The sequence below is a fragment of the Antechinus flavipes genome, chromosome 3 (assembly GCF_016432865.1).
Source record: "Antechinus flavipes isolate AdamAnt ecotype Samford, QLD, Australia chromosome 3, AdamAnt_v2, whole genome shotgun sequence".
In the NCBI taxonomy this organism is placed as follows: Eukaryota; Metazoa; Chordata; class Mammalia; order Dasyuromorphia; family Dasyuridae; genus Antechinus; species Antechinus flavipes.
Window position 1 is genome coordinate 552343148 of NC_067400.1, and position 209814 is coordinate 552552961.

General features: G+C 38.2%; 6 protein-coding genes, 2 long non-coding RNA genes and 1 other non-coding gene across 13 annotated transcripts; 6 read left to right on the forward strand and 3 right to left on the reverse strand.

Moving 5' to 3' along the window:
* Nucleotides 1-23678: 23678 nt before the first annotated feature.
* On the forward strand, nucleotides 23679-23797 carry LOC127558510 (5S ribosomal RNA). The gene has a single exon (XR_007952889.1). It is a non-coding gene; the product is annotated as a 5S ribosomal RNA (ribosomal RNA).
* A 35903-nt stretch (nucleotides 23798-59700) lies between these two features.
* Nucleotides 59701-68487, forward strand: ANAPC15 (anaphase promoting complex subunit 15). The gene is made up of 5 exons (XM_051987453.1): nucleotides 59701-60205; nucleotides 63988-64112; nucleotides 67182-67241; nucleotides 67786-67923; nucleotides 68247-68487. Exons 2-5 carry the CDS (start codon nucleotides 63993-63995, stop codon nucleotides 68292-68294), a joined length of 366 nt encoding a protein of 121 aa, XP_051843413.1. The 5' UTR covers nucleotides 59701-60205; nucleotides 63988-63992; the 3' UTR covers nucleotides 68295-68487.
* A 96-nt stretch (nucleotides 68488-68583) lies between these two features.
* On the reverse strand, nucleotides 68584-73172 carry TOMT (transmembrane O-methyltransferase). The gene is made up of 3 exons (XM_051987454.1): nucleotides 72032-73172; nucleotides 71353-71549; nucleotides 68584-70783 (listed from the first exon to the last, which is right to left on the reverse strand). The coding sequence occupies exons 1-3, from the start codon at nucleotides 72402-72404 to the stop codon at nucleotides 70463-70465; spliced, it is 891 nt and encodes a 296-aa protein (XP_051843414.1). The 5' UTR covers nucleotides 72405-73172; the 3' UTR covers nucleotides 68584-70462.
* Nucleotides 70695-85075, forward strand: LOC127555261 (uncharacterized). The gene is made up of 2 exons (XR_007952197.1): nucleotides 70695-71335; nucleotides 81285-85075. It is a non-coding gene; the product is annotated as an uncharacterized LOC127555261 (long non-coding RNA).
* A 10172-nt stretch (nucleotides 85076-95247) lies between these two features.
* Nucleotides 95248-105033, forward strand: LAMTOR1 (late endosomal/lysosomal adaptor, MAPK and MTOR activator 1). The gene is made up of 5 exons (XM_051987451.1): nucleotides 95248-95444; nucleotides 102670-102815; nucleotides 103553-103630; nucleotides 103924-104050; nucleotides 104455-105033. The coding sequence occupies exons 1-5, from the start codon at nucleotides 95403-95405 to the stop codon at nucleotides 104545-104547; spliced, it is 486 nt and encodes a 161-aa protein (XP_051843411.1). The 5' UTR covers nucleotides 95248-95402; the 3' UTR covers nucleotides 104548-105033.
* A 420-nt stretch (nucleotides 105034-105453) lies between these two features.
* On the reverse strand, nucleotides 105454-115782 carry LRRC51 (leucine rich repeat containing 51). 3 transcript variants are annotated; one of them, XM_051987449.1, is made up of 6 exons: nucleotides 115336-115782; nucleotides 114524-114652; nucleotides 110767-110910; nucleotides 107481-107686; nucleotides 106279-106427; nucleotides 105454-105675 (listed from the first exon to the last, which is right to left on the reverse strand). In XM_051987449.1, exons 3-6 carry the CDS (start codon nucleotides 110849-110851, stop codon nucleotides 105534-105536), a joined length of 582 nt encoding a protein of 193 aa, XP_051843409.1. In that variant the 5' UTR covers nucleotides 110852-110910; nucleotides 114524-114652; nucleotides 115336-115782; the 3' UTR covers nucleotides 105454-105533. The 3 variants fall into 3 exon arrangements, with proteins under 3 accessions (XP_051843409.1, XP_051843408.1, XP_051843407.1); XM_051987448.1 differs by lacking the exon at nucleotides 114524-114652; XM_051987447.1 differs by lacking the exons at nucleotides 110767-110910; nucleotides 114524-114652; nucleotides 115336-115782 and having other exon boundaries at nucleotides 107481-107837.
* LOC127555260 (uncharacterized) lies at nucleotides 106434-108568 on the forward strand. Its single transcript, XR_007952196.1, has 2 exons — nucleotides 106434-107281; nucleotides 107836-108568. It is a non-coding gene; the product is annotated as an uncharacterized LOC127555260 (long non-coding RNA).
* A 136-nt stretch (nucleotides 115783-115918) lies between the features above and the next one.
* Nucleotides 115919-206041, forward strand: NUMA1 (nuclear mitotic apparatus protein 1). Of its 3 annotated transcripts, none has more exons than XM_051987445.1 (26): nucleotides 115919-116029; nucleotides 149682-149761; nucleotides 171613-171698; nucleotides 179745-179824; nucleotides 182828-182910; nucleotides 183663-183743; nucleotides 184964-185051; nucleotides 185549-185675; nucleotides 186172-186329; nucleotides 186839-186956; nucleotides 187078-187195; nucleotides 187461-187601; nucleotides 188133-188255; nucleotides 189159-192368; nucleotides 193166-193207; nucleotides 195124-195168; nucleotides 196679-196786; nucleotides 196880-197098; nucleotides 198666-198844; nucleotides 200463-200712; nucleotides 201848-202115; nucleotides 203188-203324; nucleotides 203702-203899; nucleotides 204201-204317; nucleotides 204444-204635; nucleotides 204945-206041. In XM_051987445.1, exons 2-26 carry the CDS (start codon nucleotides 149720-149722, stop codon nucleotides 204954-204956), a joined length of 6222 nt encoding a protein of 2073 aa, XP_051843405.1. In that variant the 5' UTR covers nucleotides 115919-116029; nucleotides 149682-149719; the 3' UTR covers nucleotides 204957-206041. The 3 variants fall into 3 exon arrangements, with proteins under 3 accessions (XP_051843405.1, XP_051843404.1, XP_051843406.1); XM_051987444.1 differs by lacking the exon at nucleotides 115919-116029 and adding an exon at nucleotides 143751-144004; XM_051987446.1 differs by lacking the exons at nucleotides 115919-116029; nucleotides 193166-193207 and adding an exon at nucleotides 143751-144004.
* A 573-nt stretch (nucleotides 206042-206614) lies between these two features.
* Nucleotides 206615-209073, reverse strand: IL18BP (interleukin 18 binding protein). The gene is made up of 6 exons (XM_051987450.1): nucleotides 208924-209073; nucleotides 208660-208740; nucleotides 208400-208465; nucleotides 207274-207397; nucleotides 207048-207195; nucleotides 206615-206755 (listed from the first exon to the last, which is right to left on the reverse strand). Exons 1-6 carry the CDS (start codon nucleotides 208949-208951, stop codon nucleotides 206675-206677), a joined length of 528 nt encoding a protein of 175 aa, XP_051843410.1. The 5' UTR covers nucleotides 208952-209073; the 3' UTR covers nucleotides 206615-206674.
* Nucleotides 209074-209814: the final 741 nt, after the last annotated feature.

Below are 209814 nucleotides of genomic sequence, written 5' to 3' on the forward strand. Positions count from 1 at the left end.
TAGAAACTATAAATCCCGAACACGGTCAATTCTCAGGGTTAATGACTTTGCTTACCCTGATGGTCAAGAAAACTGCAAGCTTACAAATTAAGGAGAGTTGACAGAGATCCTGGGGCTGAGCTTACTGTGCCCCACTCCAACTATTCTTAATATTTTCGTGGGCTGTGCTGTTTGATACTTCCCCCTACTCTGTGAAGAGGTAAAAAGGTGTTGTACATCTCATACTTGGAGATGAACTAATAAGCTTAATACAATGACAATAACACCAAGGAACTTAATTAACAATTTAAAATGTTCCTAAATAATAGCCAAATATTCTTAGCTGGAGTTTCTATTCCCTTAAATAAGTTTCCCTCTTGTTTTGGGGAGAAAACAAGACAATTCTTAAAACTGAGATAGAATAGATTTTAAAATTGACTTAACTTTAGTTAATGAGATTCCTTAGATTCTGATTAAATGTCCTAGACAAACTGAGTTGCAATTTGGTTATTTTCCAATCTATACAAATAACTTCTCTTTTTGTGAGCCAGGAAAAAGGGGGTAAGGTGCCATTTTTAACTGACAGAGCCATCAGAAAACTAGAGTTTTTAAACCAGTCTCAAACTCTTTTGTTAACACTATCAGTGCAAATAAATCCCTTTTGTGGGCTTTATTTAGAGCTCCTTTAAAATTCGTTTTACTATCATATCTCAAACAAATTTCCAAATTACTTTACACACACATAAAATCATTTATCTGTTGATCACATTAAAAAAAAAAAAAAACAGAGTTGAAGTCCACAGAAAAAAATTACAGGTTTTAAGTAATTTTCCCAGCACAAAGAAATGGTTTTCTTTTTCTTTTCTTTTCTTTTCCTTTCTTTTTCTTCCTTCCTTCCTTCTTCCTTTCTTTCTTTTTCTTCCTTCCTTCCTTCCTTCCTTCCTTCCTTCCTTCCTTCCTTCCTTCTTCCTTCCTTCTTTCTTCCTTCCTTCCTTCCTTCCTTCCTTCCTTTCTTTTCTTTTCTTTCTTTCTTTCTTTCTTTCTTTCTTTCTTTCTTTCTTTCTTTCTTTTGCTGGTTGCATTTTAAATCTTTCCAGGTAACAAAATCTAGCTCACAGAGGTAACAGATAACAGACATTCTATATAGAGACACAGACACAGACAAAATGACATGAAGAACTGCCCCATCTTTGCCAAAAGCCATAAAATTTTGCCAAAAGCTATCCTATAGAACTTTTTTCTTCTTCATGCATCCCAGAGAAGGTGAAAAGGTAGCAAAGGTTCCCTAGGAGCTTTGCCTGAATATTGCAACAATGTTCAAGTCTGGCCATCACCAGTCAAAGAACACTTTCTGAGTGTGGAGCTCAAAACCCAGACAAGCCTTCCCTCAGTGGCTTGGGGGTGTCCTGCTATAGGATTGGGGGAGAAAAAATGGGGGCTTACCTTGACAAGGAGGGAATCAAGCCAAGGGAGGCCAGAATCTCCCCATAAGGAACACCAAATATTGAGGTTGGGAAGGAGAACCCAAAAGTTTGGGATGACAGACTACTGTTGTGAGGTGTTTCAAAAGAATTTGGAAGCTTGAATCCATTTCCTTGTCAAGGGGCAAAGTTTATTGTAATTGTAATGCCAATTACAGCAGACTAAATTCCAAGAGAATTCAGCAGAGAAACAGAAGCAAGGAGACACCTTTATCCAGCTTTCTATCCTTGACATGCTAATTGTATGGTCCAGTGGAGTGGTCTCCAGAATTTGGTTATTACTGACCAGATTATCAGTCATCAATGAATTGAGGAATGGTCTATTCAGAATCAAACAGATTGGGCATGGGAGTTTCCTAAGGCAGACTCCAAAACCAAAAGATTTAGTATTTATTGATTTATTGTTAGAACAGAAGCAACCCCCCCCCCCGCCCAAGACCACAAAATCATATTATATCAATACAATAATGATCATCAGTATGAAATAACATCAAATCTTCTTCCTGGAAACCCATTCTCAATGTCCATTTGATCACCACATTTCATCTTGAATCCCAGTTATCACATGTAATCATCTGGTCCCTGGCAACATCTTTCCTTGGAAATGCTGGAATAGACTTCATTCTCAGAGATCTCTCCTCCTAGTAGATCTATTTCTCTGGTTCTAAGTCACTTGTAGAGATTCCCTATGTCACTAAAATGTGCCAGTGACAAGACTCAACATAATTTAGGACAATCTCCTAAACTTGATTTTTCAATGACTAGTTCATGTGGTGAAAACCATATCAACCTTATAGGGCTAATTTAATTAACAACAGAGATGTAAGAAAACCACCAAATTAGGAATCCATAATTCCCTGAATGTTCAGAGAATGTCAGTTTTTTAAAAAAAAAAATACCACTTGTTCTTTCTACTTTTACTTAAACCTCTACCTGATATGGACAACACCATATCCAGGCTGAAGGAAGATTCTTTTTTATTCTTCTTATTACTATTAAAGCTTTTTTATTTTTCAAAACATGTGCCTAGATAATTCTTTGACATTAGCCCTTGCAAAACCTTGCGTTCCAATTTTCTCTTCTTCTCCCACCCCCTTCCCTAGATGGCAAGTAGTCCAATATATGTTAAACATGGTAGAAATATATGTCAAAGCCAATATATGCATAGATATTTATACAATTATCTTGCTGTATATGAGAAATCAGATCAAAAGGGGAAAAAATGAGAAAGTAAATAAAATGCAAGCATGCTATGTTGTGAGCCACACTCATTTCTCACAGTCCTCTCGCTGGATATAGATGGCTCTCTTCATCACAAGATCTTTGGAACTGATCTGAATCATCTCACTGTTGAAGATAGTCATGTCTATCAGAACCATGTCTATTAGAATTGATCATAGTATAATCTTGTTGCTGTGTACAATGATTTCCTCGTTCTTCTCATTTCACTTAGTTTCAGTATATACAAGTCTCTCCAGGCCTCTCTGAAATCATCCTGCTGGTTGTTTTTTACAGAACAATAATATTACATAATATTCATATACCATAACTTATTCAGCCATTCTCCAACTGATGGGCATCCATTCAGTTTCCAGTTTTTTGTCACTATAAAGAGGGCTGCCACAAATATTTTTGCATATGTGCGTTCCTTTCCCTGAAGGAAGATTCCTAAAGGATCCATTAGAGCCTGTCTTATAAAATGAGGTCTTCTGTCACTTAACATAATTAGGCAGATACTTCAAAACAGGAAATGTAATTTTATATGTAAAATCCCTAATTTAATCTTGATTACTTATTACTAAAATATACTCAAAGTCTGTGTATCTCACTAACAACACACACACACACACACACACACACACACCCCTATATAAATGTGTGTGTGTGTGTGTGTAGGAAATTAACCACTAATTCAGATTAAAAACAGTAACATCTTTTATATTAGCAACTCAGAGATGTCACTGTATTATATAGACAAAAACTGCAATAAAAGGGAAAAGGAGGGACATGGTTATAACACTATCACGATTGTCCCTTCAAGCTCACAGACTGACTTGACATAAGCATAACTGAAAAAATTCCTGTAATCTTGCTGGAGTCCAGGTAAGGGGCATAGTTAACAATCAATCAACAGCAAAGTTCCACACTATTCACAGAATCAGAATTAATCAGGTGGGAATATTTATTATTCAAAAAGGAAATACATAATGGAAAACTTGTAAATTCCTTTACTTCAGCTCTTTGAGATCCTAATTTCTCATTAAATCACTGAAGATAGGTGTGAATAGGGAAGTCAAATTGAGAATGGTTAGCAGATAGGTGTCAATGCCTCTGAATAGCAGGAGCCTGAATCTTATTTTTATTTCTTGATCTTAAGCCCAAATAAAAAAAAATTTTTTTTGATGAATAACTCTTTGACATATTTTGCCAAAATACGAAATGAGTTTAAAAAATGATGAATTGGAAAATTGGTGCTTTACAGCAATTAAGGAGCAATGGACTTCCATTTGAAAGAATATCTGTTGGGGCAGCTATATGATGTAGTGGATAGAGCATAGTCCACAATAATAAATAATTTTTTTGAAAAGAAGAGTACCTATCTAACTAAAGACACATACATACACACACACACACACACACACACACACACACGTGTTAAAGGAAGTTGTTTTGAACAGAGAGTTGGTTTCAGATGTTAAAAGAAATATTAATTGGTTCCTTGTAATGGGCTGAGGCTCGAGTTGATGCACTGAGGTCCCAAGCACATGAGGCTAAATAGTAATTGGACCATACTCTATTAATATATAAGCTTGGAGAAAGAATGGCCCCGCCCACTCTTTGTGCAAGTCCTGATGTGTTGTATAGGAAATGACGATTTTGGTGGGTGGAGGCAGGGGAGTGGAAGAGGAAGGGGAGGAGATGATTCAGTGGGTAGAGCACCAGCCCTGAAGTCAGGAGGTCCTGAGTTCAAATCCAGCCTCAGACACTTAACAATTCCTGGTTGTGTGACCATGGGCAAGTCACTTAACCCCAACTACCTCAGCAAAAGCAAAAAAAAGAAGAGAAACAAACAGAAAGGTCCTCGCGATGGCAAAAGCAAACAGTCTCTCCTTCCCCTTCCTTTGCCACTCCCCTGCCTCCACCCACCAAAATCATCATTTCCTATACAACACATCAGGACTTGCACAAAGAGTGGGCGGGGCCATTCTTTCTCCAAGCTTATATATTAATAGAGTATGGTCCAATTACTATTTAGCCTCATGTGCTTGGGACCTCAGTGCATCAACTCGAGCCTCAGCCCATTACAGTTCCTCACCCTGGTTGATAAGATAAACTCAGGAAAAGAAAGGTAAAAAGATTTTATTTAGTACACCAAAGTAGTTTATGATTGGGTTCATCCTGCTGAGATTCAAAGTATGAGCTTCTTTTATAGATCAAAATGGCATCATCCATACAAGGGCAAGACTGTCTGGGATAGCATATAGTTTTCATTTTTGTGTTTTGTTTTTTCCAGTGAGGTAATAGTATTAGTCCTGCCTCAACTCCTTTCCCATTGTGTATCATAGGAAGACCGTACTAGAATTCAGGCTATTTCTGGACTACTCTACCCTGCAAGCTGATGCCCATGTACACAAAGATTAAAGCATGGAACTAACTTTTTCACACAGAGCTATGTCTTCCAACTTGGGTTCAGGTCCCAACTCCAATATATAATGATCTTGTGACTTTGGAAAAGTCAAATTTTTTAAAACTATAAGAGAATGTACTATCTTAGCACATTTGGTAGAGAGGCCTCTTAATCATTTCAGTGAAATCCTGGTCTAATCTCCATCCCTATTTTCTTTTTTAAATAAGTGTTTATTGATACATTTTATTTTTATATTACCTACATTTTCCAGTGTATCCCTTTTTCCCTCTCCCAGAGAGTCATGCTTTGTGACAAAGGATACAAAAAAGGGGGGGTCAATAGTTGAGTAAAACTAAACAACCTACTGGAAAAAGTCTGACAAAAGCAATGTTTCTTATCCATGGTCTGCCACCTCTGCAAAGACATTAGAGAAGTTCCTATATCTCTTTTTTGGGGTCAAGTTATGTCATCATAATTTTCCAGCATAATTTTAGACTTTTTCCATTTATATTGTTGTAGTCATTGTATATATTAGTTTCTGGTTCTGTTTATGTCACTTTGCATCAGTTTATGTATGTCTTTCCATGCTTCTTTGTATTTGTCACATTGTATGTTTCAGCACAGCAATATTCCATTTATTCTTCTGTCAAATTTTCCCAATTTTCCCCATAATTATACATCCATTTATATTTTGGTATATAGGGAACCTTCAGTTTTATTATACAATAGTTTAGATATGTGAATTTCTGGATTAAAGGTTATCATATTCAGGCATATCCTTTTAAATAAAGGACATCATAGATATTTTCTGTCTAGTGTATACTCTTTAAAAACTCTTTTTCAAATCAATTCTAAGTGTTGTCTTTTTTCAAATTAGTAGAGTCAAGATAACTGTGAGATTTTTAATTCAGTAAACATAATCTAGCTGCTCTGGCTTTGTGCCTTACCTGTTTTAGATAAAGAAGTTGGACAAGATTACCTTCAACCGATATTAATTGGATCAAAAAAACTAATAATCACTTACTTGAACTACTGTATCAAATACCTAGAATAAACAAGCTGCAAAATACTTCTGTTTTTATGGATGGATAATCATGTGTTCTCAAGTGGTAGGGTACATTTAGTCAGTTCTAGTCAGTTAATCACTGACTCATAGACTCATCAAATTTAAGAGCTCAAGAGATCCTAGAGGTCATCCAGTTCATTAGGTTAACCAGTTCTTTCTATAGAAAGGAAAACTCAAGGTCAGAGAGGCATAAATACAAGAGTGTGTTGGTAAATGTTTAATTAGATCTCTAAAAAGAAAACAACACACTTTTAAGTTTAATCTACAATATTGACATTTTCTCCACCACTTTCTTAAATCCTGACAGTCATCAAAACAAGAAATCAAGCCTTGATCTACAGCCTTTGCCAGTTCTGAAGTATAAATACTCACAGTGAAAATTTAATGATTTTTGAGCTAATTCAAGCACATCCTTACAGTGAGGTTGAATCCTAGTCACAAAACTGAGCTAGGACTAGAACACTGGTTTCCTGGCTGCAGCTAGCATTCTTTCATATTTGGGGAAATGTTTGAACATTTGAACAAAGTTAGACTTTTACTGAAAGGAGACATATATAAGTAAGATGCATTAGATAGAGAATTGAGAAGACTTGGCAACTTATTAGATATGTGGGGAGAGGCAGAAGTAGAAGATAATATTAAGGTTGGGAAAGATTGTAGTGATATTAGCAAAGAGGAAGTTTGGAAGATAAGTAGATTTTGTTAAGGAAGGACAATGTAATAAGATCTTTAATGCATTTTATAACTCTTCCTTTGCCTTACTCTCTCACCCAAAATAATAATAATAATAAAAATGGGACAGAGGTTTGGTCAGTTCTTTGGAACCTTTATGACCAGTGGTTTTGAGTACCTAGATAGCTGTTAGAGTATAACTGAGTTATAAATCTTTTGAAAGACAGAGGACTAGTGCAAGAGTAGGGAGGTTAGGAAGCTGTAGAATGGAGGGAGGAAACCAATGGGGAGATAAAAGTAAATGTAGTTATTTGGAGATTAGTCTCAGGATTGTCACAAGGAGGTTGGGGTTTGAATCATCTTTCTACCATATGATTGATTTATCTCATGGCTCTCCCAGAGGAATTAGCCTTTACTTTAGCAAATACTATATTGATGATGGCTATAGATAGTGAGCCTGATATAATAGGAGGATCTATGATTCTATTTCTAGGGCTTCAGCATTCCAAATCTTTTTTTTTTATTTTTATTTTCTCTGGTTACATGTAAAAACAATATTTTTTTGGTCATACATCATTTTTAAAAACATATTTCCTCCTGACTCCAAAGCTGGTGCTCTATTCATTGCACTATCTAGTTGTCCCTACATATTTCCTTATGTATCATATTGAGAGAGAAAAGTCAAAACGAAAGGAAAAAACCAAAAGAAAAGAAAAAAAACCAGAAGGAAAAGAAAAATAGAGTGAATATATAATGTGTTGATTTATATTATATATATTTTTATTTACAAAACATATACATGGATAATTTTTTCAACATTGACCCTTGCAAAACCTTGTGTTCCAAATTTTCACCTTCACCCCACCCTCTCCTCTAGATGGCACATAATTCAATATATGTTAAACATGTTAAAATATATGTTAAATCCAATATATGTATATATATTTATATAATTATTATTATAACCAAGTCTATCATAGTTGATCACACAATCTTGCTGTTGCTATGTACAATGTTTTCTTGGTTCTGCTTGTTTCACTCAGCAATCTTTTTTTTTTTTAATTAAAGCTTTTTATTTTCAAAACATGTGCATTGATAATTTTTCAACATTGATCCTTGCAAAATCTTGTATTCCAAATTTTCCCCTCCTTTGCCCTACTCTCTCCTCTAGATGGCACATAATTCAATATATGTTAAACATGTTAAAATATACATTAAATCCAATATATGTATATATATTTATATAATTATTATTATAACCAAGTCTATCATAGTTGATCACACAATCTTGCTGTTGCTATGTACAATGTTTTCTTGGTTCTGCTTGTTTCACTCAGCAATTTTTTTTTTTAATTAAAGCTTTTTATTTTCAAAACATGTGCATTGATAATTTTTCAACATTGATCCTTGCAAAATCTTGTATTCCAAATTTTCCCCTCCTTTGCCCTACTCTCTCCTCTAGATGGCACATAATTCAATATATGTTAAACATGTTAAAATATACATTAAATCCAATATATATATATATATATATTTATATAATTATCTTGTTGCACAAAAAAAATCAGATCAAAAAGGAAAAAAAATGAGAAAGAAAACAAAATGTAAGCAAACAACAAAAAAGAGTGAAAATGCTATGTTGTGATCCACACTCAGTTCTCACAGTCCTCTCTCTGAGGGTAGATAGCTCTCTTCATCACAAGATCATTGGAACTGGCCTCAATCATCTCATTGTTGGAAAGAGTCATATCCATCAGAATTGATCATTGTATAATCTTGGTTTTACCATGTATAATGATCTCCTAGTTCTGCTAATTTTCCTTAGTATTATTCATATAAGTCTCTTCAGGCCTCTCTAAAACCATCTTGCTCATCCTTTCTTATAGAACAATAATATTCCATAACATTCATATACCATAACTTATTCAGCCATTTTCCAACTGATGGGCATCTACTCAGTTTCTAGTAGATGCTACTTGCCACTACAAAAGGGCTGCCATAAACATTTTTACTCATATGGGTCCCTTTCCTTCTTTTAAGATCTCTTTGAGATATAAGCATAATAGAAACACTGCTAAATCAAAGTGTATGGAAAGTTTGATAACTTTTTGAGCATAGTTCCAAATTGCTCTCCAGAATGGTTGAATCTGTTCACAATTCTACCAAGAATGTATTAGTGTCCCAGTTTTCCCACATCTCCTCCTACCCATCATTATCTTTTCATGTCATTACTTCGTCAATCTGAAGGGTGTGTAGTGGTGTCTCAGAGTTGTCTTAATTTGCATTTCTCTCATCAATAGTTGTTTTGAGCACTTTTTCATATGACTAGAAATAGTTTTAATTTCTTCATCTGAAAATTGTCTGTTCATATCCTTTGATCATTTATCAGCTGAAAAATGGCTTGAATTCTTATAAATTTGAGTCAGTTCTCTATATCTTTTAGAAATGAGGTCTTTATTGGAAAAGAAGTGAGTGCAAAGGATAATGTAAAAAAAATTATTCAAGCATGGGTTCTGTCAAAAAAGTTATAATTATTAAAAAAAAAAAAAAGAAAGAAAGAAAGTACCTCAGTGAAGGTGCTCTAAATCACTATTGATTAGAGAAATGTAAATTAAGACAACTCTGAGATAGCATTACACATCTTTAAGATTGACTAAGATTACAGGAAAAGACAAGGACAAATGATGGAGGGGATGTGAGAAAACTGGGACACTAATAAATACATTGTTGGAGTTGTGAATGGATCCAAGCCATTCTAGAGAGCAATTTGGAACTAAGTTTTAAAAAATTATCAAACTCTGCATACCCTTTGATCCAGCAGTGTTTCTCTTGGGCCTATATCCCAAAGAGATCTTAAAGGAAGGAAAGAGACCCACATGTACAAAAATGTTTGTGGCAGCCCTTTTTATAGTGGCAAAAAACTGGAAACAGAATGGATGCCCATCAATTGGAGAATGGCTGAATAAGTTGTGGTATGTGAATGTTATTCTATAAGAAATAATCAGCAAGATTATTTCAGAAAGGCTTGGAGAAACTTACATGAACTGATGCTAAATGAAATAAGCAGAACCAGGAGATCATTGGACATGACAATAGCATTATCATACGACATTCAATTCTGATGGACACAACTCTTTCCATCAATGAGATGATTGATGCTAGTTCTAATGATCTTGTGATGAAGAGAACCATCTACACCTAGAGAGAGGACTGTGAGAATTGAGTGTGGATCACAACATAACATTCTCACTCTTTTTGTTGTTCTTTGCTTGCATTTTGTTTTCTTACTCATTTACTTTCCTTTTTTGATTTGATTTCTCTTGTACAGCAAGATAATTGTATAGATATGTTTATACATATTGGATTTAACATATATTTTAACATGTTTAACATATATTGAATTGCTTGACATCTAAGGGAGGGGATGGGGGGAAGGAGGAGAAAATCTAAAATACAAGGCTATGTAAGGGTCAATGTTGTCAAATTACCTGTACATATGTTTTGAAAATAAAAAGCTTTATCTAAAAAAAAAAAAAGGAATGAGGCCTTTATCAGAACTCTTAAATATAAAAATGTTTTATCAATTTAAACAATCTTTTTTTTTGCCAGAAAAATAATGTACTTGTAAGAGACTGTAATATAAACATTAAGCATGTATATATACATATTATTAATTTCATTGCATTTCTTGATCAGTAATAAACATTTATTAATGGCCCACTATGCACCAGATGTTGTGTTAAGTGCTAGGTATATAAAGAAAAGATCATACAACCAACTACAAACAAACAGGATATACACAGGATAGTTCTGGAATAATCAACAGGGGGAAGGGACTAGAATAAGGGGGATTTTAAAAAAGCTTCCCTTGAAAGATGAGATTTTATTTGAGACTTGAAGGAAACCAGGGAAGCCAGGAAGTAGAGATGATAAAGAAGAGTATTCCAGGCATGAAATAAAAATGTGAAAAAGAGAATTCCAGCCAGTGAAAATGCTGAGTCCTTTATAATCTTTAATAATAATAATAATCTTAATAGTTCATATTTCTATATTGCTTTAAAGTTTATAAGGTATTTTTCCTCACAAAGCTATGCGATGGGTGCTACAAACATTATGATTCCTATTTTTCAGAACCTGAGATTCAAATAACTTGTCCAGGATCAAAGAACTTATTTGCAGAACTTAAGGCTCAAATAACTTATCCAGAGTCAGAGAAGTAGCTGGACCCTTTACCTATGTTTCCTGCCTCCAAATTCAATGCTCTTCTTTTTACATCAAGGTTCTTTCTCCTTACCATTTATTAGAAACATAGGACAATAGAATCTTGGAGTTGAAAAAGAACTTAGAGGATACTTAATCTAACCCATATCTTATCAGGAATCATATCTACAACATTTCTGATAAAGGGTTAATTATCCCTGAAAATCATCCATAGCTGAGGAGCTAACCACCTGCCACAATAATCCATTCTATTTTGAGACAGATCTCATTTAGATCAAAGTTCTTTCTTACATCAAAGCAGTCTATTTTTTTCACAACTTGGTGCTGTAAAACAAAGGACATGAAATTATAAGAAATCTGAACTCAACTCCTGCCGTTGACACTCTGTGATTAGACCACAACAAGTGAATTTTACTGAGTCACAGAGAGAAAGCTTATTACAACTTGCCATGATAACCTTTTCATATGTTAAGATATATATGTAATATATATTATATATATGTTAAGATAATTTTATATGTTAAAGATACGTTAAGCAATTTTACTATAATATAGTTTCTGATTCCTTACTTAACCTAGCTGTCTTCCTCTGGATATTCCTCCAATGCCCTTCTTAAAAGATACTATAAATATGACAAATATGGAAATAAGTTTAAAAGAATTGCACATATCTAATCCATATCAGATTGTTTCCTATCTTGGAGAGGGAAGAGGTAAGACAGGGAGGGAGAAAAATTTGGAACACAAAGATTTACAAAAATGAATTTTGAATATTATATGATGATCATTTATGATGGACGTGGCTCTCTTCAACAATGAGATGAACCAAATCAGTTCCAATTGTTCAGTAATGAAGAGAACCAGCTACATCCAGTGAAAGAATTATGGGAAGTGAGTGTGGACCACAACATAGTATTTCCACTCCTGTTATTATCTGCTTGAATTTTTGTTTTCTTTCTCAGGTTATTTTTACCTTATTTCTAAATCCGATTTCTCTTGTGCAGCAAGATAACTGTATAAATATGTATACATATATTGCATTTAACATGTACTTTAACATATTTAACATGTATTGGTCTACCTGCCATCTAGGGGAGGGGATGGGGGGGGGGAAAGAAGAGAAAAGTTATAACGGAAGGTTTTGCAAGGATCAGTGCTGAAAAATTATCCATGCATATGTCTTGTAAATAAAAAGCTATCATAAAAACAAACAAATAAATAAAATAAAATTTAAAAAAAGAATGTTGAAAACTATCTTTGCATATATTTGGAAAAATAAAATACAATTGAAAAATTTTTTAAAGAAAGGAATGTATAAATAGTCAATTAAAAAACATTTATTAAGCATCTTCTATGTTCCAGGCACACTGCTAAGTGCTGGGGATATAAAGAAAGGCAAAAACATTCCCTGACATTGAAGAGCTCACAATCTAATGATCACAGACAATAGGTAAACAACTATAAACAAATAAGAAAGATATATAGATATACACAAACATATATATACATGTATATACATGTGATAAATTAGAAATAATTAGCAGAGGGAAGGCACTAGAATTAAAAGAAGAATAGGTAAGATTTCCTGTAGAAGGTGGGATTTTAGCTGGGTCTTGAAGAAAGGCAGAGAAGCCAGAAACAAGTTATGAAGTGGGAAAGCATTCCAGTTATGGGAGAAAGGAACCCAATGATCTGTATGTTCTTTGTCTCAAAGCAGAGAACAGTGAGACTGATATTTTCCTTGTTTAAAACAACTAATTTCTATTCTATTCTTTAGCTCAAGATTTAGAGCTCTGAAGATATAAATTCTATCCCTCTAGGGAACCACGAAATTCATTCCTCCTTTGTAACAAAAAAGAGGCAGAGAGACAAAGACAGAGATAGACATACACAGAGAGAGAAATATATGGGAGCAGAAAAGAAAGAGAGAGAGAAGAGACATGAGAGAGAGAGAAGTTGGGGGCACTCAGAAAGATTCAGGGCTTACAACCATCTCAGCTATTAAAAAAAAAATCTCAAGAATGATGACCACTCTCTACTTCATATTCTTTCTTCTCTCATATTCTAGACTCTCATCATCATTTCCAGCCTTAGTTCATACAACTCTTCATCACAAACTCTATGGTACATCCATAGAATTCAGCAATAGTCAGAGGAAATGAAATATAATATGTGTGAAAAAAATACTCCAAATCCCAAATAATTAAAGAAATGTGAATTAAAACTACTCTGAGATTCCATTTCACCCCCATCAGATTGGCAAAGTTGACAAAAAAAGGGAAATGACAATAATCAGGAGGGCCACATGAAAAGAGCAGTATTGGTTAATATGTAAATTGGTTCAGCCATTCTGGTAACTGGTTTGAAACCATGCTCCAAAATCACTAAACAATGTATATTGTTTAATTCAGCAATACCACTCGTTGTAGGTCTGGCCCTAAAGTTAGCTTCCTCCAGTTAGTTTTCTTTTGTTGAAATGAGGCACCAGTGACTAGTCACCAAGCATTTAACAAAGGAGGTATATTACTTTGCCTCTGCACAGAAAAGATATGAAACAAGAAAATAAAGCAAAGATGTAGCAATACTTAGAGGCAAAGACAATTTTGTTTCCTCCTAACTGTATCTTGTGATTGTTTTCAGGGAGAGGGGAGGAGAGGAAAATTCACTGAACACCTCCTGAAAGAGACCCCAAAATTAAAACTCCAAGAAATATCGTAGCTAAATTTCAGAACTGTTGGACTAAGAAAAAAATATTGCAAACAGCCAGAAAAAAAATTCAAATACTGAGGAGCCACAATAAGGATTACCCAGGACCTAGCAGCTTTCACCTTAAAGGATTGAAAGGCCTGGAATCTGATATTCCAAAAGGCAAAGGAACTTGCACTACAGCCAAGAATAAATATGGTATAATGATCATATCCAAGCTTTCTTGGCTTCATTCCAACTTGAGGTTATTCAGTTACTGTTATTCAGTAGCTGAATTTATTGATGTGGTACAACTCTTAAAATTAAGAATGCTACTGTATGTACAATTGCTATATGTTGATACATTAAAAAGATGTTGTGGTCCAGTTTGAATTAATGTCTGTTGTTATATTATTATATTGTTTAAACATAGCATAATAATGCAATAGAGCATTATTATTACAATACTGCGCTTTTATTGATTGTATTAATATTTATGTATTAATGAAACAAAGCAATCATCTTGGTTTAGAGTTGCAAATCATAAATGTTTCTTACTATTAGAAGTATACCCATGCCTTAAGAATACATTTTTAAAAGATACTGGGCAGGAAAATGAAAAGTGTGAGAGAGTATACAATAAAAGCCACTATTTTTTTTTAATTAAAGCTTTTTTATTAAGCAAGGATGTAACAGATTAATTTGGGGACTCTCAGCCTACGCTAACAGCCCAACAAGTAATGGATGGGGAGAGTTTTTTTTTTATTTTTTATTTTTTAAATTTAATTTTAATAACATACTATTTTCCAGTTACATGTAAAGATAGTTTTCAATGCTCATTTTTTTTATGGCTAGCATTTTTTTTAAATTTCCTGAGATACATAGAAAAAAATTTTTGTTGTTATACATATACATATATATATATATTTTTTAACATTTCCTTATGATTCATGTTGGAAGAGAAAAATCAGAACAAAAGGGAAAAACCACAAGAGAAAAAAAATAGAAAAAAGTGAATATTTCATGTGTTGATTTACATTCCACCTCCATAGTTCTCTCTCTGGATGTGGATGGCATTTTCCATCTAAAGTTTATTGGGATTGCCTTGGATCACCAAACTGCTGAGAAGAAACAAGTCTATCATAGTTGGTTATCTCACAAACTTGCTTCAACATTCATTTCTGTAAGATTTTGAATTTCAGTTTTTTTTTCTCCCTCCCTTCCTTACCTTTCCCCAAGACAACAAGCAATCTGACATAGAGTATTTTTAACATATGAGTCATGTTGGGAAAGAAAAATTAGAACAAAAGGGAAAAACAATGAGAAAGAAAACAAAACAAAAGAAAAAGATGAAAACATATCAATCATCAGTCTCCATAGTTCTTCCTCTGGATGCAGATAACATTTTCTATACAAAGTCTATTGAAATGGTCATGGATCATTGTATTGTTGAGAAAAACTGGGTCTTAAGACTAAGTTTAAATTTGGGGGGCTTTTTTGAAATCAGCCTGCTCATCATTTCCTAGAGAACAATAGTATTCCATTACATTCATATACCATAACACATTACCCAAATGATGGATATCCCCTCAATTTCTAATTCCTTGCCACCACAAAAAGAGCTGCTACAAATATTTTTGCACATGTAGGTCCTTTTCCCTCTTTTTTGGTTTCTTTAGCATACAGACGCAGTAGTAATACTGCTGAATCAAAGAATGTGCATAATTTTATAGCCTTTTGCACATATTTTCAAATTGCTCTCCAGAATAGTTGGAACAGTTCACAATTTCACCAACAATGCATTAGTGTCCCAGTTTTCCACATTCCCTCCAACTTTTATCTTTATCTTTTCCTGTCAATTTAGCTAATCTGATAAGGTGTGAAGTGGTACTTCTGAATTATTTTAATTTGCATTTTTCTAATCAACAGTAATTTGGAGCATTTTTTCATATGACTATAGATGGCTTTACTTATTCATTTGAAAATTATCTGTTCATAAATTTTGACCATTTACTAATTGGGGAAGTTTAAATGTTTTTTAAACAAAGGAGGGTAAACTTACCTTAAAATGATAAAGAATATTTATCTGATACCAATAGCAAGCATTATCTGTGCTAGAAATAAACTAGAAACCTTCTCAATAAAATCAGGGGTGAAGCAGGGGTATCTATTATCACCACTATTATTCAATATTGTACTGGAAATGCTATCTATAGCAATAATAGAATAAAAAGAAATAGAAGCAATTAAAAAAGATAAAGAGGAAACAAAATTATCATTCTTTGCAAATGAGATCATGATATACTTAGAGAATCTGGCCTCTGACATTTAATACTTTCTAGCTGTGTGACCTTGGGCAAGTTACTTAGCCAAATGTCTCAGCAATATTTATATATGTGTGTGTGTGTGTTAGTAGAAAATCAACTAAAAACTGGTTTAAATAGTTAATATCTTTAGAAAAGTTGCAGGATGCAAAATAAATATAAATAATCAGCATTTCTATATATTACCAACAAGGTTCAGCAGCAAGAAAGAGAAAGAGAAATTCCACTTAAAATAATTATAGGCAACTATAAAATACTTGGGAGCTTACCTGCCAAGACAAACCTAGAAACTATATGAATACAACTACAAAATACTTTTCGCACAAATAGATAGCTATAGACAATTGGAAAAATATTAATTGTTCATGGTTAGGTTGAATCAATATAATAAAAATGACAATTCTATCTAAATTAATCTATTTATTAAGTACTATGCCAATCTAGCTACCAAAAAATATTTTATGGAGCTGAAAAAAGTAATTACAAAATTCTTCTAGAGGAAGAAAAAGTAAAAAATATTAAAGGAATCAATTTGGGGGGGAAGGGGAGGAGTGAAGGAAGATGGCCTAGATCTCAAACTGTACTACCAAATTTCAAATTGTATTATAAAGTGGTATTTATCAAAACAATCTGGTTATATCTAAGAAATAGAGTGGTAAATCAGTGGAATAGATTAGGTATATGGCTTACAGTAATAAATGACCATAGTAATTTTGTGTTGTATAAACCAAAAAATCCAAACTTTTGGGATTAAAAACACATTATTTGACAAAAACTGGTGGGAAAACTGGAAAACAATATGGCAGAAATTAAGTTTAGAGCAAACCCCAAAACTATATATCAACTCTAACATTATATACTTGTCATGATTTAGATATAAAGGGTAATATTCTAAGCAAATTAGGAGAGCATAGGACAATTTGCTTGATAGATTTTTGGAGAAGGAAAGAATTTAGGACCAGTCTTTTAATTATATGGAATTAGAAAGCTTTTGCATAAACAAAACCAATGAAAACAAAATTAGAAGGAAAAAAAGCATAAAACTGGAAGGGGAGTGGTTTACAGCAAGTATCTGTGATAAAGACCTCATTTATTAAATATATAGAAAACTGAGTCAAATTTATAAAAAATACAAGCCATTCCCCAATTGTCAAATTGGTCAAAGAATATGAATAGGCAGTTTTCAGATGCAGAAATTAAAGCATCTATAGCCATATTTAAATGCTCTAAATTACTTCTGGGTAGAGAGAGATGCAAAGTAAAACTTCGAGGTACCACACAGCTATCAGATCGGGTAATATGAAAGAAAAGGAAAATGACAAATGTTGGAGAGGATATGGGGGAAAAAAAATGGAAAATGCATGCACTGTTGGTGAAGTTGTGAACTGATCCAACCCTCTCTGGAGAGCAATTTGGAACTATATCCAAAAGGCTATAAAAGTGTACATTCCTTTTGATCCAGGAATGTTACTGTTAGGTCTGTATCCTAAAGTGATTTTTTAAAAGAGAGAAAAGAACTTATTTGTACAAAAATATTTATAGCAGTTCTTTTTGTGGTGGCTAAGAATTGGAAATTGAGGGGATAACCATCAAGTGGGAAATGGCTGGACAAGTTGTGCTATATGGTTGAAATAGAATATTACTGTTGCAAAAGAAAGATATTCTTGAAAATACAATCATGCAGACTAATTCCAAAGGAAGAAAAATGCTACCCACTCCCAGAAAAACAATAGATACTGTCTGAATACAGCGGAAGCATACAATTTTTATTTTTCTTGATTTCTTTCTTTCTGTTTCTTTCTTTTTGTTCAAGTCTTCTTTTACAGAATGAATACTATAGAAATATTTTACATGATTGAATAAGTACAACCTATATTAAATTGTTTCCCATTTCAGGGAGGAATAAAAGGGAAAGAGAGAGGGAGAAAATTTACAACTCAAGCCTAAAAACAAAAGAGCCAAATTTTTGAAATTGTTTTTACAGGCAATTAGAGGAAAATGTTATTTTAAAATGTTAAAAATAAAATTGGTGAGTAGATTTCTACGGGTTGCACCTCAAACACATCCTATATCTGACTTACACAATGAAAACAGGTCTGTCTTCTTACTGAGCAGCTCTAACTTCAACCTAATCTTCTACTCTAGCTATTGGAGTGCACCTAAAGTTAAATACCTCAGGATTCACTTTAAAGGTTTAATACTTAGAATTCCTTTAAGGAAAAAAAAAAATGCAAACAAAGGTGGCCTAACTGTACCAGACCTAAAACTATTTATAAAGCAGCAGTCATCAAAACCATTTGGTACTGGCTAAGAAATAGAGTAATGGATCAGGGGAATAGGTTTGATAAACCCAAAGGCTCTAGTTTCTGGTATAAGAACTCATTATTTGACAAAAATTGCTGGGAAAATTAGAAAATAGTATGGCAGCACTAGGCATTGACCAATACCTAATACTTATACCAAGATAAGGTCAAAATATGTTCATGAAATGCAAAATGGATAATTTTGATTATATTAAATTAAAAAGGTTTTGTACAAACAAAATCAGTGAGGCCAAGATTAGAAAGAAAGCAGAAAACTGAGGGGGGAGGGGAAAATTTATATCCAAGGTCTCTAATAAAGGTTTAATTTCTAAAATACATAGAGAATTGACTCAAATTTATAAGAATGTAAACCATTATTTAATTGATAAATGGTCAAAAGATATGAACAGAAAATTTTCAGACAAAGAAATTAAAGCCATTTCTTGTCATATGAAAAAATGTTCTAAATCACTATAGAATAGAGAAATGCAAATTAAGACAAATCTGAAGTACCACTGCACTCCTCTCAGGTTGGCTAAGATGACAGAAAAAGATAGTGATAATGTTGGAGGGCATGTGGGAAAACTGCGATACTAATACAATGTTAGTGGAGTTATGAATTGATCCAACCACTTTGGAGAGCAAGCAACTATGCTTGAAGGACTATCAAACTATGCACACTCTTTGATTCAGAAGTGTCTCTATCGAGTCCGTAACCCAAAGAGATGACAAAAAAGGGAAAAGGATCCACATATGCAAAAATATATATATATTTGTAGCTACCTTTTTGTAGTAGCAAAGAATTGGAAAATGAGTGAATACCCATAATCAGTATAGAAAATGACTGAATAAATTATAGTATATGATTGTAATGAAATATGATTGTTCTATAAGAAATGATCAGCAGGATGATTTCAGAAAGGAGAGACTTACATGAACTAATACTAAGTGAAGTGAGAAGAACCAATAGAACATTGTACATAGCAACAATAAGACTATGTGATGATCAAATAATTCCATCTTGATGGACTTAGTTCTTTTCAGCAATGGAATGTTTCAGGCCAATTTCAATAGACTTGTAGTAGAGAGAGCCATTTGCATCTGAAAGGACTATGGAGACTGAATATGGTTCACAATCTAGTATTTTCACCTTTTTTTGTTGTTTGCTAGTTTTTTTCTTTCTCAATTTTTTTTTTCCTTTTTGACCTGATTTTTGTTGTGCAGCATGAGCATCATTATAAATGTAGAAATATGTTTGGAAGAATTGCATATGTTTAATCTATTTTGGATTACTTATCAAGGGGAGAAGGGTAAAGGAAAGGGAAGGAGAAAAATTTGGAACACAAGGTTTTGCAAGAGTGAATGTTGAATAATATTTTTGCATGTATTTTGAAAATAAAAAGCTATTATTAAAAATTTTAAAGTAATTAGAATTCCTGAGATGTTTACTAGAACCTCTTTTAGTTTTAGAAAAATTTTAGTTTTCATGAATGGTCAAAGTATGCAGATAGTGGGTCCCAGCTTGTTGTTTATTATTTCCTGCTAAAATTTCAAAAATACTGGAATTAATTCCCTTCAGTGCTATGATTCAAGGGATCATTAGAGAATCTGGAACTGTTATGAGTTTAAAAAAAAAAATTCACAAAGTTAGACTGAGATAATTTGCTCTGAGCCAGATAACAGCTTATTAATAGGATGTTTAACTTATTAATAAAGGCTGGATTAATGGCACTGCTTTTGGCCAAAGACCTAAAATGAGAGACACAACTCCTAATCATAGAACAAAGAACAGAACAAAGTAAATGAGAATATTATACCATTGGTTATGGGGTTGGCAACATTATGGGTGTGAAGAAATATTTGTGATTGATTACATGAAAGAAAGTAGGCATATATTCAGACAGGGGATGAAGATTACTTTTCTTTGTCTTAAAGAAATGTTTTATGAATACATGGCACCTAGCTGCATCCCAAGGTTATTGATATTAGACAGGAGCAGCAGACTCACAGATGCCTCAGAATGAGATTAGGACCATCTTTGATTGTTAAGGATGAAGCTAAAATGGAACAATGTCAGCTTTGTCTACCTTCAAGGATAAGCACAAAGATATCGTGCAGTTTCTCAGGAGCTGAAATTATGAGGACTAACAAGCTCCCTTGGAACAAAGTGACTTTAGTGCTGAGATAACAACTTCCTTAGAATTAGAATATTTCATCAGGCTATTGGCCTTCTAAACTTTAGCTCAGTTTTTCTTTAAAGTGATTCATAGGGAAGCTAAACTTTTGGCATCTAAGAGAGCAACTTTTGAACTTGTTCATTCAGAGGAAGAAGAGACTTGGATTTGTTATATAGAATGAATAATAATCTCTGTCCCATTTTGCTTCCTATAGGCTAAGATGCAGTTCTATATCCAATTAAGTGTATCATTCCCTCTTTGACGCAATTCTGATGAATGTGAGATTTAAGCATTGCCTGCCCCACACATTCCAACTTCCCCTCCATTGTAATAGTTCTTTCACACTTCTTTTATATTAGATAATTTATCCCATTCTATCTAATTCTTCCCTCTTCCTTCCAATGCAATCTTCTTTCTTGTTCCTTAATTTTTTTAGATACCATCACATTGTAATCATCTTACTCCTTGTGTATGTATACTTTTGATTTCCATTAGAGTAATAAAGTTCTTAAGAATTACAGATATCATCTTGCCCTGTTGAAATATAAACAATTTTACCTTATAGATTATCTTATGTTTTCTCTTTTTATAATTTTTTTATATTTTCTTGAGTCTTGTTTTTAGATCAATTTTTTTTATTCAGCTCTATCCTTTTAATTAGAAATGCTTGAAATTCCCCTATTTCATTAAATATCCATTTTCCCTTTGAAGAATTATATTCTGTTTTACTGTGTAGATGATTCTTGGTTGTAATCCTAACTCCTCTGCCTTCTGAAATATTATATTCTAGGTCTTCTTGTTCTTTAATATAGAAACTGCTCAATCCTGTGTAATCCTGACTGTGGTTCCATGATATTTGAAATGTTTCTTTCAGCTCCTTGCAGTATTTTCTCCTTGACCTGAAAGCTCTGAAATTTGGCTATGATGCTCCTGGAAATTTTCAAGTAGTAATAAATGGATTCTTTTAATTTCTAATATGCCCTCTGGCTCTGGGCAGTTTTCTTTGATAATTTCTAAAAAGATGAATATTTTTAGGCTCTTTTTGCTTTAATTATGCTTTCAGGTAAACTCAGCCTCATTGGTGAAATGAGCTCTGGGATGCTCTGAGGATGGAGCCTTGCTGGGCAGCTGGTCTAAAATTACTGGCTTGCTTGGGCAGATCCACTGGTTGACTGCTCCCAAACTTGGAACCTCATTGTAGGCCTGGGGTTCAGAGTGCCACTGCTGTTTTCCGAATAGCTCCCCGTCCACTCCAGAGAAACAAACTCTTCCTGTTATGCTAGTAAGTTGCTTCTCTGCTCCTAAATCAGTTGTGAGGCCTTTTTCAAAGTTGTTTTGTAGAGAAATTTGGGAGGAATCCAGGATTTTCCATCCTCACTCTGCCATTTTAATACCAGAAGTCCCCATTTATTAATTTTAAATCATTCAGAGATAAATCTCAGAGGATTCCTATATCTATAATATGTAGAAATTGAAATCTGAGATGAAAAGATTCTGAGTTCCAAGCACAATAAATTTATTGACAAAATTAGCAAATGTCAATACATGGAATCTAAGACTCCTCAGAAACTGATGCAGTGCTAGTGGTTTAAGAATTGAGGTGGGGAATCCCCCCTGGTCGGCATAGGTCCAGTTGGAAAGAATTTGTAAACCTGAAAATCTGAGGCAAAAGCGAATTTTATTGGCCAGAATAAGAAGCCAGCTTTGCTAGGAAGACAGACTTCTTAGTGGCAAGGTCCTTTCAGGAAAATAACAAAGATTAACACTGAGAAGAGGATATCTTTTTTTTTTTTAAATAGCTTTTTATTTACAAGTTATATGTATGGGTAATTTTACAGCATTGACAATTGCCAAACCTTTTGTTCCAATTTTTCCCCTCCTTCCCCCCACCCCTCCCCTAGATGGCAGGATGACCAATACATGTTAAATATATTAAAGTATAAATTAGATACACAATAAGTATACATGACCAAACTGTTATTTTGCTGTACAAAAAGAATCGGACTCTGAAATATTGTACAATTGGCCTGTGAAGGAAATCAAAAATGCAGGTGGGCAAAAATATAGGGATTAGAAATTCTCCCAGAGTTCTTTCTCTGGCTGTAGCTGGTTCAGTTCATTACTGCTCCATTGGAACTGATTTGGTTCATCTCATTGCTGAGGATGGCCAGGTCCATCAGAATTGGTCATCATATAGTATTGTTGTTGAAGTATATGATGATCTCCTGGCCCTGCTCATTTCACTCAGCATCAGTTCATGTAAGTTTCCCCAGGCCTTTCTGAAATCATCCTATTGGTCATTTCTTACAGAACAATAATATTCCATAATATTCATATACCACAATTTATTCAGCCATTCTCCAATTGATGGGCATCCATTCATTTTCCAGCTTCTAGCCACCACAAACAGGGCTGCCACAAACATTTTGGCACATACAGGTCCCTTTCCCTTCTTTATGATCTCTTTGGGATATAAGCCCAGTAGTAACACTGCTGGATCAAAAGATATGCACAATTTGATAGCTTTTTGAGCACAGTTCCAAATTGCTCTCCAGAATGGCTGGATGTATTCACAATTCCACCAACAATGTGTCAGTGTCCCTGTTTTCCCACATCCCCTCCAACATTCCGCATTCTCTTTCCCTGTCATTCTAGCCAATCTGACAGGTATGTAGTGGTATCTCAGAGTTATCTTAATTTGCATTTCTCTGATTAATAATGACTTGGAGCATCTTTTCATATGGCTAGAAATAGTTTCAATTTCTTCGTCTGAGAATTGTCTGTTTATATCCTTTGACCATTTATCAATTGGAGAATGGCTTGATTTCTTATAAATTAGAGTCAATTCTCTATATATTTTGGAAATGAGTTCTTTATCAGAACCTTTGACTGTAAAAATAGTTTCCCAGTTTATTACTTCCCTTCTAATCTTGTCTGCATTAGTTTTGTTTGTACAAAAACTTTTCAGTTTGATATAATCAAAATTTTCTATTTTGTGATCAGTAATGATCTCTAGTTCTTCTTTGATCATAAATTCCTTCCTGAGAAAAGGATATCTTCATAAGGGCAATGTAATGCTGGAGAAACTGAGCAAGATAGAGATTAGAGAACAATTTAATAATTTATTTAGTGGAGAGATTTAGTCTATGGCCATACCACCCTGAACATGCCTGATCTTGTCTGATCTCGGAAGCTAAGCAGGGTCAGGCCTGGTTAGTACTTGGATGGGAGACCACCTGAGAATACCAGGTGCTGTAGGCTTAAAAAAAAAAAAAAAAAAAAAAAAAAAAAGGAGAGATTTACTGGGACCAATGGATTTACTTGGTCCCAGGGCTGAAGGAAACTATCTTCTCAAAGAATCCAGCTGCGAATGTCAGATACAAGATTCTTTTATAGGGTAACAAGAACTATGACATAATGGGGGAGGTACCTGGATGGGGATGACCTAATGGGGGGGATGACCTAGGATAACATCATGGGAGGTACTAGAGAGGTTCCTGATATTCTAATGACATCTAAAATAGATAAAGACCTTTATCCCATCAAACATTAAGAGGGAATGATTATAGCCTAAGGTCTGAGATATAAGATCTTTATCCTATCAAACATTAAGAGGGAATGGTTATAACTTGAGGCAGAGTAACTAAATAGGACAATTAGGGAAACTGGACCAGGACATTAAAAGAGAACTATGGCACAACAGCAAGAGTGCTGGAAGGCAGTTTTGCCAAGAAGAGAGCTTCCTGGCAAAGCAAATTCCTCTTTTGGACTTCTGTAGAGATTTAGAGTTCAAAATTATCTTTTATTGTCAGTCTGAGGCTAGGGCTTCCATTCAAAATTGAATGAGAATGCTTCAATGTTTTCAATGCCCCAGTAGATTTCCGGTTGAAAAGAGAGTACTTATCTTGGATTTTCAAACTAGGAATATCAGGTTGAGATCTCCAACTGAATGAGACTACTTAAGTCTGAGGTCCTGGGAGTGGTCCTGGACTAATTCTCAACTCAATAGAGGGCAAAACTAGTCCCCTCCAAGATTTCCAATTGAATGAAATAACTTAAGAGGGCATTGTCTGGTAGAGGTATGTTTTTCCCAAGGGAGAGCTTGAGATCCCCAATCTCCCTTTTTTTATATATTAAAGGGGACACAGTTTCAGGGTTCACATGCATCAAAACTATAGATGCCCTGAGGGTTTTATAAAGCTCTTTTGTAGTCAATAAAGGGGAATATAAAAAGGGAATAAAAGTTACAAAATCTTGAGTAACAATGGAGAATATTAAAAAGTTGGGCATTTTTGAGGTTAGCAAAACAGGGAACTTAGGCTTACTGCTTTTACCAACAGAAAGTCACTTGATAAAGTCTGATGATTTATTAAAGACTCAAGTCAGAGCTGTTCTTAATTATTGATTCAAAAACCATGCCCTTAAATGTATATTTAAGGTTGTTTTTTTTTTTAAGTTAATGGGGATAATTTTGAGATGCAATATGGATATTTAGGACTTGATCTTGGTGTTTGGATTAAATTCTGAGGCCTTAATTTAAATCTTTCATTGTATCATGATTTCCTTTTAGGTGTACTGTGCTAAGTGAAGCTTGATAAATAACTCTTCCTTTCAAAAAGTAGGAGGGAATGGGGTTACAGCTTACATTTAAAACTTATTCCAAAATCACATTTTTCAGTTATCCACTTAGATCCTTGAAAGATTTTGTCATTCATGGATTATTCATCAATTGTTCTAAGTAGTTTAATCAGTATGATGTGGGTGTGGTCCCTGTAAGATTTCTTTCTTTCTGATTCCCAATCCAGGACCTTTAGATTCACAAATCCTGGTCCCTTTGAATTCCAATAGAAGATCCAGGCCTGTCCCAGACCCACCCAGATCTGAACCAATTTGGGACTCCACCCACAGGCCTCTTTAGCTAAATCTCCCATTATAAAAGGGGCCAACTGGGACCTCTCTTTGCAGAGGTTCCAAACATGACAGCCTTATGCCTGGCATGCCAGGAACCTCTGTCCACTAAAACCCTGTTTCCAGTGCCCTTCTTATCTCTACCTTCATCTATTTCCTTAACTATACTTTAACCTTACTTCCAAACCCCATAATAAATTTCTTTTATCAATCTAGCTTTTTGGGCCAATAAATTCCTTTACTGGGGACTTGCGCCACTTCTAAACTTCATTTAACTCTGTATCCTTGTGCTGAATCCAAAGGGGTTTCAGGGGAAGTCCATTTGACTCCCTGTACCCCAAACCTGTCACTAGACCTCAATTAAACCCTAATTTCATTTAAGTACCACATATCTACACCTCGTCATTTCTTTGATGACTTTGCTCCCCCCACAGTCTTAAATTCCTAACAGAACTTCTGTTGTGCTACAATTCTCTTTTAATGTCCTGACCCAGTTTCCCTAATTGTACTATTCAGTTATTCTGCCTCAGGTTATAACCATTCCCTCTTAATGTTAGGATAAAGGTCTTATATCTTAGACCTTAGACTATAATCATTTCCTCTTAGTGTTTGATGGGATAAAGGTCTTATATCTTAGACATCATTAGACTATCAGGAGCCCCTCCAGTACTTCCCATTATGTCATCCTCATCCTAGGTTCCTTTCCCCATTAGGTCATCCCCACCCAGGTACCTCCTCCATTATGTCATTGTTCTTGTTACCCTATAAAAGAATCTTGTATCTGACATTCACTGCTGGATTCTTGGAGACAATAGCTTATTCAGTCCTGGGACCAAACCATGGATCCATTTGGCCCCAGTAAATCTCTCCCTTTTTAAATAAATTATTAAAGTGTTCTCTAATCTCTATCTTGCTCAGTTTCTCCAGCATTACACTTCTTCCAATCAAATTTACAAAGTGATTGAAAACTTCAACTGGAGGAAGAAGCTGGTCAATTCCACATCTTACCATTTTAAAGGGAGGATTGAATAATTTGTGGCATATTGTCATCACAAAGAAAAAGATGTCCCAGAGTAATCTCCAAGAAATAATTGAATCAATTTAGAGTTATTATACCAGTTTGCAAGAGAGTCACTAGCAAGTAAGGGATAGTAGGAAATGATAGTTTCTATAATTCTGTACCCTTCCTAAACTATAATTATTCTGAGGTCTCTTTGATTGGTTGATACAATCAATAGTTAAACTGGATTAAAGGTAGCAAAAAAAAAATATTTTTTTTAGACTTATTGAGAGTTTGTTTTAATAGATATCCTCAGGACTGTATTGAGTAAATGTGATGTTCTGTGGCACTATTCAATATAGTGAAATGGTAGTAATATGGCAATCAAGAAGAGCAAAAAGATAATAGGGTTCAGCAAGGTTGAGAGAAGTTCATAACATAATATTTTCCTGGGTTAAGTTGATCAGGTAAGTAATTGTTTCATTTATTGTAGCAAGAATGGCATCCCATAAATTTGGAATTCCTTGATGCATATAAAGGCATTCCCAGCATCCATGATGTTCATTACATTGAGGTTATGTAGGACCTGTCATACTTCACCATGAAGTCTAGCTATGGGAAGTATATTTTCCCAGTTCTTAAGAGAAGAGGATTTTCTAGAAACAGTCACAGGTAATAGAAACATTAATAGGGAAGAATTGGTGGTATAAGGCCTTTTAAATTCTCAGGTGTTCTTTTCATGCCACTTAGGACAATGGTTATGAAAGTAATGAAAAAAAAAAAAAGAAAGTAATGACAAATTTCTGGTAGGGATTGATTGAAAAATAGTAAGAATTCTAGCATCTCTTGGATTAATTGAACCTAATCCAGCAGATTGCCTAATCCTTTTGCATAATCTATCATAAAAGCAAAAATGAATTTCATCCTCTCCTTTCATTGTCTCTTGGAAATTATTGCAGTTATCAGGATGTAAGATACAGGTTTCTACTCCTTTAGGTAGTGAATATCTGTAAATACTTGGTGTAGTCTACAGAAGGTTGGAGTTACAATAGAAATCTTGTAAAGGCCAATTAGAAAGCACCTGGACCCACAAGAGCTGCTTCTCCAACTGGGTTTATTTTTATTGCCCTCTATAATAGTGATCCTTTCTCCAGGGGAGAAAGAAGAGTTTTCATTAAATCAGAATAGTAACATCTCCTGAAGCAGAGTTATAGTCCCTAAATATGGCTTAAAATTGAGTAATGACAACTGCAGGTTCCTCATTGAATTTAAGATTCAATTATTAAGATTCAGTAATTAAAAAGCTGATAAGTTCTTTTTTTTTAAGTCAAGTTATTTTATATTGACTAGAAGGTTGGATGACAAAGTCAAGAATCTAAAAATATTTTGGTAGTTTAAATCAGTGGTGTAAAACTCAAATGAAAATGGGAGCCACTAAGTCAAATGTATGTGAGGACCACATATTGACTTAGAAAGCCACAAATTAATATTGTCTGTTTTATTAAATTTTACTTTATCAACTATTTTCCAATTAAATTTTAATTTGATTTGTACTATACTAAGTAGTGTTGTAGCTTGAATGCAGCTTATGAGCAGTGTCAGAAGGCATATGCGAAGTTATGTAAAACATTTCCATAAAAGTCTTGTTGCGAAAGAAAACACAGATTCCCCCTCCAAAAAAAAAATTGCTCAAGAAAAATAATGTATATTAAAAAAGTATGCTTCAATATATATTCAGATATAATCAGTTCTTTCTCTGGATATGGATAGCATTTTTCATCATAAATCCTTCAGAGTAGTTGTGGATCACTGTATTACTGAGAATAGCAAAGACATTTACAGCTAATAATCTCACAATATTGCTATTACTTTGTAAACAGTACATTTCATTTTGATGGCATGTTTCCTTGTCACTCCCAGTTGAACTGACAGATTTCTTTGGATTCATGATCTCAATAACTTTTCTAGAGGAAATCCAGTAAAAATGATGTTAATATTTCCTGTAATTTTACCTATTATTTTGGCATGGAGACTTGTTTTCTAATAATTAGAGCTGTGTTTGTACTACAGTTTTTCTTATTTGTTGCCAATCAGAAACAGAATTGATATGTATTGTTCAAAGAATCAAAGATCAGATTCAAAGCCTGATTATTAAGTTTCTTGTGTAGGCAGCTCAGGGATGTTCCTATTTGTAAGAGAGGTCATTTTTCTTTCAAAAAAGAACCTTTCAGCTCAGAGAGGAGGGTAAGTTCTGTTCCTCTATCTGTGGGAGAAGTTGCACAACAAAGATTCTCCCCAGCTTCTTGAGAGCTTGTGCTATCTGCTATACTACTTTTTAAGTCAGATTCTATCATTCAGGAAAAACTACCAAAAAACACAAACATAAACTGCATGCAGTAAACACACTGCATATATATTAACAGAGTCAGTCTCCATTAATTAAAAGATCTTCAAAGTCTTCCTCTAAGACTCTACCACAACTCAAATGTGAAAAATGAAAACAAAACAATAAAACAAAGAAAGATTAAAATCTCTCTGATATCTAGAGATTCAGATTTAGAGACACCAATGTCTCTACTTGTAACAAAGCTTCCTACACCTGTAAGAGAAATATTTTGTCCTGTAGCTAGGATCCTTTTGTATATATAAGAAAAAATCAGGCTATCTATAACAGAGAGTATCCTATATCCAGAAAAGAATTATATTTGTATAGTGGCTCTCTAATTTTCAGATTAGATACTCCCATTCAACATGTCACTCTAATTTCTACAACATTCTAATTTGTAAAATTTTTCAGTAGTAAACTAGAATCCTTCACTCTTTTTATGATTGCACCTCTCAGAAACCTGATCATAAATACAGACAGCAAGCACAACAAGCCAAAAAATATAAAACATAGATAAAACTTTTACACAATGAAAGTTGAATTTGATTCAATGGTTTGAAAAGTGAAACTACTGCTCTTATTGATTGGTAGCCAGAAAAGCAGAATTTAACTGAGCGACAGACAGAATTCACTATGAAAGTTTTAAGCAGTCAATAATTTTCCTTCAGAATTCCCTTTCCAAGGGGTCACATGATTCAACTGAATGCCCTGGCCCTTGCCTTCTACTTATCTCTGTTAAACTGGCCAAGTAGAACTTGCTATATTGAGAACTCATTTAAAGATCTAGCCCTCATCTTGTAGATTAAAATGAAACCTAGGAAGTCCTGAGAGTGAATTTCACTAATTTACCATGTTAAATTTAAATTCAAATATACAAGGCGTGAGATGGTATAACTGACAGAGTGTTGAACTTCCAGTCAAGAACATCAAATCTATCTTCATACACTTCCTGTGTGATGGCAAGTCTCTTTACCTCAGTTTCTTTAACTGTAAAACAGAGATCATAATAGCACTTACCACTCAGGGTTGTTATAAGGACAAAATGAGATAATATTTGTGAAGTACTTTGCAAAACTTAAAATGTACATAAATGCTATTAATTATTTTGTACAGGTTACACATGTATCTAGGCATTAATGATAGAGATCACCCATTTGAAATGTGCCTTAAATATAATTACATTTATTGCTGCACAAATCATATGGCATTTTGATGTAGCTTAGAAAAGCAATTTCTAATTCCAAATAATGTGATTTAGAAGAGAAATTCCTGATTCCAAATAATGTGTTTGGGGTTTAAGCATCAAATGTGGGGGTTCAGTCATGTGAAGAATTCATAACAGTCATTCTTTCTTTTTTTTTTAATAACAATAGCTTTTTAGTTTTTCAAAATACATGCAAAGATAGTTTTCAACATTCATCCCTAGACAGCAAGTAATCCAATATAGGTTAAACATGTACAATTCTTCTAAACATATTTCCACATTTATCATACTGCACAAGAAAAATCAGATCAAAAAGAAAAAAAAAGAAAGAAAGAAACAAAAAAGGTGAAAATACTGTGTTGTGATCCACATTCAGTCCTTACAGTCCTCTCTCTGGATACAGATGACTCTCTTTATCACAAGTCTATAGGAAATGGCCTGAATCACTTCGTTGTTGAAAAGAGCCAAGTCCATCACAGTTGATTATTGCATAATCTTGCTTTGTTCTGTACAATGTTCTCTTGGTTCTACTTACTTCACCCAGTGTCACTCCATGCAAATCTCTCCAGGCCTTTCTGAAATCAGCCTGATGATTGTTTCTTATAGAACAATAATATTCCTTTACATTTATACACTACAACCTATCCAACCACTTCCCAACCAATGGGCATCCATCCAGCCCCCAGCCACCACAAAACGGTCCTCCACAAACATCTTTGCACATGTGAGTGCTTTAGCCCTCCCACCTCCTCTCTAACATCTATTCCCTGTGGTCTCAGCCAATCCAAGAGGTCCAAAGTGGCACTTCAGAGTTGTCCCAATTTGCACTTCTACACAATAGCCATTCTCTTTGGCAAAAGGTAGGTTTATTTAGAAGAAGTTACAGACAAAAAGATACAAGAGACACCCGCAATGGTAAGTATGAAATATGGTTGGAAAAATATATAGTTAGCAAGGAAAGGAGTTTTATCAATTAATAATGGAAAAGACAAGTTCCTCAGTGGAACTCATAATCAACTAGGAAAAAGGAAACACTCCATGAGGCTAGAATATCCCCTTAACTAGCAGGCTAAATAGCCAAAGAGATTTAGCACTTTAGAAGGTAAAAGAATAGAGACATATATTCTCTATATTATATATGTATAGAATATATACAGATATTCTATGATAGTAAGAGATGATAGGAGAGACACAATGAGGGAAGAGTGTTATAGTGGACTGACCCAAAAGGGGTTCAGCAAAGATGGTGTGAGCCATGGACAGGTTTATAGGGGAAATTCAACTCAAGGCTTTGACATAACCGATTCCTGACTGGACATAGCAAGGGGGGACCACTGGTGACCTCCACAGAGGGTGGAACTGTGAGGCTAAACTGATCCCCATCAGTACTCCTCCCTGCCTGCCTCAGGGAGCAATTCCATCAATACTTCATTCTTCCTCTGCCAACCATACTTAGTTAGTCAGGATCCTTGACTTCTCTGCAATCTTTAACCACTATTGATTACCCTCTTCTCTTTAATATTCTCTTTAGATTTTTGTGACATTGCTTTCTCTTAATCATTCCTTCTAGGTGTACTTTGCAGGATATCATTTGTTCAATGCTCCCGCAGTGAGGGTGGGGTAGGGCTGGCATGAAAGGCTCTATTCTGGGCCTCCTTTGCTTCTGCCTCTATGTAATTTTACTTGATGAGCTCATCAGCTGCCATGGTTTCAATTTTCATATCTATTCAAATGACTTTCAGATCTGCTTATCAAGCCTTAACATCCTTCCTGACCTCCATTTTCATAACTCCAACTATCTTTTAAATACCTTGAATTGGATGTCAGATCTTCAATAACAAACAGTAAAAAGAAACAGAAAATACCTAACATTTATGTAGTACTTATGTATGAGGCCCTGTGGGAAGTGCGTTATAATTATCTCTTTTGATCCTCACAATAATCCTGGGAGGTAGTTACTATTAATATCTTTATTTTACAGAGAGGAAATTGAGATAAACAGAGGGTAAGTGACTTTTCCAGATTCAAATAGCTAGTCAGTATCTGAAGCTAAATTGAATGAATGAAAAAATTTTAAGTGCTTCCTTAAAAAAAAAAAAATTCACAAATTTAAAAGTAGACTCATTACTCTTTTCACCAAACTCTCCCCTTTTCCAGATTGCGCTGTTATTTTCAGAGGGCGCCACCATTTTCCCATTCACCTAGATTGGCACCAGACTGGTCATTGTCTACTCATTCTCTGTCACTTTCAATATCCAAGTTTTCTCATTTCTACCTTTGGAACATTTCTCATATACCCTCCCTTCTTTTCTTTGACACTGCCACCATTTTGGTGCAGTCCCTCATCCCTACACATCTGAGCTACTGAAATAGCCTACTCTTTGGTCTTCCTGCTCCAAGTCTTCCCCAATTCATCCTCCACTCAGGGAGCAAATTGATTTTCCTAAAACAAAGGTATAACCAAATCCACCTGATTCTATCCCATCCATCCTGATTTAATAAATTCCAGTGATTCTCTTTGCCTCTGAAATAAAATATAAATCCTGGTAGGCTTTAAAATCTCTCATAATCTGGCCCTTTCCTGCTTTTCCAGTCTTATACCTTATTGCTCCCCACATATTCTATTTTCTAGGGATATTGGCATTTTTGCTATTCTTTTCACAAGACACTCCATCTCTAAACTCCTGGGCTTTTTAACTGTCTGTCCTAGAAAGTTCTTCCTCCTCATCTCTATCTCCTGGTTTTTCTGGCTTTTCTTAATACCTTGACTTCCTAAAGACTTATAAGATTGAATTTCAAATATAGCTTCAGGTACTTACTGGATCCTAGGCAAATCATTTAACTTCTACTTCAGTTTTCTCAAATCCAAAATGAGGATAATAATAGTACTTTCTTCCCAGGATTGCAGTGAGGTTCAAACAACATAATATTTCTAAAGTACTTAGCACTGGTACATAGTAGGTGCTTAATAAATGCTTGTTTCCTTTCTTTCCAGCCTCAGCTAAAGACCTACTTTCTGCAGGAAGCTGTCTAAGTCTTTAATCTTTACCTTTTCTCTGAAATTACCCCAATTTATTATATATATATACACACATATACATATATGTATCTATGTATCTTGTTTATACATACTTCTTTGCATTCTGACTCTCCTATTAGAGTGTGAGCTCTTTTAATTTCAATTTTGCCTTTGGTAATTTTTTTCAAGGGATTGCAAAAGGTTTGGGCCCAAGGGAAGGATGTAATTTAGGGCTTAAAACAGAACATTTGCATAAGATCCTCTTCATTAGTAGAGGGAATAATTACCCAACATACCATGACTGTATGAATAACAGAGTTGGCAAAGCTTGCATGAGAAGAGATGTCTTTTCTGGCTTTCAGATTTAAACATACCCTACCTTCAAAGGGCTTTCATTCTACTAAAATATTCTTACCTCTTTCATTGCCAGCCTTTGTCACAGTAAACAGAAATTTTGGTCATGGTGGTTGGCAAAATTGGTGAGCTCATCAGCTGCCATGGTTTCAATTTTCATATCTATGCAAATGACTCTCAGATCTACTTAACCATCCACGGTGGTCCAGTCTTCAATGTTACTATTTTCTGCTCATATGAGTTTGAGTCTCTCTATCACTTTGCTCTCTGCTTCCTATGCCTTGAAAAATGTTATCTTTGTTGTTTTATGGGAACCCAGGTTGTTAAGTCATTTTCAATCATGTCTGAATCTTTGTGACTTCATTTGGGATTTTCTTAGCAAAGATATTGGAGTACTTTACTATTTCCTTTTCCAATTAATTTTACAGATGAGAAACAAAGACAAATAAAATTAAATGACATGCCCAAGGTCATATAGTTAGTGTCTAAGGCCAAATTTCAGCTCAAGAAGATGAATTTTCCTGATTCTAGGTTCAGTGCTCTCTTAACTTTGACACCTATTTTCTCCTAGGAATTTTAAGAAGATGGGTGATTAATTCTAAGAGACAAGCTTAGTCATAAGCCAGACAATTTCAGTTCACCTGCAACAGCTCTCCATTGTCTGCTCCCTGCATTTGCCAAGGGAAGTCGATTCAATTATTGTTCTATAAGAAATAAGCAGCAAGATAATTTCAGAAAAGCCTGGAGAGATTTGTATGAACTGATACTAAGTGAAGTGAGTAGAACCAAGAGAACATTATACACAGCAACAAGATTATGAGATGACCAGTTCTGATGGGTGTGGCTCTTTTCAACAGCAAGATGATTCAGGCCAGTTCTAATAGTCCTGTGATGGAGAGAACCATCCGCACTCATAGTAATTTTCACTTTGTTGTTTTTTTTCTTGTATTTTGTTTTCTTTTTCATTTTTTTCTTTTTTGATCTTATTTTTCCTGTGCAGCATAATAATTGTGGAAATATGTATGGAAGATTTGCACATGTTTAAGATATATTGGATTACTTGCCTTCTAGGGGAGGGAGTGGGGGAAAAGAAGAGAGAAACAATTTGAACACAAGGTTTCGCAAGGGTGAATGTTGAAAACTATGCATATGTTTTGAAAATAAAATCTTAATTTTTTTAGCCAAAAAGAAAAAAAAAGTTGATTAAAGCAAAGAAAAAGGAAAGATAATAACTCAATTCAATAAGCATTTACCAAATACCTTTTATATGTCAGGAACTTTTTCCACTGGCATTATACAGACAAAAACAAACAGGCACAAGCATGGGCACAGTGAATAGAGCGCCCACCCTGAAGTCAAAAGAATCTAAGTTCAAATGTGACCTCAAACACTTTTTTTCCTGGTGAGGCAATTGGAGTTAAATGACTTGCCCAGGGTCACACAGCTAGGAAGTATCTGAGGTCACATTTGAACTCATGACCTCAAACACTTAGTGCTTATTAGCTGTGTAACCCTGGGCAAGTCATTTAACCCCAATTGCCTCACTAAAAAAAAAAAAGAAGAAGAAGAAGAAACAACACAAACATCTAGTCCTTTGATGGTTTTAGTCACTCTACAACTTAGCTCTTGTCCAAATGAATTTTTCCAATATAAATAGTTATTTTCCACTTTGAAAAATAGAATAAAAAATGTGCAAATCTCTCATGTTTTTTTCATTAGCTCCAAGCCCCCATTCAGAGATAGTGTTAGGACTATCTCTCTATCTTCTCTCTATGATGTTCCTCTTCTCCTTCAACTTAATTGCTTCTTCAATGATATTCCCAAAAAATATTTCCCATACTAGAAATTATTAGTGTTAAGAAGGACAAAGGTAAAAAAAAAAAAAAAATCCTCTTCCCTTATGCTTTTGGGGGAAAAAAGCTTCATGCTTCCTTGAAACTATTTAATTGGGGAAAGAGGATATAGGATCATCACATTGGGATCTGCAGTTGGGAATGGGGTAGGGACAGAATGTGGATAGAGGAGAGTCAATAATACAACTTCTGTCCAAATTCCTAGCAGCTCCACTCCCAGAGTCCTGTCTCATTCTCAAGAACTCATTCTAACAAGATGGCTTGTTATTAATGTATTTTACAGTTAAACACTTCTTTGTCTGGCCCCTTTGTTCTTATTAGATCTGTGAAAAGATCTACACCTCCATATTCACATATAAGTAAATGTGAAATTATACAAATATTAGGGGAAAACAAGGTCATTTAGAGAAAGAAGCACTAGACTTATGGTAGGAACCTTTGAGTTAAGTTTTTATGGATGGCAGGAATTTTCTAAAGGTAAGAAAGTGGTAACCAGGTAGTACTTCCAGGTGTGAAGTATCTACACAAAGTCATAGAGATGAGAAATATAATGTTGTATAAAGCAAGCAACAAACAATTTCGTATGACTGGAATATAAAACCAATACTCAATAAATCTGGAAAAGTGGTCTGGAGATAGGTTGTGAAGTTCTTCACACCTCTAAAAACATTTGCTTCTGAAACCAAGTCTCTTCCCAGTGTCTTACTAATCTGTTCCTCTCTCTCAGAATTTCCAGGGTTCTACTCAGTTTTCCAAAAAAAAAAAAAGACCTGTGGTAGGCACCTAGTTACAGGAGTCCTCAAACTTTTTAAATAGGGGGCCAGTTCACTGTCCCTCAGACTGTTGGAGGGCCAGACTATAGTAAAAAACAAAAACTTTGTTTTGTGGGCCTTTAAATAAAGAAACTTCATAGCCCTGAGTGAGGGGAATAATCATCCTCAGCTGCTGCATCTGGCCCGCAGGCCGGACCATAGTTTGAGGACTCCTGAGATAGACAATGAATATTACAATCTCCCCTAGGAACATAGATTGAAGATAATACAAAAAGCTATGATAGACATATGTAGGCTGAAACATTGTACCCACAATGACTTGGACACAAGGGTAGTACAAAAGATATTAGCAATAACATGTGTGCCTAGAAAAGAAAGTGGACTGACTATGGCAATAGTAAGAGATGGATTGCCAATTGCCAATTTATTAAAAGACCAAAGGAAGAGCTCCAATACATAGGATAGATGCTTTTTGGGGAAGATTTATAGAAAGACATGGAGTGGGAGGTGGGGAAAATTACATATGATAAGGAATCACAAATAGACTGTGATAGATACTCATATTGCTGAGATCACAGATCTGTGAAAATAGCAGATGAGTGAAATAATGAGTGAATAGTGGAGTAAATAAATGAATGAAAAAATAGTGATTTGATGAGTGATGGAATGAGTCACTGAGTAATTGAATGAATGACTTAATGAATCAAACAGTGATAGAATCATGGAATGAATAATAAATGCTTATGGAATTGAATTAAATAAGTGTACATTTTTCTTCTTTCTTCACTCTAGCTTACTCAGACTCTGTCTAAAGAGTCCTCTGTACTTCTTCCCTATCCCCAGATGCTTTGTCTCTCAGTCACATTTGGCTTCACTTTTGGAATAACCCCCCCAAAATTCGACTTGTCTTTGTGGCCAGTCTCATACTAAGGTTAAAAGTCAGGAGCTCCTTCCTGATATATTCTGCACCCACACAGTGAAAAGTCCTCAGCTGGAACCACATTATGTAAATTTTATGTAAAACAATGCAAACATGTGAGGTCCTGCTGGGCTAAAGGCATTATTTCTTTAAGAACTAGGGCTCTAGGAAAATGGAAGATCATTGAAGAAGCTGACACTGGTAGGGAAGAAATAGAAAACACACTGATCTGGTATTTGAAGTCTCCAAGGTTTGATCTCAACCTTCTAACATCTTTTCCTACTCCAAACTGAATTGGATCCCTCCTCTAACAATAGGATAATTTACTCTTCCAAACTTTACTTAAGCTATTCTCTTAACCTGGAATACTTACTTACTGAATCTCTCCACATTTTCATTTTTTCTTCTTTAAATCCTATTTGTCCATTAGACTAATATCAAGTGGTACCTCTTTCAGAAAATATCCCCAACCCCTCTTTATCTCTTCTCACAACTCTAAAGAGCCTTAAAGTCTGAATTCCTCATTGGCCCTGAGCACATATAAGCTGGTATTATTGTTTTAAATATGGTATTTCCTGTCTCTAGCTAGATATCAACAATCACAGGTTGGAATCTTTTCTCAACTTGCTCCCTCCTACCCAGTGTTGCCAAGCAAAGGGATTATCAGAGAGGAGGGAACTAATCAGTAAATATTTGAAGAGTTGGAGCTAGATTTGGCCTTTAGAAAGGGAAAAGGCATTAACTTTAATTGGGAAAAAGGAAGGCAGATCAACATGGGGAATGCCACAGGAAGGAAACTTCTTGTGGTAGCAAGGGGACTTTGGGGGTTCAGGAGAAAGCTGTGTGAGTCTGAGTTTCTTCCTTTTTAATCTATGGCCTAGTCCCAAAAGACAGACTGGTTTACATGAGGAGCAGCAGGAAGACCAAGAGCACTTGGAGGAGATTAAGATCTAAAAAAACTAGAAAGATAAGAGTGGGATAGGTTGTGAAGAGCTTTAAAAGCCAAACAGAAGATCTTATGTTGGGATTTGAAGGTGATAGGAAGCTAATGGAGTTCATTGAATAAGAGGGTGATATAGTCAGACATACATTTGAGGAAGATCACTTTGAAGATTTAAGAGGAGACCCACAAGCAGTAGCACAGATTTGAGGTGATAACGGCTTACATCAGGGTTGTGGCAATGTTAGAGATGGAGGCATAGAGGAGAGATGTCTTAAAAATGGAAATAATAGGTGTTGGCAAATGATTGGCTATAGGAGGTTATGAGGACTCAAGAATGATATCTAGGTTGTGAACTTCAGTGACTGAGCATGATGGTTAGAAAGAAAGGAATATCTGATGAAAAAGATAATGAATTTAGTTTTGGATATTTTGAATCTAAGATATCTGCAAGACATCCATTTCAAGATAGATGTCCAATAGGCATTTGGAATACAAACCTAGAGGTCACTTGAAAAGTAGATCTTGTTAAGATGACAGGAAAAGATAATAAATGTTGGAGGGGATATGGAAAAACTGGGACATTAATACATTGTTGGTGGGATTGTGAACTGATCCAACCAATCTGGATAGAATTTTGGAACTATGCCCAAAGAACTATCAAACTGTGCATACTCTTTGATCCAGCAGTGTCTCTAGTATCCTGTATCCCAAAAAGATCATAAAAAAGGGGAAAGGATTTATGTGTGCAAAAATATTAGTGGCAGCTCTTTTTGTAGTGGCAAGAAACTGGAAACTGATTGGATGCCATTGGAGAATGGCTGAGTAAGTTATGACAGGTGAATGTTATGGAATAATATTGTTCTATAAGAAAGGACCAGCAGGATGATTAGAAAGGCCTGGAGAGACTTACATGAACTGATGCTGAGTGAAGTGAGTAGAACCAGGAGAATATTACATACAACCACAGCAAGATTATATGGTGATCAATTCTGATTGACATGACTCTTTTCAACAGCGAGGTGACTCTGCTCCAATGGTTTTATGATGAAGAGAGCCATCTGAATCCAGAGAGAGGACTATGGTGATTGAGTATGGATCACAACATAGTATTTTCACCTTTTTTTTTATTGTTGTTTGCTTGAATTTTGTTTTCTTCCTCAGTTTTTTCCTTTTTGATCAGATTTTTCTTGTGCACCATGATAATTATGGAAGTATTTATAGAAGAATCGCAGATGTTTTAACATATTGGATTACTTGCCATCTAGGGGAAAGGGTCAGGGAAGGGGAAGAAAAAACAATTTGGAACACAAGATTTTGCAAAGGTGAATGCTGAAAAATTATCTATGCATATGTTTTGAAAATAAAAAGCTTTAATTAAAAAAAAAAGAAAAATAGATCTGAGAATTATCTGCATGCAGATGATCATTGAATCCATGGGAACTTAGAAGATCATCAATCAAAACATGTAGAGGGAGAAAAAAGAAGGCTCAGGATAGATCCTTGGAGGATAGCATAGTTATGATCTTTTATATCTCGTTCATCTACCCACTGGGAGCTGATGTTGGTATATGGTGGGAGGTTTTGATCTAAACCTAATTGCTGCTAGAAATCTGAACAATTTTGTTAGCTAGTCAAATTGAGGTAAGGTCATTGTAGTTGATTCTATTAAAAACATCATCTGGCCCTGGTGATTAATATTGAAGAGAACATACTAGAGTGGGAACTTAAGTCAGTAGCATCAGAAAGACACTTCTGGTTCCTTGTGGGTATAGCTAGGACTCTTAAGGGGAAAGGTAGTTGTTCTCCAGGGATTCCTGCACATTTAGTTTGGAAGAGTAAACACCAGAGACTTATTAGATATAAAATAACAGCACAAATATTCTCTGAGGTTCCTTAATTTTCTTTTAATACTTTTTTGTAGTTTTAATATTCTGTAAGGCTATGATGTAGTATTTAGCAAAAGGAAAAGTTCTAAAGATTAAATTGAGGTGATTATGGGGTCTTCCATGTTTCTGTCCAACCTTCCCTTGGTTAGTGGAAGTTTAAGATAAAAGTGAATAGGATAAGCAAGGCAAGAGTGGTTAGGGGAAGGGGAAAGAGCAGGCAACTTCCCAGTTACTGCTAAAGTCTATGGGCTAATAAGTTATTTACAAATTTTTGAGAAAGTTCATTCCTGGCCTCACACAGGTCCCTGGCTTCTGCAACATTGGACAAAGGGAAAATGAACTCCAGAAAACAAAACTCTAAACTGCTCAAGCAGGATCTTTCCCTCTTCCTGGGTGCTGATCTGGACTAGGCAGGTTGCTCCCATTCACTCTCTTGCATTTGCACCTCCTCTCACCACCAATCTGGCTTTCCCTAGCAATCAGCCAACACACATTATTGAGAAATTAGACAGGGATTTAAAAGTAATATAAAGCATGTGTGGTGAATGTCAGATGAGATTGTAGACAAGCTGAACTAGGGGACGAGCTCAGGGTTCTATTCTTAACTCTCCTATGGATTCATTGAGGAAGACTTGAGAATAGTAAAGTAATCCCAGTTTGATCTACCTTAAGGGACAGAGAATTCTGTTATTAGAAGTATGCAAGCAGTTTTTTTTTTTATGTTTTTGTTGTTTTTATATTGGAAGTATACTAGCAGTTCTAAAATTCTGTCTATGAACCTAGACAAGTAGCCACCTCCTCTCCCAGACTTAGTTTTCTCACTTGCAAAGTGAGGAGGATTAGACCAAATGGTTTTTTAAGAGGTTTAGCTCTCTTATTCCTATTATGATAAGGGGACAGAAGAAGCAGAGACATATTTAGGTTCAATAATAAGAATTTTATAACAATCAAGTATATAATAATTATAAAAATTTATAAAAATTTTATAACTAAAAAGTAATAACAAATCAGAATTTTATATCAATCTTTATAACCATCAGATTCATCTCATAATGTAACAAATTGCTTCAGAAAGAAATAAGCTCCCTGTTTTATTGAAGGGACTGAAGCAAGTTAAGTGACATTTCCCCCCATCAGGAAGGATGCAGATGACATTCTTTGACCTAGGATGTTGAATTAGATGCCATTTGAGGTTCTTTTCTGACTTTGAAGTTCTGTGATTCTATTCAGAGAAAGAAATTAAGGTTCAGAGTAATGTGGTAACTATCCAAAGTTACATAGTAAGGAAGTACCAAAGCATGGAGAGTGAATACGGGTGCTGGTTTTGATGAGTCCAGAAAGAGGACTAGAGCATGAAGCAATGGCCCAAAAAAAGAAAGATACGAGAGCACGGAGGATGGGATCCCACAAATGAATCTAAAGGGAGGAACTAAAGAAAAACCTCTCTGACATCACAACTTCAAAGAATTTCAATTTATATACCATTTGTTATATCTATCCTTATTTAATCTTGTGCTTGATATAAGAATGTTTTAAAATGATCAGATACTTTTAAAATGAGCAAATAATTTCACTCTTTACCAGTATCAGTACAACTTATGTGTAAAATCTTTAATACAATTTTAAACATACTACTAAAACTTAAAACTCAAAAACTAAAACTCAAGCTTGAATTTCCATGATAAATAAATTTAGAAACAATTAGATAGATGTGTATATAATTTTTTGATAAAATAATCTAATCCTATTGCTTTCTCAAAATGTCTATTATTACATTTACTTATCTTGTCTAATCATTTCCTTCTTAGGAGAATATTATTCCTATATTATAATTTTAATATAAATATTGGTGAAAATTTCAAGATGTTCATATTGTATCCTATTATAGTAACTCAGATGTTCCAGAATGAATCTATTATTTAGGAGATTTATTGTTGTATTTACAAAACTTCTTGATTATATCAATTTGTTATAGAAGGAAAAAGAGAGATATAATTATAATAATGTCATATTTTTCAATAGAGGAAAAAACTCCCTTAGCTCTATTTAATTCCAGGCAGGAGTCATATTTGACAGCCAATCATCTAGTCACAGAGTTTTAAAAGCAAGGTGCAGGATTAACCAAGTGGGAATTTCCCTTTTTTTAAAAAGAAAATAGCATGATGGGGAAATAGAGTTAGGGGGATCCTACCTATGCCATGTCCAAAGTCATCCTCAAAAGGGATGTCTACCTTTAGCAGTTCCATACTATAGCACAGGCCATTTTTTTACTACTGGCTTCATGATAATTTAGACCATTACCCTTGTTTTCAAAGGTCCTCAAACTACAGCCGGGCTGAGGGCCAGATGCAGCAGCTGAGGACGATTATCCCCCTCACCCAGGGCTATGAAGTTTCTTTATTTAAAGGCCTACAAAACAAAGTTTTTGTTTTTACTATAGTCCAGCCCTCCAACAGTCTGAGGGACAGTGAACTGGCCCCCTATTTAAAAAGTTTGAGGACCCCTGTAACAATAGTAAATAATACCTTTAATAACAAAATTTCACTAACCACATCTTGAAGTTTGAGTATTTTTCCTAATATTTCCCTAATAGTTAATACCTCATTAATACTTTATTTATAAATAAAAACTACCACTGGGGTTTCAGACATGAAGCATCAATGTGTTGAAGCTAGATCTTTAAGCTACCTTATATACTTTCATAATAGCCAAAATTTTCAAGTGAAAATTTGCTGTTATAGTAAGTATTATTACTTCATTAAATATTTAATGATTTTCAAATAACTGGATTTTTAAAAATCACATTCTTTTAAAAGCCCAACACATGAATAACATCCAAATTAAAAGGGAAGAATGGTCTAACAGTATTTCTGATTTATGATCATCTCTCAAATTTTATAATATAGATTTAGAAATATAATACAATTTCAAAATACAATAATACAAACAGTAATTTCAGATGATATCAATGGCATTTCTAAATTATCACATATAGAAATCATTGATGTTATTATCTTTGGCATTTTAAAACCACTTTTAGAATTAATCAGGTATAAAACAATTACATTCACCTAAAAAAGCAATGAAGCATCCTATTCTGGTCATGTGTTAAGCACTTTACAATTATTATGTCCTTTTGATCTCACAACAACAACCCTGGGAGGTGAGTACCATTATTATTTTTCTCTTTACAGATCAGGAAACTGGGGCAAACAGAGACAAGATAACTTGCCTAAGATTACACAATTAATAATTCCTACCACCAGAGCAGAAAAGTGGGGGCTCACCAAGGTCAGAGACTGGCTGAGGGTTGGCTATGAGGCAACCCCTCACCCTCCACAGCTGTAGACATTGTGAGGTTAGGACCACTTGCAGCTTCTGGGACAGAGTTGTAAACTCTGATCTGAGATGAAAGATTTAACAGAGAGACATGGGCTGTAATGGTCTTGTTAGCAATCCCCACAACTGAGATACATTCATGACTTTGGGAGAGGAGGGAGGAAAGTGGGGAAGGCAGAGGAACTTATTGAACATACCCTCCTCTTGCCATTCCTCTCCAAAGTCACATCATAGTAAGCGATCAGGTTGTGGGTAAGATCCCTCAATATTTTATGGGTGCTTTCCGTTTATCAGAGACTTTATGTGTCTCTCATTGATTAAAGGAACCACACTTTCCTTTCCTAATTGTGCAGAAACTACTCAGGTAATAATTTCATCCACTTCTACTAGCTGAAGTCTCAAGGAAAAACCCAATGTCAGAATATTGTCGATCAAAAATAGTTTAATTTGTTTAAAGACAGGTGGCTGAAGATTATTAACAAAATAGGGGTAAAAACTGAAAAGTTAAGGAAGGGTTAACAAGAGATTGCTCTAAGGTACAAACCATTTACCATTTTTTCTCCCTTCACTCTCCATTTCTGAGATTACTGCCAAACTGCCTTCATTAACCTAGAACAATGAAACTATTAATCTTGCCAATTACTTTTTTAAAATTTTTATAAGATTTAATCCTTATTTTCACTGAAATAAATCCTACAGAGTAGTACCCCAAAACTTACTAAGAATTTCATGTGGAAGTGATTTCCTGGAATTACCCGCAAAGTCTCAGAAGTTCTCTCCTGAAGTCTTCAAGTGACTAATTGCCAAACTCCTTAATGATTAATCTCAAAATCTTCAGAATTTGCTAAAGTGTTTTTAACAGTTCTATAAACTTTGCTTATTTGACATTTTTTCTCTAATTTCAGCATGCCAAAAGTGAAATGATAAGAAAAAGTATCTTAGAAGGTTTTTTTTTTTTTTTTTTATAACCTATTCTCTAGCAGAAAGCCTAAAGTGGAGCTAGTCCTGCTTACTGGGACAATTGCTTCAGTTATGAAAGCTCATTAATCTTTTTCAGTGTTCCTCTGGCTATAGTCCTTTTACTACTTTTTTTTTTTTACTACTTTTTTCTCACTGGCTGCATTTTAAGTCTTTCAAGGTAACAGAATCTAGCTCACAACAGAAACATGACAGACATTTTGCCTTTTTCAAAGATATGGACACAGAAAAAAATAACAAGCCAAAAACAAACAGCAAAGTGTTCAAATCATATTTTACTTGTTTGATTTGGGCCATACAGAGCTTGAGATATGAGGACAGGGTATGGGGTGAGGGGGAGAGAAACCAGATGCATGCACAACCCCAAGAGGCCAAATTACAGAAGTGCACCTGTAGACCTGGGGGCTTAGGAATGGGGGTGGGGAGGCAGGTAAAAGCTTCCTGGCCTGGGAGGTCAAGCCAAACAGAGCAGGCAAGGAAAGTTGGTTAGGGATACATGAAATTGTGATTGTGAACATCACATGCTCACATGTGATGGATGGCTCTCAGGTTCCTTGAAAATAGGGGGAGCTCCAAAAATAGGGGGAGTTATTAATATGAAAATCATAAATTCCTTAGTCAGTACCTGACACTGAACAAAAACCTTGCCAAAAAAAGAGATCATCCAGTGAAAGAAACAAAATATCTTACCAAGAACTCCACCGTGATGAATGCAGGAAAGATTTATTTTACATTCTTGCAATAATGGATGCTTAGATAAGGCACACCTTTGCAAATCCAAAGGCATTTATTTCCTATCCTGCAGCCTAAGTCCCTCCCCTGATTCCCCATTAATTGGATGTTACAGTAGTTACAAGACATGAATCTCCACCCCTCATATATAATCAGTCCTTGCTCCTAAGGAGCTTCCATTCTAGAAGGGGGGCTAGCAGTGGAGGGTTAGGGATAAAGAACAAAAGATTCTTTTCAAATCTCAGACCACCACACCTTTGATTACAATAGTCAGTCCCATCCGGAAGGAACTTCCATTCTTTTGGGAGAAGGTAAACTCTACCTTTGATTATTCCTTAATGTCTTTGTTTCAGTTTTCTAATTTAAGTTTCATTTTTCCAATTTAATTTTCATAACTGTGGAAGACAAATGCTCATCCATTGAGAAATGGATCCCATCCAGAGTTCAACAGATTGTTATACCAAGCTTGGGCAGAGCCTGCACAGTATAACAAATTATTTTAACAAAATCAATCTTGTCTTTAGATGAGATTCCCTCTCTCATTACTTTTCTGATTTCACTTTCCTTATGTGGAGAAATCAATGAATTGAGAAAGCTAAAATTTAAGATCTTTTCCAGTGGTGATATTGATGAGGGATAGATATGGGGTACATAAATGAAATTAGGTTTTAATTGAGGTCTAGTGGCAGATTCGGGGTTCAGGGAATCAAATAGAGTTCCCCTGCAACCTTTTTGGATTTGGCACAAGGATATGGAGTTGAATGAAGGTCTAGAAGCAGCATGAGTCCCCAGTAAAAGCATTTATTGGCCCGAAAAGCTAGATTGATAAGAGGTTTATTATGGGGTTTGGAAGTAAGGTTAAAATTTGGTTAGGGAAATAGGTAAAGGTAGAGATAAGAAGGGCACTGGAAAGAAGGTTCCACTGGATAGAGGGTCTGACATGGCAGGCATAAGGCTAGCATGTTTGGAACCTCTGCAAAGAGGGGGGTCCCAGCTTGGCTCCTTTTATAATGGGAGATTTAGCTAGAGGGGCCTGTGGGTGGAGTCCCAAGTTGGTTCAGATCTGGGTGGGGCTGGGACAGGCCCGGATCTTCTATTGGAATTCAAAGGGACCAGGATTTGTGAATCAAAAGGTCCTTGATTGATAATTACATCAACTAGGAGGGGTTAGGAATCAGAAAGAAAGGAATAAGTCAATTCTTAAAGGGACCACACCCGCATCAATATGATATAATTCTTGAGTCATTTCCTTTCTCTAGATATGTTTCTTTCTCTGTCAAATAAAAGATGAGAAAGAGATGGCAAGGTAAAAGTTTGTATTAAAAAACAAAAAGCTGAAGGTTCTAGTAAGCTGAAAATTCATTGTAAGTCAAAAGTATGGGATGGCAGATGGAGAGTTAATGCAATCTTTGAAAAATTAAGATAGGCAGATGGTCTACAATGAGGGAGATGATAGCCCTGTTCTACAATGAGCTGGTATCTTGTGTTCAATTTAGGATTTAGTATTTTAGTTAAGATATTGATAAGCTGGATTATTTTCAGAGTTGTTATTGGTCCTTTGTTCTCTAAGGAGACCATGACATCAGGGAGTCCTGACATGCCAAATGAATTGGATTTTAGAGAAAAGGGACTGTACAAGATCACCTGCCTCACTTTCCCCTCCAGAGTCATATCTGGCCATTGGGCCCACAGATATTCAGAGTAAGGTGAACAGGAAAGCCAAAGGCCTGGGGTCTCTCCCAGAAGAGAATCAGGATAAGAAACTGGGGATATTTACTTTGGAGAAGAACAAACTGGGATGGAGTATAATAGATATTTTCAAGTATCTTAAGTGTTGTCCCTTGGAAGAAGGATTGCATTCTGCTATAAATCAGAAGGCAGAACAAGGAACAAGATGTTTCGAAGGTACAGTGGATAAAGCATTGGGCCTGGAATCCAGAAGATACAAGTTCAAATCTGGCCTCAGCTTCTAACTGCATGACCACTGGCAAATTGTTAAACTTATGTTTGTCTCAATTAACTCAACCAAAAATGGGGGTTAATGGTACCTTCCTTTCACAGTGTTCTAAGTGGTTGTAAGAATCAAATGAAATATTTGTAAAGCACTTAACACAACATCTGGTACATAGAAGGTGCTTTATAAATGTTAGCTATTATTTTCTTCAGAGAAGCAGATTTTAATTCATTATAAGGAAAAACTTGCTAAGAATTAAGCACTATCCAGAAAAGAAATGACCTGCTTCAGGAAATAACTGAATTCTCCCACATTAAAAAATTTTAAATGGAAATCAGAAGATCACTTGTAAGTGATACTGGAGAAGGGATTGACATTCATATAGGGGTTTGGATAAATGGTCTTTGAGATATTTTCCAACTCTAAGTGATGGAGTCCTTGATAGGTAGGTCCTGGGTAGGTAGGTGGGTGTTGACAAGAAAGAGCCTGAATTTTACTTTACAGAAGGAAGCAGAGAGGAGCACTGACAGAATTATTATCTCTTAAGTGGACCTTTTGTCCATTGTCAAATTTGCTCATTGACAAATATTAGTTATTGTATCCAATCAGAAGGCTATTTTTTCTCCTATAAAAGAACCAATTGGTACCATAATCCCCCTGCTAAACTCCTTTTTTTGGGAATTTAGTCTCCCTTATGGCACTGTTGGCTCATTAGGAATCATCTGCCTTATGGCAGCAAGTTCTCCAGGGAGTCTGCCTGCCTTACAGTGTCTTTCTCCCTGTTATAGCTCTTTTTAGGGTTAACTTGTTTACTGAGCATCCCAGTGGCTAATTTCTTTAGGAATGTAGCCATGCTTTATAGAATCTTCCTGGTTAACTGTGAGTTCCACCAGGGAATTCACCTCAAGTCTTTCCTCTCAGTATGCCAGTCAATGGCATAGTAATAAATTCTTTGCTTTTTGATTTGGAGAAAGTCTAAGCCTAAAAATTCTCTTGACATCTCATGACACTGACCTGAGACCCCAGTATATTTTGGGGTTCAAATCCCTTCTCCCCAACATTTGGCGGACTGTATAGGGAGAGTCCTGAAACCCCAATATATTTTTTGCAGTTCAGCACCTGCACTCTCATACTCTATCATAAGATTCTGTGATTCCATGAGATTGGGAGGGAAACTTTATTTCTGAAACCCAATGGCTATTGTTTCACATTTCTGCAGCCCTCATCTCACCAGCTATTGGCTATCTTTCCCTTATTCCTTAAACTGATTTATGGCTAAAGAACAAGTCCAAAGAATGATGAACTTTATTTCCCCCCTCAGTTCCAGAGTATGAAAGCTGATGACTCTCCTCTGTAAATCTGTTGACATAGAGGTCTCAATGGAATAGACTCAGAATAAAATGCCTTCTGCAGTCCCTGTGGATCAGTTTCTTAGGACTCTTTTCCCCCCAGCCTTCACCTTCTCAGGCCCAGCCAGAAATTCCTTCCCTCAGGAATCAATTACTCCTTCATCATAGCTGCAGATAGAAAGTTGAAAAGTGACACCTCCCTACCCAGTGACCTCTGACACCCAGCTAAAAACTGCCAAAATTGCTAACAACCTAGTCTTTTAATGGCCCGTGGAAGCATGATCTGTTTTCTGCTCAGCCAATCACATTATCCCTTTTGATTCATTCAATGGACTTATTCATACCTTTTAAAAGTAGTCCTTACTTTATACTTATTAACACACCGGAACCTGATCATCTGTGACTAAATACTGTTACTACATGAACTAACTTGAGAAAAGGAGATTCATATTCTTTCTCCCTTATATAACTCACTTCAGGGTAGGGAATGTGTCACTTTTCATCTTTCTATCAGCAGCTATGATGAAGTTGTAATTGATCCCTGAGGGAAGAAATCAATACTATCTGAGACACCTACCTTCTACCCTCCAGTTGTGGGGACATACAGACAACAATCAATAAATTAAGCAAATTAAAAGTACCTGGCCCTCAGCAAAAACCCAATACCCAAGTTCTTCTCTACCAGAGTCAGAGTACATATTTCACAGGATCATCTCCACTACATTTACATATACATAAGTGTTACCTTGGAGGAGCATCTTTCAGGTTACCTTTCACTCTACCACATCAAGCATATAATAAACACAATAGAATCCTGTCTTCCTTTCAGTCAATTATGTGATTGTGAAAATGTTGTCTACTATAAATTGAATATAACAATAATAGTCACATATATACAAATGGATCTGTGGTCTCAACAATGTGGTTGCTACCTCCAATAATGGACATCACAAACTACCCATTTTGCACATCTTGTGCAATTCTTGACCATGTTCTCTCAGGTTGAGAGGTCAATCTAACTTGGTATGTGTGTGTGTATGAATGAGAGAGAGAGAGAGAGAGAGAGAGAGAGAGAGAGAGAGAGAGAGAAGCTTCTTCACTTTTTATTTGCCATTCATTACATGAAATAACTCATGGAACTAAGCAAATATAATTAAGCAAAGCAAAATCAGAGGTGATTAAGCATCTTTCAGCTTCAGGAACCTTTAAAATCTCAGGGGAGAGGAGGAGCAAGGGAAGGGTCTGAGGAGTAAAGGAAGGAGTGTGGGAGGAGTTAGGGAAGAACAAACTAACAAAATGTATAATGAGAAGGTTGAGATTGTCTTTAATATGCTAATAATAGAGAAACCGACCTCCTTTTGCATGTGATTATGATTGATAATGGGAACAGGATGGGCTTGTTTTAGCATTTATAGAATGAGCTGGTTGAGGAGTTCAATTGCTAGGATTTTTCAACATGAGTACATATAATGTTTATGGCAAGAAGGCTTTCATATACTGTTAATTTCACAAGCATGATCTTGGAAACATTAAAAGATAACATGCTGTTGTTTACATGAAAATAGAAAAAAACACAGTTTAAATTAATAAATCTTTCTGTAAAACTAGCAAATTTCTCCCTCATGTTGAATTTTGTTTTGTTTTGTTTTGTTTTTACTGAAGCAATTGCGGTTAAGTGACTTGCCCAGGATCACACAGCATTGAATTGTTAAAATGTGCATTTTACAGGAAGAATAACATTCTAATGTAAAGGGTTTTCTGAATTTTTTATGTATTAAAGTGAAAACAGGAAAGCTAATATTTGTTCATATTGGAAATTTTTACTCATACGCAAAATAAACAAGAGGTACATGGGTCAACAAAAATGAAGGAAGCCACATGTGTCATGAAAAAGAATGAGAATTTATATGAAGATCTAAATTAAATCATTGGAAAAGAAAAAATTGTAATATTTTTGTCACTGAAACTCATTAGAAATGTGATTTACAATCTGTCACATTTTTATTTGGTCAATTTTGTCTCATACCCATTCACTATGGTAGTGTGTATAGCAATATTTGTTCATATTTTCCAGATTCATTACCTGTGTAAGCTAAGTGTTTGGAGATAAATATTCAAAAATAAAATTAAGCTTTAAAAATACACTGTTGCTATATTGCTAGTGAAGAACATCTTTCATTTTATCTGTGAATACTTTTTTCACAAATGACACTTCAATTATCTTCCCTAGCCCATATAACAGTAGCTTTAAGTGCATATAGGTGAAACTAACCTGACGAAGGATGCTAAAAGTGATTCCGCATCTTTAGCATAGCTCATTATTTTTTATATCACAGTAGTATTCCAACACAATCCTATCTGAAAGATTGTATATGAATATTTACCCCAATGTTCTGCTTTTCTCATATTCTTGACTACATTGATTTTATTTATACAAGAAAATTTTAATTTAAAATAATCAAAATTATCCATTTTATACTTTAACAATACTTTTGCCTTATAACATAGTTTAAGATCTGCTACTGCTGAACATATGTATTATTTTCATGACCATTTTTGTAATGTTGCTGTGGTTGGAAGCAGGTTGTTCACTTGGCTCAAGCATATGGGGAGATAGGATGTCTCTGCACTAATTATACAGCAAGAGGAATTTAAAAAAAAAAAAAAAAGACTGGACTATGTACTAACTTTGAGCTCTTTAGTCACTTTCTGGCACCTGTCTGAAGGAACATTTGTTTTATTAATAAATTGTACTCTTTTTTTCTGGCCACAAGAGTGCACCAGAGCCTACAAACACTTAGGTTACTCCCTCCAATATAGTGCTGCCAAAGTATTTGGCTCTGAAGTAGAATTGTGTGAGAACTTCTCAAAGGACCAGTTCAATTTAATTCAGGAGAAGAAATGGAATATTCCTCAAAGTATTAAAACATAGAATCTGTTATCTGAATATAATGAGGAAATGGCCAATAAGCTCTGTCCTTAGCAGCATCCACGATGTGTTCTGCTAATGGAAGCCCCATGCCAACTTGAGCATGAGCAAAAATCAGTAACTAGTTTTAGTTCATTAGCCACATGGTGAAAAAGAGCTTAAAAGAGTAATGATGGACTCAAGGTGAAGAATGAGTTGGTTGGTTTTTTGGAGGGAGGGTGGGGATAACTGGTAAAAGGTGAGAATTTTATTTGCTTGACTCTGCATGTTTGTTAGAATTTTTTTTCTTTTCTTTTTCCCCTAATGACAAGAAGCTAGGAGAGATCTTTGTAAATTAAAAAAATAAAATTTGATAAAATAAAAAGAAGACTTTTTTATTGGTTGCAAAAAACATGAAATTAGTCAGCAAGAATTGGGACCTTGCTTGGTTCTTGGTAGCTTCCTTTTCTACTTGCTATTCAGGTGAGATATGATGATGTAAAGTAAGAGCCTTGATTAAGACCAATAGTATGGCTCATGAATTTGGGCCTTTGTTCTTTGCTTCTTTCACATTTGTTCTCCTTGTTTTAGGTAAAAGAGATGGAAAATAGCTATAACCTTGTGAGTTTCGAAAAAGTCAGGGGAGAAAAAAAAAAAAAAAGTCAGGAAGAAGAAAGCCATCACAAGTCCAGGAGTGGAGTCTGTGTCAGGATTTGCTAAAAGAAAGACAGTGAGGAGCAAAGAACCTAGCAACTTACCTGGTCCATTTCAGTGGCAGCAAAAGACTCATTTATCCAATGACCATGCAACATGCTACATACAGTGACATGCTACAATGAATTAACTGGAAAAAAAAAAAAAAGCTATATAGAAAATGTATTAATTCTGTGTCCATTTTCCCCTAGAAGTGAGGTGGTATAACAGTTGGGGAAAAATATTCATTCCCCTGTCTTTGGTATTTGTTGTAAATGTATTTTTGCAAAAGTTAATTGATATTAATTGGTTAAATTAATCTAAGGTACCAATTACTGATGGCTGACAGTAGAGGAATATATTATAATGATTGCTCAAGCTGATAACACTAAAGAGACTTCTCAAACTGCTGAGGAGAAAATGTAGCCAGTCTTGTCCTGAGTGAATGAAAATAATGAGAAAAATATATCGTGAGCAACTAAAACTTATGTGATTTATGATGTGGGATTTGGCATCAAAAGCTGAAGTTCAGGCATGTGAAGAATTCACAACGGCCATTCTCTTTGGCAAAAGGTAGACTTATTTAGAGAAGAGGGAACAGACAAAATAAAAGAATACAATAGACACCAAGAATGATAAATATTAAATAGAGTGGGAGAGCATATGAAAGACAAATTTCTCAATGGAATTCACAATTATTCAGTAGAAAGGGAGCGCTGCAAGAGGTTGGGCATGCCCTTAGCTGGCAAGCTAAATCTTTTTTTTTTTTTTACAATTTTTATATTATTAACACCTTTTTATTTTCAAAACATATGCAAAAATAATTTTCAAACTTACATGAACTGATGCTGAGTGAAATGAACAGAACCAGGAGATCATTGTAAAGTTCAACAACAATACTGTATGAGGATGTATTCTGATGGAAGTGGATTTCTTCAACAAAGAGAAGATCTAATTCCAATTGATCAATGATGGACAGAATCAGCTACACCTAGAGAAGGAACACTGGGAAATGAATGTGGACTATTTGCATTTTTGTTTTTCTTCCCAGATTATTTTTACCTTCTGAATCTAACTCTTCTTGTGCAACAAGAGAAGTGTATGGTTCTGAATACATATATTGTATCTAGGATATACTATAACATATTTAACATGTATAAGATTGCCTGCCATCTAGGGGAGGGAGTGGAAGGAGGGAAGGGAAAAGTTGGAACAGAAGTGAGTGCAAGGGATAATGTTGTAAAAAAAATTACCCATGCATATGTTCTGTCAATAAAAAGTTAAAAAATAATAATTTTCAGCATTCACTTTTGCAAAACCTTATGTTCCAAATTTTTTCCCTTCCTTACCCCCACCTCTGCCCGTAAATATCAAGAAATCCAATATATGTTAAACAGGTACAATCTTCTATACATATTTCCACAATTACCATGCTGCACAGAAAAAATCAAATCAAAAAGGAAATGTTCTCATATTTAATATGAGAAAGAAAAAAAAAAGCAAGCAAACAACAGCAAAAAAGTAAAAATATTATGTTGTGATCCATACTCAGTCCCCACAGTCCTCTCTCTGATGGCTCTCTTCATCACAAGACTAATTGAAACTGGCCTGAATCAGTTTTTTTTTTTTAATAACTTTTTATTGATAGAACGCATGCCAGGGTAATTTTTTACAGCATTATCCCTTGCATTCACTTCTGTTCTGATTTTTCCCCTCCCTCCCTCCACCTCTTCCCCCAGATGGCAAGCAGTCCTTCACATGTTGAATGGGTTGCAGTATATCCTAGATACAATATATGTGTGCAGAACCGAACAGTTCTCTTGTTGCACAGGGAGAATTGGATTCAGAAGGTATAAATAATCCGGGAAGAAAAACAAAAATGCAAGCAGTTTATATTCATTTCCAGTGTTCTTTCTCTGGGTGTAGCTGCTTCTGTCCATCTTTGATCAATTAAGGCTCTCTTTATCGAAGAGGTCCACTTCCATCAGAATACATCCTCAAACAGTATCATTGTTGAGTATATAATGATCTCCTGGTTCTGCTCATTTCACTCAGCATCAGTCCATGTAAGTCTCGCCAGTCCTCTCTGTATTCATCCTGCTGGTCATTCCTTACAGAACAATAATATTCCACAACACTGAATCAGTTTTGATTATCATTCAGAATTGATCATGATACAAGCCATTCTCCAATTGATAAATGGTCAAAGGATATGAACAGACAATTTTCAGATGATGAAATTGAAACTATTATCACTCACATGAAAGAGTGTTCCAAATCACTATTGATCAGAGAAATGCAAATTAAGACAACTCTGAGATATCACTACATACCTGTCAGATTGGCTAAGATGACAGGAAAAAATAATGATGAATGTTGGAGGGGATGCGGGAAAACGGGGACACTGATGCATTGTTGGTGGAGTTGTGAACGAATCCAACCATTCTGGAGAGCAATCTGGAATTATGCCCAAAAAATTATCAAACTGTGCATACCCTTTGATCCAGCAGTGTTTCTATTGGGCTTATACCCCAAAGAGATACTAAAAAAGGGAAAGGAACCTGTATGTGCCAAAATGTTTGTAGCAGCCCTGTTTGTAGTGGCTAGAAACTGGAAAATAAATGGATGCCCATCAACTGGAGAATGGCTGGGTAAATTGTGGTATATGAATGTTATGGAATATTATTGTTCTGTAAGGAATGGCCAGCAGGATGAATACAGAGAGGCTTGGAGAGACCTACATGGACTGATGCTGAGTGAGATGAGCAGAACCAGGAGATCATTATACACTTCGACAACGATATTGTATGAGGATGTATTCTGATGGAAGTGGATTTCTATGACAAAGAGACCTGAGTTTCAATGGATAAATGATGGACAGAAACAGCTACACCCAAAGAAGGAACACTGGGAAACGAATGTGAACTATTTGCATTTTTGATTTTCTTCCCGAGTTATTTTTACCTTCTGAATCCAATGCTCCCTGTGCAACAGGAGAACTGTTCGGTTCTGCAAATATGTATTGTATCTAGGATATACTGCAACATATTTAACATATATAGGACTGCTTGCCAACTTGGGGGGGGGGGAATGGAGAGAGGGAGGGGAAAAAAACGAAACATAAGTGAGTGCAAGGGATAATGTTGTAAAAAATTACCCTGGTATGGATTCTGTCAATACAAAGTTATTATTAAATAAAATAAAATTAAAATTAAAAAAAAAAGAATTGATCATGATATAATCTTGTTGTTGCAAACAATATTCTTTTGATTCTACTTAGCATCAGTCATGTAAATCTCTCCAGGCTTTTCTGAAATCATCCTGCTTATCGTTTCTTATACAATAATATTCCATAACACTCATATGCCATAACGTATTCAGCCATTCTTTGATGGCCTCCACTTAGTTTCTAGTTCCTTGCCAGGAAGTGCCATCTCAAGAAGAAACAGTACAAATAAAGAGCACAAAGATAGTTGTTAATATTTTGTTTGAAGTGGAACAAGATAATATAAGCACCAAAACATTTGAAGAAATGAACACTGTTTTATATGAATTAGTAAGTTTTATCATCTCAACCAAGAAGGAAATCTACAGCAGAGTAGATCAAATTGTCACAGAACATTAAAACCCTAGAATGAGTTCAGGGATTTTTGCCAACTTGGTTTAATTTCCTCTGTGGTGAGAATCCTCTTTTCAGTTTTCACTTTTTTATTGTTTGTTTGCATTTTGTTTTCTTTCTCATATTTCCCCCCCTTTTTTTAAAATCTGATTTATATTGTACAGCATGATAATTGTAGAAATATGTATATAGAAGAATTTAGCATGTTTAACATATGTTGGATTAGTTGCTATCTATGGGAGGAGGTGGAGAAAGAAAAAAATTTGGGACATAAAGTTTTGTTTTGTTGAAAATTATCTATGCATGTTTTGAAAATAAAAAGCTTTAAAAAAAATAAAAAAAGAAGAAGAAAGAGATAGCCCTTCCAATTTTGTTTCATCCAGAACCTTGACCTGAATAACAATCTGGAAAAGCCTGAATACTGTGAATATAGTGATAGATCACATAAATGAATCTTTCATTTTCTTTGTCATCTGTTTAATCAGTAAGTTTATTTCTTATCTTCTTTTATTAGAGTGCCTTTGATCTAATGCTACAAAGATCAAATCCAATTCACTGGATCTGGCTCTTAGATTTATTTATTTATTTTGAGCAATTTAATCATTTTGTTAACAAGGCCAAATGATTATTTTTAAAAATGGTAATGTGGGCATCTCTTTAGACCAAAGACAAACACTTTTTCAAGGGTTTCTTGGATCTTATAAGGGGAGATACTGTGGAAAAAAAATGGATGATGAAATGGCTTGATGAAAATCAAAGGGAATGATCCCCTTTGACAGCATTGACAAAATTAAAGTGGGCAGTCCTTCTCAGCCCACCCCCCCCCAATAGACATTAGTTCTTTTTTTTTGGAATGAAGTCAAATTCATTTAATATTTTGGTGATGTCATATACTTGTTTCAAAATTCCCAACATTGTTGCAACTTTATTTTCTGATGGCAGCCAGGGTTCCAGCTCATGAACTCTTAGCTTCCTCTAGCTGGCTTGGGCATCACTTGAAGTGCAGGGAGCTGCGAACACCCTCTGAAAACATCCTCCACAGATGTCTAGCTAAATCTAATAGCTAGTTTTTATAATCCTTCTCCTAGATCAGCTCTGGAGTGGTTCTGGCTCAGTCTGGCTTAAGGGGGAAAGGGGAGCTGCCTTCATCATTTCTTATAGTACAATATTCAATCACATTTATATACCATAATTTGTTCAGGAATTTCCTAATAGGCACTCAAGTTTCCAATTCCTTTTTAAAATTTTTTTAAAAATTATTATATCTTTTAATTTACAAAACATATGCATGGGTAATTTTTTCAACATTGACCCTTGCAAAATCTTCTGTTCCAAATTTTTCCCTTCTTTCCCCTTTCCCCTAGATAGCAGATAGTCCAATACATGTTAAATATTTTAAATTATATATTAAATCCAATATATGTATACATATTTACAGTTATCTTGCTACACAAGAAAAATTGTATCTAGAAAAAAAATCTGAGAAGGAAAACAAAAATGCAAGCAAACAATAACAGAAAGAGTGAAAATGCTATGTAGTGATCCACATTCAGTTCCCATAGTCCTCTCTCTGGGTGTAAATGGCTCTCTTTATCACTCAACAATTGGAATTGTTTTGAATCATTTCATTGTTGAAGAGACCCATATCCATCAGAATTGATCATTGTATAGTCTTGTTGTTGCCATGTATAATGATCTCCTGGTTCTGCTCATTTCACTTAGCATCAGTTCATGTAAATCTCTCCAGGCCTCTCTGAAATCATCCTCTTGGTCGTTTCTTTCTTTTTTAAAAAGAAATTTTATTATAGCTTTTTATTTACAAGATATATGCATGCGTAATTTTTCAGCACTGACTCGTGCAAAAACTTCTGTTCCAGAAGTTTCCCCTTCTTCCCCCTAGATGACAGGTAGACCAATACATGTTAAATATGTTAAAGTATATGTTAAACACAATATATGTATACATATCCATACAGTTATTTTGCTGCACAAGAAAAGTCAGACTTAGAAATAAGATAAAAATAACCTGAGAAGGAAATCAAAAATGCAACAGAGAAAAACAGAAGGAGTGGAAGTGCTATGTTGTGGTTCACATTTACTTCCCATAGTTCTTTCGCTGGATGTAGCTGGTTCTCTTCATTATTGAACAAATGAAACTATTTGGTTCATCTTATTGTTGAAGAGAGCCATGTCCATCAGAATTGATAATCATATAGTATTGTTGAAGTATATAACGATCTCCTGGTTTTGCTCATTTCACTTACCATCAGTTCATGTAAATCTTTCTAGGCCTTTCTGAAATCATCCTGCTGGTCATTTCTTACAGAACAATAATATTCCATAACATTCATATACCACAACTTATTCAGCCATTCTCCAATTGATGGGCATCCATTCAATTTCCAGTTTCTAACCACTACAAAAAGGGCTGCCACAAACATTTTTGCACATGTGGGTCCCTTTCCCTCCTTTCAGATCTCTTTGGGATATAAGCAATAGAAATACTGCTGGATCAAAGGGTATACACAGTTTGATACTCCTTTGAGCATAGTTCCAAATTGTTCTCCAGAATGGTTGGATCCATTCACAGTTCCACCAATAATGTATCAGTGTCCCAGTTTTCCCACATTCCCTCCAACATTCAGCATTATCTTTTCTTGTTATCCTAGCCAATCTGACAGGTGTGTAGTGGTATTTCAGAGTTGTCTTAATTTGTATTTCTCTGATTAATAAAGACTTGAAGCATCTTTTCATATGGATAGAAATAGTTTCAATTTCTTCACCTGAAAATCATCTGTTTATATCCTTTGCCCATTTATCAGTTGGAGAATGGCTTGATTTCTTATAAATTTGAGTCAATTCTTTATATATTTTGGAAATGTAGCCTTTATCAGAACCTTTGAATGTAAAAATGTTTTCCCAGCTTATTGCTTCCCTTCTAATCTTGTCTGCATTAGTTTTGTTTGAAAACTTTTAAACTTAATATAATCAAAATTATCTATTTTGTGATCAATAATGATCTCTAATTCTTCTTTGGTCACAAATTCCTTCCTCCTCCACAGGTCTGAGAGGTAAACTATCCTATGTTCTTCTAGTTTATTTATAATATCATTCTTTTTGCCTAGAACATGAACCTATTTCAACCTTATCTTGGTATACAGTGTTAGGTGTGGGTCTATGGCTACTTTCTGCCATATTAGTTTCCAATTTTCCCAGCAGTTTTTGTCAAATAGTGAATTCTTATCCCAAAAGCTGAGGTCTTTGGGTTTGTCAAACACTAGATTGCTATAGTTACTATTTTGTCCTGTGAACCTAACCTATTCCACTGATCATCTGTCTTATTTCTTAGCCAATGCCAAATGGTTTTGGTAACCATTGCTTTATAATATAGTTTTAGATCTGGTACAGCTAGGCCACCTTCATTTGATTTTTTTTTCATTAGTTTCCTTGAAATTCTTGACCTTTTGTTCTTCCAGATGAATTTTATTATTTTTTTCTAGGTCAATAAAAGTTTCTTGGGATTTTGACTGGTATAGCATTAAATAAATAAGATTAGTTTAGGGAGTATCATCCTCTTTATTATATTTGCTCTGTCTATCCAAGAGCACTTGATATTTTTCCAATTGTTTAGATCTGACTTTGTGTGAAAAGTGTTTTGTAGTTTTGCTCATATAGTTCCTGACTTTCATTTGGCAGATAGATTCCCAAATATTTTATACTATCAACGGTTATTTTAAATGGAATTTCTCTGTTTCTCTTGCTGTTGGATTTTGTGATATATAAAAATGCTGATTTATGTGGATTTTGTATCTTGCAACTTTGCTAAAGTTGTGGATTATTTCTAATAGCTTTTTAGTTGATTCTCTGGGGTTCTCTAAGTATACCATCATATCAGCAAAGAATGATAATTTGGTTTCCTCATTACCTACTCTAATTCCTTTAATCTCTGAGAATTTCTCAATTCTTATTGCCAAAGCTAGCATTTCTAATATAATGTTGAATAATAATAGTGATGGTGGGCCACCTTGTGTCACCCCTGATCTTACTGGGAAAGATTCCAGTTTATCCCCATTACATATGATGCTTCCTGATGGTTTTAAATAGGTGCTATTATTTTAAGGAAAAATCCATTTATTCCTATACTCTCAAGTGTTTTTAATAGGAATGGGGGTTGAGTTTTACCAAATGCTTTTTCTGCATCTATTGAGATGACATATGGTTTTTGTTAATTTGGTTTTGTTTGGTCCTATCTCCCAGACTTTCCCAGTTATCACATACACAGTAGCCACTTTGTAAATGCTTGTTTTAATTCATTCTGGAACCAGGGTTTCTCACACCAAGGATCCGTTTGACTCCCAGGACCTTGATTTTTCCGTTTGTGAAATGAGGGCGGCGGCATTTTTCGTACTCTCAGTAGTCGCTTTCCCCTTCTTGGGATGCCTCAGTGATACAGGAGTTCCCGGAACTCCAAAGGGCCAGGGGCCATCAAGGAAAATGGGAGAGGTGGTTAACGCCCAGGAAGGAGTGGAGGCCTCCAGATCCTCGGGCCACGCAGCGGTTCGAAGGGGGAGGAATGAGACGAGTACCTACAATTGGGCCAGGGAGAAAGGGGCGGGGCTACCGGGCAGGGCCAACTACTAACGCTTTTGTACGAGACGACATCACGTTCGAAACGATAGAGGGAGCGTAGCGCACAAGCTCTCCGTTCGCGCATGCGCGTCACTAGGGAAGGCGGTTGTGGCGGGCATACCGTTGAGTGAGAAACGAATCTTTTGTCAAGTACTAACGCAACCTTATGCTGAAGGAGGCTGAAGTACTTCCGGGTCGCCACCGGTAACCACTTCCTGGCGCGGTGAGTAAGAGCAGCGGGTCTATGGATGGCGTTACGGTACTTCTCAAGAGTAGTTCCATATTCTCAACCCTGTCTCCGAGCCCTGGAAAGCTCCTTTCTGCGCCTATCTTGTTTTCTGGGGTTAGGTTGGGTTCTTGTATTAGCCACATTCTCATTCCCGAAGTCACGCCCCTTGCTTCTAGAACTCTGTTCATTGGCCTTCTCTCCGTCACCTGGAAACAAATACGCATTTCCAGGCCTTTGGCCCGGTCTCCACGTCCTAAGCCCCGCCTCCTTCCTTCTCTGGGTGTACTCCTTGCAAACGGGCCTCCGACCCGAGTGCTACCCTTTCCCTCTTCCCACCGGTGCCGTCTTTCCTGGACCTTTTCTTTATTGGCTCTCTAATAAACACCTTCTTTGTACTTTCTTTTCCCTTAACCCTTAAAGCTGCCTGTCATTTTTAGCATGTTCCCTGGATTTCCCTGGCAACGCTGTCCCTGTGTCCCCACGTATCTTTACCTAACCTGACCTTGTTACTTATATGAGCTCTGCAGTGAGAAAAATTGGACTCGACTTAATTTGGGAGAAAGAGTATATTCGCTAGGTGGCGAAGTGGTTAGAGCACCAGCCCTGACATCAGGAGGACCTGAGTTCAAATGTAGTCTCAAAACACTTAACGCTTCCTAGCTGTGTGACCCTGGGCAAGTCACTTAACCCCAAAGGCCTCAGCCAAAAAAAAAAAGAAAGAAAGAGAAAGAGCCTTGATCTGGAATTCAAGTCGAGTTGGTGCGGACGATTTAGCGTGGGATTTGGATTTAGAAGAGATGTAGATCCTGATTCTGCTACTTGTGATTGGAAGCAATCTGTTCTTGACCTCATCCGGGCATCTAGGTGGCTAAGTGGATAGAGTGCCGGGCCTGCAGCTAGGAAGACGAACTTCTTAGAAAGACTGATCTTGAGACCTCAGACTCTACCCTGGACAAGTCACTTAACCCTGTTTATCCCAGTAAAAGTTGCATAAGAAAATGGTAAACCATTCCAGTATCTTTACCAAGAGAAAACTCAAAATAGGCTCATGAAGAGTTGATGAGACTGGAAGGGGGGAGGGGAAGTGGAACAAAACCAGGGCCCATCTATAATTGAGGAGGTGGGACTAGAGAGTCCCTGGCCTCTTTGATATTCAGATTCAAATTGTTAGGGAGAAAAATAATTTTTCTTCCAGAGTGATAACTTTTGTCCATCCCCAAAAGTTTATTAGAAAAGCAAATCTAATTGGCAAGTCCAGTTATCTCCCCTTCAAGGAGTGGAGAATGGATGGAACTATTTTCCCCTCAGTCATTTTTTCAGTTTTGTTCATTCTTCATGACCCTTTTTGGGGTTTTCTCCGAAAAGATACTGGTATAGTTTGCCATTTCTTTTTCTAGCTCATTATACAGATGAGAAAACTGAGGATTAAGTCTTTAATCTGCTGCCATCTAGCTGTCCTGAGAAAGAAATATTATACTAATTACATATATAAATATACATACATATAACTATCACTATATATGTGTGTGTGTATGAATGTACATATGTACATTTTCATATACCATTACTATACCATTTTCATTCAGAAGTTTGACTAATATTTACCAGGGCTCATAACAAGAAAACCAAAAGAACCCTAACATAAACTCAATTAACAAACACTGAATTGGTTTTGCCAAACAGAAATGTGGAAACCAGGGACAGAAACACTGGGTTTAGAACATATTTTCATCTTCAAAATTATTCAAAGAAAGATTGTGAAGATTGTGAGCAGAATCTTGTCATAAAACATTGAAAAACAGGACAGCATAGCTTGTTTAAATAAAGCTTCCAACATTTTTGTGATAAACTTTTCAATATCAAGAACAGTAGAATCACTATATTTAGAGTCTAATCTTGCAGATGTGAAAAAGTAAACTGACACTTAAGAAAACAAGATGGGAAAAACATGTAGGATGCTTGATACAAGGGAGCAATGATACAACAATTTTGAAGGCACTGAATGTTGTTCTTAAATTATCTGAAAGAGAAGATAGCAAAGGCATTAAAATCTCAAGATTTATGATTACTGAAAAAATTAAGGCAACTGAAAAATCATAATAACTATTGACATATGTTTTCCATTTATATAATTTAAATTTTATGAAAATAAACTCTTGCATGTTCTCCATGCTCTTTTATCTAAAGGCATCAGAAGGGAACAAGTTTTTCTCAAGTGACATTTCATAGGAAACCACATCTTTACCATCATAAAATTAGCTGAAAGTATAGAAAATTCTTGTTACTTATTATAAAAATGCATTTGATTTAGTAGCTCAAAATAATGCCTTAAAGACTTTCCTCCAATAAGGTATTGCCTATGCACATGTCAACATTATATAACATTCCTTTAAAGAAATAACAGGAATAATTTGGCATACCTTATGATCTTTAATATCAAGTAAGACAAAGCAAGCTACCTATTTGCCAAAAGTGTTTGACATTGTCATAAGGAAGATCTAGCAATGTTCAAATTGGAGAGAGATTTTCTTTAAATATTGAGATCTTTCAAATGCTCCTTCCTCCCCTCTCCCCTCCCTTAAGATGATGTGCCAAATGAATCAAGCCCCAGAATATGGCAGGGCCTCTTAAGTGAGATTTGTAACCAAAAGAACTTAGCCAAACTATCCATACTACACAAATCAAGTGGATGAATAACACCTGTTGTCAATCTTTTGTGAACACTTATGGGAAAATTTAGATGAGTGTAGCATAGGGTAATTGGTATCATGGATCATCTGTGTCATTAAATGTACACATTTCTGATACTACAGGCTAATCAGAGGGCAGTTTAAGTAAAGGGGAAGTGAAGAAAACAAGGAGGAGAAAGAATTTCCAAAGTGGTAGAGCCAGTGATAAAAGCAAAACTAAAACTATGAATCTTTTCTCCCAGTATAGCGCTCACTTTAACATCAAATGTGAAGTGATAAAGACCATAAGAAAAAACTAGAACAAAGAAGTTCTAAGGAAGGAACAATACTTTCTAGCTTTATAAAGTTCTATTATTCTCTGATTCCAATCCCCTTCTTCATATTCTGGCCGTGGCCCTGAGCTCCTTTTTATTTCTTTACCTTTTTGCCTCTTCCTCTGACCTCAATGCCCTCTCTTTTTAAAAGTAAACATTCATTTGGTTTCTAATCCTTCCACCCAACTCTCAAATTGAAAAAAGAACAAAAACTTTGTAACAAATATGTATAGTCAAGCAAAAAAAATTCAGCATTGGACATATCTAAAATATATCTCTTAATTCTGTTTTGAGTCTTATCACCTCCTTTTCCTGAGGTAGGTAGTTCATTTAACCATTGATTTTCTGGTGGTATGGTTTTAACCAGAGGTTTGGTTTGGTTTTGTTTTAATCAGAGTTCTTAAGTCTTTCAAAGTTCTTTTTCTTTATACTGTTGTGGTTATTATATAAATTAATCTCTGATTTCTGTTCACTTTATTCTGCATTAGTTCATATAAATCTTTGCAGGTTTCTCTATTTCTCTTAAACTGTCTTTTTCACAATTTTCTTAGAGAACAAAAATATTCCACTATATATGCCATAATTTATTTAGTCATTCCCTAATTGATGGGCAGTTCCTTAGTTTCCAGTTTTTTGCAATGAAAATAATAATTTTGATCTCTTTTCCTGATGAGAAAAGAGTCAGAGATAGAATTGCCTATTCCCCATTCTTTTTTTCCTCAAGGCTTCAGCCTAACCTCCCATATCTCCCTGTATCCATTTTTTTCTACAGAAGTCATGTCTACGTTGTTTCCCTCACTACTTCCCCGTGTCACTGAGTCCTTGTGGTTTAACTTGGACCGACCCTGTGTGGATGAAAATGAGTTACAACAGCAAGAGCAGCAGCATCAGGCCTGGGTGAGTAGTTGAGCCCCCATTCTTTTTCCTCTTCTCTTAGGATAAAACCAAGAGAGAGGGCCTTCAGGGAAGTCTGGCTGTAGTACCAACTGCTCTCTTCATTCACATAGAAACTCACCATGTCATCCATATTTTATCCCTGTTAAGAAAGGTAATAGCATCCTAGAAATGGTGCTGGACTGGATGGACATCAGGAAACCTGCATTCAAATTTCAATTCTGCCACTGACAAGATGTGGCCCTGGGCAAGTCCCTTCCTTTCACTTACTTAACATGTTTCTTCCTCTATTAAAAAGAGGGAATTGAATTGGATGATTATAGAAAGAATACTGAATTTGAGTATCTCCGTTCAGATCTTGACTAGAACACTTCCTCTGCATCTCTGCAATTTGGGGTAATTCACATCACTTTTCTGAGACTATTTCCTTCTGTTGAAAGTGAGAGAATTGACCAGACCACATCTAACATCCTTCTCAGTTCAAATGTTCTATGTCTGTAGTTCTGCTTCTCTTCCATGATGAGCCTCCATCTAGCTTTGTGCAACTTCTTCCTTTCCTTCTTTTGAATGTTATTTTGTGCTAATCTGACTGATTCTCTTATTTTATAAAGGCGAGAATTGAGACCAATAAAGATTGTCTTTGTCTAAAGATACGCAAGTCATAAGGAGCAGAGGTAGGATATACACTGAGAGCCTCATCTAGCAAATCATGTAGTCTACAAAATGCTTCCTAGAAAAAGTAGGCCTTGAACTGGGCCTTAAAGTGCAAAGGGGTTTGGAGATACTGAATCTAAAAGGAAAGGCATTCCTACATGAAACAAAATCTCAGACAGGGAACAAGGAGTCCAGCTTGGGAGGGGGAAAGACTATGTTGCTATTGGCGAGAAGGGTCAAGCCTGTATACTGCAACATATCTAACATATATAGGACTGCTTGCCATCTAGGGGAGGGAGTGAAGGGAGGGAGGGGAAAAATCGGAACAGAAGCGAGTGCAAGGGATAATGTTGTAAAAAAATTACCCTGGCATGGATTCTGTCAATATAAAGTTATTATTAAATAAAATAAAATAAAAAATAAAATCCAAATGGACTTTAGTTCAATCAGTTCATATATCTAAAAAAAAAAAAAAAAGAAAGAAAGAACATTAGTTGTGCAGTGAGGATGTGAGTTGGAATACTCCCTTTATATATCTATTAGCTATATGATACTGGCTAAGTCACTTATCATCTTTGGACTTCAGAAACTCGCCTATTAAAGGAAGGGTTGAACTAGATGACTACTAAGGTACTATTACTCATTAAAGATCTGATTCTGTGAATAATGTCACAGGCAGAGGAATGCAATTTGACACTTGTCAGCAGTGTGACAGAATAGATCCTGATCTAGCTATTAGATAGATAAACTGTGAATTTTCAAATTCTAAGACTTGTAACATGATATTGTAAAATTAACATTATATGCTCAGATCATAGCAATCAATTTCTTCTAGACATATTTATATTTACATATTTATTTCATTAAATGTTTCCCAAATACAAAAAAAAAAAAGAGAGAGAGAGAGAGAGAGAGAACGGTCAAGCCTGGGCATCATGGCGACATGACAGGGAAGGACAGAGTAGCATAAGACCTCCTCCCAACATGGTAATAATTCCCTTTTTTATAGTTTTTTAAATGTTTACAAGGAACTTTCTATTAAACAACTCTCTAAAGGAGGCAATCTCAGTATTATGAACCCTGCTTTATAGAGAAAGAAGCAAGCCCAGAGAAAGGGAGGGGACACGTTTATGATCACAGAGGTAGACTTTGAGCATAGGATCTTCACAGCTAACTCCAAGGCTTATTCTCCTCTACCATACTATTTAAGGAAATGTGTTTTCTGAGCTAAAATTTTGAAATTAGGGTTTGAAGTGAAATCTGGCATAAGGGCATCAGAGTTTCTCATCTCCATTTAAATGAATGAATGAGTGAGTAAATGAATTAAAAATAACTTATTAAGGACTTACTATGTATCAAATGTTATGCTAAGCTCTAGAGAAACAGAGAAAGAAAAAACCAAACAAACACTACCACCAAAAAAAGCAATTCTTGCTTTCATGGAGTTCACCATCTAATCTGGAAATAAAATTATATACAAAAAGAGTTCAACTTCAGAGTAGATAGCAATGCCCTGGTATCCTAAGTTTACACCAGCAGGTCAGATGGCAGTGCTCGGTTGTCTTGAGATCTGTATGAATAATAGTTGGTGACTCCAGTATCATCTAAGTGATATGAAGTCATATCACTCTTCCTACCTAAAGGCCCCAAAGGAGAAGGAGAGATAGGGAATTCATAGATAAATAGTATTCCTGCTAACTATTCTTTCCTCCTGGATTGCCAAGTGAGGTTAAGAACACTTATTCGTCCAATAAAATAAGTAAAAATGATTCATTATTTGATCATAGAAATACTTTCTTTGTTTTTGTGAGTAAACACTTGGTCCAAAATCAGAAAGAATACTGAATTTGAGTATCTCTGTTCAGATCTTGACTAGAACACTTCCTCTACATCTCTGCAATTTGGGGTAATTCACATCACTTTTCTGAGACTATTTCCTTCTGTTGAAAGTGCCTTAACATCACCTTCCCTAAAGTAGATCTGACCTTACTAGGTGCTGGTGAGCTATAGATGGAGGACTCAAGGATCTTCTCCTTCCCATCCCTGGGCTACCAACTTTTAGTGCCAGGCAGAACATCAATAACTGTTTTAATCTCTAGTCCGATTGTTTAGCAACAACCTGACTACTTTGACTCTACTTCAACATCCCTTTTCAAAGGAAAATTATACTTACTATATCTAAATTATACCTAATATGCTGTGAATATACCTAATATTAAGACCCAACCATATTTCTTTTAGATGATATTCTCTCTTACCATGCAAGAAACCAGCCTAAGGTTATAAGAGGACAGATGTGGTGGTGTGCCAGGGGAAAGGAATATTCTCCTTTGAGGTGAGGGTCTGGGAGCAGGATGAGTGCTCCTTATCTCTTGTATAACCATTATCTCCTGCTGTGTTGTGCAATTTCCTCCACAGCTCCAGAGTATTGCTGAGAGAGACAACAACTTAGTACCCATTGGGAAACCAGCTTCAGAGGTGAGTCCCACAGATCTCTTGGTCATTGTGATACCCTGTGGTTTCTGGACTTCGGGGGCCAAGAGGGAATAAGAAACTGAAATGAAGCTTTAAAAGAATGGTAGTGAGGAGGGGCAGATTAGTCTCTGGACACTGGAAAAAAGTACTCAGGCAGAAGAGTCCCTCAGGCAAGTTATAAATAGACTCCACTGGAATGGGGTGAGATGGGTAACTGAGGGAAACCATCCTCATTCCTCAGACAGTACTAGTCAGTGTAAGTGCTCATCCTCTACTTCACAGAAAAGTTGTTTTATCCCCCCTTCCCCATAAGCACCATACCTGGAGTCAGAGCTTGGGTCTCTCTAGAGTCCATCTCCTTTCTCATAGTTTGTTTGTGGAATAAGGTAGCTGTGTGAAAGGGAATTCCTATGAGAAGCTCAGGTCTTTGAAAAAGGAGTAGAAACAGACTCCAAATAACGTCAAAGAAAAATTCTTTGTTATGGATTTCCTGATGTGTCCGATAATAGTCTTCCTCTCCTAAGCCATCGACCATTTTCTCTGGTAGCACTATGATGATGAGGAAGAAGAGGATGATGAGGATGACGAGGACAGTGAGGAAGATTCAGAAGATGATGAGGACATGCAGGACATGGATGAAATGAATGATTATAATGAGTCCCCTGATGATGGGGAAATCAATGAGGTAGGCTGAGGGTCTTCTTTCTAGAGCCCTATTTGGCGCAGGCTTCATTGGGTGAGAGGTTGGGTGGGGGGGGTTGGGGCATCTCAATCAAAGCACCTCACTATTGCAATTCTTCCATGGGTTACAACTTTGTACCCTCTGATGGGGTTGGATCCAAGACCCATGGCCTATCACTATCCCCCAGAACCTAAGCCCTCCTAAGTCTGGGGATTTCTTGGATTTCCCCTTGTGCTTGTGCTTGAAAGGGAATTGGTTCAATTGACTTAGTGACCGTGGGTACCTGCAGCCTATCAGTTCTGCTTGCTTCCCTATACCTTCCCCAGGTGGATATGGAAGGTGCTGAACAGGACCAGGACCAGTGGATGATCTAGCAGGGACTGACAGGACAATGCTGCACACCGGACCCCAGAGCTGTCTTCTCTCTCTGGGGTTTCTTGGATACAGGGCATTTACCCACTGAAGCCCCAAGAGCTGCTTGGCTGGGCTGCTGGCCCTCTTCCACCCGCTTCCCAGCCTCCACCTCCTAACCCCTTTAATAAAGACACAGAGTGGTTTCTTTTCAAAGTCTTCTATTCCACATCTGTTATGGAATCCCTATCACCCCTGGGTGCCTTATTGTTCTACTTTGAATGTGGGAGTGTTCTTGTTGCCATGCTCAGAACAGGATGACCTAGTAGAAAGTGCACTCCATTTGGCATCCAGAGATGACATATTGCTGTCTTTTCTGCACAGCCCATAGCACAGGGCCTGACCCAGAAGAGGCACTTAATGCTTATTGAGCTGAATGGCCTCTTGGCTCCAGTATTCATAGTTTTGTGACTATGGGCCTTGGTCAAGTCACTTGATCCACTTGAGCCTTAGTTTCTGTAAGATGGAGATTAAATAGTATTTACCTCACAGCCTGGTATGGGAAAGTGCTTTGCAGAATCTTACAGTGTTAGAAAAAAGACCATGGAGTTCTTGCCTGAAACTGAGTCCCAGGACTTTGAGTTTTAATTGATTTAGAAAAGGATTAGCCTTCCTAGGAATTCAGGGCCCCAAGATAGGTTTTAGACAGTGATAGGGGTATCCCCCTTAGTACCATTTTTGTCGCTGGTGTCTTTGAGTAGTCACACAGGCAGCCATACCACTTGCCTAGTAGAAGGGCTAGACAATGCTGGGGACTGATTGGAGAAAAGGAACTAATAATAGCTTACATTTCTATAGTAGCTTAGCATGTGTTACTTAGTGCACATATTGTTATCTCTATGTTCAGATGAAGAAATAGTTCCAGGGAAAGGAAGTCCAAATCTATTGTCATTCAGCTAATAAGTGGAAATCAGACAAGGTCTTCTGACTTGTGAAAACATATATGAGCACCTGCCATCTGGGGGAAGGGGTGGGGGAAAGGAGGGAAAAAGTTGGAACAAAAGGATTTGCAACTGTCAATGCTGAAAAATTACCTATGCATATATTTGTAAATAAAAAGCTATAATAACAACAAAAAAAAAGAATTTTAAAAAAAAAAAAGCATATGAACTAACACAAACAGTGACTTGACTATGAATCAGAAAACCTGGGTTCTGCTATGTATTAGCCATGTGACCTTATACAAGTCATCTTTGACCTGTGACTTTTTCTCTGTAAACCCAGCTCTAACATTCTATAATCCTATGATCCTTCAGCATTCTTTCCACTCTACCAGCTCTGCATCCCTTTTTCCTTTACATAAGACTCTATAAGTGCTAGAAGCCAACGTCCTAGAGACCAGAAGGCTGGAGAAGAGGAATGAGGAGTTTTGGAATGGGAAAAAGGAAAAGAATGGGCAGAGAGATCCAGGAGTGTGGGAAACAGCCCTAAAAATGGATGCTGGGCTTTTGTGGACATACCTACCCCTGCCTATGTGGGAAGGAGGCAGGTTTCCAGACAGGTGAACTACGTACTGATTGGAAAAAAGAATAAAAGCTCCCATTCCTTAGTGTTTCAAGACTTACAAACACTTTGCTCACAACAATTCTATGGCGTAGGCATTCCATTTTATAGATAGGTTCAGAGAGGGAAGTGATTTGTCCAAGGTCGCTGCCAGCATGAAAGCTGGAGCTCACACCAGGCTCTCTTAACTCCAAGCCCAGTGTTCTTTCAACCACACTGATGCCCTTTACCCTTAGATCTCCCCTCCTCTTGGCCTCTTTCCCTTCTCTCTCTCAACCCCTCTGAGGACCCTGGATCCAAGCTGAGCCCAGACCTTTGTGGGACCAGATTGCTGTAGGGGAGGAGACCTTGGCTGAGCAGAGGGAACAGGGAGAGCCTTATCAGTTGCTCTCAGAGTCTCTTGTGAGAAACAATGTTTTTTCTATATTATCTGTAGTGTGCTAGGAGGGATGCTCAAGGAGACAGGGCTGGAATTAGAGTCTGAAAAAGCGAGTGCAGATACCAATCTGCTACTTATTATGTGTATGACCTTGGTCTCAGATTTCTCTTCTGTAATGAATTTGAACTCTGTGGTCAGAGGGGCCTTTCCAGCTTGACATCCTGTGATCCTAAGAAGAATGGGCCTTCCTCAGCCTGGCCCCAAGTAAGTGAGCTGGGCCAAACCATCACGGATGGAAGGGAAGTATTGGAGTCCAGTGTGGTGGAGGCGACAGCGGTAGCGACCACAGGCCTTGGCGTACTGCAGGAAGCGTGGTGCCCCTGGGAATAGCACATGATCTGCCAGCACAGTGGCACCAATAGGCAGCAGAGCTTGGGCTTCCAGGAGCTGCAGGTCCCGCAGGTAGCAGCGAGGCCGGTGCCCTAGGAGCACTAGTCCAGCTCCATGTAGTCTATATTGGGTCTTTAGGTGGGGGATCACCTCTTCAGAGCGCCCCACGATCAGCTCCACCTGTCAGATGGGGACATGTGAAAAGAGGGACAAACAGGAGGAGCAGTATAAGGAGGGAGGAAAGAAATGATAGGCAGAAGAAAGCCTATTCTCTTCTTATAGGGGCTTCCTGAGTGGTTATCCCTCCTTTCATAGGCAAGGGAGACAGGGAAGAAAATGGGAGAATGAAAAAAGTCCAGGTTCGAACTTGATTAGTCATTTATATTGTGAATTTCAGGAAGTCTTTTCTCTTCCCTAAGCCTCAGTTTCCCCTTCTATAAAAATCAAGTGCTTTCCACAGCAGATATTTGAGCTCTAACATTTTGGTCTGCATTCTGAGCTGCTTTCCAATTTAAAAACAATTACATGTTCTAAAGGCCCTTAGAGTTCTAACATTCATTGTTTGCTTTTCCTCTCCAGGGTAGAGGCTCTCATCATATGGGCTCACCTGGAGGTGTGGGGAAAGCATAAAGAGGAAGACCTTCCACCGTAAGGCTGGCAGGGTGTGCCAGCCTAACATTGGACCAGGAGAACTTGGTGGATCAGGCTCCCAAAAGAAAGCGAGATGAAAGGGTAGGAAAGAATCTCACCTTGCACTCATCAAAGCCGGCCAGGCGGATGACTTTTTCTGCCACGGTTGCTGTCCGAGGGTCCATCTCAATAGTGAGGACCCGACTTCCCGGAGGTAGGGCCTGAGCAATGAGCAGGGTAGCATAGCCACAACGGGTGCCCAGCTCTAGCACCAACTCTGGGGCCTGTTGTGTAATTAGGCGTGTCAGGATCTGACCTGGGGAGAGAACCAAGCCAGAGGCTGACATGGGGAGAAAGAAGACCAAGCCCCTCGTCCTCAGGAAATCCCTGGTTTGAGGTGGAACACACAATGCCTCTTTTGGGAAAGTCTGGGGCCTAAGAAGGACATTGCTGGGTGAGGTCCCAGAGTGAATTAGTGGCATTTTCAGGATTAGAAGCCAGACCTCCTCATGATCTGTCCATGGCATTTTCCACATCAGGAAATTTTGAACAGGGGTTTTAGCAAGGCAGCATGGGAGAGTGGAAAGAAAGAGTGCTAGAATTGGCAGATGAGGACTCAGGTCCTAGGTCTTCTACTTGTGGGCAAGCAATTCAATAATTCTGGGCCTTGGTTCCTTCCCCTGGTTGAACTAAACAGTAACTAAGCTCTCTTTCAATATGAAATCCTCTGACCCTCTGTTATCAAATTGGTTCTTAAGGAGGACTTCTGAGAGAAGGTGAATTTAGGGTGGGCCTGACCTTTTAGAGGTCCCAGGTGGGCCAGGTACTCGCAGCGGCTGCTCCAGTGGTCAAAGGTGGCAAGGATGTGGCCAGGGTCTCCAGGCAGGGCATTGGTCAGCACATAGCTAAAAGCGCGTTCCTCAGGCCGTAGTCCTGTCAAGCAGTCACGAATCCCCCGAAGTAACACAGCCCGGACCAGCAGCCGGAAGTAGTGGCGGTATCGGGCCAGCAGGGTCACCACCAGGGGCAGGAAGGCCAGTGCAATGGCAGGAGACATGATTTTGCTCCTCCAGGAGTTTGCAGGAAGGAAAGGATAGGACAGATGAAGACATGCAGAGAAGAGCCACAGAAAAACAAAGGCCCTCAGAGCTCCTCTAGACTGGTTCAACATGTGAAATCTCTTATGTGCCAGCCTCTCTAATAAGACACCTGGCTGCTAGTGAGTGAGTGTTTTTGAGGCATTAGGGTTAGAAATACCCCCAAGATCACATATTGAGCCAGACCTTGAACCTAAAACTCTAACTCCCAACACAAAATTCTTTTTTCTGTATTTTTAGATTTTCTAAATGAATGACCTCTTCCTAAATTTGGTAACTTTGAAAAACATTACTTTTCACTCCCAGAAAATGAAAAAATAAATTAGGAATCCTAGATTCTAGTTCCTAGCACTGTCACTCTCTCTCCTTAAGTTGTGAGGTTGGGGGCTTCCTAGAGTTCCTACTTACCTGATCTGAAGGCACAGCCTGGAACAGAAAATAGGACAAGAGTGAAGAAGCCCCAGACTGGGGAAAAGAGAGATAAAGATAAAGACAGATGCTCCAAGAGAGGCTGCCAGTCCTCTTCAATTATTAACTGTTACCTGAGAGTAGAAGTTCAGGTTACTACAGACCAGGTGGAAGCTAGAGTTGTTTCTCTCCTCTCATACCCCAGGCTGTCTGCTTCCTAGTTTACCCCTAAGGACCTCAGATATGGCCTTTCTGAACTTCTGGATCCTAATTTTTAGAGAATGAGGGATTGGATCCAGATCATGGCTACTGAAAACCAATAGTTGCTCTCCAAAAAGTAGATTTAAAGTTCAGTTCTCTATATGAAGGGGGATGGTGTCCAGATTTTTTAAGATTAAGGGTTAGATTCTTTCTAGATCTGATTTTCCTTGTGCAGCAAAATAACTATATATATATATATAGTTATATAGTTATATAGTTATATATATAGTTATATATATAGTTATATATATATATTGTATTTAACATATACTTTAACATATTTAACATGTATTGGACTACCTGCCATCTAGGGAAGGGAGTAGGGGGTAGGGGGAAGGAGGGGAAAAGTTGGAACAGAAAGTTTTGCAAGGGTCAATGTTGAAAAATTACCCATGCATATGTCTTGTAAATAAAAAGTTTTAAACATAATTTTAAAAAACATATTGCCCTCCCCCCCCCAAAAAAAAAAAAAAAGATTTAGGGTTAGAGTGAATAGAGCACCAACCCTGAAGTCAAGAGGACCTGAGTTCAAATTTGACCTCAGACACTTAATACTTCCTGGCTATGTTACCCTGGGAAAGTCACTTAACCCCAATTGCCTTAGCAAAAAAGAAAAAAAAAAAAAGAGTTGGGGTTAGAGACTCTCCTCAAAGCCAAAAACTGAGCCAGGCCTGGAATTGAAGATTATTGACTCCCAACACAGAACTCGTCATTGTATTTCTGGATTTCCTATATAAATGACTCCTTCCCAAATTTGGGAACTTTGAGAAATATCCCTTTCCAAATTTGGACTTTGTTACTTCATTGACATATAATCTTGAGCACATCACTTTTCTTCCTTCTCCCTTTTTAAAAATTTAATATTTTATTTTCCCCAGAAAAACAATTTTTTTACATTTGTTTTGAAAACTTTTGAGTTCCAGATTCTCTTTCTTCTCACTCTCTTATTGAGAAGATACATGTGAAGTTATGTAAAATATTTTCATAAAATTTATATAACAAAAAAAAAGTTCCATCCCCCCCCAAAAAAAAACACCCTTAAAAACAAGTGTAAAAAAACTATGCTTCAATCTGTATTCAGAAATAATAAATTCTTTGGGTATGGAAAGTTTTTCCAATAGTAAGTCTTTCAGAGTAGTTTTGAATCCTTGTATTGCTGGGAATAGCAAAGTCATTCATAGCTGATCATCCCACAATATTGCTATTACTTTGTACATAGTATATTTCATTTTGCTGGAGTTCATGGAGGATTTTCCAGGTTTTTTTGAGAGCTTCTTGCTCATCATTCCCCGTACAAAAATAACATTTCATCAAAGTCATATACCACAATTTTATTCAATCATTCCCAATTGATGGGCATCTCAGTTTCCAATTCTTTGCCCTGAGAAAAGAGTTAGTATAAGTATTTTTGTACATGTGATTCTTTTCCTTTTTTATGTTAATTTCTTTCAGTAGTCATGTCTTTTTTAAATATTATCTACACTTATTTTATTTTATTTTTCATAATTATAACTTTTTATTGACAAAACCCATGCCTGGGTAATTTTTTACAGCATTATCCCTTGCACTCACTTCTGTTCCGATTTTTCCCCTCCCTCCTTCTACTCCCTCCCCCAGATGGCAAGCAGTCCTATACATGTTAAATAGGTTACAGTATATCCTAGATACAATATACGTGTGCAAAACTGAACAGTTCTCTTGTTGCACAGGAAGAATTGGATTCACAAGGTAAAAATAACCCGGGAAAAAAAACAAAAATACAAACAGTTTACATTCATTTCCCAGTGTTCTTTCTTTGGGTGTAGCTGCTTTTGTCCATCATTGATCAATTGAAACTGAGTTAGATCTTCTCTTTGTTGAAAAAATCCACTTCCATCAGAATACATCCTCATACAGTATCATTGTTGAAGTATATAATGATTTCCTGGTTCTGCTCATTTCACTCAGCATCAGTTCATGTAAGTCTCGCCAGTCCTCTCTGTATTCATCCTGCTGGTCATTTCTTACAGAACAATAATATTCCATAACATTCATATACCACAATTTACCCAACTATTTTTCAATTGATGGGCATCCATTCATTTTCCAATTTCTAGCCACTACAAACAGGGCTGCCACAAACATTTTGGCACATACAGGACCCTTTCCGTTCTTTAGTATCTCTTTGGGGTATAAACCCAGTAGTAGCATCAGTAGTCATGTCTTAATAGTGGTATTGTTAGGTTGAAGATATGCATGATTTAAAAACCCTTTGGATATAGTTCATATCTTTTGATCATTTATCAGTTGGACCATAGCTCTTATTTTTTATAAATTTGACTCAATTTCCCATACATTTGAGAAATGAGGCCTTCATCAGGGAAACTTGCTTCAAAATTCTTTTCACAATTACTATTGCTATTTATATCCCCCCCTCCCATTGTATTCTCTCCTTTCACCCCATTACTCCTCAAAAGTGTTTTGCTTCTGACCAGCTTCTCTCCCAACTTCTATCCCTCTTCTCCCTTCTTCTCCTTCTCTTCTATCACCCTTTCCCCTTTCTGTTATCCCTTTCCCCTCCATTGTAACAGATTTTTCTTTCCTCTTTTATGGCAGATAATTTATACCATTCTACTTCACCCTTTCCCCTTTCCCAGTACATTTCTCTCTCACCCTTTAATTTTATTTTTTAGATATTATCCCTTTATATTCAACTCACACCTCTGCCTCTGTATATATTTCTTCTAATTGCTATAATAATGAGAAAGTTCTTATGAGTTACAAATATCATCCTCTCATGTAGGAACGTAAACAGATGAACATTAGTAAGTTCCTTATGATTTTTCTTTCTTGATTACTTCCGTAGGTTTCTTCTGAGTCCTATATTTGAAAATCAAATTTCTATTCAGTTTTGTTCTTTTTGTGCTTTATGTCATTGCATATCTACCTTTCCCCTGAAGGATTGCACTCAGTTTTTCTGGGTAGGTGATTCTTGGTTGTAATCCTAGCTCCATTGCTCTCTGGAATATTATATTCCAAGCCTTCTGATTCTTTAATGTAGAAGCTGCAAAATCTTGTATTATCCTAACTGTGACTCCACTCTACATAAGTTGCTTCTTTCTAGATGCCTGTAATACTTTCTCCTTGACCTAGGAGTTCCAGAATTTGGCTATAATATTCCCAATAATATTCTCATCTTCAGATCTCTTTCAAGAATTGTTAGGTAGATTCTTTTTAATTCTATTTTATCTTCTGCTTCAAAAATATCAAGACAGTTTTCCTTGATAATTTCTTGAAAGATGATGTCCAGATTATTTGTTTTGTTTTGTTTTTTAATTGTGACTTTCAGGGAGACCAATAAATTTTAAATTATCTCTCCTGGATCTATTTTCCATGTTAGTTATTTTGACAGTAAGATATTTCACATTGTTTTCCATTTTTAATTCTTTTGGCTTTGTTTTATTGTTTCTTGATTTCTCATAAAGTCATTAGATTCCATTACTTGCCTTTTAATTCTGTCTCCATTTCCAGGGTTTGGGGCAGCTGTTTTCAGAGATCCTTTTAGGGATCTGTAAGTTTTCAGTTCTTCCAAGGAGAAGTGTGTTTGAGTGACCATAAGCACTGGTCTAGAACTTTGAGGAGAGTTCCTACTCCACTTTGACTATAAGTTCTAATGTGCTAAAGCAACAGAGCGCTTCTTCAGTGCTAATAAAGAGACCTCCTTTGATCAGCTATTGGACCTCCTTGCCACCTCCAGACTGACAGCTCTGGAAGCTGCCTCTGACCACCATTACTACTGCCAATGGTTTCCCAAAGCCCAATAACGAATCTTTCCTGCCAACCTTCCAAGTTATCTTTGGTGGTCTCTGGGCTGAGAGATCTGGAAAACGCCAGTGCTACCACTGTTTAGAGGCCCCCACCTTGGTTGGGGCTATGCTGGCGCAGCCTGCACCAGGACTGCCTGCTGGATTCGCACACTGGGGTAATAGACCTTTCCTGCTGACCTTCTAAAGTTGTCTTCAGCTGGAAAATTGTTCTACTCCATCTTTTTGTACATTCTGATGCTCTAAAAATTTTAGAGTCATTATTTAAAAGCATTAAAGAGGTTTGGGGGAGAGCTTGCGTGAATCCCCACTTTTTCTCTATCATCTTGGCTTTGCCCCTCTTCTTTCTCTTCTTCCTTATGAAAAAGGAACTAGATCTCTAAGGTCTCATTTAGCAGAAACTATTACGTGATAGGGTCAATTGATCATAAGCTTAGAGCTAAGAGACATCTTAGTGGTCATCTAGTCCAAAGTCCTCATTTTACAAATCCTTGCAGGGAAAGGCTCAGACATATCTGGGAGCTATCCCATGCTCCTGCCATGTGCTCCTGGAAACTGACCTGCTTCCAGGTTGTCCAGGGTTTAAAATGCAAAGGACTTGAGCCTTCTCTTGGATAGACTAAAAGGACATAACATCCATGACTAATAATCACCAATACTAGCTGCCTCCCACAGGTCACATCACTTCCTGCAACTTCCTGTATCTCTTTGAACTTAGTTCAAAGTCCATTCCTCCAGAGATCAAATGCCCTCTTAAGGTCCCAAAGTTTTGAGAACAGGAATCATGTGACAATACTGAGAAATACTTCATCCAATCAGTCCCATTCACTCTGAAAAGGGCCATAATTACGTATCAGACCCCTTGTATTTGTCCTAGTAGGCCAGTGGTCTATTTTCCATGCCTAACAATTACTCCTAGTTGTTGTATGGAACTGCAAGGTGCTCTATCTCTCCTGACACATTCTTTTCTTTTTCTCAAGTCTATCTCTCTCTAAGACCATTTTAAATTTTTTCACCATCTTCTTGCACAACTTAAATGACTTAAGAACTAGTTTTCAAAATTTTCCCCACTATAATTATATCTAGGTTTCTGTAATATGTCCCATAAGGCAGTTTAGGTAATATAAATATTGCTTTTCCTTCCTCTTTAGAAGTCCTAGGCAGTACCTCAAATGTTTCAATTTTGTTCACAGCTTATTACATAAGGTTATTTCAATACCTTAATCACACTAGTAAATATGTAAACCTCAAACTAATTGTCCTCAATGAGCACCAATCCCACCCTTATTGTGCACTAATTTTCCAAAAATCAGGACAGCCACAGTACTACTTAAACTGACAATCACAAAGAACACAATCTATATTTCAGTGATACCTTCAAAGAATAAAAATTAACTTAACAAATGCTCTGATCTTTAAAAGCCATATCAGAAAGAAAATCTTGCTGCTTAATCACAAAATAGAAAAAAAAAAAAAAGGAAAAGCCTACAATGGATAACTATAATGCAAGAACTTTTTTTTTTAACAACTTTTTATTGACAGTACATATGCATGGGTAATTTTTTATAATATCCCTTGTACTCAATTCTATTCTGACTTTTTCCTTCATTCCCTCCACTCCCTCCCCTAGATAGCAGGTAGTTTTATACATGTTAAATATGTTATAGAATATCCTAGATACAATATATGTGTGCAGAACCAAACAGTTCTCTTGCTGCACAGGAAGAATTGGATTCAGAAAGTAAAAATAACCTGAGAAGAAAAACAAAAAAATGTAAACAGTTCACACTCATTTCCCAGTGTTCCTTCTCTGGGTATAGCTGATTCTGTCCATCATTGATCAATTGAAACTGAATTAGATCTTCCCTTTGTCGAAGATATCCACTTCCATCAGAATACATCCTCATACAGTATTGTTGTTGAAGTGCATAATGATCTCCTGGTTCTGGTCATTTCACTCAGCATCAGTTCATGTAAGTCTTTCTCTGTATTCATCCTGCTGGTCATTTCTTACAAAACAATAATATTCCATAACATTCATATACCACAATTTACCCAACCATTCTCCAATTGATGGGCATCCATTCATTTTCCAGTTTCTAGCCACCACAAAAAGGGCTGCCAAAAACATTTTGGCACAAATGGGTCCCTTCCCTTCTTTAATATCTTTTTGGGATATAAGCCTAGTACTAACACTGCTGGATCAAAGGGTATGCACAGAGATTGATAACTTTTGGGGATAATTCCAGATTGCTCTCCAAAATGATTGAATTCATTCACAATTCCACCAACAATGCATCAGTGTCCCAATTTTCCCGCATCCCCTCCAATAGTCATCATTATTTTTTCCTGTCATCTTAGCCAATCTGATAGGTGTATACTAGTATCTCAGAGTTGTCTTAATTTGCATTTCTCTGATCAATAGTGATTTTGGAACACTCTATCATATGAGTGGAAATAGTTTCAACTTCATCATCTGAAAATTGTCTGTTCATATCCTTTGACCATTTATCAATTGGAGAATGGTTTGGTTTCTTATAAATTAGAGTCAGTTCTCTATATATTTTGGAAATGAGGCCTTTATCAGAACCTTTAGCTGTAAAAATGTTTTCCCAGTTTGTTGCTTCCCTTCTAATCTTGTTTGCATTAATTTTGTTTGTACAAAGGCTTTTTAATTTGATATAATCAAAATTTTCTATTTTGTGATCAATAATGATCTCTAGTTCATCTTTGGTCACAAATTCCTTTCTCCTCCATAAGTCTGAGAGGTAAACTATCCTCAATTTAGGGAGTATTGCCATCTTTATTATATTTGCTTGGCCTATCCAAGAACACTTAATATTTTTCCAATTATTTAAATTTACTTTATTTGTGTTCCTCTAATTTATTTATAATCTCGTTCTTTACGCCTAAATTGTGGACCCATTTTGATCTTATCTTGGTATATGATATTAAGTGTGAGTCCATGCCTAATTTCTGCCATACTAATTTCCAGTTTTTCCAGCAGTTTTTGTCAAATAATGAATTCTTATCCCAAAAGTTAGGATCTTTGGGTTTGTCAAATGCTAGATAGTTATAGTTGATTATTTTGTCCTACAAACCTAACCTATTCCACTGATCAACTAATCTATTTTTTAGCCAATACCAAATAGTTTTGGTGACTGCTGCTTTATGATATAGTTTTAGATCAAGTACATCTAGGCCACTTTCATTTGATTTTTTTTTTTCATTAATTCCCTTGAGATTCTCGACCTTTTGTTCTTCCATATGGATTTTGTTGTTATTTTTTTCTAGATCATTAAAATAGTTTCTTGGGAGTCTGATTGATATATCACTAAATAAATGGAGTAGGTTAGGGAGTATTGCCATCTTTATTATATTTGCTTTGCCTATCCAAGAACACTTAATATTTTTCCAATTATTTAAATTTACTTTATTTGTGTGAAAAGTATTTTGTAATTTTGCTCATATAATTCCTGACTTTCCTTTGGTAGATAGATTCCCAACTATTTTATGCTGTCGACAGTTATTTTGATTGGAATTTCTCTTTGTATCTCTTACTGTTGGATTTTGTTGATGATGTATAAAAATGCTGAGGATTTATGTGGGTTTATTTTGTATCCTGCAACTTTGCTAAAGTTCTGAATTATTTCTAATAGCTTTTTAGTAGAATTTCTGAGGTTCCCAAGTATACTATCATGTTATCTTCAAAGAGTGATAATTTGGTTTCCTCATTACCTACTCTAATTCCTTTAATCTCTTTCTCAACTCTAATTGCTGAGGCTAGCATTTCTAATACAATATTGAATAATAATGGTGATAGTGGGCAACCTTGTTTCACTCCTGATCTTCCTTTGAATGGTTCCAGTTTATCCCCATTAAATATGATTGAAAGTTTTAAATATATGCTCCTGACTATTTTAAGGAAAAGTCCATTTATTCCTATACTCTCAAGTGTTTTTATTAGGAATGGATGTTGGATTTTATCAAATGCTTTTTCTGCATCTATTGAGATGATCATATGGTTTTTGCTAATTTGGTTATTGATGTTATGCTAATATCAATATTATGCTATAATATTAATATCAAACAATTATGCTAATAGTTTTCCTAATGTTGAACCAGCCCTGCATTCACGGTATGAATCCTACTTGGTCATAGTGTATTATCCTGGGAATGATTTTCTGTAATCTTTTTGCTAATATTTTATTTAAGATTTTAGCATCAATATTCATTAGGGAGATTGGTCTATAATTTTCTTTCTCTGTTTTCAACCTACCCGGTTTAGGTATCAGTACCATGTCTGTGTCATAAAAGGAATTTGGTAGAACTCCTTCAAACCCTATTTTTTTCAAATAGTTTATATAGCATTGGAGTTAATTGTTCTTTAAATATTTTATAGAATTCACATGTAAATCCATCTGGTCCTAGGGATTTTTTCTTAGGGAGTTGATTAATAGCTTGTTCTATTTCTTTTTCTAGGATGGAACTGTTTAACCAATTTACTTCTTCCTCTGTTAATCTGGGCAAGCTATATTTTTGAAGGTATTCTTCCATTTAATTTAAGTTATCGAATTTATTGGCATAAAGCTGGACAAAGGAATTCCTAATTGTTTCTCTAATTTCCTCTTCATTAGTGGTGAGTTCTCCCTTTTCGTTTTTGAGACTAACAATTTGCTTTTCCTCTTTTTTTAAAAAAATCAGATTTACTAAGGGTTTATCTATTTTGTTGTTTTTTTATAGAACTATTAGTTTTAATAATTCAATAATTTTTTTGACTTTCAATTTTATTAATCTCTCCTTTTATTTTTAGAATTTCAAGTTTAGTGTTTGACTGGGGAGTTTTTAATTTGTTTCTTTTCTAGCATTTTTAGTTGCAAGCTCAATTCATTGACCTTCTCTTTCTCTATTTTATGCAAGTAGACCTGTAAAGATATAAAATTTCCCCTTATTACCACTTTGGCTGCATCCCACACATTTTGGTATGATGTCTCATTATTGTCATTTTCTTGGGTGAAGTTATTAATTATTTCTATGATTTGCTGTTTCACCCAATCATTCTTTAGTATGAGATTATTTAGTTTCCAATTATTTTTTGGTCTATTTTTTGCTGGCTTTTTATTGAATGTAATTTTCACTGCATTGTGGTCTGAAAAGGACGCATTTGCTATTTCTGCCTTATTGCATTTGAGTTTGAGGTTTTTATGTTCTAATATATGGTCAGTTTTTGTATAGGCTCCATGAACTGCTGAGAAGAAAGTGCACTCCTTTCTGTCTCAGTTTTCTTCAAAGATCTATCATATCTAACTTTTCTAGTTTTGCTATCTATTTCTTCTTGCAGCTCTCTTAATTTCTCTTTTAAGAATGGTACACCACTTGGTGCATATATTTTTAATATTGATATTGCTTCATTATCTATGCTACTCTTTAACAAGATATAGTGCCCTTCCTTATCTCTTTTAATTAGATCAATTTTTGCTTTTGCTAGATCTGAGATGAGGATGGCTACCCCTCCTTTTTTGATTTCACCTGAAGCATAGAAGGTTCTGCTCCAACCTTTTACTTTTACTCTGTATGTATCACCCTGCTCAAGTGTATTTCCTGTAAACAACATATTGTAGGATTCTGGCTTTTAATCCAGTCTGCTAACCTCTTCCTCTTTATGAGGGAGTTTATGCCATTCACATTTATAGTTAAAATTACTAATTCCATATTACTTGCCATCTTGTTAACCCCTGCTTATGCTTTTCTCCTTTCCTTTCCCCTTATCCCCCTCCCCAGTATTAAACTTGTGGGCACCACTTGCTTCTCACAGCCCTCCCTTTTTAGTATCCTTCCCCTCACCTTAGAGTTCCTCCGCCATCTTACCCTTTGTCCTCACAATTTCTGTATTCCCTTCCGCTTAGCTTACTCCTTCCCTTTTCACTTTTCCCCTCCCACTTTTCAATGAGGTGGGAGAAGTTTCACCATAAATTAAATATGTCTAATATTTTTCTCTTTAAGCCAGTTCCAAAGGCAGTAAGATACACACTATGTTCATCCCCCTACATTCTTTCTCTCAGATATAATAGGTTTTCTTTGCCTCTCTGTGAGATGTAGTACCCTCACTTTACCCTTTTCCAGGTACAATTTCCTTTCCACCTCTAGTTTCTAGAACAAAGTATACATGTGTTCTTTATATATCTTTACAGCAGAAAAATAGTTCCCACGATTTCTTTTTACCTTTTTAGGTTTCTCTTTAGTTCTATATTTGTAGATCAAACTTTTTGTTTAGATTAATTTTTTTCATCAAAAATAGATGAAATTCACTTATTTCATTGAATGTCCATCTTCTCCCTGGAAAAAGATGCTCATTTTGGCTGGGTAAGTTATTTTTGGCTGCATATCAAGTTCTATAGCCTTTCGGAATATCATATTCCAGGCCCTTCGATCCTTTAATGTGAACACTGCTACATCCTGAGTAATCCTTATTGTGGCTCCTCTATATTTGAATTGATTTTTTTCTAGCAGCTTGTAATATTTTTTTCTTCATCTGATAGTTCTGGAATTTGGCCACTTTATTTCTTGGAGTTTTGATTTTAGGGTCCCTTTCAATAGGTGATCGATAAATTCTTTTAATGTCTATTTTACCTTCTGTTTCTATAACATCTGGGCAGTTCTCGTTGATAATTTCCTGGAAAATAGTATCCAGGCTCTTTTTTTCATCATATTTTTCAGGAAGTCCAATAATTCTCAGATTATCTATCCTATATCTATTTTCCAGGTCTGTTGTTTTCCCAAGAAGGTATTTGACATTTTTTCCATAGTTTAATTTTTTTGGTTGTGTTGGACTGATTTTTGGTGTCTCCTTGAGTCATTCATCTCCATTTGTTCGATTTTTATTTTTAATGAGTTATTTTCTTCACTCACTTTTTAAATATCTTTTTCTAGTTGTTCAATTGAGTTTTTAAGTGGGTTGTTTTGTTCTATGGAATTTTTTTCCATTTCGCCAATTTTATTTTGTAGAGAGCTATTTTCTTTTTCCAGTTCACTAATATGTTTTTCAAGGATTTGATTTCTTTACTCATTCTATCTTTAAATGAGTTGGATGACCTTTCCAGATCCTCTTGCCAAGCTTCCCTTTCCTTTTTCCATTCTTCTTCTAGCTCTCTCTAAAAAGAGCCTTTTTAATTTTGCTATGAGAGTCTTGTGTGGGGAAGAGCAGGTTATATCCCCCTTTGGGGATTCATCTGGAGATAGTCTGTTTTTAGTTTCCTCAGGGTTTAAAATCTGCTCTCTATCAATAGTTAGAGTTCACTTTAAGTTTTTGCTCATTTTGTCCAAGAAGAGTCAAAGTAAAACAAATGCAGTCTGCCTTTTTTGGGGGGGAGAGGGGGGCTGGATGGTATTACTCAGCTTCCTCTAAAGACTGCAGGGAGCAGTGGGTACTAGCAGGTACTAGCAAGACAGCAATGGCTGCACTGCATCTGGGCTCTGAGACTATGAGAGTGTGCTGAGACACTGTGGGGGGGGGGGTGGGGGGGGGACGCGGTGTGGCCAGATCCTGAGAGATGCTAGCTGTTCAGGGTTATAGTCTTTACCCCCTGTGTTTTTAGCTTCTCTGCTTGCCTACTAGCTTGCTGCCAGGGCAAAGTATCCACACTGTGTTAAAGCTCTCTCCACAGAAATGGCTGAGATCACACCCCACCCCACTCTGGTCTGCTCAGTGTGAGCTGCCTGCCTTAGTCTGCTGTGCTGCCACTGCCTGCCTTCAGTCTGTGTCCGATCTAACAATCCCTACCCACGAGCAAAAACAGACCTTTTCTGACGAATTTCAAGGATATCTTCTCTTGGTAACTATTTATGGTTTTTTCCAATCAAGCACTATTTCCAAGGCTTGTCATGAAATAAATTATTCTGAGAGAAAACATGGAGCTTAAGTAGATATGTGCATCCTCTCCACCATCTTGGCTGGAAGAGGGTAATGCAAGAACTTTTAAATATAGGTATAAGGTATGAGACAAATCCTCACCATGTAACATTGTATCTCCATACACTTCATTAAAACTGCCCAAAGTTGAAAGCCTGTAATAAATCAGCATCCACTCAAAGCTTCACTGATATTTTGCTTCACTTTCTCTTAAAACTATGTGTTTTATATTTGCTTGACAAATAAGACTATTTCATTTTTTGTCTCCATATCTTCAGGTTCTGAAGAGTGCTTAGCATGTAGTAAGCTCCTGATAAATGCTCATTGAATTTAATTGAATAAAGCAATGCATGAACACCATCAATATGTTTCTTTTTCTTTTAAAAATATTTTATTATAAAAAGTATCTTTGAAACTTGAAACTAAATTGGTCTAGGGCCTAGCCTAATGCTAGGGCTGTATCATGGTTTTCTGATCACTTGAGGAATAAAAGCCTGTACTAGTCTGGTGCTCCTCAGATTTGATTGAATTCCTACTGACTTCCAAGACTACACACTCTAATAGCCACACCATCCCCAGTAAATGTGAAACTAAGAGGAGTTCAACCAGCTGAATCTATGCTGAATAGAGTTACTGTGGAGTAAACATTCTCATATTAAAAGTACCATAATCTAGAGATGTCCTTTTGTTCCAATCCTGAGGCTGAACCAGTGGACAAAGCTGATTCAAGCCTATCCCAGATCATGTCCTGGTTCCCCTTCCCCTTCCCCCCCCCCCCCCACTTCTTCCTTCCTTTTCAAGGTTGTTTTATATCTGTTTTATGTTAGGTTTGTGTATGTGTGCATGTATATGTATATATATATATTTTGTGTATTTCTCTTATCATAACATAAATTCTATGAGGGTTAGGACTTTTGTTCATTTTTTGCTCTTTGAGAGTATGCTCTTTGAGGATAGGGACTTTTGTCCATTTTTATTTTTGTGCTAATGACTAGCAGAGTACCATACATAGTGTTCAATAAATGCTTGATTGACATGCTGTAGGTTATTTAGCCATTCCTTTATTGATGGGTACTCACTTTTTAGTTCTTTACTGTTACAAAAAGTACTGCTGTAAATATTTTGTATACAAGACTCCTTTGGTAGTGTTATCACTAGATCAAAAGGTATGTATATTTTAGTTAGTGTAGATTGAGAGATGGCCTTGGAGCTAAGATTTGTTTTTTTCTTTTTAACCAATCAACCAGAGGGCACGCTAGTTCAGAGCAAAAGATATGTAATTATGAAGAGGGGACTCCAAAACTCTGAAAATCCTTAAAGGAAAAAATTTCCTTCATCTCTGTCTCAGTGAAGGACTTTGCCCCAAGGGCAAACAGTTTCACCCTTGTTAACTGGGTGGGATGGGCTCAGTCCTGAAACTCATTGAATTCAATTCAAATTCTAGCTCAAGCTGAAACCCAGCTAGGATACAACTTGGGACTCCACCCACAAATTCCCTTCAGCTAAATCTCTCATTATAAAAAGAGCCAAACTAAAACCCTCTTTTTGCAGAGGTTCCCAACATGCCAAGCTCCATGCTTGGGATGCCAAGGAGCCTCTGTCCACTGTAATACTCTTTCCAGTGTCATCCTGTTTTTATCCTCACCTATTTCCTAACCAGATTTCATGCCTCTCTGTCAGGATTTCTAATCTTAAATCCCAATCCCTTTTCTCAATCTAGGTTTTTGGGTCTGTAAATTCTTTTACAGAGAATCTCTGCGTTGACAGAAGGGAGTCCCCAAAACTCCCTACCCTTGTGCCAAATTCCAAGGGGCTACAGAGCTACCTCTCCATTTGGTTCCCTGAACCCCAATCTTGCCATTAGACCCTATCATTTAGCTCCCTGACCACCAGAAACGCTAATTTCATTTTGGTTCCCTAAATCTAAACCTCATCATTTTGAAGAAAAGTAGAAATTTTTTTAAAAAAATCTATTGTTCACCTCCTGAAAGATATCCCAGGAGAAAAACTTAGAGGAATGTCATAGGTAAGTTTCAAAATTCCCAGGTTCAGGAGAGAATATTGCAAGCAACAAGAAAAAAAATTTTAATACTGCAGAAATACAATCACAATTTCATAAGACCTAGCAGCTTCTACTCTGAAAGACCAAATGATATAAATTGTGTCCCCTGAAACTTTGTCCCCTTTTTGGGGGAGAATTCTTGAGTGTCAAACTCTCCCAGTCTCTTGACTTCTGTCTATAAGGGAAATGAGAAGATAAGTAAACTCTTTTCAACTGGAAATCTCAGCCCTGGGGCATAATCAACATTGAGTGGCTCAAACTCCGGGTTATGTAATCTTGACGTGGGTTGGGGTCCCTTTAAGAAACTGTATTTCCTATTGATCTGTGATTCCTTTCAGATTCCCAGCCCTTCTGGCTGAGGCATATCTTCCCCAGACAACTTGTCTTTCCTAGATGCCAAACTTTCAATTACAAATCCTGGTCAAAAGCATCCCTTTGAAATATTTAATAGGAGATCTGGGCTTGTCCCAGCCCCTCCTGGATCTGAGCCAACTTGGGCTCTCTCAGCCCCCACTGGTTCTGATCTGCTCTGATTGTCTCAACCCCCATTCTGACTTGCTTGGGTTGCCCAGCCCCCACGGGTTCTAATCTGCTCGGCTTCCCAATCCCACTAAGATACTCAATAAAACAGCTTCTATCAACTAAAGTCTTTGCAGATGGACCTTCGTAGCTCACTCAGCTGCCAGGACTTTCTGTGTTCTCAGTACAAAACTCCATTTTCCATAGATCTGCCACTATGGAAGTCAGTCTCTGGTTAAATTGATTTCTATCCAACAATAAACTTTCATTTTGCAACTAATATTCTGGAATGAGTGAATTCTTTCACTCCTAGAACCTGTGGCCAATTTAAAGGGAATTCTTAATAACACTCTTAGAGCCACTAACCTCTAAACCACCAGAAATCTAGACCACTCTCAACCTCATCATTCTCATTCAATTTTGAGTTGAATTCAAGCCTCAAACCTCAGACAGATAATAAAAGACAATTCGAACCCGAATCTCCCGCACATGTCCTAAAAGGATCTTGCCCACTGTTAAAAGATATTTTCTTCTCAGTGTAACCCACCTTTGCTATGTTCCCTGCTCACTAAGAATAAAACCATACATCCAGACCAAAGCCAACAAGCTGTCTTCTTAGGGGAAATAAAATTCTTTTTGCCACAGATTTGGGGTTTGTGAATTCTTTCGCATAGGACCTGCAACTCTGACCAGAGGTGATCTCCCACCTCAATTCTCACACCTTATCACATAGGTCTTAGAATATCATATTTTAAATAGCAAAAAAGCTAGGATTGTGACTTGGAAATTTACATGATAACTTTCTTATATATTTGGAAGGAATAATAATTTATACATGGTACATTGGAGTTTTATTCTGTGAATTTAAAATAAAACAATTTTTTTAAAAATCACATTTTAATTTGCAAGTCTATTAAAACCCAAATATCTCTTTTCATAGTATTTCACTCCCATCCTGAATATAAAATGATTTTTTTCTTTGTAAAAAATGTTTTTATTGATGTCTTTTTATATTACCATAATATCTTCCAGTATCCTTCCCACTCTCTTCCTACCAAAGAGCCATCCCATACTACAGATATTTTTTAAAGGCAGAAGTAGGGGTGTAATGCCGGAGAAATGGAGGCAAGATAGAGATTAAAGAGTATTTAATTTATTTAACGGGAGAGATTTACTGGAACCAAATGGATCCATGGTTTGGTCCCAGAGTTGAATGAGACTATTTGTCTCCAAGAATCCAGCCCACAATCAAGAGTTCTCAATGACATACACACACACATACACACAGACACAGAGTAGACTGAGGCAGGGGTGGAGTCAGGGTACTGAGATCGGGAACTGGATTCTGAGCCTCCAGAGAGGGGGATGACATAATCAGGGGAGACACTCCAGACATGGGGAGAGGCATCTTGATAAGACAGTATCTGACATTCCTATAGCTTGGCATGGGGAGAGGCATTCTGATATTCTAAAACATAAGATCTTTTACCCTTATCAAGTATTCTGATAAAGAGGGAAGGGAGGTTTTGCAGAACTGAGAAACAGGGAAACTGAGGCAGGACTGAGTCAGGATAATTAGGGAAACTGAGTCGGGACAATAAAAGTGGCATGGGGAGGAAGAGAGGGAATCAGCAAAACCAATCAACATAGTTGATGCAACATAACACAATTGAGGACCTCCTATCTCTGTAAAGAGGGTAAGGTTAGGATATCTTCTCATATCTTTTGAGTCATGCTTGTTCTTTTATCATTTTATAATATTCACAATTGATTTTTTTGGTAGTTACTCTTTCTGTCTTACTTTATAATCATTATGTATCTTATTTTCTTGGCTTTCTTTCTTTGCCTCATTCTGCACCACTTCCATGTTTCTTTATATTTATCATATTCATTATGTTATAGCATACTATTCCACTGCACTAATGTACCACAATTTACTTCATCTTTTCCTAATGAATGGGCATCTTCTTTCTTTCCAAATTTTTGCTGTTAGAAAAATTGCTGCTATAAACATTTTTGTTTAACTATCAAGTAAAAAACAATGGAGAGAGATGTATGGTGTGTGCAGGATGTAAGATTCTTAGCAGTGAACATCTGAAGTATAAATCTAGTGATAGAGTCTCAGGTTTAACTGATTTTTTTTTTTTAATTTTTAAGTTTTTTTAAATTTTAAACAATACCTTATTTTTCTAAATACATGCAAAAATAGTTTTCAACATTCACTTTGGCAAAACCGTTGTTCCAAAATTTTCTCCCTTCTTCCTCAAAACAGACAGCAATCTCATATAGGTTAAACATGTATAATTTTTTTAAAAATTGATTTGTGGGGAGAGAGAGAGAGAGAGAGATGGAATTAAGTGATTTGCCCAGGATCACACAGCTAGGAAATGTTAAATGTCTTGAGTCTGCATTTGAACTCGGGTCCTTCTGACTTTAGGGCCAGTACTCAATCCATTACATCATTTAACTGTCCCATGTGCAATTCTTCTAAACATATTTCCATATCTGCTCACAAGAAAAATTTCAACTGATTTTTAAAATCTTTTTGGTTTTGGTCTGGATGTATGGTTTTATTCACATGGTGAACTTTTAAGTGTGGAAAAGATTCCTTAATTATATCATGCCTGGGTGAAGGGACAGGTCAATTCTCCGAGAACTTCCATAGCTGTGGATTATAACACTTAAAGGAGTTGCAAAGCAGCAGATGTTCCTTGTGGATTGGGAATGAAATAAATTAGAGGCAAAGGGAAGAGGAGAGAGGTCAGAGAACAGCAACTGCCTCTCAGTCTCCTTGTATTATCATCATCCTCTCACATGAAGAGATCCTTTCTACATGTCTGAGTTAGACCTCCAGCAGCCCGTGGCAGGTGGTTCCCATATCGCAATACCTAATTAATCACTAATGATCTTACAGATAGTGTGGGCCAGAGATAGGTCTTGAAATCAGATTTGTCTTTGTGTCATTCTACCTCTCAAGTGTATTTGAGTTCCTTCCAAAGAAGCAGATCATAACCAATTAATATCTTCCCATCCCTATGTGAGTCTTCTCCATATCTTTCCATGAATTTGTCACAGAGGGTCCCCAAATATTCTGAAGCTCTTTTCTTCTGACATTAAATTATCAGGGGTAGGATCTAATATCTGTCATTACCTGATCTCTTGTTGCATGACCCACCCATCTTCTCATCCCATTATACATTTCCTTGCTTATAATTTTTACTCTGTTCTTTGCCAAAGTTCTTTGATTATAACTTACAGCCTTTGCATACCCATCACCTCTTTCCCTTATCTTCTATGTGATAGTTAATTTTTAATAATTTAGAGACTTGAATTCCATGCCTTGATTCCATTCAGCAATGTTGGTATTTAAAAAGGTATGCCTTTGATTACATGGAAAGTTTGCCATCATTAATGGAACTTTGTAATTTCCCAAAGGCAACTTACTCCACTCTCCTCAAATCCTCTTGAATTCTGGGCTCAATTCATTGTCTATCTGTATGGTCTGACTGTATATATACACTCATAGATAAATTCTATAGATTTTCCATTAAAATGCTTGTTATAATCTTTGTTCATTTCATTTTACTTGTGTGAATTGCCAAGCCAAACTCTTTTGAGTAGTTACAGAACTTTTCCTGGAGGTTTTGCAATATTTAAGGAACTGTGACATACTATGTCAATGAATATTATGATATCCACAAACAGAATGTTAGGAGGACTTTATCATCTTACAGGTAAATCCTCTTCATCACTGACTCTGCAGGACTTCTTATAGTGGTAAACACTTGATTTTGTGCTTTGCCTGATGTTTATGATCAGTGCTATTTCTTGAATGATTTTTTTTTAATTTTATTTTATTTAATAATAACTTTGTATTAACAGAATCCATGCTCTTGAATGATTTTTGATAAATTAATGGGTGACACTTTGTTGGAAAGGACCTTTTAAAACAATATTTTGCTTTCCTGAATCAAATGCTTTTCTTATGAACTAAGAATAAAGACAATGGGATCTTATATTCTGTACAGATTTGATTTAATTTCAAAATGCCAAAGATATGCACCATTATTGACTGTTGTTTTAGAGCCTTTTTTGCCTTGTCCAAGAACTAAATATCTTGAAAATTAGAATTGCTGAATTACAAAACAACTGTTCAAAGAGAAATGGCCAGAAAAAGAGCTATCATATTTCAGCAAGTTATAAATGAAAATGGCTTAGAGTTCTAGAGAACCAGAATGCAAACCAAAAATAGAAAAATCCACTGATCACCTCCTGAAACAAAATAAAACAAAACCAAAAGCTACCAGAAACACCAGAACCAAAATCTAGACCTTACAAATAAAAGAAAAAAAAAATACAAATAGTAAAAAAAAAAAATACAAGTACTAAGAAGCTACAATCAGGATCACAAATTTGGCAACTGCCAACAAAAGGAAGGGAGAGTTTGCAATATAATATTCCCTTTCTCTATTTTATTCATGTAAGCATCAAGAGATATAAAATTTCCCCTAAGAATTGCTTTGGCTGCATCCCATAAATTTTGCTATATTGCTCATTATCGTCATTCTCTTGGATGAAATTATCGATTGTTTCTATGGTTTATTGTTTTACCCACTCAGCAATATAATATGCCCAAAGAGAAAATATAAAGGCTTGGTATAACCAAAAAGATCTATCCAGCAAAATTAAATATAATCCTGCCAGTGGAAAAATGGAACTTTCATGAAATAGATTTTCAAACATTGCTGTTGAAAAGATTAGAATTGAGAAGACATTTTAAAATGGAAACTCAGGAGTCAAGTGAAACAAAGGTTCAATTCTAAAAATCCAGTATCTCACTCATGTCATAGAGGCAACGAGGTGGTGCAGTGGATAGTGCTCTGGACCTACACTTGAGAATACTTCCTAGTTGTATGATTCTTGGCCAATTCTTTGTTTGCTTCAATTTTCTCAACAGTAAAATGGGAATAATAATAGTGCCTGTATAAAAGGCTTGTTGTGGAGATAAAATAGTATTTGTTAAACAGTCCAAATTCAAGTAGGAGGAATGACTTAAAGGGAGTACTACAAATAAAATTTACTACATTTTGACTGGAAACAACTTGTTACTGACCTGGGAGTCATTTCTGAATTTGTACCATATGTCAACCCATGGAGCAATGATCAAAGTTAAAACAGTGCTGAAGAATAAAAAAGAAAGATGGCAAACAATTTAACTAATTCCAAATGGACCTATTTAAAGAAATTTTTGATTCTGAAGAATCAGATAGGAAAAAGCTATCATCTGGTTACAATAATTTTATATGAAGGTATAAGCAATTACTCATGATCACTTTAAGACATTCCAAAAGAATTTTATTTCTTTATTTTTTCCCCATTGATTTCCTTTTCTTTCTTTTTTTTATCATAGCTTTTTATTGACAAAACATGACAAATGTGACAAAAAAAAATGGGTAATTTTTCAACATTGCCCTTTGCAAAAACTTCTGTTCCAACTTTTCCCCTCCTTCCCTCTCCCCGCTCCCCATGGCAGGCAGTTCCATATATGTTAAATGTTAAAGTATATGTTAACTGTATAAATATGTTAACTGATACATATATTGTATTTATCTCACTGCACAAGAAAAATCACATTTAGAAGGTAAAAATAACCTGAGAAGAAAAACAAAAGTGCAAACAAACAATAAGAGAGAGGAGAAATGCTGTTGTGGTCCACACTCATTTCCCAGTGTTCTTTCACTGGGTGTAGCTGGTTCTGTTCATTACTGATCAATTGGAACTGATTTGGATCCTCTCATTATTGAAGATAGCCACTTCCATCAGAACTGATCTTCATAGTCTTGTTGTTGTCATGTATAATGACCTCCTGGTTCTGCTCATTTCACTCAGCATCAGTTTATGTAAGTCTCTCCAGGCCTCTCTGTATTCATCCCACTTACATTTCTTTTTCTTTTCTTACAGAACAATAATATTCCATAACATTCATATCCCACAATTTATTCAACCATTCTCCAATTGATGGGCATCCACTCAGTTTCCAGTTTCTGGCCACTACAAAAAGGGCTGCCACAAACATTTTGGCACATACAGGTCTCTCTCCCTTCTTTAAAATCTCTTTGGGATATAAGCCCAGTAGAGATACTGCTGGATCAAAGGCTATGCACAGTTGGATAACTTTTTGAGTATAGTTCAAATTGTTCTCCAGAATGGTAAGATCAGTTCACAACTCCATCAGTAATGTATCAGTATCCCAGTTTTTCCATCCCCTCTAACACTGGTCATTATCTTTTTCTGTCATCTAAGCCAATCTGAGAGGTAGTGGTATCTCAGAGTTGTCTTAATTTTCATTTCTCTGATCAATAACTGTTATGCCACAGCCCTCCATTTCCATAATTATCCTGACCCAGTTCCCCTGCTTCTCAAAGCTCAGTTCTGCAAAACCTCCCCTTCCTCTTAATCAGAATATTTAATAAGAATAAAAGATCTCATGTTTTAGAATATCAGGATGCTTCTCCCCATCCCAATCTCTCGGAATGTCAGATACCATCTTATCAAGATGTCTCTCCCCATCTCTGGGGTCCCTCCCCCCATGCCTCCCCTCACCCTGTCAGAACCAGATTGTCAGAATCCCTTCTCAGCACCCTAACACCAACTGCCCTTCAGTCTACCCCCTGAGTCTGAGCCATGTGTATATAGGTCATTGAGAACTCTCATTGTTTGCTGGATTTTTGGAGAAGATAGTCTCAATCAACCCTGGGACCAAACCATGGATCCATTTGGTCCCAGTAAATTTCTCCTGTTAAATAAATTATTAAATACTCTCTAATCTCTATCTTGCCTCAGTTTCTCCATCATTACATAATAACCAAAAGAACACTAACAACAATTTTCATAGCAAACATAAAAAACTACATAGTGCCACCCAACAAGCTTTAGAATAAAAGCTTCTTTCCAGAATCTGGTGGATGGTAAAGATCGTCATCACAACCTTAAAAGAGATAAACAACATACATAGTAGCTACAGAATAGCTCCAGAAGATCGGTAATGACTTCGCAGTTTAAGACGGAGATAATTTGAAGAGGGGAATGTTTTCGGGTCGGGAAGCTGGAGGAGTCCTCCCAGTTCCCGGGATCCAAAACTTGGTTTCCAAGAGTTTGCTAAGACTTGCACACCCTCCTGTGTAAGCACCAACAATGATCTTGAGGGGGAACGGGAGGAGGAGGGAAGAGGGAACCTAACGGGCATTATTAAGCGTCTACTGTATACAAGGAATATGGCTAGGAACATATATATGTGTGTGTATTAGATACACGTACATATACACACATATATACACACACAGAGAAATTTCATTCCTGCCCTTGCTCCCAAGGAGTTTACAATTGTCTGGAAACCGCAGAGACTTTCTGGAGACGGTTCGCTAGAATTCTGCAAAGGAGGAAAAGAAGTAAATTCGAAGGATTAAGAGCAAAAGCAAAGAGCCCCCAACACTTTTCCGAACCCCTTCCTTTGACGTCACGTGAAACGGGGGGCCTGCTCCGCCTGATTCCTACTAGCTACTTCTGATCACGTGGGCCTGAGGAGAAAGTGAGAAGACTCAAAGCACTCTCCTCTAAGAACCCCAGGCAGTCTAGTGGGGTGGGGAGGAAGAGGAGAAAAAGGACCCTTCTATTGGCTTCTGATTGTCACATGGCAACAAGAGGTCCAGGGACCTGTTATTGGTTGCATGCGTCACGTGAACAAGGGAGGTAGGGATTGTTATCAGCTTCCCAGAGAGACATGGGAAGAGAGGAAAAAGCCACTTAATGACGGCCATAGATCCCAAGGAGGAAGGAAAGACCTCGAGTAACGAGAACATTCTATTGGTTTATTGAGTGTCACATGGCTATAAGCTAGTCACATGAGAGTGGGGGTAGGGTGAGGCCAGCTGGGGAGGGTCGGGGAGAGTTTCCGGCACCGGAAACAGATCGCCTGCCGATTCTGCCTGCTGCGGTGGCGGCAGCGCGGCCGGTGGGAGCCTGCAGGCCGCGGTCTCGGGTCATGTGACGAGAAAGGGCTCCTGTTGGACGCAAATCTCCTAGGTCTGAGCTCCCGGAGCCGGCCCCGGCCATGGGGTGCTGCTATAGCAGTGACAACGAGGACTCGGACCAGGTGCAACCACAGTGTGGGGGGGAGAGGCCGAGAGTCTCTAAGGAAGACATGGGTAGGGGGTAGGGAATGGGCTTATGGGAGGCCTCGAGAGTAAGGGACCGAAGCTGGCTAGGGTCTTGAAGAGCTAGAGGGAAAGTCTGGGAAGGGTCTTGAGAAGTTGGGAGGGCGGAGTATGAAATTGAAACTGAAAGAGGAGGCCTTGGAGGAGAGGCAAGGGTCTGGAAGAAGAGGCTTCGGGGGGGCGTGAAGGGATTTAGAACCTAGGAGATGGAGCGGTGCATCTCCTAGAAGCGATATCAGTGGGGAAAGAAGGAAGTAATAACTGACATATTTAGGTTTACGATACTCTTTATTACTAATCGTGGGGGTGGGAGTGAAGATTTAGGAGTCTGGGAAGGAGAATCGGACTCTGGAGAATTGTGGAAATTGAAAGGGATCCCTGGAAGGATAATTGGATTTGGAAGAGGACTTGGAGAGGAATAGTGGAATATTGGCTAGATGAATTAGGGTTCTAGGTGGGATAGGAGGTGTGGAGGTGAAAATTCAAAAGAAGATAGAGCAGAGATGAAGATTCTGAATGGATTTATTTGGGAGAGTTGGAAGCGTGGAGGAAGGAGAAGAAAGATTGGGACTGAAAAGAAGGAAAAGGAGACAGTCATGGATTGTGAAATGTTAAAAAGTAGAAAAAGAATCAAATGGAAGGGAAGGAAACAGCGAAATTAGGGAATGGAGTTAAGAACCTGAGATATTGGAGTTATGAAGCTTCTGGTTGAAGGGATTAGGTCTGGAGAGGCTTCTGGAGCATCAAGTGATGAGAAAGGTGTGAGAAAGGGTTGGAACTCCTTACTTTCAGGGAAAGTAGTGCTTTCCCAGTCTTCACCTTGCTCTGCAGAAACAATAGTGTTCCATTTCTATAGTCTTTCACTTGTATTGGCCTATTTTATGGTCATTACAATTTGGGGTTCAGAAAAACAAATAGAGATAACATGGAATTATTTAGCTAATTTGCTTATCTCCTATTCCTATTTATCTCGCCTTATTTCCAAACATTTATAATCTCCAGACCCCTTATTCCTCAGTGTTTTCTAGGTTCTTCCTAGTTTTGGATTCACTTTCTATTTTTTCTAAACTTAATCTTCTACTTAACCAGTATGACTATACACTTGTCTTTTTCTTTTAAATTCCTTGCCCTTTTGTTTTCCTCACAATCTTATGTCTTATAAAACTCTAAGATTGGATTATCTTAACCTTCTATCTTCTCTTACCTAATTCCCCTGCTGAACCTCATTCACTGATTTCAGCTGGACTTTCATTAGTTATTGGTTGTTTAGTTGTGTTTCAGTGATGTCCAGTTCTTTGAGATCCCTTTTGGAATTTTCTTGGCAAAAACACTGGAGTAGTTTGCAGTTTCTTTCTCCAGTTCATTTGACAGGTGAGGAAATTGAGGCAGTGTTAAATGACTTTCCCAGGGTTACATAGCTAGATCTGAGGCTGGATTTAAACTGACTTCAGGACAGCCTTCAGGACTAAATCTTTTACTTTTTTCTGATAGAATTTTTAATCACACTTCCAACTTGGCTCTTCTAGTACTTCTCTTTCCTTCCTCTCCTCCCCTCCTTTTTTTCAACCTCCTAAGCCATTCCTTCCCTGTCAGGAGAGTTTTCTACTGAGAAAACAGATGTCATTCATTGTACATTCCCTTTTCTCTATTCTGCATTTCAAAATTCTAATTTTTTTTTTTTTTTTTTTTTTGGTTTTTCCCTCTTTTTTTTTTTTTTTTCTTTTAAAGCTCTTTTGCTGCTGACCCTAATGAATTTACTAGGCCAGCTGCTGATCTCAGGCCCTTAATCATCTCATCTCTAATTCTCATTGCCATATTATCAATTGTGTCTTTCCCTGCTGCCTACAACATGCCCAAGTTTTTGACATCCTTAAAAAACCTTCACTCAATTCTGCCGTCTTACAAGATTATTTTTCCTTGTCATCTAAATCCCTAATAAAAGTTTTTTTAACCTGTCTTCCAATCTCATCGTTCTACTAAAACATTTTGGAAATTCCTAATGTTAAGGATTTCACATATCTTGTGGCTTTTATTCATTTATCCTTCTTGACCCATTTGGATTGATTCCCTCCTCCTGGACGTTCTTTCTTCCTTGTATTATCCTGACATAAATCTCTCATGCTTTTTTCTCGCCTATTAGCACCTTGTTGAATCATAAATGTCCTAACCTCTTATGTTGTGGGTAACATTGAAACTAATTTTCTTGCCTTTTCCCCCCTCCCATTCTCTCTCAGATATTCCCCATCAGGTCCCAGGTAAGGATTTAATTTCCATTCAGATGACTTGCAGATCTGTATATCCAGTACTAATTTGTCTTTTTCAGGGTCAGTTTCTCATCCCTGTTTGTCAATTAAACATTCTCAACTAGATATTCCTAAGCATCTTAAATCCAACACTTCCAAAATTCATTATCTTTACTTTCCCATGTCCCTACCTTCTAAGCCCCTTACTTCCTAATACTCCTTTTTCTGTCCACAGTATCTACTCCATGCTCCCCATCACTCAAGGCTGCAGCCTCAAGGTCTTCCCAAACTTTCCCTCATCCCACCATATCTAATTCATTACCAAGTCTTGTTAATTCTTCCTCCACATCTTTCCCATTTATTCTTTTTCTGTACTCATACATATTTCTACAGAACATATTTCTCCTAATCAAATGTAAGTTTGACTAAAGGGACTACTTTATTTTAAACTCTGGATCCCCAACACCTAGGACAATGCTTGACATAATGGACCCTTAATAATGCTTGTTGAATAAATAGAGTTACCAAGTAGCAGAACAAAACTAAGATCCAGGTCTCCTGATTTTTAGGCCAATGTTATATCTACCATAGAAGCATTAAAATATAACTTTAATGCCCCACTTGTGGAAGAGGATTATTATATAAATAATTTTAATGAATAAAATAGAAGTTAACAGGGAGTTGAGAAATGAATATAGGAGCAAAGTAGAGGAATGTGGGAACAGAGAAAGTGAATTTAGGAGGACAGGAATCTGAAAGAAAGAAAACAAAAACCAGGTTTCAACTCCAGAAAAACTGGAACACAGAGAACAGTCTAGGGCTGGCAGGATAGTCCCTTTGAGAATAGTCTCAAAGGGAAGCATATTTGTAGAATATGCCCTTTCCAAGGATATGTGGGGTTTGAGGCTTACAAGGGATCTGAGGCTTGGATGGAACAGATCTCAAGTCTTAGATTCTGATATTTCTGTTCCTGACCTTTCAAGAATTAATTCCCTAGTCAAAGTATGAGTGTTTTTACCTTATCACATAGCTAGTTGTACCCCATTTCTGTGTTCATATGATCATAGATGTAGAGAAAGAATATGGTTCAATCCCCTTGTTGTTGAGTCATTTTGAGACATGTCACATTCTTCATGATTCCATTTGGGTTTTGTTTTGGTGGGTTTTTTTAGGGGATTTAAATGGTTTGCCATTTCCTTTTGCAACTCATTTTACAGATGAGGAAACTGAGGTAAATAGACTTGTCTAAAGTCACACATTAGTAAATGTCTGAGGACAACTTTTCTTTCTGACTCCAGGCCCAGTGCTCTATCCACTGGGCTTCCCGGTTTTTTTTTTTTTTTTTTAAATAGGCTCCCCTTGTTTTATAGATGAGGAAACTGAGATTCTAGGAGGTTGATTGACTTAACCAGGATCACAGAGAAATAAGAGCCAGGCATGTTTTGAACCTGTATCTTTGAGCTAGGGCCAGTGCTCTTGCACTATTTGGCTTTCTCCAATAGCTGTGAAGTGAAAAGGGCAGCATCGAATGTGGGTAAACTGAAGCCAAGCAAAATTTGCTTCTATCAGTTCTCCTAATGATCCTGACCAGCCCAGACCTTGAGTAAATATTGGCCTTCCCTGGGAGTTTCTTTATTTTTAGCTGCTCATCACTTGTCTTAGGGGTTGATTTCTGGAGAATTCCTTTAAGTAAGACTTAGGACTACTTGCTTTTGATAATTTTTTTTTCCCTAGACGTTGCTGGTCATGGGAAATTTGATCCCTTCTGTGGCAGCCTATTTCACTGAAGATTAGACTGTTTTTTATAGTGAACCAAAATGTGCGTTTTGTGACTTCTATTTGATCCTAATGTTGCTTTCTGAGGATGTAGAAACTAAGTCTGTCCCTCTTAGGACAGTTCTGTAGATATTAAAGTGGGAAATTCCATGCACTTTTGAATCTTCCCTTTGCCCTAGCTAAACATCTTTAAACCTTTAAACTCAACATATAATCTGAACTTCCTACTCAAGTCTTTGTCACTCTCTTGGACGTATGGAGAGAGACAAGGCAGAGATCAGTGTAACTCTCATCTCCCCATCTTCTGAACACTGCTCAATCGAAGAGGCATTAATTTTTATCATGCTGACATTGCTGCGTCACATTGAGATTGTAATCACCTAAACTGTTTCATGTAAACTGATGGCAATCTAAGTCTCTCTCTATATTGTAAGGACTTTTTTTTTTGACTTGTCTTGCATCTTTATGCAATTTGCTTTAAGTTTCAGTTATTTAGATTTGCTCTCATATGACATCTGTAGCATTAGGAATGTTTTCCTTTTTTCCTAAGATGGTGAAAAAAGACCAGGAAAAGTCTGTCTAAAGCTGATTCTGAGGGAACTCTGATAATTTCCTACTTATCTGACCAATCCTAGTTTGAAGCTTCTACTCTCTTGTCCTTATGTCCTTTCATTGTTCCTATTACCACCATTAAACAAGCAAAGAAATATTTATTTTGTTATTAACCTGTTCTCTCTCTGTAGAGCACCAGAACATGCTGTTCTTTGCTTGAAAAACTGTAAGGTTTAGATAACATTCCTTATGCTTATGGAAAACAGTAGGGGAAAAACATACATACAGACAGCTCATTCGCAATAAATGTACCGAGAAGTGCTCTGTGAGGTCCAATGAAGATCTTCCCTTTGAATATTATTCTCTTCTTCATCCTTATTCCTTAAATTGATTATTTATGAAATTATTATGCGATAATGAGCAAAGTTAAAAAAGACATAGAATGGCACTGTTGACCAACAAACATTTATTATACAAAATACAGTTCCTGAGTTCAGGGAGTTTACAGTCTACATGGGGAGACGACAAGCAAACAACTGTTAAAAGTGTGTGTGTGTGTGTGTGTGTGTGTGTGTGTGTGTGAGATTGAGAGTAGTCTCAGAAGACAGGAATTAAGATTAAGGAGCACTGGGAAAGTACAAAGATACCATCATTCTAGATATAAAAAATTGAACTTATAAAAATGTCCATTGAACAAGCTTAGGAAAGAGTGAGGTAAATAACATTCACATGAACACTTTGAGCATTTTGTCATTGACAAATTTCAAAAGTCTATGTAGCAAGGCCTTTTCCAGTCAGTTAGTGAACATTTAATATTAAGCATTTACTCTGTGCTAAGTGCTGGGCATACCAAAAAAGCAAAAAGACAGATCCTGCCCTCAAGGAGTTCACAATTCAATGAAGGAAAACTCACATAAAAGGAAGCTGGGAGAGGTACCCAAACCATGGGTGTGATGAATCCCAGAGAGGCTGCCCTGAGCATTCTCCTCAGAGGAATGCTCTAATCTGATCAGAGGTAGGAAAGGACCCCAGCTGTATGAAGTACTGATGAGTTTCAGGCTTGGTGAGGAGGTTCCTGGGAACACAGTAAAGTTGAGAGGAGTGTAGCAGGTTGACCTATTATCACACATAAGCTATTATAAAAGCTTCCTTGTTATTTCTTCCATCTTCCACAAACTACAAAAAAACTATTAAATGTATTCCCTTCACTGCATTAGAAATCTTTGGTAGCTTCTTACAGGTTTGCAAGATTGTATTTGCAAAAAAAATTAGGAATGTTTAGTAAAAATATTGCACTGTGTATCAGGAGATCTGGGTTCATATCTTGATTCTAACATTTAATTGATATGTGACAAGGCAAGTCTCTCTAATCATGTTTCCTTATATTCATCATTAAATTGGAGGTGAATACTTGTACTTTCTACCTCATAGGGTTGTTTTGGGGAAAGTGCTTTTACTTTGTTCCCCCTCCAGTTTGATAAATGTGAACCTGAGCTTTGATTCATGAAATTCAAACTGTTCAGTGATTCAAGAAATCTTTTCCTACTAGCTCCAACCTTATCCCCAACAAATGATTATTTAGGTTCTACTTGAATTTCTACCATGCAGTGAACTTAAAACCTCATGAACTCAATCCTACATTTATTATGAAACAACTTATTCTATTTTTGCACAGCCTTTATGGTTAACTTTTCCTTAGATGAAGCCAGTTTTCCTTTGTAATTTTCACCCACCGATTCTAGCTATGTCTTCTGTGTCTAAACAATTCTATTTGGGGTTGGAGGACACCTGGATATATTAGAAGGCAATAGGACAGCAGTTTAAAGAGGGAGATATTTGAGATCAGTGAGAAAGTAGTATTCTGAAAAGGATGATTTACTAGATTGGGATGGAATAAGATCACTTATGCATGTAGAGGGGTTAGCTTTGCAGGGAGAATGACCATGTCCTATTGCAGTCTTTCCCTTTAGATTAGGATGTAAGGCATTTATTAAGCATCCTATGCCAGACTATAAATTGGGATAACAAGTACTTGCTTGTTGCATTCTAAAGGGGAAAACAGGGAAGGGAAACTTGGGTAATTGGGTAAGAATGTCAATATAGTTATATGTCAGGAAGGGCCAAGGGGACCCACGGAGAAGTGGGGAAGTGAATGTCGACCAGGAATGCAGGTGACATAATGAGGGAGATGCAGACCTTTGAGCTGGACATTTCTTAGGTTATAAAAAAACAGGAGAGGAATTTTGGCCAGGACCATGATGGTTGTGTCAGCTATCTGAAGGGCTGTGGTGTGGAAGGATGATCAGACATTTTCTTTGTGTCTCCAGAGGACAGATCTAGGAGCAGTGTGAGGAACTCCCCAAGGAAGATAACTCTCACAGCATTGGCCTAGTGGGCAGGCATGAGGAGCGAGTCACTGGAAGCCTTGTAGAAGCTCAGGGATCATTTATCAAGGTTGTTAGAGAGGATAAGTTCTGGGACAAAGTTGACTTTCTCCCGAGACTTCTTCCAATTTGGAGATTTGGGGGTAAGGGGAAATTCTTTGTGTGCCTCCTGTCCAAGCTGATGCTGATCTTCCCCTGTTCCCATTTAGGATCGAGAGGAACGGAAGCTGCTTCTGGATCCCAGCAGTCCCCCAACCAAGACCCTAAATGGAGCAGAGCCCAACTACCACAGCCTGCCTGCTGCCCGTACAGATGAGCAGGCCCTGTTGTCTTCAATCCTTGCCAAGACGGCCAGGTCAGAGTGGAAGGAGCTGTGACTGCTCCAGCTCCCTGTAGGATAAGGAATATTCTTGTTCTGTGCTCAACTCAGAAACTCTTCCCTAATTTTACCTCCTTTGCATCTCATAATTTGTTTCTTTTCCCGAAAGCATTTACACATGAGTTATCATACCTTTACTAGTAGGTTTCTTATCCCTTTACTGGTCTGTGTGATTGAGAATAGATCTTTTCCAAACATCTCCTTTGGGGCTGAGAACTTAAGCATTGTTTAGTTGCAATTATAAATCCTTGACCACTTGGATGTTCAAAAAATGGACTAGAAAGAGAGCTTTCAATTCTGCCCTGGTGAAGAGCAAGACTTCTTAACCATTTTGTGTGTCATGGATTACATTGGTAGTGTGGTAAACTCGAATATATTCAGTTAAATGATAAATGTATTAGGTTAGTGATTTTTTTTTTAAATCCTAGTTCTCAGATCACTGAAATTTTATTCATGAACTCAGGTTAAAAACTCTTAACTTTAGAGCCTAAGGAATCCCTTAGGGGACATGTGGGAAAGGAAGGTAGGCCCCTGACCCATCTCTCATGCAGCCTAAAGGAATCGAACGGAGATCTTTCTAGTCCTCTGCGTACCCTGCTCTGACTGATGTACTAATGAATTGGGGTGAACTATTGGATTCCACAAAGATTTCAGGATCTTTTCATTGATTTTTAATCAACCTTGTTAAAGTCTCAGTTATCTTTTTTCCCTAGCAACATTATTGATGTCTCGGCAGCAGATTCCCAGGGCATGGAGCAGCATGAGTACATGGACCGAGCGAGGCAATACAGGTGAGGGGAATAGGGGAAAAGTACTGTTGGCTTCCTTTCTAGTCTCTCTGTCCCTTCTGCCCTAGGTTCTGAAATGCCTTAACTCTTTGAAAATGAATTGCCCTGGGCAATGGGGCACACATTTGGTTCACATCTGATTATGGAAACAGGTAAAAGTAAGGATTTCTATAAGGTCATACAGAGTGATGCTAAAGTCTGGAGCAGGAGCTAGACTGACGCCATTCCCTGACTGTAGAAAAAGAGTGGTAGGCATAAAGAGGACCTGGACCTTCTCTGATCTTTCTCCTATACAGTACTCGTCTGGCTGTCCTCAGCAGTAGCTTGACTCACTGGAAGAAGCTGCCACCACTGCCATCACTCACCAGCCAGCCCCACCAAGTGCTTGCCAGTGACCCTATCCCCTTTGCAGATTTGCAGCAGGTGAGGTTATGTCTTTCACTTTTTTTTTGGTTCCTCACCTAGACCAACTCAGTTTCCACCCAGAAAGATTTCCTTTTTTCCTTTCTTTTTATCCATGCCATACCAGTTTCCTGGACACATGTTAGACATTGAAGTCCTATTAGAAGAGGGATGTTTTCTTTCACCTGAGAGTACTCTTCCTTGGTAGTCTTAGGTATGTAGAGAAGGGAATAGTATCAGCAGTGAGGGAAGACATGGTTGGAAAAGAGATATTGCAAGCCCTGGCTACACTATATACCCTGCCCTTGCTTCCTCTTCTTGCATTTTTTTTCCTTTTTGGAAATACCCCATGCCCCAGTGTTTCTCGTGTGTTTTATTCACTACTCTACTGGACAGTTATAACTACCTTTATCTTATAATCACAGGTCTCCAGAATAGCTGCTTATGCCTATAGTGCACTTTCTCAGATCCGAGTCGACGCAAAAGAGGAGTTGGTTGTGCAGTTTGGGGTCCCGTGAGAACAATTTCTGGAGATCTCTCCCCTGTTCCTGCCTTCCTGTCCCCTTATTTCTGCCTGCTTGTACAGAAACCTAACTTACTACTAATCACAGAGGAGAAACCACCACAGAAGTCCAGAAGTGTTTGGGGACCTTCATGTTGACACACAAGTTCCCAAGAAGCCTTTGTACCATGTAGCCCTGGCTGAATACTTTGTGGGGAGGGAAGAGGATCTATGATGGTTTTGCCACTTGGGTTGGGGGGGGGGGGTGGAACTAGAGGAGTGGGAAGTTAGGGATTTGGATATGAATTATTTCATGATTGGGTATAGTGGATAGGAAGAGATTTGGCTTCCTTGAGATCACCCTTCTATGTTGGGGCTTGAACTGATATTAAGGGACTAAGAACTAAATTGGTTGTTTCTATTTCTCACACCCAGTTTTTACGTTTGATCCTTTAATTTTATTTGTTTTGGTTTGCCACCCTCCATAAAGGACATCTATTCATCCTGGCTCCAGCCCTTTTGTCCTTATCCTTACTCAGCCAACTTCCCACTTCTTGTACAGCTTGAGAGTTAGCTAGATGCCTTTGCAGGAATAATAGCAGGAGGGACTCAAAGGGACAGAGCAAACTCTAGCTGAGGTTTTGACATTCTGTGGCCTTTGGGCAAGGATGGCCATCAGAAAGAATGGTCCTGTACAGCCACTTACAAAGTATGAGGAAGGGAGCCTATCAGGTCAGATGATGCCCTCTAGGTATCTATTGATCAAATTTCAGGCTTCAGGATAGATAGCAAGGCCAGATTCTGTTTCCTTAAGCATGATTGGGGCTCAATTATGCTATCTATTTTGATAAGAGTTGCTGTCTACTTTGTCCTTCTTTTGAAGGGCACCTCAACGCGCAGCTGAGGGACTCAAGTCCCCTAGAACAGATCATTTCCTTTATTGCTAAACTAAATAATGAGGGAAAGGGTACTAGAGTTTTAGAGAGCATTGATAGGAAATTATCAAAAATTATCCCGTTTGATTCGGACCTTCTTGGGCTTCACATTCATTCGTCTCCAAATAGTGGCTGTGATCCGGTCTTGCTTGGTGACACCACTGAAGTCAAACGTCGTAATTCGGGGTAGGATGGACAGCACATATTGCCTGTAGGGAGGACACAGGATTGTGTGCTCCCCAGAATGGGAAGAAAGGATAGAGCTATAGTGGGGGGCTAGATGTGAGATCAGGATCACTTAATTACATGCCCCAAAGAGTTATCTTTTCCTCTTTACATTAGCTCCTGCAATAGTAAGAGCAAAGTGACTTTCTACACAGTAAAGAGATGACTACTGCCATTCTTTTCCAGAGATACCTAAGGGAATTGGCGTCTGTATCCTATGTGGGGATGGCATGGGACAGGAAGCTAAATCAGTAACTTCTCAATCCCATTATGTTCTAATCATTGAGGCTTTTTCAATTCAAGGTAATGATGACTTGGTAATCTTTGCCACTCACTTCAATTGGATTCATTCTCTGTTCTAGGCCATAAAGAAGTTAGACATGGGCCTCTTCCATTCCATTCCCTTCCCTTCCCTCAAGGAAAGGGACTATTTGATAGGGCTACAGATTACCTCCTTTTGAGAACATGGTAAAGTTCCCTTTCTCCCATGTCTACAACCTGTGTTGTTCCCTCAGCTTGTACTTCAGAGGATGAGAGTCTTGAGCCTTTTGTTCCCTTTCCTTGGGGTCTCAGGCCAGGGGCGTTACCTGTATCCCTTTTCATCCTCTATGGGGTTCCCATGGAGGGTTAAACTCCGAAGCTTGGGAAGACTTGACAGCTTATCCACTTCTGTCAGACGATGGATGCAGTTGCCATGGAGATAAAGAACGCTTAAATTGAGGAAGGTGGTCAGCACCTGGTGGATGAAAAAGGGACAAAGTACCAGGTTGAGCCAGTTTTAGAAGCTGATTTATGAAGGTGGCAAGAGACTTGGAAATCTAGTCTTGAGGGGATGCTCTTTTCATAATCCCTTCTGGAAACTAGGAAGCAGTATGGTCTGGTGCAAAAAAGATAGGAGATTTCTTCTACTCCATGCATTTCTTAAGTATGTACTCTTTCTTATAACCACCTCATGAGAAGTAGTAGTACAAGGAATATCCCAATTTATAGGAAAAGAAACAAGACCTGTATCAAGGGTGGTCATGTATTTATGAGGGCTCTCTCCTGACGTTTTTCCCACTCTGTTCTGCCTTATTTAGGTCATGACTGAGTTAGTTTCAACCTTTGTTTTCTCGCAAAATTAAGAAGCTATATTGCAAGTGGTATGATGTTTACAAAGCACTTTACAAAAACCTGAGTATCTGATTTAGAGATGAGGGATTTAATTTCACAAACTTTGAAGTGATTATGTACAAGGTATTGGAAACATGAAACTTGGAAAGGTCAAGTAACTTGCCCCAGTCACAAATCTGGGAATGGGCAGATCTTGACTCATTAAGATCTCCAAAATTTTGATTTTTTTACTCTTTCTCTTATGTTTCCAGAAGAGAAAATGACTAGAACTCATCCTGTGACAGGATGACGCCTGAAGAAAAGGGCTGTCATTCCATTTTATTTTTCTTGCCCCAGTGTCCAGTGCCTAACATGGTGTTTAGCAGATATTAAGTGCTTAGTTTCTTCTTCAGTAGTTTAAGATACCCATTTCTAAGCTGCTTATGATGACCCCCACAGAGAAAACTGGAGGAAAAGAAGAAAACTTGGCACAGGAAGGTAAGGGTTCGTTCTAACTACTAATATATACCACTGCCCTTCCCTACAGTGCTAGGCGTATGGCAGGTGTTTCATAAATACCTTAGGCCTTGTGTACATCATTGATGTTTCCTCTTGTGATTCTTCCCCTCCCCCATCTGCCTGTGGCCCATGTCTCACCTGGCATTATCTTCCCTCCCCTGGGGACTCAGGCACCTACGGGGTCGATGTTGGGCAGGTCATTGAAGGACAGGTCAATCCAAGCCAGGTTCTGGGGATGCTCCAACAGCTGCGACATAGTTTGACTGAAGTCGGTGAGGTCATTGAGCACGTTGTTGTTAATGCGCACAGCCTGGGTCAATGATTTACCCTGACTAGAACGCTTTACTGGCCGGAGCCCAGCCCTGGGCTCCTCACTTATCAGGTCTGCAGGGACAGATTGTGGGGCAGTGGTTAGCCAGGAGCTCCAGGCAAGGGTCCTCTCTCCCCATCTCAGTCTGAGGCCAACCAGAACCAGAACAACCCAGAACTGTTCAGGGTCACAGTCACAGCTGTCACATGCCATTCTCCCACAGAGCTATGCTGTCAGTCTGCATTATGGATCCCGGGGCCAGAATGAGGGCAAGTGTCTGCCCTGGTCAGGGCTCACCTGGAATTCATTTCTGGAAGGTAGGTTTTAGGAACAATAAAGATAAGTAAAGAAACTTTGAATAGGACTACATGAGAGTCAATTGAAAGAATTGGAGAAATTTATCCTGGGAAAGACTGGTAGGGGAACAGGTAAAAAAAAAAAAAAAAAAAAGAATTAGATGTGAGCCCAGAAAGTAGAACTAGACCCATTGTGGGGAGTATGGTGGAAAGGACAATAGGTTTTCAATTGGACCCTTCAGAATCCCATCCTTGCTAGAGCTAGTTCTCTGACTTTTGACAAGTCAGCTTTATTCCTTTTGGGCTTCAGTTTCTTCATCTAAAAATTTGGACTAGATTATTTAGAGAGTTTTTAAGCTAAAAAAAGATGAAACCATGACACAAAATTAAAGGCAGGCAATTTCAGCTAAACTCACAAACAGACTAGATTCATAAAACACCATAACTACTCTAACCTTATCACTGTACGTTTCTTCCACTTCTGAATGCTATGAATTTGTGGCCCATTAAGAGTAACTCATTTTCAGCTAATAGCTTATTTGAGAGACTATCTCATCCAATTTTTTTCTTAATTTTTTAACAGGAGAAAACTCAAGACACTCAGACCCAGAAAGGGAAGGGACTTATTCAAAGTCACAATTAAAGGAACTAGGAACCAGAGCTCAGGATTTCTGAATGTTCCTCTCGTATTTTCCAAGCTCAAATCTGACACTACTACAAAAAACCTTTAGTTTGCTCTTTCTCTCCTTGCTCCCACACAAATTTCTTCTTGTTCTGCTTGCTGTACAATGCTGTACAGATTGCCTAGTACTCATTAAGGGCTCTGTGGAGGACGGTCATTACACAGAAGTGGTAGGGGGCACATTGTGCTGCAGCACAGTTCTTGGGGTGGAAGTAAAGGCTAGTGAAGTTAAGTGCTGATCACCTTTCTTCAAAAAGCAATGCTGAAGTTGAAAGGGATAATTGGCTTCAGTGTGAAAATTACATACTGAAAGAATGTCAGCAGGATGATTCCCTTATTTTATAGAGCTTAAAGCCAAGGCACAGAAAGGAAAAAGAATTTGCCTAAAAATGAGTACCATCCAGTGACAAAATGGCTAAGTAGCCAGAAGGGAGCAGTTGTTTATTTCCCTGTTAGAGCAGATTTTCATGAGGGCAGATGTCTGAGCCCAAGACCTATCTAATCCTATCACTTTGGAATATTTCCTCAAGAGATGGGGTGATGTGTTTTTGTTTTCCTGCCCACCAAGAGAGGAAGAGATGTACCTATACTCCATGACACCCTTTTACATATCTGTCACAGTGCTCAGACTTTCAGCTGGAGACAGTCTTTCTCCTCAAGAAAGTCTTAAGGCTTCAAAGATGGTTTGTCAGATGAGGAATGTGCCAATTCAAATTGAATCACATTGTTTTACTGTCCTGAAGCAAACTGGGGTATCTGTGGCCTCTCATTTGGGTTTCTGTCTTTAATCTGATCATAAGTTCAAAAATTTGGAGCTGGAAGGGATGCAGAGGTCACCTAGTTTAATTCATTTTTAGATTCAAAAAAAAAAAAAGACATCAGGAGCTTCTGTGACTGACAGGTAATAATAAGTACAGAGTTCTTTTACAGCTACCAAGCACTCTTACTATCTGCTCTTATTAACTGATTCGGTCTTTTAGCTTCACTAAGAAGTGAATAGCCCAATTTGCCTTTCCAAATTCTCTGCATATTTGACTCCCACAAAAAGCAGAAGAGAGAATAGCATCTGATGACTGATCTGATAGTGGGTTGGCTTTGTCATGTCCCTGTGATGCTCTTTTTTACATCAGGAGAGGCTATTATTCATCCAAACTCTGCACCCTTTGAAGACCAGAGCTGGTATGAAAATTTGTTTGAAGGACACTGCAGTCAAGGGATTTGGGTTCAAGCCCTGACATTACCATCCATTAATAATACCTATATGATGCATTCAGATTTGCAGGCAGTGATAATGGATAGAACCAGCATTGAAACCAGGAACACCTGGGTCTAAAACCTGCCTCTGATACAAACTTGCTTGGTGACACTGGGCAAGTCATTCAATTTCTCAGTGATGAAGGAAACTCTTGGAGAAACATTGAAGACCTGCAGTGATAGCATCCTCACATCAAAGTTTCCCCTCCCAATGAAAGCGCAGTTGCAATCCCTAGTCCTTTAAAATTTGCAAAGTACTTTTGTCACAACCTCTGAGAAGTAAATAGTACAGGTATTTACCCCCATTTTAAAGATATGGAAAAACAGTAATTTTCTCATGATTTTAAAGAAAGCAAGTGCTATGTTTTGTTACTTTGAGCAAGTCAAGTCCCCTGTTTAGGCTTCAGTTTCCACATACAAAAAAACAGCTGGCAATAATTTATAGTGCTTTAAGATTGATAAAGCGCCTGCTGTTAGGCTCTCCACATCTGAATAGTATTTGCTATTAGAATAGCCTTTTTACAAATAGGCTGATAGGATAGGTGTGTGGCTGAGTCACAAAACTAATGTTGGGAGTATGAGATGAATAAGCATGTGTCAGATGTTCACTATAGGCTATATGCTGTGCTATGTATTGAGGGAGTAAGAGGGCAATTAGACCAGATCATCTTAAAGTCCTATTCTCATTTTCTTCATAATTATTTTAGCCATGTAAAGGCTCCTAATTTGTTTCCAACTTAGCCTTTATAAAGTATCAAGCCATTTTTTTTTCCATCCTCTTTTTCAAATATTTTTTCAAAAGCAAAGATTTGGAAAAGGGAAAAGAAATTATCTAAAGATAAGAAAGTGTTACTCAAGTTGAATGAGGTACTGGTGTTGGAGGGAGAAGGAAGAGGAAAGAGGCCGCGCACATCGGGCTCACCTTGGATGAAGTTTATACTTTTGAAGGAGAAGTCGAGGGGTGGCTCCTGTGCCAAAGTCTTCACATAATCCCAGTTGTCAGTCATATTTCAGCCATTATGGGGGATGAAGGAGAAGCATGGGGCCCTGAATTGCCAGCTTCGGCCTAAGGGGACAGAGAGGGGCTGCATTTGGAGAATTTTTGGCTTGCAACATGCTTTCCCATATTTATTTCAGTTTCACAACAACACTGACAAATAAACAAGATGGGCACATAGCCCTAATTTAACAAAAGGAGAAGGGGAGATAAATGTTCAGCAAGCCAGCGGCATAATTGGATGCCTCCCCCTATGGAAGCCAACATGCTGGGGTGACAGAAATGGGGCGGTATGGGAAAACAACCAAGTACAAGATAATTTAAGAAGGGAGAGAAAGCTAACAACTCATGGTAGCAGGGAAGGTTTCCCTAAGGAGGTATGAAGTAAGGGAAGGAAGCTAAGGATTCTAAGACATGATGGGAGAGTTGTAATCATATCACTTTCAGGATGTCATTGATAGAGGGAACTCAAATGAACTCCACTAGCCCAGGGTTACACAAACCAATATGTGTTGGAACTGGGACCTGAACCCAGGTTTTCTGACATATTGGCTATTATAAGATCCTCATTTATAAATCGAGGGCATTGGAGCAAATAGCTATTATAGTCAAGCCTACTTCTATAATCCTTGGCCTCTGTGGCCTCAGATATTGCTCAAACTGTTTTTCAGGCTTATCTGCCTCTTAGAATTCTTAGTTTCCTTTTAAGTAAATCCCAAATGCCATTTTTTTTTCTTGAGGTCTTCCTAATTCCTCCAGCTGCTAGAGCGTCTCCCATCAAAAATTTCCATTATTTGTTCTGATAAAATGGTAATAGTAGCTACTTAATAAATCAACGATGAAGCAAAAGAACCAGAAAAGAAGCTATTAGATGGGAGAACCAGAAGAAAGCAATGTCATGCAAATTAAAAGTGACAATATCTAGGAGCAAATGAGTATTGGAAGTTCCAGCAAGATCAGAAGAGCATCTGAATTAGCAGCTAAAGGATTGTAGGTCATCTGAGAGAAAACTTTTAGATTAATAGTGGAACTGCAGTGGCCTGAGAAGTAAGGAAGTAGAGGCAATAAGTGTAGGGTGGCTTCAAAAGAGAGAAGTTCTATATTTAGGGGCTATAGGTTGATAACTAATATGTGCAGGAATGGAGAAGGAGGGAAGGGAAGGGGAAAGGGATACGTATGCAGTATTCAGGAGCCATAGAATCTCGGGAGTGAGGTCTTGCACTACTTTTTCCAATGACTACTCATAACTTTCAGTATCCACCTGATTGACCCAAGTCTCACCTGCTGCTCCCAAACTCTAGCATGTGCAGTGGCCACACTCCAGTAGAACCATCTCTGCTAAAACAAGCTGAGGATAACTAACCTGTTGGTGAGTTAGGGGAATGTCTATCCCGAGCATGTGAAGACTTTCCCTGGCAGATGAGAACAATTTGTTCCAATAGCCAAGAAGGCTGCCAAAGCAGGTGCTACAAGCACTTAGAAGTTGCTCTGACATCAAAGATACCCAAGTCCCCACTGTCTCCTGAGTCATTGCCAGTCATCTTCACTTCTGTCCTTTCAGTGGACTTCTGGGATTCAGGAAGAGAGGATTTTGTGCCACTCACATAAATGTAATTTCACACGTCATCAAGACATGCCCCATGGTGTCACTGGTCATCTTTAAAAATGAATGACAATATGGGGGCAGGTAAAGTATTTTAAGAATGGAGAAGTTTGGGGATATTTGTCGTTTGTCCTTCATTTCTGAAAAGAACCAATGACATAATAGGTGATGTAGACAGCAGTGAGAACCAATAGATAAAAGAGTGAAGATGAACCAGGGGTAATGGAAGAGAAGACTGGAGTGATAGGATTAAGAATGCAAATACAGAAGTTGATCTTGGAAAAGAGAACCATTCTTTATCAAAGACTGGGGCATTACAGATACGAATTTTGTCAGAGACCTTACAGTCTAAGAAGGTTGGAGATACTCAGATACGTACACAAATAAGGACAAGAGTAAGTTAAGAGCATCTAATGCTGAGGAAAATACTCAGTGGGATAAGGCTTCAAGGAAATAGTGACCTTTTCTTTAAAGGAGAAAGGATATGGTGATATTATATAATAATAATGAAATAATTTTCTAACATAATAGAAATAGGTGGGCCTCCAAATTGGGTACTCAACTAAAATTCTTCCAGATAGGGGAGTAAAAGGAAAGAATGGACGATGGTAATGTAGTTATGTCATAGGAAAGGAGAATTTGACTAGAAATGGATAACTGCTTTTTTTCCCACCAAGGTAGGATTTGAGTCTCTTGCTATGGGGGGTGGGGAGAGGGGAGGAAGAACGGAGTAAATAGTACCAGGAAATCTGAACAGAGATGAATCATTTCAAGAATTTCTGAGAATCAATCCCAGAAGAATAAAAGAATTACCATGCAGCTCTGAGGACTCGGTTGAGAATTGATAATAATGGGATCCTGTCAACTTTCCTTTTTTGTCATTTGAGAAGAATTAGAAGAGAGGAGAATGAGGGTAGCATGGGTTTGACAGTCTAAATGATGAAAGGCCAAATAGTCAAAGGTACAAGTGTTGAACTGATCATCTCTAAAGCCAGAGCAAGGAGGGGAATAAGAAAGAATGGAGGGGGAATGAAGGTTATGTTGAGGATGGTGGTCAGTTTAAGGAATAATGCAAGAGTACAAAGGGTTATCAAAGATTCAAGACAACAAACAACACAATTATGGGTAATGGTAGGTTTTAAGGTAGAACCATCTCTATGAGTAGCTTAGGCATAATGTTGATTGAGAGGCCAGTGTGTGAGGGAACCTCAGTGTGTAAATTGAAATTTCCAAGTATTCGGACAAGGTTTGGGATCTCAAAGTTTGGGATCTCCAAGGATGGTTCCCATCTTTGGCTCCAAGCTCCCCTTCCTCAGCGGGGAAGACTGAGTCAAGTACTGAACCTGAGAAAAGAGAGTGACCATGACACCAAGAGATGAAAGCCATAAATATTCTTATGCTAATTTTATAGATAAAATGAATGTTGAGAGACAATAAATGACTTCCACAGGGTCACACAGATTGTCTCTGAAATAAGATTTAAGTTCAAAACTTCTTGACTCCAAAGTCTACCATTTTATCCACTATGCCAGCAAACTACCATTTAGAAGAATGTACTGAGCCTAAAAAGAGGGAGTTATTTGCTGAGTAATAAATGCAGATGAAGGGGTTGGAAGTGACTGGAGAACAAGGAGTATGTTTTTTCTCCTGTCTTACCCTATTGAGGAAATGAGAGGAACAGCCAGCACTCAAGAAGTGATTCAATGGAAATATCCATGTTTCCATGGGCACATGAGCACAGAATATCAAAGGAAATAGAGAATAAAGTAAAGACCATGATTTAATTGGACGTTTATAGGGCAACTGAAAAGTGGGAAGAGTGTAGGAGAGCTCTAGGCTTCAAAATTGCTAGTTACTTGGAGCAGACTTATTGAAAGGGGAGGAAACCAAGGCAGGCTGGCTTGCCTGTGTTGTGACTTTCATATTCCCATAACATATTTGCCCTTTCCCCCATTTTTGGTAGTGGTCCCTTCTTCCCCATCCCAATAGTATTGTGCCAATTACCCACAGGAATTTAAAATTCATAGGCTATGGAAATAGGATGGAGAGTACCCACCCTCTGCCACGCCTAGCAAGTACCTCAAAAATCCCTAATTGGTCTCCCTGCCTCCAGTCTCTGGCCTCTCCATTCCATCTTCCACAGATTTGCCAAACTGATATTCCTAAAGCATAGGTCACTCCTCTGCTCCAGATGCTCCCAAATTGTCACTAAGTTAAAATATAAACTTTTGTTTGATATTGAAAGCCCTTTACAAATTAGCTCCAGCCTACTTTCCCATGCTAGTTTCCCACTGGCAGCGAAATTGGCCTCTGTGCCTTTGTTCACGCTCTTCTTGCTTCACCTCACCCCATCTGGTATACTCTTCTCACCTTTATCTCTTAGAATCCCTGAATCAAGGCTAAAATTCAAGTACCTCTTCACTAGGCCAAGCCCGACCACTTCCCATACTCTCACCCCAATTATTTTACTTGTCTGTGTCACTATAGTTCTCCCCGCCCCCCAAAAAACAACAAAACAAAACCCAAAACGTATTCTTAAGTACTGGAACTTTTTCGTTTTGTTTTTGTTTTTTTTTTTTTTTTGAACAAACTGTTTAGCCCAGTGCCTGGATGATGTATAGGCACTTCATGGGTGTTGAATGAATGATTGGGGGGGGGGGGTCCCCCGATCTTCGTGTCTGGGGCTCATGTCAAGCTCTCTACCAGGGGTCTCTCTGGGTTACTTTTTCCCCATCCCCACCTCCCCACCCGGGACTATCGCAGATTCTTCAATTTTAGCTATCCCTGCTCTGGGGCCATCTCAGGTCCTTGTAGTGTGGCTGCCTATACTTGACATCTGTTCCCGCCTCAATCCTTGCCCAGTGGGCTCCCCAGCTGCTGCCCAAACTCACCAGCTCCGTCTCCTTTAGCCTTTGCCTTTCCGTAGACAGCGACACACTTAGCGCAACTCCATGGTAACCATCATCATCATAGCCTCCCAACCTCAGTACGCCTTGCCCCGAGGCATGCCGGGACCTATAGCACTCGTCGCCTCTTGCATTGGCCAACGAGAAGTATTACTGAACTGCCAGGGATCTTGGGACTTGTAGTTAAAGGATTCCAAGGTTATCAATCGAGACTTCGGCATGGTTTGGCCTTCTAAAGGTTTTTAGTCTCTAAAGTCATCCCCCCCGCTCCATTTCCCGTTCTGGCCAGGTTCCCTGCACAATCTCTGAGGAAGTCTCAAGGAATACTGGGATTTGTAGTTCTAGCCTCCCTCCGGCCCGAGTGAGTAAAGACTTCTCATTGCTCCACCCATCTCCGGCTCCAAGTTCCCTTCTCCCAACCAACTTTCCCCTACCCCGGCCAAGGGCTGAGAGAATGCGCATGTGCACCATGATGTCTTCTTGTTTTGGCCAATGAATACGCAGCGCGAGGGGGCGGCGCTGCAGTTCAAACCGTGGGTCTGGGCGGCGGCGGCGGCTGAGGTGGCTACCGGAGGATGGGGGTGGGGAAGTGGCGAAGAGAGTGAGTGTAGAAAATGAGACCCTCAGCCCGCCCTAGAAGTTCGAGCCTCTGAAAGGGACGGCGCGCGTGCGCGGCCAGGTAAGACCAGAAGGGGAGTCAAGGATGCACCCTAGTGTCAGAGTGAAGAAATAGAAGGGAGGTGTTACGGGCCTTGGGGTAGAAGATGTGAGGGGTCTCCAGAAGGGCAGTGGACTAGGGGAAGGGGTGGGCGGGGCGAAAAGAGCGCGAGAGGGGAGATGGTGGGGAAGAGGGGAAAAGAGAGAAAGCTGAGTTGGGGAGGTGCTAGGACAGCTCGGATGTGTTAGGGCTGGAGAGGGATTGTGAACGCCGCCTTTAGTTGGGGAGAGGGGGCTTTGAGGGAAGGAGGTCTGAGAAGTGATGGGAAGCACTACTTAGTGCTGTACCCTGCGCTGGTATGGGTGAGAGGAACACTGGACAGGAGGGACACTGACCTTTAGAAGCTATCCTTCGACGGGGAGCCACGGCAAGTACAGGTGAAAGTACAAGCGGAGTTTCTTTTTCAAAATAAACAGGGTCATTTTCTGTTAAGGGCATATGAGCTTATTTAAAGGCTAAGAATTCTTGGAGGTGGAAGGTAGACTTGGAGAGGATTTAGATCTAGTCCACAAGCACTTGCTGAGCTACTAGGTGGCGCCGCAGACGGAGCAACTGCCTGGAGTCCGGAAGACCATTCAGGAGTTCAAAGCTGACCTCGGACACTTACTGGTTCTGTGACCCGAATGAAAAAACGTGGTCCCTGGCACAGTCATAAGAAATGGGCTCATAGCAAAAAAACTATAGACCTAGAGTACGTGAAGGGCTGTAACGTATGAGACAGGAAACATTTCTTAGGGGGCTGTTGAGTACCAGGTAAGACCTGGGGATGGAATAGGATGGAATAAGATTGGAGAAATTCTTCTAAAATATACTCAGGGATTTGTGTTTGTTCCTAAAGGTAATAAGGAGCCACTGAGAAAGGAAAAGAATTGAGATAGAAGAATGAGACACTTCAAGGAGGCACTGAATTTTCTATGGCTGTACCCCCATATCTGCAGTGCCCTTCCTCCTTAATTCTGCTCATATATTTCCCTGGCTTCCTTTTAGTCTCCACGAAAGCCCCATCTTATATAGGAAAGTTTTCCCAATCTCTTAATTCTAGTGCCTTCCCTCTATTAACTATTTCCTATTTATCTTGTATATAATTTGCTGATTGCTTGAATTGAAAATACTTTTGTCAAAGATAAGGAAATAAAAACAGATTTTTTTGGTTGTTGTTTAGTAAGTACTTTCAGGACCCCATTTTGATTTGGGCTGTGTCTTTTCCCTTCTTCAACTGGAGGATGATCACAATGTCTTAATATGTGAGACTGACTTGATTGACGGTGAGGTGGATGAATTATTAAGTACTTGATCCCCTTTTTAATATTAGTAGCTAAACAAGGCAGCTGGGGATTATTCATTCTAAGCTTTAGTCTACAAAATGAATCTGCTTAGTCTTTGCTGGTATACAAGGAAGCAAATGAAGTCTCTTGATCTAATTGCTGGCACTTATATATGGTTTAGCACCTGAGCTTTCTGAAAACAGAATGTTTTAATTTGCTGAAGCACTTTGGCCCTACTACTTAAGTCATTTTGTGTGTGTGTGTGTGTGTGTGTGTGTGTGTATGTGTATGTATTAAAAGCACATGGCAGCTTCACTTGCTGGTAAGTGGGCAGAAGAGATTCCAAACAAGCATTTTTCATTGTAGAGAAAGAGAGAAGTGGTGAAGTTTTCCTGAAGAAGAAGGGGTAAGAAATAACTATCACATAATAAAGGTGCATAAGATGAAGAGATACATTTGAAACATTCATATGTAATTAAAATGAGAGACTGAAGGAATCTTATATTTCAGCTGAATTTTAAAAAGTAGGAAGCAGTCATGGAGGATAGAGTAAGAAGTGCACCTTATTCGCATTTGAACAGGATAAAGGAAGATTGAGCAGAGTCATACACCCTCATAAATAAGGATCTCATCCAGAAACAGATTAAACTCAAAAGGGGATTAGGAGGGGACAGAAACAAGCTAAGGGAAAAGGGGCTTAAGAAAGATAAGAGAACAATCAGTGTTGTCAGTGTTTTGTGAAGGGGGAGATTAAAAGGAAAAGAAGAAAATAAAAACTTGGGAATAGGGAGAATAGGATAAGGAGAACAGGTGCAACAGAGCAGAAACTTTTATTTTTATTAATAATGAGTGTCAGGCCAACTTTTTTGCTCTGTTACCATCATTTTAAAAAATGAAGTTTCTGTCAACTTAAAAAAATATATATATTTTAAACTTTATTTTTGTTGTGCTTTCTGTGGGGGGAGGGCTGTTTTTCTTTCTTTTTTTTGAATAATAGCTTTTTATTTTCAAAATATATGCATAATTTTCAATATTCACCCTTGCAAAACTTTGCTTCAAATTTTTCTTCCTGCTTTCCCCATCCTCAATATAGCAAGTAATCCAATATATGTTAAACCTGCAATTTTTATATACATATTTCCACATTTATCATGCTGTACAAGAAAAATCTGATCAAAAAGGAAAAAGAATAAGAAAAAAAAAGCAAGCAAACAACAAAAAAGGTGAAAATATTATGTTGTAGTCCACATTCAGTCCTCACAGTCATCTTTCTGGATGTAGATTAGCCCTCCAAAATACTGGCAAAGATAGCTTTCAACATTTACCCTTGCAAAACGTTTGTGCTCCAAACTTTTCTCCTTCCTTATCCCTCCCTTTCTTCTCTAGGCAGCAAGCCATCCGATATATATTAAACATGTGCAATTCGTCTACACATATTTCCACATTTATCATGCTGCATAAGAAATCAGATCAAAAAGAAAAAAATGAGAAAGAAAGAACAAAGCAAACAAAAAAGATGTTGTGATTCACATTCAGCCCCTACAATGCTTTTCTCAATGCAGATGGCTCTCTCCATAACAAGTCCATTGAAATTTTCTTGAAATCACCTCATTGATGAAAAGAGCCACATCCATCAGAGTTGAGATCATCACATAATCTTTTTGCTGTGTATGCACGGTGTTCTCTTGGCTGTACTCACTTAACTTCACTTAGAATCAGTTCATGTAAATCAATCCAGGCCTTCTGAAATCCTCCTGCTGGGGATTTCCTCTTTACAGAATAATATTCCATCATTCACATACAATAACTTTTTCAGCCATTCTCCAACTGATGAGCATCCATTCAGTTTGCAGTTTCTTGCCACTATGAAAAAGGCAGCCTCAAACATTTTTGCACATGTGGGTCCTTTTCCCTCTTTAAAATCTCTTTGAGATACAGGTTGGATCAAAGGATATGCACAGTTTCATTCCCCTTTGGGCATAGTTCCAGATTGTTCTCCAAACTGTTTGGATCAGTTCACAACTTTAACAATATATTAGTGTCCCAGTTTTCCCACATCTCCTCCAACATTGATCATTATCTTAACCTCTCATCTTAGGCAGTCTGAGAGGTGTGTAATGATACTTCAGAGTTTATCTTAATTTGCATTTCTATGATCAGTAGTGATTTTGAGCATTTTTTAATATGACTAGAAATGGTTTTTAATTTCTTCATCTGAAAAATTTTCATATCCATTAACCATTTGTCAGTTGGAGAATGGTTTGTATTCTTATAAATTTGTGCTAATTCTCTATGTTTTATAAGATCTTTATCAGAACCCTTGGATGTAATAATTTTTTCGCAGTTTTCTGCTTCCTTTCTAATCTTGTCTGCATTGGTTTTGTTTGCACAAAAACTTTTTAATATAATTAGAATATTCATTTTGTATTTCATAATGCTCTCCAGTTCTTTGGTACCCAAATTCCTTCCTTCTCCACAGATCTGAAAGGTAGACTATCATTCTAATTTGCATATAGTATCATCCTTTATGTCTAAATCATGATCTCATTTTGACATTATTTTGGTAGGCTGTTAAATCAATGCCTAGTTTCTGCCATACTAATTTCCAATTTTCCCAACAATTTTTTGTCAAATAGTGAATTCTTATCCCAAAAGCTGGGATCTTTGGGTATATCTAACACTATATTAGGCATTGACTATTGTGTCTTGTGAACCTACCCTATTCCACTAATTCACTGCTCTATTTCTTAGCCAGTACCAAATGGTTTTGATGACAGCTGCTTTATAATATAGTTTTAGGTCTAGTAGAGCAAGGCCAGCTTCATTTGTTAAAAAATATCAACAGTTTCTCCCAGCATTCCTTTCTCCTTTTTTTTTTTTTTTTAACTGCCTCACAAAGATCCATCCCATGTAACAAATAGTGGTGTTTGTCTTTTTTTAAAGACAGGAAAAAAATAAGATGAAAAACTGAGCATAGTTTTTATACATTGAAAAAAATCTGAAAATATGTACAGTAGGGGCAACGCTTGTGAATCGTCTACCTCTGCACAGAACTGGATTGGGAATATGTTTTTAAATATCTTCTTTTGAGACTTGTTTGTGTTTTATAATTTTGCAACGTGTCTGTGTGTGTTTCATTTAAATTATTGTAGTCATAGTGTATGTACTTTATTTTTTTATTTTTGGCTCTACTTGACTGTTTCAGTTCAGGAAAACCTTTTCCAATCAATGGGCATCTACTTTGTTTCCAATTCTTTGCTATCACTAAAAGTGCTGCTGTAGATATTTTGGTGTATGGGAACTTTCTTTTTACCAATGGCTTCTTGGGACTATTAACCTAGTAAGGGAATCTTTGGATGAAAAGATAGGCATTTTAATCACTTTATTTGCATAATTCCAAATTTGTTTTACTGTTTGTTGCACAAACAGTATGCCAGTGTGCCTATTGGCATCTTTGGTCATCTTTGCTCCAATTTATGAAATGTAAGGTATGAAATCTTAGGATAGTTTTGATTTGCATTTTTAAAATTAATGATCTGGAATTTTCTTTCAAGAAATTATTAATACTTTAAAATTCTTTTGAGAATTGTTTATATTCTTTTACCACTTATCTATTAGGAAATGGTTTTGTGGGGAGGTTTATTTGTGTGTGTGTGTGTATGTGTGTGTGTGTGTTTTCGTGTGCACACTTATATGTATATGTCTATGTCTACATAATTTGTACTCCATGCCTTTTAATTTACAATTCTTTTCAATTCTAGGGGAACTTAACGATTTCATGTGCTTAATGATGAGTAATGGAAAACATCTTTAGCTAGTTGCATATTATCAATGTGGATCTATGATGATAATTATTATGAATACTAGGTGTATTTATATCTAACTTAATCCCCACCACAACCTTGAAATTTAGGTGTTATTATACCCATTATAAAAATGAGGAACCCAAGGCTGAGAGTGGTAAAATGAAGTATCTAAAACAATTTGAGCTGAATTCTTTCAGACTACAATTCTTTTTTTTTTTTTAGCTTTTTATTTTTAAAATACATGCAAAGCAACATTCACCCTTGCAAAACTTTGTGTTCCAAATTTTTTTCCCTTCCTCTCACCTCCTCCCTTAGATAGCAAGTAATACAATATATGTTAAACATGTTCAATTCTCTTATACACATTTCCAGTTATCATGCTGCACGAGAAAAATCAGATCATAAAGGAAAAAAAAAAGAAGAAAGCAAAAAGCAAACAAACAACAAAAAAGGTGAAAATGCTATATTGTGAGTCACATTCAGTTCCCACAATCCTCTCTCTGGATGCAGATGACTCTCTTCATCACAAGTCTATTGGAATTGGCTTAAATCACCCCCTTTTTAAAAAAAGTCACATCCATCAGAATTGATTACCTTATTATCTTTTAGAAAAAATTTTTTAAAATAACTTTATTGACAGCACATATGCATGGATAATTTTTTACATTATCCCTTGCACTCACTTCTGTTCCAACGTTTCCCTTCCCTAGATGGCAGTCAGTCTTATACATTTTAAATATGTAATAGCATATCCTAGATACAATATATTTGGTTGCAGAACCGAACAGTTCTCTTGTTGCACAGGAAGAATTGGATTCAGAGGGTAAAAATAACCTGAGAAGAAAAACAAAAATGCCAACAGTTCCCACTCATTTCCCAGTGTTCCTTCTCTGGGTGTAGCTGATTCTGTCCATCATTGATCAATTGGAACTGAGTTAGATCTTCTCTTTGTTGAAGAAATCCACTTCCATCAGAATACATCCTCATACGGTATTGTTGTTGAAGTGTATAATGATCTCCTGGTTCTGGTCATTTCACTCAGCATCAGTTCATGTAAGTCTTTCTCTGTATTCATCCTGCTGGTCATTTCTTACAGAACAATAATATTCTATAACATTCATATACCACAATTTACCCAACCATTCTCTATTTGATGGCCATTTATTCAGTTTCCAGTTTCTAGCCACCACAAAAAGGGCTTCCACAAAACATTTTGGCACATACAGTCCCTTCTTTACTATCTCTTTGGGATATAAGCCAAATATAGTAACATTGCTGGATCAAAGGGTATGCACAGATTGATAACTTTTTGGGCATGGTTCCAGATTGCTCTCCAGAATGGTTGAATTTGTTCACAACTCCACCAACAATGCATCAGTGTCCCAGTTTTCCCACATCTCCTCCAACATTCATCATTATTTTTTCCTGTCATCTTAGCCAATCTGACAGGTTGTTTAATTTGCATTTCTCTGATCAATAGTGATTTGGAACACTCTTTCATTTGAATGGAAATAGTTTCAATTTCATCATCTGAAAATTGTCTGTTCCTATCCTTTGACCACTTATTAATTGGAGAATGGCTTGGTTTCTTATAAATTAGAGTCAATTCTCTACATATTTTGGAAATGAGGCTTTTATCAGAACCTTTAGCTGTAAAAATGTTTTCCCAGTTTGTTGCTTCCCTTCTAATCTTGTTTGCATTAGTTTTGTTTGTACAAAGGCTTTTTAATTTGATATAATCAAAATTTTCTATTTTGTGGCCAGTAATGATCTCTAATTCTTCTTTGGTCACAAATTCCTTCCTCCTCCACAAGTCTGAGAGATAAACTATCCTATTTCCTCTAATTTATTTATAATCTCATTCTTTATGCCTAAATTATGGACCCATTTGATCTTGGTGTACGGTGTTAAGTGTGGGTTTATGCCTAATTTCTGCCATATTAATTTCCAGTTTTCCCAGCAGTTTTTGTCAAATAATGAATTCTTATCCCAAAAGTTGGGATCTTTAGGTTTGTCAAACACTAGATTGCTATAGTTATTGACTATTTTGTCCTGTGAACCTAACCTATTTCACTGATCAACTAATCTATTTTTTAACCAATACCAAATGGTTTTGGTGACCACTGCTTTATAATATAGTTTTAGATCAGATACAGCTAGGCCATCTTCATTTGATTTTTTTTTTCATTAATTCCCTTGAAGTTCTTAACCTTGTGTTCTTCCATATGAATTTTGTTGTTATTTTTTCGAGGTGATTATCTTTTTATCTTGTTGCTGTATTCAATGTTCTCTTGATTCTACTCCACTTACCACCAGTTCATGTAAGTCTCTCCAGGCCTTTCTGGAGTATTCTAACACACTGTCTACTATTCCACCTAATTACCTAATCCATTGATTATCTGTATACCTTACAATTTTAACATGTGGCACATATAAAAATTTTAATAATAATTTCATTGCTCAGGGAAGAAGTTTTAAACAGAACAAAAATAGATTAGAGAAATTAAAATGAAGACAGTTTCTGTAAGTAAGTATGTATAACTTTGATTTCTGCTCAAAATGACCAAGTCTTTTTATGAAGTATGTTTTTACTTAACATCTATGTCTGATTGGGACATTTCCCAATTGAGAATGAGAATGGGAAGAAGTTCTACTGATAGGAGATAACATGGAGTTTAATGTGTTACTATTCCTAGATCACTTGAGCATCCCTGCTCTTCCAGAACACCCAATTTAAATATTTAAAACAAGAGTCACTTACTAAAGCTCTGCCCATTGTAAAATGACAAGAAATTTCCCAGCCATTTGTAATTGCTACTTTAACCAAAGACCTGCTGTAACCTGTTATAAAGAACACTCATTTACTTGCCATTAGTTTCTGGCTTTGATATAATACTTTTTTCAGGATTCACTATTCAAAAAAAGAGAGATTATATTTCGAGTCAGTCAACAATCAAAGAATGTTTATTAAGTTCTTACTATGTGACAGGCATGGAGTTAAGTGATGGCCAGAGAACCTAATGATTTATTTTTTTAAAAATTGATAATCTTTTCTTTTTAAAAAAATAATTATAACTTTTTATTGACAGAACCCATGCCTGGATAATTTTTTACAATATTATCCCCTTGCACTCACTTCTGTTCCGACTTTTCCCCTTTCTCCCTTCATCCCCTCCCCCAGATGGCAAGCAGTCCTATACATGTTAAATATGTCACAGTATATCCTAGATACGATATATGTGTGCAGAACCGAACAGTTCTCTTGTTGCACAGGAAGAATTGGATTCAGAAAGTAAAAATAACCCGGGAAAAAAACAAAAATACATTCATTTCCCAGTGTTCTTTCTTTGGGTGTAGCTGCTTCTGTCCATCATTGATCAATTGAAACTGAGTTAGATATTCTCTTTGTCGAAGAAATCCACTTCCATCAGAATACATCCTCGTACAGTATCATTGTTGAAGTATATAATGATTTCCTGGTTCTGCTCATTTCACTCAGCATCAGTTCATGTAAATCTTTTTCTGTATTCATCCTGCTGGTCATTTCTTGCAGAACAATAATATTCCATAACATTCATATACCACAATTTACCCAACCATTCTCCAATTGATGGCCATCCATTCATTTTCCAGGTTCTAGCCACTACAAACAGGGCTGCCACAAACATTTTGGCACATACAGGTCCCTTTCCCTTTTTTAGTATCTCTTTGGGGTATAAGCACAGTAGTAGCATTGCTGGATCAAAAGGTATGCACAGTTTGATAACTTTTTGGGCATAATTCCAGATTGCTCTCCAGAATTAACCTTTTATTTTCAAAATACATGCAAAGATAGTTTTCAACATTTACTCCTGCAAAATCTTGTGTTCCAATTTTTTTTTTCTTTCCTTCCCCTTCCTCCCTTATCTGGACAGCAAGCAATTCAATATAGATTAAACATGTACAAATCTTCTAAACTTTATTTCCACATTAATCATGCTAAACAAGAAAAATGAAATCAAAAAGAAAAAAAATTAGAAAAAAGCAAGCAACCAACAACAACAAAAAATGAAAATACTATGTTGTGATCCACATTCAGTTCCCATAATGCTCTTTCTAGGTGTAATTGGCGCTTTCCATCACAAGTCTATTGGAATTGGCCTGAATCACCTCATTTTTTTGAAAAGTCATCAGAGTTGATCATCACATAGTCTCGTTGGTGTGATTTTAAGTCGTCTCTCTTCACTTAGCATCAAGTCATGCAAGTCTCTGAAATATGTGCCTTTCTGAAATCAGTCTCCTGGTCAGAGGCTAATGATTAGCCAGCTTCATATATCTCGTTTGTACATAGTTGTTTACATGTTTACCTATTGTCTCCCCCATTAGACTATGAGTTCCTTGAAGAGAAAAGGCCTGTTTTTGTCCTTTTTCTTTATTCCTACCTAACCTGACAGTATGAATTGTTTGTTTTTTGTTCTTAAAGAGGACCTTGACATCAGGGAGGTAGGTAAGCTGGCTCCAGTGTACAAGATATAGATTAGGAAAACTGGAGATGGCCCTGAATGCTAAGATCTTTAACAGGTCTCTAAGGTGATGCCCTTTCAGTGATTAAGGCTAGGAAAGATTTGAGGCAAAGAATGACTTCTTTTGCCTACTCAAACCTCCCCCCCCAAAAAAAAAAAAAAAAACCCTCCAATCTGGGAGGAGAAGTCCCTCTTCCCAGAGAGGCAAAAGATAATTGGTGTGATATGACCAGAGAGTAAAAATTATCAAAGACTAAGACTTAGGGTTTTTGACCAACTTGCCATTCAACCCAAATGGCTCTGGAGGAGAAAGAACACTGGTGACCTCACACAGCCCACTCTCACTTAAATCCAGTTCACTTGTCATGGCAAGATCTCTTTTGATGTCATGGTTCTCTTCAAGAACAAAAGACAGACAATCTCTGGGTATGGAATTGCCAGACTGGACATCCAACTGAAGCAGTCATTTGGGCAACATGGCTTTGTTTCTCTCTTTCCTCTGGTCTGTCTCGCCTTCCCTTTTCCTTCCTCCTCGTTTCCTCTTTCTTTGCTTTCTCCTCTCCCTCCCTCTCCCCCTCCTTCCTTCTTTCTTTCCTTGTTTTCCTTCCTTCCTTCTTCCCTCCCTTCCTCCTTCCCTTCCTTCTTTCCTTTCTTCATTTTTTTCACATCATGTCCTTATCTGTGGGTAACAGATGAGAAGCAGCAGATGGAGTAGAACTGGTTTCCTATTGTATCAGGTTATCATTGTAGCGCCAGATTAGAGTTAATATCTGAAGTAAGTGAGTTTAATGATATAGGAGAAGGGATTTGAGCTATTTGCCAGTTTCAAGTTTGTTGCTTGCTAGAACATGACTAAAACATATTTTTAGAAGTTATAGGAAGAAGTCCAGTGCAGGGGAAGGGAAGGGAGGAGAGTAGAAGGTAACCAAAAGGTGGACAATAGAGAGTAGTTCAGAAACTACTTTAAAAGAGGTGAGCCATGAGGTAGAGTTAGTAAGATCTGATTGAGGGGCAGCTACATAGCACAGTGAACAGCTTTGAAATTAGGAGGACCTAAGTTCAGATTTGGCCCAGACAATTGATACTAGATTTGTGACCCTGGGCAAGTCACTTACTCCTAATTACCTTGGGTTGATGGAGGGGGAAGATCTGATTAACATTCAGCCTTTGAACAGGGTCTTGATGACTTTGGACTAGCCACTTTAACCTCTTTGAGTTTAAGTAATTCTCTAAGACTAATGATAATATATTTTTAGAAGATGAAATCACAGGTCCTAAAAATAACACCTCCAAACTTCTTTGGAGAACTGACTTTTGCTTTCATCTGCTAATGAATTGGACTCTTTTATCTAGTCAGTTGTGTCCCATATGTTCTGAGTCACTGTGTAAGCTTTGGAGTTACAGATAAAAGGCAAAAAACACGACCCCTGCCTTCATGGAGCTAATATTCAAATGGAAAAGCCTTCATGTAAATAAGTAGGTATATATAAGCTATATAAAAAATAGATGAGGGTGAAAAATACTGGGCTCCCTGGAAATATTAGCAAAGGCTTCCTGCAGAGATAGTTTTAAGGAGAGGCCAGGGAAGCTGGAAAAGGGGAAGTGAAGGGGAATCCAAAGTAAAGCTAAGGATTTCAGTAGGTCAGTATAACTTTTCCATAATCTGTAGAGGGGAGTCAAGGTAGTACAAGGATGGAAAAATTGGAAAGAGTCCAGGTTATGAAGATCTTTAAATATAAATACCAGAGAACTTTGTAATACTTGATTTTACTAACTTTAGTTTTGCTTCTTTTAAAATAGTTATGATATGCATATAGTTTTGGTTTTGCCCATCATGCATTTTATTGCTCATAATCCTAACATTGAATTATATTAATATATATTTGTTCAGCCATTCTTCATTTCTTAGTTTCTTTTTTGACTTCTACAGATAATTCTATTCTATTCTTTTTTTTACTATTCATGTTCTTTTACAAATAGATCCCTTCCTTTTTATATTATTTTTAGAATAAAGAACTAACAATGGAAAGCAAAAACCACACTAAGTTTTGTAATTTTTTATTGCATTTTGCCATATGTCTCTCCAAAAACAAAACAATCTGCATCATTTGAATAGAACTTTAAGTTGTTTGAAATCGAGGTTCTTACTCCACAGAACTTAATGGGGTTCCCCTTAAATGCCTGTAAATAATTTACACTTGTTATCTAGGCAGGCAGGCTAAAGCATGTGACTCCAGAGGGCGAACATAAATGTCTTTGTTTTGTTCCATTTTAGAACTGGGGTTCTTTTTTCCACTCAAAATTAGGTATGATTACATACAAATACTTAATATTACCTGACTGGGAACAAAGTATAATATTGAAGAAAAAGCACTAGACCTGGAATCAGAAGGCTTAGATTTAATTATTATCTTAGATTTAATTATCATCTCTAACTAAAAGTTTCTATGTACCCTCAAATCTGTCTATCTAATCTATAAAATTCTAACACTTAAAGGCACAGTGGATAGAAAGCAGGACTTAGAGGCAAGAAAACCTGAGTTCCACTACTGCCTATAATTACTTAGACTTGACCCTTGGCCAGTCATCTAATCTCCCTGTGCCTGGCCAAGAAAGTAAAGTGAAGCATGGCTAGAACCTGTCTCTACACAATGTGCCACGTAAGACAATCACCAGTTATGATGAAGGTGATTTGATTTGGGAGTAAAAGGATAGAGTCCTTCTGGATAGGGTCTCTCAGTAGGAAGGGAAGAAGGCAAAAGATAATTGGTGAGATATGACCAGAGAGTAAAAACTGTCAAAGACTAAGAGTGATAATGTTTTGCATTTGAATTTTTTCAAATTAATAAATATTGGTGTACAATATATATATGAAATTCCATGATTAACTCTTTATAATCAGAGGAAAAATAGCTGATATTTATAGAACCCTTTATCTTAACCAAAACTTTGTCATTGTGTCATTTCTGTTTAACAGGTGAGGAAGCAAGTAAGTCTGAGTCTTTTTTTTTTTTTTTTTTTAAATATCTGAATTCCCTTCTAGGACAACCTATACAAGTTATATACCTCATATCAGAAAATCAAGGTGTGGTTTAACTCAGAACTTTCTTCTTGGGGGAAATAAGATACCAAGCCTTTGGGAAAGTACTTCATCATCATAACTCTCTTTTTTTTTTTTTGCATTAAAAAAATGCTTTTAGAAAGCATTAAGAAAAGAATGCTTTTACATGATTATACATGTTTTTGCATGTCTTTTTTGGAAATAACTCTGGTGGTGTCTCCCCTTCTATCCTACACCCAATCGCTTGTAACAAAGAAAAACAAGCAAAAACACCTGGTGATGTATACACCATTCAGCTTAGAAGTTTCTTACCTCTCTATGTAGAGAAGAGAATGGCATTTTAAGATTCAGGTTCTTTTTAGTGAAGTTTTCAGTTACTATTGAAGTTATTGTTTATATCATTATATTATATTTAATCAGTCAGCTGATATTTTTATTTAAATGATTACTACAGTCCTGGGCAATTTGCCAGGAATACAAATATATAGGACAAAATGATCACTACTTGCAATGAACTTATATTCTGATGATTTTTGTTTCACTATGCATAATTTCATAGATTTTTCCATGTTTCCTTGAATTCCTCACTTGTGATTTTTTTTTACTGCACAATAACGTTCCACATTATTCATATTACCAATTTGTTTAGTGATTTCTTGATGACCACTTTTGATAATTCACCTAGAAACAAATGATGATATCAGAAAGAACCAAAAAGCATCGCTAGGGTTTAGAAGTTCTGGACAAGAAATTGAAGAACTTAGGTGCAGTGGTACTATTTTTCATATTGATTGACAATTGAAAGCAGGGCATTTGGAAGAGAAAAATAGATTTGAAAAATAAATAGCTGTTTCTAGATTAGTAGCTATAACCAAATTATGAATGCCTTTTTTAAACTTTGTAAAAGAAAGGCAAATTAAGACTGCTCTGAGCTATGCCTTCAAATCTAGCCAATTAACTGAGGTGACAGGAAAAGAATGAGAAGGGATGTGGGAAAATTGGAATACTAAAGATTTGTGAACTGATCCAGCCATTATAAAGAGCAATTTGTAACTGTTCTCAAAAGGGTATATACTCTTTGATCCAGTCACTAGTGTCCCCAAGAGATTATAAAAGAGAGAAAAGGACCCATAAAAGATGTTTGTAGTAACTCTTTTTATATGGTAAGGCATTGGAAATACCCATCAATTGGGGAATGGCTAAGTTAGGGTATATGAATGTAATGGAATTTTATTGTTCTATAAGAAATGAGGAGCAGGCTGATTTTTGAAAGTCTGGAAAGATTTACATGAATTGATGACGCTGACTGACGGGAACAGGAGACCATTGTATACAATAACAGCTAGATTGTGTGCTGATCAATTATGATAGTTAGCTCTTCTCAGCAATCAGTGATCCAAAAATGCCATCTATATCCAGAGAGAGAACTCTTGAGACTGGATAAATAAATAAAAGACTGGATAAAATAAAATAATGTGGATAAAAGCATAATATTTTCACCTTTTGTTTGTTTGCTTTTTCTTTCTCATTGTTTTTTCCCCTTTTGTTCTGGTTTTTCTTGACCAACATATGGAAATTTATTTAAAAGTGTTATTGTACTTAAATAATCCATATCAAGATGACTTCTTGTTTCAGGGAGGGCATAATTAGAGAGAGAGGGAGAAAAAATTTAGAATACAAAATCTTACAAAAATAAATGTTAAAAACTATCATTACATGTATTCAAAAAAAAGCTATTGAAACTTTTAAAAAGAAATAAACTTTGTACAAAGTTTTCTTTAAAAAAAAAAAAGAATTAGTTTTAGGATTCTTTTTTGAATTTTGAATTCCAAATTATCTCTCTCACTTCTACCCCATTCTCTACCCACTAAAAAGGCAAGAAATAAATCAATTATATATTGATGTAAAATAATGGAAAACATATTTCCATTATTTCTCTCAAAGCAAGAAAAAGTGAGAAAATTATACTTTAGTTTGCGCTCAAAGTTCATTAGTTTTCTCTCTCTGGCAGTAGATAGCATTTTTTTCACCTTGAGTCCTTTGAAATTATCTTGAATCACTGTGTTGATTAGAATAATCAAGTCTTTCACATTTGAGCATCATTGCAACATTGCTGTTATTCTGTATGCAAAGATCTTCTAGTTCTTCTTCCTTTACTTTACCTCAGGTTGTAGAGATCTTGCCATGTTTTTCTGAAAACATTCAATCATTCCCCAATTGATGAACATCCTCTCAATTTCCAATTCTTTGCTACACAAAACCTGATATCATAACCACATGTGTATGTATATAATTGTACATATAGGTCCTTTTCCTCCTTCTTTGATCTCTTTGGGGTATAGACTTAGGATGGTATTGCTAGGTCAAAAAGTATGTGGTTTTATTGCCCTTTGATCATAGTTTGAAATTGTTTTCCAAGATGGTTGGACCAGTTCACTACACTAGGAATTACTTAGCATACCTATTTTTCCCTCATCCCTTCCAATATTCCTCTTCTCTGATAGGTGTGAAGTAGTAGCTCAGAATTGTTTTAATTTGCCTTTTTCTAATCAATAATGATTTAGAGCATATAAACTGCCTATTTATATGATTTGACCATTTGTCAGTTGGGGAATGACTTATTTTTATAAATTTGATTCAATTCTATCCTCAGCATATATTTGAGAAATAACGTCTATCAAAGAAACTTGGTGCAAAATTTTTTTATATTACTTCATTGTCTAATACACCTTTTAACATAATGTAGTTCTCCTGGTTATCCCTTTTAGTTAAATTTAATTTTGCTTTTGCTCTGAGAATCATGATTGCTATCCCTGATTTTTTTATTAAGTTCAGCTGAAGCATATTAGATTCTGTTCCAGAATTCTGTTATTTTTAACTGTGTATTTTGTACACAAATGTGAATCTTGTATACAATATTGTTTTGGTTTCTGGTTTCTTTTCCTTTTTTTTTTTTTTTTTTAATTTATTTAATATTTTCTCCAGTTAAATTTAAAACAATTTTTACAACTTTTTTTTTAACTTTTGAGTTTCAGATTCTCTCCCTTATTTTCAACCCCAGCCTCCATTAAGAAACCACATGTGAAATTGTTCAAAAACATTTCCATAAAAGTCATGAAAGAAAGAAAACAGCTTTTCTATACCCCAATTAAAAAAAAAAAAAAAGCTCAAGAAAAATAATGTTAAAAAAGACAGAGAGGGGCAGCTAGGTGATGCAGTGGATAGAGCACCAGCCCTGAAGTCAAGAGGATCTGAGTTCAAATGTGGCCTCAGACACGTAACACTTTCTAGCTATAGGATCCTGGGCAAGTCATTTAACCCCAATTGCCTCAGCAAAAAAAAAAAAAAAAGAGAGAGACAGAATGATTTAGTCTGTATTCACACAGTTTTTTCTCTGCGCATGGGTAAGATTTTTCATAAGTCCTTCAGAAAATTATACTGCTGAAAATAGCAAAATCATTGATATATATAGCTGTTCATCCCAGAATATTACTATTACTTTATATACAGTATATTTCATTTGTTGAGTTCATGGAGGACTTTGTAGTTTTTGTTTTTGTTTTCCCCCAAGAGAATTCTGCTCTGGATTCTGTTTCTCGATCCATTCTATTATCTTCTTCCATTTTGAGTGAGCTCATCCCATTCCATTCAGTTATGATTACGTGTATTTGCCTCCATTCCATTTCTACTGTTTCTTCTTTTCTCTTTTTATCCTATCCCTCCTTAAGTCTGTTTTGCTTCTAATCAATTTCTCCCTTAATCTGTCCTTCTTTTTATCATCCATCCTCTCTTTGTCTTATCTCCCTCCCTCTTAGTTCCTTATTGGCTAAATTACATTTCTTTACACTACTGAGTGTTGAACCAATCCCAATGAAAGTGAGGTTCAAGCATTGTCAGCTACTGCTTACCCCCATTTCCCCTCCATTGTAAAAGCTCTGCCTTGTGCACCTCTTTTATGTGAGAAATTCCCCCTTCCCATTTTCTATCCTCTCTTCTCCCTTTTTCCAATACATGTCTTTCTCACTCCTTTATATTTTTTTGGAGATCATTCCAAGATACTTATGTCCTCTACCTATGTAAACTTCTTTTAATTGCCCTAATACTAGAATTTTTAGGAGTTACATGTATCATCTTTCTAGATAAAAAATGTACACAGTTGAACTTTATTTTTAGTCTCTTATGATTACTTTTTCATATTTACCTTTTTATGCTTTTTTCTTGAATCCTGTGTTTGATTTTTGTGTCAGATTTCTTATTTACTTCTGGCCTTTTCATCAGGAAAGCTTGAAAGTCCTCTGCTTCCTTAAATATCCACTTTTTCTCCTTGAAAGATTACATTCTGTTTTGCTGGGTAGGTGATACTTGATTGAAATCTTAGCTCCTTGTCTTCTAGTACATCATATTCCAAGCCCTCTACTCCTTTAATGTAGAAGTCATTAACTCTTGTATGATCCTCATGGTAGTTCCATGATATTTGAAATTTTTTTCCTGGCTGCTTGAAATATTTTCTTTCTGAACACTCATTTCATTCTATAACTCTTCCCAGAATTCTTATTAGATGGGTCAAATTACATTTTTCTTTGAGGTTTTTTTGGTTTGTTTTTATATTGTTACCTTCTGAGCTTATGTCTTGGACTTCCTGGCTACCATGGTATCTTTTTATGATCAAAATGTTCTTATTTGCTCATTCTTCTAGTCTATTTCTTGATTTTGAAATTGATTCATGTAAAATTGGGCTCTGCTCACCTGGAGGGAGGGGATGCATTATCCCAAGCTTCATGGTTTTTCATGATGCTGTTTTCAGAGGTAGTTTTTTTGGAGGGAAAGTCTGCCAATTTTAGTGCTCCCAAACTGGTGTGATTCTGGGAAAGGTATGGCCACTTCTTTTCTGTTTTGCTCTCTTGTCTTTACCAAGAAAGGGCAACTAAGTAATACAATGGATAGAGTGCTGGCCTTGGAGTTAGGAAATCCTGAGTTCAAATTCAGCCTCAAGACACTTATTGTATGACCGTGGACAAGTCACTTTTCTCTGCTCGCCTCAATTTCTTCATCTGTAAAATGAGCTGTAAAAACTACTTTAGTATTTTTGTCAAGAAAACTTCAAATGGAGTCATGAAGACATGACTGAAATGATTGAACAATGATAATACGCGGGAAGGACCCCTGATCCCTTCCAGCTGCACACACTGGCCCTTCTCTTTGCCTTGGAACTGTGACCAGGGCCTCTGATCACCAGTATTCTTATCCATCCTGGATCTGAAACCTAGGACTACATACAGGCAATAGAGTTGCTGATCAGTGTCAGCTTTACCCAGGACCAACAAAGGATTCCCTGTAATCTTTTAACTAATTGTCCAGTCCATTTACCATCTCTGGTGCCACTATTATGTGTGGGCTCTGGATAAACCTCCATTTCTCCATTACAGATTTCTCCTTCCAACTTCCTAAATGTTTTTAGGCCATAAAATGTCTCACCCCACCTTTTTGTTAGCTTTGTTACACCAAAATTTTATTTGAGGCATTATTTTAAAATTGTTTGGAGGGGAATATTAGAGTTCAGCTGGCTAAAATAAAATTAGGGGGAAAAAAAAACTCTCTCCTCAATAAACCTTCATTATCATCATCATGAAAGGTACCATGTTTCAAAGGCCCAAGAATGAATACAGCTTCCAGAGATGTAGAAGTGGCACATTACATTTGTATTCAGCTTTTACAACATACTATAGATCTCATAGGTTCAGCTTATGTTGAAGACTCTTGCCATCATAACAGATTTCACTTTGGAATTTTCCTAATTATATTTTGTAGAGTCTTCCTCTGGGGATACATAGAAGTCCAAGTGGAATGTTCTGTGATCCATAATGGTCTTTTTGATTGCATCTTATCTATTGGGGATGTCACAAAGGCAGAAAGGTTGAATTTTTGTTGGAGGTAGCCTTAATACATATCACTGTCTTGAGAAGGGGCAGTATGCCCTGCTGAGCCTGGTAACTGTTTAAAAACAAGTACATTTTATTAATATCTTTCGTTTTTGATCACTTGCATTTTCTAATGTATCCATTCCCATTTTCTCCTCCTCAAGAACCATTTCTTATAATACAGACAAAAAGGAGAAAACAAACCTAACCAACACTCAAAAAAGCCTGATATAAATAATGTTTCATAAGGAATAAAGATATGGAAAAGGATTAAGCAAATACTTATTCCTATTTTGTCATGGAATAATATCATCTTTATATTAAGGATCAATACAAGAACCATGTGGAGTCGATGCTTTTTACAATTGAGGAAACTGAAGCCAACAAAAGTTAAGTGCCTTGTTCAGAATCATAGCTAGTAGGGTCTGAAGCTGGATTTTTTTGACCACCAGTCTTCCTGAATCCAGGCCAAGGGCACAGTCTCCCACTTTTGTAAAGAGATGGTAGAAATGTCATCTGTTTCACTAAGTGTTTGAAAGACCTTTTAAGAGGGAAAAGTGAGTGGAGTGGTGGATCTAAGGAAGTCTGTATTTTGTATTTACTCTGCATTTCTCCCTTAAGAATCCTCAGTCTAACAAACACTGCCTCATTAGGCTGCCCTCTTGGGAAAGAGGCAGAGGTAGTTGGTAAATAAACTCTTGATGTGTTTCTGAAATAATAGAAGTATTGTGCCCCACCTTTTCCTTAGCCAATGCCTATTCTTTTATACCATTCTTTCTTCTAAGGTCACCTTGAGAGAGTTCTGTCATTCTCTATTCATTAACTTGATCCCATTCATTCTGGAAGATTACCTCCACAATCATTCCATTTCTTTCTCTAATCTTGAGTATCTCTTCTTTCCTATCTGAATCTCCCCAGTTTTTCTTAGTCTTTAAAAAATATCCTTTGGTTGCCCCTGATAATACATCTAAGCTATCATCTTATATATCTTTTTTTTCCCCACAGACAGAATGGCAGAAAAGGCTATTTACATTTTTTTTTGCCTTTACTATATCATTCCTCAACCTTTTACTGTCTAGTTTCTGACCTTATCACTTAACTGAAACAGTTTTCAAAGTTTCCTGTGATTTCATAATTGCCAAATCCAATGGTAGTTTCTCAAGCCTTATTGACCCTTCTGCAGCATTTTAACACTGTTCATCTCTTCTTAGATCCTCTGCCTGTTATGGATTTTTATGACACTAATCTTTTTTGATTGTCTTTTCTACGTACTCATTCTTTTTGACTCTTCTTTCTTGTCATAAGATATGACTATATCTTACTGCCTATCTATAGATGTATTCCTCAAGGCCCTCTTCTGGGCCCTCTTCTCTCTACACTCTTTTTCCTGGTGACTTCATCAACTTTAATGGGTTCAGTTATTACATCTGCCTGTCTGCCTGTCTGTTTGCCTGTGTTTGTCTATGTAATATCTATCATGTCATGTGTATTACTCCCAGATCTACATACATTAGATATGGTTTCTTTCCTGAGCAATAGTCCTATCTCACTTTTTAGAATGATGGTAGTTGCTCCAGCTTTCTCTCTGGAAGACTTCAAAATTTGACATTTTGAACTGTATGTTCACAGGCATCTCAAATTCAACATGTTTAAAATTGAACTCAATTATCTTTTCCTCATAACCTATCCCCTTTCCATATTTTGTTATTGTCACGGGTACTACCTTCCTTTTTTTGCAGCCATTTATCTCTGGATTATAATGACAATTGTGAGAAAACTCCTGGTATCAATCGTTGGATCTGAGTTTCTGGTCAGCATCTTTAAACAGTACTTTAAATTTCTAACAATTCTAGAATGTAGTATTAAGAAGATTATATTAGTAAATGTCTGGAAAGAAAGTGATAGTTATAAAGGGTCAGCAACAACAAGAAGATGTCATGTTAGACCAACTCAGTTTACTTTTTTGATAACATTATTAGCTAGGTATTTTGCAAAGTCTCTCATAGTATTTTGGGAGTTGAGATGAAGAAATATGGGCTAACTGTTCTTAAAACTTTTTTGGTCATTCATCCTTTCAATAAGAAGTTTGAGTATGCATATATTTCTAAAGATAATGTAAACAATATTTTAAAGTAATTTTTATTTACTAATTCAAAAAATATTTTGAACTCATTAAACTTATTAATGATTATTAACATGTAAATGTTAATATTTTACTTTGAGTAATGTTTTTCATCTTTTTAATATTTTGGTTTGACACTTTGTGATAGTCATTTAAATATATGGTTCCAAATTCATTTTATTTCAATCTGTGATCTTACGACTGTCATAGTTTAAAAAGATAATTTACAAAGATACTTAGATCCAAATGGGGAAGTATATTGTTGGATCTTCATTTTCAATCTTAATCAAACAAAAGTTTTTGTTAAAATTTGACTAGTAAACTTCCTGCAGTCTTGATTTCAAGATGCTCTTGCAAACCATTTGAAAGGTATCACATTTTTATATTGTTACCAAAGAGGTCTATAATCAACTGAAACTATACCTCTGGAAAATTTAGACAGGTTCAAGAGTCTGTTTTCACATTTTAAGTGTATAGGTTTAAGAGCTTTAAAAGTTAAATTATTATTTGTTTGTTTTTTTGTTTGTTTTAGCATAAGAGCTTAATTTTAAAATTTACTGATCCTTATTGTTTCATACCTTCATTAGCTATTACCTCAAAGCATAAGTGGACTTTGGGTAAGGTTCTTCATTAATGATTTTGGTTATAAACTCATTTCAAATAACTTTAATAATTTCAGATTTTAGGGGCTGACATTGTTTTAAACTCTGTAGTATGACTGATAGTTACCTCATACCAGAAGAGAAAAATGTCACCTCTTCCATTTTCTTGTTCACAACCATTCACATTATCTTCAATTTTTAGTGTCTTTGCAGAAAACTTTTTAAAATCATTTGTTCATTTTGTGAGAATTTTTAAATTAAAATGAAAAATTTTAAATTAGGCAATCCATCTACCATAAATCAACTTAAAAGGAAAACACAAATATCACTATATTTTTGAAGTGAACATAGTGAGGGGGGTATCATTGCTATATTATACACCTCTACTCTTTCCTTTACATACCTCTCATGATATACCTAACACATAGCTCTCTGACATGTGGACCCCTTGAGAATATTAGTACCCTTTTATTAAATATTAGTAAATCTTAGTGTATTTCTTATTTGAAATAAAAGTTTCAGTATTTTGCCTTACTCAGTATTAACCCAGAGTACTTTTATAAGCTACTGAACTAGGTAGTAGTACTTTTTGATGGCTGGTTGCATCCAAGAACAGGTTGAAGTATGCAACTGTGTGCCTTCAGGATCTATACTTGACCATAATATTTAACATTTTAAAAATGGAACTTACCAAGCAACTTAGAGTTTAAAAAGGAATGTACAGAACATGGAAAGAAGCAGATTGGAAATAAGATGAATTTAAGAGCATAGCAATTCAGTAAAAATAGTGTCCAGAGAACTCAAGCTCATAAAGAGCTGAGACTGGTGTGAAGACAACAAAAAGAGGGTAGGTTATTTTTTTAAAAGTTACATTGCGAGAAAAAAGGGATAGGACAACAGAGTTGGAGTAGATGATCCACTGATAACTGACAACAGATCAAAGGAAAAACTGCTCAGTTTTTATTTTTCTAATGTTTTCTCTGATAAAGCAAATTAACTTTTCATTGAAAATGAAAGGGAAAAATGACTAATTAATATTCCAAAGTAAGTAATTGAAAAATAAGAATATCTAGTTTTCCTGATGATTTTAAGTCATCTTGACCTAGATGAATTACATCCTTGGTTAATGCAAGAACTGGTGGTTGTGATTGCTGGGCCCTGTGAAAGATCATGGAAAATGAGAGCTATCACAGAGTTGGAGAAGGACAGATGTTGTCTTGATTTTTCAAAAAAGGGAAAGAATAGAATATGCAATTTATAGGCCAGTGAATTTGACTTTTATTCCTGGGAAAATTTTGTATCGGTTCATTAAGGAATCTAGAAAAGGAAGCAGCGATTACAAAGAGCCAGCATGGCTTTGTCAGAAAAGATCATGCTAGACTCTTATTTTCTATTTTGACAGGATTACTAAACTAATAGATGAGAGAGGCTACTTAGATATAATTTACCTTTGATTAAAGTAGTTCATATTCTTGTGGAGAAGACAGAGAAATCTAAGTAGATCTCTGGAACAAATGATATTACAGTAAAATGGCTTCAGAACTGATTAGCCAGATTCAAAAAGTAGTTGTTGATGCCTGTGTCAGCTTGCTAGGAGTCTATAGAGTACCTCATGAATCTGCTTTATCCTTGGGAGATCAGCCCAAGTCCTGGGTTTAGTGGAGAAGTGATGAAGGCAGGACAGCCACCAGGAGGCTGGTCAAAGATGGAATGTCTCATTTCTAGTCCTCTCAGCCCTTATACACCTTAGTACAATTACAGCATACTGAATATGTCTGAACTAGAGCACCATTACATTACCACAGTAAGTACTAAGTATATGTGAACTAGAAAGCCATCATCTCATCAATCATACTGAGTTAACACCTTTGCTGTAAGTATCCTTGTTTCAAGTATACTTCTCCAGAGTTCCGGCCCTCTACACACATGTACCAAATTTACAGATGATATAAAGCTTAGAAGAAAAAGCTAGCATGTTGGAAGAAAATGTCAGGATGCAAAAAAGATCGTGCTAGGCTAGAGCATTTGACTGAATCTATTAAGACAAGGTTTAGTAGGGAATAAATGAAATTCAGTTAAGTTTAAAAAATAACTTCACAAATATAGGACGGAAGAGACATGATTATAGATAGCAATTGTTCTGTAAAGAGTTTTAGTGACCTGCAAGCTGAGTTAATGAGTCAGCAATATGATGTGGCAACTAAAAAAGCAAATTCAAATTTCAACTGCCTAAAGGCAAAGCATGACATTCAGGAATAGGAAATTCATAGTTGATCCATGCTTTGCCCCTGTCAGACTTCATCTGCACTATTATGTTACATTTTTGGACACTAGATTTTAAGAAAGACTTTGGTAAGCTGGAGAATATCCAGAATAGGACACCATGATGGGAAGGGCTTGATTCGGTGATATAAGAATCAGCTGAAGGTATTGTACACATTTGTACTGGAGAAATGTGAGACAAATGTTTGAAAGGCCATCACATAAAAGAAGGTCCAGAGGTTAGAATCAGGAGCAATGGCTAAAGTGAAAAAGAGGCAAATTTCAGGCCTGATGTCAGGGAAAACTTTCTAATGATTAGAATTGTCAAAAGTGGATTAGGTTGCCTCAGAAGAATGGTAAATTCTTTCTTTTTGTAGATCTTCAGGCAGAGGCTATACCAACTACTTGTCAAGCATGCTGTAATAGGGATTTCTTTCATGTATGATGGGTTAGACTTCATGACCACTGAGGTCTCTTTCAACTCCCAAGTTCTCTGATTCTTTGAATGACTTGCCTAAAGGTGAAAATGGAATGCTTATCAGATGTATAAATAATAAAAAGCTGGAATGGATAACATATTTTGAAAGGATTCAAAAGGATACTGACAGGATAAAATGGGGCTGAATCTAATAAGGTGAAATTTAATGAGAGTAAAGGTAAATTCATACACTTAGATTCAGAATTTACCAATTTTATTGCTTCATAATGAGAGAGTTGTATAATATATACAATAGTACAGCTGAAAAATTTGGAAGTTTTAGTTATTTGCCAGTTTATGAGTGAACCTGTAGTGTAATATGACAGTTGCAAAAGCTAATTTAATTTCATTAAGCAAAATTTAGCTTCTGAAACAAGGATGGCTAAAACTAGGCTATAGTATGCCCTGGTCATACCACATCTAAAATATTGTGTTCAATTCTAGACTTGCTGAATTTGGGGGATTAGGCAGTCAGGCCACATGTCTTCTTGGAAGAGCTCCCTGCCAGGAACCAGGCTTTCTGAAAGGAAGATACTAAAGATCATTGTGATTGTGTTTTATGAAAACGGGTTGAAAAAACTGGGAATATTTTGTAGTGAGGGCTTTAAAAGAGGACATGAAACCTATCTTCAACAACTTGAAAGTTTTTGGGACAGGAAATAGATTTGTTCTGTGATAGGAAGTTAGAAATATGGGCTTGAGATAATGAAACAATTCCTAACAATTCTATTTACCCAAAAGTGGAAAGGATTGCTTTGAGAAGTGGTGGCTTTGCTCTCATTGGAGATCTTCAAGCAAAAGCCGAACAGTCACTTGTCAGGAAAGTTGTTTAGTAAATTCTTGTAAAGGTACTATCTGAACCCTTGAAGGTCCCTTCCAACTTTGAGATTCTATGATACTGTGAATAGTATAAAAATTTGGAATTATTATTAATAAGCCGCATCTTGAAGAATGGATAATAACCTTGGCAAGTAGCAATTTGGAGGTAAGGCAAACCAGAAATAGGAAATAAACCCAGCAAAAGCAAGAGGTGGAAACATTTTAGGCAGGTCCAGGAAGTAAATCATCTAATTTGTTTGGAATACAGGGTAGCTGGAGGAGGCGGGGGTAAAGGTTGGAGGGGCATGGGTAACCAGTGAAGTTTAATTAGGTAACTGAATTATGAATGTTTATTCTGCCTTCCATTCCTTATATATATCTTTGAATTTATGGTATAGGTTATTGGAGGCTTGATGGGTGGGTTTTTCCAGTTTTCTCTATCTTAAAGGTGGTATGGTATGGGAAACGGATATCTCATAATGTTTATCTGCACTGCTATGAGTTTATTCAGCAATTGTTTTCTGATGGGCTATTTTTTGAAGGTTTCCCAGGCTAATCTCAGCAGCATCACTTAGGGAATTTGCATTTCTAATTTTTTTTTCCTGTTATGGAGGGTTAATGGAAAGACATAGCTAAGAATTACACAAGGTAGTGAGTTGTAAAGAGACTAAGATCTGTTCCAACTGACCTATACTAATTGACACAGTGCCTGGCACATAATAGCTTAACAAATACTTGATGAATTGTAAACTTCATAGCATTACAGATCCAGCCAAAAATCTAAAATTGATGACTTAGTTATATTAACATGAATGCAAAACAGTTTGTTTTGCTGACCTTATCTAGATCAGACCTGTATGAGACATCATCCTGTATGAGACATCATCCCTACCTTCAAACAGCTTCTATGCTTTTTTTGGGGGGGACAGACACTTAAAAACCAGTAACTGACATCAGGCAAATAGATGGTATGCCATATGAATGATACAGATAGTAATTGTTCAGAGGAGGAACTGTACAGTGGCACAGTAAGAGATGATTTCACAGAGTTGACATTTAGAATCCAGTGTGTGTAGGTCTTAAAGCTTAATTCATTTTATAAAAGAGTTAACAGGCTTAGAGAAGCAAAATTGATTGTCCAAGATCAGTAACACACCTGGGATTTGAATGTAAGGTTCAAGTAGACAAGAGAGGAAGAAGAGCATTCTTCTAGTTCTAAGTTCTCATAGTTAACAGGGTATTTAAGGGTCATATAGTTCTACCTACTGTATAGATAAGACTCCCTCACTTCTGCTTGAACATTACTAGTGATAGGAAGCTCATTGGATATTGTGAAACAGGAATCCCCAAGATTTTCATTGTAGATAATTTATAGACAGAATTGGCTGGAGCCAAAGGCATTTGGCTGGCAAAAGAAGTAAATTATAGTCAGATTGTAAAAAGTCTTGAATGCCAGACCTAAGCTGCTATTCACTCGGATTGGTTTCAGAGTGTGTTCTGAAACATGGTTAAAGAGAAGGAAACACTTGCTTGTTTGGGAGCACTCTGTTGTACTTAACACTTCTATAATAGCACATTATTTATATTTTTATAGTGCTATAAGTTTTACAAAGCACTTTGATTTCATAAAATTCGTTTTCATAAAATGAAAAAAAAATTCATTTTCATAAAATCCTTTCAGGTGCTTGATACAGGTGTTGTTATTTCCATTTTCTAGATGAGGAAACTGAGACTAGCAAATATGGGAACAGGATTCAAATGCAGACCTCCTGATTTCCTAAGTCTAGTGATCTTTCTGCTACAATTAGTGTACAAGATAATGTTTCAGAAATAAAATTAGGTGTAGTTGCAAAGACTCCCCTGATTCTTAGCTTTTGCATTGGGTATGGGGATGGCAAGCCTGCTCCATAGAATGTTGTATAGGATTCTCTCTGATCTGTTTCTATTTCTGCTATACCTGAGATGAGCATTGACCCGTAGACCTGGGGGAAAGCAATCAGTTTTGGTCCTAGTGCCTATTTCTGTTCCTTGTCTCTTCCTGCCCCTCCCCACAGATGCACAACAGAACGGGGGATTAGGTTCTGGCAGCCCTGCTGGGGTTTTGTCAGCCATTCTACACTGGACAATAGCCCATAGTAGCTTGTCCGGCAGAGCAGCAGCCTGTATACTGGGGCCAGAATCATTTTTTGTTCGGGTAGCCAGGGGGAGGAGCAGACAGTTTGGAACTTGGCCTTGTCAAGCCGAAGGTATGGAGTAGAGGGAATTCTTTTGGGGAATGGATTTGAATAGCAGCCATGTTCAAAGGCTGGTGGCACCATCGGACTGTGTGTGTGTGTGTGTGTGTGTGAGAGAGAGAGAGACAGACAGACAGACAGAGAGAGACAGAGAAGACCCCGCACCAGGAAGAACCTGACCCAATTAAAAGACCTTTTAGCCTGCCTTGGCTCTGTGCCCTGCAATACAAAAGATGTACCATCGAAGGCTACGTGGCCATGTTAAAGGTTCAGCAAATCCTTGTGGGAGCCCTGGTCTGCCTGGGGGAGCTGGCCGAACTCTCACCGAGGAGAGGGTTGGGAGGGGGGGTGCCCAGAAACATTTGGAGAGAGAATTTCTGGGATCCGACAACAGGTCTGACAGCCAGGCCTCAGAAATTGCGTTTCGAGCGTCTAGGCTAGAGCTGGATGTGACCGCAGCTCCTCCCCTTCAGGCAGGCCCCCCGCCCCCGCAGCCTGCCCCCCCCTTCCCCCCCCAGCGGCTACCCCCCCTCCCCACCCCCGCTTGGGAGGAGCGCGCCTGGGCGGAGGGCTCTCCCGCCGGCGGCGAGAGGAGCCGGGCTCGCTGCGCCTTTAAAGAGAGCAGACTACGGCCCGTGACGCACGCCTGGCCCGCCGCCAACCCCCTCGCTCCTGCCAGGCTCACGGAGGAGAAAACCAACAACTTTTCTTTTGTGCGTGGGGTTACTTTTCTTTCTCCCTCCTCCCTCCTCCCTCCTCCCTCTTCTTCTTCCTCCCTCTTCTTGCTTTCGGTCTTTCTTTGCCTTCCAAGATTTAAACGCTAATGGCGGATTAAAAGGCCCAGAAGCCTTCGGCTTTAGAAGTCGGGTAAGGCCCTTCGCACGAAGACTTTGTCTCTGGGGTTTTTGTTCAAACGTGGAAGGAGGGGGGTGGGGTGGATTTTGCGCCCCCTGCGCTTGCTGCGCCATCCGGCTTCGGGGGAGGAGGGAGGCGGGGGAGAGGGGGGAGGGGAAGGGGGCCGTGCGGTGCGAAGCGAGTAAACAAGCAGGCCCAGGAGCGCGGCTTGGCTCGGCTTGGCCACATCCGGGACTTGGCGCTCTTTGGAGTACAGGGGCAGAGGGACTGGGCTTTTCCCTTTGCCCCTCTTATAATGTCAGCGAGTTTTTGTTTGGGGAAGGGTGTGTGTGTACGTCTGTGTGTAAGTGTGCGCCGGCCTGCGCGTTGAGCTACGGAAGCAAGCCTAGAGAAGGTTCTTTATCCCTTGGGAGGCCTGGAGGTAGAAAAAAGTGATGGTCTCCCAGAGTGGGTAGCAGGCTGACTTGAGTGGGGCAGAGGCTGAGAGAAGACAGGTGGGAGTGAAGACTGGAGAAGGTTTCTAAGGGATTGCGCTCCAGCGATGAGAGAAAGGGTGTATATTGACTGCCCATTTCATATCTTCCCTCAAGTCTTGTGGCTCTCTCCAGGCTGGACAGGGCCGACAAGACGCTTGAAAACAGAGTGATGAACCATAAAAAATAGTTGAGATTCTAACTTCTCCACTGCTGTCCAGGACTTTTGGGCTTTGGGCCAAACTTCAAAGAGAAGGTTAGGCTGTGTATAAAAGGGGAGGACCTGAGCCCAAATCTTTTCAGAAAGCCTGGTTCCTGGCAGGGATCCCTTCTAAGAAGACATTTGGCCTGACTGCCTAACTCCCAAAATTCAGCAAGACCCTACAGACTAAAGAGCTGTCAACTTTGTGTTATCCAGAAATTAGAATCTCATTTTATCTTCTTTTTCCTTTCTTGGGTGTCTCTTCCTCTTCATGCACTTCTAACCTCTAACATAAGACACAGGTTTATTTTCTTTCCTCCTTCCTCTTCCTTAGAGGAAATAGTAAGTTAGCATGCAGTTCTTGTTTCCCTCTGTGTACTGGCAGATTTGTCATCTGTGCTCCTGTGGAGTTTTTAACAAGAGGAGACCTTGATATTGTCCCTCTAATCCCACTCCACCTTCATATACAATGCTCTAAAGTTGCCGCAGGAATAAGAGAGCAAGGGGCTTGTTCTTCAGGTAATTGCATTAGAGGTAATCTCTTCTTTTTGGAGACAGGATATCTGGATCTTGTACTTCAGAACAGATAATGTGTTACTCACTTGAATGATGTGATTGACAGTCCTGATTATTCAGGAACCTGGAGTAGGTATTTGATTTATTTAGAAAATCTCTTTGTCCTCAAAGCCCTTTGAGAAGCTAACTTAAAGTGATGTCTGAGTAGACAACTACATCCTGGAGAAAGGAGATTATTAGGAACATATAAAGGGAATGAAAGGGAACCCTGGCCAACTGCTCTGTGATGTCAAAGTTTACTGCTTTAGGCATTATCTCTAGGTAAACTTGCAGTTTAAGTAGGACATAAGGAAATAAATAACAATTTTCAAGGGATCTGTTAGCTACCTGGGCAAGAAGACCTTGATCTTCCCATTAAGGATACTGAGTGGTCAACATTAATCCTGATGTCTCATTTTCCTTCATCTGGACATGTGGTTTGCATTAGCTACAGCCATACAGTAACTGACTTTGGTTAATTCATTGAGCCCCAGAGAAGGGTTCAAGTCAAGAAGCCCTTTTGACGGTGTGGGTGAGAAGGTGTGTTTTTTAGGGTTTCACTCTTTTAGTACTGAGAGGGTTAAATATAAAAATGTGGGAGTAGATCCTGCTGGGGAGGAGTCTAGTTGCTTTATCACAACTTTGGATATGTGAAGTGGCTACTAGGTCTTTCCTTAAAAGTCCAAAGGAAAGAGGAACCATTGTTAGTCTTCATTTAGGCATCAAAGATGGGAAGAATTAAAAAGCTGTGGGAACAAATGTCGAAGATCATTCAGAATTGTGGTATCAGAGCTAGTCTGAGATCTCTAAAATGGCCTCGGGTTCTGTGAGTGAGGAGAATCACCCTGTTTTTCTGTGTCGCCATCACCATGGCTGTGTCTTATGGGTGGGGCCTTCCTCAGATTTCAGAGGGAGGGAGGAGAGGATGGAGCTCTGGCTGAAATCCCTTGGGTTCCTAGCCAATGTCTTTTTAAAGCCATAGTACTCTTCTTGAGCTGAAGGACTGGTTATACCATTCTAGGATATTTCATTAATCCTGTTTTACTTAGAACCCAGTGCAATGGCTGACTCCAAGAGGTGAGGAATGTTCCTATATATACCTTAGATTAGAGGATCATAGATCAAGAGCAGGAAGATAACCTAGAGGCCAGATGGTACAACCTCTGAAGTGCAGACAGATTGAGGGGAAAGACGGGATAAGGGGAGAGTAGTGTATATAACAAAACCATATTGGTTTTTCCAGCAAGAGTAGCTTCTGAGGGGGAGATAATGGCTGCCAGATGATATTTAAGAGTGGGGTGGGGAAGACAGGGAAACTCTGTTCATTCCTTAAGAATCAGTGATCAGTATCCAGAGACCTTAAGACTTTTTTCTACATAGACCTCAGATTCTCAATTGGTAGAACTACTTTATTACAGATTCATAGGTTTTAGAATTTGACATTATCTAGTAAGAGATGTTGTGACTTGACCAAGATCATAAAATACTGGTACAGTAGTGCTAATCACAGAACCAAGACTTGAACCAGCTGCTCTTATTCTAAAACCAGAATCTAAGAGTAGCAGGGACCTCAGAAGCTATTTAGTCAAGCCTATGTCTGAACAAGAAACCCCTCTAGTGATGTTAATTATTTCACAGCCCTGCCACCATACACCATTTCTTTCAGAGTGCAAATTGAAATTACATTAGCTTTTTTGGCTGCCATGTTGTACTTTTAATTCATATTGAGCTTAATAGTATATAGTGAGTCCCTTAACATTCAGATCTTTTTCAGATGAACTACTGTTTAGACATACCTCCCCCATCTTTGTGAAATTAATACTTGGAAGCAAAATGTAGGGCTTGATAAATTAATAAATATTTATATTACGTTGTATCTTACTTTAAATGATAGTAATTTTTAAAAAACAGTTCATATTATCAAATTAGACATCTTGGACCATACATTTTATTTTTCAGCCCTTTATAATCAAGTTTCTGTCTACCATTCTGTTTTCTACTCTTTATAGGGCAATGATTCTTTGGGATTCTCTTATTTCCTTTCCTTTTTTTTTTTTTTCTCAATAGTATTTTATTTTTACAAATGCATGTAAAGAAAGTTTTTAACATTAATTTTTAAAGACTTTGTGTTCCAAATTTTTCTTTCTCGTTTCATTACTTCCCCCATCCCCAAAACAACAAGCAATCTGATATAGGTTAAATATGTGCAGTTCTTTTAAGCATATTTCCATGTTTGTCATGTTGTGCAAGAAAAATCGGACCAAAAGAGGAAAAAACATGAGAAAGGGAAAAAAAAGTGAAGATACCATGTTTCAATCCACATTCAGTTTCCATAGTTCTGTCTGTGGATGTAGATGGCATTTTCCATCCCAAGTCTATTGGAATTGTCTTCAGGATTCTTTTTATTTCATGAAATGTGAATACAGCTTTTTGGCAAGATCATGTTAATATTTTTCCTTCAAATATTAAGTATAAAATATGCATCAATTTGGGAAAATAGGCTTGATTTTCTATAATTTGATGCAGAATTTCTCCATCTGACCTCACCCCCTTAATCTGGCTATTTTGGAAAATAGGCTCCCAAGACCAGTATCTGGAGGGGAAACAGTGGAATGGAAAAATGCTTTACCTGGCAGTTAGGAAACAGGGTTTTTTTAAGCCTTGGTTTCAGCACTAATAGCAGCATAAACTTGAACAAGCCAATTAGTGTCAGCATCACTTTTTTCATCTGTTAAATATAAGTAATCATACTTCCATTCCACAAGTTTGTGTTGTTGAGAAAAGTAATTTATAAACATTAAAGTATCATGTAAATGTGAACTGCTACTACAGAATTCTTCATTATATTTCAAGTCCAAAAGCATTTGGCCACAAGTAGTTTAAGAACACAGTTCTAGGGAATGAAGTGTGACCCTGAGCAAAATAGTTACTAGTAGTTATATATAGTGATGTCTTAAGATCCCTTTTAGTTTAAATGACATATAACTTTTACCCTTTACTCCTGTGGCAGGAGTAGAAATTGAAATGTCTTTTTGACCTAGGCTTTTAGTCTCGTTAACAGGAAAGGAAATGATTGATGGGGGAGTAAAAAAAAAAGTCCCTAAGATGTGATGGGAATGATCCAAAGATAAGTTTAGTCTCAAGAAGGAAGAATGAGTTTGGACTCTTGTCCCATGATGGGAGTAAGCAGAGAAAAGATTTAGCCTTACTCTTTTTGCCAAAAAACAAGGGCAACCCAAACTGAGCCAAGAAAGTACTTTTGTCTGGCCTCTGACCCGAGTATTTCTCCTCAAAATTCTGACTTCTATATACAAGCAAAATCTTACTAACCCCGTGAGTAGACCAGCTATCACTTAAATATTACCTAATGATCATGAGTAGATCTTGCTATGTAAATAGGACTTAGTAAATAATAACTTAGATTGATAAAATAGTTTCACATCTCTGATTCTCAAACCTATTCTGTAGGGCAGGCAGTCACTTACTTAGACTCTCCCTTAATTTGTTTATTCTTCTCAAATCTGTGAATCTATTTTATCTCTAGGACTGTAACAATAACATAACATGGAGTCTGGATAGGATTTTGTAGAAAAGTCAATAAATTCAAGGATCTCAATTCAGGTGCGAGTTGTGTGTGACTTTGTAAACTCTGAAGCACTATAAATGTGAACATCCTCAAGAACCATTTTACTGAATTTTATATATAACAATTAAACATCTAATATAGGTGTTAACACCTAAATCTGACATCTAATATACCTTGCATATTTGACATAAATGCTGATTGGATTGGATTATTGATTGTGTTGTAGCTATCTGTATTGATTCATGTCTTAAACTTTAAAATTCTAGGAAGGCAGGAAACATATATAAATTTACCCGTTTTAGCAAATTACTCTTATCTAAAAGGAATCAAATAAATGTTAAATTCTAAATGTCCCTTTTATCGCTAAATCCTAGGTAACTTAGATTTGAGAAGACCTTCTTCCACCCTAAGTAATAGTATCGAGAACTTAATATGAGAAGAGTACCCTTCCCTGAAGACCTGTTTATGTGAATCAGGAAGGATTTTAGGATCCTGCAGGGAAGCCTTAGAATCTAGCTAGCTTCTCCTTACAGGGAAGGTTACCATTTAATATGACAAAGGCCTAGCCTAAAAAGTTATCTTATACAAAGTATTTTAGTGCTTGGACAGGGCATGAACATTGAATTTGGTCTAGTAGTCTTCTCTAGAAGGTTGTCAGTGATAATATGCTTTGGGGTAGCACTAGCTACTTCTCTAATCTAAATGGGGAAATTTGTTGTATTCCCCAGTATGTTGCCGTGATTGGGCCTAAGCAGTGGGTACAATTTAGATTGCTGTGGGATTTAAACAAAAACAAGTTATTCTTTTCTCTTTAACATGGCATGTCAATCCAGCTTTCCAAACTCCTAAACTGCTACTGTTTTTCTCTTTAAGTTCCAGGCGCAGGGGCTTGATCATCTGACATCACCATTATGACTCTTCATGAGACCAGGGCAGCTGCACTCCTCTCTTGGGTAGGTGTTATTCCTTGCCATTGGCTCCCCTGTGTTTCTTCCTGTTGGGCAAAGGGATTCTTTTGTTTCTAGAAATTGGCTTTTGAACTCTGCTAAACCTACTCTAGACTGAAATCAATATTGAAAGTTTATTTAATTTTTTCCAAGCAGTCATCAGGAACTCACTTTAACTACTATCTTTCTTTGTGTATTTGAAGAGATATTAAATATCTCCCAAATCACCTCCAATCTTATTGAATTTACTTTTTCTTCATTTTTCCTGATAAGAATCATTTGAAGACCTTTAGTACCTCAGTAAAAATCCCATCTGCTCATGACTATACACGTAGCCATCTAGTCTTTGCTTAGAAATATCTAGTAAGGAGCCAGCCACCTACTACTTCACAAAGCAGTTCATTTTGAATGGTTGTCATTTTTGAGGTTTTTCCTTATATCAAACTGAAATGTGTCCCAGTAACTTTCACCTTGTTCCTAATTCTACTCTTGCCAAACATAATTTATTTAATCTTTCTATGTCACAAACCTTTAGGTACTGGAAAACATTTTTGTTTTTTAATTTTTTTTTTTTTTTTTAACAAAAGGGCACTTCACTTCCCAGTTTTAGATATATAGAAGAGAGAGAACCAGCCCTAATGTCAGGAGGACCTGAGTTCAAATCTGGTCCCAGACACTTAATACTTCCTAGCTGTGTGACCATGGGCAAGTCACTTAATCCCCATTGCCTCAGCAAAAAAAAGATAAGTAATATGTATTTAACATAATGATCTTCCCTTATTACCAAGAAAAAAAATGGCCTCTTTGCCATTTTTCATACACAACATTCTGTCCCCTATTCTATACCTTTGCACATGATGACCCCAATCCCTCCTCTCTTTGTACCCGGGACGTACTCTTTCCTCACTTTTTCATTTTAGAATCTCATATTTCCTTCAAGTTCAGAAAGCACCTACAGAGGCCTTGAAACCTTTTTTGATTCCCTCAGCTTGTTAAAATAATTACCTTGTATTTTTAATGAGACAGTGTCAGAGTGAATAGGTCTCACTCTGGAATATCTGAAAAAGTATTGCTTCTTCATATATAATAGCTATTTTAACTTGTGCAAATAACTTAAGTCACCAGTGTCTCCAGACCACCTTCTAACAATAAATTCCTGGGTTCTTGCTTAGCTATCATGGAAAAGGGAGTTATCTTGTTGGAAGTTTGCTGCATCACAGAAGTCACAAATCCAAGTTAACACTACACATTTTGTATATACTTTGTATATAAATGCCCTTTTCTCAATAGAAAGTAAGATCCTTGAGAGCAGAGATTTTGATTTCTTTCTTTATAATCTTCAATAGTTAATGTTGCAGGTGTTTAGTTGTTTTCAATTGTGTGACTCTTGTGTGACACACACTCTTGTGTGACCTTATTTGGGGTTTTCTTGGCAAAAATATTGGAATGATTTGCCTTCCCTTATCCGGTTCATTTTACAGATTAGGAAACAGATAATTATGGTTTGGTGACTTGTCCAGAGTCACACAGCTATTAAATATCTGAGGCATCACTTGAGTTCAGGAGGAGGAATCTTTTTGACTGTAAACCTGGCAGTCTTATCTGCTGCACCATCTAGAAGCCTCTTGCATTGTGATTGATTAATGCATTGATCAGAATTCCTAAGTCTTTCAGAGTTGTTTTTCTTTTTGTTGTATAAATTTTTTTCCTGATTCTACCTACTTTTTACATCATTTCATACAAATCTTGTCTCTCTTTGAAGCTATTCCCTTCTTTCTTCAATTATATTTTGTTCATATGCCAGAACTCCAATTCAATTTCCCATTCTTTGCCACCACTAAGAACTGTTATACTTTTTTACATATAAGTCTTTTCCTCCTTTTTTATTTATTTTGAGGTATAATCCTAATAGTGGCATTGCTGGGTCAAAAGGTCAAGTTTTAGTTTTTTGAGTCCTGTGAATTTTTTTTTTTTTTTTAACAAAATTTTAGAATAACACCTTAAATTTTTTGAAATGGCAGAGCCAAGAAAAATTCAACATGGGACATTTTTCTAGCCTATGAAAACAAAGAACATCAGCAAGAGAAGCTTATAACTTGGGGGTGGAGGATTGGGGGGTGGAAACCTGTCTGGAGGTCACATGTGTAGTGGCAGCAACTGTGAGCAGCTTCAGAGCTCTCGGTCCAGAGATTTTCAGGGGGTCAGACAACTGATCAGAAAAAGATTATAGCATCTCTATTGGCACTGGGTACAGCTGGCATTGATTGTCAACTCTGCTGCATTGGGGGTCAGTTGCAAGTGCACAGAGACCCTGGTTATAATTCCAAGGCAAAGAACTTGTTAGAGCTTGTGACTTCAGGGAACTGAGGATCTTTCCTGGGTAAAGATCAGAGTATAGGCCAGAAGAGCAGTGATCATACCTCTTCCAGAATTATATCACTTTGGAATCACCAAAACTTTACAGACCCCACCAAACTCTAGCTCTGAAAACAGCAATACAAGAAAGCCTGAAGTTTGAAACAGTGCCTCCCCTCCCCCAAGTGAGGAGAGCACAACTTTTACCATAAAGTTCAAAGTCAAGAAATAGCTGGAAAATAAGCAAAGAACAATAAAAAGGGAAAAGTTGTTATGGTGGCAGGGAAGACCAAGAAACAAAATCAAAAGGAGACAACAGTTAGAAGAAAAGCTAATCAAACCTAAGCCCAAAAAGAATTCCTAGAAGAGTTGAACAAAGAGATGAGTGATAGAGGAAAAAATGGGAAAAGAAGTGAGTGTGTGGTGTAAGAAAAGTATCAAGAGAATCACTAGCTTGGTAAAAGGCTCAAGAAAAATTGCAAAGAAAAAAAAATCAAAAAACAGAATTGGACTAATAGTAAAAGAGGCACTAAAATCCACTGAAGAGAATGCCTTTAAAAGCAGAATAGGCCAAATGGAAAAGGGAGGTGCAAAAACTGAGGAAAAATAATTCCTTAGGCAAGTGAAATATGATAATTCTATGAGACATCAAAAAACAATAAAACAAAATCAAAAGAATGAAGGGGAAAAAGAAAATATGAAATAATCTCATTAAAAAAACAACAACATGGAAAATAGTTCAAGGAGAGAATTTAAGAATTATTGGACTGTATGAAAGCCATTTATATCAAAGAGCCTAATCATATTTCAAGAAATTGTCAAGGAAAATTAGCCTAGTGGTTTAGATCCAGAGTAGAATAAAAATGGAAAGAATCAACTTATCATCTAAAAGAAATTTCAAAATAAAAATTCTCAGAAATACTTTAGCTAGATTTCAGAGCTCCAACATCAAAGAGAAAATGCTTCTAAGCAGCCAGAAAGAAAATTCAGATATTGTAGAGCCACCATCAGTATCATGCAAGATTTAGTGCCTTTTACATTAAAGGAGTAGGGGACTTGGAATCTGATAAAGTAGAAAACAAGGAGTTAGGATTTCAAACAAGAATCACCTACTTAGCAAAACAATGTAATTCTTTAGGGGAAACACTCAATATTTAAGGAAATAGAGGATTTTCAAACATTCCTGATGAAAAGATCAGAAATGAATAGAAAATCTGACACAGAATCAAACATAAGATTCAAGAGCACCATGAAAAGGTAAATATGAAAGCATGATCACAAGGTAAAGTTCAACTGTGTACTTTCTTATCTGGAAAGATGAAACATGTAACTCCTATAAGAATATTATTATTCAGGCTGTTATTATGTAGGCAAAGGGCATGGGTGTGAGTCAATTGTGTTGGAATGCTCTCTAAAAAAAATGAAGGAGAAAAGTACACACTGGGAAAAGGGAGGATAGAAAATGGGGGATGGGAATTTCTCATATAAAAGAGGGGCACAAGGTAGAGCTTTTACAATTGGAGGGGGAAATGGGGGTAGGCAGTAGCTGATAATGCCTCTCATTGGAATTGGTTCAATACTCAGTAGTGTAAAGAAATGTCACTTAGCCAGTAGGAACTAGGAGAAGAAAGTAAGAGAAAGAGGGGATGGATGATAAAAGAAAGGACAGATTAAGGAAGGCAGTGATTGGAAGCAAAATAGACTTTTGAGGAGAGACAGTATAAAAAGAGAAAAGAAAAAATGTAGAAAATGTGAGAGAGGGAAATTCATAATAACTGGGAATGAGATAAGCTCACTCATAAAATGGAAGTAGATAATAGAATGGATTAAGAAACCAAAATCCAACAGTATATATTGTATACCAAAAAATATAATTAAAATAAAGGGGTGGAACAAAACCTAATATGCTTCAGCTGAACCAAAAAAAAAAAAAAACAAACCAGGAATAATAATCATGATCTCAGAGCAAAAAGCAAAACTAGATCTAATTAAAAGAGTAATTAGGGAAAATACATTATGTTAAGAGGAGGTGTCAGACAATGAAATAATGTAAACTATTTTGCAGAAGTTTCATAAAGATTTCATTTCTCAAATATATGCTGACTATAAAACTGAGTCAAATTTATGAGTCATTCCCTAATTGATAAATGGCCAAAAGATATAAACAGGCAGTTTAAGTCAAATGAAAAGGGCAAATTAAAATAAATCTGAGGTACCATTTCATATCTACCAGAGATGAGGAATACTGGAGAGGTAAGGGAAAAATCGGTATACTTAAGAAACTGCTAATGTAGCAATTGGTCCACCCATCCTGGGGAACAATTTGAAACTCTGTCCAAAGGGCTAGAAACCTCATACTCTGGCCTAGCAATACTACGACTAGGTCTGCATTCCAAAGACAGCAAATAAAAAGAAGGACCTATATGTAAAGGTATGTGTGTGTGTACACACCCATGTGTAGATAATATATTTTTTTTGGTGTGATGGCAAAGAATTGGAAATGAGAGGATGCTCATCAATAGGGGAATGACTGAATGAGTTATGATATGATTGGTTTTAAAAAAATTTTTAACAGTATTTTCTCTTTCCAATTACACGTAAAAGATAGTTTCAACATTTCTTTTTCTTTTTCTTTTTAATTAAAGCTTTTTATTTTTTAAAACATATGCGTGGACAATTTTTCAACATTAATCCTTGCAAAACATTTTGTTCCAATTTTCCCTCCCTTCCCCCATACTCTCCCTGATATGGGCAAGTAGTCCCCTATATGTTAAATCTAATATATGTATACATATTTATATAATTATTGTGCTGCACAAGAAAAATCAAACCAGTTTTTTTTTAAAAAGCACAATAAAATGCAAGAAAGCAACAACAAAAAGAGTGAAGGTGCTATGTTGTGGTCCACACTCAGTTCCCATAGTTCTCTCTCTGGGTATAGCTGGTTCTCTTCATCACTGAATAATTGGAACTAGTTTGAATCATCTCATTGTTGAAGAGAGCCACGTCTATCAGAATTGATCGTCATATAGTCTTCTTGTTGCCATGTATGATCTCCTAGTTCTGCTCATTTCACTTAGTATCAGTTCATATAAGTCTCTCCAGGCCTCTCTGAAATCATGCTGTTTGTCATTTCTTACAGAACAATAACATTCATATAACATAACTTATTCAATCATTCTCCAATTGATGGACATCCATTCAGCTTCTAGTTTCTAGCCACTATAGAAAGGGCTACCACAAACATTTTTACACATGTGGGTCCCTTTCCCTTCTTTAAGATCTCTTTGAGATATATAAACCTCGTGGAAACACTGCTGGGTCAAAGGGTATGCACAGTTTGATAACTTTTTGAGCATGGTTCCAAATTGCTCTCCAGAATGGGTGGATTGGTTCCCAGTTCCACCAACAATGTATCAGTGTCCCAGTTTCCCACATCACCTCCAACATTCATCATTATCTTTTCCTGTCATCTTAGCCTATCTGAGAAGTATGTAGTGGTATCTCAGAGTTGTCTTAATTTGCATTTCTCTGCACAATAGTGATTTAGAGCGCCTTCTCCTATGACTAGAAATAATTTCAATTTCTTCATCTGAAAATTGTCTGTTCATATCCTTTGACCATTTATCAATTGGAGAATGGCTTGAATTCTTATAAATTTGAGTTAATGCAACATTTATTTTTCTAAGATTTTGAGTTCCCTATTTTTTTTCTCTCCCTCCTATACCTCTCCCCTCCCCAAGATAGCAAGCAATCTGAGAAATTGCATAAGTACAATCATTTTAAACATATTCCCATATTTCAATATGGTTGTAATGTAATGCTGTTGTGCTATAAGAAATGATTGGGGTGTTTTCAGAAATACACAGCAAAACATATATGAACTGATGGTGAAGACAGACGTGTAAGATCATTGTGTACATTAACAATGTTATGTAATGGTTAACTGTGAAAGACTTAGTTACTCTGATCAGTACAATGATCCAAGACAATTCTTAAGAACTCAAGGTGAAAAAATGCTATTCATCTCCAGAGAAAATTAATGAATTCTGAGTGCAAATCAGAATATAATTTTCTCTCTGTATTTTTCTTGTTTTGGAGGAATGTGGAAATTAGTTTTTCATAATTTCATATGTATAATTGATATCACATTGTCTGCTTCCCAATGTATAGGGGAAGGGATAGAAAGGAGAAGAGAATTTGGAAATCAATTTAAAAAGAAAAAAAAAGTCTAAAAAAATTTATTTTAAACTTAAATCACTCAAAAAAGGGCATTTCCATGAACATAAAGAGCAAAAGATGATTCTCTGTGAAATTAAATCTTCATTTTTTTAATGCCTAAATTTAAAATATATGCTACATTGTGTATATTACTTTCAAAACAGCCTTGCTTGTCAGTACTTCAGAACTTTTAAAATTTTTCTTCCTGTTCATTTAAAAAATGTTTAATAGTTATTACTTTGATCTTTTCAAAGATCATCGACAGTGGTTCAGCAGTCATGTCTTCTCATTCTTTCATAATGCATAATTTTATAATTTATCAGGACCTAGAGACTTGAATTTTAATTAAGAGCAGTTATGACTCTTCCTACCATATCTCTGCTTATCTTGGGTTTTAACTCTCCATTAGCTATTTTTTGTTCTGTCCTTTACAGTTCAAAGATCATTCCCCTTGGACATGACCCCAGAAACTGAATAAAAGAAGAACAGCTTTGAAGTCTCTTTTGTATCTGTTACTATTGTTCTACATATCCTATCTTCTTTTCTCCAGTATTTGCTGGGGGACAAGGGGAACCCTTATTTTGATGTTCTTCATCTTTTCTCACTATAACTCATTCTGAGTTTTGATATTCCTGACAAAGATCTTAAAAGAATCAGGACTTTTTACATTTGTTAATCAGTTTTATTTTATTCTCAGTTCTGAATTCTCTCCTCCCCGCTGCCCCCTTCTCTGCCCATTGAGAATGCAAGAAAAATATTTTTTGTTATAAAAAATGTATAGTTGAGTAGAACAGACCATGTTAGTGATGTCCAAACGAAATATACTTCATTCTGTATTTTGATTTCATCATCTCTCTATCTCACAATAGATAGCATATTTCATCATAAGTCCTTTGGAATTGTATTTGATAACATATTTTTCTGTTTATACTCTATAATCTGCTTTTATATCTTCTGTCTTTTAAAAATCTAAGAGGTTTAATGGATTCCCTTTACATTTGTATGGATCTCTTTGAATAATTTTTTTCCCCTTTCCATTGGACTGTTTGTTATATCTTCGCAGTCTTATTTTTGAGAGCTTTCTATTCCTCTTGGCTTTTGTAGAATTTTCCAAAAATCTTGGGTGTATATCATATTATCCCCAGATTTCCTTATCAAAAACAGTCAAAATAGTGTTCCTATCATTTCCCCCAAGAAATCAATTCTTCCTTCTTAGCGAGAATTGGGTCTACAATAATACTTCTTATTGTTGGTTCCTCCATCTTTTAAAGGATGAAATTATAATTAAAACAAAATAAGAAATTATTACTTATTTCATTTTGGCAAAAGGAGGGCTTTGATAGATATCAACATATTTGAAGTTCCTCATAATTGTTTTATATAGAACTTCTATGCCAAACTTAAGATTGGTTTATTAAAGTCATGTTTACAGTTGTGGTTTTTAAATTTATTTTTAAAATTTTATTTTCTAAAAACTTAAATACAAAATTAGAAAAAAGAAAAAAATTATTGTCATGTGTCCAGCAGAACAATAAGGAAGATTCAAGATATGTAATAAATTTCCATTTCAATAAAGCATGTATAATAATAGAAGACATTATAATCATGACTGTCCATCTTTGCTTCTTTGTAAGTTTTCTATTGTTCTCTGCTTTTTGTTTTATTCTTTTTTACCCCTTTCATCTCCTCCTCAACTTCCACAGGCAAACGACAGTTAAGTACAAATAAATTTATGTACACACACGCCCCCACACAATACATACATCTATACATATACACATACTCACCTTGTGATGTATGGATGTATACATGGTTCCCTATTTAACCCATTGCCAATGTGAGTGGGTTTTCAGAGCTACCAGCCCTTCTTTCCCTTCCCCTCCCCCACCCCTCCTCCTACCTCTGTTTTGGTTCTTCCTCTGCACCTGATTCATATAATATAATTACTGTTTTTACCTTTTCTTAGACAATTTTGCTTTTTAGAGTTAGATCATACTTAGTTCTACTCAATTCTTTTGGACTACTCAGTTACTAATGTCTATTTTGAACATATGGTTTAGATTTCCACATATAAAACATAAAGTTTGTCCTTAGTTTGAAATTAGTCTTTGATGTTAGCTCTTACATGTTAAATTTTCTATTGAATTCAGGTTTGAGACAAAATCATGAAAATCTAAGAGTTAATTGAATGTCTTTTTTTTGTAAACATTCAATATTGTCCTTAATTTTGCTGGATATATTTTCATTTGCAGGCCTAATTCTTTTGATTGTCTATGTAAAATATCCTGGGACCTTTATTCTTTTATTAGAACTGCTGATAAATCCTGTACAGTTCTAATTGTAGCTCCAGCATATTTGATTTTTTTTTAATTTATTTTTTGTAAAATTTTCTCTTTATTCTGGGGGTTTTGAAATTTAGCAGTAATGTTCCTATATAGTTTCTTGTAGGATCTTTTTGAAGTGGTGACTGGTGGAATTTTTCTATTTCTATTTTCCTATCTTACTCTGTCACTTCAGGACAATTTTCTTTGATCATTTCTTGCATTATTGTGTCAGTTCTTTTTTTGAATACAGCTTTCAGGTAGTCCAATTATTCTTATATTTTCTCTTGATCTGTCTCCAGATCTGTTTTTCCTTTTTCTTTTCTTTCTTTTTTTTCTTCTTTTTTTTTTTTTTTATTGAGGCAATTGCGGTTAAGTGATTTGGCCAGGGTCATACAGCTAGAAGTGTTAAGTATGTGAGACCAGATTTGAACTCAGGTCCTCCTAAATTTTGGGCTGGTGCTCTATCCACTGCACAGTCCAGCTGCTCCCTGTTGTTTTTCTTGTAAAATTCATTCTCTTCTATTATTTCATTCTTTGTATTTTATTTTCTTATTTCTTGGTCCCGTACCTTCATTGACTTCCCTTTGCCCAGTTCTGATATTCATAGAATCATTTTCTTCTTTTAAGATTCTGGATCTCCTTTTCTAGTTGATTAACTTTCTACAATATTCTTGTTTTCTTGGATGGTTTTTTTTTTTTAATAATTATAACTTTTTATTGACAGAACCCATGCCAGGCTAATTTTTTACATTATCCCTTGCACTCACTTCTGTTCCAATTTTTCCCCTTCCTCCCTCCACCCCCTCCCCCAGATGGCAAGCAGTCCTATACATGTTAAATATGTCACAGTATATCCTAGATACAATATGTGTGTGCAGAACTGAACAGTTCTCTTGTTGCACAGGAAGAATTGGATTCAGAAGGTAAAAATTACCCAGGGAAGAAAAACAAAAATACAAACAAATTACATTCAATTCCCAGTGTTCTTTCTTTGGGTGTAGCTGCTTCTGTCCATCATTGATCAATTGAAACTGAGTTAGATTTTCTCTTTGTCAAAGAAATCTACTTCCATCAGAATACATCCTCATACAGTATCATTGTTGAAGTATAAAATGATTTCCTGGTTCTGCTCATTTCACTTAGCATCAGTTCATGTAAGTCTCTCCAAGCCTCTCTATATTCATCCTGCCGGTCATTTCTTACAGAAAAATAATATTCCATAACATTCATATACCACAATTTATCCAACCATTCTCCAGTTGATGGGCATCCATTCATTTTGGATAGTTCTTTTTTTAAAAATTCAGTAGGATTTTATTTTTTCAAATACATGCAAAAGGTAGTTTTGAACGTTCACCTTTGCAAAATCTTATGTTCCAAATTTTTTTTCCTCCTCTTCCCTTTTCCTCAGTCCCCAAGATAGCAAACAATCCTTTGTAGGTAATACATGTGCAATTTTTCTAAACATATTTCCACATTTGTCATGCTATGCAAAAAAAAATATACACACACACACACACACACACACACAAAGGGGGGAAAGACATGAGAGGAAAAAACAAAACAACAAAAAAGTGAAAATATGATCCTTTGATCCACATTCAGTCTCCATAGTTCTTTCTCTGGACACAAATGGCTGTTTCCATCCCAAAAATATTGGAATTGCCTTGATTCATCTCATTGTTGAAAAGAGCCCAGTGGTCGTTCTTTTTTTGTTTGTGTTTTGTTTTTATTTTTCCTCAGTTTCATTTAATTTTTAAATGTTTTTTGAATTCTTTAAATTTTTTCTGAGTATGTAGCCATTTGGCATTATTCTTTTGGAGGGGGGTGGGGAGGGCAGGTAGAAGATTTTTTTTTTTAATTTATTTAAACTTCAGTGTCTTCCTCTGAAGATGAACCTCAGACTTCTCTATTTCCATAGTAATTTTCTATGGTTGGGTTCTTTTTCCTTTGTTCATTTTTTATTTTTTAATAAGAACTTATTAGAGTAAACCACCTCTAGTCCTGGGATGGGAGGATGGTGCTTCTGGCTTCACATCAGTTCTCTCCTCTGGCCTGGAACCACAAACCATGAGCTCCAGTCCTCTGTAAGTCTGCAGCCAGCCTGATCCACTGCCTATGTACTCACCAGATGTGTGCTGGCTCCTCCTCACCCAGGGCCATGGCTCAGCAGCACAGCTGGCCTGGTGTTTCTTATCAGTTAACGTTCTCTTAGTCTACCTGGTCTGAGATTGACTTCCCAGCTACCCAGAGGTGAAAAGTTCCTGAGGTTCTAGCTGAAACTAGCCTCTAGGTGTTTATACTTTATACTAGTTAAACCGGGGTCTTCTGTGGTTGTTCCAGGAGAACTGTTCTTGCTTGCTTTTTTTAACCGATCTACATTCACCCTGAGGTGTATTTTTATTTTGTTTGTTGGTTAAATCTAGAGAGCTTGTAGTTTTCTGATCTACTCCACCATCTTCCCAGAATCCTCTTCAGTTATCATTAAAAATGTTTTTCCAGATATTTTTATCCTTGATTTCCAAAGATGGTGATTATGAAACTATAAATCATTATTTGCCATTGCACCTAGTACAAAGATCAAGCTCTATGAAGTATAGGGACATGGATGTCCCCTAATGTGGAAAGAATGGAAATCAGGTACCGTTTAGCTGTATTTCAGAGTAGTCTATATGGCATTTAAATGTAAATTTGGTGCTAATTATTTCCTTATACTATGCCAGAAGGTAATTTAAAAATTCTTAAATAGTATTTTAATTTTCTAAATATATGTAAAGATAGTTTCCAGTATTTATTTTTGCACAACTTTGTGTTCTAAATTTTTTTCTACCTTCCCTCTCCTCAAGACAGTAGGCAATCATATGTTTGCAATCCTTTTAAACATATTTCCATAATTGGCATGTACAAGAAAAATCAAACTAAAAGAGAGGGAAAAAATCAAACAAACAAAAGGGTAAAAATACTATGCTTGGTTCCACATTTAATAGGAGGTAATTTTTTGACAAATAGGAAGAATAATGATTCAGGAGAAGAAATCATATCTATTTTGGGAGGCCTGCAGAAATGGGGCCATTTTTCCCAAATTAATAGTTTGACCACTTTAGCAAATTTATCTTAATTGGCCACCTGTCATCATTTATTTAAAATCTTTCCTTTTATTTTAATATTCTCTATTACATACTTTTGTACTACAGGATGTTTGCTGGTTATTTTGGTAAATGAAAATAATAGAATGGTATGTAATAAAACCTGTAAGGTGGAAATAATACTGTGACAATTCTTAAGAATGGATAACTTGTAAAACTTGTTTCAAAGTTTTGATTGCCCATTTTGTTCATAGTACTATGGTATTGAAAAATCATTCCTGCCCTCTTGGAGTTTACCATTTACTATCTCTTTAAGGGTTTACAAACCATTTTCTCACAATTCTCTGAGGAAGCCTATACAAGAATCATTTTCCCCACTTTATAAATGATAAAATTGAGACTTAGAGAGGTTAAATAACTTAATCCAACAACTAAACTAATACTCTCAAGTCCAATGTCCTTAATTAATTAATTAATTCTTAATCCTTAATTCTTATCAATTCAGGCAAATAAGAGGGAAAAAACCCTTAGGGAAATGGTTATAGCCAGTCTTAATTTGAAAACAGTGCAGGCCAATTATTTTCAAATAGTAGAACTTTATATGTCAGATTACCTTAGATGCTGATTTAAATCATCATCTTAATTCAGTAATTTTAAGAGAACTGAATTTATTCTTCAGAAAGTAAAAGAATTAATCAGGTTAGTTTCAGGTTGAAATTAATATGTTGTCTCTTCATTTCTCCTGTGAAGAATGTAATAAAATATTCAGAATTGTTTGAGATCATCCATGTCTGTGTATTTGAGATAGAAAGTAAGCAGCCCCTTGGGTTGAAATATGGGAGAGCAAAAAGGACTTTTCTTTAGTCTGAGGTACAATGAATTTCCAAAGTTATAACATACGATAGCAAGAGAGTAAGCCTTGGACGTGATTTGGGAAATCATACCTCTAGTCCTAGGGTGGCCACTTTACTGTTTAACCTTAAACCAAGTCACATCTCATCTCTTGGGTTCAGTTTCCTCATATGTAATATAAGGGAAGTTAAGCTAACTGGTATGAACTAAATTGAACTAAAAGGCCTTCCATCTCTTCATTCTTTGAAAATCCATGATATTTGGGGAGCAACTTATACATTCCAGCATGTGTGCATGTGCATATATGCACACATAAACTTTTTGAGAGACTCTGTTCTCAGAAATCATAGACTTGTATTCAACACCTTTTAGACATATCCAACTTTTTGTTCTCCTGACTGATATATCTATTTTGAGAATTAAAATTGCTTTCTGGGTTTGGAAGAAGGCTTCAATAGAGGATCCTTGAATACTTTTTCACCATTTAGAGAGAAACTTTATTCTTAAATAATACATATTTTTTCCATAAAGGGGTTTGTCTGATTATGTTTTGTAATTTATAGCTCCACTAAAAGTTTGTATTATTTTGTTTGCTGAAATTAGCAGTGTGGATGTGTGTAATGAATAGAGCATTCATTGGTCTTATAACCAAAAGATCTGAGTTCAAGCCTTGAGCTCCATTTTCTAGTAACTCTGTGACCTTGAGTTAGTTTTTTAACTCTGTTAAACCTCAGTTTCATCTTTTATGAGATAAGGATAATGTTTAGATTACACACTTCAAAGGCCTATTGTGAGGAGAGTACTTTGCAAACCATAACCTGTTAATGAAAGCATGAGCTGCTATTTTATTATTATTACATGAACCAGATATTTTGCTGATTCCAGGAAGAAAGTTAAATAGATGTTTGGAGAACCATTTGCTATGTTGTTTTAGGAGGGAAACCCTGTTACTGAAGACAACAAATACCTAAATTGTCTTAACTAAAAAAAAGAACTCATATGCTGAGTATTTTTCTTTAGCAATAAGCACATAATTTGCCAAGATGAATATTGGATGATGCATTTTAAAATATACTACTTAATATGTTCACTTTTTATTTTTAAACAAAAGTATACTATAAATGAGTTACAGCAGTACAAGAAACCTAAAATATCAGATTTTACAATGATTTGTCTTTACTTTCCCTTTTCTATTTGTTCATTGACTAAAAAATAGAGTACTTTCTGACTTTGTAAATTCCCAAAATGATTCTTTATTTCAGAATTAACTTTCAAAGGAAATCAAAGACTTTCTATACTACTGCCTTGAATATAAATACAAAAAATACTAAATAAAATGTACATAATAGAACACTAACAAATTATTGTTTATGACCAAGGACATGCCCATATCTCCCCTGAAATTGATTTTCTATCTAGTATGTGTACAAATAACTTTTCCTTATAAGATAATTAATTTCCTTGAAGATAGGTATTGCATCAGTTGTCTCAGTTTCCTTAGTATATGGCACATGATAAGCAGTTTAAAAAGCTTGTTGAAAAAGTTTGGGTGCTGTATGGGCTTTTGGCAGATGCTGAAGAAAAATGCCTATTTTAAAAAATAAAAATATAAAATATTTTATGCCTCTGCTTAAGCAATTATCAATTTCATTTTAAGATAATTTATTCATATGTTTCTTTATGACAGTTTTCTTGACGTTGAAAATCTTACATATCAGGTCCTTATGGGACATCTAATTGGAAATATATCTTATAGACAATTGGTGATATGAGACTGGAGGTTGGTTTTGTTTTTTTCTCTTTCCCCCTCTTAATTTTTTTTGGGGGGAGAGAGACGAGTTTTGTTTTGTTTTGTTTTAAAGACGAGTTCTTAAGAGAGATAAGATAGAAGTAAAATAGAGATCTGAAAATTATCTGAACAGAAATGGTAATTGAATCCATGGAAGCTGATGAGATTGCCTAGAGATAGAAGAGGACCCAGGAATAGAGATTTTGGAGTATACTCCCAACTGGGGGAATAGGACATATATCCAACAGAAAAAGACTGAGAAGGAATGACTAGACAAAAGAACAAAAGTTACTTTGTTTTCATTAGATAGAAAGAATTATTGGGACAGACAGATGTACTAATTTCTCTATAAATATACACATGTTCTCCCTTATGTCAATTCACGTTATGTAAATTTGTCTTCATATAAAGAATTCTAAAAGAAATCTACATTTCCAAAATATTTTGAAAGTTTTTTATGCAAAGCAGATACTTTATAATATGGGCATTGTAAAAGATGTTGGTAAACTAAGAAACTTTTCTAAGTACATTTCCAAATATCTGCAGTGAGGGGATACTGTGCCTTCTCCTTGTATTCAGTAAGTGATCCTTACATTTTTATTATGGCTAGTAGCAGATGTGCTCTTTAGGGGAGAAATTAAACACCTCATAAGTATAAACTAATAGACTTTCTTATATAGACTAAGTGAAATGGGCGGGTAGGAAAAAATTAACATTACATAAAAAACCACTTTACATAGAGTTCTTACTTAAAGTGAGAACTGGAGAACTGGGGGAGGGAATTATTAATAAGGTCTGAGAAAATGTATTATAACAAGAAAAGATGTATATTTACATATATATGTAAAATAAGAGAAAACATTGGGAAATATTTAGAGCAAAAATGACAGATAAAAACCTGGTATATAAAATATATAAGGAAATGGTAAAGCTAATCAAGATAATTTCCTGTCCCTTACAGATCAAGGGATGTGATCATTTTGTAAAAGAGCAAACAAATTATTGGTGAACACTTGAAAAAAATGTTTAGTCTCACTAATAATCCAAGATACAAATTAATATAACTCAGAATTATTACCTTATATTTTTCTCATACCTTTCAAATTATCCATTATTTTAAAAATGATGATACATTGCTGGTGGGGTAGGTTAGAAACAGATATATTCATTTATTGCTAAGGAAATTGAAAACTAGCAGAAATTTCTTTATCTAATTTCATTAATAGGAATATATATTGGGAATGTTAAGTTTGGCTAACAAAGCTGTTCAAACATGCTATTCAGAGATATTTGTAGGGTCATGTTCCTTGGACCAGAAAAAAAAATTCTGAAAGGAACCAATAATAGGAAATTGTATATTAATGAATATGATAGTATATTTAAGACTAACCAATATGGGGATTATGAAGAAATCTGCAAGAAATTTTGTGGAGCAATTCTAAAGGGGGAGAAGGGAGAAGCAAAGTAAAAGAAGGGATGCAATCTTAACTACCACCATGTAAACAGAAAAGTAAATGGGAATGTATAAAGAAAGACTTTATTAAAACTTAAGGGGAGTAACTAAAAAATTATAACTTATTCTGTATTGAAATTTTTTTGAGTATAAAAGAAGCCAAAATCAAAGTGAGGATTGCTAGTGTTTATAATAAAATTTAAACTATTACAATTTATATTTCTCAGACTTTAGCAAATACCTGTAAAATAAATGTAGTGTGATGGCATTGTTGCTGGGTGTCTGTATCATAGGTAAAACTTCATTTTCAACAATTGGATATTGATCCAATTCTCTAGGATCGTAGCCTTAGAACTAGAGGTGACTTAATTATCTCTCTCATTTTAGAATTGAAAAAAATTGGATCCAGAAAATTTAAATAACTGTATAAGTTTACTGGTAAGTGATAGAGCTAGGATTCTAATATAGATCCTTTGATTTCAAATCCAGCATCTGACTTTTGAGACTACTGTCACTAAAAATGACCTTAATGATTATGGCCTATTGTGACTTATTCTTTGTCACAATCATTTTTAAATGTTTCGTAAAAGTTACAGAAATACCGAAAAAAGTTACAGAAAAGAAAGAAATACAGAATACTCAACTTTCTCTTTCCTAATATTTTTAGTATATCTCCTATTACAGAGGTGTCAAATACCTACTCAGTGACTATGTATGGCGTGCAACATTCATGAAATTGACCCCAATAAGATGAAAATATATTTGGGACAATTATAAAACAACAAAATTAAAATATAGTAAATCATAGATAATGTAAGTATGTGGATTTTGCAAACTGTGTTCAAGGATCTTTTTGTATGGTTCAATAATGTTTGACTTTGACCACTGTGACCTAGTACAATGTCTCAGTCAAGCATTTGTTAATTATTTTTGCTAGAGGTACAAAGACAACATGTGTGCTGGGCAAACATTATCTGTGTATTTATACAGAGATGGAAAATGAATACTGGATAATTTTTTTTTTTTGAAAGGGAGCACTGACAAAATTGGGGGAGGGTGTGTGGCTTATAGAAGGTAATATTTCAGCTGAAATGTAAAGGAAACAAAGGATCTTAACCTGGGGAGATGTGGAGGGGTTCCCTCAAGACAGTATATATAGGGGAATGTTATGTGGGAGGACCAGCAAAAAGATGAGTTTAGTTAGACTATATAGAAAGGGGGAAACTATATAATGGGCCTGGTTATGAAAAGCTTTTAAGTACAAGTATAAGCATATTCTATTAGTTTATTGAGCTGGAGGGAGGCCTGATCAAGAAGTACTTAAGAACTTTGGCCACAGTTTGGAGGATGGGATTAAGGAAGGCTAATTGTGATAATCTAGGCAAGAGATGATGAGAACTCTAGGATATGGCATATGAGTATATTATGAGAATATATCAATGCTAGCTTTTTGCAAGATTAGGAAAGATCAATTCAACAGGACTTGGACAGTTGGGTATGGGAAGTAGAGAAAAATTCAAAGATAGCAAGGTTGTAAAGCGGAATTATTGGGAAGATGGTTGGGGTGATGTTGTAGATTCTTCTTTTCTACTTTACTGAGTTTAGTGAATTAATGAGATTGTATGATCCCAAGGTATGAAGCTGGAAGGGATCTTGGAGAAGGCAATTTAATCCAACTCTTCAGTTCCTCTTCTGAAAAGGTGACTTAGAGGTTATACAGACAGCTCCTCTGATCCCATACACTTTCCATTACACCATCAGATAGGACTCATGTTTGAGCCATCTATGAGGCAGTCATCTGAAAATATGAAGCCTTTTCAGCATCATTAACCTTCACATTTAAGTTCCTATTTTTGTCCTATGAAGAAAGCACATTGGGGAAAACTCCAAACTTGATATATTCCATTCTTGTTCTTAAAAAAAAAAAAAAATTCTTACCACAAGACAAAATACAATAATGGGTAGAACAACAATCAAACTTGGCCATTGATTTTGATGATTTTAGCTGAAATGATTTGAATATCATTATTTTTTCACTATTCTACCAAATAGACAAAGCTATAAAGATATATTTAGAATTCATATGTGTCCTGCAGTGTTCTACATTCTAGAGCTGCAAATAACAAGCAAAAAGAATGATTGACCCTGTCCCTGTCCCTCTTCTAGGAATTTACTTTCTAATAGGAAAAGGTAAACAAAAGAGAACTGATGGGCCGCATCCTTCTTCTTGGGGCTTGGTGTCAAAATGTGGAAAATTAGAAGGAGAATAAAAATTGCCAGGCCTAGACCCCTTTTTGGAATGTAGCTAGGGAGGATAAGGGGGCACCAGAACAGCTGAGGGATATAAGAAAGTTGCAGTCAATTTTCGATTAGGGTCTGGAAAGTAAGAAACAGCCACAGTGTGTTGGGATAGGAGATAGATAACTTGTTAGGTTTATTATATTCTTATTGCCTAGGACAGTCATTTTTAGCTTTTATCCAACATTTTACAATTTTCAAAGCTTTGCTCAAATAATAGAATGCCTTTTTCATTGTAACAATTCTTTGATATATTACATTCATTATTATTTATACCTATTTGAAATTGAGGCACAAGATCATATAGAAAGTTAATTATTATTGAACATATAATTCATTCTTCAGACTTTTAGTCTTACTTGGTCCATCCCTTTTTATAATGAACAGAAATCATTTGTATGCAAGTAATTACTATTATTAAACTTAGTGATTTACTGTTTAAGTCCAGGGAATACTTTTCCCCCAGTCTGGTTTACATTTCTACTTTGCATAGCAAGCTCTTACACTTGATAATATAATGATAAATTCCTGCCAACAGACTGGTTTTGAATATTAATGATAGTTGAATTTTTAGTCAGAAGCTCTAGGATCTGATCCCAACATATCTCTTCTCTCTATGTTTTTGGGGCATCTTTCTCTTGGTTCTCCTATCTGACCATTCCCTCTCAAGTCTCTTGCTGAATCTTTATTCAAGTCCCTTAAGCTAACCATAGACGTTCTACTGCGCTATTCAGGGCCCTCTTCTTATCATCCTCTATACTATTTGGTATTCTCATTTTGCTTGGATTTAATTATCTTTATACTGATGTTTCTCAACTGTACTTAGCCAGCCCTAATAACTTTTCTCTGATCCCCAATCTTAAATCTCCAGTTGTTTATTAGGTATCTTAAATTGGATGTCCTATAGATCTCTTAAACTCAACATATCTAAAACAATTCATTTCTTCTATCAAATCCTCTTCTTTTCAGAATTTCTGTATAACTGTTGAGAGTTCCACCAACCTCCTGGTCATCTAGCCTGGAAACCTAGATGTCATCCTCAACTCCTCATCATCATTGTTCTCACCCCCATATTCAATCTTCATTTCATATCTCCTTCCCCCTTTGACATTACGCATGTGGGCATTTTGTTCTCCTCTGAGTCCGTGTTTTAATCTTCCCTGTCATCACAGTAACTTTGTTTGGTTAAGGTTTTTTTCCCTTTTTTTTTTTTCCCCCCTATTTTTTGCCTTTTATGATCAAGCTCAACTTCTGGAATATTAGTACTATCCCAAGCTTCTTGTGCAGATCTGAGCTGTGTCTTTGAGCACAAGGGCCCCTTGTATTTGGTGCCTTGCCCACAGCAGAGGATAGGCCTATTTATCCTCTCCAGAGAACAGCCTGGTTTTCTGGGCCTGCAGTTTGTCTTCTGTGCTGAGATTGGAGGCTGCCCCCTGGTCTGCTTTGCTCCTGAGCCAAGATCAGTGGTCTCAGTTGTTGATCTACTTTAATTAAGATCCTCTCACTTGACTTTCCTGGAACTTAACTGAGCTGAGCTGAGTCCTTTCACCCCAGTGAGACTGAACTTTCTTGAAGTCCTTCTGATCTATCTTGAACTGGAGAGTGGTTTCATTCCATCAGACTCTGTTCAGAAGTTTGGTTTCCAAGGGAAACTGGGAAAGCTTGAGCAGCTTCACTCTGCCATCTTGGTGCCACCTGAATTTTCTCCCATATACAATCTCTTGCCAAGTCCTTTCATTCTGACTTATATAAAATCTCTCTAACATACACCCCTTTTGCCTCTGATACTATCACCACTCTGATCCAGGCCCTTATCAGCTCATGCCTGGACTTTTATAGTAGCCTCTTAGTGAGTCTGCTAGCCTCTAAACTCTCCCCTCTAGTCAGTCTTCTATTCTGCTGTCAAAGTAATCTTTATATAAAGTGCAAGTCTTACCATATCAACTTCTCCTCCCTCCCTCCCAGTAAATCCCAGTTTCAGGATCAAATAAAAAATCCTCTGATATCCAAAGTCCTTTATAACCCTTCCCTCCCCTTTTCTATTTTTCTTAGTCCCTCTATTCTTTTTCTTACTTCCCCAGTATACTCTTTAAATCAGTGACTTTGACTCTGAATCCCAAATATCTTTTTTTTAATTTTTAATAGCTTTTTATTTACAAGTTATATGCATGGGTAATTTTACAGCATTGACAATTGCCAAACCTTTTTTCCAATGTTTTCCTTCCTCTCCTCCACCCCCTCCCTGAGATGGCAGGATGACCAATACATGTTAAATATGTTAAAGTATAAATTAAATACAAAATAAGTATACATGTCCAAAGCATTATTTTGCTGCACAAAAAGAATCAGACTTTGAAATAGTGTACAATTAGCCTGTGAAGGAAATCAAAAATACAGGCGGGCAAAAATATAGGGTGAATCCCAGATATTTTCCACTGACAGTCTCTCCAGTGCTTAGAATTCTCTCTTTCATCTCTTCTTGACTAACTTGGCTTCCTTCAATTCTCAGCCCAAATCTTATTTTAGTGAGAAGCCTTTCCCGATCTAGTAGTTATTTCCAATTGATCTTGTTTATACCTTGTTTGTGAGTAGGTTTTTGTTATTTCCTAAATGAGACTGAGCTTCTTGAAAGCAAGGAGTGTGTGTTTGTTTTTTAACCTTAGTATTCCAAATGCTTAGCACATTGAGGTGCTTAATAAATGTTTAGTGACTAACCTCTCCTCTTTGGATCTCAGTTTCTTCATCTTTAAAATGAAATAATTGTTTTAAAAAAAACACAAAAAAAACCCAGCCAGAAACAAAATAACTAATGGTTAGGGAATAGCTCAACATGGTACTACATGAATGAAATGGAAAAGAAAAAGAAAGAAAAAGAAAAAAATTAAGCATTAGTGTCTGATGTATGTCAGGCACTTGCTAAATGCTTTACAAGTTTTATTTTATTTGCATCTTACAACAATCCTGGAAAATGAGTGCTTTTATTATCCCTAATTTGATTCTCACAACATCCCTAGGAGGCATGTGCTATTTTATCATCCCCATTTTACAGAAGAAGAAAATGAAGTAGGTAGAAGTTAAGTGAATTAATCTAGTTTACATAATTAGCATTAAATTCAAAACTTTCTAATTATAGTTTAAATGAAAATAATGTCCTTTTAAATCCTGAATTCTTTGTAATTATGATCAGGAAAATTCTGATATTCTGTAAGTTAAAAAACAGTTCCTTCTGCCCATCTAAATATGGCATGATCTTGAGGATCGTCACATTCTCCCTTCCTCCTCCATGCCTAATCATTTGCCAAGTCTTAGTGATTCTTCTTTACAATATCACATCTGTTTTCCTCTTTCTGTTCACACAGCCCCAGTAGTCAGTAGAATATAAAATTGACCTGAGCCCTAAGCCCTAAGGTCTGACCTTTGAGACTGTCCTGCTAAGTGCCAGTGTCTATTGCTTTATCTGGCTTTCCTCTGTCTTGCAGGTGAATAGCCTCCAGGTCGCTGAACCTGTGACATCAGTGCTAGAGCTCCAAGACTGCAACATCTTCATCCAGATCATCAATCGAATGTGAGTAGGAACCTTCTCATCTCCAGTGACCTTTAAGGGAAGCAAGGGACTCCTGAATTGGAAATATAGTACTCAAGAGACCTTCTCTCCTCAGTGCCTCATATGCCCTAAGGTGATGGGACAAGCATTGGGTGATTAGAAGAGTATAGATTGGTCTATTCAGGGATGAGGTAAAAAGAACTTTGAGACATTAAGTACGGAAGGTAAAATTTGAGGGTTGGGAGAAATTAGCTTTCTTCCAGTCTCTGAAAGCTTTACCTGGGAAAGAGGGATGGGATATTTTGACTCTTGAGGGTAGGAGTACAAATGGTAATTCTTGATGATTATGGAACTCTCTAGGAAAAAGGCATTCCAAAATAATCCCTAGCTCTGTCATTGCAGTGAGATTGGAGGGAGGTTGAGAGTGGAGGGGAGAAATCCACTAGTTTAAAGGTTTAGGCTAAAACATAGATAATATTAATTTGTTTTATAAGTCAATATGAGCCCTACAGATGGTGTATTGGCCTCCATTTCTGTTTGGGTTTGATGCCACTGATCTAATCACCCCATCCTCCACCCATAAGGAAATTAAAGTTTTGGGTATAGAATGATTTGATTAAATCAAGCCTAATCATCATACAGATGATATATAGCAGAGAATAGAATTCATTCTCGGGTCTTCTAATTCCAAATCCAGGGATCTTTCTGAGATACTATAAGAGGCTAGTTGATAAAGGTTTGGTTATCCCGGGAATCTTCTTTCTCATCAGAGACCTGATTGTTGCATTGATTTCTACTTTGCAAATGCTCTTTCCCAGAAGTTTAGCAGAAATATTGCTCAGACCAACAACTTTTTTTTTTTAATAAGTTTTTATTGATAGAACCCATGCCAGGATAATTTTTACAGCATTATCCCTTGCACTCACTTCTGTTCTGATTTTTCCCCTCCCTCCCCCAGATGGCAAGCAGTCCTTCACATGTTGAATAGGTTACAGTATATCCTAGATATAATATATGTGTGCAGAACCGAACAGTTCTCTTGTTGCACAGGGAGAATTAGATTCAGAAGGTATAAATAATTAGGAAGAAAAACAAAAATGCCAACAGTTTATATTCATTTCCCAGTGTTCTTTTTTTGGGTGTAGCTGCTTCTGTCCATTCTTGATCAATTGAAACTGAATTAGCTCTCTTTATTGAAGAGATCCACTTCCATCAGAATACATCCTCAAACAGTATCGTTGTTGAGGTATATAATGCTCTCCTGGTTCTGCTTATTTCACTTAGCATCAGTACATGTAAGTCTTGCCAGTCCTCTCGGTATTCATCCTGCTGGTCATTCCTTACAGAACAAAAATATTTCATAACGTTCATATACCACAATTTACTCAACCATTCTCCAATTGATGGATATCCATTCATTTTCCAGTTTCCAGCCAGTACAAACAGGGCTGCCACAAACATACAGGTCCCTTTCCCTTCTTTAGTATCTCTTTGGGTCAGACTAACATCTTACACCACTTACAAAAAATATTAAAAGTAGATACACAGCCACAGTATTAAAGGTCATTTTTTAAATGATTTTTTTTTTTTAAGACAGAAAACAATCAAATCAAGTACTGCTATGGTTAGAGAAAGAATTTTTGACGAAACAAAATCTCAAGATGATAGGTCATTTTATTTACATGGAAATGGAAAATCTTTTTCACAAACTTAAATCTTTGCATCCATTATCTTTGAGTAACATCTGATTTCCAGAGTATATAGGGAGCTAACACTGGCACAACAAGAGCCATTCCCAAATGGTTAAGTAGTCAAAAGAGATGAACTTCTCAAAAGAATTTAAACTATAAACAACTATGTGAAAGATTGCTGTAAGTCATTATTTTTAAGAGAAGTACACACCAAAACAATTCTTGAGATTTTACCTCACATCCAGAAAGTTTTCGGATTTGTCAAAAGATGGGAAATTGCTATTGGAGGACTTATGAAAAAATAAGCAAGCACAGTAATAATATTGAGAGAGCTGTGAATTGGTCTAACAATTCTACAAGCATTTGGCAATTAGACTAAGTCCCCATGTGTCATATCTAGTTATAGAGCCATATTTAGAGAGAATGCTGACAAACTGGAAGTTCTTTAGAAGAAAACTGGATGATGAAATTACAGTATGTTAGATTGTAGAAGGATTAGTTAAAGAAGCTGGAAATATTTATCTGGAAAAGAGAACCACCAAGAAGAACATGATTCCTGGTTACAAGGATTCTGAAAGCCATATTTGTGGAACTATGATTTGAGTTTTTTTATTTGGCCATAAAAAGGAAAAATTGGGAACAAAGGAGGGAAAATGAGAGAGAGGGGAAGAAGTTTAACTAGATGCCTTCTGAGCTTATAGGATCATAGATTTAAGGTTGGAAGGAACCACAAAGGTGTCATCTAAATATAACTTACGAATTAAAAAAATGTCCATAGGAATGGGATTTTTTTAAAAAAAGTATTAAATCTAAGGCTTTTTCTGTTGAACATTCATATTTGCTTTTTAAAATTATTATTATAGCTTTTTATTTACAAGATATAGGCATGGGTAATTTTTCAGCATTGACAGCAATTGACAGCTCTTTCCCCCCACCCCCTCCCCCAGATGGCAGGTAGACCAATACATGTTAAATTTATATTTTCTTTCTTTTTTTAAAAAATAACTTTTTATTGCCAGAACCCATGCCAAGCTAATTTTTTACAACATTATCCCTTGCACTCACTTCTGTTCCAATTTTCCCCCTTCCTCCCTCCATCCCCTCCCCCAGATGGCAAGCAGTCCTATAGGTTAAATAGGTTGTAGTATATTCTAGATACAATATATGTGTGCAGAACCGAACAGTTCTCTTGTTGCACAGGGAGAATTGGATTCAGAAGGTATAAATAACCTGGGAAGAAAAACAAAAATGCAAGCAGTTTACATTCATTTCCCTGTGTTCTTTCTTTGGGTGTAGCTGCTTCTGTCCATCCTTGATCAATTGAAACTGAGTTAGATCTCTTTGTCAAGGAAATCCACTTCCATCAGAATACATCCTCATACAGTATTGTTGCTGAGGAATATAATGCTCTCCTGGTTCTGCTCATTTCACTCAGCATCAGTTTATATAAGTCTCTCCAATCCTCTCTGTATTCATCCTATTGGTCATTTCTTACAGAACAATAATATTCCATAGTATTCATATCACAATTTACTCAACCATTCCCCAATTGATGGGCATCCATTCATTTTCCAGCTTCTAGCTACCACAAACAGGGCTGCCACAAACATTTTGGCACATACAGGTCCCTTTCCTTTCTTTAGTATCTCTTTGGGGGCATAAGCCCAGTAGAAACATTGCTGGATCAAAGGGTATGCCCAGTTTGATAACTTTTTGAGCATAGTTCCAAATTGCTCTCCAGAATGGCTAGATGTGTTCACAATTCCACCAACAATGTATCAGTGTCCCTGTAAATTCGTATTTTCTTAGAAAATTTCTTTCAAGTCTGATTCTATGATTCTGTGAAATTTGCCCAGAGATATTTCAATGTGCCTCCCCTAAAACCTCAGTCATTTTTGATTCTTCATCTCTTCACCTGTAACTCTAGCCAAATAATTGTCAAATCCTATTGAGTCTTCTTTAAAAGTGTCTTTCCTTTACCATTTCTTGGTAAATTCTTCCACCCACATAGTCCCTGCTCAGGACATCATCACTTTGTTTCTCATTTACTGTAAGAGGTTTCTAAGTGGTCTTTTCACCTACAACCACTGCCTGTTTTATAATACAATCTATATGTTTATGTCAGGCTAATCTTAAATGCTGGTTCCATCATATCATTTTCCTTATGAAAATTCTTCCTAATCCATCTAGGCTCTTTTTTTCCTCAACTTCCTCTCCAAATCCTATTCAGTCTTTCAGTATATAGGTCAAGACTTACTTAAATCCTCTAAATGGCTTCAGCCCATATAAATTCCCTCGCGCTCCCCCCCCACACCCCTTCCCTGAATGCCTAAAGTACTTACTTTATTTATATACTACTTCTCCCAGTTAGCACTGTACTATGTATGTACATGGGTAGATATTCAGCAGGTACTTAATGGATTAATGAATAAATGAAGAGAGACTGTAGTTTAATGTTTTTTGTTGTTGTTTTTTAATCACTTTTGTTCCATCTTTATTGTCATGTTAAGTTTTCTTCGGGATCTTTGCTTAGGGATGAGGCTATACTGGGACTGTTTGTAACTAAGTGATGATGCTCTAAGTCTCCAAAGTAGAGGGATAGTACTAGTAGATATATCTCTATTCAGACTGGATAACCTTTGCAGACTGGGACATAGCAGGTGGGAGCAGAGAGTCAATATAATTCTCTGAAGAACTACCTTCTGGAAGGAAGCTAGAAAGGAACCTCCTAAAGTTTTGCCTAGAACTCTGAGTTCAGGTTGTAGAGGAAGAAAAACTAATATAATTTTGTTAGTAGGTCATAGTTGTAAACAGTATCCTTCTGGAAATAGACCTTTCTCTTTGGCTGAATAATGTCTACCTCTGTTATTGAATCCTGCTTAGAGGAAAACATGAGTAAAAGAGCAGGAGAAAGAAATTATTTAAAGTTGATTAAATAAACAGATGGTTAGGGCAAAAATTGAAGTGTACACCTGAGCACAATCTTTTAACCAATTGCTTATATGTATATGTTATAGGTGGGACATGTATGTACATAGCATCCTACTAGAAAGTCTTTCACAGGCCCTGTAATGTAAGGAAGAAATTTTAGGGATAATCTGTTCTAACTCCTCTTTATGAAGAATTAAATTAGGAAGCTGAGAACCCCACCATTGAACATGAGGAAAAATGAAAACGGGTACTAAGGAAAGAGGCTCACTGGGGTTATGCCAAAGGAACAGCAAAGACTTAATGTGGAGAAAGGAGACCCAAAAGAACAAATACAGGTTGACTAATTATATAGAAGATGAGGACAAAATAATAGCCAGAAAATCCATGTTGAAGCTTAAAAATGATTGAAAAAAATCAGGAACATACTAGGTTCTACCAGTGAAAGCAGTGTGAACATCCACTTTTTGTAGTGGAGCTAATCTATAAATTGACATATATAATTTATAATTTCTGTTTTGGTTTTTCATTTTGAAAACTCATCATTCTTTTGTTTTGCCCTTGTTTATATATTTGTTACCTGTACTTGTCAATGGAAATTAAGATAATTTTTGTTGTTAAAGAATATGGGGAAAACGTGATCATTATCTTTTAACCAAAATTATAAAAAAGGGATTAAATGTATTCTTCTTAGCCTTGGAAATTTCTCAAGCAGAGTCAAGGTGTTGCAAAGGGAATTTCTCTTCAATTACAATTTGGACTTGCTAACTTCGGAGATCTTTTCCATTTGTGAGACAGTAAGAAGTCATAAGGGAAAGAATTGTAGGAATTAAGCAGGGCTTGTTCTTGGGTGGAAAGAGCTTATTCATTGTGTGAAAGCTCACAATCTAAGGAAGGATCAACGTTGGATCTGCCTTAACTGGAATTCAATCTTTGCTACTTCTTGGGATGACAAGTTAGAACCATATTTTTAAAACAGTAAGGTGACAAAGAAGACAGCTTTGAGATGTTTATTGTGGCTAAAGCAGTGAAGATTGATTGCCAAGCTCTGCCAAAGGACTAAAGCAATGAGAGTTAACCAATCACATTTTCTTTCCCCTTTGTTCATAGTGTAGCCTAGTCCGGGTTTGCCAGCCAATCAGCATGCCTTGAGCACTGTGCTAGGCATGGTAGAGAATACCAAGATCCATAAGATGATCTCTGCTTGCCAGGAGCTTATTACAATCTAAGATACATTAAATTGTTAGACATGGTTTAAGTAGTAAACTTTGTAGCTGTGATTATGATATATAGTAGTTGTAAAGATCAAAAATATGACTAGGACTCATACTAGAGATTTCCTGGAAGAAGTAGTCCTTGAAGGATGGTCAGTCTTTAAATGGAAGGAGAGAGAGAATGGAAGTCTTTAAATTAAGTTGGGGCAGGTAAAAGTGCAGAAGTCATTAAAGCAGGGAAAAGAAGGAATTTTAAAGCCAAACTTTTGTTCCTTTTTTCCCCCGTTGCTATCAGCAAAGCTGTTGATGTTTACTCTGATTTGAGAGCTCCCCTTCCTGCTTTCCTCTCCATCTTGGTTGGCTTTATTCCTGTTTTATGCGGCCTACTGGACAAATACCAGAGAGAGTAAGAGAATAATTATTCTCATACTCAAATTTTGGTAAAACATGTAACTGGCATTTTCACAGATTCTGTTTGCCTTCAGATTTGTTTAGTGGTGAATTCTCCCCTCTCTTTCCAGAGCACCTCTTATCTTTTTTTCTCTATATACTTCTTTCCATTTCTCCAGAATCTTGAAAATTGCAAACAAACCATGATCACTACAAATGTACTATTTATAAGGCTCAGGTTTGGGGTTGGCAGAAATATAAGGGTTTGATAAAAGCAGTTTCCTCAGAGAGATTAAAGTCTAGTAAGATACCAATTCAGATAATCATAATATACAACATAGGAGTAGTAATCCTAAGAGCATGAGAAAGCAAAGATCCAAAGGACAAAAACTTAAGTGTTTTGAGAAGATCTTCCTGGAATAGGTGATATTTGAGTTAGTTTTTAAAAGATTTATAGGAAATTTAATAGGTAAAGAGCAAGACAAAGAACATTCAGGACACAGGCACAGTGTACATGAAGTCGTGAAAGGGCAAATATTTGGGAAGGCAGAGAATTGCCCACTTTGAATAAATTTTAGAGTAACTGATATAAGACTGATAGAAACAATGGCTTCATATCATAAATGAGTCTCTGAAAATTTTTATTATGGGCAATAGTGAACCACTGAAGACTTTTGAGCAAAGAACTTCGTTAAGTACAGTTAAGTAGTAGTCTACTGAGTTTTTCCATATTGGGAGATAGACATGTGGCCTCAGCCTTCTCCAGATCATAAAAATGTCTTAAAGATTTGTCTGGTACATAACCTTTGATCCAGCAGTGTCACTATTAGGTCTGTATCCCAAAGAAATCATAAAAGGGCGAAAAGGACCCACATGTGTCAAAATGTTTGTAGCAGCCTTTTTTATAGTGTCAGGAAAGTGGAAATTGAGTGGATGCCCATCAGAGGGAATAGTAGCTGAATAAGTTATGGTATATTAATGTAATGGAATATTATTATTCTATAAGAAATGGTGAAAAGGATGCTTTAAGAAAAGCTTGGAAAGATTTTCATGAACTGCTGCTGAGTGAAAGAAGCAGAATCAAGAAAACAATAATATTATTAATGGTCAACTGTAATGGACTTGACAATTCCATTAGATGGGATGAAAAATGCCAACCACATCCAGAGAGAGAACTATGGAGACGGAATATGGATTGAAACATAGCATTTTCACCTTTTTTCTTTTATTTATTTTTCTTTCAGATGGTTTTTCCCCTTAGATTTTTCTTGCACAATATGACAAATATAGAAATATGTTTAAAAGAAATGTATATATTTAACCTATCTTAGATTACTTGCTATCTTCTGGAGGGGAAAGATAAGGGAGGAAGAGAGAAAATTTTAGAACAAAGTCTTACAAAAGTGAACATTGAAAACTATCTTTACATATATTTGGAAAATAAAATATTATTAAAAATAGAATGTAAAAAAAAAGAACTCTATCTGGAAGGAACCTTAGGAGAGTATCTAACTTAGCTCCAAAAGCACTTTGACTCTCTAACCATCCTTAAAGACTTGCTTTTCGACCTCTCCTTGAAGAACTCCCAGTGGTGGAGAACTCATTGCCCCATCCCTCATTCTTCCTTTTTTATGTAGAAGCAAACCTTAGATGTGTATGGTAAGAAGTCTGTGAATGGTAGGTAAACTGTTTCTTATTCTGTTTTCCAGAGACAAGTATAGGGATTGCCTACCCTACCTGTGTGATTTTAGGCCTCAGGCAGAGCAAGATTTGGGGGATTCGTTTGGGGATGGAATGAAGCAGTTTACTAAGCACCTTTGTCTTAATTTTTCCTTTCTCTCTAGACATGGCACTGAAGAGGGGCAACAGATCCTGCAGCAGCCTCTGCTGGACAGATTCACCTTCATCTCCAACTTTCTGCAGAGTAAGAATCGTTCCCATCTTCTTGGAGGAGGAATTTCATTTTCCTATCCTTGAGGACCAGGAAGCTAGAAGGGGAGATTGCAGGGGACTTTGGAGAAAAGAGAAGGCCTGGTCTCATTTATAGGGGGAATAAATAAAACAGAGCTAGCTATGTCCCCACAACTGCCCCTGATATGTTGGTGTGATGGCTAAAGAGAATCTTGTGTTTTGTCAATCTGTTTGAGGCAGCATAGCATACCATGCCTAGCTTTTCTTCCCTCAGCTTGAAGAGGGAGTGGGGAATTAAAGACTGATATCCTTCTTTCTTTGGATATAAAAACTGCAGAATCTTGAACATAGTGCTCCTATTTTACCTCCTGAACTCCACTTTCTTTTCATCTATAAAAGAGTGGGGTGGGGAGAAGGGGTATCTCCCTTTTCTTACATGATTGTGGGAAAGTGAATTGGAACAAATAAAAATTTTGAAAAAGTAAAAACAGTAAGATAAGTCTCATTTCTGTAGTACCTTTAAGGCACAACAATGTTCTTCACAACTACTCTGTGGAGAATAGGTAGTGCATATTGTAATTCGAGTTTTGTAGCAAATGTAGGTTCAGAAATATTACCCAGTTTGCCCTGGAGTCACAGGCCAGTAATTATCAGAGTTAAATCCAATCCAAAACATGTGACTCCAGAGCCAAGCACTTTCCATGACATCACATTGTTTCTACTGATTCAGGTCAATTCAGTTCAATTGAATTTATTCACTAAATTCATTATACTAAATATACTTTTATTAAGTGCTTACTATATATAAGGTGCTGTGCTAGGTCCTGGAGGTAGAAAAACAAGAACTTATCAATCCCTGCACTCCCTCAAAGCCTCAGGACAATCTAGAAAGGTTCAGCCTGTACTCATTTGAAGAGAAAGAGATGACTAGTACTTGGGGGTGGGAAGGTATCAAAGAAAGTAACTCCCAAGAAGGGCTTGGAAGGAAGCAGAAGATATGGAGGGCAGAGAGCTTCCTGGCAGGGAAATGGGAAATGGGGTCTCATGTACTAAGAGCATCTACTGTTCCTGCTTGGTTGGAAGATAACTAATGTGAATAAGGCCAGGTTGTGGAAAGGCTTTGGTGCCAGGCCAAGGCATTGCTAATTATCCTAGTGACAATGAGGAGACACTGAAGATCTTTGAACAGCAGAGTGACAGGACTGTAGTCTTTTCAGAAGATAATTTGTCAACTGTGGTAAGAATCATTTGAAGTGGAAAGCATCTAAGCAGAAAAAATATGAATTTGTTACTGTAGTCCAGAAGAGGTATTAATGCTTTTGGCTAGTGTTTGGCCATTGTCATGCAGAAAAAGCAGTGAATGGGAGATGAGGCAGTAGAATTGAAAAAAGGTTGCAATTGTTTGTAGAAAAGGCAAGTTTGGGAAGTTGAAGAATTTGTTCTGTTTTAGACATGTTCATGTTTCAGCTGTCAATGGATCTCCATTAGGAGTTATCTAGTTAACAACTGAAAATTAAAGACTAGAGTTAAGAAAGATAATAAAGCAGTATATGTGGATTAGGAAATCATCTGTTTAGAGAGCTCATTAAACCTTTAACTGCCCAAGATAATCTGGGAAAAGAATACTGAAAGGAAGAATGTCCAGATTCTTAGGAGATACCCACTGTACAATGATGGGAGATGGTTGATGATCCAACAGAGATGACCATAAAAAATGGCTTGAGAAGATAGAAAAACTAGGAAAGAACAATGCCACAAAAACAAAAGGAAAAGAAAATGTACTGGAGGAGAGAGGATACTTGATGGTGTCAAGCTGCAAAGAGGTCATGAATAGAATGGGTGATTGAGAAAAAACTACTTGATTTTTCTATGAAGAGATTTTTGGTAATCTTGAAAAGAAAGCAGTCCTATTTGTGCAAGTGACTTTTGAGAAGTGAATGGGTGAAAAATACTAGCTATTAATAAGGAAATGGACAAGAAGACAGTGTAGACATTGTTTTCAAGGATTTAAGCAATGAAAGGGAAAGAAGATATAGAATTTTAACTTTAGAGGATAGGTTCAAATGATTTTTTTTTTGTGAACAAAGCTATTAGATAGGCAAAGGTTCAAAATAAAAAAGAGAGAGAGAAAGGTCTAGTGGAGCAAGCTAGGAATGGATTTCAGGGTAGAGTACAGGTTAACCTCAATAAAGAGAAAGACCACCTTGTTCTCAGAGATACAGAATAAAAAAAAGAAGAGATGGATGGTAACATAAAAGAGTTTTGAGTGTGGAGTTAGATTTTAGGACTTTTCTAAAATCCTGGCCAGATAAGAATTCATAACCTGTTACGTTGTGACATTATAATCTGTCTCTATAGAAGTCTTAGATTGCTTTTATAGCAATAAGTAGGTAGGACTATTCCAGGCTAAAGTAGACGTTATCACTCTATTCTCCTCTTTGTCTTTCTCTCTTCCCCTGAATTTATCTTTCCTAACTAACCCTGCAACTTCAAGTAGCGAAAGATCAGTGTTGTAAGACAGACATAGGTGTCTTTGGTACTCTGTTTACCAGTCTGTCAGCCAATTGGTATTGGCTGGCAAATGACTTTCAGGGATATCATGCTTGGAGTCACTAAAAAAATCAAAGGTCAAGCAGAATAGACAGTTTGCTGAGATACAATATGCTCACATGTTAGCTAGGAGTTGGGCAGAGAGGAATACCTTGGGATATGACTTTTTATTAAATATAAGATAGAACACTGGTGTTAGGGTCAAAAGATGTGGGATAAAGCTGTTGTTATAAATGCACATGGTTTTAATTTTACTCCCTCTAATGTGGAGATGGATTTCTTTTTTTCAATGTCAAATATAGTACATAATGATTCATAGCTTCTAGCAGATGATAACACTTAAGGGGCAAAATTTTCATGTCTCCTAAAGGTCTAGAAATTTACTTTGATTATGGCTAGCATATTTTTTAGGCAGCATTTAGAGTATATTCACTTCTGCCTTTTTCCTGCCTTTTTGTCATTGTAGAGAACCGCAAGCATCAAACCTCCACAGAGAGCCTCGTGTCTGTGCAGAAGCTGGAAGATGGAGAGGAGTTGGAGTTGGCCAAGGTAACTAATGGTGCATGTACCTGGGGAGGAGGGTGTGTAATGCAGGAGAGAACCTCATAGCCTGTAGTCCTGTATATAGAGATGTGATTCTCTGTTCTCATAAATTAACAAAGCCTGTACATCTTCCTGCCTTGACTAGTTTAGACATTTATCTGCTCAAAGAAGTTGGAATAGACACAGCAGCTTCTGTCTTTTCCCCATAATCTGTGAATTCTCCTTTCAGTTCAGGGATTCTGTTAACTTGTCCCTGTGTCAGAGGCATCTGCAGAATAGAAGATGGGAAGGAGCCAGCAGGTGGATCTTGTTTGAGAAATAGGGCAGTGTTGTCTTCTAGCTTTAATTTAGGTTTATCTCCTATCTAGGCTCTCAGTTTGTTAGGCTTTAATTATATGGTTCTATGCAGCATGCCTCATACCTCTTCCTCACAACCCTAGACCTGAAATTATCTGGACATGTGATATCTGCTAACACAGGATCTTTTCCATTGTAGATACTTCAGCATCATAGGTGTTCAGTCAGTGTTTGCTGACCCATGAGTGCCCTGTTGTCCATCACATAGGCTGAGGAATATAGAACAAAACTCTTAGTCTCAAAAGTTCCTACACTTTAGTTCCAATAAGGCAGTCAGATACACAGACAGTACCACTGGGTGTTGGTATAATTATAGTATATAAATGGATATACAGACCCGAGTTGGGAGCATTGGAGAAGGGAAAGAGTGACTTAAAATTTGTCTTCATAATTGATTCTAGGTGATCATGTTACTCTTATACCATTCCACCATGAGTTCCAAAAGCCTGAGGGATTGGAACCAGTTTGACTACAAAATCCAGGTAAGTCCTTGCTTTTCCACACACGAAACTGGCCTTGATATGTGGAGTCTTTGGCTTCATAATTAGTTTTCCCCATTTTAAAATTTTAATCTTTTCTCCTGGAGCATGGGGTAATGACCCCATGACTTCCTTCTTACATTATTCTGTTGCTTTGGAGCTGTTGTTGCCATTCCTTTTTTTTTGTACTGTTGGCCTTCTGGCCTCATTTGGGATGGAATGAATGGACATAGTCTCAGAGCAGGTTTCTGACATAGTCCATCATCGGGTGCCATCCTAACCTCCTAATTTTACCTCTATTATTCCCCCACAAATCATCTTCTCAGCTGAATTGACCTACTTTCTATCTCTATAAATACACATGCTTCCTATCCTCAGTCCCATTATTTTTTTTTCTCAGTCCCATTATTTATAATTTTTTCCTTTGTCTAAAATGGTCTCTATCCTGCTTTGCCTTTTGAATTCCTATCTACCCACCCTTTGTATCCTTATTAAAATGCCTTCTCTGATTTCTATCCCCCATGTCTTATTCGACAACTGTTTGCCCACTGGGACCTCATGTGCAGATCCTCTCCTCTTTTCTCCTCTAGTTCAAAGAAACTTTAATTTTTTTCTCCTGGATTCCTTTGAAAGAATGGATGAATGGAATGAATGGGAAAATAAAAGAAATGCTTACTATATGCTCAGCACTGTGCTAAAACATCAGGGATACAAATACAAAAGTTAAAATAGTCCTTGCCCTATAGGAGCTTTAATTCTAAGGAGGGGAACAATACATATAGACAAGTGTTAGCCAGAAAGGAACACTTTGGTCTAGTGGGAACTCTAGGGGAATCAATTGATACCCCTTTCCCCCACTTTCTCCCCCACCCCCAATCTAGGAACAATAATGTAGTTTAGCTTCTCACAGTTCCATACCTTTAGGGAGAGAGAAGGAAAGAGTCAGAGGTTGACCAAGAGGCCCATAAAAAGGAGACTAAAAAGCACAGATATTTTAGAGTGCAGCAAAACTTGGTGCTTTGCTTCCCTGAAATCATTACACAAGAGAGGAATCCAATCAGGAAAAGCAGATTACCTGAAGTTTGAAGTAAACTGAGTCTCAGGCTACCTCTTCAACAGGAAATGGGGAAAGGAAAAAAATTAAAGGTAGTTGCAGGCCTATTTGTATTCGCCACACTTTGGATATACATTCTCTTTCTGTTCCATCTCTATCTTTTCTCCAGTCGGAGTTGGCTGCTATCCTTAAATTTGTGCTGGATCATGAAGATGGGCTGAGTCTGAATGACAACTTAAAGAGTTTCCTACAAAAAGGTAATAAGCAAGCTTTGATCTGCAGGCTTGAAGGGAATCCATATTTTGCCAAAGCCACAAACCAGGATTTCTTAAGTCTTCGCTTCTGCTTTTTCCTCAGAGTTTTAGAGAGATATCCATGCAATTCATACAGCTTTTCAGTCCCAAAGGCTCTTTTGCTTCTTTGTCTCAGCAACAATTTAAATAGTTTTTGGCTCATTGTTTTATCCATTGAAGTATGTCCCTAATATCCAGTTCATTGCCTCCATTAGTCCTGCCCCAAGATTTACCTCTATTCCCCTTCAGTCAGTTCACATCTTAGTAACTAAGAAATTGAGATCAACCCCTGTGTTTGAATTGGTTTAAAGATTTTATTCTCCCTGATGGCAAAACCCCAAGTTGTTCTTTGTGTTTTGTGTTTGGTGAATTAATATTGTCCTTTCTGGGTCACAAACAGGTTGGTCCTTTGAACCAACCTAGTCTTTCATTAACTTTTTTTTTTTTGTTTCCTCATTCAGCTCCTCTCCCTTCCAGTAGTCCCAGCACTAGCTCTGATGAGTTTTCCCCAGTGCCTTCCCAACAAGCCAAGAAAGAAGTTCGATTCTTGGAACTTCAAAAGATTGGCTCTTCATCAGGCCTAAACAAGTGAGTCCTGGAGCATTTTATTTTCACTTAGTTCTAACTGGTATCTTTGTATCCCAGAAATCGAGCCATTAATTGATCCAAGAACCCTCTTCTTTTAACAATAATGGAATATTTTGGTGCTCACTGAGCAAAGTCATATAATCTCTTTGACTCAGTTTCAGCCAGAGAACTGAATACAGGAACATATCAGGGGCAAAAACTGAATGGGTGAATGATTGGTCATAAATAAACTCTTCTTTCCTAGAAATGTAACTGAATTTGCCACAGTTTTCTTCCTCCTGAGATCTGTGTGGGAGTTTTCTTCCCATTCCATAAAGACAATAAGAAACAGAAAATGAGATTTGCCTCAGGGTCATTCTAAGACCAGAACCTAGGTGCCCAGAGTCATATTTTGGCATTTGATGTACTTAGTCACTGCCTTTCCTGTGATGTGGATGGTTCCTCCATCCTTGACATCTGATGTTCTGATTTGGGGTTCCTGGGATCTCTTTCTCAGCTTTTTGTCAGGGTCTCCTGCTTCTCCAATGGGTGATATTCTTCAGACGCCCCAGTTCCAAATGAGACGGTTGAAGAAACAGTTGGCAGATGAACGGGCCAGCCGTGATGAGTTGGAGTTGGAGTTAACTAAAAGCTGTCAGCTTTTGGCTGAGAAGGGTGAGTAGCTAAACAAGCAAATACCACCAGCCTATCATCTCCCTTCACAGAGGGCTGCTCCGTTGGGTTCCTTCCCTGAGGGAGTACTGGGCTTACCTAAGAAGTGTCCCCTCAGCATACTCTTCATCTCTCCCCACAATCAGGCCATCTCCTCCCCTCGGCTGTCCCCAGCTCTCTGGGTTCGTGCAGAGAAGAGGGCAGGTGAGCCACGGGGCTTTGACTTTTTTGGAGGTCGGTCCTGTGACTTTGGCTATCTAGTCTCTACCAGATTGTGGGAAGTAGCCCAGTTGAGAGAGTGGTGAGGTTGGTTTCCTGGGAGGGCCCCTCTTCCTGTCCTTTCTCCTCATCCACTATTTCCCTATTTTCAGTTGGACTTTAGACTAAATACCCTCTAGCCACTCCCACTTCTACCCCTCCCCTAACATACATCTTCCTTTGTGGTATTAAGAATTGCCCCATTTGGGTTCCTGCCTCTGAGCATCTCTTCTTGCCTCCTCCAATCCTGGCAGACACACAGATCTCCATGATGCAGCAACGTATTGATCGCTTGGCTCTCCTAAATGAGAAACAGGCCACAGGATCCATGGAGTCAAAAGAGCTAGAAGAATTGCGTGGCAAAAATGAGAGGTAATCTCCTTCCCTTGATCTCCTCCTTCCAGCTACATCCAGCTTCCTCTGGACCACAATCTGGCAGTCAGAGGTAGGAAATGAACTCAACTGCCCACTCACTGCTCTCCTCTTTTTCTAGTCTGAGCATACGATTACATGAAGCCTTGAAACAGTGCCAGGACTTGAAGACTGAGAAGAGCCAGATGGAACGCAAGATTGACCAGCTATCTGAGGAGAATGGGGATCTTTCTTTCAAGGTGTGTCAATTTTGGGTGTTGTGCTATGTTAGTGATGGGACACAAGGGAGCTTGTGCTTGTTTCCAGTCTCCTATAATTGTTTGCTACTTAAGTTCTAGAAAGTATGGGATCTGAAGCAGGGATGTGGTTGGTGGTAATATGTTTCCTTTTCTTAACTTTATGTGCAAGTGGAAGTGTTCTGGTCCTGAAGGGGGACTGGATCAGGAAGAGAAATGGCTAACCTAGGTCCTAGGACATTTAGGAAGTTCTTTTTATCTATCTTAGCTTCGAGATTTTGCCAGCCATCTGCTACAACTACAGGAGGCTCTCAATGATCAGACAGAAGAACACAACAGCTCCACAAAGGAATGGAGAGAGAAGCAAACTTACCTGGAAACAGAACTCGATACCACTCTACAAGACAAGGTAATACCATCATTTTAGGGGAGTAACAATGTTGCCCTGAGAAGTAAGATCCAAGAACTTTGCCCAAGATCCTTTCCCAGGAATCTGATGAAAACCCAGTACATCCCTAGTTGAATTTACCAGCTGTCTTCTTCTGGGCTTTTAATTTCTCTTTTAATTTTAAGCAGGAATCAGAATGAGTCCTATAATGTGATTTGAGAAAAAATAAAGAACCTGAGGTTATTGAGCTTTTTTCACTTAGAAGTATTGATAGGTGGTCAGGACAAGTAGTCTGAGGAGAAGGGTAGGCTGTGAACAGAACTTCAGAGCTAGTGTTCTGGAGTAATAGCTCTTAGCATGGAAGAAATTGGCTGGGCTCACCTTAGCTCTAACTTTCTAAGATATTTCTCCCAGGTTTACCAGCTGAATTTTGTTTCCAGGTCTGTCATATAAACAGTTTTATATGATGATTGACCTTTGACTTTGACTATTCAGTTATGGGGCTAAAAAACCTGAACGTCAATGTCTTTGTTCATTTTGGTTCTTTCATAGAAATGCCTTGAAGAGAAGAATGAAATCCTCCAGGGAAAAATCTCACAGTTGGAAGAGCAGCTGGCACAGGTTGGGAAGAATCCTTCCCAAGAGAAGGGAGAGGTGTTGGGCGACATCTTGCAGGTAGAGAGATGGTGACGTGGCATCAGGACAAGATCTTTATTTTGGACTTATCCCCTTGACTTTTAGATCTTAGCAGTGTGGTTGGGACTGAACTGAAGGCAGTTCAATTGTCTGTTTCTCTGCTGCCCAGAAAGGGAACCTAGAGAAGGATACTCACAGCCCCTAACAACTCACAGTTTCCGCTTTTGTTAATGGCTGCCTCTCCAAATGTTTATGTAGACTACTCTGGAAGAAGGGTTCTAAAAAAGAAAGAGATGACATGGTATAGAAAAAAGCATTGGGTTTGGGTTCAGGAAATCTAAAGAGGTATCCCAGATCAGCAGTTTACTTGATGTGAAATCTTGGGTGATTTGGTTCATTTTTCTTTGTCTGTTTAAAATAGGGGTAATTATCCTTTCCCTATTCCATGGAGTTGTTCTGTGGCTCAGGAGTAATGAATGTAAACTGCATATTATCCTTCACAGCTGATGAGACCCAACTCCTATAATAAACCTTGGTGAGATGGGAGGGTCCTTGAGCTATAGAGCTCTTTGCTGCAATAGGCTAGGCCAATGAGATGTCTATACCAAGTTCATCTTTAATTTGGTGACCCCCTAAAGAATTGGAGTACAGGGGCTGCAGGAGGCATATCAGGTTGCAGAAAGGAGGGGCAAACCAGACTAGGCTTGAAATGGAGCAGTTGAAAATTCCCTGTGTCTGTCAGGGTGAATTCATGCTCATTAATAGTTCTTGTAACTCCCAGCATAGTGGGGCTGAGACCCCATCATTTTTTGGGTTTTTTGTTTGTTTTAAACAAACACAAACTGTTGAGAGGAATAAGATGTCATCCATTTCCCCACCTTTCCATTCCTTTGAGATAGGATGGATGGCCAACACCTAATGTGTGTCTCTTCTTCCTGTTAGCTGGAAGCTCTGAAACAAGAGGTAGCCACCCTTGCTGCAAAGGAGGCCAAGCTTCAAGACACAGTGAAGCAAATGGAGTGTGAACAACATCAACGAGAGGTAGAGTTGCAAGCTGAGCGAGGCCGCTTTGAGGAAGAAAAGCAGCAGCTGGAGCAGAAGGCTCAAGCCCAGGAAGCCCAGTTTGCTGCCCAGGTGGCCAGTCTCCATGCTACCCTCCAGCAGCAGGACCGCGATATGGCTGACCTGAGGCAGCGGGCTGAAAAGGAGCAAACACAACTGACTGAGACCCTGCAGCAACAAGAATTGGCTTCCCAAAGTCTTCAGCATCAGGTGGAGCAGCTGAGCAGCAAGCTGAAACAGGAAGAGGGGAAACTCCATGATTGGGAGGTGAGCAGCCAGATGAAGGAGCAGCAGCTAGCAACAGCTATAGAGGAGTGCAAAGAGGCCCAGCAGGAAAAGGATGCAGCCCTGAAGCAGCTGGAAGAGCTGGGGAAAGAGAAAGCCATTGAGTTGGAAGCTTTGCAGAAACAGCTCCAAGCCACTAAGGAAGCCTGTACCAATGCCCAGACTTGTGCCACCCGGGCCGAGCAGGAGAAGAGCGTAATGAGGCAGAAGGTGGAGGAGCTTGATGCTCGTGTAGTTGACCTGACAGCCTGGCAAGAAGAACACAAAGCAGAGGCTAAATCGGCAGAAAACCTTCAAACTCAGGTCCAAGAACTGGAAAGCCGCCTAAGAGCTGAGCAACAGAAAGTGGCAGAGAAAGAAGAACTAGCTCAGGAGAATGCCCAGCTCCAGGAACGACTGCTTTCCTTGGAAGAATCAGTGCAGAACACTAAAGGAATCCTTGAGGATGAAAAGCGCCGGGCTGCAGAGGCCCTGGAGGGGCAGCTCCAGCGCATTTCAGAGCTAGAGGCAGAGACACAGAGCCTGGGGCGGCAGCGAGAACAAGATCGGCGGCAGCTGGAAGAGGTGAAGGCTGGGCGTCGAGGTCTGGAGACTCAGCTCCAGAAACTTGGGGAGGGGCACCAGGCCAAAGTAGAGGCCTTGCAGCAGGAGCTGGAAAAGGTGGCAGCCACCCAGCAAGAAGCAGAGGGAAAATGCAAGCAGCTGGCTACAGAGGCAGCTTCCTGGCGTACTCGTTTTGAAGAGAGCCAGAAGGAGGCGTCTCAGTGTGATGCCCGGCACAAGGAGCAGCTGAAGGCTCTGAATGAACAGTGCGAGGGAGTGCAGCGGCAGCTGCAGGAAGCCCAGGAAAGAGTGGCAGCACTGGAGGCACTTGTTGAGCGCCAGGACACTGAGCAGCAAGAACACACCCAACTTAAAGCCAACCTGGCAGGCGCCCTCCGGCAACTCCAGGAAAAGGAGGAGCAGGCTAACAATCTGGCTGAAGGCCTTTCCAGGCTGCAGGAAGAGGTGGCTCAGCTCAAGGCTGCAGCCAAGAAGGCAGAGGAGGAGAAGGAAACCTCCTTACAGAAACTGGCTGAAGAGCAGCAGCGGGCAGGAGAGCTCGAGGCTGCTGCACAGCAGCTGAAAGAGCAACAGGGCCAGGAGCTGAGCAGGACTGGAGCGGCCCTGCAGGCCAAGGAGCAGGAAGCTGAGCAGCTGGCGAGGGAGCTGGAGCAAATACGCAGCGCCCTGGCTGAGAGCCGGAAATGTCAGGAGGAAAAGCATGCCCAGCAAGAGCGGGAGGTGACCCGCGTGGGGGAGGAGCGAGATCAGGCCAAGGCTGACTTGGCTGCCGAGAAAGCAGCCAAGGCAGAGCTGGAGAGAAGGCTGCAGAGCTCCCTCAGTGAGCAGCGGGTAGAGTTCGCTACCCTGCAGGAAGCTTTGGCCCAGGCCTTGGAAGGAGCTGAAGGGAAGGAGCAGCAGCTCAAACAACTCCAAAAGCAAGAGAATGCCCTGCGGGCAGAACGGGCAGAGCTGCAGAGGACCCTTGAGGAATTGAGAGAGCAGCTGGCCAAGGCGGAGGAGATGGTTTCCCAGGCAGGCACCCCTGGGACCACAGAGTCAGGTTCCCAGGAGCTGGAGGCTCTGCAAACTCAGCTGGGCAAGGCGGAGCAGCAGTGTCGAGAGCAGGAGGAGAGGATCTCCAAGTTGGAGCACCAACTGGAGGCTTCTCAGATGTCCCAGGCCAGTCAGGAAGGTGCTGCTACCACTCTTAAGGCCCAGCTGGAGGAGAGTGCTCAAGAACTGGCTGCCCTCCAAGCCGCCGCTCAGGAACGGAGCAAGGCTGAAGCAGAGTGGAAAGCCCAAGTAGCCCGTGCCCAGCAGGAGGCAGAGAGAAATAACAGCCTTATTAGCAGCCTGGAGGAGGAGGTATCTATCTTGAACCTCCAGGTCCTAGAGAAAGAGGGAGAGAGCAAAGAGCTGAAGAAGCTGGTGCTGGCCGAGTCAGAGAAGAGTCAGAAGCTGGAAGAGCGCTTGCGCCTGCTGCAGGCAGAGACAGTCAGTGCCAGCACGCAGGCAGCAGAACGCAGTGCAGCCCTGAGCTCTGAAGTGCAGGCTCTCCGGGAGGAAGCTGAGAAGCAGCGAGCGTCTGCAGATGGTCTCCGGCGGGAGCTGGCCTCCCAGGCTGAGCGGGCAGAAGGTCTTGGCCAGGAATTGAAGGCATGGCGAGAAAGGTCATCCCAGAAGGAGCAGTCCCTGTCCTCGCTGCAGCGAGAGCTCACTGCGGCCCAGGCCCTGGTGGGGGAGCTGCTCCCTGTCAAACATCTGTACCAGCAATTAGAGGCTGAACAAAGTGTCCTGCAAAGCCGTCACCGTGAGGAGCTCGAGCAGGGTGAGAAGGCTGCAGCTGCACTGCAGGCAGAGCTCCTTCGAGCCCGTCGTGAGCTTGGAGAGCTTGCTGCATTGCGACAGAAAGTGGCAGAGCAGGACCGGGCAGCCCAGCAGCTGCGGGCAGAGAATGCCGGTTATGTCGATCAGCTGAGCGCACTACAGCAGGCCCACAGCCAGCTAGCTAAAGAGAACCGGGACCTGGGGGAGCGGGCCAGCCACGGGAGGCAACAGCTCGAAGCTGAGCTCAGGAGAACCCAAGAACTCGAGGCACTGCGGGCCAAGGCAGAAGCCCAGATAACCCAGAGCCAAGAGGAGGCTTTGGACACAGTCAGACAGCTGGAGACCATGACAGCTAAGTATGAGAGTGCCAAGAGCAAGGTCCTGGAAGAGAGGCAGAGGTTCCAAGAAGAGCGGCAGAAACTCACTGCCCAGGTAAGGGGCTCAGCCCTCAGTGTTAAAAACCAAGGAGGGGGAAACCTAGTTTAACCCACACCATCCCCTCAGAGATCACAGTTTAAAATCCCTCGGGCTGTGGAGGAAGTTGGCAAGTATCTCCTCGTTTCCTGGGTATCAGAGAAAATGTTGATAGAACCTAGAGGACCCTGATCCCCTTATCCTGTCCTAGTTCCAGGGTCTTCTTTCTCTTGACAAGTCCTGGGGTATTGTCAGCCTTTTTTTCTCCATGATGGATCTGAAAAACAATGAGGAAAATTTTAGGTGAAGCTATTAGCTTGTTTCACTGGGGCAAACCTGTGTTTTAGGTGTACTAGATCATTGAACAGGGATCTGGATGCTGGCAAAAGAAGGTAGACATTTGACTGAGCTTAAAATGAAGGGATTCCTCCTACCCCCATCAGAAGGCCAATATCCTAGGATTAGCAAGAGATCTCCCCCCCCCCCTTACCTATAATTAACTCTTGGGTGCTCACCCCTTGTTGGAATCTTTACAAACTGCTAACTCATTAGAGTTGATAGATTATTGATCTGCTCTTACAAGAAGATGTTTTGGGCCAGAACCTGAAACAAGGTACTAAGTAGAACTAATTAATACAATGCTTGTGTTCACACCTTTACTCATTGGAGTTCACAAGTATGCCAGATTCACAAAGTACCCCAGATCCCCAAGTCTGGTAATTGAGGTAAGCCTGGCAAGCAGAACCAGGACCATGCCTTCCCTCTGTCCCTATACCTAATCTCACTGTGTCTATTGCTCCCTCACCCTTACACAGGTGGAGCAACTAGAGGTATTTCAGAGAGAACAGACTAAGCAGGTAATGCCTGGGGTACCCGCTAAACACTGGCTGCTTAAGCGGTGACAATGCATGACCCTGGCTGCAGCTTGCCATCATCATCTCCTGCTGCGAGCTGTTTACTGCGGTGGGGCTTCCTCTCTCTCTCCACTGGGGTGGGGTGTGGGGAGAGGGACATGCCAGTGAAAAGATTCCCAGGTCCCAGGTTGCCAGGGAGTGTGCTGCGCCTTCCACACAGGGAAATAGGGCCATTGCCTTGAACTCATTCCTCCAATCCTGTAGATTTGAATTTTCTTAGTGCACTTCCTCCACTTGCTGTGCTCCCTGTCATGTTAGACCGGTGGGGTGGGACTGAGATAGACACATATTCCTGTGCTAACTTCCTCCTTTCCTTTATGGTTTATTCTATCCAAGCCCTGCTCCAGGGAGACACCCAACCCTTTTACTTCCCTTAAGCCATCTTCTGCAGCTTGAGTCTTTGTTCCTAAATGAAGCCTGTCCTCTGTTGCCCTCTTTACCCCACTCCAATCCTTCTGATCTTCTTGCCTGAGTCAGCTGATTGTCAAAGTGAAAATTATTTGAATTCTGGTGTTTAGCCTTAAGTACCATCCTTCTAGTAACTATATTACCATTAACAAAGCTTCAGGGGAAAGTCCTGTAATTCTATCAAAGAAGCAGAATTGAGCAGCAAAGAAACTTAAGCAAGAAATGACTTCTACCCTTTATAGCCATAACTCAACCCCGCCTCCAACATGACTGCTTTTCCAGAGCACAATAAGAAGACTAACCTGGATGGAGACATAAGGAATAGGAACATAGCGTATAGGTCAAACTCCAGCCCTTACCAGTATTGCCTTTATACATCAGGGGGTTAAATTGGACTCATAGATGTGTCCATAAAAGTACTGTCCACAGAAGTTCCACTCTGCCTCTCTTAGGGCAAACCGGGCTTCCTCTCTTAGAGGGATAACATAGTTTTGTCATAGGCTGACATTACTGCTTCCTGTTAGAAACAGCTCAGGGAAGAGATTGCTCTCCTGTGCTGAAGGTAGTAGTAACTCATCAGTGCCCTTCCCAAGGCAACAGCTGGGCCAACAGAGAGGGCGCCTACCCTTGCCATGGAGCCCATGGACAGTCAATTCTTTGGATAACAAAGAGTTGACAGTGAAGATACCTCCTTATCCCTATCTCAATATCCTCTCTGAGTTTATTCACTGGTGATTTTGTTCCTCTCTCTTTGTGGAATCTGGGGCTGCTAACTTGTAGTGCTTCCTAGGTGGCTCTTGCCCTTCATCCAGCATTCCCTCTATCCCTAACCCTAGTACTAACTACGCACCTCAAGTTACTAATGCTTTTGGCAACTTGCCTGGCTATTAGTTAAGTGGGAATCACTGTGAACAATAGATTGGAAGAAAAGGCTTAGATACTGATTGGTATTTGCATCGGCTTTGGTTTTGGTACTTTTTAGGGTGGGGCTGAAGTTTAGAGATTTATTGCTGTAGGGAGGGGAGGCAGGGAAGGTGATTTCCCTACTACAGTCTGGGAATATAGGTGTTTGAGGTAAAGGTGAAGCATACAACAGCTACATCTGCTGATACTTTCTATCAATTCTTAAACATAATTCTTCAAGCTTTGCCTGGGGTTGGAGGGGGGGGTAAATCTTGATTGGGTACAGAGGAAGAGTGGGTTGGAGTTACAGGAGGAAAAAAATAGTAACACATAATACAGGTTATAGCCACATTGAACTCTGCAGCTACTGGTGCAGAAGAGGCTGTTGTATTGTATCACCACCTCACTCCTAGATCAGGTCTCCAGATTTGGGCCCTTGTTTGCATGCTTATTAGATAGACATTTAAAACCTGGTCTCTGGACCTGAGGGGAAAGCTCATATAAATCCTTTCTCCTTCTTCCTGTCCATCTTTCTTCCTTCTCCCTAGGTGGAGGAACTGAATAAGAAGCTGACCCAGCAACAAAATCTGAAAGTAAGTTGTAAGAGCAGGGAAGGGTACTGAATTTGTACCAAGAAGAACAAAGATAATGCTTCTAGCCAGTCCTAAGGTCTTGCCTCTGTGTCAAGGTGGGAGTGGGGTGGGAGAAGAGATAAAGAAAGTGGTTGTGGTACTGAGTGCCCTTAGCTCTGAACAACATCTCCAGAGGTTATCTGGCTCTGGTACAGGAATCATTGAGTCCAGAGGGAGAACTGCTCTGAGAAAAAGATTGGCATTTTCCTTTCTCTTTCATCAGCCCTACTCAGATGCCATCACCCATTGGTGGGATATGCCCAAAATTCTGGTAGCAAGTGAACCAATTTGAATTGAATGTTGAATATATGAAGAGAAATTGTTAGTGTAAAATATCTAGAAAAGTAGACTAGAGCCTAGATTATGAAAGACTTTCATGGTCAAGGTCAATTTATATCTTATCTTTAAAATAATAGGAAATCAAGGAAGCCTCTTGAGTTTAAATAGGGCAGTGGTACAATTAACAAGAATCCGAGTAAGAAGTAGTTGAAGGCTTAAACAAATCCTGGAGTTGTATAAACAGAAGGATCATGGTAAAAGATGGACATAGAATTGGCAAGCTTTTGGCAACTGATTGGAAGCAGAGAGGGAGAGGGGCACATGGAGGATGATACCAAGTTTGCAAACATTTCTAGCCTAACATGCTTCAGCCTTCAAACCTACCTGTACTACTTTACCTTTGGCCTTGTGCTAGATACAATAGGAGACAATGACTTTTAGTATTAATAAATACCTAATGAAATATAAAAAGAATACTAGATTTGGTCACAGGACCTAGATTTGAGCTGTGACTGTCATGTAGTATTACTGCTTTTGGACAAATCATATAATCTCTCTAAGTTAGTTTCCTTATCTTTAAATTGAGACTACCTATCTGATTGTATTTTGGGGAGGACCAAATGTGATGAGAGTACATCCTTGAGAAAACTGGTAAAGTATAATCAGATATGAGAGGACAAGGAAGGAAGTGAAGCACATATTGGGACAGTCATAGGACTTAAGAAAAATGGATAGTTATAAGATGCTGCTTTTCCAGAAGGATAGAATCCGAGCTTTCCCTCTTCCGCATTCAACTGCTCAACTAGGAAAGGGGTGGTCCAGGCAGGAGCTGCCTGGCAGATTTGGCTTCCCTGGTGGCCATATCTTTTCTCTATTAGTAGCACGGGATCACAGCTAAAAGGGACCCTGGTCTAACATCCTCATCTTACTAATGAGGAAGCTGCATCCCAGAGAGGCCATGGTCTCACAGCCATTCCCAGCAATTGCCGTAGCTGGCCTTTGAGACTTAAGGTTGGCTGACTCTAAATCCAATGCTTTTTCTGTCATGCTATGCCAGTCCTTTACCCAAAATTTAAAAAAAAAAAAAAAACAGACTCAAAATGTGGGGTTCCCTGGCATTTATGGAGATTGTTTGAATTGGGAGGAATTCAGACCGCCCTCATAGTTAACCTCTTCCTCCCTCCTTCCACAGTCCCATGAGAGTGAAATTCAGCAGGAAGCTCATCTTCAGGCCCAGCTAAGTGAATTGCAGGCCCTGCTGAACCAGAAGGAACAGGCTGCTGAGCACTATAAGGTGCAGGTGAGGCGCCCCAGTCCCTTCAAGCTTCTTGTGGCCTCTTTCCTAGGAGGGAAATCCCCTGAGTTCTTTGTCCCTCTTCCCTTTTAATTGCAGATGGAGAGGGCCAAGGCTCACTATGATGCCAAGAAACAGCAGAACCAGGAGCTGCAGGAACGGCTGCAGAACATGGAGAGTCTACAGAAGGAGAACACTGAACTTCGGGCTGAGTCTGAGCGGCTCAGCTGGGAGCTGCAGCAGGCCGGGCTGAAGACCAAGGAGGCTGAGCAGACCTGCCGCCACCTCACAGCTCAGGTTCGGACGTTGGAGGCACAGGTGAGCAAAGAAAGATCTCAGGGCACTAGGGGCTGGAGGTGAGGCAGAGCAAGGGAGAGACCAGCCTAACCTTGAGCAAAAGTGTGGGAAGGACCGCTTGTTAGACACTCCTCTGAGGAAGTGAAGGAAGTGAGGGAAAGAACTTGTGGGGTTCTGCCTTTTAGTTTCCTTGGTGGTTTGGTGCCCATCTCAGGCCTAGGATTCTGAGGAAAACAAAGTTAGGAAATGCTGTCTGCGAGATATATCAATGGGTGTTGGGTGTACGAGGATAAAAGAAGCAGTAAACAGAGAAGTACCTTTGTGATTGAGAATGGAACAAGGTGTTGACAGACTAGAAAGTCAGGACAGGCTTCTCTTGGAGGCATTGCATGAACTTTCAAGAAAGCTCTGCAGACTAAATAAGTGCAAGTGAGGAAGAGGAAGAGGAGGCCTCTCCAGGTAGAAAGAACAGCTGATTCAGTCACAGGAGGAGGAAATAGAATCCCAAGTTCAGAGGATAAACTGCCAGTCTGAAAGTCTCCCCATTTGTGAGAGACTTGAAGTATCCGACTATCCTAAAGGAGAAGGCACTGTGAGTTTTTAGGGGGAGACAGGATTACCTGCCTGGAATCTTGGCCTAAACTTTGGTTGTGTGGAGTTGGAAGTGCAAGGTGAGGGAGGTGAGACTTAAAGTTTTTGCCCCCTATAAAGGAAGACATGGGAAGAAGTTCAGTACTCGCCCTCCAATCACAGGAAAGAGAAATCCAGGGGAGGTAGTGTCAATCAAGGCTTGAATAAAGCAGCATGATGGTGGGTATAGTCATCATGTAAGTTGTTCTGACTTTGTTGTCTTCTAAGTGTCTGAATAATTCGTGTTTATCACAGCACGATAATACTAGAGTACATTCCTGTGCTGTATTTTGTCCAGTCAAACCCCAGTCTGTGACATATAGTCCTAGCCCATGCTCTGAATGTTTTTCTATGCATGGATTTTTCTTCTGTCTTTGATTTTCCTTAGGAGTAGTATATATGTCTCACAGTGATATTGTCTTCTCTAAGGACAGAGGCATGGTTTAGTAACTGTTTTAATTCCAAATTGTTTTTCAGAACAGGCAAATTGGCAGCTATACCCATGTATTGGTATCCCTGTCTTCCCGTAGAATCTGAAATATAGATATTATATTACTATTTTGTTATTTTTGCCAAACTGATGGACACAATGTAAAAGCTCAGGGTTAATTTAATTTGCATTTTTATTAATACTGTCTTGATTAGTGATTCACTCATTATTAGTATTTCTTATATAAGCTTTTTGATCATTTACATTTCTTTTGAAAACAACTATTCTTGTCCTTTGGCTACATTTCTCTTGAGAAATAGCTGGTAACCAAGTATATTTGATTTCAGCACTTTATTCACCATCCTGTGCTGCTTCTCCAGGGAAGCCTTATGCAAAATATCAATGGAACCCGGGTTCTACATAGGTCCTCTCTTCACCTACCTACCAAAGACGGACATAAGCATCTCTCTCTCCCTCTCTCACTCTTGTTTTCTCTTTCCCTTTTCTCTCTCCTCTTGTCCCTATTAGGTTGCCCATGCAGATCAGCAGCTCCGAGACCTTGGCAAGTTTCAGGTAGCAACGGATGCATTGAAGAGCCGAGAACCCCGGGCACAGCCCCAACTGGACCTGAGCACTGATAGCCTAGAATTGAGCAATGAAGAAGGGACCCCACTGACCTCTACAAGATCAGCAGCTCACCGTACCCGGTTTGTTACCTTAGGGACATGGCATATCTTTGCCTTGACTCAGCTATGGCTAGAGCCTGAAATTTGATAAGAGCTGGATCTTATCCCTTCATCCTAAAATATTCCAGGGACAGAATATATGTACTTGAGGTCAGTATCACATCACTGTGCTAACCTTCATCAGGATGAAATGGAGTCCATTCCAGACACAGAGCATGAACAAAGATCTGGAGATGGGAAAGAAGAGAATGAGAAGATGGAATGTAGACCGCTATGGCTAGAATGAAGAGTTTGTGAAGGGGTATTACAAGAGGCTAGAATTATAGATTGGAATCATTGTGAAAAACTTGGAATGGCAAAGTAAAGAGTTTCTACTTCTGTAGGCAATAGGAAACTATTTTTGAGCACAAGAGGAACACGATCATAACAGTCCTTAAAGATTATCTCAGCACTGGGTAAAGATATGGGAGAAGGTAGAAAGGCTAGAAGGAGAGAGAAGAATTAGGACTGAATTGAACCTGAACAGAAAGGTTTGCAGTGGGCGTGGAAAGGGTACAAATGCCAGAAAGGTTCTAAAGGTAAATTTGATGGGTTTTGCCTGCTACCTGATGGGATATGAGTGAAAGGGGAGAGGCAGAGGTGACTTCACAGTGGGAGCCTGTAGCACAATTAGAGGGCAGGAAGAAGATTGATGAAAGGAGAGATTTTTGGCACACAGTGAGTTTTGATCACTATGAATAATGATACCGGGCTTTACTATTTTAAAAATGCTTTTATATGTTCTTTTAGTTCAGGGTTACAGCTTGAGTAATTTGCAGTTTCTTAAAGAAAAGGACAAGGATAAGCTTTATAATTGACTTTATTATCTAAAGTTCTTGATCAGAGTTTTCTTGTCATTTTACTTTGTCTTTATATAATTGTTAAAATTATGTATGTCATTCTTTTGGATTGACTTTCTTCATTCTGTGTTGCTTCATTGAAGCCTTCCCCTATTCTTTGAATTCATACTTGTCATTCCTTTTTAACTGCTGATAGTCCTGATCAATTCATTGCATTCACATAGTAATTTTTCAGTTGTTCCTTTAATTTTTTTTGTTGTAAGTGCTGCTTGTGTTGATATTTGTGTAAAAAGTGGTGTAGTACTTTACACTGGATCTTAAGTGAGGAGTAGAATTTCAACAGGTAAAGATGCCATAGGTGAGAAAAACAGACCAGTATGGGAACCAGTAAGGGACATTTATTTGTTGGGCATGCAAGTAGCTCAGGTTAGCAGGTGTATAGGATCTATGGAGTATTGACAAGGAGGTTGGGCACCGGAGAAAGCAACAGTAATGTATGCAAGGGCTATTGTGAAGAAAGAGTAGAGGGGACCTACTCTTTCTTCACAAAGAGTAGGCCCCCTCCCTTAACAGCTTATTCTATCATTTTAGGATGAGGTCTACAGATTTGAAACAGTTGAGTTTATTTGCTGCATCCAACAGTTGCCAAGATCAGCCAAGATCCCGTGTCTTAGGTGGTATAGTAGACTCGGCAGGGATGAAAATGATATACAGGATTACCCAGAAGCAGAGAGGTAGAATCAGTAACATCCCAGGTGCTTTCCAGCCCCAAGGATCTAATGATAGTTTTTCCTCCACAGAAAATCATCCCGAACTCAACCGGACGGCAACAGCCTCCCTGGGGAGCCAGCCTCTCCCATCTCTCAGCGCCTGCCTAGCAAGGTGGAGTCTCTGGAGAGTCTGTACTTCACACCAATCCCTGACCGAGGGCAGGCTCCCTTAGAGAGCAGCCTGGACTCCTTGGGCGACATCATACTGGATTCTGGTCCCAAGACCCGTTCAGCTCGAAGGCGGACCACACAGATAATTGATATCACAATGTTATCCAGGGTGAGGCTGAAGCTGGAGAGGAGGGGAAAGGGCAGAGAGATTAAATTCTGGTGCCTCAAGTGGGGACTCATCTAATTACTTTCTTATCGATTGGATTGCATTAGAATGTAAATTCCGTAAGGTCAAAGGACATGTGGCATCATTCCTGGCATCTGGTGTTATATGAATGCTTAGTTCCTTCTTTTCCTCCCTCCCTTCCTCTCACTTTTGTTTTTTACATCCTGAAAGATCCTCACATTTTTTTCACAATAGCAGAACTAATTAATTATCCCCATTCGATAAATTATGAAAGAGAAATCCTAAGAGGGCAGCAGGTCTGCGCAAAGCCACATGGTAAGTTAGAGTAAGAACTGGCAAAACTTGCCTGAAAAAGGATACAAAGAAATGGGATTAATGAAATGGTTCTAGCTACTTTTAGATCATCTTTTGTGGCTGAAATGTCACTGCCCCTCCAAAGTTGTGGCCCCTGACTGTGGTCTGACTTTGCAGACCCTAAGCCTTTGATTTCATATATATACATGAATTTTTTGTTGTTGTAAGTGCTGCTTGTGTGTTAATATTTGTGTGAAAAGTGGTGTTGTGCTTTATACTGGATCTTAAATGAGGAATAGAATTTCAACAGGTAAAAATGCCATAGGTGAGAAAGACATGCCAGGGATAGGGTAGAATGGGAGCCTATATATACAGTATACATACTGTATATACAGTATGTGGTTATAATCTTAGACCCTCATCTTTGGCTCGAAAAAGGAAACAAGATAGGAAGGTCTTCTGGATGCAAAGCTCTTTTGAGGACAAAATTCAAAAGTAAGAGAAGAAAACAGAACTGAAAGATGAGAGATCTGACTTACAATCCTTGCTATTCTATACTGTGAACTTATGAAATGCTCTACAAATGTAAAGAATTATTTTTATTAGCAGATGTTGTGAAGACTGACAAAAACGAGAATGTGTACCCAGGAATGTAAGTAGAAGGGCTAGATGAGAGGGTCCCATAGTAAGTTAGTTCTGAGTCTTTAGGGCAAGTAACCAAGGTAGGTCGATTCAGGAGCAAAAAAGGTGAAACTAGTTCTCTATAGAGAATTGGGCTGATTCAACCTCTCTTTGAAACTGACTCGGCCCCCCTGTCTTTCAGAAGCTGGATACAGATGAACCTGACAGCTCCAATTCATCCTTCTACAGCACCCAGTCAGCTCCTGCCCCACAGCGTAGCCTCCGTGGAGGCCTTCGCTCTGCCTCCTCAGCTCAGTCCCTGGCAAACTGTCCCTCCCGGGAGTCCCGGACCAGGCTGGGCTCCCTGGAGGATGGTAACTCAGCCCTGCTCAGCCTCCCTGGCTACAGACCTACCACACGCAGCTCGGCCCGGCACTCCCAGACCAGGGCGTCTGGAGGGGCCCCTGCAGGTAAGAGTCCCACCAGGGAGAGGAAGGTCTCGGGGCGGGGGGGAGGGGGGAGATGGGACCAAACATACAGATTAAGTTAAACCAAGGGCGATCTCAGCGGTGGGAAGCTGAGTTTTCTACTCGACAACATGTTGGGATATTTTTAATCCTGAGCTGCCTTAGGTTACTCCGTGACATACCCCAATCAGCTTCCTGCCCTAACAAGTTAGTGTGTCCTCTTGAGGACTGCAAAGTAAATCTAAAATCACTCCTTGGGGATTCATAATTAGGGTGCCAGAAAACAACCATACTATTACCTGGTGATCCAAAGCACGTGTCCCTTGGGCTGTTTTTTGTCCATGGTATTCTGAGGTTCTAGGTATCCAGTTAGGCCAAGCCTGTTGTTTTACAGATGAGCAAACTGAGGCCCAGAAAATGAAGTGAGTGGCCTGCAGTGGCACAGGCTCCTATGGAGTCCAAGGGTCTCCAGAGTGGGGCTGTTTCATTTTTCTGACTCTGCCTCCTCCTGCTCACCTGTCACGGCGCCTGCAGGCATAGTAGGTGCTTCCTAAATACTGATCAACAGTATAACAGTGGCATAGTAATGATTTGAATTCAGATCTCCTACTTCCAAATTTCGTTTCCTTCCACTGTAAATTCTCTCTGCATTGTTCCCTGGCATTAGCTTAAGTAACCCAAAGCAGATGAGGCCCATGGAAAGTGAGATTGCCAGTGCCTGGGTGTGGCCTCAGGTATATGCTTACTCTTCTAGGCTCCCTCAGAATTATTATTGCAGTCTGAAGCATTTCCCTTTTGGGCTTGCTGCTCTCTGGGCCCATAGGAGCTCTGGGGGCTGCTGCCGCTGCACTCCCTTTCCTTGGCACCCTCTCACCCGCATCCAAGGAAGAAGGCGCCTGCTGGACACTTGTAGGAAGGGGTTTCAGATGGAAGGAGTATCTGATCTCACCAAATTTGATCATCCTTGCAGCTAAAGGGATTTAGGGGCACATTAGGGAAACAATGTTCAGTGCAGAAAAGCCAGCTCCTTTCCCTGCCTCTTTTCCTCATCCCACCCCCCTCCTGTCCATCACAGGCCGAAGCAGCTTCTACACAGGCACCTGCCAGGATGAACCAGAACAGCTGGATGACTGGAACCGAATCGCAGAACTGCAGCAACGCAACCGCGTCTGCCTCCCCCACCTGAAGACCTGCTACCCCTTGGAGGCTAGGGTAAGCCCGGCACCAGCACTTGGGCCGCAGCCCTGGCCTTCAGAGCCTGGCCCCTGGGAGCAGCCCAGCCTGGCCGGGGATTTGTCAGCTCTGCTCTCAGCACTCAGAGGCTTAAGCCCCCCTCCTCCATGCAGAGATGTGCTTTGGCCTCAATAGGACCTCTGACTTAGTCTTTGCTTTGAGCACCCATCCCCACTTACCCTTTTTTCCGAGAATTCAGGGAGACGTGGCCACGGCAGGGACTCCTTGTGTGTGTTCTTTGCCCTTGAACTACTTGGGCAGGAAGACTGGAGTTTCTCAGGTTAGGGGGCCCCGGGAGCCGTGCCCCAAGTCCTCACTTTGGTCATACTTCCTGTCTTTGTGCCCCAATTCCCCAGCCTTCCATGAGCCTGACCACCATCACCGATGAAGAGATGAAGACAGGGGATCCCCAAGAGACCCTGCGTCGAGCCAGCATGCAGCCAGCCCAGACCAATGAGTACAGTGCTACCCATCACATCCCCCCAAACATCACCACCCGGCAGCACCGGAAGCGAGTCTCCACCGAGCCCGAGCAAAGCCTGGGCACCCCTGAGGTACATGGGGGGGGCTCCCCCTCACTGCCTCACAGCTGACACCCACAGTGGGGGTGTAGAGCGTGGCTCAGGACCCCTCTGTGGCTCAGAACTCCTCTTCGCCTCAGAGCCTCTTCTGCTGGGCACACTGCGTCATCACGGGCCCCTGCCGGGTCCTGTTCTTCTCCGTCTCTGGGCTCCATCGTCCTGTTTCTGGCCTCAGCCCACTTGGTGTACTTGCTCCCCTCCCCCTAGCCTTAACCCCCCAGGCCAGAGGATCCGGGAGGCCCAGCTCATGTCCCACACGTCGTCTCCTCCACAGGCTAAGAAGCCGACCAGCTGTTTCCCTCGTCCCCTTACTCCCCGAGATAGACATGAAGGCCGGAAGATGAGTGCTCCCGAGGGCCACAAGAAAGGGGCCCCTGCTGCCAACAAGCAGGTGAGAGACGGGGAGACCGGGAGAGGGGCACTGGGCTCATCTCAGACGCTATAGATGGCATGGGACTGGATATGGGCACTGCCCTGCCCACCCACACAAAGGTGGCTTTTTCTTCCTCTTTCTCAGACCAACAGACGCCAGTCATTGGCCTTCAACATTCTAAACACACCTAAGAGGCTGGGGAACAGCCTGCTTCGGGGGGCTGCCAAGAAAGCTGCAGCCAAGGCCTCTCCCCTCACTCGAAGTGGGACCCGCCGCTCTCCCCGTATCGCCACCACTACTACTGGCAGTAGCACTTCTCCCCGTGCCAGGGGCAAGGTAGGCAGCCGGGGAGGGGCTGGGCCCCAAGCAGGCCTTATTTCCGGGGCGGCGTGCCTCCAGATCTACTGACCCACCCCCCACCCCCCAGCAGTCTCTCCTTGTAAGCGATCTGTGCTGCTGCCCACCCAGGAGAGAACCTACTTCAGAATCTTTTACTTAGACCCTTCTAGGGAAGCTTAAGGGGATTGGGTATCCAAAGGATTCTGAGAAAGAACTGCTGGTTCCCGGGTTTAGAGAGTGGATCAAGAGGTCTAGGTTCCTGTCTGGGTCCACACTTCACCTGTCTGCCTGTCTTGTCTCTTTCAGGCAAAGCACTGAGGGACCAGGATTTGTGAGCATCTTCTGCCCATATCTTCCATGACAGCTCCCTATTCTTCCTAGGGGCCCACTGCTGGGCCTCAGCCCACTGTCCTCCAGTGCCTTCTTTCAGTGCTCCGGTGTGGGGAATCTTCTCATCTCCCCAGAGACACTGATACCTGCCTTCTGCTCCCCCCTGCCTGGAGTCCCATCCAGCACACCTTCCCAGGGAGGCAAATGGGGAGCTGGAGGCTGCCTTGTGGGAGCTGGGGCCTGGCTGATTCCTAGCCAGATCATCCCATACCTGTTCCCCTATTAACCTTGAAGCACAGTAATTCCCCCTTAGCTCTCCAGCAGAGAATGAAAGATCCAGTCAAACTGAGACTGTAGAGATGGCCAGCACTCCTTTCCTCCTTCCCTCAGTCTCTCTTAGCTACAGCCTTTGGAAAGTCCCCTCGGTCACAGAAGGGGACCACCCTGGGCCCTGGGCCTCCCGGGAGCTCCATCTCTAGGGATGGTTCCTGTTCTGAGGGCTGTGGCTGCTCCAGAGGCTGACACTGAAGAAGCCAAGTTCCCAAGATTGCTTGGGGAAGAGAGTCTGAGTCTGCTATCTACCCCAGCTGCCTGGGCTCTTCTGCCTTTCTCCCCAAAGGGGGCCTCCCCCCCCCCAAACCCCATCACCATTCTCCTCATCTAATGACTTAAGCTTCAGCAGCCCCTGCCACCTCTAAGCCTCTTTTCTGCCTCTCTGTGCTTAACTGCCCTGAGGAGGCATTTGCCAGCAAAGGACCCCAAGACCCTCCCCTCACCCGAGCCCCAGCTGATGGAACCTGTTTTAAGGGGAAGCTGGGGAAGCAGACTGGATGGCTGTGTCCCCTTTCCCATCTTCTTCCCCTGAGGTTCAGGGGGTGGTCAGAGGTACCCATCTTGACACTTCCCTCTTTTGGGTACTAACTGCTCCCCTGCTCCTTCAACATTTTTGGAGAGACAAGGAATAGGGAGAGTATATTGGGACCTAGAGGGGAGGGAAGGGGAAGGTCACAAGTCATCTGTTCAAATTTTTTAAATGTTATTACTTGTAAATAAAGTCTTATTTTTCTCCCTGAGGCTGGGCTGGCTTTGAGGGAGAAGCGAGAGGTGGGAGTAAAGGGCCTAACTACTTGTTCCTAAAATTGCCATTCTTCCCCTGTGCTGGCTGGCCCCCCAACCCTTGCTTGTCCTGGTGTTTGCCAAAGTCAGACAAGGTCACCAGACTGCTCCCCCCCAAAAAGGAGGAGCTGTGAGGACCTGGAGGTCTCCTTTATTTCCAGGGGTCACCCCATCTGTCCCTGAGATCCTGCTCATCCTCTTCTGAAGACTGTTTCTTCATTTCCTGGCTTCCTTTACCCATCTTTTCTCAATCCCCTAGGACTCTCTTACCCAGGCTTTTAAAGTGTCTGGTGAAAAGATATTTGTATTTCAAGGTAGTTTCTGGGGCTCAGTCATGACTGTTCCTTTTTGTCATATGACTAGTGAAAACACCTGTGCCTGTTTGCCCATGTTAACAAGGAATGAACACTCTTCAGGAGCACCCCAAACCCTATGGTGCTCCTCCCCATACCCAGCCAGCCCAGGGGGGCTCAGAGATCACCCTTCACCTTTGCCTAGGGCCCTTTTAGGCCTGAGAATGAGATGAGATATGGGATTAACATTTTATTGGGAGACTTCCTCGCCCCATGTGCTGCCTCCACTGGTCAGGCCTAGTCCGATTTCCTTGGAGCTGCTGGCTGGGCTTCTTCCTCAGGTCCATAAGTAGTTGGGGGTGTTCCCCCATCCGGCTCCTGAGGGGAAGTATATGTTTAGGGAGGGAAGTCTAGGATGACCAGGGACTGGACCCCTCTCTCCCTAGGTCTCTGCTCCCCAGATGTGGAGTCTGGTTTTTGTGAGGTCACAATGGTGAGTCTGGGGCACCAGACTTGAGGATCCCCTTTGTGCCTGTGAAATGATGTGGCCCCGGGTGTGACTCGTCCAGATCTCCCCCCTCAGGGGTCTGCAAGTCACAGTCTAAAGCTGGGCTCTCCCAGGACCCCCTCAAACCCCTTGCCGGGCATCCAGCCCAGGCTGTCACCTCACCCAGAGCTGGGCCAGGAGCACTTCACGCTGCAAGACCTGGACAGGGTCCACCAGAACACAGGAGAACGGGATGTTTCGCAGGTCGGGGCTCGGCTCCTCTAGCACCAGGTCTCGTTGCAGCAAGGTCACTCCGTTCCCCCGCAGCCTCCTGTGCAGTGCGTGGGCAGGTTAGGGAGTGCCCAGCCTCCCTGCCTCCCTGCCTCCTAGCCTCCCTCTCCCCTGTTACCGAGTCTTGTCCTCCCATAGTTTGCCCGGCAGATTTTCTATGAAGGTATCGTTGCCCAGCCAGTACAGGAAGCTGGAGTGAGCAAATCGGCTACAGCCTTTGCAGGACAGGATCAACGTCTCATCTGGGGGCAATAAGGTGCTCTTGGTCCCAGGGCGAACCCTGGCTCCATTCTCCTCCCCTTTTCCCCCCAAACTGAGGAATCTCTGGCCCCGGTAAAATAGGGGCGAGGTGCTCTGCTTTGGGCCAGTTGTGAGTATTCGGGTAAAATGAGAGTATGAAGAGCTCGGCAAACTTTCCACTGCAGTTAGGGTATCCTCTGACTCCTCCATTGTGATGTGCTCCAACGCTAGGCTTGGGTTGTGAGACTAACCAAGGTGAGGCCATCAGGGATCTTCCAGGCTCAGGGGCTAGTCTGCTTGGGGAGCCTATTTCTTTCACTGTCTCCTTCCCACACCTGGGACTGCCTCTCATGGCTTTCTGCCTACTCCATGCCAGGGCCCCAGGGACTGCCTCCTCATTTGTCTAAAGAAGCCTTCCCTTCCTCAGCCCAACTTCCTCCATGACCTGAGAGCCACAGAATGCCCCCCCCCCCAGGGCAAGGGTAGAACCCCGAGGCCATCACCTCAGGGGAACGACTGCTAGGCTGGCTCTGCCTGGTTCCTTTTGATCTCCCAGAGGGCTTTGTGTTCCAAGGCCTGAGGCGTTTCGTCCCTACCCCCTCACCCTTCTATTTGCCCCAGGGACCCAGATGATGAATTCTGGCCCTTCTCCCCCCTCATCTACGGCTCTGCCCCTGGGGAAGTGGATCAATGTGAGTGGCTAAATTGGGGTTGGTCTGTGGTGGCTCAGGGTAAGAGAAAGAGGGGTCAACGCCTGTTCCTTAAAATATCACAGCTGAGAAGCCCTTAAAGATCGTCGGGGCCGGGAAGACAGGCGCTGGGCGGGTATGACTTACCCAGAGTGGCAGCACCTAGGACCTGGCTTGCCTTTGGCCCTATGCTGGCTCCTGAACCAGGGGACCTTTACTCCATCAGGTGCAGCTCCTGCTCACTTGCTCTCCCTTGGCCCAGCCACCCTCCCCCCATTTCTCCGGCACCCCCAGCCCCCTCAGGCCCCTCCTCACTCATGGACATCTCAGGCTCGGTCCTTGTCAGCGTCACGTTCAGGCCGTTCTCCGGGCACGGTAGCACTGTGGGCAAGAGTGACGAGTATGTAACCGTATATAGGGACGGGTATATAGTAATGTGTGTGCGCACATACAGTGTCTGTGTTTATAGGGAAGTAGGGCATAAATCTCTCAGACTCCCCGCCATGCCCCTGGGGAAGAAGCTTTCACCCCTTCTCCGGACTCCACAGGCATTTCGGGCCCCCGTCCCCGCTCACCTGCATCCCGGGCCAGGGCTGAGCCCACTACCAGAGTCAGCAGCGGGGGGAAGATGAGCGAGCCAGACAGGACTGCGAGGCCTAAAGAAGGGGGAGGGGGGTTTCTGGCCTTGGTTCCCGGGCGCTCTCACCGGGAGAGGGAGCAGGAAAAGGGCTCAAAAAGGCTCCGAGGAGCCGGGCCAGACGGAAGCCGCGCCCCTCGTCACCCCCTCCCTCCCGCCCTCCTCGCCCCTCGGGCTGCTCACTGCAGACTTCATTCCCCACCTGTGGTCCCGGGCGTCCTCACGTCCATGGCGCCGGCGTCTGTCTCTGTCGCGGGTCCGGCCGGGGCGGACGTGCTTATATTGTGTCTCCGCTTCCCTCCCACCCTAGTTCCATTTCCCCTGTAATCCCCACCGGGGCGAGGCGGGAGGGGCAGAACCCGCAGTGACCACCAGCGGGACACGTGGGTGAAAGCGCGTGGGGGTCTGGGCGGGGAGGGGAGCCCCCTCAGCCTCAGCCCGCGGCTTTCCCGGCCGGGGCGGGCCCGGAGGCGCTTTAGTTCTCTGGGACTCGGTTTCCTCGCCTGTAAAACGGAGTCTGGGGCAGAGGGTTTCTAAGGTCCCTTCAGTTCTAAACCCACCATCCTGGGATCTGCTTCCTGACTTAGCCTGTGAGTGGGGAGCTTCTCTTACCCTGACCCCTTCTTACCTTGCCAGTCTCCTTGCATTTTCCTTCCCTCCTCCAACTCGGGACCCCTGGACAGGGGACCTCTAGGTAGGGACCTCTCTCGATTTCTTGCCTCTTCACCGGCTGTCCGCTGCTTGGAATGCTCTCCCTCTGCCCCTCTCTTGTATCCCACCTCCTTCAGGACACCTTTCCCTTCTCCCCATCCCCAAGCCCTCCGAGACTGCCCCCACTATTGCAGTTGTATGCTGCTTTACTGTCAGTTTTATCATTGGGCTCCCTCGGGGCAGGAACTACGGATCTGCCTTTCTTTGTGTCCCCAGAACGTAGCCCTTCATTAAATTTATTTATTTAATGCATGCTCTATCATGGATTGGGCACCAGCTTCTCCACTTCTCCAGGATCACGGAACTGAAGAGCTGGACAGTGTCTCAGGGACCAGCTCAGCTGATTCATCCCAAGAATGATTCCCTTTACAACATCCCTAAC

Coding starts and splice junctions, on each gene's coding strand:
- LAMTOR1 (XM_051987451.1), top strand. CDS start 95,403: ATGGGGTGCTGCTATAGCAGTGACAACGAGGACTCGGACCAG. Junction 95,445..102,669: donor ACAACGAGGACTCGGACCAG/GTGCAACCACAG, acceptor GTTCCCATTTAG/GATCGAGAGGAACGGAAGCT. Junction 102,816..103,552: donor ATCCTTGCCAAGACGGCCAG/GTCAGAGTGGAA, acceptor TTTTTTCCCTAG/CAACATTATTGATGTCTCGG.
- ANAPC15 (XM_051987453.1), top strand. CDS start 63,993: ATGTCTACGTTGTTTCCCTCACTACTTCCCCGTGTCACTGAGTCCTTG. Junction 64,113..67,181: donor AGCAGCAGCATCAGGCCTGG/GTGAGTAGTTGA, acceptor TTTCCTCCACAG/CTCCAGAGTATTGCTGAGAG. Junction 67,924..68,246: donor ATGATGGGGAAATCAATGAG/GTAGGCTGAGGG, acceptor TACCTTCCCCAG/GTGGATATGGAAGGTGCTGA.
- IL18BP (XM_051987450.1), bottom strand. CDS start 208,951: ATGGACGTGAGGACGCCCGGGACCACAG. Junction 208,466..208,659: donor AGCCCTGGCCCGGGATGCAG/GTGAGCGGGGAC, acceptor TCTTGCCCACAG/TGCTACCGTGCCCGGAGAAC. Junction 207,398..208,399: donor CGAGCCTGAGATGTCCATGA/GTGAGGAGGGGC, acceptor TATTGCCCCCAG/ATGAGACGTTGATCCTGTCC.
- NUMA1 (XM_051987445.1), top strand. CDS start 149,720: ATGACTCTTCATGAGACCAGGGCAGCTGCACTCCTCTCTTGG. Junction 193,208..195,123: donor AGAGAGAACAGACTAAGCAG/GTAATGCCTGGG, acceptor CCTTCTCCCTAG/GTGGAGGAACTGAATAAGAA. Junction 202,116..203,187: donor GTCTGGAGGGGCCCCTGCAG/GTAAGAGTCCCA, acceptor TGTCCATCACAG/GCCGAAGCAGCTTCTACACA.
- LRRC51 (XM_051987447.1), bottom strand. CDS start 107,825: ATGGCATGTGACAGCTGTGACTGTGACCCTGAACAGTTCTGGGTTGTT. Junction 106,428..107,480: donor ACCTGCCCAACATCGACCCC/GTAGGTGCCTGA, acceptor TTCATCCACCAG/GTGCTGACCACCTTCCTCAA. Junction 105,676..106,278: donor GAGGATGAAAAGGGATACAG/GTAACGCCCCTG, acceptor TCCTCCCTACAG/GCAATATGTGCTGTCCATCC.
- TOMT (XM_051987454.1), bottom strand. CDS start 72,404: ATGTTGAACCAGTCTAGAGGAGCTCTGAGGGCCTTTGTTTTTCTGTGG. Junction 71,550..72,031: donor CCACCTGGGACCTCTAAAAG/GTCAGGCCCACC, acceptor TTCTCTCCCCAG/GTCAGATCCTGACACGCCTA. Junction 70,784..71,352: donor CCGGCTTTGATGAGTGCAAG/GTGAGATTCTTT, acceptor CCCATCTGACAG/GTGGAGCTGATCGTGGGGCG.